This window comes from Corvus kubaryi, unplaced genomic scaffold, assembly GCF_017639235.1.
Source record: "Corvus kubaryi isolate FWS band 111438036 unplaced genomic scaffold, C.kubaryi_AGA036_p1.0 135, whole genome shotgun sequence".
In the NCBI taxonomy this organism is placed as follows: Eukaryota; Metazoa; Chordata; class Aves; order Passeriformes; family Corvidae; genus Corvus; species Corvus kubaryi.
The window spans coordinates 2,862,732-3,086,218 of record NW_024580669.1 but is presented as its reverse complement, the minus strand read 5'-3'; the positions used below and the strand labels follow the sequence as shown (position 1 = coordinate 3,086,218).

General features: G+C 42.6%; 5 protein-coding genes across 7 annotated transcripts; 2 read left to right on the top strand and 3 right to left on the bottom strand.

The window, feature by feature from the left end:
- Positions 1–10,925: 10,925 nt before the first annotated feature.
- Positions 10,926–125,378, bottom strand: TAF3 (TATA-box binding protein associated factor 3). Its single transcript, XM_042052751.1, has 7 exons — positions 125,136–125,378; positions 114,927–115,169; positions 37,944–39,757; positions 32,949–33,031; positions 17,854–18,109; positions 13,790–13,896; positions 10,926–13,027 (listed from the first exon to the last, which is right to left on the bottom strand). The coding sequence occupies exons 1-7, from the start codon at positions 125,299–125,301 to the stop codon at positions 12,913–12,915; spliced, it is 2,784 nt and encodes a 927-aa protein (XP_041908685.1). The 5' UTR covers positions 125,302–125,378; the 3' UTR covers positions 10,926–12,912.
- A 2,401-nt stretch (positions 125,379–127,779) lies between these two features.
- ATP5F1C (ATP synthase F1 subunit gamma) lies at positions 127,780–135,595 on the bottom strand. Its single transcript, XM_042052721.1, has 10 exons — positions 135,485–135,595; positions 133,817–133,851; positions 132,778–132,909; positions 132,215–132,419; positions 131,624–131,767; positions 131,178–131,242; positions 130,399–130,554; positions 129,343–129,439; positions 128,483–128,520; positions 127,780–127,919 (listed from the first exon to the last, which is right to left on the bottom strand). Exons 1-9 carry the CDS (start codon positions 135,526–135,528, stop codon positions 128,514–128,516), a joined length of 885 nt encoding a protein of 294 aa, XP_041908655.1. The 5' UTR covers positions 135,529–135,595; the 3' UTR covers positions 127,780–127,919; positions 128,483–128,513.
- Positions 135,596–135,622: 27 nt separating this feature from the next.
- KIN (Kin17 DNA and RNA binding protein) lies at positions 135,623–146,738 on the top strand. 2 transcript variants are annotated; one of them, XM_042052708.1, is made up of 13 exons: positions 135,623–135,802; positions 137,276–137,370; positions 138,030–138,073; positions 138,196–138,318; positions 139,237–139,418; positions 140,358–140,406; positions 140,724–140,781; positions 142,772–142,892; positions 143,388–143,438; positions 143,848–143,916; positions 144,435–144,534; positions 144,812–144,912; positions 145,793–146,738. In XM_042052708.1, the coding sequence occupies exons 1-13, from the start codon at positions 135,689–135,691 to the stop codon at positions 145,853–145,855; spliced, it is 1,170 nt and encodes a 389-aa protein (XP_041908642.1). In that variant the 5' UTR covers positions 135,623–135,688; the 3' UTR covers positions 145,856–146,738. The 2 variants fall into 2 exon arrangements, with proteins under 2 accessions (XP_041908642.1, XP_041908634.1); XM_042052700.1 differs by having other exon boundaries at positions 142,769–142,892.
- A 1,521-nt stretch (positions 146,739–148,259) lies between these two features.
- On the bottom strand, positions 148,260–172,091 carry ITIH2 (inter-alpha-trypsin inhibitor heavy chain 2). The gene is made up of 21 exons (XM_042052687.1): positions 171,882–172,091; positions 170,267–170,341; positions 165,095–165,130; positions 164,200–164,372; positions 163,425–163,529; positions 162,937–163,099; positions 162,326–162,433; positions 161,457–161,585; positions 160,675–160,791; positions 159,445–159,613; positions 157,687–157,812; positions 156,507–156,688; positions 155,520–155,705; positions 154,406–154,545; positions 154,004–154,176; positions 153,047–153,181; positions 151,750–151,863; positions 150,506–150,704; positions 149,905–150,077; positions 148,898–149,009; positions 148,260–148,610 (listed from the first exon to the last, which is right to left on the bottom strand). The coding sequence occupies exons 1-21, from the start codon at positions 171,963–171,965 to the stop codon at positions 148,463–148,465; spliced, it is 2,847 nt and encodes a 948-aa protein (XP_041908621.1). The 5' UTR covers positions 171,966–172,091; the 3' UTR covers positions 148,260–148,462.
- A 6,067-nt stretch (positions 172,092–178,158) lies between these two features.
- ITIH5 (inter-alpha-trypsin inhibitor heavy chain 5) lies at positions 178,159–221,849 on the top strand. 2 transcript variants are annotated; one of them, XM_042052672.1, is made up of 14 exons: positions 178,159–178,626; positions 181,939–181,983; positions 185,977–186,140; positions 186,842–186,949; positions 187,475–187,725; positions 194,662–194,831; positions 195,376–195,492; positions 208,704–208,875; positions 211,402–211,711; positions 214,382–214,935; positions 215,297–215,347; positions 216,394–216,510; positions 217,841–218,218; positions 219,178–221,849. In XM_042052672.1, the coding sequence occupies exons 1-14, from the start codon at positions 178,255–178,257 to the stop codon at positions 219,474–219,476; spliced, it is 3,108 nt and encodes a 1,035-aa protein (XP_041908606.1). In that variant the 5' UTR covers positions 178,159–178,254; the 3' UTR covers positions 219,477–221,849. The 2 variants fall into 2 exon arrangements, with proteins under 2 accessions (XP_041908606.1, XP_041908612.1); XM_042052678.1 differs by lacking the exon at positions 219,178–221,849 and having other exon boundaries at positions 217,670–217,895.
- The last annotated feature ends 1,638 nt before the right edge of the window (positions 221,850–223,487 follow it).

The window sequence follows — 223,487 nt, the reverse complement described above, 5'->3', positions numbered from 1 at the left end:
AAAAAAAAAGGGTGGAAAAAAATCTGTTTATCATTATTTCTGCTCATAATGAGCTCTCCTATCCCATTCAGGGGTGCTTGAGGCCAGGAATTGCACAGGGATATTTACTCATGATGCAACCCTGGGACAGTGCTGGGACTTTTGAGCGAAGCGTGGCAGGTATTTCCAAGCCCCCTGCACTAATTGATGGGCTCTCTATATATCATGCCAGATAAAGGGCTCTTGCACAGTAAATGCTGATGTTTAGAACATCCTGATAGCGTTTTGTTAACAAGAAGATAACAGGAGAGCAAGATACGTTTGTTTAGCTGCCTATAGATAAACCAAATAGGGTCTTTGTTAAGTTTTCATGACTGATGGCAGGTACTAAATGCGATAAATAATACCCCAGGTCCTGATTTGAGCTGCTATAGCACAAATTCTAACCCATGGCACTGACCTGTGGGGGGGGGATGGAGGGGCTAAAGGCTACAGGAGTGAAAACCTGGGATTTTTTTAGGGTGTCAACCCTTTTTTTCTGGACTGACAGTGGCCCGCTATGGCTTTTGCAACATTCCAGCGAAGTGGTACCCACCAGAAAAGCAGGGAATGAAAAAGAGGTTGGTAATAAGGTATTTATGGAAGCAGAAAGGCAGAGACAATACAAAAATTTACAAGGAGAGGGTGGTACTGGATGGCACCAGCCTAAGACCAGTGGTGATCTGCCCTCTGAGGCTCTTCACCGGCTCATCTAGGATGGGATGCCCCAAGAATCTTTGGAAATGGAGGCAAGGCTGTGTTTCAAACCCCACTGAGCAGATCCAGAGCATCCTTCTCCCCCCACCCCAGGAGGACGCTGAGTCAAGGCAGCACCCGCCTCCCTCCCAGGTTTGCCTTCCCAGGGTGCTTATTAGCAGTTCTCCCCAAACCACCTGCTAATTGCAAGGTGGGTCACTGCCAGCCCTCTTACAAAAGACAGAAGTGTTATTGAGAGGTGACGGGGTGGCCCTGAGTCATGGGAGAAGAGGGGCCACGGGGTCTGCCCACGATGCTCCCCAGTGGTGTCCCAGAGGCGTCCCCGCGGATGCTCCAACCTGCCAAGGCCAGTGACAGATTACCAGCAGGGGGAGAGCTGCTCAGCCCGGCTTCCAAAGCTTACAGCTGCAAAACCCGCCCGGGTTTGGAAGCCAGGCCATGAAACACCCGAATTCCTCTCAGCTGTTGAAAAGGGTTATAATTACAGTATCTTCAGCACCACCTTCCCTGAGAAGTCAGTAATTTGCTCCCCTTTCGTTTGTTTTCTTCTTCTTGTCTCATGTTTTTTTTTTCCTTCTTCTTGTGCCTTTTGGGACAGGAGGCTGCAGGAGCTGCACTGGGTGATGCTAAAAGCACCCATGACCCTCAGGCTCGTGTCTTCCTGGTCCATACTGCTGAGGAAAGGGATGGAGAAGGCTTCGAGCTTGACTCCATGGCTGAAAACCTCTGTGACGCTGTGATTCTCAGCTCCTGTTCTGACAGAGGTGAAAGCAGAAAGCAGCTGTGGCACCCCTAAGCTGGTGCTGGGTTTGCACCAGGGCTTTGATATCCAGCCCAGGGTCATGGTTTGGCTCCCTAAGAACTGGGAATGAGGAGCTCAGTGTCCTGCTTTTCACTTAAGAATGGGATGAGTCCATGAGGAGGCTGTGCAGTTTGGGTTTTGTTTTTCTATCCCAGCTGCTCACATGGGTATTTATTTGCTGGGGGTTTTAAAAAAAAATTAAGGAGATGCAAAGGGCTGGAGAAGAAAGCACAGAACTGCATTTGTGTGGTGTTTCAAATTATTTACAAAAATACCTGGACTAGCACTGCTCCTGTCCCAGGGATGATCAGAAGCTGCTGATTTCTACTGCTTCATGCACTTCTCTCCCACCCAGAACCAGGGCCATACCAAACCCATACTAAATCCAGAAAAACACTGAAAGAGGATGGAAACTTTGCACTCAAGGCTGGACTATACACCCTTAAACACTCAAAGCTTGAAAATTGATGGATGGGGTAGAAACTCTGCCCCATAACTCATTGGGAAGAGCCTAAATTTGCATTTCACAACAACGGGCAATGTGGGACTCACGCTGTGCTTCCGAGCGAGCGCTCGGCATCAGAGCCAGCCCAGAGCGATGGAGAGATGTAAATGAAAAGCTAGTGGATCTTCCTGAGACAACTTTGAACAGGCATCCAAAAAATGAATGTGTTTTCTTCTAATTAGGAGTGTTCGTTATATCTCGTGGTGATCTACAAAACAAGCCACATGCCAGTTATTGCTGGTACAAGCACAACAATTCTGACTGTGGGAAAAAAGTATTTCCAGGCATGTAGGACACAAAACGTACTAAAGGCATTTTAATGACACTTTAATTAATCTCTAGGCATAGGTTAAACAGAGACTATCTAAAAAGGTGTGTATGTGTGTGGGGGGTAATAACGAAAGTTAGGACTCAAATCAAAAGATGCTTTAGTACCTGCATATGTTATTAAATATAATTATATTCATTTAAAATATCCCCACACACAAAAAATGGTAAACTGGAATGAAGGTTGCAAGCAAATCTCAGTAAATCAAGGCTGACAAAAAAATGTATCAAAAGAATGTTGTGATTATCATATGAACAAAAACAAACCTGAATAAATTTAGAGTTAAGGTGAGACTTATAAAAAGAAATCCAAAGGAGCTAGGTGTGGAAAATTACCCAGTGAAGGCAGCTAAACCACTTCATCTCAGAGATGGGTTGCAATAACCTAAAGAAAAAGCAAGTGTGGATATAGAAACACATTATCCTGACCCAGGACCACAGAAATGGAAATGCCTCTCTCAGATATCTGTTGGCTGATGGAGTTTATTGCAACCATTTGGGAGACTCTCACTTCCAGTTTGCTCACCAGACCACAGTCCTCTCTGTGTAGACACCTGTGACAAAGCAACTGGGGTCTCTGCAGAGGCGCACCTTTTGGTCCAGGAAGAAATAAACCTGATTTTATCCCAGATCACCACTTCCTGCCCAATTCTTGCAAGGGCTTTGCTGAGCTCTTCTTGCATCGTATCCTGGCTGTGGTTAGAGGTGCGCCAGGCAGCCTCGAGGGGAGCCCATGCACAGACATCTCCCCATGCCTTTGGTCTGGAAGGCCCTCGCAGAGGGATCCAGACTTTTGCATGTCTATTACAGGGAGATCTTGGCAGCTGAGTCCCACTTTTGGGATAAAACTCAACACAAACTCATGCCCTCACTGACAGGCTCATACAATGGTGCCTGGAAAAGTACATGGATAGGTACCCAAGGATGGAGGAGGCTCAAAGGTGTATTCTGCAACAAATGTCGCTATTAAAGCAGGGATTATCTGCCAGAGGGGACCTCAGGCTTAGAAAGCAGAGGAAAGTTTCCCTCTTGTACCATCAGGTGACCCCTCTGCAGACACTGACCCCCTTGGCCTCAGACAGCTCTGGCACCAGTCGTCTGCTTGGCGTCGATGGGAGCTCAGAGGTGCCTGTTCCCATCCTGGCTGTGCCCCCGACGTGCTCTGTGACCTGGCACAAATCACGTCACCGCCCTGCTTTGGTTTCGCTGCTCCTAACGCCAGCAGAAAACAAATCAGCCCTTGTTCACAGAAAGTGAGTGACGCTCGCCTGGCCCCAGGGTTTCTCCAGGCACATCTGATGGGAACTGCCACAGCTTTTGAGTCCCTAAGCCATTAAACTCATACCAACGCTGAATAGCTACCTGGTTTTATTACCCTCTTCCAGCAATCACTGGGGACACCCAGCTGCCTTGCCCAAATACATGTACAGGAATGGCAAGGTGGGATGTGCTGCATTGGGATGGGAAATCTGACTGGATATCTCAGAAGGTCATAGAGGCATCAAATTATTTGGGTTGGATCCTGTTCCAAGGCCCCTGCCATGGTCAGGGACACCTTCCACTATCCCAGGTTGCTCCAAGCCCCGTCCAGCCTGGCCTTGGACACTTCCAGGGATGGGGCATCAATAACTTTTCTGGGCAGCTTGTGCCAGGAGCTCACCAACCTCACAATCAAGAATAATATCCTACTATCCAATCTAAATCTACCTGCTTTCAGGGTAGAAAGTCTGGAAGATCCACTTCCAGAAAATGATTGACAGGCACTCGTCTTGCACAGAGGGGAAACACGGTGTCAGATAAGTAAAAGTGAGGGACCCATTGCAAGCAGTAGGGTAATTCTGATTGAGATAAGGATAACTCAAAATGCAAGTAAACAGCTAAATTACCACATTGCTGCAGAGAATCAGAGTTCTTTGGGGGAGGCAACGCCAAGAGCACGCTCAACTCTGAAACTATTTTGCAACTTGTGCATCCAAGGCTGGATTCATACCAGAGGCCTGAGCAATGCGATTTGGCAAGTGTTAACTCCATGACCAGTGCATGCCATCCAGAAGCCAGAAGAAAAACAAAGATGTGATGCAGCTCTGCAGCCATTTAAGCACGGCTTTGGTAAACAGAGCAGGTTTAACACTCACCAGAGCCTCGGGCACAGGCTAAGGCAATGGCTCCTCCCTCCACCCACGTGCACACTCATGACTTGTACAAAACTTGGCCTAGTGGGAGTCCTGGAAATTAATCTGGTCCCCCCCGTGTCTCCCCACCACCCTCCTTCCCTGCTACCAAACCAGCACGCTTGGTTCTGCTCGTAAACACCACCAGACCACCAACCAAGACCAACTGAAAATGAGGATCCAGGCAGGTATCCCAAGATCTGTACCCTGTTAAAATCCCAGGGAATGCTTTCCAGCGAGCTGGTGGAGCGTAGCTTTGCCAACATGGGCACCTGGGTGTGGGAAGAATGCTGGCAGGGCAATGAACTCATTAAGGTGGAGCTCTGTCACCACCTCCTGCAGGAATCTGAGATGAGTCCATGCTGTGCCGGATCCTTGTGCAAGTGGGTGTAGGAAGGATCAGTCACTGGAGCTCTGCGCTGCCCGGCTCCACACACCAGAGCCAATGCCACCAGGAGAAATAGGAGCCCTTTCCATGTAAGTGAACTGATCCTGCTGATATCAAGTGACTCATTAAGGGCTTACAAAACTTAAGTAGACCATAGTGTTGCTCTCTAGTAGTGGGAACTTCTTGGCTTGAGAGGAGGATTTGATACCCGCCAAAAGCTCACCTTGGGCCTCGCTGGCATTAGCAACAGCAGGTCTGCCCTGGGAGGTGCTTGCAAGAAGTTGCAAGCTGCTCCTGGTTTTATTCTAAAGAATTAAGTTTTTCAAAGATCCTGAGCAGAAGATCTGGCCCTGCCCTTGGCAAGTGGTGAACACCAAAGCCTGAAATGGAGGAGATGAGGGCTGAAGGTGGAATTAAGCTCTTAAGATGGAAAAATATATTTTACTCTGCGTTCTTAGTAGCTCAAAACATTTCCCCCTCTGCTCTTGCATTCATCCTTTTCCCATCCAAGCTCTTTGAAAGAATGAAAGTATCTCATGTTGGTTTGATTAATTAGAGACAAATGCACATGCATATAGTGACAGGACATGGGGGAATGGCTTTAAACTAAGAGAGGAGAGACTTAGATTAGATTTTAGGAAGAAAATTCTTGACTGTGAGGATGCTGAGGCCCTGGCACAAGTTGCCCAGAGAAGATGTGGCTGCCCCATCCCTGAAGTGTCCAAGGCCAGGTTGGACGGGGCTTGGAGCAACCTGGGATAGTGGAAAGTGTCCCTACCCATGGCAGAGGGTTGGAATGAGATGATTTTTAAGGACTCTTCCAACCCAAACCATTCTATGATTCTGTGATTCTATGATCTTCCAAAGAGCCAAATATCCATCTTAAACACATCTGAGTTGGAATCACTGTAACTTGGATGCACAGGGCAAAAATAGCCCATCCTTATGGCCCCCACAGAAGTGTTTTTGTAGCCAGAATTTGCAGATGAGAGAAACCACAGACAGAGAATCAAATGGATCCACTTCTAAAGGGGTTGGTGTGCAGGAAATGCTTTTCCCAATTCTAAGGGACACAAAGGTTTTCCAAAATAGATCCTTGTGATCTGATTAACATAAGTAAATGAAGTCTTAATAAAGGTTAAGTGGGTGCACAGCAATAGCTGCTTGAGCTTTGCCATGTTTGCTGTGAAACCTCCAGGTAGACTTAAAAATCATCCCAGACAGGACAGGTGTGTGGCACCTGAAGATTAGGTTCAGTGAAGTTGGAAGACATTTTTCCATTGCAAACTGCCCCCAAATTAAAGCATTTTCACGTGACTCTCTTGCTGGTTCAGCTCAAGACCTTGCACAGGTCATGGTGATATTCCCTAAACATCATCTCATGTATTAGAGAGATTCCGTGGAATCCTCAGCATGAAACTGAGGAACATCCTTGCTTTGGGAATCTCTTTTTTTTTTTTTTTTTTTTTTTTCTGGCCAGCAATGCTGAAAACAAAAAATGCAGCATTCAGCCAGACAACTGTGAGGGCTGGAGCGATGTGGTTCCTCCTGAGCCGTGGCACTGCAAATCCAGCCTTTTAGAGAGTAGGTGGCACTGAGAGCCAATGGTTGGGCTGGGTTATTAGATACCGAGGCAAAGGCGTGGATTTTGGGCTTGACTGAGCATCTGTCTTTGCAGAAAATATAGAGAACAACAGCATCACTTCATCCACAGCATCTTAATACATGGCAGCTCCAAGCACCAACGCAGACATTTCACAGCCCACAAAGCCCAGAGAAGGCAGCTATTGTATGAATTATGAGAGGCGTTTTTTGACATCCCTGAAGTAATTTTAAGCAAGAAGCTGTTTCTCAGATAAACCCCACCAGATATCCCCGGAAGGAAAGAAGAGCTAGTAGGAAAATAAGGTCTTAATGTGAGCTTAGCCTGGCTCCTTTCACAGAAAGGCTCGAAATCAGTGGAGGAAAAGAGAGTTGGTTTCATGCTGGAAAAGTTATTGGAAGAGGGTCAAGTAAAGCCTGCAAAGCCAAAGGATCTCCCTGGTTCTGGAGGGTCATCGATGGTTTCCAGCTCCCAACCTCAATGAAAACACATTTTCAGGTGAGGAGCAGGTTCAAGGACAGATCTGTCACTGGGGAAGCTCCCAATGGCTCTGTATTTTATCCAGCCCTTGTGAAGGGTGTTACCATTATTTAACCCGTGGGAAGGTCTGGGCTTCACAGAGCAGGAAACGTTATCCTCCTCCTGTGGATGGAAACTGGGACACGCTCTGATCCTGCACCTAAACACACCACAGCAGAACTGAGAACTGTGCCCAGCTTTCTTGATAACAAGACCAAGTTTCTCCCTTTGAATCCATGCAAAGGACCATGAGGACAAGAAAAACCCACAAGCCAATGTGTACTCCTACAAAGACAATTCTTACAGCATTTACCAAAAAGAGCTGTAAATTACAACTCAATTAAAAATAAACAACTGCACACTATCCCCTGTCCCTATTTCCTAATTAATGTAAAAGAACAATTCTATTTTTTTTTCCAAATCTAGATGCCAAGTTACAAGAATCCACAGCAAACTGTGTTCAGTTCCACACCTGGGGAGGGATCAGCCTGAAGGAAGAAGCCTGAAGGTCACCTGCACACAGTAAAGCAGTGGTATTGGAGCCCCAGGTGACACCAGGTGTCGGGCTGGTGACACGCCATCACACTTGTCATTAGTCCCACAGTAAGCAAATGACAGGCACAGCAAGATACAGGCTTAGGGAGGAACTGACAGGCAAGACTTTGGAATTTGTAAACCAAATTCCTGCTCATGACAGTTGATGAAACCTAAATTTTTGTATATGTGTTCTAAGTCTCATTCTCCTTCATCCCCTCCTTTAGGCAATAAAATCACCTAATTATTTTCTCTTTGGTTTTGTAGAACTGTTTCGAAGTCATTATGGGAGCATTCACACTGAAATCATAACAGGGAGTTGTGTTCATATGAAATTACTTTCTCATTGTGTTTTACAAATTGCCTGGAAAATCTTCCTTCTATCCTGGGTTTACTTGACATTTTGTTTTTTGAAGAAAATTTGCCTTCCTGGTCAAAGCTTGAGGTAGCAATCACTGAATAATAGAAAGGTTTGGGTTGGAAGGGACTTTAAAGATCATCTATTTCCAACCAATATCACACCAAATCTCAAGTGTCAGCACGTTTAGTGTCACCATGCTGGAATGGAAATCCCCACTTGCTCAAGGCACCCAGCAGCTGCTGAGCTGTGCTGGCTTTGGCACCGGCCACCAGACACCTGAGTTAAGGGGTCAGGACCCTGGAGCAGACAAGGACTAGAAAGAAAATTTAAGGGGCAACAGCCAAGGGGGAACAAACAGTCTGGAAGCCCTCAGCTCTCCTCCTCTCTCCCTGTGAGAAGTATCACAGGACTTAAAGTCCTGGTGCAAAAGGTCACTCCATAAGCATCTTAGAATCACAGAACCCTAGGATGGCTTAGGTTGGAAGGGACCTTAAACATCATCTCATTCCAATCCCTCTGCCACGTGCAAGGACACCTTCCACTAGACCAGGTTGCTCCAAGCTCCGTCCAACCTGACCTTGAAAGTTTCCAGGAATGGGGCATTCACAGCTTCTCTGGGCAACCTGTTCTAGTGTTTCACCACCCTCATAATAAAAAACCTCTTCCTTACACCTGCTCTGAATCAACACTCTCTTTGTTTTGTCCTACCACCACAGGCCCTGCTAAATAAAAATTCCAACCCCCTCCTTCACCCAGTGCAAACCTTGAAGAGGCTGAAGCAGCACCTTGGAGGGAAAGAACCCTTGGCTCGGCTGCCACAGCTTACGATTAATGGTTTCTGCTCACAAGAGCCAGGTATGAGCTGTTTGCTGGCTGTAAATCTCCCGTTACAGCCTCCTCTGCCATACAGCACACATGGATTAATAGCAGCTTTCTACTTTTGAGGTTACAGCTGATCCAAAAGTCCCCAGAAGAAAGGGCGAGTTTCCTAAGCAGCATGACTGACAAGACGGCGAAGAGGGAGTTTATTCAGAGCATTATCTAATTCATTCCCCAGTGAAGGAAACTCATCTACTTTTGAGACTTAAAACTTCTAAAGAAAACTGCTATGATCTAAAGAGATTGGCCATAAAACTATTTGTATTGAAAACTTAGCCAGCATGCCTTTAGTGAACTTCATTCATTAACATTCTTCCTGGCAAGGTTTCCATATCTCAGCGTTCATTTTATACTTTAATTTGGTTAGTAGGTCTTTGTTTAATCGTCCTATTGAAAGGAGAACAAAGAAGGTTTAGGTGATACAGTGAAGTAATACACTATATTTTATCTCTGTAAAGCCCAGACAAAGTCAGCAGGCTCTGATACCCTCCGATTTGGGGTTTTTTTTATTCCCTTTCTCTTCCAGGACATTTGGAATCACAAATCAGTTGCAGAGCATAAAGATCCTCACTGTACTTAGCTGCGGACACCTTCAGAAGAGAAACACCTTGTCAAGCAGAGAAATGATGCTCTGAGCACAAAACAGCCCCACAGGAAGATTATCTCGGGAAAAGTGCATTCCCATTACTTTGGGGATGGATACTCTGCTTTTATATCTATGTCCTCCAGTAAAAATCAGTAGTCAAAGTAGTTTCTTTCCTCTCAGAGCTTTGTGCTTACTGTCTCGATATCAACTTCATGTTTTTTTCTGGGTGCAAAACTCATTAACAGGCTGCAATTCTGCCTAATGACTAACCTGCTTTGCAGCCAGCACCCAGCATAGTGACCCGCAGGCACAGGCTGCCCTGGAGGAGGATTTACAGGATAAAAAGGATAAAAAACTCTCCAAACAGAGCTGCTCCCCAGCCCCAACACTGGCTGTGCGAGTGGGCAGCTCCTGGGCTGCTGTAAACTGACACAGCTCCAACTGACTCCCAACTGACTCCAGATAAAAATCTGGCCCCAGAGTAACGGCAGGATTCAACAAGCTTTTCTCACGGAATAGTTTTTATGCTCTTTTCTTGAATATTTACGACCCATCCTCACTGTCCTGCTTAAATCCACTCCACACGGTGTGTCCGCAAAGGGGGAAAATTGTACCTGTCTACTCTTTATAGTGCAGCAGATGGTGAGTTGTCTCCTCACTGAAAACTCTTTAATTCTTTCTTTTCTAAACCCTACACCAGTTCTACTCCAACCACCCATGGAAACACGTGTTTTCTAGAGGCAGCGCTCCCAACTGATGCTCCTGTTGATGAAGCTGCACTTCAAGGCAGGAAAACCATTCAGAGACTTGGATGCTCTCCCATGACATCCAACGAGCAAACCAACCTGCAGCCCACCCACCGTGCCCCCATCTCATGGATGGTGGTGTCCAAAATCCAAATAAAAGGATTCAGATGAACACAAATCCCAACACTAAAATCAAGCAACGAATCAAGGGAGCTGCCCTAACTGCTCCCTAACTTTCCATACACAAAGTTTATGGAGAAGAAACCTAACCTGTGAAGTTACAGCAGCAATTACAAAGGTCTGGGGAAGGAGCTGGGCTTGCTCAGCATTGGGTGGGGCCAGGGGCTGTAAAGAAGGTCCAAGCCCCATGGCTGCTCAGGGATAACTATTTCTGGAATGATAATTCATTTATGCCACAGATTCCTGATAAACACCAGCATAAGTGGAAGGGAGGCAGGCTCAGCACCAAGCCTGGCTTCAAACTGACGACCCGGAGGTGAAGGGCCCCTTCTCCCGTTACTAATCCCCTCAGCCACACAAGCCTCCTGAAAATGATGCTTTGGTTTTATTGCCACAAGGGTCATTTATAAAACCATAAAAGCCAGGGTAAGAAACCAACCCAGCAGCAGCAAGGCCAAGCATGCAGAGAAAGAGCTGAACAGCCATCGAAAGGGGCAAGTTCAGCCTTCCCATGGCATCCTGAGTAATTCAGTTGATTAAATGTGAGAAGTTCTGATTCATGGAGAGGAGGAGGAAATGCATAAACAACTTACCAAAAGCTAATTTCTTTATTATTGCAACCAGAAATGACCAAAGACGGCGTATTTCGTATGTCTGCACATTACACATGGAAAAAACCCAAGAATCAGCATTGCAACATCCAACAATTCAAAAGAAAATAAAAAATCAAACCCAAGAACTTTCTTGACTGGTAATTAACAGGGACGGAATATAAACGAGATGGCATTGAACAAAGCAGGTAACAGTGCACTTTTAATAAACCAATTTCATCCATATCTCCACTGATTTGCAATTTAACAGTTCTATCAGCAAAGCCTCATTTCCCTAACTAGACCGGTACTTTTTAAAACATGACTAATTCATTCTCATTAATATCAATTTGGATGCGTTTAAAAAATAACTCTTAATATCTGCACAACAGGCTAAAGGGCCGTATTTCTCCAACACCAGACATTCCCACTGCATTGGTTCAAAATACAAATATCCCCAAATTAACCAATGCAGTCTCAAATTGATTAGAAAGAAAAGGCATACATTTTTTTCAAGATTTATTCTTATTTAGCTCTGAGACCCATTGCACTACAACATCTAACACTGACTTTTATTTCAGTTTCTCTGCACTTTCCCCTCACATTTTCAGCGGGGAATGCGACTGGGATTCACTTTACTGGTCTTTCCAAGTTGATACACAAAGCAGAGGAACACACCTGCATCTCCTCTACCTAAACACGATCCTTTTGGCAAAGTCACTAACCACTTGTTAAAAAAAAAAAAAGAAAAAAAAAAGAGAGAAAAAAGTCCATTCCAGCTACAGATTAACACGCTGTAGCTGCCACCAGAAGTGCAGAGCCCCCCTGGCCTAAGCTCCCAATGCAGAAGGCATTTAAGCACATGTACAACCAAGTGTGGGAACAGGCTCCTTGAAGGCAATAGGATTACTCACTTCTTAAGAAGTTACCACATGTTTAAGTATCTGAATTGAGGCCTAATTACAGTGCTGGCCACCTCCTCGTGCACGCACAGCTGGGGCAGAGCTCACCAATCCCTCGTAGCCATGAGGACAGGCGTTTGTCACACGGGCTTTTAGTAGCTGCTAGGTTTGTATTCACGGGCAAATGACAACAAAAATCCTCAAGGCCTAAAAAATAATTAAAAAAAAATTTACTTTATAAATATCAGGTATTTACACGTGTGAAAATCTTTTAATGGGAAGTGTTTTTACACACCGATGAAATGTACAAGCAATGAAAAGGTACGTTGACAAACACTTAAAAAAAAAAAACCAAACAAACCAAAAATCAAAGTAGAAAATATATTACAGGTCCACCGAAAGAAATTCACACGGAAGAAAACAATTGACACAATAGAAACTTTTTTTTTAAAAAATAGAAGATATATCACAAAAGCTTGAACATGTTTATTTTATGTTAGTACTAAAAATCAAGGAAAAAAGCTTCATATATTCTTGTCACAAAAATATTTACCAGCCACTTTTTATTTCCACATTATGATTATCTGGCTCAGCAAGAGTCGAGGCTGAACTGTATCCAGACTACAGAAATCATTCCAGAAGGTTGTCTCAGTTTACAACTTACTGCAATTTACATTTTCTCCTCCTCTCAGCACCTTACTGCAAAGGTTCAAGAGGGATTAATAACAAACCGAGAAAGAATAGGACAGATATCTGTATTTACAACATTCATCCGTGCTGCTGCCGAGCCACAGGAGCGGGAGCGGTCCCAGGAACCACCGAAGTCTTCACAGCGCTCTGTGCAAATTCCCCTTGGCAAGGGAAAGAAACAGCATCAGAATGTACCCAAATCCAATGCCACGGGCTTGGACGGTTCGTGAAAGCCAACAGCCCCTGACTGAGAGCATCTCCTCGCCCCTGAGCCACTGCAGAGACACAGCCCCGGCAGCCGCAGGGGCACGCGGGCAGGGTGGATCCCTCCCGCAGCAGAGTCGGGGCAGGAGCTGCCGTGGTGACCGCACGACTTCAGTCCTCTGCCAAGTCTTCAATGTGCCCTGTGCTTCCTCTTCTTGTGTTTTTTATCCTTCCTTTTGTTGGCACACTTGGAGCAGAACCATTGCATCTCTTCTGGGGGTGCAGCCGTAAGCCCAACGCAAGGCCTGCGAGGGACAGGAAAATATCACATCATCTCAGTGGAGTAACATGGCTTCTGCTTCTTACCCCTAAAAATGCTACTTGTCAGTGGGAGACAGGATCTGGCCTTCAAATTAATATAGCAATTATCACTATCTTAATGAATATAACTATTGAAACCTAAAAAACAATCGAAACCTAAAAACTCTTGCTTTGAAACAAAAGAGAAATATCAAAAGGATACTCAGATAAAAAGTGTTATTTTAGTAGAAAATATGAGTGCACTTTCAGGTGTAATAGACTAGATTTAAAATAATTTCAAATGTTTCTTTAACACATCTGCAAAAACCCTTATGATTTTATGTAGCTTTTAAAAAAAATGCCTAAAAAGTGATTAATTCCCCCCAACCTTTTCGTAAGAGCTGACATTTATATTACTGTTCATACAATGCTTCATAATTTGAACTGTCTATCTGTATACACTGTGTTCATAATCCTGTAGTTCTCACAAAATTACCAGAATCAGCAATATTTCCCAGCAGTTTCAAAAACAACCGTTATCACCAATGCCCATTAATTAAAAAGTAACTCTCCTTCACAGTTTAAAATCTGCTTTTTCAAATTTCAGAGCAAAGGAGATAAAAATATCTTCCAGATTATTAAATTGGACACAGCAAAGCTATTTAAATATTCCCAACGTCACAAACTATTAGAAAAAAAAAGGTTTTTAATAATATAGCCCCAATCTGCCAGGCACTGGCAGAGGAGGATGGATGAGAGGAACTCACCAGTGATACCAGTCATCGCAGTCGTCACAACCTATCATTGGACTGCCATCATCTGGCTTGTTACAGCCAGGACAGATCCAGATCTGGTTACCCCACTCGTCTCGGATCTGGTGCAAAGGAAAGCAAAGTTAGCTGGTTTTCAGGGCTAAGCAGGCAGGAAAATTGACATTAAAATAAACAACAACAAAAAAAGGTTCCTTCCTTATCTGGCTAAGCCATTCAGCAGCCCCTGTTGTTATGTGTGAATTCTCTGATCATGAGAGCTCAGTGTTACGTCTTAATTGATTTTCCTACACTGCTCATGACAACAAAATCATGTATTTTTCTGCACTGTCCTGTAAACCAGTAAAGCCAGTTACACCACCCGACCTCAGCACGGGCATTCACACACAGAACCAGGGCTTAAGGACACAATTCCTTCTCTGTCTATACTTTTAAAATTCGACCCTGTTAATGGCAAGCAGGAGCCACGGCAGCCTCCTGCATAAGATAACAGTTCTTATGTGCATGTAAAATATACAGTGCCGTGTGTATATATTGCTGCATTACTTATTAGCCAAAGTCTTCAACTCCAACGAGCTGATAAGATCAGGATATAAAAAAAGTTGTTACTGAGTAACTTTCCATTCCCCTTATGACATTTATGCCACAGTACAATTTACTAAAGGGTAAATGAAACAAGAAAGGCAGCTCACTTACAGTACTGGGCAGCTGCTCACCGGGTTCATCATATGCATTTTTTTAATGTTTATATCCTGCTTGACCCACTGTTTGTATTTTTAAATTTCCAGTGGCTCTTGAACAGCTCTTTGCAAAAAACATACACGTAAAATGTCACAGAATCCACCTAAAGGAGTGCAATTAACAATACAAAGTACAAAATGTCTGGGGCATTACCCTGACTCCATCACTCCTTTATGAAGATTTGCACATTATCACTGAATCTCAAAACCAGAAACTGTTTTGTTCCCTGCTTTTGTGCATTTACACATATCTCAGGCAATAACTTTTTGCTATCTGTACAGCTTATAAACATGATATTAAAAAGTAGCAGATGAAAAGCCCCGAACATTCTCAGTAAAAAAAAAAAGCCACTACACGGTGGTCTGTACATCTTAACAGCACTTCGTGAAAAATCAATACGAATGTACCAGAGCTGCAACCAACACATCACTCTTCCCTGATTCCTCTTAAAGCCCTGAATGTTTCCGTGGTTTAAAACTAGAAAATACAAGGCCCAGAAATACTAACCAGGGAACAATCCCCTTCCCAACAGAGATACAGAGTAGGCACCATCATAAAATTAACTCGATTTCCAAGCTGATTGATTGCAATAATCATTCCTATCTACCATCTAATCTCACATCTGCAAAGTCATTTTAAGTTGCTGGAGAAGCATCTGCTGCCCAGGTGAAGTGTCTGGGATCAGAGTGAAGAGGTCCAGAGGCATTTTGGTGGGATGCTGGGGAGGGAGGGGATGCTGTGCCATGGTGCTGCAGAGAATGGGTGCTGGGGGATGTTGGGCTGAGGGCTACAAAACCTGCCTGAACACCTGGCTGCACCTCCATCATTCCCCAGCACGGGCACCCCATTTCTGGTGCTGCCTGGTTTGGGCACTGGCCCTGCCAGGTGTAGGCAGCACTGCCTGGTGTTGCCCCATCGGAAAAGAGACAGCCTAACTTTTCCAAACTTAGTTTTTCAGGTTTTCTTTTTCTCCCCTGCAGAATGCCTGCCTCAGGCTCTCAGGGGCTGGAGAGGGGCAGGGTGGTCTATAATCACAGAAACCTCTGCCTGTTTGTTAAACAAGAACTTGGGCTGCTGAATAAATATATTAAAAATATTGCGTAACTTCTCATTCCTCAATGAACCAAGGGTCGTGGAAGAAGGGATGGAGTGGGATTGCTGACTGCTGTGCTAGTACAAACCACTGAGAGCTAATGAGCAGAGCACATGCACTGAGATGCTATCCAACAGGGAGATGTGTATCCTCTTTTTTTTTAAACTATAAAATCACCCTCCTCTCCTCCCCTGCAGAAGGGAGTTGTGCACCTCTGCCCCACTGGCTCCACTCTTATCTCTAGCACAGCTTTCCCATGTGACCTGAGCAAAATCATGTCATCATTCTGTGTCCTGGATTTCCTTCATACAAGAGGCTAATAGTTATTAATTATTTTCTTCTTCTCCAACCTCTCTCTGAGCATTTTGATTTATAAATGTCTCACATCAGGTGTCTGTCTGCCTGTGCACATAGCTGGGTCCTAATGAAGTAAAGCCTTGGTTTCAACTATAATGTTGTAAACCACCACTTTTCACAAGGGCATGGAGAAATAGGACAAGGGGGCATAGTCTTAAGTTGAAGGTGAGTAGGTTTAGACTACGTACTAGGAAAAAAATACAATAAGGGTGGTGAGACACTGTACAGGTTGTCAAGAGAGGACTTCCCATTCCTGGAAGTGTTCAGGGCCAGGCTGGACAGAGCTTGGAACAACCTGGTTAAGTGGAAGGTATCCCTGCCCATGGCAGGGGATGGAACAAGATGGTCTTTAAGTTTCCTTCCAACCCAAACCATTCTGTGATTCTGTGGTTCTGTGAAAAGCAAAAATAACCTGAAGCCTCCGTATCCTCTGAATTCTCCATTAAGGCGCTAAGAGTGTTACCACTGGAAGTATGTAGGCAAAGTTCTAGGTTTTCCTTCTTAAAACTAACATAATCTCTAAATTATTTCTTTCCTTAATGACAGAAGAAAATGGGCTGTAGTACAGTATTTAGGAAATGTTTCTCTCTTAGATTTGAAACTTTAGGGCACTACTATAGTAATAGAAATAACAGTAATAATAATAATAATAATAATAGTGGTAATAATAATAGTGACCAAATACCAAAATACCAAATACCAAAGGTGAGGCTGTGTGTCCTGCACCTTAAGGATATGCAGAGCCTGTGTGATGTTGTCCAGTGCTGTAACTAACTCGGGAGTGAAAAGTAGCAGCTGTTTAAATAGAGACCAGTAACATGATACAGTGGTTTAAGTCCAGCAGGGAAGCACCTTTCCATTAGAAATGCAGGGTAGATCTATATTAGAAATCAATACTAAAACAGAATCATTAAAAAAAAAAAAAAAAGTCATGCACAAGTTGCAATTCAAGCATGGCAAACTCTGTAATAAAAGTAAATTTTAGGTGTTTTAAATGGTGAAATTTTTAAACTGCAGCTAAGCAAGGTGTCACCAATCAAGCTGGAATTTAGCCAGGACAGGGAGGATAACAACACTGCTACCCTTGTGCTGCTTTTCAAGGATCAGGAATGCTCAGGACTTCATTTCATACAGCATCTAAAGCAGAAATTCTCAGCAGCACAGCAAGCCTTGCCCTACCCAGACATATATCCACATTCTTTTAGGGAATGGAGTTCCTACACCATGTTACACAATAGACTTTTCCAAAAGAATGAAGAATGCTGCCAGACAGAGGCCAAGTTCAGAGCACGTGTCAAACACGCAAATGAAGCGTAGACTAATGAACAATCTACAGACTTCTGAGATGCACAAATGTCTGCAATTTCTGTATGTCGAGGAAACCAGGAAAGAGATTAGTGGACTCTACACATTTCAAATGAGGGCTAAGTCAAGTTCTTGATGTTGTATGAGGGTTTTGTACTTTACCTGACTGACAGCAGAATCTATGGCGAGTTTGACATTTGAGGTTTCAATTCAGCACTTTTGAAAGCACCTATAAAAAAACCTCCACCTCCAAAAATAAGTGCTCTAGCTCAGTTAGCAGAAAACATCATGTGGGATATAGTTGGACTTGTTAGAAGGAACTTAAATTTGGAACTGGGAACTGATGAAAAATTCAGTCCAAGTTGTAGCGTTTTAAATAAGTTATTAACCCCTCAAAACACGTGCGTGGAAACAAGGGTTGGACAAGCAGCAGCTTAAAAGAGAGCAACATCAGGAACTCAGGAACCATCAGTTTGAGATGATGAGTCACCCAGGAGCTCCTCACTTTCAGCGAGGAATGCCCCTGGCACTGTGACAGAGCACAGCAGTGGCATGTGTTACCTACCACGTAAGTACTGACGGTCTCGGTCACCACGCTCCGAACGGGAGCTTTGGAGCCTCCAGCTGCTGACACAGCTGGGGAGGGTGGTGGGATCAGGACTGGTGAGATGGTGGCCTGTGGAAGAGGAGGAGCTGGAGCCGGAGGAGGGGTGACGTGAACGGGAGCTGGCACCGGTGACGGCACAGGCGGAGGTGTCTTGGGCCGCGCTGCGGGAGTGGAAGGTTTGGCCTCTGGAGCTGACACCACTTTGCTGATGACTCTGTAGGACCAACATTGAGAATCGTTAGAGCTGATGGGAGAGAAAGCAACCATCCATCACTGGTTAGAGAGAAAGAAAATACAGAGCAGCTAATTCACATCACCCTGGAGTCACTGAAGAGGCTGTTTCAACAAGGACTGTTGCTAGTGCTGCACCCATCCATTTACAGGATAAAGCACAGAGCCATTACAAAGTGAATGCCAGGACAGTCTGAGCCACTCTGTACCTCGCTGTCGTATAAATATTCTCTGGGGCTTTACTAAACCTTGTTTCGTTAAGTTTTATTGCATTAGCTCAATTTGTGGGAAATATTAGAAAGGAAAGTTAATCAGCTGTGAACAGGACTGATTTTAATCTTCAAACTGAGAGACGATATCGTCCTGTTCAGATCCTACATTAGGGGGTTCTGCAAATATTTGCTAGTTTGGTATTTCTTTCCCCAAATGTTTATGAAATCAGCAGTGGATCTAGTCAGGACAAATAAATGACGCACACTATACACTCAGCAGTTAAAATATTGCTACTTACTCGAGTAGCTGAAGTAGACAGGATGTAGCTCTAGTAAATACACTGTATAGAACAATTGTGCCCAGGAAGGGGGATACATAGAGAACCCAACGTTTATTAATGACTGTTGATACACAATGTTATTGATGTGCATGCAATTTAACAGTCAAGCCAGAAAAAGCCCTTACTACAAGGCTCTAGGTTAGAAACGTAAAGAGAAGGAAAAGGATGTTTTAAAAAACAGAACAAAAAACCCCCCCAAAACAACCACAACCTCAAACAAAACACAGGATAGGTCTATTTGTTCTACCAAATTTTGGTAAATAATTTAACTAATTTATTTACATTTGAATGGTAACTGTGGGAGTGCAATTGATTTGTGACGGGACCGTACGAAGAGGGTGATTTAAGGAAAGGTTAGACGTTCCAGGGAGAAGGATCGCTTAAGAAAGCAAAATATGGAGACATCAGTAGAGAAACCACGACAAATTCAAATTGGATCAAACCCTGAAAACCAGGAATGTCCAGCTCCACTGTCAATGGGAATTTTACATTCAACTTCAGAGGTTATTGCAACTCTTATGATATTCCAAAGGCAGTATCACTACAATTTGAGACACTGTCTGAATTTCAAGTCAATAACCCAAGGATCATTTGAGAAAGGCTTGGAATTATACAGTATGTAATGTCTGGCTGAGATAATGGTGTTTTTTCTCATAAGATATGCCACTTGCACTACAAAATAAGAACTATGGGAAGTTATAGTAAAAACAGACTTAGTAAAAGAGCAATGAGTTTGGCAATCCTGCATCACACCTACAATGAGTGAACAGGAGAAGAAAATCAAAGAGTGCAGTGGAACCTAAAAGGTGATAGATGATTTTTTCATCAGCAATGCTGAAGACATTCACACCATTTATGTCCCAGTGATTGCTTCAGGTACCTAATGTGGGAGCTAAGGCTTTTTAAGTGTCAGTAAGGTGCTAGACTGTGAGTCAAACTGCAGGAGTCCTAATTTACGTTGTCTGTGACTTGCAGAAGGAAGGAAGCCCTACTATCAGACCATCTTGGGACCAACCTATGCATGAAAACCAGCCTCCTTCTCCTGTTAGTAGAGAACATCCAAAACCCCACAGTTATTTTCCACCAAGGAAGTTTTCTCTTTGGCTCACGTTGTGTTTCTGGTTCAGTGAAAGTCTCAGTGTGTGGCTCCTGGGGCTCCTGCCAGACTGACCACCCCAACTCAGATGCCTCGTCTGTGTCTTCCTCCTTCCACTGCTCCCACAAAGAGCCCTGGCTCCCAAAGCTGAATGCCCAAGAGTTTGGTTGGTGCCAGTACTTCCATGGTTTGTAAAATCACCCTCATGACTTGAGAGCCAACTCTCAATAAACAAACTCTTAGCAATAATAAAAGTGAGCATAGGGACAGACAGCAAAATATTGGCACAGCAGAAGTCATTTGGATGGTTTCAAACATCACTGCCCCTTCTTTCCCCACCTCTCTCTCCTACCTCCTGCAAGTAAACAAAGTCCTGCTATGAGTTCTTCAGGGAGTCAACCCTCCCCAAGTCTAGACTAGGAAATGTATTAGCTAATAGGGCTTTAAACACAACTTTGCACACAGGGTAAACAGTTTGAAAGAAGTATTAGCTAATACAATTTGAATAAGACTGACCATGCCCAGCTAACACGCGAAATTAAATCACAGAGTTTCTTGGTCTAAAGCCAGGTTCTCCTCCTGCACAGGGTCTTCGAAGCCACTCTGATAGTAACTGCAGAAGCTGCAAGGAACACCACATGTGAAATCTTCCAAAACTACAAATATTCATTAGTGAGCAACACATGCTCATTGATTGGCTGGCATGCCTGAAGTGTGCAATTAGGACATGTTCAGTATATAGGGCAGCTTGTTTATCTTGATTTTAGAGCTCAGTTATCAGAACAGGAGATCGGCATTTTGGAGCACACTTGGGCCTACCACTCCCTTGGGCTAATGAAGTTCAGAGACTTTAGACTCCAGAGTGGAGAAATGAATGGTTTTGTGCTACACCATTAGAGGTGATGGAGTAATCTCAGCAAGAGTGGTTTAGCCTGTCCTGAAGAAGGGGCTGCACACATGGCAATATGGAGGTGGGGAGAAATCAAAGGGAAATAGCAGTCCCACGACTAATAATTACTGTTACTTCAGACTTGGAGAGAAACCTGATATCAAAACACTATGTAAATGATGGCAAGATTTATGAGCTCTGTTTCATAGACAGGAAAATTGAGGCACAGAGCACACTGCAAGTAGGCGGCTCTCACTGCAGCAGAGCCTCGATCCACCTGGTACCTGAGTCCTGCTGGGATTTAAACTCTTCCTCAGGACATCACCATACATATATTGTTACTTTCTTTCCCAAATGTGTTTTCATGTTTCCAAAATCATCACTTAGTCTGCAAGTACAATACTATATTAAAAAAAACATTCACCTCCTTCTCCACACCAATCCAAGAACTCTAAAACTGAGGCTGAATGAGTATTTTTTGCAGAAATCAAACACAAATGAATATCAACCACCACCAACACAATCAGAGTCCTGAGATGAGAACTGCATTTCTCTGGAGGCTGCTTGCCTCGCAGTGCATCACAAACAGATAAAAGGTCAATTAGAAGTTGTTTTTCAATCAAAACAGTTCCTCCAGAATAAAGGGGTTTGAGAAAACCTTTGGAATAGATGTGGTAATAAGAGCCTCCACAAATTGTCACTACAGGTTACCACTCCCTGTGAAAAAGTCCCAGAATTAATGTAAATACCATGCATTTGGTTGTGTCCAACCTAAATTCACTCTGGATTTCTTTCTACATGCCAGCAGGAGCCATCCTGCTCACAGAACCTCAGTGTATGTATGACTGAAGGCATGTGTTGATTGTTCAGAGAGTGCCCAGTAGTAGCCAAGAAAACATATCTAAACATAATAAAAAGGGAAAAAACCTAAGGGATGTGAAATTTAAAGTGGAAGGACAAAGTCAGAAAAATCCTCAAATAGCATGATTACAAACTAAAAATATTATTTTTCCATGTTGTTTTTTTATGACCCCTTTGCTAAAAGGGCAGAACATAAAGCTTCCTGACAAAGGCATTTTTAAGTTATTTTTCTTCCTCACAATCTGTTCCAGTGCAAACACAACTTCAACCCAATATGAGAACTTACTAAGATCTTCCACTGCCATTCCTGCTCAAGTACATCAAGGCTGCATTGGGCCAAGACAACAGCGTGTCATATCCAAATCTCAGCTGAGAAGTCAGGCCTCATGGAATCATAGAATGGATTGGGCTGGAAAGGACCTTAAAGATCTTCCAGTTCCAACCCCTCTGCCAAGGGCAGGCACACCTTCCTCTAGACCAGGTTGTTCACAGCCCCATCCAACCTGGTCTTGAACACTTCCAGGATGGGAAGTCCATCACCTCTCTGGCCAACCTGTGCCAGTGTCTCATCACCCTTACAGCAAAGAATCAATGCTTATCTACTGGTGTAAAACTGTGCCCAACACTGCACCCAGGGGAAGGAAGAAAAGAAAACTTCAGTGAAGTTTTTCTGTTTCTCAGGAGGGTAGAGTGAATGAAAACCCATTTTAATCATCACTCCAAGGCAATCACTCCATTCACAGTTATAGTTGCAAACCCAAACAGGATGAAAACCGTCAGCTTGCAGGCAAAGTGCAAATTCTACCCAGATTTGAAGTGTCGCAACAGGTCAGTTGGTTTCAAATCAGCTCTAAGTGGCATGAGCTGTAACATGCTACATCTGGAGGAAAATGAAGCTCCAAGGTGTGAAATAGCTTCCTATCTTTGGAAGTAATTTATTTGATTTCATTCTGATCCTTACGGCTGAAAGCCCCATTGACTGCTTCACATAAACACAGGGGAAAGACGTGCACCAAAGGGAAATGGCTTTTCAAAAATAGGATATGGGCCACAGGGTGGAATGATTGCTATGGGCAATGAGCTCCAAAAAAATGCTGTACCAGTACTTCGAAAGGTCTAGTAAAAAAATCACAGTAATCTTTGTTTCTCAGAGGCAGAGCTCCCAAGGAGCTGTTTCTCTGCCCAGAGGAAAAAAGTAACATTTGGAAAGTCCTAATTCTTTTCTGAACCCATGACTCATTTTTAAGCAAGGAGAAGGAGTTAAATGGGTCTTTGTATGTAGGAAAATGACACCAACAACTGCATTGACATACCTGAAACTGGTGCAATTCACTTGGATTATCAATCATCATATTATCTATTAGCTTTGATATTCCCTTATTGATATAAATTCCTTGAAGCTAGAAAGTGATGTAACTATTTTGTTAACTGAAAAATCTCACACCTGGAACTGGGATTGTTGCACCAGAAAAAACCTAGCACTCTAAGACCTATGGGTAAGAGTGTCAAAAACACCTAAGGAAATAAAGAAATTTCCATATGGTTTAGATTCTTCAAATATTAGAGGTGATTGTGAAAATTTTGTTCCAGCTCTGGAGAAGAATCAGTATGATTTAAGCTCTGTAATGTAGGCTAATTCCCATATTACTTTTAGAAAGGGAAATTTATTTGCTGTTTTATGCCTTGCTGAATATTTTGTGCTGTGCAAACAAGTCACATTGCAAACAGAAGCTCCACAAGCACAGGCCGTGACCAACTTGTGAGTTTGTAGAGTGCCAGAATGCACCAAACCTCCAGTGGAGCCCCAAGCAATTTTGCAAGTGAAAAGCCTTCAGCACTTAAACATCACCTGCCATGTGATATTCTTCTGTATCAAGAAAAATGAACTTTGAGCATGTATTCCAAAATAACATCCACTTTTGTGGGTGCCTGCCTCTTCCACGTAAAGTGTGTTGACCTTCACTGGTGCACACGGAGATCAACAGCCCATTCTCCACTTCAACAGAGCTGGGGAAGGGTCCCCACCATCACCCTGTTCCAAAATCTCACTGTCCTGGTGTCACAGCAACCTCTGCTAATTTCCAGCCTACATTCATAGTCAATTAAGTCCCATCTGCTTTTGTGCCAGCATTGCTCTTTAGCTTAAATTGCTTTCTCCCTCCAAAATATTTACTTGTCTGAGGTACTTCTAGCCAGCAATCATAACCTCTCTTCATAAGCCAGACTAAACACACCAAGTTGCTCTCCTCTCCCAACACTGACCCCTAACAGTGCTCCAAGCCCTCCTCTGCACCTGCTCTTCCCCATTCACACAATCCCAGAATGGGTCCAGCTGGGAGGGATCACAGGGGGCTGGTCATCTGGTCCGATCTCCCTGCTCAAGCAGGGCCATGCCAGAGCACAGGATTGAGTCCAGCTGATTTTTGAGTATCTCCAGTGGAGACTCCACACTCCCTCTGGACAATCTGTTCCCATGCTTGGTTCAGTCACTGCACAGGACAGAAGTTCTTCCTCATGTTCAGGTGGAACTTCCTGTGCATCAGTTTCTGCCCGCTGCTTCTTGTCCTATTGCTGGCATTGGTGATGGAAACAGACACCCAAGATCCATGTCAGGAAAACAGCAGGAAAACCCCATCTCCTGCAGGGACTGTCAAATGGACTATACTAACCCAGAGAATCACTTGCTTTATCAAAGACTGATAAAAAACCTACTCATATGGCACAATTCTGTTTTAATTCCTTCACTTCTGAGCCTTTAATTGGATCTTCATCCAAAATTTGCCTTATATTTATGTATAATGCTGTCACCAGGTTCCTTTCTTCCCTTCTTTAGCACCTCTATTTTTAACTACTGTTTATTAAAATGGATTTGAAAAACACTGCATTTTAAAATAACAATAACTGTGTTAAAAATTTCTTGTCACTAAGTTTGCAAATTTACCATCCAGTTCTTCTAGAACTCGGGAAAAAGTGTATTTCAGTGTATAAAGGTCCCAGTATTTTCCTTCCCGATTTATTATGGCAATTTCCACTACAGTCAACGTGCTGCTGTTACCCATCTTGTCCTAGTCCTCAGGGAAGGACTGAATGCACATGTAACCAGAAGGAATGTGTTCTTTCAGGTCTTGGCTCATACCTGTATTATTCTTCATCATCTCCCTGTCTTCATTTTCATGGTCTTTCTTCTCTTCTCTTTTCCTATTTGCTCAATAACCTTTAAAACATTTAATTCACTTGGATTTCACCTCCACAGTCTTCAGCCTTGGACACATTAACTTTCTTTTTTCCTAGAGATATGATGCTGAATCCTGATATTCTTTCAGAAGGAGCTATTAATACAATTCACTGTAGTCATTTTGCTACAAGTGCCCCGTTCCCACTGTCAGAAAACACCATTTTTGAAGCCATTAGGTGTTCAGTCCAGCTGACATTTCCAGCTGACTCCTTTGGTTTATGGACATTTGCACTGTTGAAATTGAGTTACAGGTTTTCTACTGTTTATTTTCCCATTATTTTAAGTGAAACAGAGTTCTGTCCTTGGTCTTCACCCTCTGTATCTGTTACACCCAGAGATTTTCCCCAACAACCATAGACACCTTTCTGTTGATGACTCCTAAATTTCCCTCCCATTTTCTCACCATTCTGACTTCCACCTTTGCATGGTTCACTGCCAGTCTGACAAAACAAAACTGAGCTGCTAGCGTGGCATCTTGGTACCTTTCATCTTTTTTTTTTCTCTCTTATCATCAATAACAAACATCTTCAATGTTAAAACCACCTGGCACCAACTCCTTCTGCTGAGTTCTCAAGAGCAAAACCATAAGCTGGTAAAACATGTTTATGTCAATGAGCTCTTTGCAAACTTTCTCTTCTATGTTCCCTGCAAACTGCCTTTTATTGTCATTTGTTTTGGGAAATGTTATGGGATGCACAATCTGTGTGTTATGCTTGCCCATAAACCAGTCCTATATCCACCCTTTTTGGTGGGAACTGGTATAGAACATGAATTTTACTAACTACCAGAAAGTTGTACCAGCACGGGTTTAGAAGATCTTTAAAGCTGTGATTTTCAGCTTGTCACCAAGCTTGTTTTTGAAAGAGACAAGTAAGACAGTCAGTCCTGGACTTGGAGACTCTGTACAGCTAAAGATCAATTGCTAACAAGACAACTTCATTCAATTCAGGTAGGACCATCTGCTCTTTTGAGGCTATTTCTTTACGGTCTTCTTGTCCACATCCAGCTCCCAGGAACCACCCCACAAATCCTCAGGTCTATGGAGTTTCCTCACTTTTGTTTAAAAACCTCAATAAAAGAGTGAATAAAAAGAAGCACCTCTGTCAAAGACAAGACCAAATCAGTGCCCTTCTCTTGCAGTCATCCTCTATGGAAAGTCTATTTTTGAAACAAATGCCCATCTGCCTTTCTAATCTTTCACACATATTTGATCAGTTTCTGTTGTGCTTCATAAGGGCAGCTGCTCATGGCCATTTACACAAGCAATTCCCTCATGTGTCTAAACCTGCCTGAAGTTGTTTTTTTTTTTTAAATTGTGGTATACAGTATACATTTTTTTTTTTTTAACTCTTGAGCAATAAAGAGCAAAATCAAAGTATCTCACAGTAAGTTGTTTTGTTTTCTAATGACTCAAGCCTTTTTATGGATTCACTTTTGGAGTCATCACCCAATGTGGCCAGCAGCAAAATGAAAATAACTTGCCACCAACTACTACCTACCATAAACAGGATGAATAATTAGTTGGGATGGCTGCAGTAATTTAAAAAAAAAAAAAAAGGAAGAAAAAAGCTAAGGACTACATCTGAAGTTGTAAATTTAATTCACGTTCAAGGAAGAAAAAGCTGTGCTAAATCACCTCTAGAAATATAAACAAAAATTATAATTTACTTGGTTTGGTAAAAGGGATATGGTATTTTTCACTTTTTTTTCATGTAAAAGCTGCAATCCTGCAACAAGGGAGAGGGTGGGGAACCTCCACCAAAGTCAAAAAGCCTTTTGGATGGATACAGGACCACACATGGGGATTTTACTGCAGGATTTGGGCCAATATGTTACACTACAAAAGAACAATTGGGAAAGGAATATGAATCATAGCTGAGACAGTATCTTCATTAAAATACATTCAGAATTTAAAAAGGCACTAAAAATCAGTCCTCCAGCTCTTATAACTTAAAGGACCACAGAACAGAGAAATGTGGGTATGTCAGTAAATACACTCGCAAAGATTGATGAAAGCTGTAAAGATCACTGGAATTCCTTCAGCACACCTTGGAGAGGAGCAAGATCATTTTTCATTACTCTGTCTCCTCACTTAGGTGGTCTATTGATCATATCAAAAATGATTTCACCATTACATGCTCTTTTACAGCAGAAGTTGGATCGGCACCCAGAGCAGCAGTTGTGTCAATGCACAGTTAACACAGCCTTTCCCTGCTAAAATAATTGGGATGCCCATTAGCACAGCAATAAACACAGACTTTTACTGCCCGCACTCTATCGTTTAATTTTCCCAAACAGTGGTTCACCCTTCTCCATTTTTCTCCCTGAAGTATCACTTTTTTCCCCTCCTCTTTAATTCCTCAGTGAGTTCTCCTCTGGAACTTTCCCCTGAATAAGGAAGGTCTCTCAGGGTAACCAACACCGCCCACAGCTGTCCCCCACAATAGCCCCATGCTGCTGCCACTCCGTCTGCCCAAGGCTTTGGTCACGGTGCCTTAACTGCTCCAAACACTGCCCTTATTCATCGAAACGTGCAGGAGGAGGGGCTTCCAGCAGGATTCCTTTACCTGTTTCCCCACCACAAAACAGTGCAATAAATGGAATGGGTCATGAGCTACTTGGCTGGTAATGCAAACCTAAGGCTTGACAAGTCAATAAAAAGCCAATCCTTCCCTCCCCAGCCACACTTAGAGAGCCAAGGCTGGAAGCAAACAATTTGTATATGCCTGTACAGGGAGCTCAACTGACGCCTTTTCCTGGTCTTAAAATCAAGAGTCAAACACGGTTAGAAGGGGAAAAGGGATTTTACCTTGGTATTTATTTTAAGGATCCTTAGGTGCACACGTCCAGGCCATATGCATCGAGATGCACCCCACTGAGTGCGTGTCCTCCCAACATTGGGTGTAACATTATAGGTGTTACTAATTAGCAGATCTATCAAAGATTCCCCAATGAGAGGCTCAACTGAGCCCCCCTCCCCAAGGAGCCTTCCCTTGGATGGTTCTATCTTGGTTTACAGAATGTGTTCTGGAGAGGACCTTGGGGTCTGGGGCACACTGATCCCTAACTACCAAGCTTCTAAGATGTTTAGCCTCTTAGCTTGACAAACAAGTCCAAGAATGTAGGCAAAAACTATTAGGAATACAGAAGTTGTAAAAAGGTATAACAGGGGTATAAAAGAAAAGGCAAAAATCTTCATGGCATCATAACGAGCCCCATTATTCAGCTTTTGTGGGCAAACACTATGAAGACAGTAATGTAAATTATCGAAGTCTGAGTAGTGCTCCACTAAATAGCACCCAAAGTTCAAAAGTCTGTTCACACCCTCTGATTTATCTGTATGAGAACAACCCTATTAAAAACTGAAGCTCCTGAACATACACCAAAGATGATTCTGTAACAATCAGATGCATTCTTGGAAACTGCATAGGGCAGGATTCTAGTTTAACTAGCAGCAAACTCTTGGATATCCAGCTGTTCTTCCACAACTCAAATAGAGCTTGAACAGTTTTAAAAGAACACATATTCATGTTACAGCAGCAACTCTGATCCCCAGTGAGTTTTGGGGAGCACCAACACAGTCCTTGCCTAATTTCTTGTCTTGAGCCAGGTCAATAAGAAGCATATGGATATATTTGTTAAAACCTTCTTCTCTCCTCCCTTGGTGCCATGACCTTTTAAAGTCTGATTGTGCATGTGTGTGTGAAGTTTTCGCAAGAAAGTTCAATCTCTGGAGAGTTTTCAACTCAACTCTTCTGTAAATTAAGCTTGTTGCAGGTAGAAGACCCATCATTAAGACATCTCTTTTTTTGGTGAACACACACTTGATGCACTCTGCATGCTATAGGTGAGATTATATAGTTCTGCAGGATTTCAAAAAGTATGGGTGAAGAACTGCTTTACTGAAATTTTGTGTTGCACTTAAAATAACAAATTCTTGAGCAAATACCACTGAAAAAGGGCAGGGTTAGATTGGATATTGGGAATCAATTCTTCCCTGTTAGTGTGGTAGAAGTTCTTAGATGGATAAACAAGAAACTTGGTGTAATAAACCAGGTTCTCCTGTCCTCTTACTCCCAAAAATATTCTTTTGGGTCACTGATATTACACAGGGAGGTCACATCTATGATCATTTCTCTACCTTGACCCTTGGTTTTGAGATGCCCTGCACAGGATGTCAGCTGGTTGTGCTGGTGGCTTTCGTCCAGGGGATATCATGCAGCTGAATGAGCCTCCACAGGAAAATAACTTGCCCTTGGACTGATAATATCCTACCAAGTAATAAAGAATTGTAGTGGGGCCAATTAAGTATCTGGGTAACAAAACTTTTTTATCTCTTAATCCTTTTAGGATTTTATCTTACAATCCACAGGTTATTTACTATACATTTTTATAGGCACACATGCATACATATCTGAGCATGTGAATGATTTGTTTTTGGAAAGTCACATATCTCCTCACTTAAAAATTACAGAAGACAAGGGGCAATTTCATTAGAGCAGCAGGTCAGGTTTACCATAAACATTGTTAAAATGCCTGCCTTTCCCCTTCTCCTGTCTGCTTTCCAGGTTCCCTGCTGACAGCAGAGTTATGATACGAGTCTGGAGCAAAAGTCTGAAATTTTAAAGGTAAATTTGGAGACCTGATTTCACAAAAAACATATATCCTGCTTCCAGGGCATAGAAACACTGAAACAGCACCCAGTGAGTAGTACTGTGCTTTGTGTTCTGGCATTAGTGTCAGCAGCCATGTGTTTTTTCTTAAAAGTTGTATTTAAATGTAGAATAAGTTTATCAGAAGTATCAAACATTACAGCATGTAATTTTGCTGAAGTTTATGTCAGCTGTAGTAGCAGCTGGAATGTCAACACCTTATCAATAGATATGATTTTAAAAAACTTTTGTGTTTGAAAAATGATAGTGCTTAGGAAAAATAACAAGACAAAAAGAAGCCATGATGTAATTGAATAAAAGTATTAAACTCTACTCATCATTTGCAGTTCATTTAAAATTTAAAAGTCTACACTAGCTGTGTTTTTTGTTTTGCTTGTTTTGTTTTGAAAAAAGATAGTATCTCTAGTTCCTTCCTATACTAACTCAGTTAGCAATCTACCTTGATAATACTGGAATGGAAAAAAAAGAAGTGAAAACCCCTTCCAACATATCATTCAAATCATATCTAAAAAGGTGGTCATAAATATTTTAGAACCCAAGCAAACCAATAAGAGCAAGGTCCATTAAGGATAAGATCTTTTACAACAAATTAAATAAAACAATTTATTGAAGCCTGGACTTGAGATAAACTAGATTTACTAGCTGACCTTTTATTCATTTAAAGAACAAAATTAGCTCTAATTGCATTAGAATGGAATCCAGTAAATTTCTTCTAATGTGGCATCCATGCAAGTACTGCTGTAATTGTTTACAACTAAGATGGAAATGGTTTGATAATAATCTTCTTTCTTCTTGTTTTACTGTGCAGTTAAAACACTTGCAAAAAAACTCCTAAGTAGTACCATCTTTCCAATATTGGTTTGTCCATCCTTCAGCAATAGTACATTTTCATGTCTATTAACCCAATGTTATTGACAGCCATTTCTTTTGAACTGATGTGTGTTGTAAGAACGTTTGCACTCCAGACAAGCCTGAATGCAGGTATTACTTTGAATCTGCGAGGAATGTGTACTTTTTTTCACAAACCCAAGAGAGAAGACTTTCCTGCTGCTGACATCACTGCTTTGTATACTGGTTCAAGCAGAGGAGTCAAGAAGTGAAATTATAAAATCATACAATGATTTGGGTTAGAAGGGACCTTAAAGATCATCCAGTTCTAACCCCCTGCCATGTGCAGGAGCACCTTTTGCTAGACCAGGTTGCTCCAAGCCCCGTCCAACCTGGCCTTGGACACTTCCACGGATGGGGCAGCCACAGCTTCTCTGGGCAACCTGTACCAGGGCCTCAGCACCCTCACAGGGAAGAATTTCTTACTCATATCCAATCTAACTGTGCCCTCTGTCAGTTTGAAGCCATTTCCCCCTGTCCTGTCACTCCATGCCCTTGTAGAAAGCCCCTCTCCAGCTCTCCTGGAGCCCCTTAGGCACTGGAAGGGGCTCTAAGGTCTCTCCAGAGCCTTGACTTCTCCAGGCTGAAGAGCCCCAACTGCTCACTGCACTGCAAAGGCATTTTCCTCACCACCGCTCTGCTACTCAGCCAACTTATGCCGGGGTTGTGCTGATTTTATGGTGTGATGAGAATCTCTATTCCATGCACCATCAATCTGACACTTTTGCTTCAGACACCTGAAAGCCCCGTGGCCTCATGAAGATCTGTACGTGCTTCCATTCAAGATGTTTTATACCAAGTTCCCCCAAACAAATGAACTTCCAATTGAACAGGTACTTGAGTACCTCCAAAAGCCTCCAAACAGCTCTTCCACTAACAGAGAAATTGAAATAACCAATTTCTCCATTAGTTTCCACTCATCAAATTCTCTGAATCCCTAAAAATTTTCCTTGCACCTTTCCACGGAGATTCATGGTATCCTCAAACAATCCCATGCCAGTAAACTCTATAGACAGGCTAATTCAAACACATTTCTATATGATAATTGCCAGATATTCAGAACCTCATTACCAACACAGATGAAACATAAGTTTAACTTCCCCTGACCATAACACATCAAAAAGCTTTTCTTTCTGCCTGTTATGAGGTCCTCAGACGGGGGCCAAGGTGCTGCTAAAGATGCAAAAATGAATCTGGAATAGAAGTGAGTTTCCCAAAAGGCCATGAAACAAGATGTCAGTATCTCAGACCCACTAACGGTGGGCAGGGATGACAATGATGCCCCCACATGATTTGTAGCAAACAGATGGAGTCGGAAGTCCCCTCTCAAAATGTGTGTGGGTATGAGAAAGACTGGAGTGAGATAAGCTTGGAAGCAAAGTCAGCTCTTTGGTGCTAAAATATGGCTTCAGAACTTTAATTGACAAGTTCTGCCTTGAAAATCTGAGTTAATTTACCTCATATAAACACTCTACAGTCCTTGAAAAAGCAGAATTCAAAAGTATCCACGGCTCCTCAAGGAGGAAAATGGACTTGTGGGCTTTCCAGGGACAGCATGTCCAGCCATGCACATTCAAATCATGCTCAGCAGGACAGGCAAGTATTCCGAGAAAGCTGGAACTTTGTACAGCAATATGAGGCACAGAAATTTTAGATCACACTCAAATACTGTGAAAGGCAGAAAGCAAAAATGGTTAATAATTGGGGTGGGGGTGTTCCTTAGACACCAAGGAAAGACTGAAGTCCCCTTAACAGCTTCAAATCACTAAAAGCCATAGTTACCTACTGGGGAGGAGTAGGACAGCAGAGAAAAAGACAATAACAATCAAAATCCCATTTAACTTCTAAAGCAGAAAAATTAGTGATTAGGGGGTTTAATTCATAATGGCTTTATGAAAGAAACAACTGCATTAGCAATATTTAATGTGAGGAATGGACATGAGAGATCTGTGTGGTACTCATGTTTACCATCAGACATGAAAGTGTGCTTTGTGCCATGAAATCAACACGAAAAACCTGATTAAAAGAAACCCTTCACATACAGCACACGACCAGCCTAAGTGATGCATGGTTTCCCCAGCCTCTCCAGCCTTCTGTTTATGCTGGATGATCTCAGGATAGGGATCATCCTACTTATGCTCATCCAGTACAAAGTAACAATTATTTGTACAACAGCACCCAATAATTAGGGAGCTAATGAACCAGCACTTGAAACGCGTTAGGTACACTCATGAATAATCATCAACAGTTATAATAAAACAGATGTGTATAAAGGAATTCCAACTGTTATGTTTTAAAGCATAAAACAACTGTTAGCTGGGGAGCGTTGTGAAACTTAGCTGTAGGTTATACTCAGGAGAGAACCATCCATTACAGAAACCTCACTAAATGTCACTGGAGGCATCATAGCAGTGTAGATGGAGTCTTGTAATCCATGCCCTAGAAAGATATGGAATGGGACACACAGTAGGATGGATGGAAGGTGATGGGTCCCACTTGGAGAACACACTTGGCTGTATAATTTGCTAACTTTGAAGTGCTTTCCACTGAAAAGAAGAGCTCCCACAAGTGCCAGAGGATGGACTGTGGTGAGCATACACCTCACAGATGGATTTATTCATACTTACATCTTGTCTTGGCCTGCACCCACTCTTAAAGTCAGCCGAGGAATAACCGGTGATGGAGCCGGAACAACTGGTTCCACCTTTATCTGTACAGGGGAACACAATCATCAATCAAAGACTGCAAGCAGACTCCCAAAATATATTAATTACATGAAAGCACTGATGCAGTTAACCAGAGTATATCAACTTAATGAGACAAAACTATGACAGACTAATCACTGCTCTCTCACTCTTCATCCCATGGCGTGGACGGTCTCAGTCTGCTGGAGGCCCAGCCATGGCAATTCACAAATACAAACTCTAAGCTAAAAAAACCAACTTGAAATTTTGCTGCATTTGTACCTGCTCATACAATTTGTGAGCATATCTTCCTGATTAAGTATTGTTCTAGAGACACAAAACTTCCCAGCTTGCTTCTAAACAATGACATGAAATGCTTTGACCTTAGTACTCAAACTTGTCAGGCACCCATTGGTGTTTGCACTTTTTTCTGAGATTTAAATTAAATTATTTCCCAGGTTCATCGCATAAATGTACCATGACTCTCTTGAATCAAAAAGAGAGACAAAGGAAGCAAATAAACTCCAAGCTGAATTCACCGACACCAAATACTTTATTAATAAAGTGCTTATCCACACAAGCGTAACAGCCACTGCATTTTACTGCAATTAGGCTGAGGTTTTTAATGACTATTTTTCAAGTGGCCTGGGATTCCAATCTTGGTATCTGGTGGAGTTTAGACCACTTGAATGCGTCCTTGAACTTATGGAACTAGTATGTGCCAAAATTACCAACTCCCATTGAGCTACTGGTTTGCAAAACCTGTACAGAATGACCACAGATGCTACAGCTGACACTGTAATGCTTCTCCAGGCATACATTACTCAACTTACATCCATATATGACAAATGTATATACATTATATATAGTGAGAGATATATATATGAAGAGAGTTGGAGACTGATCTCATTTTGTGCATGTGTGTCATCACACTTAATAAAATAACCACTTGGCTGAATCTGCTCCAGGAACTTAAGAGACAAAACTAATATGCAGACACTAAATGGAAACCTAACCAAATCTCCAGTTTCATAAAGCTTTCACAGAAAAAGGAAGGGCAGACAATCAATGCAAAGCACAGAAAGCAGTGGGGGAGAGAGCAGGCCAGAGTGGGAGGGCTCAGGCGGGGCTTATATTGAGAAAGGTAATAGCAAAATCTCTTGCCACGCATTTTGGCCAAAGAATTGGACCTGCTCTCCAGTTGATGTCTAGGCCAGAGAGAGGAGGAGTGCAGCATGAGAGGTGTTCCTGTTCTGACACAGTGAACTGTGCTTTGCAATACAGCTTTCCATGGATATGGATTAGCTGATTTCACAGGCCTCTCTCTGCTCTTTTGTTTATGCAGCACCATTTTTTTTGTTACATCATTGCCCCAGAATGATGTAAAAGCTTCCTCTGAAGCTTTTAATGCCTGCAACAATTTCACTGTTACCTTCCATAGGTGAGTCTCTCCTCTGTTTTCCCATCATCTTAACCTGTAACATCACCCATGAGACATGGAACTGAACCCTGGGTACTAGAGGCTCAGGAACATGGCTTTGCACAGGCTATCCTGCCTCTTTTCCTGCAGGTTTCTCCTTCTTCTGTAGTGCCTGGTTTGACTACAAAGCACCTTAGGACAGGCACTGCTGCTGTAGCTTTCAGCACACAGCACAGAGAGATGCCCACGTCGTTTATAAAGGTCCTTGGTACTATTCTAAACAACGGCGGTGTGGGCTCATGTGGCAGAAGAAAAGCACATAAACCACTTCTTTATGCTCAAATACCAGTCTGCTGGGAGAGGAAAACAGGGCTACACCACAATCCCAAATCTTATCCTTTGATACAAGAGGAGAGGAAGCATCTTTCTACAATGTGGGTTTGTGTGTAGGGTTTACATGATTAGAGCAGTGAGAAAACTTAGGAGCATTCACAGCTATATCCTGTGGAGCTTGGTCTTCCTCTACACTGGTATCAGGATTTTGATACAGGAGCAAAAGTAGCTTACTTTGGGGGAGCTCTGGCAAGCTCTGCTCTGATGCAAGGATGGCTCCATTTCTCATGAAGCAGTTCCTCAACTACTTTAGTTTCCAGCTCAGCGTATTAAGGCTAGCTGAAACTGGGTCAGCACTGCTCCCTGAGCTGCTCAGTCACTCCTATAGCACGCCCGGTAATCTGTGGCGTACAGGACGGGTGTAACTGCTCCAAGTGTTTGTTTTCCATTTGGTGGAGCTTGCAAGGCAGTGCCCCAGATCTCCTTTTCTGGCTCTGAGGGCAGCACCCAACACCACTGCAGGGCATGGGGCAGGCAAGCCCTGAGACAAAGCTTCTCCTCCTTGATGCCACCACCAAACACTCCCATCACGAAGCCTTCAGCTTCTGTTTTCTGCCATTTGTGCAGTGTTCTATTTGCTGCTCTGTATCTTTCAGCAGCCTGGGGCAAAATTCCAGGAAAAACTTGATAAAAAGCCTCAATCACGCAACAGGACGGGATGTGCACTTAGCTAATAACTACAAGGCTCAAAAATGGGAACATTACAGCTGAGTCACTCTTTTGTTTAACTATAGCAATATTAGGAATCTGGTATTTTCTCCTGGCCATCAGCAGCTGAAACTGCAGCGAGCCCACGAACTCATCTCCCGGGCTGTGCTTACACCTCCGAGGCGGACGCGCCGTGGCAGATTAAACGTCCAAGCTGTAACTCGATCATTTGCTCTTGCAGCACAACTGCTGGCTAAATAAGTCATTGTGTGATCTAAAAGCTAAATTAAGGAAACATGTACTTTTAGGGGTTAAAACGAAAGAGCAGCATTCGGGAGTAATACTGGGAATTGGGGCCAGCAGAAGAGCATTTACAGTGGATTACTAAGCTTCCCAAATCACCAAAGAGGTAAAGTCCAGCAATATAAGACTCCTTTGTAGCTAACTAAAAATACATTGTCAGTGGATTTGTCCAGTTTTATGTATAAGCAATACTTCTTTCACCTGAACTAATACTAGTAGTCATATAAGCCCCTTATTGCCATGTGCTGCATTTTTTTTGCTAATCTTCAAGGATTTAGCTTCTTTGCCACATACCTCAGGGCACCAACTGATAAAGCTCTAACTCTCCATTTTTCCAGGACACCAGCAGTGCGGCCTTGCAAAAAATGAAAATCGCTCAAGAGATTTAAAGGGGAAATTTATTTTTAAAATCCTGACTTGCAGCAAAGAGGTGGATTTAAAAAAAGCTTATCTCTCAAGAATCAGTTTAAATTTTAATTCTATCTGGGGACTCTTTCATGCATTCTAGCTTTAAAGTTTATCTTTTGACAGGGACTTTTTGCCAAGGTAATGGGCAGCTTTGTCAATTTAATTTGTCCAAGTTTTTATTAGTGTTGAACTCCTTTTCCTAATATATATATACACATGGTCAGTCTATACTGAAGCTTTACCAGTTTGTATTTGTTTATGTGTCTGTTACATCACTCTAAAGCAAACTTGACACAGACAACTGCACAAGAAATGCAAAACTGAATGTATGGAAAACAAGCAATTCATTGCCTCTGTTTTACATACACCCATACTTAACTTAAAAAGACATCTCTGCAGAAATTCTCAATGAAATACTGCCAAAATAGCTCAGGCACAGGGGGCAGAAAGATAAAATGGGGAATCTGTGGCTGCAGTCTAAAACAAGACATGAAACTATCACGGACAGCTGGGCCATCACCCTGTCGATCACCAACTCATCCACAGCAGACAAACATTAGTTCTCCACAGCACCCAGATTCTGCATGGAAAAACCATTTGTAAGCTTAAAAAAATATATCAAGTTTTGAAATCAGCACTTTGTTGCAAGTCCAGCAGATAATGTAACAGTGGCAAGAAAAGGAAGAGTGAGGAATGTCACAAATCTGAGCTTGTACAAATCGAATATTACACTCAAAGCAGGATGTAAAGACCATCTTGGTAAAACTGGAACTCCCACAGTGCTTCCTAAAGCTAAGAACAGAGATTTAGGAACTCTTGTATCCAAGGTTATCACATAGGAAGACTATCTCTTTCTTCTTTCTTTTCAATAATAACAATTTAATGCGTATTATAAGGTGAAATGACAAAAAAATTAGAGCAAATTCTGTATTAGGGAGCTGCTTCTAATGGGATTTCAAATCTGATAACATGCAAATATGCTGGTTTCATTTCTTAAATATTAAATGTATTCTCAAGATTAGGTGATATTGGACGGAAGAAACTATCTTTGGCTGATGTAAATCAGCAAGAGTTACAGGAATGGAAGGAGCTCAAACCCCTTGAAAATTAGCTCTCCCCTTCTGTCTCTCAAGCATAGGACTCAAAACGAAAGGTGACATCTGAACACTTAGACCATAATTTGACACTAATTTTCTTACTTCAAACAAATTGGAGCAACAAGGGGACAGGTATGCTAAGAGAAGACTCAGCAGCTCTTTTGAGCATCTGAGATAACATTTATTTGAAGGCAGTCTGCTCCTCATTTCTGTCCACCTGGGAATTTCCAGGCTTATACAAACTTTGAAACAGCAGACTTCTAGAAACTAAATTTTAAGTTTTTATGAAAGGTATAGGGTTGCTGCCCTTCTAGTGGAAACCTACAGAACAAACTCTCTGCATCACAACACTGCATCCCTTTGCTGTGTGTGTGCTGTTGTTGAGTCTGAGCCTCAGCTTTTCCAAGTGAAAAGTGAGTTGAGAAAAGCCAGGACAATTTCACATTTCAAATTAATGGAATTGAAATTCCACTGCTTTGTTTTCCAAAGAGGGGGGACAATTCCTGAAACTCTGGTGGACATCTTCCTTGGAGCTGTTATTATTAAGAAACACCAAACCTGTAACCACATTTCTCCTCAAAGCTCTTGGACAGTGCTCAGCAGCAAACACAGGAATCCACGTGGATTTTTCAAGCAAGTGTGCCATCTCAACTCATCCAACCAGCTTACCTTTTCATGTTTGTGTTTCTCCTTTTCTTTCTCTTTCTTTTCTCTTTCTTTCCTCTCCTTTTCCTTCTCCTTCTTTTCCTTTTCTTTGTCCTTCTCCCTTTCTTTCTTTTTCTTCTTCTCTTTTTTGTCTTTCTTCTTCTCTTTTGGTTTCTCTTTGTCCTCAAACAGTTTTTCAGGTAGCATGGGAGACAAGGAAGGCAACATGCTGGGAAGCCTCATGGCAGATGGTGTGCTGAACAAGGGCAGAGACATTTCTTTGGGAGGTAACACAAGAGGTGTTGATGGCACCTTTATCTTATCTTCCTTACCCTTATCTTTGAGTTTCTCTTTGTCCTTTTTATCCTTGTCTTTCTTGCCTTTCTCTTTCTCTTTCTTTTTATCTTTATGTTTTTCTCTCTCTTTTTTGGTATTGCCATCTTTCAACTTTACTTTTGTGTCAGCATCCTCAAAGTCCTTTAGTTTGAATTTATAGGGATCAAGATCCTCTTCTTTGAGTAGTTCCTTCCACTGAAACTTTGCTTCTTTGTTTCCTTCCTTGTCTTTATCTTTCTCCTTGTTCTTTTCCTTCTCCTTATTTTTCTCTTTGTTCTTCTCTTTATCTTTTTCTTTTTGTTTTTCTTTCTTCTTCATTTTAGTTTTCAGCTCTTTTTTCAATTTCTTTTTCACTTCTGTCGATGAAGCCAACTTGGTTTTCTCCTCATAGATTTTGAGAAGAGGCTCAGGAGTTGGCGGTGAAGCAGAAGGAGAGGAGAAGTAAGTGAAGTTGGTAGGTGGATTAGAAGGTGTCCCCATGTTTGCCTTCCGAATGACCTCATCAATTGAGTCATCCATTGTCCATGAAATGTCTGAACTTGAAGTCCCACCTGAGGCAGGTATTGGAGTTGCTCCTGCCTTATTTGCATTATTGGTGGGAACAGAAGGTTTAGGAGTTGTAGACTCTGAAATAGAAAGTCTTTTAGGACTGGTAAAAATTTCTCCTTCTGATTCGGACCCAGAGGAAAACTCGAAGGGATCTGGTTCTCGTTCTGCACACGCACGAGCAATCACAGCATCGATTGAATCATCAATGGTCTTGTCCATGACCGGGACTTTCTTTACCTGGTTGTCCATATTTGGCTTGGGGGCAGGCTCGGGTGGTGTCTGTCCCTGTTTCACTTGAATATTTTCCTTTCCTATCTTGTCATTCAATGCAGGCAGAGGGGTTCTACTCGGTGTTTCAGTCTTCACAGGAGGTTGTGGAACATGAGCAGGAACCTTTGGACTTTTAGGACTTTTTGGGCTCTTGGCGCGACCTGGTGACTTTTTTTCTTTGGATCCAGGTTTTGGTGAACGAATGGGACTCCCAGCTACCACTGGTGAGGGTGTAGTTTTCGGTGATTTTGTCTTCTGTCCTGGAGAACCTGTTTTGGACTTCGTTTTGGGTAAAAACGGCTTTGCCTCTAAAGTTTTGGGAGTCGGCACTTGGGATTTAATGGGAGCCAACATTGGTGGTTCTGGCGAAGGGGGGACTAAGTCTGTACTGTCCTGAACGTGAACTGGAGAAAGCATTGGTGGCACTTTTTGTGTATTTATTGAGCTAAGAGGCTCACGTGGTTCCACAGTTCCATCCAAGGCGTCCCCTTTGGAAACAGACAGTTTTGGCCGTTTCACAGGTGGGAATTCCTCGGCATCAGGACTCTCTAATGGTCTCTTGCTCAAGTAGTTCTCATCATTAATTGCCTCATCGTCTTCCATATCTCCTTCTTCTTCCAGTGGGACCTGCATGGCCTCTGCAGATGTACCTCCATCGGTAGGAACCTGCTCCTCTTCCTCTTCTGTAACAAAGAACATTTAGAAAAGCATTACGATAATTGAAATGTGTTTTACAGAAACAAACAAGCACCAGAGCAAATATTCATGTGCATCTCAGCCCAGAAGAGACAACTGGCCACCTAAGGGCTTCTTACCGGTCTGCTTGGAAGGAACATGTGGCACCTCCTGTCTCACATCAGCCGCCACTGGAACTGGCAGATGCCCTCACTGCAGTGTAACACTGAACCCATGAGCAAAGGAGAGGAAGATAGAGCTCTCCAACGGCAGAGCTTGCAGAGCAGGTCCAAAGTGTCAGTTCTACCCAAACCACCAGAATAACTTCTTTATTCATTTTTAAATGAAGGGAAAGAGGTTGAAGCACTTTTTTGCTGTAACACAGTGTCAAAGCAAAGTGTCAAAGTAAAATTAACCAGAACTGTCTTTCTTGCCTATATATCACACAATTTTGATCGCATATTAACTACTAGGAAAACATCTTCCTAAACCTAGTTTATTCTTCCTGAAGCAGTGCAGACTGAAGGTTAAAGCAGAGTTAGACTAAGCCCCATTCAACCTGCCAGGTTCTCTCTCTGATAACCATCTTAAGAGCTGCTGCAGGTGGACATAATCTGCTGTGACTGTATGGGAACGCCCCAGCATTGCGTGTGTGGGTTGGTTCAGATCAGGAACATGCCTCTGAAATGCATTTCCCCATCATCTCCCATACTGTTGTTTTGTTTGCATCATGGGACAATCCTGGAGGGCATATGCCGGCTTCCTGCAGCCATGAAACCAAAATGAAGGAGGAATCCACCTAACACACTCCAGAGCAGGTGGGCATTTTAGCTGTGAGACCAAAAACCAGCTTTTGAAAACAAGATAAACCTGAAACCTGCACAGTGTGGCCATCAGACATCAACTGTTTCAAACCAGTATGGATAACACCTGTATCTGGCTTTTTGCTTCATAACAATTTTTTCTTCAATACAACACCATCTTTGGACCCACATATGACATTATGGTGCAGAGAAAGGAGAAAATTCACTTGAGATCTCCCAACAAATCCACAGTAGGTTTAAAAAGAGAACCTCTGATCTCCACAACCACAGCCAAGCACTTTATCCTCTTGGATACACTTCCTCACTTTCAAAATGGAATTATCCGAGCAGGAAAAAGGATTCTTAGTCCTGAATAAGAATATCTACACAGGCATTAACCTTACACATTTATATTTGCAGTAATTACATCATTACACCTATGCTGGTTAACATTCCTGCAAAGACAACCTCATTTCACTTTACCCCAAGTCTCTGTTTACCCACCTGCAAAAATTCAAGACATTTTGTCTAGCAGGGTTTCTGAGGAAAGATATCCGGTGCCCCAAGATTCTCGCATGAAATATGTAGTAAAAAACATTTATGAGGACAGTGGCTAAAACCCAACTTCTTAATGAGCAAGTGGTTTTAAAGAAGAAAACACCAAGAAATTTGAAACATTCCACTAAACACTATTTAAAACCCAGTAAGACAGCATCTTTCTGAACTATCTGTTTTCAAGGAGTTTATTTTCAGGTTTTCTGCACTGGTGTTTCTCTACTGTAATGTGTCAATGCTCTGATTTAGGAGAGTTGAGTCAAGAGCCCTGGGCTGCAGCACAAATCTTGCCAGCATCACAAATTAAGTAAAATGAGCTAGCAAGTCTGGTTTTCGCCAGGGCCCAGAGGATTTACAGCAGCCAGCCTAGAGAGGAGACTTTGCCTGAGGATAAAGTCTTAGCCTTCCGTGAAAAACAGAAATGTTAGGGAGTTAGGTTTTGCCTGGCTGGGCACTGACATTAAATTTTTTAAACTGCAAAGTTAGAGTATAACTGAGAAATCAGTATGGACTGAACCTGCACCTGCTATGGGGGAAAAAAATCTGCTTCCCCATCATGGAAGTAATTTCAATCTCTGTTTAAACTGCTGCAGAATTCAGCTGCCTTCACCTGCTCAGAAGGGTTTTCAGGATGAAAAATCAGCATTCATCAGATGTCACACAGTACCAGTTGCTACTGAGCAATTCCCTCCCAACCCCATTCCACCTACTTCACCACTGAGAGTTTGTTTTCATTTAAAAGTAGGAGATAAAATTTAAAACAAACATCATACTTTAAAATCAGGATTTAGAGAAATATTCTGCCTCAGCCACAAGATGAAAAGTGCAGCCAAATTAAAATATTAGGAAAGATAGGGTTTGATGATGCAGACTTCAGAAACAGGAACATAAACCATTTTAATACAAGAAACACAGGGATAAGAAGAGTCAATAAAGTGGAAAATAAACTACTGCAACAGTAAAAAAATTTACATTTAGTAGAAAAATCAGAACATTTATTTGCTAAAGATTTCTGCACGGTGTCCATTTAAACAGCCCCTCTCTTACACTATGTCTCACGGATGGGCAATGCAATATTTCATATTTTTATAACTCTTTCCCATCCCAAGGTGCTTCTCATGTTTTACCTACTCAGGATTGCAGAATACCAGCAGCTGCCGGATCAAAGGCAAAAAAACAATTTCAGAGGAGCTTTGGAGAACAGGGACTGGAGTTCTGTACAAAAAAAAAAAGAGCAATGCTTATTTTTTTTTTAATAAGGCCAAGTAAAGTTTGCAGCAGGCCCACAAAGTTTCTGTGATCTTGTGTGGAGGTGCCAGGGAAGGGCAAAAGGTTAAAGTGCAGTTTGTAGAGGTGAGACAAGAAATCGGGGTGTCTTGGCTCCAGCTTTCATGCACATTCCTGCAAGCCACAAAGACAACTTAGTAAGGAAGCAGAAGCATTACCATCCCTTTTATATGGACTTGGATTCCCCAAAACATCTGGAAAAAATTGCCTGGGTCAGTCCTGAACAATCCAGGGACTAAGGAAGTTCACGAGCACTTAACTACTGACACACATTCACCACTTTTCAGACATGCTCAGATGACAATCTGGAATCCTATAGTGGTCAAATGAAATCCAAATTTCTCTTGGAACAAGGCCACAGTCTGATCCTTAGTAAGGACTGGTCTTCTGCCAGGCAGTGCCTTTCAAACCTGAGCCACCACAGCTGTGGCAGAAAACAATGAAGCACTTTTTTTCTTTTTTTTTTGGGGGGGGGTAGGGGAGGAGGGAAAGTTAATTAGAGAAAGTGAAATTTCTATCTTGAGTTCAACACCTATGGCTTTTTTTCCTCCTGAAGTATTCACATCAGAGCAGGAACTAAATATGGGAAAACATCAGCTTTTAAGTGTTTGCTGCCTGACTTGGTGATGAGCGTTTACAACCACACAGTCACTTCCTCACCTCTGTCCATCTCATTCACCACCTGGCACTTCTGGGTGCACCATCCTTTGTGCACAGGATTGCTTTTTAACTCTCTTTACTGCCATTTCTCCCTATCTCTGGCCACCTTATTAATGATCCAGCCCAAGTTAGCATCTACAGGTCAAATGGATATCACTTCAGCCATCTGCCCTCATAACTCTCCCCTGTAATGAAAGGAGACTAGAGCTGTTTGGGAGGTTTCTCAAGATAACAGATTCACTTTTTTTTGGTCGTTAGAGAAGTCAGTGATGGATCAATATTAATGCTCACATTACTAAAGCTATAGAGAGCAATTGTTTATTATATCAGTGGGCTCCTGTGCAGAGCCCGGGTTACAGGAGAGCTGAGTTCAGCCATTGCAGCACTGAATTTGTCCATCACTGAAATAAAACAAGCTGAGAGCTGTCAGCATGCTGCCTAGGTAGGAGAAATCTGGTTAGTAAGCCAGCATTTCTTACTTGAGAACATTAGGCTGTACCAGGGAAGTGGTGGAATCATTGTCCCTGGAAGTGTTCAAACGTGTGGACGTGTCACTCGGGGACATGGATTTAGTGGTGACTTGGCAGTGTTGGGTTAATGGTCGGACTCAATGATCTGAGAGGGTTTTTCCAACCTAAGTGATTCAATGGGTAACAACATCACCTGTGTCTACGTCAGAAGGCAAATTCACTATCATGAAAGGATGATTCTGAAGTTAGGGTAGGAAGGAATCCACTACTCTCTTGACACAGGTCTGCAGAGTGATTTGGGGCAGGTCACTCCACATCCTGCTGCCTTCCCATCTGACAAATGATGATAATTCCATCTCACAGAAGTGCTGTAAAAGCTGAACTTGATAAATACACAGCACCTCAGGATTTCTGGACGTAAAGCATCAGAATCCCAAATGCAAACCACAGGAATCTGTCCCCGCTTCAAATGCTGGAAAATTTCTTAAGCTGAACAGTACAAGCAAGAAACTGAAACTCCTGCACCTTTTTTACGGAAAAACCACAAAAAAAGCTCAAACTCTATTTCTTGGTACATCATGTTCCTGTAGCACAGCAGGGACTCCAAAGGGTTATTGAATATATACCTTCTTAATTTGGCCACAGCTCAGTTTCAGGACAGCAATACTCAACACTTCAGTAATGAATTTCCAGATTCACAAAAATTGAGGGACTGTTTGTCCCTAAAACTGACACAAGGGTACAAAGGAACAGAAATTCTGCCTTTAATGAAGAAAAAGAAGTGCAATCACCTGTACCACATTATCATGCTCACCTGGCTGCCTAGTCAGAGGAGGCAGCATAACAGGTCAGATAAAAGTGAAGGCATGAAAGATAGATGCAAAACTCATCTGATTAATTAGACAGGCACCTATGTATGGGCATTCTTCAAGCAAGAAAACCTATCATATATAAATACATCTATAAAACTAAAATTGTAATCATCTTGTTTGTCAGCAGACTTTTTACTTGGTAACTTCAGTGAGAAAACCATAAGCACTGACAGCTAGATGGTGTCCTAGAGAACAAGGCACAGACTGGGACAGATGAAATCTCTGCTCAGCTCCTGGCCCTGCCAAAAACTTAGCCTGTCTGTTCGCTGGTATTTAATTTAAGCAAAGTTCCAGTCTCTCTTCTGAAAACTGGATTAATATTTCACTCTGTCACAGGGTGGTGACAGGATAAAACCATCTGGGTAAGACATGCAGATTTAAGAATAAATCAATATTTCTCATGTACAAGATGAAGCAGAGTCAGACATGCTGGCCTAAAACTGGACACCACTTTCTGAAGAAAGAATAACTTGATTTTAGTAACAGCAGCTCTTACCTCCAATGCTACATCTAATGAATTAATTGCACAAAGCTCTGGGAGGTAACAGTTCCTGTGGAAGCCAACTCTTGTTATTATAATAATGCAAGATTTTGGCATTTGGCATCTGATATTAACTGTAGTACAGCAGATAAACAGTATCAGCTATCAGAGTAAACCCATTAAGGATACAATTCTCAAAAAGCAGATGTTTCCATGCAACTCATACATACCTATTTTCAACTATTAAATTTCTTCCATAATCCTTTTCTTTTTAAACAGAACTTAAACATTTTCTTCTCTAACAGAATGCAAAATACCCAAGTAAGATTTGTCTGTAGACCATGGAATTCTTTCACACATAGTTCTGTTCAGATCAGTTTCTCTGCTCCTTTGCACTGAATGGTACCAAGTACCTACGAATGGGAGTTGGAAATATCATGGTTTTTAAGGAAAATTAGGGTTTGGGAAAGAAAGTGATATGGCAGTGCATGCCCTGAAATCTTCAATCCATCTTTGTTTCCAAGCATATCCTCCTTAGGACCACACAGATACCAAGGCTGATGGTTTTATACACAGCCAGCTCAGCCTCTCAAATGCAAGAAGGAAGGGATCATTCCCACCCAACATATGAAACATTTCAGTGAGAAAAATAATAGAAAAAAACTTCCTGCAGACTTCCAGAATAATTTTCCTATTGTCTAGTTAAAGCATGAGATGAAGCCAAAGATAAGTTTTTGGAAATTTTAAGTCATTAAGTCAAGAGCTTACATCCCTATCATATCCTAATAAGCAGGAGCTTTTGATTTCTGTTAAAATCGAAGTCTTTTTCTTGTGCCATGATATGTTTTATCTCTTTAACTTGTAATAACAATGGCCTTTTCCCAAAACAAACAGAAAGTGTGCTTGTAGTCCATAAAGGAAATTAATGGAAGAGGGACAAAATTCAATCCTGATATCCTACAGGCCAATATCCTGATACCTTAATGCAAAATGAACACACTAAGGTACCTGTGACACATCTGGAGCTTGGAATAATGGATTTTATATAGATACTTGTGTACATGTTATATATATATATATATATATATATATATATAAAATTGTATATATAATTTCCCTGTTATATGAAACAACTGATCACTGATGTGACCTGTTTACCAAGCAGGCAATAAACCAACAGATTTCTCCTTTACTGTATAAAGATCAACCAACCTATTACCAAACCCTGACATTTTCCAGTTGATAGTTTCTATGGGAAGAGAGCTGGGAAGAGAGCACCACCAAGGTGCTCATCTTCCACGTGTCTCAAATTTTTCCACTGACACTGCCAGCAAGTTCATTGCAGTGCCTTCTCAGCATGTTATCAAATGCAGAAACCACATTACAAACATGCATTAAAAACAACAACATCAAAAAAAGAAGAGCTTTCAGCTATGGCAAGTGATTTTGTAAAACACTGTAAGGAAGATGTGAAAGGTGCTTGAAGTTAAATATCTCAACTTGTTAACCACACTGGAAAATGTTGCCCCAAATGGCTGGGTGGTCCTTACTATTAGCCAGGACTGAACTTGGAGGCGTTCAGCAGGACTGAGACTTGGTGTACACATTTATCAATCACTCTGGAAACCCTTATTAACCTGTGCAAGCAGCTACAAGTAGTCCACAAAACACTCCTCCATCCCTAATGACATAATGACAATCATCTGGAAATATGGATGATAGCAATAATCTGGTTCTGGACTCAAAAATTTCCAGATTGATTCAGTTACCTCTCCACTCTGTTAAACAACTGCTTCAACTCCTGATTTGGCATTTCTCGGTATGAAGCCATTGGAGATGAACTATTGAGCACCAGCAGAAGAGAATATTGACAGTTTGCCAGGAGCAAACCATAACTCCTAAACCTGTAGTTCTACATTTAAAAGGAAATTGTCCCATCCTTTCTTTTGTCCTGTTTCAAGCACTTGTGCAGGAGAATGAAGAACTAATCAAGGCTAAACCAAGAAAGATTATCTGCAAGTTTAGGCCAGAAGAAGCCAGAAGAAAGTCCTGCAGTTCCTTTCTTACATCATCATCTTGCCCCCTCTCCATGCTGAAATGACTTAATGGGATAGCACAAATGGAAATATATCTGAGGATGGAAGAAAAAAAAAACCAGAGAGAAAGTATTTTTATGTCCAGTTGCCAAAGTAAAAATCCCGCCTCAGGGTGACACAAGCCTAAGGGAGTAGGAAAGAAGAGAAGAGTTGTGAGGAGCATCACTGGGCATCAGATCTTGGCTTAGGGTATAATGTGAGATTTTGACTTCCAGTGCTGCCTTAGGATACCACATGGAATGAAAGTAACACTTCTACGTAGTTACTAGTGGCTGTCCTCATTCTAATATTTTTTAAAAATATGCAATTTTACGAAGCCAAATTAGACAGGATTCTTAAAATGACACAGCCAGTTCCTGCTGAAGACAGAAAAACAGAGCTGGAAGATTGTTATCTGCTACACCCACAATCCCTCTCTGACCTGACAAAATATTAGTCCAGAATTTGTGCTGCTACAGCAAGCAAAAACATGTTTCTATCTAAATACAACAAGGGAGACTTTATTTTTGCTTTGACTTTTAGGCAGTGGCTCAACAGTTTTTGTAGCTCACACACACGAACACACGGCAGTGCTCAGCTAATGGGTCTGGGGAGTAGAAACAACCCCAGAAGCATCTTTAGGAAGTGATGGAATGAGAAATGTGTGGGATCCAGCCAGCTCCCTGTCAGCAGGGCAGCCTTGGCTCAGTCACTTTGGTGTTGCTCTGAATTACTTGTGATGGAGTCTCTCCCCTGAAATCTCCAAAGCGTAATGTGAAAACCACTGCAGTTAGATCAAAACATAGAGCCAGGGAGAGAAAACCTCTACAAAAAAATTTGGCTTTGTCTCCATGCTTTTTATTTCACTTTTTACTCCCTCTGGGGTGTATGATCCTTAACAGAATCGAGAACTTGTCCCAAAGTATGTGTGCAGCTGCAAAGGTTTTCTCTTTAAAGGAACATTTTGACTTCTAAAAAATAAAATTATTAGCAAAGACAAGGTAATTAGGCAATGACAATTCATAGAGTACAACCAATCAATAACAGAGTACATTAGCAAGACTGACAGAGGTGTGAAGCCGATACATTATAAATGGCTCTATACTGACCTGTAAAAATGCAGCGTTTCCCTAACATTCGGCACAATAAAAAACTAAAATGCTATATAAGCAAGCCAACCTGAAATGACACCTAGTATTATAAATGGCCTAATCTATATGTTAATACTGTTGTATCACATAACTGCAGCAAGACTAAGATAACAATATGACTTTGGGGTTTCTATGGCTACATCCTGGGCTAACGTGCCTGAAAGGGCTTGCTGCTGACACCACACAAGCTTTCTGAGTGCTTCTCTTTGGTTATTTATGATATGATTTATGATAACGACAACATCTCCTATTTTCTCCCCTCGTCAGATACAATAAATTGCCATCGTTAATCACCGTTCTTGCTTCAGCTATGATTACAATAGTATAATAGGGCCTAGCTATGGTAATACTGTGTATTAAGGTGTTTTTTCCCCCCCTTTAAAGAAATATGCACAAGTAGATCTTTGTAGCCGATGTCAGTACCTGTAGTATTTTAATAATCTTCCCAGGACTATTCCTGGATAAGAATTTCTGTTACAACTGAGATTCGGCTTCGCTCCCCTTGCAAAGATCAAATTTACCATCTAAAGACTCAAAATCCACATCATATTATCTGTATCTAAGAATTCTCAAATGTAGTATTAGGGGTTTATATGTATTTTTCTTGAGAAAAGGAAAGCAGACCATCAGTCTTTTCACTTTGCATGTCTGTATCTAATCTTCCTGGCTGAGCTTTCCGAACCAGCTTTTCAGGTATCACAAATCTTACTAAAAACAAAAACACTGAACCTATATAAACATCTGGAAGAATTTTTACAGTGCTTTTCCTTTTCTATACCATGGTCTTGTATAAGAAAATATACTGGTTTACCTTGAATAAAATCCTAGCTTGAAAACCCCCAGGCTTTTACAAATATTTTAGGAAGCAACTATTTGTACCTCCTGGCAAAGGAACAGACTAGGTATTTATTGCACTGGGGTACCTGTACTTCTTCCATACTAATAATTTTTACCTGGCACTGCAGATTTTTAGTCCTCCACAGATTTGCAACCTACATGTGCATTTGGGTACTTGGACTCAGCACTGAGAAAATACTGTGATTATTTAATGTCTTATTTTGCAATTGAGCTAAATAACTCCAGAAATAGGAAGGCTTAACTGTCCCATAGACATCACATATTTCTTTCACTATATTACTTCAGACCCCACTCTTTCTCCCCAGAAGCTCAAAATTTAACCCCAAAAAGCTTTAGGCTTTTTGTGTAATGCACCTGTGAGAGCAGAAATATGCTTTAAGGCCCAGGTGTTAGAATTTAAGAGTCACATTTCTCATCATCATGAGTCCCAGACACAGCAAGTAAGAGACAGACACGATGGCATGATGGGCTATTTTGGATTGTAGCAATAAGCATATCTGTATTTCTATTGCTGCTATAAATAGCTAAGGTGTCCCTCAGCCCAGAGTGACCCAACTCATCACTGGTTTTGTGGCAAAGGTAGAGGAGATGGGAGGGGATATCGTGGCAATTCTGATCAGCACAGGGAAGAGGCTTGGCATGGAAGAAATGGCAACATGAAGACAGTGGCCTCCTATTAAATGATGAGCTCATCTCCAAGTTCACAGGATAAACACAGACACTGCCAGGTGTGGCAAAAAATCCACATGGAGAGAGAATTCCTCTGGCAGGCAAGGTCTGTGATCAGCTACAATTACCTGTGTCTGCCTCTGACTCGCTTTACTCCCTCAAAAGTAGACCTGGGCTATTTTGGGTCTTAATCTCTTACATTCTTGTTCACATGAGGGAGCTTCTGCAAAAATGCATTCCCAGAAGGAAGTCTTGGCTCAACACAGCTTAAAGACCATCATCACTCTGGCTATGCAGGACAAAGATGTAATTTTGCTGTCGTAAAAAAAGGCTCTGAGTGTTTAAATCACCTTCAAATAACTTTTTAGTTCAACAACTCATTTGGCCATTAATTGCCTTCCCTCTTCTCCTCTTGTGCATCACTTGAAATTGCAAGGGCATGTTTGAATCCCAATGATAAGCTGCTCAGGGCAAGAACCGTATCTGTGTTTTCCAAAGTGCTTTGGTTACTTCTGGCACTATAAGAAAAACAAACAGAGCACGTATTCAGAGACTCTTCCATCCATCTTTTTGTCTTAATTGGGTAAGAAAGAGAAATACAGTATTTTCTCAACAACTGAAAAAAAAAATTTCTAAAAATGAGAATGACTGGGATAGGGAGAAGTTTATTTTCAATAGATTAATTGAGAGGTATAAAAAAAGCTAACCAGGCTCTGTGCTCTAGAATAAATTGGAAAAACTCTTGTCTACCCTGTTAGGTGAAATCCTGATCTGTGGTATTGATCCACAGTGGCACAAATTACGGGAAGTCACTGAAATTAGATTAAAAAATAAAAAAAAGGCTCTGCTATTGAATGGAAACTCTCACTAATGCAAATGGAATTACTAAAGAGTAAAAACAAAACAGGCATGTGTTCACCCTCTGCCTTAATAAATGTACACACACCATACACAGAACTGTTTACCAAATATTCCAGCTGTTGGGAATGGGCTGGGAATATTCCAGCTGTTGGGAATCCACTCATTTCTTTAATGATACCAGTGGCAATTAGGAACGCTTTTGCTATGCGGAACAGCGAGTTTATTCTCACAGTTGCTAACTCAGAAACACAACTGCAGTTACAAATCTGTCCAAACAGCATCCAAAGCCTTCAGGAAGATGTGATGACTACGCACATCCCGGCACTTCAGTGCTCTGAACTGGCACTGGTGTGTCCTGGTACATCTATGAACCCCCCTCTTCTTTGCTGGGATGAATTCTGAGCCACAATACGAATCCCATAACAAATACAATCTTCTTGATCTAGCAGAGAAGGAAATCACTGATGATAAGGTTTTAATAAAGCTTGACAAGCCTCAAAATTAAATTTGCTGGGAAGGGTTCACCCCCGAAACAGATAATTTCAAGCGGTCTTCACGAAAGAAGCCATGGAAAGCCTTAAAGAGAGGAAAATGTTTACTTTAAGAGTTTTTTTTCTTACAGCTACAAATCCAATTAGTGACTCTCTTTGTCTTCCAGCCTCTCTGCTGTATTCCGTACAGGAGCACATGTGTGTCCAGGCCCTGCCTGTAACCCTGCCCTGCAAAAGGTGCCCATAGGCAGAGAGAAAACGAATCAGGGCAGTGTGATCACCTATGCAGCAGCACTTCGCCGGCGACACTCCACAGCCATTTGAAACCGGCTCGGGCGGCCTGACGCCACGGAGGGTTCAAAATGCTGCTGTCAGCACCGCTGGGAAAAAAGTGCTCCGAGAGCATGGGGTGACTGTGCTGAGCAATAATTCTGTGGGCAGCTTCCCACTCCAGCAAGGAGCCTGATTCAGGAGGCCGTAGGAAAATTTAAAGCACATCCAATTAAAAACCTCTGCTTTCTTTCCCGTGACCTTATAATTTTTCAGGGACAGCTGCTAAAATCTATTGCTTCTTTCCATAGGACCTCATGGATCACAACAACATCTTCAAATAAATCTCACTTCCAAGGGAGCTCAGAGGCTGAAAACAGAGTACAGGAGTCTGTTAGATGCTCACTGTACAAGAGCTTTTTTGGGGAGACAACCGGAAAGACCTCCTGGGCTTTTACAAGGCCACAGCCACAAAACAATGCTGCACTTCTGAGGTTGCTGCAAGACTTTGTAGGACAATTAAGCTAAGCAAAAGCAGTGAAAAACATCAGAGCAAAAAATAAAAGGGAGATTCACAGATATCAGAGTCCTGCATTTGCAGAAGTAGAGCTGGGCACGGAGGTGAAATGATTGTGATACACTTCTCGTGGTGTCACTTGCAAAGGACCCACAGTAAGAGAGGACACCCTTTTACAAGAGTATGTAGTGATAGAACAAGGAGGAATGGCTTCAAACTGACAGAGAGTAGGTTTAGATTGGATATTGGGTAGAAAGTGCTTACTGTGAAGGTGGGGTGGCCCTGACACAGGTTGCCCAGAGAAGCTGCCCCATCCCTGGAAGTGTCCAAGGCCAGGTTGGACAGGGCTTGAAGCAACCTGGTCTAGTGGAAGGTGTCCCTGCCCATGGCAGGGGAGTGGCACAAGATGAGCTTTAGGGTCCCTTCCATTCTCTGATTCTTTGACTTTTGTGGAAGCATTAAGCAAGTTTTAGAATATTGTCTCTGTTTAGAAACATTCCAATCCATTTTTTAAAACAAAAACTCACAGCTCTGACAAGGACTTCAAGGCCCACACTGTGTGATGCTGCACTTTAGAGTCAACTCCCTCTTTATGCTGAAGCCTTCATTTGGATGCAAGGGCTGCCCCTGTGCTCCCAATGACCTTGGCAAAATTCTTAAAACAAAACAAAAACAAAACAGAAAAAACCACACTAAAAAACCTTCAGGACCTCAGGCTCTAAAGCTATTTTAGAATTAGCTTTGAATAATTGTCCCACAATAGGAGTTTTCTTGATTAATTGCTTAAGATAAGGCCTCCTTTTCCTTGCTGGCCTCCAGTGACTCCCTCCACTTCCCATAATCACTTTTGTCTCAGTCTCCTGTTCACTGGGAACAGCTAAGAGAAAAATCAGAGATACACCAACTCCATTACCTGATGATTAGCCAGGAGATAACCCTATGTATTCCATTACTGACCATTATTTGAGTAATTATTCAATCAAGTTTAGACCATGTGAAAGATGCACTAATTGTTTTGCAGAGCTTGCCCAAGCTGTTTATCTAAAGGGATGCAACTTGTGTCCTTTAACAAAACAAAAATGATGTGCTGATTGCAAAGGAAAATGAGAAGTGGGTTTGTATTGAACTCTGTATCCTAATTAGGTTTAACCAAGAGTTAAGGATCTATTTTGATCAAGTTTCTGCATGAGCTGGATTGGGTACATACTTGATTACAGAAATTCTGCAGCATATTGCTTTTCCATCTGAATTATTTAAAAATTGGTACATGACCACTATTTTTCTAGCAGTTTATGAGATAAGCATCCTGAATACCAAGAAAACAGGGATAGTGGAGAAACAAACAAGCCAGTAACCAGCAGGCTTAATTTAAACAAGAAACTTGTGCACACATCAGTACTAGAGTCAGAGGGCTTGATACTCTGATTGAAACTGAATTAATGCCTTTTAGCTAAGCAGTATTTTTCTTGGACACACGGGAGGAATGAAAAAAATCCAATGAAAACAAATTCAGTGAAGGAATTGGCTTCAGTAGGCAGTTTTACGTAACATTAACTTTCCACTCAGACATAAAAAAATATAAAACCCTTTCATTTTAGAGTTGTCAGATTCCCATGTAACCTTCCCGTCTCACGGACCTCAGGCTGGTTCACTACCAGGTGACTCCCTGCTGAGAGGGAACTGCAATTCCCAGGGACACTTTGATGATCCACAAAGACCCCAAGGAACACACAGACTGAAGACAACTTCTTCATCTCGAGATACAAAACTTCCCTTACAAAACATTGCAAAAGCATTTGCAGCTGATGCAGTTCATCTGTAACTATTTATTTGCTCTGCTGCTCGTTGCCACTCTTCCTAACCCCCCGTTCCATAAACTCAGGCCTTTACCACCTCTGTTTTTGTGAGTTTTGGAGGGTGCAGGGGAGATTTATCTTCGAGAGTGAGCACAAACTGTTGGTATGCTCGGGATTCAGGCAGAACGAAGTGCACTCAGCCGTGGCGATGGAGCTCCTTCCAAACCAGGATTAAAGCCAGTGGTGGGGAAGCTGGAGTTTTAATGGATAAATTGTTGCAGAATACGCTCAGCCAAACATCTTTGCTGATGAAGGGGACTCGGAATTGGGTGGGGAAGGGATTATCGTCCTGCTGTGCCATGTCATTTTTGAGAACACCCCCCTATTAATTTAGTTACGTGCCAAACAGTGAGCAGCAGTTTGACCCAAATCCTATTAGCAACAACAATCTGTTGTTCCCTCCTCTCCCCAAAATGGAATATGCTCTGGGATGCATTACAGAGAAATAAATTGAAATTGGGGAGGTTTTCCCCATTAATTTCTTCCACTTCCCAATTCAAGCTGTAAATTCATGGGACAGGGACCTGAATTAGGTTTGTAAAGCAGGGACTTCACCCATGCTGCTGCCTGGATAAATCAGGAACAGAAAAACACTTAAGTTTTTCCTTCACATTTCTTTGTTTCTTTCTTTTTGTTCTGATTTTCTGTTTTCTTTCATCCTTGTATTTTTCTCTTTTCCACCTCTTCATTGCAGGTGTCCCTGCCCATGGCAGGGGGTTGGAACTAGACAATCTTTAAGACCCCTTCCAACCCAAACCACTCCAGGATTCTGTGATTTTACAATTCATTAACTGCCCCTTCCAAAACCCAGAAAATAATAGCTTTTCTGTATTACAGATTTTTTCTGCTTTTTCTTGTCCCTCACTCTGAGCTTTCCGGTGCTTTCTCTTTGTCTAGAATTTAGCAGGAAGATAAAAACTAGAAGAGGGAAGAACACATTTGCTTTTTGCATCACTCAGGATATATTCATGAAGGAAACCGATGGCCAAAGGGCAGACTGAAGCAAAAGGCAAAGGACAAAACACCCAGAAAGCCCATGAAACATGGAACTACAAGAAGCAGTAAGAAGAGGAAGAGGAGGTAAAGAGGAGTTACACTAAATGAAAAATTTCCAGGCCAAAATAAGGAAGAAGGGATAAGTAGGTACGTCGTGGACACATGCTCGAAGTGGCTGTGGGACAAGCCAGAATGTAAACGGGCAGCAATTGATTGCTGGTTTGGTTTTTGCATCACATGATGTTAAATGCTGCAAGTTTTGGTCCTCAGGGTCTTGTTTAGGCAGAGTCTCTTCACTCCTGAGTTCTTCCATCTCACACCTGTCACTGTAGCTACTGGGGCTTCATTTCTTGTGCACATCCATAAAAATAAAAAATGCCTGAGGATACTCCTAGATAAAAAGCTGCTCAGATGTGACGTAACCCAGCAATTATTAAAAAGTAGAAGACAACTTATTCAGATCTCTAACTCTGCAGTATGGCAGAGGATTCTTTTTCCAGCTGTGATAGGAGGTATCTTTATTTCTCTTGAATGGCATCTCTGACTCAGCAGAGATCACTCCTCAATTCACCTTCTAAGCTTTTTCCTTCCCTCTCTTCAGGAGCTGGACTTTGATGATCATTATGGGTCCCTTCCAGCTAAGAATATTCTATGATACAATGATTATTTTTACACCATATTATTCCCTAATAAAGTGGGAAATGGCAAACCCTTTCCTCTCTCCCTCCCACCACGAACTGTCACTGCTCCCAGTGGCAAGAAAGACAGCAGAACTTCAGACAATGCCTAGAAATCTCTCTCAAATATGAAACATCACTGAAACGTACAAAAAAGACCTGCCACCACTTCTGCAAGGAGGTGAAGAGTCTTTAATAAGGAATTTCAAATCCAGAAACAGATCTGAATTTGTTTCAAGCACTAAATAAGACTCTGGCAGACATCAGATTCTTGTTGTATTTTGCAGCTTCTCCCCCTCCCTCCAGCATTTCTGGGCTAGAGAATTAAACCCAAAAGATTGCTGTGCTCTGCATACACCCAGGAACTCATTAAGTTCAACCAAAATGACCTGCAGAACCCTGGGACTAAGTAACAAGAAAAATGAAGCATTAGAAATTTTAACATGGTAACAACTTGCTTCCTTTTGCCACAAATTCTTTATGGTCTCTAAATTACATCTGCTACCACAGGATAAATATCTTGTACTCTGGCTATTAAAGGTTTCCTACAAAAATTTAAGATTTAGTAAGATTTCCTACTTAAATCTAAGATTTTACTTATCTGCACAGAAAGATGTTTAAAAAGACTAGGTACCTTACAGGGAGAAAGAAATCTAACCATAAAAAAGCAAGAACAAGGACATTGTCTTAATCCTCCAAGTAAGAAGGGTGTGTTGTCAGGACTTGCATCTGTGCCTTCTGCAAATTAAAAGGGAAAAAAAAAAGTCAGTGATGGTCAAAAGCATAGGGAACTGGGAGGAGAAAAGACAAGTTAAATTTTAGTCAGGATACCTGAGAAACTGTAAAGATACTATTTCCATTTTCAATATACTACAGCACCATGAGAGAATACTACCCTTGACATACACCAGACATGCTGAATGACAAAGTGGCCAAAAATACCATTTATCATGAGCAATATGATTAACAAGCTCTCTGACTGCTCAAGAATAGCAGGTATTTAGGGATACAAGATATCAAATTCAGAATAAAAGGCTAAATAAATTCATTCTTACTCAGGAGTAAGATTTTTGCCAAGCCACTGTTTGGGGGATTTTCTATTACCAAGACCAGATATTTCAGGACAACCTGTTCAGGGCATGGCCACATACTTTTACAGGCTCTTTATCCACAGAAAGAATTTGCACAGACAACCAAAATCATTGAATCATATAATGATTTGGGTTAGAAAGGACCTTAAAGACGATCTTGTTCCAAACCCCCTGCTATGGGCAGGGACACCTCCCACTACACCAAGGTATCTCATCTACAGAGGAAAAAACAAGCAGGGCTCAGCAATAACAAATTATTGATGCATGGTCATTGTCACACAAAATACTCATGGCAAGGATGAAAATTCAAAGTCTAGGATGAGTTTGGAAATCTAATACTGAACCTACCAGATCACTTTTGCTTTAGAGAAGGTGTAATCTGGCTAATCAGATATTTTAAATATATGGTCAGAAGAAGAAAGAGGCCGTGTCTCTCACTCCTTGGATTAGGAGAGACATCTTGTTCATCTGCATTATGATCCTGCATCTCTCCTTAGGAGAGGTAAGCTCCTCCTGGCACTGAAACTGCTGGTTTCTCCTGGCAGAAAGAGTAGTTCAATTCCTTGTAATGCACTTATGACTGATTTGGGAATGACCATCACTTTATGGCTGATGCCCATCCAGAAAAGGTATAATTTTTAATTTCAAAATAAATCACAAAAGGTCCGAGAGATTTCAACCTTCGGTTTTTGCACCACATCCTCTTCCTTGCCTCCATCCCCGCTCAGTGAGGATTAGGATGGAGAGAGGGATGAATTATCTCTGGAGAACTATGAAAGAATTGATTTTTGGTAAGAACTCCAAGGAAGTTCTTAATACCTCCTTATCTTTTTGAGTAATACAGCAATGTTCCTCTGCTGAGTGAGCGCCTATCTTCGGAGCTATCCTTGCCAATGTTATCTCTACAGAAAAGCAGCTTTGAAGGACAGAAAATAATATATGTTCCCCATTGGTCGCAAAGGAGTTGTGTCAAAACTTGTAATACAGAGTATAGGTTCTACACCAGGTATTTCCATAACTGAGGGGAATTCAACAAGTTTGCTGCTGTGACGCCAGCATGAGGCAGAGAAAAGATTCGCCCATCTTGCATTGTGAAATTAAATAACTGGGAAGCACTTCAGAGCACCTGCACAAACCTAATGATGTGACGTTGCCCAGACTCACTGTCTTACATGTTAGTATTTTTATTACAGTGCAAATTCGTGAATCTTCTTTAAATAAATTTTTAAAAGCCATCATATTTAAATATTTCTTGAAGAAAGGCAGCAAATTCTAGGTTTATAAGGGGAAGCAATTTCCTCTCAGACAAGTAAGGAGGGATGGAAAAAACAGACATAGTTTTGGATGCACAAGCTATTTGCCAGGACAGAGGCTCACGTACTACTGCTTTTTTCCTGACCACAATAATTTGTCTAAGAGGAGATCCCACCTTCTCTTACAAACTACCTGATCCTGGCTGCAACATTAACAACATAAATATTGGACTGTTCCACCCCTAATAATTTTGGGTTAGTCCCCTACAACTTCTGAGCTTTTAGGTCAAATGGTTGATTTTCTGAGAAAGTGAAGCCTTGGATTCAAAAGTTCCTATTTCTAGAGAGACGCATTTAAATGTGCATGGATCTCCACATGCCACCTCCTTGTCAGTCCAGGGTTATGTGTAATAATTTCCTCTTTATTTTCAGCCCTTGACACGTAGCAAGGAGAACACATGCAGAAAGTGTCATGCAGCTCCTTTAAAAACAATCCTCTGCTGCAGCTGAACAGCCTCTCCCCAGAGAAAGAAGAACTTTTTGGTCATCTACCGAAGCCAGTAATTCTGTTCTTGGGACTTGCAGGCTTTCTGCTATCTGATGGAATATTTAAGCGGAGACTTCATTCCCCCGGTGGAGCGCCGACGGCTCAGCCACTCCACTCCGGTGTTCAATGAGCTCTTGTGTTCTATTACAGAATAAATGCGATTTTCTGCCCAGCTGGAAAATGATACTTCTTCCTAGTGCAGAGATTTGTACCCTACTCCAACCCGTCTAAATAGGTCACAGTCACATTTTCACAATACTACGAATATATCCCTTCAGAAAATGCAAAAGCTTTGTGCACCCAGGGCAAAGACTATCTAATGTTGAGTACTGCACACTCTCTCCTTAGCAAAGAAAAATAAATCAAACTAAGGAACACGTTATATCTCTCTATAAACCCTCTCCCTGCCTTGGAGGGTTGGAGGAGCCCTTCCATATCTCTCTGTCTCATCAGCTTTCCTATTTCAAGCAGATTTGAAGGCCCTGCTCTGCCAGTGACCAGCTTGGCATTGCTTGACAAGACACAGCTCCATGCCTGACTCCCACCCTCTATCAAATGAGGATTACTGATATTTTTTCCCAAGTCCCTTCAGCTCTCTCAGTGTACCAAGAAGGCTTATTTATTCATTTGCCTGCTCCAAATAAAACCTCTGTCAATCCTACCAGCACTACTCTACATGGTGCAAGTCTCCCAAAAATATGGAGTCTGAGGTCTAGTGAGATGACTTGAGAAAGAAAAAAGTGTGATTTTGCTGCTTAATTTCTTCTTCAGCTGCCTCCTGTGCATGCTTTTCTTAGGCTGTTTCACCAGTCAAATGACGGTTGGATGTGAGGATCTTAAAGGTATTTTACAACCTTAACAACTACACGATTCTTTAAAGTAATTAAGCACTAGATAATGTAAATCAAAATCACGTTTTTTCCAGCCACTGTGGTATAACTCTGGAGTAAGCTCAAAAAAAACCAGGAGAGTTAAACCCTGCATGTGGACAGACTGAAACTTCCAGTGTCAAAATACATTCAAAGTAAAATGAATCAAAATGCGGAGAAAGGAGATGCTCAGAATTGATTTTTCCAACAAGGCATTTCCAGGCACTCCAAACACGATCTCCACTTCAAACATAAAATAGTCATTGTGCTGATTTGTTACTGTACGACTTGCTAACGTATTTGATTCCACATTATCTGAAACTCCGAGTTATCCGAGGTCTCATCTTCTTAATGGAAGGAATGTACAAAAGCGGAGCACTCACTTGAACACACAATATATTATCTATACAAATTGGGACTCATTCAACAGACAAACTTAAAAACCAAATTATGGTTGACTATCAATTTGATACTCTGCAGCAGAAAGCACCACTTAAAGCCTGATGGTTTTTAAAGCCTTTTAACAACACATCTTGGCATTATAAAACATCAGATCTTGACCATGTGCTAGAACTTGCTAGAAAGCTCCCAAGAGAAGAACATTTTGCTAGTTGATTGTTGCAGCTGAGACCTTACCAAATATTAAACAAATGCAGTACTGTGGGCTAAAATATGAATATTCCAAAAATGCTTCTTGGCGTAACGCCCCAGTGCAGTGTCAAAAGCAGATTCCCGCTGAAGCAACAAGCTGGGTATCCCAAAGGAAATTCTGAAAGCAAAAAACACAGAAAGCCTGCCTGAGACACTGATCCAGGAGACAGTGAATTTTAACTTTTATCTTTGCTTCGCCACAGCTACCTCTAAACTAAGTCATCTGCAAAATAAATTCAGAGACTTGCCTCAGTTTCTCCACTTTTAGAGGCTGGAGAAGCTACTTGAGAATGGTGAATTCAAAGTCAAACACAGAAACATAATCTGCCAAATACAAACGCAGAAATGCAAACTGCTTTTCTATTCAAAGTCAGATGCTAAAGATGTCACTTTTTATTGAGATGTTTCTATGTGGTAATAAATATTTGCTAAAGCACATGGAATTTTTGCCTTCAGCACAGATATTTTTGAACTCGTATTTTCAGCAGCACCTCAAAGATCATCCAGTTCCAATTCTCCAGCCATGGGCAGGGACACCTTCCACTAGACCAGACTGCCCAAAGCCCCATCCTGCCTGGACTTAAACACTTCCAGGGATGGCAAGTCCACAACCTCTCCTGGCAACCTGTGCCAGGGCCTGACCACCCTCACAGTAAAGAATTTCTTCTTCCTATCCAATCTAAATCTACCCTCCTTCAGTTTAAGGGCATTCTCCCATGTCCTATCATTCCATGCCCCCGTGAAAAGTCCCCCTCCAGCCTTCTTGTAAGCCCCCTTTATGTACATTTTGTGGTATTTTAGAAAAAAGCCCAACAAACTTCAGTAAATTAAGAGTAAGTATCCCAACAACTTTCAGCAGAAATATTATTTTTTATTTCTTACTCACGCAGGAAAAAAACCCTTAATTTGCCAACTCCTTTAATTAAAAATTATTAAAAGCTCTAATTTGCAATCAGAATTCTGTAACAAAATAGTAACCGCCACATCTCATTCTGCAGCTTTTCATCACACGAGCCAGACTTGAGCCATATAGCACCAGACACACTATGAACAACACAGCACAGTATGGTTCACCAAATAAAAATTCAAGTCCACAGTGCAGTGACAGATACTTGGATGCTACTGGGCAGTTCATGTTATAAACAGAGGCATTTCTCTTGAAAGTTCAATAAGGTTGAAAGCCAAAACAGTGATACAGCATCAGGGATTTATCATCTAATAATAAAAGAGTGTTTGTTCCTCTGGATCTGCTTCGAACAAGTGGAGTCTGATGCTGAAAGAGCAGGTTCAGTAGGCGTGCAGCTCTTCAATTGCACTCCTTATTGTATGCTTTATATTAAAGAAAGCAATTTAACTTTTGAGGACAAGAAAATTATCTTGAAACTGAAGTCCTGCCTAAGCTCAAGGCCAAGCTAGTAAAGAACATATAAAATTATTAAAAGGTCTTCAATTATTAAGATAGCTGGAACGCTCGCAACAGCTGTAATTCAGGGTGCCTACACATTTTAATTATATCCCCCAGTGTCAGCAGGTTATAGCTTTCCCTCTCTATCATGCTAAAATTTATCAGGCCTGGCCTGTCATAGCCTTTACAAAAAAAAAAGTTTAGGCCACATTGCTCACTCCTGCTCAGATCAGAGGAAAGCAGAACAAAAGTGGAAGTAACTGCAGTTTTGCTGCACCACTGGTGATGAAGCGGAGGTGGAAACACCCTCTCTTAATGGTGCCTTGCAGATTTTTGGTGAAAATTAGGTATGGTATGACTGAATCCACTCACGTTACTCAATAAAGTACAAAATAATGTGAGAATTTACAAGACTATCAAAGCAATGCAAAACAGAGGGGCACCATCATCCAAGAATTGTAGAATGATTTGGGTTGGAAGGGACATCAAAGATCATCTCATTCCAACCCCTGCCATGGGCAGGGACACCTTCCATTAGACCAGGCTGCTCAGAGCCCTGTCCAGCCTGGCCTTGGCTGAAGCTGTGCTGTACCAGGTATATACATAGATTAATTGGCCCCACTTCCACAAACAAACAGGGTTTCCTACTTTAAAAAGTCAAGGCTTTTGGATCTTTGCCTTGCTCCTTATCAAACTCAAGTGAACACAACTGAACTCTGCAGAAACGATCTGGGGCAGTATTTTCTGGACCTCAAATTCCTACTCATGGATTTTGCTACAGCAGTAAACCCCTTCTCCACCCATGCAAGCTTTGATGCAAGGCACAACTCTGGCCATGTACAGAACAGGCAATCTGCTGGTGTGCACCTAAAATTAATACTCTCTCTCTCTATTTCTTTTAAATATTCAACAAATTTAAAGCAAAACCATCCCAAGACAGTGACAGGGATGTCTACTAACTCTTGAAAGACTGAAGGAGCTTTGACAGTGGATGGGCTGAACTGCTGATCCACTGGTTCTGTATGTCCTGCCAGAACAGAAAAACCAATCATGGCTCCTTCATATGACGTACACTGATTCTTCTAAAATGCTTCTCTGGACTGTAAAGTATAATGTAAATGTACATGTAAAGTATAATATTACAAGTGAGTAAAATCCAAGGAGACAAAAATCTCATATATACACAAGTACTCACAAAACTACACACCAATGACTAAAGCAGATATTAGGATGTAAATACTAAGCAAGACTAATACAGTGTAGTTTTGTAGATCCAGATTTGGCAAATCAAGCTACAGCAAAACACTGCTCTGAGTGCAGAACCTCATGCACCATCATTTCCTGTTTGCAGAGTTAGGATAAATCAAATATTAATGATGTGGTGCACTCGAAAAAATAAATTGTGATGAAACACCGTCATGCAATGACAGGTGAGGATTCTATGTCCAACCTCACCTGAACATTTTTGAGCTTAACAAGTGCAACCTCATATGTGTCAATGTTTAAAAGAAGTATACAACATAGTAGTAGCACTGAATTTATGACTGCTTTTATTAAAGAGGCATCTTGGAAACCCCAACTAACAACAGAACTCCGTTGTGGTAAATGCTGTCCAGACTTAACCTGAAAAGCCCTCAGTCAGAACAGTTTACAAATCAAATATGGAAGACATACCTAAGCTGAAGGACAGGAAATATTACTGTAATAATACTGATTTATGGAGGAACTGACCTACCTAAGGTCACAAAGCAAGTGTGACCCTCATCTCCCGAATCCCAGTCCATTAACTGCAAACTGTTCTTTGTCTTCCTCCTGAGGTGAGGAGTTGGCACAGCAAGGAAAGCACAGCTCCAACATTCTGTGTAGGATCTCAAAGGACTTTTTAAATGTCTTTATCCTTGGTGGATTAAAAAGGTTTATTCTCACACAATACTTAAGAACACAGCTTACTGTCCCTCCTACACCGTGTTCAGAAAATTTAGCACATACCACTGTCCTACCACCCAACAGCAAGTTCTCTCTACTTAATATTCTATTTATTTGCAGGATATACTGGTGTACTAAGTGCATTTTTAAAGTATTACATCACACTAAGATGTTGAAAACACCCATTTCACAGGTGAATGAACTGAGATTAAATGATACAAGAAGCCTGTTTGCTGGATCAGCTGAAGGCTTGACACAAGGAGCTCTTGAAGTAAGATTCTATTCACAATAATAAACTTCCAAGATGTGCAGAGAAACCCGTTTAAAATTCATTTAACAGTTTCCACCCAACAGAAAACAGTCACTGCAAAGCTAAGTGTCCCAAGACCTCCAACTTACACTGCCTGAAGCTGATGAAGGACAGCAAAACAGGTAATTTCTAACCTAGTGCAGAAGCAGCTGCCCCTTCAGTGGCTCTAAGCTCTCCTGGATGCTGAAGAGAGTTTTTTAATATTTTAAATACAACATCTGTATTTAAAATACAAAATTCCAAGATACTCTAGGTCAGTCCTAAGGAATTTAAGCAGAGGTTTAGTTATGGTTTCACTGGGAAGTTTTATGTATTTAACCTGCTAGTGTAAATCATCATTATGGATGGTTAAACCATAAGCATCACAATGTCCTTTCAGCAGACACAGTCGGAAAACACCCAGAACCTGGAAGATGACAGGTGTCCTTGTCTGCTTATTTTTGTCTCAATCTCTCTGAAAGAAAGCAAAAAGCTCCCATTCTGGGCTAGCACAGGACCAATAAAGAATCTATTTTAATTGAGTGGAAGCCAAGCTTTCCTCCAGAGCTCTATGGGTGTTGTATTCACTGGCCAGAGGAATTTCTCCCTTCAGGAAAGTGTGACTCTTCAGGAAAGTTTCTTGTGTGTACACAGGAGCTGGAGAGGCTCAGATGTCAAACCTTAGTTGTTAGGCCACATTTTTCTTTAAGATGATTTTTAGGTACCTTTAAACTTTTAATTTAAAGCACTAAAACCAAATAAGAGGTCAACTCTTCAAACATGGCCCATGTTAAACGAGCATTTATAGGGTTACAACTAAGGAAACAAGTGCATTTATAGGGCTGCAAGAGAAAAGCAACTTGAGCTTCTGTTAGAGGTGAAAGGGGTGGGAGGGAAGGGAATATAAAGAAAGTTTCAGGCAGTTTTTGCCTGACCTGCATATTTTGACTTCTGATTTTTCTGCCTATGAAACAGTAACACACAGACTCAACAAGTAACACTCATCAGGGATTGAAATCTCTGCAGGAAAAAAGTCCTCAAAGGACCAGCTTGTGTCGGAGCAGCTCGACTAGAAGATGCTGACATGAGGGAGAAGGATGGACCACCAGGGTTAGAGACCCACAGCAAGTAATGCCTCAACCTCCACTTCAGCTGCAACTGGTCTGCAAGCCCCGCACCTCCCTAAACCAGGAAAGCACCAGGATAACCTTCCCGTTACCTGCAATAAACCCATTTTACCTATGACTATTACAGAACAAAACAAGATAAAAAACACAAAAGCAAATGCATTGTTCCTGTGAAATCCACGAGAAGAAGTTTTGCTTTTCCCTCCTGTGCTTGCAGCCTGGCGCCAGGGAACAAAACCCAGGTCCCAAGGATGGATGCTGTCAGAGATGATCCAATTGATGACACACAGCCAGGAATGCCTTCTCCTCTTACTGTAAGGAATGAGGGGTGGGTGGGTGGTGTTATTGTTCTCCCCCAATTCCATCCTCAAGCCTGTCATCGGGTACAGAAGCAGCCTTTATGCTGCAGTTGTACCGTCCTGTTTCCTGGCTTCTGTCAAGCTTAACAAAACCCAAGTACTAAACACATTTTATGCCTTGGAGTATCAAATGTTCTTTGCTATCAGTCGAAATGGAGCTCTGTTAATTTTCATTATTGCTTCATATGAAAATGTTAGCTCTATTCATATTCCATATTCAAGATGTTTAACCTGGGTTCACTGTATGAAAAGTCAATCATGTGTGCATAAATTCAATATATTTTCCCTATTTACTGCAGTACAATGAATATCTTACAGAGTGATGTTTATGTCCTGATTCAAAAATACTATCTCTTTCTTTTGCCCAATTTATTTTGTATTTATTTGAGGTGAGGCAGGTATACTCGGGTTAAATAAGCTTTATCATAGCTCAGGGCTTATTATGCTTAGCCCAAGAAAGAAATGCGGTGTAAGAGAAGGAAATAAAAAATCCATCTTCGAAATCATGCCAGCAAGTGGGAAGAAACACTTTTGCTGATAAACAGGAAATCTTTTATTTCTAAAGTTAACATTCTTAAGTAAAAAAACAAACACTTCAGCTAAATTTGTGGGTTTTAAAACAAACTGTGGCAAACATTAAGGGAACTAAATAGAAACCATCTTTCAAGATGGTAAAACTAGGACAACTGCGAACAGGAGGTATTAAACAAGCCACGACAACCAACACACACAACAGCCAATTTTAACACCAATTAAACATATCTGTGATCAAAACCTGGAAAAAACAAACCTAGAGAAATGCCAATCAAATTATTATGTAATAATATAAAGCCTCTACTATTATTTATATTTCAGGAAGTTGCACATACTCCAACCAGTGTCCAGTGTGCTCAATGTACCCTACAACCTCCAAAAAAGATAAATGAAGAGAAACCTTGCTCCAGAAAATGCAGGGCACAGTCCATGACTACAGAAAGTGGGGGTAGAAGTGTGAAAGAACAATTAATTGATTCAGCTCAGCTTGGAAAACCAGCCAATATTGGTGACATTCTGCTGGGGTTCTGCTCTACCTCTGCGAAAGCACCAGTTTTGTGCTGATCATGGGGATTTTTATACACTTCTCTAAATTTAAAAAAAAAAAGTAAAAGCAGAAAACATCAATCCTTGACTTTCTCCCTCTTCCCCTTTCCTTTCTGCAAGTTTTCTCAACAATTTAAACGAGAGATCTAAAGGGAATTTTGCATCTCTGTGCCCTGTGCTGAAAGTGAAAGCTGGGTTTCAGATACTTTAATAGCAGAACGGTAAAGTTTCCTTCCAAAATGAAAAAGCAACTTTGATGTATTTTTTTTTTTTAAACAAAAAAAAAATCCACTACATACAGAGTCTCCTTTCATCAGTCTCTCTGTTCTCTCAAGTTTTTCACCTATTGGGAAAACAGACTGAGCCCAATTAGCAGATTAACACGCAACATGCGGTGACAGCAAGGACTGCCCATACCAGACACAGGTTTCTTATGGGCAAACATGTTTTTTCCTGCAGGTAAAATTAAGATTTTTATAGTTGGTGAAATACAACATGTGCTAGGAGGGTAATAAGCACTGGTGACCGATGTCCGTCAGGTTGCTACCCAGCAGTGCACTCACTCCGGGCATGCTGCTGTACAGCAGTGAGTACTGGGCAGACTGGGACACTGGGGAGATCAGTTAATGCGTGCAAAGCGCTTTGAAGCTGAAAAGCAAGAAGTGTTAAGTATTATATCTTATTTCAGCAGCTGATCAAGCTTATGATAAATGCAATATATCTTTAAAAAATGGCACACGGGTAAGGAAAATAGAAATTCAGCTCCAATATTGCTACCTGCAAAATATTCCACATGATGACACAGACATTGGAACCAGTTCCTACTGTACAGAAGGAATGCAAGCACCTGAACAAGAACTAAACTTTTCTTCAAAATACAGGTTGAGACAGCAGCCCTGCGTTTCACTTAAGCGTGGAGCATTAAAAGGAACTTAATATTCCTGCAAAGAGGCGATCTGGAGGAAGCCCTGCTCTAATTTCTCTCTTCTATTTAGATTCATAAACCAACGCCAAAACGCCGACAACTAAATCGACGCCAATATTGGGCTATCAAATTATTTACCTTTGGTGGGGGGAGATAAAGAGTTTTAATGGAGTGAAAGCAAGGAAGAAAAACTCGACTTCAAAGCAAAAACTAATTATGTGTTTTACTAATTACATTTTAGAAAGATACACAGGGCATTACCAACGAACCCTGCAAAACTGAAAACACAACTGTGTCTCAGGCTGCCTTGGCCTGGAAAAGAGCTCCTGAGAATTACCAAGGGATTCCTGCTTCCCGCAAACACAGCGCCACTAATATTCTCCAGATTTGCTGGCCCTGCTACGAACCATCTCAAGAAAATGTTTACATTAAAGTCGGGTTCAGCGAGGAGGTCAGCTAACTTTAAGGCTTTAAGAAATCAGCAGCCGTCTTGTCTCCAGAGCAGTGCAGGGGGATGGGGAAACTTTTTTTTTTGAAAAGAAAATCATTAACTTGCTACATGGACAAAACCTCAGTTTTTCAGCCTCTTTCATTTGCTGTCAGTGATGTGAAAGTTTTCGGGTTTTGTTTGGTTTTTTTCCCCCTCCATCTTTAGGTGTCCATCAATAAACTGTCAGACACATGGTGTGACTGTTGGGGCTGTCCTGTGCAGGGCCAGGAGTTGAACTCTATGTTTCTTGTGGGTTCCTTCCAACTCAGGACTATGATTCTATGATTTCCAAAGTTTCTGAAGCTGCTTTTAGCCCAAGCCACACCTCACATTTTAAACCTATAATGAAAATAACCAGCACTGTCTCACGCAATTAGCCACAATTTATATCAGGTTTCTGACTTGCAAACTGCACATGTACATCAAGTAAACAAGATAAGGAATTTATACTGTACGTATTCAGCTTTTATTCTTTAAAAATTGCTTTGATGAGCACTGATTGGCTGTCAGATGATTTTCCATTTCATTCTGTACCACACAAGAATCAATACAATCTGGTTTTATTTGAGCCAGGCTCCTAAGCTTACATCTTATTTGCATCTCGCCACTGATAAATGATAGCAATAAAAGTGTGGCATTCCACAGGAAGAAGGTGAGATTACACTCCATCTAATTGTTTAAAGTAGGAGAAACAGTATTCCCTCGGAAATAAATGCCTTAAAGGCTTCCACTGGTATAATTGTATTGCAAAGGTCTAACAGCTCTATGCTGAGCAAGAATGGCTGCAAATACAACAATAAAGTCAGTTTTTCCTGTTCTTTATTTTTTTATAGCTATGTATACATGTAAACACATCAGAAAAACACAGCCTTGGTTAGAGGTTCTTATAAATAATCAAAACCCCTCACTGGTGGTTCTGCGTAAGAGACTTTGTGTGCGCTGTTAAATGAAATCAGCTGTGCCGCAACGAAGAGCACGAAGGCAGCTGGTGATATTTGCTTCTCCCACAAAACACGTTTAGCAGATCAGGGTTATACACAGACTACAAAAATCCCAGAACCAGTTCCTAACAGCACACAAACAGAGGGAAGGTAAATACCTGTGCCGTGTTCTGGTTCTGTCTCATTAACTTTAATTTATCTCTGTACTAAGTGCAACTACTTTATCAAGTTAAAAAGCACAAGCATGCACGTGAGAGCTACACAGGGAAAAAGAGAGGTAGAAACTGACAAGTAAAACCCCAATTAGAAATAATTGGTGTAGAGAAATTATTTGATTAAGTTAAAAGTCTGAGTTAGCACAGGGAATGGATGCAGAAAACTTTCAGAAGGGAATTGCTACTGTCCCTTTTTAACTTGGGAAGTCAGCTTTTCTGCAGGGTCTGACTCTTTTGAGCAACTCCTTTTCCTGCTCAGTGAATCCCAAAATGATTTCCAAAGCCTTCACTCATTTTGACACAAAGGATACAGGAGACTGTTTAGACTCCTAATAAGCCTGGAGCCGTTAAAGCTGCACAGTCCTGTTAAACATGGGATGGCGGCAGCCAAGAAAACAATTCCTTGGAGAGGAAAACAGCCAGCATGTGCCCTCATGTAAAAATCACATTCCAGAGGAAAAGAACTTCTTTGGGCTGGTGTGTGACATGACTGCAAGATGCTTATTGTGCATGGAAGGGCTCCATTTCCCTGGAAAAGGGACATTTAGTTCACCCACCCAACCTGGCCATCATCACCTGCTGAAGAGCTCAGTGCTTGGCAAGTGCTGGTATTGCTGTCATCTGGCAACTGGTAATAGATATTAGGGATATATTAACATGGAATCTTCTGAAAATTAGGCAGGAAGTTTTTAAAATTCTGCAAGAAATGTTCATGTTCTTTTTTTTCTCTTCTACCAGGAAAAGCTGGACACCCCTTACGAGCTACTCACAGGTAAATATTAAAAATATAAAATTACACACATGTTAAGTCCAGTAATCTCAAACTATACCATAACAAGGGAAAGAGCACAACTCAGTAATTAACACATCACCACATATTTCTTTCAATTCAGCAAATTTACAGCTGAAAACAATTCCACAGAACCCAATTTAATTACATTAAAAATTATGCAACTTATTTTATTAAAAGGGGATTGATTGCTCTACAAAGAATTTAGATCCAACAATGACCTTCTGTGCTAGTGTAAAAGGTGTTCAGAACCCAATGAACACACAATAAGGCTCTAAACCAGACACTAATTAGCTCACACACAAAGTATTAAATCTGTTTCACAAATTATGTAAATCATATAAAAAATGAGGTATAATACCAATGGCAAACTTTATAGTGCCAAAATGGAATAAGCTGTATGTATACCTGCCTTCAAATTAACTAAAGCAATTATACTGTAAAATCATTAGCCCAAGACATAGTTTAAAGTCAAGGTTTAATAACTTAATGCTACATGTATTTTCTAACCACAGAAAAAGCATTACATACATTTACACTTCCCACTAAATTTAGAGGAGGTTATGCTGCATTAAACAGAGCAGGAAAAATAAAGTATTAAAAAAAGTCAGGAAAAAAAAAAGCACCAATAATGTTTACTGCAGAAAATATGCACAAAATCAAACCATCATTTCCTCTAGAGCTCTGTCTCCCCATAAAAACAATACATTATTATGCTTTTTGTAACACTAGCACATTTATTCTAACTGTTCCCACAAAAAAACCAAACAAAACCAAACAAAAACCTCTTCTGAACGATGAGAAAATAAAGCATCATTCGACATGATCAAATGCCAATTATCTGGTCTCATGGTTCTGCATTTCCTATGGCCAAAAAAATCTTTTACTACTTCACTTCAGAGTAGGTGGAACAGCTGCTCACGGTCCAAGCGTCTCTCTCCACAAGGAGCGGTGCTGCCTCCACAATCCCAAGGGATGGGCTGAAATGTTGAATTTTTTTTGCAGCTGGGGAGCGCTCAGAGACCCTCGCTGGAAACCCTAATGGGATTTCCAACCTGCTTTTCATCCTTTTTAATGTAACTGCCCTAGGGCTTGATGCATCTATGCAAATAAGGCATAAATAAACAAGTTTTCTTACTCTGCTCGAAAGTTATACTTGTTATTGCCATTTTCACAGCACTGGGGTGTATAACAGAAAATTCTTTGTGCCATAGTGCAGGAGGACAAAGTTTAGGCAGAGGGGTGTGAATCATCTACCTGTTACTTTTCATACAGGTGGCTCTACTGTTTCTTCATGTAGCCTCCTCAGGCATGACTTTTCAGATGCTTTGGGATTCCCTCAGCACAAAACCAAGATACTGTGTGCATGATTTATGTCTGCAAATGTGCACATAAAAAACACCTGCGTAACAGCTCTCCTGGCCTCATGTGAGATGAATGCATTTTTTTGGGGTGAAACTAAAAGATGGAGGACAACTGTGATGCTGTGTGTGTGTTTAGAAATAAAGATTATACTTCAGCTTAAACAAAGATTCAGACCATTTCAAATCTCTCCTAGCTGTGCACAGCCAAGTGTCACTGTCAAACTTTTAACAAACAGAAACACTTCTTGGATTGCTACAATTTATTTTTTTTTAATTTGCATTTAAAGAAAACTAGATTTTTTTGTGTATCAGAATTGTTTGATACATCATGAACTAGGCAAGCTCAAATTTGGCGCTTCATACCCCTTCCGACTAATGCTCTGTCAGAATACACAAAGCCTAAACACTGCTCCAGGAATGGATGCGACTTTGTTGTGTCAGAGAGGAGGAACTGCAGAAGATCTTTCAAAAATTAAGTGAGAAAGGTAAGAAATTTTCCTGTTTCCAGAATAACGAGTAATTTAAATGCAACTTTCTGAATTTGTTACAGAACTTCTAAATACTACAAATCTAATGGGAGATTGATCAGCAGCGAGGTCAAGTGGCTAGAGGTGTACAAACAAGTATTTTTATGTGTCTGCATATCTGCAATCACTAATCCCATGTAAACAATACACACAGACTCCACATTTACTAGGGGCTGCTATAATACTGTTTTAATATCACCTTCCTACAAACAGGACAAAAATGATGAGCGTATGCAGGGAAGAATTACTTGGGATGAAGGAGGGAATGGAAAGAACCACAGAGGGTAGAAACTGGGAAAATCTGGGCCATATCTGCGTTAACCTGTGGTGAAAGCCAGTGACATCAAAGCAGCCAAGTGAGAAAGGAGGACTGCAACACAGGATCAAGGATTGAATCTTCTAATAAAATGCATTTGACTGGAAAAAGAATTTCCTTGCCTCAGGGTAGTATTCCCACGGTGATCACACCACGATAGAAATTGTCCCCTAAATATCAGCTGCCTCTTGATGTTGCATGACTACCTCCCTCCCCTCTCCCAAACAGAATGTAACCACTGTGGTAATTACAGTGACTGATGACATGTAAACATTTCATACAGTTTAGGTTTTGTCTTTAAAATGTGTTTTCGAAAGCAATCAGTCTCCAGATCTGACTCCAGAACTTAGTTATGGAGCATAAGTATTGAAAAGGAGACTGTCAAGGCAAGTCAATTTGTCTGCCTGGAACCCTAAATTTAAGGGAAAAAAATATTTGCTGCTGTAAACTGCATTTCTAATTTGTCAAAATAATTCAAAATTAGATCTTCATCATCAAAAGAGATGCAACAAAGCCAATTCCCTGACATTATTTAATCTATGCCTTTCTGACTTACTGCTCGAATCCCCACATGTGCCAAACACACAGCACTTGTGAATCACTTAATCTGCTTCCTTTGAAACCTATCATCAAATGCTCATTTCTGCACAGTTAACGGCAGGGTCTTTGTAACGTGTTTTCTTTTTTAAATGTAAATCCAGTGTCTTGGGAAGGTTGGGGATTTTTGGTTATGTTTGTTTTTAGTTTTTTCTAAACACAAACCTATGAAGTCTTGTTCCATGTTTTTAAACAGCAATGCTAAGTATAACATGTTAAAGGGAAAAGATGTCATGGATTTGAAAATTCCTTAGACTGTCATATTTCCCCTTTTATACACCTGTAATTATTTAAAAATATTTTTAAAAGAACAAAATTATATTTCTGATATTTCTGTCTGGTGTTTCAGCGCCACTAAACCGCTTTTTATCATCAGCTTTGAGATATTTATATTTTTAAGACAAAACAGACAGAGAATGAATGAATGAATAGGTCATAAAATACCCTAAAAACAAACAGCAAGAAAAACATCATTTCAACTGCATTACAGCTCAAATTACTACTTACACCCCACTTTCCTGGGTTAGACTGTATCTTGATCAATGATATCCCAGCTGGTTTTAGTTGAAAAAGTTTCCATTTCTATCTCTACTAATGGTGCCACTGATAAAGAGGGAGAAATCCATCGCGTCTGCCGCAGAACTGAAACTCCATCGAGGGATATATATTCATTAACACATGCAGGAACTGAAACCGTCAGGGAACATATATATTTATGAACCCTTGCCCATACACATACTATTTTAGAAGTATGGAAATCCAAACAGGGAAGTAGAGTGCAAGAAGCATACTGGCATTAAAAAATACGCCAGGGAAAGGACGGCAGATCTTCCATCTCTAAACGCTGAATAAAAGATCAGAGGGAAGCAAAGTTGCATGAGAAACTCTCAGCTTTGCCCTATCACCCTCTACTACCATATTTAATTCCCACTTTTAATTTTATTAAGAGCACACTGTCTGCAACTACAGATATACCAGTTAGACCAAAAGAAAATAAAATATGCAAGGTTAAGCACCCTCAGAAGTCGCTGCTGTAGCTCAGCTGAACCTTGCACTGTTCCTTCCCCTTTTTTTATTGCTCTTCCGATTTATGCTGACGTGCAGGCTTAAAAATGCCCTCAGAAAGGTGGCAGGAGGATATTCTCATTCCCTGCTTCTATACAACTTTGGCAGGGAACGAAGGCACAGCAAAACCATGGCAGCCTGTTTTAAACAACCAGTTCCCCTTACTACACAAGCTGAGAACACAACTGAGCCGATTTCTGCTGTGCCAGGACCAAAAGCCCAGCCAGGGACCTGCAGCCCAACCCCATGAGTCCCAGCATCCCATCCCCATCCATGAGCCCACAGGGAGCTCAGCACAATTCCCCACAGGCTACTCCAGCTGGAAATTAGCTACAACATTGTCACAGGAAAAAAACCTTAAACTGTAATGAAAACTCATCTGAATTTTGCTCATTTTGCTTCCCTCTGCTTGCATGGAGGGTTTTGTTCCCTTGTTTTGGAGAGGGGGCACAGGGGAAGGCTTGGAAACGGTACATAAACCACTAAAAGATCCCAACACATGCACCAAGGCTGCAAACTTTTTGTTTTCTTACATATTGCTTCTTCATGCTTAAAAGACAAAACAGAGGAGCGTGAAGCAAAGCTCTGGCTAAAAGGAGTAACTGTAAAGCCCAATTCCTTTGATAAGATCCTTTTCAAATTCCCATTCATCTTCCAAGGAAAGCCAGTCTGGCATCAAGGATTCAACAAGTTATATGTTGAATCAAGTTATAATACAAGTTATATGTAACAGAGTCCTTGTGTGTTCTTAAAATAAACATTTCATCTCTTTGCGTGGAAATGGCATCTCTTTCAATTTACATCTCTGGAAACAAAAGGCCCTGAAAAAGTATACAGAAAAAGCTGGAAAAACCCCATCCTAGTTTGCAAAACCGAAGTAAGATATACAAAGGAAATGAACCTGTGATACTATTGCTGTAACACAAACACTCGCTGGTCACCACCACCATTTAATTCACATTACGTGCTTTTTATTAATCCTGGGTTCTTCAATTTAGCAATGATGAGCCACATTAAAAACAAAAACTTAAATAATTGCATTTTTGTAGATTGTGCTGTGTTTAAGGCCAAAACCATCTGCAAAAGTAAGCAGGAAAAAGCCGGGTTTTTTTAGTAATGGATTAGTGTAAATGTCTGTTGGAAGAACAGGGTGGAGAGGAAAAGAAGGGAGAATCCAAGGTATTTATATAATTTTCTTTAGGCACCCAGTTTAGATACCCAGCATTTTGAATCATCTTCCTTGAGGTGTCTGTCTGTCTGTTCAATGGATTTATTGGGAACTTTGATTCCTATTTGTAACTACTTGCCAAACAACTTCAGTGCCTGTGTTAGCCAGTGTAAATATTCCCATACGTTTTTAAAGTGGGTCCTGAACCAAATCCCTCAATTTTGATTTGATTTTTTTTTAATATTTAGACATAAAAGAGCTTAAGTCTGCCTCCATATTAAATTTAAAAAGTTAATGAGATTATAGCCAAGCAACCATAAAAAGGCCTGAAAATACGCTTTGTAGCAGAAATTACTTTGTTCTGGGTTAGTTTTTGAATACAACTGCAACATGAACTCTCCTGTACTGGCAGTACATCCCCATCAATCCATCCCCAGTGTTTTGTGTTCTGTGCACGGCTCTTCCACAGCCAAAACCAGATTTCCAGAGGCCAGTGTACCAAAATCCATATTCATGCTACAACCAAAGCACACAATTTAATTTGTGGACATTTTATGAACTATGCCAAATTAAAAGAGCTACCAAAAACCCAAGCCCGATTTCCTGCCTTTTCTGTCTCTGTATTTCTACTGCACCATGTTAGTAATCAATTTTCCCACTGGACTTCCTCCTGTCTAAGGAAGGGACTGACCTCCTACGGATCAGCTCTTTAGACAGAACTTATTTAAATGGGCAACATGAAATTGGAATGGAGGCACAGGCTACGTCTGAATGTCCTCACACACTGAAATAAGCACAGATGGGGAAAATGTTGGTGCGCTGAGCACTCCAAAACCACACTCCCATTACACTAGAGGGGAAGATCTGGAAGGCTACATAAAAAGCCATCGCTTGGTGAGGTGGGAAATAGGCCCCACAAGTAATCTGTAAATACACAGTTTAGAATTAGTGAAAAGCTGGCTAAAACCTGGGAAAAGCCACTGTTTAGAGCCCCATGCCATCAAAATGCTCACAGAGAGGAGACTTTGAGGTTAATAATAAAGAAGTGGATTTCAAGTGTTCTCCTTCTGCCATTCAAATAAAGTTTTTATTGTCTTAAAAATGCATTGTAAAACAGGGTTCCTCCACCACAGTGACAGAGCTACATTGCTTTGGCACAAGCCAGACAAGCACAGGAATAATGTAACAAAAAAATACTTCAACTGAGTTATCCCAACTCCAAACTTCTGGGAATTGACTGACACTTAGTACTGCTACAGAAAAAAAAGCCCAAACACACAGACATATACCTCTTACCATTCCAAGTACCATGAAAACCCAATTTTATGGTTGTATGGGTAGCTAAGGTATTTTTCCCATCTCCATTCCCAGGCAGGATGCAGCTCCAACCTGGCTGATATGGAGAACAGCCACACACCAGAGCCATTGGAGGGAAATCTGTGGCAGACCATTGCTATAGCAACTGCCAATATCATAGAACATCAACAAAGTTGATTCATTTATTATAACTTGGATTTTGTTTGTTTGGGCTGAAGGCTCTGACCAGATGACTGTCCAAATGAAAAATGGGTAATTTTTTTTCTCATTAAAACCCCTAAGAAAATACCAATTATTGTGCTCTTTAACGTCAGGTGAGAGGAAAGGAATGAAGTCCATGCAGAGAACCCAGGTGAGGAAGAGAAGGCAAAGGAGTCAACCCAGCAACATCACAGCAGCATTTCCAAATGGAAACCGGTTTCTCCTGTGAAAAGCTTTTGCTGTATTAGTGTTTGGCAAAACTCACAACTTCCTGGAAAAAGCCAATATAATTTCCTCCTGCTTTCCCTCCTCTTGCCCCACATGTTTTTAAATGTTTTAGGTTGCTGCTGCAAGTGGTACCAACAAGCACAGCTTCAGAGAGAAGGCAGGAAAGCACTGAAGCAGCTAAAGCTCTCAGTAACAACTCTGGAGGCAAAAATACCTGGCATATATATTTTATTTAATTTTCTTCCTCTTCTGGGGTATGGAGAAAGGATAAAATAGCAAGGACCTTTTCTAGCCTTCAATAAACCTCACATAATGGTGATAGTTTAGCATTTAGTTTCCTTAGGAGTGGTGAGAAAAAATTCTAAGTGGTCTTTGCTATCTCTGCATTTTAAAGCTGGTCAGAAAATGGTTTTATGCAAAAACTCTTCCCTAGAAGGTCAAAAAAAAATTCTGGTCTACCACAAAAAGGCAGTTTTCTACAGAAAGCAGAAGCTGTTTCAAGGAAAGTATTAATGCAATTGAGAACTCCATTTTCTGTTCAAGAACAGACTGTAAAATTTTTTAACCAGCTGTTACAGTTAAAACTGTTCAGAATTGGTCAGTGTTTACTGCTTCCTGCATTATCAAATCCAGCATCTGATGCCCCAAGACTAAGGTTTTCAGGGCAAAAACTGCCCCTTTGTGTGCACAAAGCACCCAGCAAAGGCTGCTGTAGCATTAAGTTAGTGAACTAATGAAGTTATGGAAATATGTAGATAATGAACTCTTTCAAGTGCTATCTAAATTTTTTCTGCCATACAAAACATTTATGTATGTTCTAAAACTCTATCACCTATAACTCTACACCAAAATATTGAACTGTTAACATTTTGTCTATAATAGAAGTCAGCTACCTGTAATGAAAAATACACAGAACAGTCACATTTACAGTAACAGTCCTTAAATCCTCACTGAAAGCTTCACCCTCTGAAGAAACACCTTCTGAAATGCCAGTACAGAATATTAGTTTCATGGCACTAACATGCCATGAAAAATACCCACACTGTGTAATCTGATGCATTATCATCTCAGAAGCTAAACCTGGTGTCAAATTTACTGAGCCAATTTCAATCTGCAGGAAACCAGAACATTATTATTGTTATTATTGCTTCATTTTGGTGCACGTTGCAAGCTCTGTGGCATATTTAAGGTCCCCTCATATAGGTGAACAGCAAATGCTTTGGAAAGGAGTCAGTGGCAGAGAGAAGGTGGCATTTTGGTGGTTTCAATTCCCAGGATAAGCAAAGAAATGGTTTAAACCCAATGGAGTGCTGATTTCTTTGCTGAAACACCTTTGTGTCTCTCTTCCCACACCTCCTCTGAGAGACATGGCTCCATTTGGCTAATCACTGTTGTTGTCTGGGCAATTCAAGGGACATGCCAACATGGAGAGAAAGGTAATTTCATTAGTGGCAGCATTAACTTTACACCTGGATCTCCACACATGGATGAAGGAGGTGCATCAATTTACTGTCCAACCTTTTCCCCCCCGGCAAAGCTTCCCTGTGCTTTTGAAGGGAGCAGAGCAGAGGACCCCATGTCCATGACTAGGTCACTTCTTCAAAAAAGGCTTCTTCTGTAAAATAAACAGTTATCAAAAGCAACTCCAACACATCTCAAACTGAGAAAATAATTAATTCATGCTACAATTGCTACAAAAATGAAGAGGGAATAAATGACCGAACACAGCTCTGCACATGCATTGCTCCAACAGCTGCAATCGTGAAAAATATTCCTCACACTCCTTAGCCCACCATTAACCAGCAGCAGAAGAGGTAAAATGACAAATATTTCAAGAAAATATATACACTGAGGAAATAGGCTTCACTTACAGTGCTGAGGTGTTCTTATATGAATTTGATGATGTCTCTTTTTATTTGGAGTACAGAACTCTGGTCCCACTGCCAGAGGATCATTTAAATGTCAAATGGAAACAAAACAGTCACGAGATTGTCTCATCTTGGTAACACAAGGATGTTACATGTGCTTATATATAGATGTGTGTGTGTATTTCTGTGTGAACATGTTTTATTTTACCATAAAAGACTGGTTACACCGTCAGCCCATCAGGGGAAAAATCAGGTTCAAGTCACTCAAACTTCATATTTGGTATCTCAGCTCCCCTGCAAACACAGCAGGGTACAGCAAGGCCTCGGTGCTGCCTGCAGCCCTGGGCACTGCCCTGCTGTTGTTTTTTAGGAAAGTAAAACAACTGGAAAGTTGTTAATTCTCTTACAATTCATTTTTAAACACCCATGAGGCCAAAGGCCTCTAAACACTAATGCAAAATGCAAAACATATCCAAGCAAAACCAAGGGGAGTTTGACTCAGACTCTTCTGCAGAGTTTTCATCAAGGAAACATCCAAGGAGCAGTTTAGTCTTTGGGGTGAGATGCCTGTGCCACCACACCGGGGTGGTTTTAGCAGCTTGGGATCAGAGACTGCTTGGAGACTTAGCTGGAAAATGAGATACAGAGTGGAACCCCGACTGGAGATCTGAACAGCAGAGCTGTGGCAGAGCAGGGAGCAGCTCCCACCTGCACAGCTCCGTTTCACCCAGCTGAGGAGGGAACACGGTGCTGCACTATGTGGATCAGCTTTCTGGAGCTAAAAGGCCAGATCTTGACCCAAACCACAATTATCAAAGAGCAGGGGAATGAAGAATGCTGTGTATGGGTAAGGGGGAGGCGCAGGACTCGGTGTATTTGGGCAAACTCGTGGACCCAAGAAATGGTGCTGACGAGCTCCCTGCTCTCTGAAGCAGCCTGGTGTTTCTTTCAGGCTCAGAGCAGGGGCACAACACAAAGGTGGAAAGGACCAGGAGGGGGAGAGGAGCCTTGAAGTCAGAGGAAATAAGCAAAAAATGAGAAAAAGCCAAACACGTAGGAGTAAGCGACGGAGTCACTGAAGTGGCTTCAGTGGAAGGTGATCACCACCTTCTCCCAGCAGCACCTTTAATCATCCCTGATGCAATTTCACTAAAGCAAATTCTATTTAATTTCATTGTGCCTGACCAAGCAGTGCAATTCCTACTAGCTGGACACTTTCTAGCCTTCATCAGGCTTTTGCAATAGCACTCATTCCCTCGAATTTATCAGTGCATTTATCACAGCAGTTCCAAAAGCGCCAGCTCCATGAGGCAGAACCTGGTGCTCAATACTTTATTTGTATTCAGCAGATCGACCTTTGCATTCTGTCCTGGTACGCTGATAATTTCCCCTGTTTCCAAGAGAACTCCTACTGCCCTGCCACACAATCACTCCCTCGTTTGACGAGCAGAGCGCTTCCCTTCACATCAGCTTTGGCCCTGCATATTTATACAGCATTTAGCAGCTCAACCAAGTTTAACCCATAGATATTTAATTTGTTTTGCTACAAGAACAAAAAAACTCAGCTTTTTAGTTTAACTCCAAATTTCACAATGTTAGTGATCCTTTTGAGAAAAAAAAAAAAAATTCAATTATAACAATCAAAGATCAATTTCAGAATCTTTACATACAGGATGCACTTGAAAAAAATTGATACATATATATATATATATATATATAGTAGCAGTGTGATTTTTACTGTTAATCTAAAAGACATTACACACACAATAAAAATCCAAGAGAATCTTTTCCTTCCAATTGTTTTAGCACATAATCACTTGCTAGTAGAGCAGTAGGAGATTAATGATGAAAGGAGATTATAAATTATACCAATATACACAGAAATAGGTAAAAGTTCTACAAACACAGTTATTCAAGTTCTTCTCATGCGTTATTCTTAAAATATATCCATCATCATGTCAGTTCTTCCTTCAGAAGTCAACATTTCTTGAAGTTTGGGGTTTACACTTGCACTGCTGGATATTTTAACAGTAGAAAATGTGATCTATGTGGCATAATTCATCTTTGGCTTGGACTTGATCCAGGTCAAAGAGCTCCATATTTTCAGCCCATTAGTCATGGGAATTACAAGTATTATACAGTTGCTTTTAATTGGTAGTTCATGCTCAACCACTGCAAACCAGTCTATGATTGCAAAACTAGCTAAATTATATTCTCAATAAAACATCATTCAGCCTGCAAAGGAATAACCAAAACAACCCTGTCCCAAAGCAAATTACATCTCACATGCATAAGTAAAATATAACTAGCTCCACACTCAACGATCATGGGAAAAATGTTGATGACCAGCCCCGACTGGCCAGCGGAGCAGAGCTCCAGCCCAATGCCACGTTCCACCCCAGCTCCCTCTCAAAGGAAAGTCGTTCTCAATGCTCGAGTGGTCAAACACAACATTAAGTAGCAAGCACTAAAAAGTTAATTGAATGTTTGCCAGGAGACGTATGTCCCATTCTTATATTGGATAATTAATTTCTTTGTTTTTATAAGAATTTTAAAGAGTGACCAACATGCACCCTGAGGGTAATGATCTTCATTCAAGGGAGACTTCTGACTTTTTGTGGCACAGGACTTATTTGTAACGGGAAATGCTCCAAGATTGTTCTCCTGTAGGTGCTCACTTTTAACATTACACAAACTCTTGCATCTATTTTATCTTAAGCAGCTGGTATCTTTGCACGCCTTTCCTAAGAGATGATCATTTTAGTTCAAGGATCTCAAAAATAAATTTGTTCTTAACACTGTTTAGAAGCCAGGTGAGAGAAGCACAGGTGAAGCACCTCAGGACGGAGGCTCAGTGGAAGGGACTATCTCTATTTCAAGTCATGTATTTTCAAATTACAAGACCTGTCCTTTCTCATCATGATAGTCTCTAAACCCTATTACACACAGTAGCAGGGCTTTGCTGTTGACAGTGTGAGCTACTCATTAAGATAAACTGCAGTTTTGGGGTTTAAAAATGTTTTTCTTAAGTTACTATCAACCCTGTCAGGATTAATCGCTTTACAGTATACTTAAACTGTCAAAACAGTTCCATATTTAGAGCCAGAAAGGAAACATGGACTATTAGCATCTCACAACACAGGCCAAAGATTCAACTTACCCACAGACTTCTGGTCTACTACTGTTTTGGAATAAAAATCCAGAATTATATTTACCACAATTATGCTTTTGCTGTTTACAATGAGTGTTGCTGTAAGTTAAAACTTTAATCGTTCCCATGCTGTTGCCATCTGTAAGTAACTTTTATTGTCTCTGCAAACAAGGTCTTTGGTCTTTAAACAGTCAGCCCCCTGTACTAAAGAAAATATTGACAAGTAAACAAGCAATAACAAGCCTCTCTCTTCAAACCCTCCCTGTGATGACTGCAGGAACTACTGCTGACTATAGCTGTCAGAAAATGTACTGGCTATGTATCTGGCATTTAAGTTCCTTGGGCCTTGCCATTAAACATGACCAACCATCAGAATGACCACAGAAACAAAAAACTCCTGAACAAGTGAACTCTAAAACTTATTATTGTTTGTGCAGTTTTTGGACTGTGATATTTGACTGTCATTCCAACTGCTGTGTCATCTAAAATTATCTCAGTTAACGTAAAGAGATGTTTCTTATCATCAGTAAAAACAGAACTAGGACAGGAGTCTGGAAGAGTGACAGGGCGATTACATGGTTTAGCTGCTCACCTGGGCTGGTTCCTGCAGGTCTGAGCACATTTCCACTCCAAAAGAATCAACAGGCATTCACTCTGCACAGCCACCTCCAAGCTCCTGACTGCTATCACTACTGTAAGATCTTTAAAGAAGTTTTTTTCACTGCCTAAATATCTGTATAAGAGCAAATTTTAAACTATCTGCATCGTAAAAGACAACCTGGTGTAAAGGTGAAGCATCTTTCTACTGCCAGCTGGACCTTCTTCTAACTCTCATTTGAGTTGATGGCAACAGGAGAGTGCCAGGAAAACAAATTCTGCCATCTACCTCCCTTCAATCTGCTCACCCTGCAAGTTACCTGAGTGCTGGTTTGGGGTACAAACACTCACACTGTCATGTCACCTTTCAATTTTACTCCTGGACTGAAGTTTTCCTGCTTGAATGAAACTCAAGAGATTCACAAAATAGTTTGGATTGAAAGGGACCTTAAAGATCATCCAGATCCAGCCCTGTTCCATAGGCAGGAACACCTTCCACTAGACCAGGTTGTTCAGAGCCCCATCCAACCTGGCCTTGGACACTTCCAGGGATGGGGCAGCCACAGCTTCTCTGGACAACTGTGCCAGGGCCTTGCCACTGTCACAGTAAAAAATTTCTTCCTTGCATCTAATTATGCTCAACCTGGACACTGCAGCTCCAAGTAAGCTCCACTGGTGAGACTCAGGTGATGGGCACAAAGGCTGGTGTGGATATTCCTATCAGGAAGACTTATCTTTGCGTCCTCCTTTGCATCTGGAAATGCATGTATGCATTATGTATGTTGAGAGTTTAGGGCTCAGCAAACTCAGCTGAGGGGAACTTGTTTGTCCTCCAGGGAGAGCAGTGGGATGTACTGGGGCATCACCAGCACATGGATTGCTGCCTGCAGCTCATGGACATGTCCACACATCCCAGCTGGAGTGAAGGCAGCGCCTGCCCCTCAGAAGAGAGGCCCAGGCCAGGGCAAAAGCACCTACAGATCAGATCTGCAGGTCTTCTGCAGATCGATGGAACAGATTTCACTTTCAATCCAAGTAAGGCAAACTAGAAGGAAAACCTCCTCTCTTCACACTAGCAAAATGACAGAGAAGGTGTAAAATGAGTGTTCTTTTTGCAGAGCAAGAAAAACCTGCACTCTGCTCCCTCCCAGATCTTTGTTGACATGGTGACTAATAAAAGAGAAAACCTATTGTTTCTTGTGGAAGTAAAAATATGTCTAACAACATGTGCACACACAAATATTTAGGAGCAGACAAAGCTGCAGTGATGATGAGGGGCTTCCCATGTCCTACCAGCAGCCCACAGCAATAACTCACTTTATCGTAACAGATCAAGTGGAAAGGCTGGAGAAGCTCTTAGGTCCTGAGAGAATGGCATGAAGATGTGTCAGGAGAGATTTAGGTTAGATATTACAAAAAATGTTGTTCCCCCAGAGGGTGGTTGGGCACTGGAACAGGCTCGTCAGGGAAGTGGTCAGAGCACCAAGCCTGACAGAGCTCAAGAAGCATTTGGACAACGCTCTCTGCCACAGGGTGGGATTCCTGTCCTGTGCAGGGCCAGGAGCTGGACTCAATGATCCATGGACTTCATGATCCCTCCTAACTCAGGATATTCTATGATTTTAAGCTACTGGGCTGGTGACATCTGCCTGAGATTGTAATAAGCTCAGGTTTATACACTCTCTTCTGTTCTAAAATAAAGCACACATTTATTGATCAAATAAGAATTAAATGCAAATTATTTCATAGCTGTAGCCTTTCCAGATCATGTACCACCACACTACAACACTGCCATAGTCAAATTAAAGCCAATATTCCACTCACACTGGCAATTTTCCACTAACAACAAACCCAAGTCTAGTAGATGCAACATTTCAAAACGCATGTAAACTATTTAGATGAATTCTTTTTATTGACAATCCCAGGGGAATGGAGAGAAAATGATTTGTTTTACCCTCAGAGCTCACAGCTCTCTTGGGAGGTAATTCAATTGAAATTTCACATTCAGTCTAGCCAGGCCGTGATAAACAGATGCTTAAATTAGCTGCATTACACCATAATCAAATATCTTAAGACGGGGGAAAAGTTTCCAATAAACAATGGAGGTGGAGGGAGCTTCCCAGTATTTTTAGAAGGAATGTTTTTCATACCTCTCTGAAGCTCCTGCAGCAGCCCCACTCCTACAGCCGCAGAGGCATCTGACAATGCAGGGAATAAACACACAAACACAAACCCAAACACAACTGGCATTTCCCTGAGATCTCTGGCATATTAGGCGACCTGCACCCCCATCACTTCCTTTACCTACTACACTTAGAGATTTCTAGTCTGATATCCTGCTACACAGCACCATCCCTTCTCCAAAAATGCTTTACAAAAATGCTGCTCTTGTTTTCATTTAAACAAACTGTTGCATAAAACATCCTCACACAAGGGAGGCAGAAGTAACCAGACCGGTGCTGCCGTTCAGCATTTGCTGCTCAGATCCAAACCCTCCCTATGGTCCAAACAACACCAGGTATCTCCATCCCTTGCTCCCAACACCTGAGCCATTTCCTCTCCCTTTCCTTCTTGGTCCTTCCCTACCTACTAAGCAAAAAGGCAGCAAGAAGCAGAAAATCTGTGTTTTGTTCCTGCTCCAACTGTTGGGAAGGAAAAATTTCTACAAAAATAACTGAAGGTTGAAATAAATGTCACAAGGATTCCTCTGGCTTAAAAAACCAACTCCATGATACCTATTGAAGGTTCAGTCTGATTGAATCACCCTGTGCATTATCACAACTGTAAAATCCAAAGTGTAAATGGCTCCTTGCGTTTGTAATGCTCAAAAACCAAAGCTCCCATTTCACAAAATCCTGGGTTTTTTATTGGTCTTCTAGTCTAATTTAAGCTTTTAGTAAGCCCAAATAGAAATACTGGGAGGACATTCTTAAAAAGACAATTTGTCTGTTCTCCAGGTCAGCTACCACCCAAGTTTTTCAAGTACCTTTTTGAACCAAGGATGTGTTTAGTAAATGGATCCTGTAAAAGAGCCATTCCTACAAAGACTAGATTGTATTTTAAAGCAGTATGGAGCACCACAATCTGAAAAATGAGGCTAAGAGCTGGCAGTTACTTAGAGAAAACTGATTTGAACGCTAAGTGAGCACCAAAAACGTATTTGCTGGATCAAATGAAATGTGAAATGTTGCATCAAGTTTTTTGGTCTGTGATAAAAACAGGCTACACGTTAGACACTAACAACTCCTACTGTAAGATAAACCTGGCATGTTTAAACATTTCTCTCTTTAAATGGCATTACTTCCATCACAACAGCTCAGGAAAAGTTGTCAGCGGTGTGAAACGGGAAGGTAAAAGCTCCTTTTGCCTGGAGAAGGCAAAGTGGGTGACAAGTATCCCTCTTCTCTTCCGTGCCAAATGCACCAGGAAGGAGCTGCTTGGAAAACTCAGCAGCAGCATGGGAGCCGCAGGCAGCAGCACGGGGAGCGCCAGCTCACAGGAAAAGCTTGATAGGCTTCACAACAGCCCTAGTGCTGCAGTTCAAGTTTGCCTGACCCCCAGGTTACCACCACACTGCAGGTGATGCCAGGGGCGTCTCTCACTGAAACCCAATGCATCAAAGTTGTTGGGTTTTTTCTTTTGAGGGGATAGCTGAGTTTCCAACTTGTTTTTACTTACAGGGTTAAGAACGTACAGTAATTGCATCAGATTAAAAAGCAGCAGCGGAAGGGTCTTGAATCTGTCCTTCATGTCTTATTTCTTTGCTTTCATAAACTAGACAGACACATCTTCTAAAAAAACAGTAATAAAACCCCCTAAACCCACAGCTTTCTGGCACCCAATGCTTTCTAGTGCTAATATTTTCACATAGAATTCATGGCTTTAAAAGGCTCCATGAATTAGAATGATGCCATGAAATCAGTAATTTAAATAAAGTAGTATTTTAATTGGTTCTGACATTGAGAAACATTTTTCAGCACTGCCACCTCTTTCTGACCTTTCACCCCAAGTGGGTTTCACTCCAATGATGGGGACCAGAGATTTATTGCTGTCTTTGAAGTATAAATGCATAGTAGCAAGATCTGCCCCCAAAGAAATAAGGATGACATTTCCTACTGATCTTACAGAGAACAAGATTTGGCCATGAGAAGTGTCATAAAAATTACTCAAAAATACTAAAGTAACATATACAACACACCCAGCGACAGGGCTGCAGAATCAGAGACCACTTCAATTATTGTGGTTTTTCTTTATAGGAGGGTCAGGAAAAAAAAATACGTGTCTGTTACATAACAGTATAAAACAGGGCAATAAAACAGGGCACATAACTAGACCTGCAAGGGCAGAACTCCCTGGCCAAAGCTGTGACACAGGCATCTGGTTATCTTACATGCTTACTTAAAAAAAAAGGACAAAAGAAGAGTTGTATAGGCAGAGGTACAGAGAAGATAAAGAAAAATTAGGCATTTAATTCCCAAAGACAACAATATAAAAAGGCATTTTTAACTCCCCACGTCCCAAAAGCATACTACTAAATTCAGGAAATGTATTGTGAAAAACCTCTAAAGTTTGTTAAAAACTTGAACACAATTTCAGATATTTAATAAGATCAGCCAAAGCTCTAATAAAAAGAAAATTTCTATGTCCTTATGATTCAGCAAGCCTTACAGAGAGAGGTAAGGGAAAATACTAGTTTTATGAGGGGTAGGATACTCTAGAGTTGCCTTCTAAAGGACATTTCATACTGTTCTGTGATACACTTGGAATTTACCCACCACACAGAGGATAACATAGCAAATCCTCTATGAGGATACAGACCCAACATTACAACACCCAGATTTCTGCATTCTTAAAAGCTGTTAGAGATTTTTGTCATTTCAGCTCCTGTTGACTCCTATTTTCACTTATGTTAATTACCAAATTCTGAAGAACTTGTTGGCTTCTGACTCATCCTTTACTACTTCCTCCTCCAACCTTCATACAACACACCTTCTTTAGAGCTGTCTAATGATTTATCATTTTTCTGATCAGCTCTCTGGAAAGCACAGAACTATCTATAATCACACACGGCAGTATGAACATTTTAATTTAGTAGCCTGTATGTACAATATTTCAAGTGGTTCAGGTCATAACACAGTACCACATTCAGCAGATTATTCCTAGAGCAAAATAACCAAAAGACAAATAATATTCCCGTGTTTTCCCAGAGTGAATGCATAAACATTTTCTGAGTGCAGTACATTATTGGGAAATCGGACAACAGGGGCAAGAATTCATGCAACATGCATGAGAGTGTGAAGAATGTGAAGGTCTGTCTGACAAAACCATGAATGCAAAAGAATATGTGAAATATAAGAAGCTCCATGCAAAGCTTCACAACTCTCCTTTGCTCCCACATAAAAATAAAGATTATTTTGAAAACTTTGGGTTTCTGTACTATCTGTTGATTGTAAGATCAACTGTTTATTTAAGCAACATCAAGTTATAATCCTAAATCATTTATCTGTAGCCATTAGAGTACTTTTATAAACTTATTATTATTTACAGTTCTACTTTGTTTTCTTAAACTTCATTTTCCAAAGCTGTGCAACATACATTTTAAATCAAGCACACTTAGTTTCATGTCAATTAAATATAAGCAGTCCTGAAATGAATAGATGAGCACAGAAACCCTTTTACTCCTACCACACTATGACTGATGTAACCACTGCTGAATGAAGAAGTTTCTCACCCTATCACACTTCTACCCCGTTTCTCACTGCTTTTTGAGTATCACAAGTTGTTCCATCTATTCAAGCAATATCAACACATTCATTTCCACAAATTTGTGACCCAAAGAGGCACTTGAACAATTCTACTTTATATTTCTTTTATCCAAAACTGCCACCAGCACACCTTTGAAACACAGGATTAAAAACAACCGTAAAAGAGAAAACAACACAATGTAATTTATTTGTATATCCCATCCACATGACAACATACCTCCTTTGTCTAATCGAGTCCCAGGGAAAAAAAAGGAGGTCAGGAGGTGAGATCTGAAGAGAGGATGGAGCTCAGTGGGACAGAGGAGAGCAGAAAGCTCCCCAGACCCGGGCAACACAAGTGAGATACTGTGGAACCACAGGAAGGGGAAAAGGAGAGACTAGAGGTCAGATCCTGGTGGTTTTGCACATCAAACTCACGCCAAGGCTGGTATTTTGCACTACCAGTCTCAGGCTGCAATCCCAGGACACCAGAGGCGAGGCTGGGATTTGAACAAGGCATGGGGCTGTGTTAGGGGAGCCGAGTATCTCGGCGGCTGCCCGAGCCTGGCCCTAAAGGGCTCCGCAGCCAGGGCACAAAAAATGGACGAGAAATCAAACAAGGATGAGAATGGAGAAAATGAAACACAAGAGCAGTTTGGCTCTTGCTTTCTGGCCTCATAAATTCTTAGTTGCAGAAGAGAAGTCAGATGGAACAAAGCATAAATAAAGTAGGAGGTGAGTTTTAACCATTTTTCAGGGCAGGGAGAAGGAAAGCTAAACAGACTGCACCTCTTCACCCTCATTGAGATGCAAACCACACAATGGAGAAAAACTCATCTTGATGCACTGGTAGTTACGCATGTAAATTCCAGCGCAGGGAGCAAGATAAGCCCAAAGAATGCAGTTTCTCTCACCAGAAAGATTCAGCTTTGTGCATAATGCTGTAGTCTAACTACTGTAACCATCAGGACAACTCTGTTTAATATCAATAAAGTGAGCAATGTGTTCACCTCATGCTAAACGAGCTGAAAACCCGAAGCAACAAATTCCCACAACCTAGAAACACCCATACGTGAAACAGCATCCAACTTTGCTTTGATACAAAAAAACCCTTCTTTCCACTTCAGTCTCTTCTTTCTTAACCGGAGCAGAGCAGCAGAGAGGAGTCTGAAATGAGAGCCCACCTGAGCAGCGCAATGTGAACCTCAGTCTCCTCTCCTAGTGGAAAATAAAGTTTTATTTTAATAAGACAGGCCTGTGACGTGCCCTTGTAGGAGGCCTGTACGATAACATTGACAATACCACTTGGCATCCTCTTTCTCTTTCCTCTGCCTCATCTCTGGCTAATTTTGTTTTGGTTTTAGTTATTTTGGCAGCTGCAGAACACACAAATCTTCACACTGCAGAACACTAGTTTAGCTATCTAGATGCAAAATTTTTTTTAATTTTAATCATTAACAGCAATGATGAAGCGTTGCTTTTGAAAGGCCATAATTAGGGATGACAGACAAACAGTGGATGTGGCAGGAAAAGATAGTACCACTTCTTTGATAGTACAAAGCAAACCACCAAGGCAGCGTGATAGTACTAGTTTCATTCCTTTTGGAGTTCATCAGTTGCGAGCGATTGAATTCTGCCTCGTGACTGATAAATGCATATTTTGATTTGTTTCCCCTTGAAAGCCAAGTACTCTTTTATTGGCAGGCTGATTAAAGTGGAATTAAAATGTTCTCTGAGGAAAGAGGTGAAAACTTGTCACCTTTTCTGCAATGCTCTTTTTTCCCCCCTTAGTAGATAAGGGTTTTTCAGAGTCACAGACACCGGATACTTGGGGGTAAATTAACCAAACTAGTCATGTTTTAAAAGGACAATTGTTCTATTTTTAAAGCTGTCATTTTCTGAATATTTGATTAGGGCTGCGTTACAAAAGATAACTTTTGCAAACAGTCTGCTCTCCCCCAGCCCCCCCCTTATTAATTTTACATTAGATTTCCACTCTGTTCCAGCAAAGCCCGTGGTGACTCCCTGCTCCGTAGAGGATTCCTTCCTACAGCGATCTCTGCAGGATTTCAGCATGGCAGAGTTCAGCTACATCAGCAAACGGGCAGCCAGAAACCTCAGGCCCTGAGCTGAAGTGCAGCTAAGCTTGAAAGAAACACAAATATTTAAAGACAGTGCAGAGAACCAATAAAAAGCAGAAAAAAAAATTCTGCGAAGTATTTACACGACATAAAGCTACTAGACCAAAATAAATGTGACCCTGGTGAATTTGCTATACTAGAAGTTTATGCTTCCCTCAATTTAAAATTTTCAAATAAAGAGACTAAGTACAAAGCCCTGGAGAGAAAAACAGTAGAAAGTAATACAGTTATGAGAGCAACAGCAGCCATTGCGAGTGATATTGTTATTCTCCATCAAGGAAGCAATAACTTTGATGAATAATCCCCTTAATGAACACCAAGATGGGGTTCTGCCTCCCTAATTAAATTAAATTAAAAGTGTCAGGTATCAAACCTCTGCGGTAAAGACGAAGAGAAGCTACACAGCAGCTTCCCAACACGGTATTATCAATTCTGATTTTGAATCTCAAAGTATTAACAATAAAAATAAACAGTCTCTGGTGCTCTGGAGACAGGAAGGGTAGAAAACAGACCTATGAAAGATGACAGATTAATAAAAGACCCAAAAGTAGGTGACTGTGATAAAGGTGGAAACTTTCTCCTCAACTTAGCCCTTCCCATGGTTGTGTCATGTGGCTTAAAAGATCAACTAGAGAAAGCAGAGAAAGCAAAATGAGTTTAAGCAAGCCATGGAGTCTTATCAACAAATTATCTTTACCAGATAGAAGGCAGATCTTCATTACTACTTCAGCAGGATTTTTTGTGGGTTAATTTTCTTACTCTCTATCTGATGCAACAGAAAAATACAAAGCCTGAAGGAAAATAATCCCTATAATTTGCATTTTTAAATGCCCCTACATAAAATACATATTTAAGCAGATACATCATAATGGCTGGAATTATTAAGTTACATAAGTATTTAGAGAGATTATGAAATACTTATTGATTTAACTGCATAAATATGTACCTAGGGAAATTTATATCACAAATGATATTGGCCAAAGCCACTCCGTCAAAGCCAAAACAAAGACAATTATCTTGTCAATAAAAAATTGAAGGTAAAATTCAAAAACCCCCCACATTAGTGTGCTAAAAATAGAGTAATTTTATCATCATAACAAGTACGTAGGGGACAAACCCCATAAATCCCTATACAGACACCCAGGTGAATGGAAAGTAAATACTTTTTTTGATGGTGCCCTAAGAATCTGTTAGGATTTGGGGGAGGAGGAACATAAAGCTTTACCTTGTCAAAAACCATGAAGTTGTACAATTTTTTATTTTCAAGAAGTATTTAATTGTGTAATTACATAGGCCCTGTTATAAACAACCATTTAGGGCATCCTCACTCCACTGACAGAGTCCTCCAAGCTTTAAAAATTCATTAGGATCTTGGCAATAAATATTGCCAATGTATTTTACTGTAACTGTATTGATCCTAATGCACTTGACTTATCTATAGAGATAAAACTTATCTTGACCTTGTCGAATACAAACAGTCTGGACTAAAAACCTGCGATAGCCTCTCGTGGGGAAAACACACAGCAGATAACAGCTACAGGGATGATACAGGAGCAGAACATCAGTATTAATGTTACAGACAAAACAGAAATTTGCCTGAATATTACCCTACCAAGCTCATGTAAGGAGACACTAATAGGAAATGATATGAAAGAAGGCTGTAAAAAACAAATATGTACATTTAATTAGAGTCTTCTTGGGCACTGTATTAGCCCCCTTAGAAAATACATGACAGGGATGGTTATAACCCGCTGCATGGCAGTATTACTGACTATGCTTTTGTTCTTTGAGGCAATCACCTCTCTTTTTGAAAGTCAAAGCCAGTTACCTTGCACTGTACTAAGAAGGAACCCAACCAACTTTTGCCTTTGTTATTTAAAGTTGCTGTTTCCAGCTGCAACCCCAGAGGTGACTGCAGACAGCGGCACTGGCCTTGAGACATGAACCCCGCTGCAGGCAGGGACAGACCCTGCCCTGCCATCCCTATGGATCCTACAACACCACCAGGGCACAGAGCCCGCAGCAGAATCAGGATCAGGCTCCAATCCCGGGATTTCCCCTCGAAGCAAACAGCTGTACAGACCCACACCGAACGCTTTCGTTTCAAACTCTTTGGTGCTCCTTCCCTCGCAATCTGCCTGCCTCCAGCTGCCGATAACTTAATTAACATTTTCAAGTAGGGAAAAAAAAATATTCCCCGCTATTTCTAAGGCAACAGAGGTTTTTGCAGAAGATGTCTTCTGTGGTTGATTTTGAAATTAATGCAAGAGTATCCTTCCAGTCGGCAGCAGAGCGTATCCCTCGATCTTTAACGCAAACTTCTCCAGGTTGTTCGTGCAACTCAACCAGTTACGGACAAAGAGGCACTTTCTGAAAGAAACCTACAACGTGGTTTTGCAATTAATGCTCTATGTATTTGCCAATTCAAGAGCCAAACACATCAGACTTCCATCTTCCAAATATCTCCTCTTTACAAGCGGTAAGAGCAGTCTAATGTAACGTCGGTGTTAAGTACTCTACTACCTCAGAAAATTATTTCTTTCTGACACAATGTTTTGTAGCTGGTCCTCATAAATTATAAAAAAATTAGGATGTTTACAGGAATTTGGACAAGGAAACTATTTCTAGGTCACAGTAATTACTTTGCATTTGTAATTAATGAAAAATAACTATGCCTGATCACTCTAATTAATATTTCAATATGCTAAACAGCACCAATACAGGACAAGTTGTTGCAAAGATCCAGAGGAAAACAAACTAAAGAAGAAAACAAAATCTGCCAAATAAAATCAATAGGTTTCACACAGAATTAAATATTAAGTGTTTCATATATATTTTTGACAAACTGCAAGTAGTGACAATTCAAAAATACTATAATACACACTCGGATACAAATGTAAAATTACTGTGGCACATTAACTCTGCTCCTTCCTGAGCCACGAGCAGGAATTTTAAAGGTTTCCTATTTACTCTGAGCAACTAAATGAAAGTAACTCCATAGTTTTCTATTTCTACCTTTAAATATTACTTAGCTTTGGGAGATAGCAATAAAACTTTCTACCTTTTGATAGGCAACAGTATTTTGCATTGACTGAAGGCAAATAGAGACAAAAATAATACTATCCACAGCAGTGGCACAAAGAATAAGGCTCCATTGCTAATTACACAGGGAACTGAATTTAATTACATGGAGAACATTAAACACTTTCCAAACAGGGAAAAAAAAAATCAAGAAAAGCTGGAGATGAGCCTTTCAAGTGCCTTTAATGCTCCAACAGTGCCCTCTGCCGAGGCTCCCAAATACTGCTGGATCAGTTCTCCAGCACCAAATACCGCACACAACCAGGCATCACTAGGTTTGGGATCGTTTCTGCCTAAAAATAAGCACCTCACAAAACCCAATTAAGCCATCTTCCTGCAGGATGAATATGTCACATATGCAGTGCAGCACTACATTCAGCGTGTGTTTTGCAGTGAGATGGCAACTAATAATTTCAAAGACTGCTGTAGCTCAAAGACATCCAAAAAGCAACATCTGAGGTCTGAATCGCTTCGGTCTCACTTACAAGATCCATCTAACGAGGATATTCCCAAAGATGAATCTGTTTAGGATCCCACACTAAAGCACTGTTATTCTTAAAATCCAACTTAGTTTGCTTTTGCATTGTGACAGATAGGACTGGGTGATACCAGAAACATTTTTGAAAGCAAATACGCTCCAAAATAACCTAAAGCAAATAATAAAAAAAAATCTGTTTCATTACTCAATACATTTTAGTGTGAATTTTTTCAGGTGGTAACTATATCCCAAAATATTGCTGTCTGGCTCCTGAAAACAAACCAGTGAACTAAATGGCATCCTAAGCACCGAGGAAAGACTGGACGCTATGTTTCAAAACTCCAGTTTCAGGTGACCAAGCGAAAAAGGGAAAGGGGAAAGAAAACAGGAGGCAAAGGATCTTAGCACAACTGAAAAGTATAGCATAGAAATTCCTGACAGCTCCCTCACCGTTCCTTTTTTCTAAAGAAAAAACAGTTGTTTTTTTCTTAAGTCACCCTTCAGCTTTCCTACCTTAATTTGTGAGAATAAAAAGAGTAAAGAGCTATTTGTTTCCACTTTAATATGTTTTCTTTTTCTTTAACCAAATTTTTAGAATTTCCACTAATACAAATGAACCACACTTTTGAAAGTCTGAGCCTTGCCTTTTCCCCAAATTCACAAGTTATTCCATAGCTCTAATGATTAACTGGCAAATAGTTTATCACCTGAAAAAAACCTACAGCCACAAGCACCTAGATATATCAGATTAGATTGTAGCCATAGAATTTAGATAATTTTATGGCTGCAGGAAGCAGACAATGCCAAAATGGTCATGAATTGTATTAGCCCGTTTCATACCAGCAGCTCCCTGAAACTCGGCTCCTCTGCACAGCAGACTCTGCGCTCTCCGGGTACTCAGAGGAGCACGGGGCAAACAGACTCAGTTAAAACTCACACCTTCCTACCTCAGTGACACCTTTTATAAAACTGGGGGGGAATCTTCCTACTTTCATTTTAAAATTAGAAATTCAAAAAGCTCCCCTATTCTTGAGGAATCTTAAATGTATGTGGTTTAAAATAACGGGGAGCATTCAGTGTAAAAACCAAACACAGGCTGGCAGTCCTGAGGTGAGGGTTTTTTGCACATCCTGCGGATCACAGCAACTTTTCCACCACCTCACAAGCCCCCTGGGAAGTGGCAAACTATCAGATCCTCATCCAGATGGTGATGCTGGAGAACGGGAGCAGGATGCTCGTTCAGCCGTTGATATGGACACCGATTTCCACAACCTTTATCGAGCACAGTGGCTCGAAATCAGGCTGCCAAAACTGGGTGTAAACATTCAGGGTTGAGAGTACCTAAAGGTGCTGCTAATTTCAAAGAAATATGTGAGTTCTTAGCAACCCAATCAGCCTTTTTATTTACTACACACTACGACAAACCCTGAGCTTCCTCCATCCAGCTCTGCCTCTGTTTGGCCTCTGTTTTATGTCAGCAAAGCTGGAATATTTTGTTTAACTGTGTTGAAAAATTAACTGCTTAAACACACTAGTACAGAAAAGGCTGAGATCAAAAGTGTGCCTTTTTCAGGAGTCTGGTACCTCTCCTCACACACCACTTCAATTTCACATCTGTGTTGTGAGCCTAATTTTTATAAATCTCTCTAACCCCCACCAGAGAGACGACTGCACAGATGTAGCAGGTGAGCCTCCACTCACTTCATATATTTAAGTATATGTAAGAATACATAATTTTATACATATATATATATACACACACACATATATCAATATATATACTTACAGTAATATACACCAAAGGTTAAATGGAGGTGATAAAATTACTTCAAGCCACATCAGTGCAGTAACAACAATAAAAAAAGCACATATTAATAAAGCCTTATCAAGGATGTGTAATATTACCCTAAGTTCAAGCTAGACAAAAACATTTAACAACATGCTTACTCAAAATACAATGCAAATGATGCCAGATTTACTGCTGCTGTTGGATCCTAAAGGTCTATTTTCTGCCTGTTTAAAACTGTAGCCTTAAAGCAATATCCTGCTTGTAGATGGCTTGTTTTGGCTTTCTAAAAGGAATGCTAATTTTGCAGGACAGTTGTACAATCTAAAATCTTAATCTGTTGCCTTCCAGTTGTATTAGACAGGTAGTGCCAGGAGTGATTAACTGCATTAAGTTATTCCTTTTCACTCCCCAAAGGGAGACTTTTAAATTCAGTATGTATTTCTAAGAAAATCCAACACATTGTGATTCACAGAAGTTCTCCAGTATAAACTTATCTCCTTGTCAACAAAACTTCAGAGATGATTGCACAATCTTCTGAATAATCACAATAATGAAGACAGCTCAGGGTGCAAAATACACAGATGCAGCAGGCAATAAAGGCAAAAAGCATTTTCTTCCTCTAGGGGTTAAACTAGGAATTTTGTAAGCAACATGGTAGCTAGAAGTGGGAAGATCTGTCCACCTTTTGCCCCCACAGAGAGCTTAAGCAGGTTAGTAAAATCAAAACAGCAACCAAATGATCAAACAGCAAACAAATAATCAATTTACTACAGATCTATCTGTTCACTAATCTGAAAATCCAGATTTTCAGGAATTCTTAATTCAGATGCCATGGAAGGACATTCCCTGAACTTTGAGATCCATCTCGGGAGACACCAGGCTCTCTCCCTTCCTCAATATCTGCTGCCAGTCATTACAATAAGGAGAAAAGGAATTCTGGAGGCAGCAGAGGGGAGGAAAGGGGAAGGAGAATGAAGCAGAAGTGCCTGGCATCCCCCAAATGATCAGTGCTGACCAAACAAACTTGAAGCTATCTGCAAATTCAAGTCATTTCTAGAATGAGGGAGCCCCTTTCAGGAACAATATTTTTCTTTTCCCCCCAACAAACACAACTGGTTTTTTTTAATCAGGAAAAAAAATGAAACAATATTTTACTCAGAAGCAATCCGTCCACAGATTCCTATGAAAAGGCAGAGAGGATGTACAGATGTTAAAGCAAGCTAAAATTGGGGAGTACAAATCCATCTTCCCCTGAGTGCCCCACACGTTCCGCTGCACCTATGGCACAGACTTCACAGCACACAAAAGGCACTTTGCAAAGCAGTTTTCCCCAAATCACAAAAATCCTGGCTTCTGCCCTAAAAGTGTTTTTTTTAGTGTTCAGTCAGGATATTTGTCTCTCTGCTCAATAAAAATGAGAGAGAATGCCTTAATTTCTGTGTGTAAGCTATCCCAAACAGCCAGTTGCCAATAGCTGGGATGTACATTGTAGCTTTTGTGATTAATATTTATTGTGATGGTGAATTCAGGCTTAAATATGAAAAGCAGGGCTTTTTCCAGGAGTAAATTTATGTTTTTACCAGAGATTCATGCATTGCCTCAAACAAAATTTTTAGTTACATCTTCTACAACATGGAAATCAGTGACAGAATACTAGATTTGATCTTCCAGAAACACGTTTGTACATTCAGTAAAGGAATTTAAGGAACATCTTCCAAAACAGTGCACTAAAAGGAGAACTTTTTACCCACAGATTGCTCCCATAAAAGGTTATGGAGTCAGCACATTTAAACTTTGGTCAGCAAAGGAAACCAAGTTTTCTCTATGCATGTAATTTTAGCCCAAAGAGATGCTCTAAGTTGGGTGATTTAAAAATTATTGAAATGCACTGGAATTTCATCTCTCCTCCCTCCAAAAAAACTCAGCCTAAAACAGGGCACCTAATAAAAAGGAACTAGAAGAGCTTATTATTTTCAAATTAAATTGTTAGCCAAACTCAGGAAATAATGTAACTCCAAAAACGCTCATTTCAGAGTAAAAATAAACTTGCATATATAGACAGAAGATTCTTGCTAAATAGTGATGCCTATCAAACAAATCCAAACTGCATCATTCTTCTATGAAAGATTTCTACAATATCAGAAAAAAATTTGAAAGTTGAGAAAACAGAGAAGAATCATCACAAATATAAAAAAGTAACTGGAAGAGGGAAAACTAATTGTGACTGTGAGAACTTTGTTAAGAGGCACTTACACGGAACATTTTGCCTTTTGGGTACCTTAATATTATATTTGTCCTTTTAGATTTACACACAGCAGCAACAAACGCTGTTCATCAGACCAAACTACTCTCAGCAATGCAGACACAGTGAGAACAGCAAGAAAAGGTGCTCAGGAAGATCATGAGCACCAGGGGTGAAATCGACCTTTGAAGGCCACATCCAGCTTTTTGCATTCTTACTATCTGAGCCTCAGAAAACTCACCTAAGGACCTGATCGAGGTGATTAAATAGGCTGCTCCACTGGCAAAATCATCACATTTTTCTCCCCTTTTACTCATCTGCACAAAAGTTCCTTATAAAAATTAAGCCAACTGTTCATTAAAAAAAAAAAAACAAAAACAAAACAACAAGAAAACAACAAAACCATCTGCTGCTGTAACTTTTTATTTCCAGTAAAAATGACCTCTCAGCATTTTCAGCCATTCTTCCTTATTAGTTTTGTTCCTTGAATCCTCTATATCTCACATGAGGCTGTACTAAGGAAACTGATGAATCTTACTGAAAGGATAACGGGCACGTAAGCCAAGATAAGCACATTTAATAGGGGAAAATAACAGGCTATAATAGTAAACCTGTTATTTGATTTTTAAAAAATGCAGTTAACACTGATGCAAGTGTCAACATCCATGTCAAAACTTTTTTCATATTAAGGAAACATAAACATTCAAATGTTTTAGACCTGGGCCACAGCAGCCATTGAGTTTGGGTAAAACCAGCCAGACAAATTAACAGCCAAAGACTCCTGCTCTGTCCAGCTCTGCAAGGAAAACCCTTTTGCCTTTTCAGGCAAACACAAACTAGGGAAATAAAATGAAGTTCTAATGAAAGTAGACTGAAAATTATTTTCTTTTTATTCTTTAGCAAGAACTCTAGGGAAAAATATTTCTGTGTGGGTTACAGCAACACACAGCTGGTCCCAAGTACAAATCCAGGGCAAGCTTCCCCAACAGCAAACACGGATGGAAATACAAACTGCAAACACTTTAAGCCTCCTTCTTTCTCTGCACTTTATGCTGACTTTTTTGAACTTCTTGAACAGCTTCCCTTTTTGGAAGAAAACTGCTTCAGCTCACTTAATAATACCTTTACATTTCTGTACTAAAACTTGTAGAGAAGAAAAGCTTTCCCAGTGATATAAACCCAACATCTTTTATTTTTGTTTCACCTTTTATTCACTCGCAGTAGTCTCAGATTTTAACCATCACTACCAAATTTTAGAATTATGAACTGCCAGTCGGTATCACATGTGTGTATCCCAAAACAAGAAATATGTACATAGCATGAAACCTTTAGTACTGAAACAAAGAGCATCTGGATAATTTTGTCTTTCTGTTTGATACAATTAATGTCTCAAACTATTGTGCTGTCTCTATCAGGATTTCACTAATTACTAAAGCTACTTGTTATTACATGTATCTAATTACTACTATCAGTAAGTCCAGAATATAGACACACTTCAAAAGAGTGACCCTAACAACTACCACTTCTACCCACAACAGATTAGGATGTATTAAGAAAAAAACCCCAGTAGAAGATTACACAAGGAAAAAAAAAGATTATTTGATCAATTTTCAGATTCTTCTGAAAGAACTACAAAAATAATCGACAACTGGAAACCATAATAGAAGCTTTAAAGTTCGACATCCGACAATATCACAAAATCTTACTTGGGAAGTCTTGGACAAAAAATTAAACATGCTGAAAGACGGCAGGCAAGTGGTAATGAACAAGTGGGGAGAGCTAGAAAGGAACTGAAAGAATATTATTTAGGCATGGTGTTATTGTGGCATATTCCAAAAACAAGGGTGATCTCACTGAATGGAACTTGTCAGAAAGCATCACACTGCAAACGTGGCACAAATGTTCACAGAAAATGACAGCTCTGAGAAACAGATGTATAAATAAACTACTATGCTTAGAACAATGTAAGCCGATCTTGGCATACAGGAAAGATATTTAGTGTATTTCAAGAAACTTGTTAATTAGGAATAGAATCATGGAATACTTAGGAGTGGGAACTACTAGTCAGAGGCTCTGGCAAAGAAAAGGCAGAGCACATTTGACCATAGCATTTAGGTCAGTCTCAGTATTAAAAGATCCACAACAGAGCATAGAAACAGCATAGAACTGTTTGTCAAAAGCAGCTTCCACTTCCATCTGGGAAAACGGCACATAAATTTGAAGTGGCTTAGCAAAATTAGAAATTCCAGAATGCTGGAAAGACTGAACTTTAAGGGAGAAAAAAAAAATGCTAAACATGCCAGTTTTGCAAAGTAATATATGAGATAGGGGAAAGAATACATGAGGTTTGCAAAAACATGAGTTAATAGAGAAACCAAAACTCACTGAGCACCAACACTATTTAGTCTCTTTAGTCCCCTTCAGTAACATCACAGGCACATATATACATGCTCTCTTTGCATTAGGAGTAAAGCACATTTAAACAGAAAGCCTGTGAGATCCTATCTGATAGCTCCACTGTATCTATTTCATCTCCCCAAATGGTTTAACTCTAGAAAATTACACAGTAATGTGACAGTGAAGGCTCCGATGCTATTTCCATTTTAAATCATGCCTCAAACATTTGTATTCCTCAGGGAAAAAAAACCAAACACAACTGTATCTATTAGAAATACAACATCTTATGCCTGGATTCCACTTAGAAGCTGAATTTCTGTGAGAAAGTTACCATAATACTTAAGCTATTCGAGTTCACAAAATATTTCCTTCCACATTCCTTTTTTTATTAGCAAAATGCACCTAAAATATCAAAAATGTTTTAAATCAAAGTTAATTGAATATGGTATCGTGCATAATAACCAGACCTTTTGTTGCACGTGAAGAAGTGTTTGAAAATAGCAGAACTTGCAGCTGTCTGAAAATTACAAGTCCAATAGCCTTAAGTCATAACTTCTCTCAACTTGAGGCTTGGAACGATGCTGTAAAATTTCTGCACGTGTGGTATCTGAAGGGAGAGGAGCGATAGAGACCTTTTGGGCTTTAACACCTTGGGATCTTCTAGCTCATATAAAGCTCACCGTGCTTTCAAGTTGGAAATTCCTCTAAAAACAGAGTGCAACCTATGCCTTTCTGCAGAGATTTGTAAAACATTACTGTTTAAACAGTGATGTTAAAACTGTGTAAGCCTGAACCAATATGATTATTGAATTTGCATTAAGTAGTTAATGAGATATGATAACTAGGGTGAAAAACTACAGCTGTGTTTTTGGAAAACACCTAATCGCATCTGATTGAGTTTTAAGAGGGAAGAGGAAAATATCTAATTTTCCAGGATATCTAAAAGATCAATGAAGAAAAAAAATAGTGGAACAAAGATTTTCTGTACGACTGGTTCATTAACAGACTCCTAACACTGACCAAATGCCTTGTTTTGCAGGGAGAAAGGACATCTGCAAACCCATTTAAACTGAGTAGTGTCTCTGTAACCCAAATCCTGGCTCAGCTAGCAGCCTGGTATAGTTCTTTAACACGGCACTTCACCTGGACTGATGTATTCTGCTTCTCAGCAGAGATTCCTGCTCTTCCTTAGGTGATCCAGAAAGGAAAATTGAGCAATAAAGCAATAAATGTGGATGTATCCTCTGAATAATGAAGTCCAAGCAGACATCTTTACATGCGCTACCATAAGTTTTTGGGAAGAGCTTGGCTCTCTCCAAGGCATTATCTCCTGTCACCCAGCATCACCATGTCCTTGGCACCCCAAATTGATTAGGGTGCAACTGGGGACAGACCATGGTCCTGTGCTCCTCCCAGAGCTGCAGCAGGAAGGGCACTGACACTGCCCTGATGGCTCTGGTTTTAACTCGACAGTGTGCATTAGTGCTTCAGTTATTTTCCTTTTCCCCAAACTCTAGCATCTGATACAGCCCCTCTGTGGCTCCACTGTGGTGTCTCTCTTTTTTTTGTCTCCCAAGGACTGCCAGGAGCAAACCTCTGGATGTCGTGCTCCAAACTGTGCCAGGTGTATCACACACCAAGCCCTTGTTCTTCAGTAGAGATTACTGCAGAGGAACTACTAATACCACCTCCAAGAAGATACACCACAAGTGCAGTTACCTGATCTCCACTGCTCAGATCGTCCTGAAACGTTTAATTTTCCTTGCATGTGCTCATTCAGCTCCTCTCGGCTTCCCTCCTGAAGTTTCCATTCTGAGAGCAAGCAATCCCTCCCTCTGGATACATGCTTTTTTTCTTTTTGGATGCTAGCAAGCAATTTCAAGTAAACTTGGAAATGAATACATTTAATTAGTTTTAATTAAAATATATTAAACACTACTAAATTTTTTGTAATACTAAATTTTTAAAAATGGCTAATAATTTATTAATTGCATATATATAATCATTTAAAATAGTCCACTTGTGCAATGCATTTTATAGCCACATAACACATAGCAATATAAGATGCTATATGGACTCAGATTAGGGTAAATCTAGATTTTTCATCTGTATTATTTCCTTTGCCATATGTAACCAGATTATGCTGTTGTCATTTAAAGAACACATACTTTGCTGTAAATGAGACATGAACATAAAAGGAAAAATAAAAACTGGAGAGAAATTACTTGGGTTTTGCAGAATAAAAGTTGCAACTTTGATACAGCACAGTGAAGGTAGGTAGGTAGTTCAATACAGAGCTAACATTCAAGAAATATAAATCCTTGATAAGTATAGAAATAATATACCCTCAAATAGAAGTGTGAGGGTAAAAAACCTTGAAATCTCCACTTATATCTCTAACTTTCCCTACATTACATCAGAAGGTGTGATGACAGGACAGCTCAGGTGCCTCACTCTGCAGCAGGAGGCAATGAGGCTCAATAGTGCTCTGGATTTTTGCCAAATGTCATTCTTTGTCAGCTCTGTGGTAATTAGGAATCTGTCTCTTTGCATGAGGAAGCAAGACTTCTCCTTGCATAGTGTTTCTTATAGAAATCAAACTGCCTTAGATATGTTCATGTATCGTGTACCTCTGGCCAGGAAAGGTTCCAGGTTTAACAAAGCTTTGGCTCATTAAAATGACAAGGTTACAGCTCCTTCCTAATGCCACAGAAAGGAATGACCTACCCTTCACAGGGAGAATGGCACTAATGTAGCTGTTCAAAAAGCAACCCCGACCTCTGTGGGATGCTGGGACACCAAATGCAGGGAAGGAAACAAAGTCATCTAATTCTGGAGAATAGTGTTTAGGTGTTACCTGATCACTGGCGTGTTCTCCCCGTTAATTTGATACTAAGTGGACATGACTTATTGCCGGGATCTCTCCCTCTGGAGTTCGCTTGTTCCCTCATCTCTCTTGTCCTTTCAGAAAAGATTATCAGGGAAAGCCAAACTTACACCAATTAAGGCAGCAAAGAAACTGCAAAACTGGACATGGAGAGGCTTCAGTAACTCTGAGGAGTCTGAGCTGCAGTCAGCTTGAGACAAGCAAAAGCAGGTTTTTAATCCACATCTAAGCTTTTCCTCAGAAAAACAGCATCTAGAGTCTTCCCCTTGAGATACTACCAGTATATTTCATCTCTTCTAAATGACATTAAAAGGTAATAACAGCTTAATGCAAAGATGTGCTGCACTGAGAAACAGACCTAAGACAATGAGGCTCTAGCAGAAAGCTCCTCCGCCACTTAACAATAGAGAGTGAGAATATTTTCATTTATTTTCACTTAAAAAGGAAGTCAGAGTCCTGTGACTGCATTGATAGGAACGATGTACACACACTTCTTTGCCTTGAACTAAGGAAAAAGGAGCTGGTTCTTTCAGATGGAGTGGCAGTGCACAGAAGTCTTCAGCTCTGCCTCCCTTTGCTCCCGATAAAAGCTTGGAGCAACGAACTCTCAGGAGATTAGCGCACACACACGCCAGCTCCAAAAACTTTAGGCAGCATACATGTTCCTTTGAGTCTTGTACATGTGTTGTGTATAATGTGCTCTTTTTGATATTAAAAAGTTGCTAAGTTGTTCTCAAGCTGGAAAGGGTTTTCCATTTAGATAAGGCCAAAGCTACTGCACAGCACAAGCACATGTCTAACACTGGAGTCTGAGAGCAGCACAAGCGCTGGTCGTTCCACCAGGCACTGATAAGAATGATTCCATTTTATACAAATCCTACTGGAAGTTATTTAACCCCAACATTCTCCTGGTGGCACTGTCAGCATCACCTTCCCACATCCCACGCCTTTCTTTCATAGCAGATGGTAACCAGTTATCCTGTCCCTCTGTTTGGCTCCTTGCATTTAATCACTCTAAAAGTTCACGCCTTTTCTATATGTTGACTGCTAAAAATACCACATGGACATTACTGTCTGTATTATGCACAGAGTCAGCCCTCACATATATGTGAAAGGAAGAAAACTATTGAGATTAAAAAACCAAACATTTCTATTTGTCTCAGTTTCTCCACTGTCTGGGCAGCACCTTTGGATCAAACATGGTTCTCCCCTCTGCAAACACAGATTTGACACCAGGATCGGCTCTACCCCCGACATGAAAGAGTGTAACAATCTTGCATTTATTTATCATCATTCACACATACAGGTCCAACACCAAGCTAGAAAACACACATGCACTGCTGGATTTACCCTGAAAAAAATAAACAGAGGCTTGCTGAATGCTTTCAGTGAATGGGACTGGCCTAAGCACAGCATCCCTTCAGCTGCTGCTGAAACACAGGAATTGTGGTGGGAGGATGTGGCGGCTACTCAGCAGCACAGAACAGCATCGAGTGGTTTCTCCTCCATGAATTTGAAACTGCTCGGGGCATTTAAGTTGGCAGAACTCTATAACCCAACTGGAACCATGCCAGCAGGGTTCACATGCTGCTCTTGAAAAGTGAGCCACCGAGGCTTTAATCACCACAAGTGGCAAGGACTTAATTTTTCATCTCATTTGAAATATGCCAGGGCTCAACAGCAGACCGAGCCTCTTATAAAATGCCATCTACTAATCAACACTGTCTCCTGCTTCACTGGATAGCCTTGGATGTCTCCTGTTAGGAGTCCTGCAGCAACCCTGCTAGGCTTAGCCTGTAACCTAGGAAAATCTTAGCCCACCACAGCAGGGCACAGGACACATCCCACACACAGGGCATATGGACCACTGATACCGCAAAATTCAATCTCCAATTTCATCTGACATTCTTCACTTCCCACACCAGTGACAGCATTCTGCCTTTGGCCAGGCAGCAGGGCTAGATTTTAGGACCACAGCTGTAGCCTGGCATCTCATCTGTGTGACATTCCACCAGGAGATGTAGGAGATGTGATGGGAGCTCATCTCAGCAGAGATGGTCCAAATATACCAGCAAGGAGCTCAGCTCAGTGAGCTCATGTCAGAAGGAATATCTGTGTAAAGGAAAAACTCCTTAAATAGATGTGCTCCTTGTAAAACTGAAGTTTACACTGAGGTTTTGAGGAAATTCAGTGTTTCAGCCTGAATCACTGGCAATTTTAAACAGATACTACACATAAACTGTACTCTGTGAAAATCAGCTCATCTAATGGAATTTTGTTGTTTGCAACATCAGTATTAAGATACTTATCACTTTTTAATTCACATGAAGTTTACTTTTCCCAAGAGTCCTAAAAAAATACTGAATTGTGTCAATACACGCAATATTGTGATAAACCCTTCACATGCATTCAGTTTTTAAGTGTAACCGAACTACATAGCAACACCATTACAATAAAATTCCATTTTGTTTTTTCAGCTCATCACAACCAATGTGATTTAATATCATGGTTTTAAGGGCTTTGGAAAAAAAAAAGTAAGGTCTGATGCTACGGGAGGATAAATGAATGCCTAAATCTTACCAAAATCTAAATAGATTCTTACTTGTAATTCTAAAGTTTCTTAAACCACCCCCCTGCCCCCCTCTCCTGCCCAAATATCCCAACTGAAGTTCCCTGGTCAAGGGTATGTGATTTTAACTGTACTTTTTATCTTTAAAGATCCCAAAGAATATACGTACATGTTTTGATCAAGCCGAAAATATTTGTTTGCAGAATATTTTATACACACCCCAGTAAAAGGTAACTGAATGTAAATTTTGCTGTTCTGAAATGTAAAGCCTGTAATACAGAAAATTAAAAATGTATGACAAAAACACATCGATTTTCTTTAACACAACAAAAGAAATTAGTTATTTCTGAAAGCTTCCAGATGATCTATCACCTCCAGCAGTATTGTGATTTAAAATACTAAGAGCAGAGAGAAAGCCTCTTGAGTGACTGTGTTAAAAAGTTTCCCATGCAAAACCAAATGCATCCTTGTTTCATATTTAATTTGCAATAGGATCCCCAGCAGCTGAGCTGTGAGAGCTCTCCTGGCTGGTGCCTTGCTGCCTGCTGAGACAGGCTCCACACGAAGGGAGCACACGATTGAAGCCTACATTCTCAGAGCTGCACCTCAGCTCCTTTTAAAGTTAATCTGAACACACTGGACTCCAAAGGAAATGAAAAGTGAGTTTCTCCCCCTTCCTATGGCACCGGGACTTCCTGTGTTTTAGCGATTGGTCAAGAACTATTATTTCCTCCATGCTATTCCCAATTGTGACTGTCAGACGTAATTAGCGTTGTCCGCACACAAGCGCAAAATATTTGTTTAAATAAGCTTGGAACCAAAGTCCAACATGCACAGAAACCTGGAGAAACTTGGAGAATATTAAAATTCAAATAAGCTATGCCTGAACGAACATGCTGCTCTAAATATTTAGAAATGCAAAGTTCATTTGCTGAGATGAATATCCATAAAAATCTATGCAAGATAAGGGGTATTAAAATTATTCACTCTCCAGTTCAGGATGGATTATTTGGCCAATCTGTTAAGCTGTACCTCTCAGACACCCAGAATCAGTACCATCCTCCTCCCCTCAGGGAAAAGAGCTCATAACGTTTGAAGAAAAGTATGCTCCATCCCAACCGTAGGAATACACATGAAACACAGAGTCTTCCTTTAACACAACCCTTTGGAATGGGAAAGTAGGAGACATCAACAGTGAGAATGCAGAGGGCAAACAAGTTCACCAGAGAAAATAAATTAAGCAGAATGTTGCAGATTGTACAGTGGCCAGAATAAAGGCCATTTAAGTTGTTCTCGACCTCTTTCAAACACACACATGCAGAGCTGAACTTCAGTTTATCTCTCCATATAAAATACCACCCCTGGCAGCGTGGCGTCATCACTTATAACTATCATTGAAACATTAATCTCAAACCAAGTCAGAGAAATTTGTGACTTACTCTGTTACCACCTCAAGACCCACTGTTTTCCAGCCTTGGGCTAAGTACAAGCCAGATCCAGCCCTGCTCAAGTTTGACATTGCTCCTTAAAAACACAGGTATGCTATGGTAGGCTTTGCTTAACCGACCCAAACAATGCACATTTATACACAACATGCACACAGGGTTACATTTTACCCAGTCACGTCGTTCAAAGAAACGGAATCCAAACTAGAGAAATACAGAAAAATACAGCCTTGTCAAGCCATCAGAAAACCATTAATGTTTCTAATGAGTGCAATTACAAAAATGAAAGATTCTGAAAAAAACACAGCTAAAGATGAAGTTTAATTATCCATGCACCTGGATACATGAACCGGGGTTATGTCTCCAAATGCCTTCGCATTTGAACTCTCCCTGTTATCCATCCAACTTTGCATTTCTCCAAGTCTTGCAGAATTAACTGGAATTGCCTACACACAAAAATGAGTTATCCCTTCCTAATGACTTACCCAGTCACTAGAATTCTCTTTAGCTGAGAGTTGGAGAAAACAGGAGCATGTACCAAAGGCGAAGAGTGGAAGAAGATGATCTCTAACGTCCCTTTCAACCCTAATTCCAAGAAGATACTGAAGTCAAGAGCTGTACAGTAAAGTGCTTATCTGTGTGTGGCAAAAGACAAATAATTCAAATGAGCTTTCTTAGTCATAATTTTAAAAATTAGAAGGCAGAATTTCTTACTCTTAACCTGGACTGTACCACATGCAGAAGCTTATAATGAGTCATTCCCCTGATTAATGCAAGGGAGATACGGGGTCCCGTAATCCACTCGTGATCTTTGTCTAGACAATGATTTTTTTCTGATGCTAAGATCAAGGTTAGGCTCAGCCATGCTTGAAAAAGTTCACACAAACACCAAGCAGTATCTATTCCCAAATAGCTCCAAGCATGGGTATTTTTCACAGGAGGTAAGAAACACCTCTGACACTTCAGAAGTGTTTAACTGAGAAAAGTTACTCCGCAAGTAACACTTCTCCGGGCAGTTGTGTAATTCAGAACAACTACCCTGGAGGGCCAGCTCCTGGATTCCAGGTGTGAACCATTCCCTGTGTCCACATAAATGCCACAGTCACTAAATAAGCAGCAGGAGGATGCTGGCATTGCTTAAGGATACATGTCTCAAAATCAGACACAAGTATGAGGTCTCAACCAACATATTCTACATCCTAGTACAAAATTAAGGCTTGCTTGGGCTATGAGACATTTCTCCAAAAGTTTGGCACAAATTCCTGTGCAGGGAGGTAACAATCAAATTTGTGGCTTTGCTCCCAGTAGCTAAACTGACTTTCATTTGTTTTTTAAGTGCCAGGAATTGTTAGCTATCACTAACATTTTCATTAAGTTAAAGCATCCTTGGTGTCAGAAGTCAGAGGAAGAAAGAAAAGTTTGATTAAAGAAAAATATGAAAGGCTCCTGCATGAAAACACTGAAAATATAAAAAGTTACCTTGCAATAAAGTTACAAGGCCAGCCCTTAAAAAAGGCCAGTTGTGCTTCTCTTTTATCCTGCTTAACGAATCAGCCAGACTTTCCATTTCCCACTCTCCTCCCTCAAGTCCCCAAAACCACTCAGGGCTGTAAGGGAAAGTCTGAAAGGCCTGAGAACAGTAACACCCAGCTATCAGACGATAACCTAATTTGAAACTTATGCTTTCCAAGGCACAAAGGTGTCTGATGATCCAGCTGAAATAAAATCCTTGAGCATAGCTGCAGTAGACAGTGCAGGAAGCAACACAGGCACTAAACAAAGTCACACATTGTCAGAAAAGGGAAAAAAATGATCTGACGTGACGAGTCAAGACAAGTGACAAAAGTTTTGCTGAAAAAGGATCAGTAGGAAATTAAAATCATGACAGCATTTCTGTTCAAAATACACAAGACAATAGAATCCTTTTATCACAAAGTCCCATTTTCTCCTCCAGTTTTATTCTAACCAAAATTGCAATTTGCACATCACAATGCAGTGAAAGGATCCATGACTTTCACTCCCATTCCATGTAAATAATTTACTGCAAAAGGCTGGCTTTTATCAGTCAACTTCTGCATTTTGCAGTTTTTATTTTTGAATCCTTAAGAATCACTAACAACTTGTAAGTTATCTAAACAGGTCAGAAAAACAGAGAAATCTTTGTGGGAAGGTTTGAAAAGGATGATATTCCCTTGAAGTCACGTTAGCTTCATTTCAATTGCTGTATGCAGCAAATAAAACTAGATAGCTTAAGAAGCTAAAACAATAAATTTTCACAATGCTGAATTTTTAGTTAGTTTTACTAACTTCTTACTGTTACTTGTAAAAAAATGGAGGCAGCATCTTTATAAAATTTATTTTCTGATTTGCTTCTTCATGTATAGCCAGGTTCCACCTGGTTTATTTATTTTGAGGGATAAAGCACTTAAAAGACCCCAAAAACAAAAACATGGAAATCCATCACAAGCCTCTCCTACAATTAAAAAAACCCATTTTTAATCTGTTTCCTCCGTTCCCCACTTCCAGCTGCCATTAAGTTTCTTAAAAAATAGCAAGCGTTTTGGGTTTTTTTTCCAAAGACATCAATTATTAGGAGAAGTTAGGTACTAGTCTCCTAGACAATATAAAATAGTGCCTGTCTCTGTCTCCACAGTCTACGGATCCCAACTATGTGATTTAGTTCCTGCCACAGATGAAGTTTTACTATGGCACTTATTACATTGATTTTTTTTTTTTTCTCCAAGTGCTGCAAACTAAAGAAGCTCTCCTGTGAAAGTCTATTTAACTCCACATTTAAAAAAACCCAACTTCATTAAATCCTTACTTGCAGGATTTCACTGGAAATTATGGTTTCGATTATGATACAACTTCTTAAGAAAAGGTAAAGATACAGTTGTCCTCCCAATTACAGCTTTATCAGCACGCCTTCCAGGAAAGTTATTTTTCTGTCTAATGGCAAGATTTAAACCAGGCACATTTTCTGTACACTTTTTTTTGTTCCTGTCTCGTATTTTCCTTTTTTCCTTTGAAACCTCCCTCTCCTATTGGCTCTTTCCCAATGCCTTTCTTCTGGCTGCATCTCAAGCTTGGCTGCTTTTCTCATTTTGTCTGTTTCTCCTGTTGCTCCTTCCTTGCTGGGCTGCTGCAGACGTGAGGATCACTCCTCACAAAAGCAATCAGAGTCTGACTCTCTGAACACACTGCACACACAGCTAAAGGATGCCTGCGAGTATCAGCAACCAGGCACGGTGAGCAACCAGGAGCAAAATCTTCACAGCCTGGCAGGGCTTTAACTCTTCAAACTGCTTGAATACACAGTACCTGTTTGTCGAGGAGTGGTGCTTTCCTAACCACCTATACTGAAAAAGCTCTGTTGAAAAGATCATTGCTGCTTTAAAATCGTCAGTGTAGCTGCTAGAATGAGGGAGAGTTAGCCTGTGGGGTTAAACTAGACCTGGGGAAAGGCAGAAAGGTTTAAAAGTGCCATCAGTGAGACCTGTGTTACCAAAACGGCAAAGCGGATACCCCAGGATCCCTTTAAAAGCCCATCACACGCTGATTTACAAAGAGAGATTGGCTTCGTTCAACACTTGGAGAAACCAGAGATTGAAATCACTCTGGTCTGAGATCCACAACTTGCTACATTCAGTTCTGGCCACAGAAAGCACCGCCAGACTGAAGGGGCAGTGATAATTCTAAAGTTCTCATCTATTTCCCACTGGAGCTCGACACTTACATTTTTTGTCACCCTGATGCTTAATGCTTTATACAATCACAATTCTAGCACTGGTAGAACCTAGACACAAAAATGTGTTCTTTTGATTAGCACCTGGCTTCACCAGCACCCCCGATTCTCATCAATTCAAACAAGATCAGCAGCTACCATGGCAAACACTAGAGATGTGCTGAGATGAGCTGTAATTTGACAGCTAGGTTTCCATGCTTCCAGATGGCTGGAAACATCAGGTTTTGGTAGGTAACAGGTTCTAACATCACATAAGCAGCAAAGAGGGGAAAAGGCAGGACTGTAAGAAGATCAGCAATTTTATGCTTTGATCTGACAGGGAAATAAAATGCTCTGACAGGAAAGGCTACAAATAAATCTGAATTTGTAAACTGTGCCAAGAACTTGTCCTGACTCAATGATCAGAAATACAATGCCAGTGCTTAAGCACACATTACCAGGAATGAAAGACAACAAAATGTAGTGCCTGGTAAAAATTACATTCATTTCCAGATCGTTTTTAAGGGAAAGGAGCTGAACACCTCTAGGAGTGGGAGTGAAGCAGTACGAAGCAGAGGGCAGAAAAAAATGCAGCTGGAACTGAGGAGAAAGTCTGACTCTCTAAAAGCTACCCTTCTCCCCACAAAATACCTAAACTAGTGGGAAAAGACTCTCATGTCTTCTGCCTCATATCCCGCTCATGTGCCCCAGCACAATTACGGTGTAAAAGAGGAACGAGGGTCTAATGCAGACACCACGGACTATGAACAGCATTGCACACACAAAACCAACGTGCTTTCTTCAGTTTTCCAGACAGAGAAGTAGGGATGAAGTCTGTGACTTCAAAAAGTCACAAAAAGAGAGCAGTTGACATAGAGTGGTTATTTAAAACAAATAATTTTTTTTTTTTAAACGAGGTAATAAAAAGGGGCAGCAAGCACAAGTAGAAATTAATTCCAGGAAGTTTAAAAATAAGGATACTGTGGCACATGCAGGAATCCCACCTCACTTTTCTTTGTTTTAATCATGGAGAATGCTACATGTTCTTACAGCACCAGGACTCAGGGCTCTCAACATTATCACAAAATGTAACTGTGATTATTATTAGCTGTGGAGAAGTATCTGGGCTTTCTCAGCTGGCCTAGTTTCAGCATGAACTGTTTTGCTTCAAATGCAATCAACAAATTCCATGAAGTTGATTTATTATTGCAAAATGTATGTTCTCTTGCATTAAAGCACAAGAAATAAAGCATGACCATCATGTTTTGTAACTAATTTATTTTTTTCTCCTTTTTAAATCTGTCTTACAAGTTTACCATGACATTTTAGTGACAACAGTGCTAAACTAACTCAAAAACAAAAAGGAGACTAATTAAAAATAGGCAGACAGCTAACATCATGATACATTGGCATAAAATTATCCCTTCAGTGTCCTTTGTAAAAGTACTGCTAAAAACCCAACATCTTCCATGGCAATACTGAGTCAGATTGTTTTATAATATACAGAATTATATATGCAGATCGTCACAGCTCCAGCATTTGGTTAGAGTTTGCACTCCATATTAAAGGCAAGATACATTTTCTGCTTTCTTGGAACAACACGTATCACTGAACTGAACTCCCGACTGACACAAATTAGAGATCTTGAAAACTTATTTGCCTTCCTCCCTTTTCCCTACAATTTCAGGAATCACTCGGGGCTCTTTCAGAATTTCTTACTACTGAGTACAGTGAAGGAGATGGCTCCTCTCAGGCTGGTTGGGTTTTTTGCTCTTATGGATTCTCTGGCAATGATAACTAAGACATCTCTTGAGCTGCTGGGCAGCCTCTGCATAGCCTGAACCACCACCAGTTCTGGAGTAAGTGGAAATAAGGAGTTGGTTGCATGTGCAGAACTAAAGGACTTTTGGGAAGGAGGGTAGCAACACCTACTGGTCGTGGCGCAGACTGAACACTGCTTTGGTTTGGTTTTTAAATTAACAATACTGAAAAAAGAGCTTTTTTTTTTACTAAAAGTCGTGGCTACATTATTACTAAAATATATCAGCACTCGTAATTTCTGACCCCTAACAGTAAACAAATACTTGTACCTGAGCTGAGCTTTAGGTTTCTATATAAAATGGGACATAACGGGTCCTGCTAACGACTCCTTTAAGTCACAGAAAGATTTACATCACACACCCTAATGTGCACAAAGCCTTCCTCCATTACTAATTATTGACTACTCAAAGCAACTCAAATATTATGGACTGCACAATCTGAGCAGCTGCATATTTTTTTTCTACACTATAAAATATTGCAAAGTATTTAAATGGCTTCTGCAATTCTTCAGTATTTCTACAATGCAGTCCTTTAATTTGCAAAAGTAGGTTTTTCTTCCAAATTTTACTTGGAATAACATAGAACAAAACATATACAGCAGTTTTGTGATCCACCTCGTCCCTTTCAAAAACAAACCACAGCGCACGAACACCATTTTCAGAAAACACTTAATTCAAAATTAAAACGTCCTCAACTGTAAATCTTTTAAATCAAGTATAACAAATATGCATTCAGCAACTGTTATTTAATGCTTCCTTTAAATTTCCATTAAAAAAAATATTTTATTCATTTTTACAAGTTGTGTGTGTCTATAGGTCCTCTGATATACTACCCTTAGGCATCAGAAGTTTTCCTGGTTCTCATCCAACTTTGGAAATAATATCTTCTTGCTTCAGGTGTTAAAAGGATTCATACATTATTTATAAGGACTGCTAAAATCTAACTCCTGGATCTAACTTGCCAGAGAAAGAGTATAAAAAGTTACATATAGAAAAAAAAGAAAAAGCACAACTGTCCCCATTTCAATTTTTAGCCTCTCTTTGTGTGTATTGTCAGGCTGAGTCTGTAACTCTCATCTCTCCCTCCCCATGCTCAGATATTTGTCTACAGCTGCTTTGAGCCTCGCTGGATTTGACTTTTCTTGCATATTTTAAAGTATGATTTTCCAAGGGAAAAAAACCTATAACAAGTGCAGAACTGCTGGGCAACTTGTTACACTTCAAAGATGCCAGATTTCTCTGACAGAATGGTGTTTGTTCACTTCCTGAAAAATCAGGCTAAAGAAAGTAGCCAGAACAGGGCAGCTAAAATCCCTATTCACTTCTCAAAGTCTTCTTCCTCTGTACTCTTCTTCTATATACACTGTGCACATAGATGATATTTACATTTTGTTTGCCTCTTCCTGGTTTGAGAGAGCTCACTGTTAGATTTTTAAGACAACCCTTTTAACAAACTTCACAAGGGTGAGAATTTAGGATCTCCTTACCAAGTTAAGAAAGTATTTCTGTTTTGAACAGCAGTCCCATTTCCTGGGTTGTATTAAGGCAAGAAACACTGAAATGCTATTGCTCTATAAAACACAACTAAAGGAAACAGAAAACTGAAGTCTACGGAGCCTCAGAAATACTCACCAGGATAAGTAAGTCCTCACCTTGTTACTGGAATAAGCATATTTGTTCAGAACACACAAAACTCAGTACCTGTTCCTCAGATACCTGTTCCTTATCACAATTTCACTTGGTCTAACTGGAGCATGCAGCAACTGCATCCTTGTAGCTGAACATGATGTAAGAAAGCCTGAACTCACACTTTCTAAATCACTGGAATACTGCCTCGTGCCACATTTGTAGCAGCACAGCAATGGATTTCTTTATTCAATAAGGTGATGTTGTTTATGTTAATCCTTACACCAGGTAGAATTTTTACACCTATTTCAACGGGCAGACTTTGAGACCTTAGTTCTTAAAAAAAAGAATATGCAAATAGAGCATGATAGACGTTCTGTTCCCAAAAAATTCTCAATTAACTATCTTGTGCAAGTTGCACCTGTTCCTTAGACTCTTTCGGAAAATTAAGTTCTTCTGCCTGGGATTTTTATACCCACAAGCTTATATATATTTATTTCCTCACAAAGTACAGTTGTGTGCTGTTCACTATTCAAACGGAGAGTCAGACTGGGCCATATTTCTTAAAGGTTTATCTTATTAGCAATCAAGTCTCAAACAGCTGAAAAATAGAGAAAACAATTTTGTTTTTTCCCCTGCCACAGTCAAAATTCTCAGGTTAGTTCCAGCTCATAGCACTTTTATAGTTGGCTTCACTGCTTCCTCAACCTTTGCCTCTGTGGGACAAGAAAGGGAAGGAGCAGCTGGAACAGTGAAGATGAAACCCTAATCAACATTAGCAATCAGAATTAGAAGCCAGTACAATGCCTCTAAAATACTCTTACTTCCATATTTTGAAGCTGAATTCATTTTAACTTGAAAATGAGGTTTTTTTGGTTGGTTGGCTTTGGGTTTTTTAGTGAAATTTGTTACAAGTAAGGAGAAACAGCTGTCAGGAGCAGGAAATGCTGTGCCAGTCTCACCAGCTCTTCCTTTTCCTACCTTTACCAAATTACAGAAGCTCTTGCAGGATGCATAAGGGGGAGGCTAACACATAAAAGGTAATGCAAAGCACTCATTTCTACTGTCATCTGAAAACTTAAAATTTAGAATGCATTATAGAAACAAGGGTTAACACGGTGAATTTTTGGCACAAGTTAATCTGGAAAGTGAAAAGAGTGGAAAACAAACTTGCCACAGCACTGCTATCTGTTTTGCAACCTTGCTTGTGTAACACCCCCCAGGTCCTTCCTGAGCCACTGCCGTGGGGCAGCACAGCTCGAGCTCCTGGGGGATGCCCACAAATACCCAAACACACCAAAACTGAAAGCAGAGGATTAATTTCGCACCTTCTTGAGAGGAGACAATAGGTGGCAGGTAGTCAGGGATGTACTCCTTCCTCTCTTCCGCATCCTTACTTCCCGGCTGGGGGAACTGTAGGACATTGTTCTTGCTGACAGGGAACGAAGGGATTTGATGTGCAAAAGTGACAGGTTCAATATTGTGTATGTAATCTTCCAGCTCATGCAGGTTAACCCCCATAAGCTTGAAAGCATCGCCTACGTCATCCAAAATTGGATCTGTGCGGCCATCTGGAACAAAAAAAAACAACAGAAGAACAATATTTTCACAAGAATCGAGGTTAAAATATTTGACCTGAAGATGCTTCGAGACTAGTGAGTCCCCCAGCTCACCACCAGTAAGACAGATGGATTTACCACCCCACAGTTCTACCAGGTTTACTTTCAGAAGGGTTTTGTTTTGAGCCATCACTTTGTTTCAAATCATACCATTAAAGAACTGCACTCCAAGAAGCAAATCAAGCCAAAACGAGGGAACAGCAACAGACAGCTTTACCTGGCAACAGTCAATTAACACCACATGACCCCCATATGCAGAAAGTGCTCTTTACCAGTATGGAACAGATCAAACATTGTTTCTCAACTTACAAGAGGAACAATTTCATTTTTTTGAACTGACTATAGTTTACAAGGAGAAAAAAAAAGTCTATTGATAAATAAGAAACCTTCACAAAGTATCTTTCCACCAGATGAAATCTACAGGCTTCAGAAACTATGAGCCCCTTTACCTACTGGTTAGCTATACCTCCTGGATAAAAGAGAGGAATACTAAGTAGTGGTCTGATGAGGAGAGAATATTTACACTAAACTTTGGGGGCTGATTTCCTGGGGTGCAACTTAAGTTTGATTCGACAGCAAAAATCTTACTTCCTTCACAAAAAGCACAGTGAAACCTCACTGGCTAGGCAGTTGGGATCCTTATTTAATATGATCTCCAAGAAAACAGTTCAACAGAGGATGCAGTTTGTGCTACACAATTAACTTGGCTCAAAGCTTTAAATTACACTTGCAGAAAGTCCTCCAAGTACCTTAGTTTCCCTGACTTGACAAAGGAAAATCCCTCGAAAGGCCTCTGGAGGGAGAACTGGACACCTGGCTTTGACAGCCAAGGCACCACTTCAAGTCTCTCCTTGACTTTTTGTAACTACAATAACCCAAAACCAATGCTGTAAACCGCAAACATGATTTTTAATTCAATAAAATGGGATACTGAATTATTACAATTCTGTAGAATTGGCTTATGAAGATATTACATCCCTACATGATGATAAGCTGTGATTTACTTCAAAAAGGAATTATGGAAAAGCAGCCTGTGCTTATTTGAAGGAACACAATGGCTATTGTGGAGCCCTGGCTTCAGATAACGGGGGGATGCTCTTTTGTTTGTCCTTTAACCTAATCTCTTCTTGGTTTATCTTGAAGCCGAGGCAGCTGAGGGGGCTGGTTCTCACATCACTGCATGAATTCCACCCCCCAGCCACCTCATGCCTGCAGGTACATTTAGAAAATGAGAATCTTGTTCTAGAATTTCCCTTCTTAAGTCTTGTGGTGAAGATAAGGGTAATGCTCAGGTTATGGGGTTGATTCTCAGTTCTCCAACACTGGCCTCTTGTGTGACTCTGGGTAAGTCTCGCCTGCATTTTAATTCTTTCCACAGCTAAAAGGGAGATCAGACCAAGTTACTGCCAGTTTTACCCTGCTGTATCTGGAATGTGAACAGGGTGAGAACCACCGCGGAGTTTGTGTTTGAGTAATACCTGGTACATGTGCAATACCAGTTTCCTCTGCAAACTCCAGACCTGTATCCACATAATTACATGAGGATATCACCACTCCAGAGTAGTTGAGATCCTTATAGTTATTAGGGGGGAAAAAAAACATGTTTTATGCTTAAAAAATTAAATGCAGATAGTTGACACCACTAAGAAATTTTGAGTTGTTGCTTTTAGTTGCTCTTCAGGCTATGAAGGAACCTGTGAATTCACTGAAGCATCTTCTAAGGTGTCAAGATTGAACAGGTACAAGTTTGACAGGTGAAAAGAAAAACTTGGGGAAAACTTTTCAAAGGTCTTTTCCTAGATCTGCACATGATCTATCTTTAACCTCCAGAAAAGTGTGCTGACATGATTAGCAAGTGATAAATGCTAAAAAGGAATTCCTTCAACAACTGCTTTTTAAGAACACGTGGCAAAGAAGCAGCTACTAACTGTAACTGAAGCATGGAAATATTTAACAACTGTATCATGAAACAATTATGTGTGTTAGAAACTGGGTTCAAAAGGTGACCAAAAAAACCCCAAAGAAGATTCAATTTTCCCACAGCTTTGACATTTGCCTCCAAAAAGACAATGCCAAGTCATAAGATTGATTGAAAGCTAAAAACAGTGTTTAAACCTGCAACTGTCAGAGGGATGAAAGGATGGAGCAGTTAACCCTTCTTTTCAAGACAGAGTGTCCTCAGTGACAGAAGTATTCAAAAAAGTTTCAGGTCTGTATTCATATCTGTATTTAAAGTCAAACCTATTATCAACTGGAAATTATCACAGCACAAAAACGTGTTAAATGTAATTCCTCAAATAAAGACTTTACACTCATTTCAACAATTTAGCATTTCTCTTCACTCTCTGGCTTAATAAAAAAATCAGTAAAATAGCAGAAGCCAGACAAATGAAAGGGAATGCTGACAAACATGTAACCTCTCCTGCTGTTTCATTTAGTCTTAGGCTTTTTTCTGTAAGCAAATGATGCCAAGAAAAAAGTTTAATCTGTGCATACTGAACTTATCTCACTATTCTTCAGATATCTGTGCTATCCTCAGTTTAAAAACTCAGATGCTGAAGCCTCCCAGTGAAATAATTAATCCAATGTCACACAGCAAGTCAGTGCCAGATCACAAGCACTTCAGAGCTTTGGTTTCCAGTCTCTTGCTGTTCTTTATACCACAACGCTTTAAATACTATCATTGTTCAGGACTGGGAAGAGGTGGAAGGAGTTGGGAACAGTTTATCCAGCAAGTTACAACTCTCCTCCTTATACCCCATCAACAATGAACTAGGAAAATACCTTTCTCACAAGCTTTTAAGCTGCACTGTCTCCCTGAATGGGAACTGAGTGCTCCAAAACTGGTAAAACTGTGGCAGCAGCAGAGCTAAATTAAGACCACTTGGTCTCAAAACAGCTCACCAGAAACCTGTGGGAACGGCTATGCTACTACAATACTCTCAGCTTCCCTGGGCATGAGAACAAGCACCAGCTGAGGAGGAATCTGCACATGGAATTACATCCCAAAAACGTACTGGACTGAAATGATGGGCAAAGAGAATCCAGGCAGACAGAGTATGTGTGGAAAGTTATCCAGCCCTGAGCCCCACTGCTCAGCATCACCTGCAGATGAACCAACCTGTCCACAAGGAAAACCAAACCAAACAGAAGGAGGAAGATGAAGCACTAAACTCCCCTACAAACAAGGGTTGGGGCTGTGGGGAAAAGGAATTTTCAGAAGCTCCTAAAGCCTAGTTATTTTTGCAAAAGTCACAAGAATTCCTCCAGCAAACAAGCTGGCCAGTGCTCATGTCATCCAAAGGCACTGTGAGGGGGTGTGTGGGAGTTAGGGAACTGTCTTACTTTCCTTAAATTCAGTCTCAGGAATAGCTGATTTCCTTTTGTCAAACTCGCCCCCATCACCTCCTCCTCCCTGGCCGAAAGTTCGTATGAATGAGTGAATATTTAACAGGCGAGTAAGTACAGAACAGAAGAGCTTTTAATTTCATGCCAGGTTTCTTAAAGGAAGCAACTACAGTTCTGTAATAAATATACTGAGAAAAATTAATGAGTCACCACCCATGCAACATGTAGACGTGTTATAAATAGCTCAGCATTCCCCCTTACGGCTGCTATAAAAGAGATTTTTTTTTAAATTTTATTTTAACCAGCAAATTATTAGGTATAGCTCCTTGGTATTTTAATTACAGGCTCTATCACAGATTCCTTGTGCTCCAGCACATCACAAGAAGTTACTCCAGGATAACTGTTTCAAGGAGACAACGCTGTTTCCATCCAGTAGAGTCCTAACAGGTTATTCAGAAAGTATAGATGCCTTACTTAAATGCACTTAAGTGGGGAAAAAATGGTCCTATTAATGTAGTCACCAGACAGGCAAAAGCATCTTCTTGCTACTGGTGCTCAGAGTCTGCTCCTTCTCCCAGTAACCTCAGAAACGTCAAGCAAAAAAAAAACATGTTGTCTTTCTTTATATTAGTAGCCAGTAAGAAGTTAATTAGGTCAAAAACATCAACACTTAAGGTTATCAGGACAAAAAATGTACACTTGTAATGAATGTTATGGGCCCAGGATAGATCCTTGTTACGAAGTCATTCAAAGACCAGCAGAGGGAATCAGCTCATTTAAATTGATCACCAAAATCTAACCCTTTGATAGAGATTATTATTGTATAGTGATAAGAATGAAGTAACTAAAAAAAAGAACAAAACCAAAGAAAACATATGAGGTAACTTTGACATTACAAAGAAATAAAAAAATTGGCTGATGCCAGGTGAACTCTCTCCTCTGTGGTAATTGCCAATGAAAATATTGGTCTGCTGTTTGCATTCTCCCTTTGCTATAATCAAGTTTACAGGAGAGACTGTGCAGACACTGAAGCAGTTTTGGAGCCAGTTCTGCCTTGGAAAACATTTTGCAATATCGGCAATTTTTCCTTCCAGTTAAAATATTGTGCTCACCAGATCAGAACCTGCCTTTCAATAAAAATGCAGTTGCATTAATAATACCAATTTCAATATAGTCACTAATATTTTTATATGTATATATAATTAGTATTTAGTCCTGCAAAGAGCAGAGACTTGGACTCAATGATCCATATGGGTCCCTTCCAACTTGAGATATTCTACAATTCTATGTTTGCATAAAAATAATCTTCAAAAAAGTAGTCAAACAATATGAAACTAAAGACCAACTTTTAAACTTTATTTCCTAACTGTCAGCAAATCTCAGGAGAAAAAGAAATATAAAAGCACAATATATCCAAGCATATGCTCAGCACTCAAAATTGAAGGAAAGAGTATTGTAAAATCCACTTCTAGATTCAAAATGTTAATTATCCAGTTTATTACACTTCTTGATTTAGCAGCAGATAATCTAAATTTGTCCTGTTGAAATATGCCCAGGTGCCCTCAGTGATAGAAGCTAAGTAGCTTCTATCTGACTGGTTTTTAGAGCAATGTAACAGGAAAATGAGGCTTTGCGGGGCATGAGCCACAATTCCCCTCCTCATCCCTCCCATGAACTGCACCACCCACATAAATATAATGGAAACTGAACTCCCTCACTGGAATGTTAAGTTAAGAAGTAAAACATGATATATTCTGCATGTCTATAACCCACCACCCCACTGCCAAGCCACAATATCTAAATTCATGGCAAACAAAGCAGATTCTGATCTGTCCTCATGGACAGCTCCCCAGTATAAAAAAACCCAACGTATACAATCCAGAGCAGATAACCCAAAGCACCAGCTCTGCCACACCTCTATCAAACCTGTGAAACAGGAGTGCAAAACAAAGTGGCACCTAACAGGGAGCTTTTCCCTTTTCACCTCTGCTTAAAACCAACAACAACAATGCAGAACTCTGCTCTCAGAAACCACACTACATCAGTTTGTTTTGCAGCCCGATACCCTAATTACATACTCCAACACTGGTTTTCAAATATTTAATTTAAATTTTAGGATAAAACAGCACCCAGCACATTGAATGGTGTTCCTCTGACAAGCTTTCCACAAATCTGAGCAGCATAATATGGTGTACCTTAAGAGGAAAACCCTGATTTTCTCCCTGTAAGTTCAGCCTCTCCTCCACCCCCAACACAGCATTCAGAAGCATTTCACGGCATCAAACACATCTCAAACCCGCTTTGCAAATCCTTTTGCCTTCTCTTTGCAGCCACAGAAGCTCCCATCAACTACAGCTACTGCAAATGCAAAGAAACAACAGCAGAAAAGTAATGAAAATCTTGAATGCAGCTCTCCTAATGGGATGTAACAGCTGGAACAAAGATCTAACCCAGCTGGGAGAGCCATCATTTTCTTCTGCAAGTGAGAGAACACGTGAGCAGCGATGACAGGCTTTTCACAGCGATACCACGGTGTCTCAACTACGTCAGAGTAAATCCATTCAGTTTGGAACACAAAGATTATGTCCCTCAGCTGACAGCCCTGCTAACTCAAACCCCACTGGTTTGACTCCGAGATAATGCCCTGACAATAAAGATGCTACAATTGGAATTTAATTAATTCTACTTATGCAAAACCATGGCAGAATTCAACTCATTCATCCAGAGCTGGGTTTGTACAGTAACTTATTTTAGGAGCAAAAGGAAACAATTCTGAAATCGCAGGGAGATGTCAGCTTGGTATTAAGATGTCGTTTTACAAACCTTTTTAAAGAAAGAAATACAGGGATCATTTTAAGAGAGGCAATACAAAAAATACCACATCACTGGCATGAAAACAGCATATTCCCCATCTCTGGAAAAAAAAACAACAACAACAAAAAAACAACAACAAAAAGATTGTGATACTTGTGGTACTTCCTTCCCCATTCCTAGAGTGGAAAAATGCCTTTCCCCACCTTTGGTAAGGAAACCCAAAGCAAGAGAGGGATAACCGAGCTCTGCAAACTTCCAATCCACAGCATCAGAAGGAGAAAGTTTTATTTGCATCATCTCTGTGTCTTTTCTTCTCAGTTGTACAAACATCTTCCCCAATATTTGTACTAACCCTATCAAAGGACAGCTCTGACCAAGCCCACGTGAGTTTCTTTTTCACCCCATAACTCCATCCTCCCAAACCCTCTCTGTGGTCTCCTTTAATTGCTTTAAAGATCATTTCTATGTGGATTGGCCTACAAACTTCAGAGCTGCAGCAGCTGCACTTGTGCTGCTCAGAGATACGGGTTAATATTGCACGGTCCCATTTCTGGATGAACTTGTTCTCAAATTTGGGGAAAGCTTGTACAAGTAAACCTATTCAACCTGAGAAATCCAGTTTGCAGCACGAAGTCCCTCCTAAGCTTGGTGACACTGGCAGTGCCAGACTCAATCTCAATTATTCCTGAAATGATGGAGCAGAGACAGGACCAGGTACACTCAGCTCATCACTTGCTTCATGGGAGATCCCTGCAGCAGTGAAAACTTCTCTTCCCTTCTTCAGAGAAGGTACACAACTTCCAGCAACAGCACTTTTAGCCTGTGGTTGCTCCTCTCCTGACCAAGCCACCCACACTGAGCTTCCCAGCTCCGCACACTCTCCCAACTCATCCCTGCAGAGCAATCCAACACACAGAGGCCTCACAGTTCCTTGGATCTTGAAGCTGCATCCAGCCCTCCACCAGCTTGCCTCTGATTTTCCTCTCACCTGTGGCTGTGACACCTCATTAGCACAGTTCCCACAGCTTGGACAGAAGTGCTGGCAAATGTTCCCACTGGTGCTGCCATCCCTGTTACCTCTCCAGTAAACTCCTGCAGGCCCCAGCACATTCTCTGAACTGGTGGTGGCTACAGCAGCCCCAAATCCACCATCAGTGTGTCACCTTCTCCCTACCCAGCACTTCAGGCAAGCAATCAATTATCCATTCCAGCTCCAACCCCTGCCAGACCCAACTACTCTGACCTCTGCCCCATGGGCTCTCCAGGACTTTTCCCTCCACAAGTACAGGACACATGCAGCAGCTGCCCCCAATGCCACAGCTCTCCAGCATGCCAAAGGAAGGGGGAACATGTCCCTTTTGGCACAGGAGGCACAAGCAGCCCTGTTTTTCCAGGCACAGGCGGCCTATACCCACCTCTCCAGGGTACCCTTGCTCCCCAAAGTCCCTCTGCTATGGAGATTTCCCTTCATTTGCCTCCTAAAACTTACAGATCCAGCAGGACCTCTCTGCATACCAATCTCTGCCCCATGACACCCTCCCTGCCCCACACGTAGGGCAGCAAAGGCCTCCTCCACACACACAGACTCATGACCCTCCAACCACACTGACAGCCTGAGCCTTGCTCCACATTCTCCACAACATCTCCTGTGTTTACACCCAGCAGTGACCCTGACAGCCTCCCTCTCCTGCCAGACTGCCACCTCCCCCCACCCTTCCGACCCTTCCTGACACTCCCAGACCCAGCACACCCCTAACACCCTCTCATCCCCACTTGCAGCATTACTGACCCAGCAAGGAACTGGACATCCCGTCCTCCCACACCCCATGTTCTTCAAGTACCAGCACGACATCCAACCCCTCAGTACCTCCACTGCAGGCTCTGCAGGGACACTCACAATCCCAAGGGACACACAACTGCATCCTATACTGTAGACCCAGACCCAGCAGTGGTACTCCCTTCCCAATCTCATCAACACTCACATACCACACTCCTGTGTGACACAGCCAGCAGTCCTTGGCATTGATTCCCAGACTTCTCTTCTTTCTCTTCTCCCACTTGCTGTAAACTTACCCCTTCCACACTCCCACTCCAGCACCATCTCACCCCAAACCCAGTGAGGCCCTGGGCATCCTGCCCCCCACCGTCACATCCAGCTCCTTCTGCAGCACCTCAATGGCAGCATTGGCTAACTCCAGTCCCCCACATATGCAGCCAAACCTCTTCCACTGCATCCACATGAGGACGCTCACACCTCATGCCACGTGCACTAAACTATGCCCAGCCGAATCCACCCCTTCTGCACACACATACTCCACACCCATCATGTGCAGCCCTGTCACACTCCCACATCCTATGCACTACAGCTCCACTTCCCCCAAGAAACATGTTAGTGCATCCCTGCCTTCCCACATTCCCCATACACATGTTCCCAGTCCCACAGTACCACTGCTTCCCCCCTCTATACACACATTCCCAACCCAGAGCACTCCAGCCCCAGCAATAGGACTTCCAGCCACACCTCTCCCTACCCATGCAGGAGGGAGTCCAAACTTTGCACCCTCCAACCTCAGCACTTCCCCTTGTGCCAGAACAATGAACCCTACACACACATCCCCACCTGCAGTGGGCCCCGTCCCCACTGCCCCCAGGGCACAAAAGATAACCCAAAGATGAGCCACAACAACACAGCACCACATCCTCCCATGCACACATCCCACCAGGAAAAGGGAACTGGCTGCCCCTTCTCCCCCCAGTTCACCCCCCTCCCAGATTCAGAACAGCCCAGCAACGGGGCCAACAGTCCCCTCTCCCCCTCCCCAGCACCCTACACACTGTAGCCGAAGACTGGGACAGCAGCCCCATGTCCCCACACCCCAGACCCACAGCCACAGAGCCTCCTTTCCTCCACCTCCAGCCCCACAGTCCCAACTCCTCGCCGACACCCAGACCCACTGCACCACAGTCCTCCCCGGCATCAGGGCTCTCTTGCGCCTCAGCAGTGCCCCACGGCTTCCCTCCCCATCCCCTCAGTCCTGTGCACTGCTCCATAGCCTGGTCCCCCTTCCCCATAGCCCCTAGCCCCGGCCCATGGACTGATCTTCCCCAAATCCACACCTCGCACCCACTGACCCACAGAGCCCAGCACTGCCCAAACCCCACCTCCCCGCACTCTCCTGCCCTACCCAAATGACCACACCTCCATGACCCTCCCCTGCCAAGCACCCCCAGCTCCTGGCACTGCCTGACAAGCAGCTTCCAGCTGCCCCTCCCATGCCTCCACGGATACCCCACCGCCTTCCCCCACAGACCCCCTCCCAGGGCCCCCAGGGCTGCCCAAATCCACCTCCCTGTACCCTCCTGCCCTGTCCCCGAGAGCCCTGCCCTGCCCAAATCCCACCTCCCTGTGCCCTCCTGCCCTCCTCAAATCCCACCTCCCCGTACTCTCCTGCACTGTCGCCCAGACCCCAGCACTACCGAAATCCCACTTCCCCGTGCCCTCTTGCCCTGACCCCCAGACCCCAGCACTGCCCAAACCACTCCCTTGTGCCCTCCTGCCCTGCCCAGATCCCACCTCCCCGTGCTCCTGCCCTGCCCCGGCAGCCCCCAGCGCTGCTTCCTTGGCGGGATGGCCGAGATTGTCAGGGCTCACAGAGCTCACTCAGTCTGGGCTCTGCTCAGCAGGGCCACTCACAGTGGCCTCCCAGGACCGTGTCCAGCCGCATTCCCCCCGGCCCAACCCCAGCCCTCACTCACAGAGCTCGCAGTAGCGGTGGCAGCCCCGGCCCAGCCCCTGCAGGTACCGCTGCAGCACGTCGGTGAGGAGGTCGCAGGCCGAGACCTGCACCGAGTCCCAGCCGAGGGCCTGGCAGATCTGCGCCACCGACACCCGCAGCAGCCAGCGGGAGTAGGTCTCGCACATCCCGCCGGGGCCGGGGGCCGCGGGAGCTCTCACGCACCGCCCGCCACCGCCGCCATCGCCGCCGCCATCTTGGCGCCGCCCCGCCCCCGCCAGGCAGCGCCGCTCCAGCGCCGAGCGCATCGAGCGGGGCGGGGCGCGGAGCGCGGAAACAGCGCCCGGTCGGCAAATGCCGCGTCCCGCAGCGCTGCGGGGACGCGCTGGGGTCGGGATAATATAAATAATCAATATCAGTATCTCAGTATCGCCAGATGTCTCCCCGTGCCTGAAGGGAACTTACAGGAAGGTTGTGGCAAGACTATTTACAAGTGCACGCGGTGACAGGACAAGGCGGAATGGCTTCAAACTGAGAGTAGTTTTAGATGGGATATGGGGAAGAAATTCTTCACTGGGAGGGTGGTGAAACACTGGGCACAGGTTGCCCAGAGAAGCTGTGGATGCCCCAATCCTGGCAATATTCAAAGTCAGGTTGGATGGGGCTCTGAGCAACCTGGGTTAGTGAAGTGTCCCTGTCCCTTGCAGCGGGTGCAGCAAGATGATCCCTTCTAACCCAAACCAGCCCGTGAGTCTATGATCTCTATACATAATCTCAATACCTCTAAATAGATATAAATATCCCAATATGTCCCAGTGACAGCTGTCAAGACGATGGTGCCAGACTCTTCTAAGTGGTGTCCAGTGACAGGACACAGAGCAATGGTCATCAACTACAACACACGAAGTTTCACCTCATCACGAGGAAGAACTTCTTTACGTGGAGGGTGGCAGAGCACTGGAACAGGCTGCCCAAGAAGGTTTTCTCATTTTTTCTTTCCAGCTGGATGGAGGAGGCAGATGTCAGTGCTTGCCCTCGCTGTGTTTCCCCTCACTGCACGGTTGTCTCCTCAGGCAGATCACACCTACAGCCATCAGGTGTTCAGTCAGGACCTTGGCATTAAACTTTCTGGGTGAAGACCCTTAATTAAATAACTGGACAGCAGATCGAGGGAGGCTATTCCTCCCCTCTGCTCTGCCCTCTGACTGCAGCTGGAGTCCTGCACCCAGTTCTGGGGAACTCAGAACTCAAAGAAGATGGAGCTGCCAGAGCAAGGCCAGCAGAGGTCACAAATATGCCCCAAGGAGTGAAATACCTCTGCCCTGGACACAGACTGAGCGAGCTGGGATTGTGGAGTCTGAGGAAGGCTTCAGGGGGAACTTGGAGCCCCGTCCAATACTTGAAGGGGACTTGCAAGATCACCTGTAAGCAGACAGGTATGTAAATGATGATATTTAAGGCCAAGATTACCTGGGCAGTAGAAACATTAGCATGAGAACACCAAAGCAATGAGGAAAAAGTGTTTCTGGGTGAGTTGTTTAATTGGGGGGAAAAAAAAAACAAGTAGGGAAAGGATGGAACTACAGTGGCAAAAAGGATCCAGAAACAAAATTTACAGTAACTGAGTGGTGTAGGAGGCACAAGGAGAAGCAGCAGAGCTGTTACTCAGTGGTGGCTGTGGAGATACACAAGGGCTAAACTGTAACTCAGTAGTTGCATGTAACTAATCAGAGCACAGAGGACAGAACTGTAAATAATAGAAGTCTAGTACTAGAACTTAATTAGTTCACAAATTTGCGCTTTCGTTTATTAGTAGTCTGTTGATCAGTCAGTCAAGAGCCCGGTCTGTTGTATCAGTCACACTCACATCTCACATCTGTAGCCTGAAGAGCAGGACCTGGACCCAGAACAAAGTCCTGAAGCTCCTGGTCTGGTCAACAGCTCAAGGTCCTGAGGGTGGTGGCCCTCAGGCCTCCATATTGGGACCAGTATGAGCTTCTCTGGGCAACCTGTGCCAGGGGCCTCACCACCCTCACAGTAAAAAACTCCTTCCCAATAGCCCCTCTAACCCTGCCCTCTGTCAGTTGAAAGCCACTCCCCCTTGTCCTGTCGCTCCATGCCCTTGTCCAAAGTCCCTTTCCAGCTCTCCTGGAGCTCCTTCAGGTGCTGGAAGGTCTCCCTGGAACCTTCTCCAGGCTGAACAAAATTCTCAGGTTGTCTCCACAGCAGAGATGCCCCAGCCCTCTGACATACATATTTCTATACACACACTGACCATGCTGTAAACAGTGGGCATTCTAAATATAGTTACTCACCTAATGAGATCAGTTAATTTTACAACGTGAACATCTGGAAATAGTAGCAATACAAAATTCAAATAAGAGAGATCAGTGTTGCAACTGTGTGATGAAGAGGTTATTCTAGTATCCTCCTTCAGCCTACAATACAATGTACCTGTCAAAGCAGGTCACTTCACTTTCAAAGACCGCATGAAGTCAGAAAATCTCTTCCACTCTTCAAAAGAAACATCCACTTACACATTTCACATGGCAAATAAATCAAAAATGTAGAGCACAGCCTTTTAAAAAATAAAGTTTCAAAGCACACCAAACCCAACCCAGATATTTAGACTCCAAGAACATTTGCTCCACAGACAACCAAAAGGATCTGTTTCATGGAGGTGGTTTATTGTAAGAATTTACAGATTTCTGGGGCTTTTCCACTTCTTCACAAGATAACAGAGCAGTCTTGTTAACACAGACACAGGCAGGCTAAACCACATATGCTCAGAACAGCTCCTCTTCACCTGTGAGGAAAATTGAAACAAATTAAAACCCTGTCATTTATTTATGTATTTATTTTAAACTGTTATCTCCCCCAGTTTGAATACTTCACTAATATTCCTTACCACCCCCCAAACTATTCATCAAATCTATTTTTTTTCTTACATTTTAGATTTTGAATTTTTCCTTGCATTTTAAATTTTGAAGATGTTCACTTTGCTACAGAAACCTCTTTAGGTACATCTTACATACAGACATTTTTAAGTCATTGCATTAAGTCAGGGCTCTATCCAAAAATTCAAACAGTAATTGCAAATGAATCCAATAATACAGAAAAAAAAACCCCAGAGAAAATTATATCTAATGTGGGTTTATGCTCCATACATGGACATATTTTCCTTAAAATTACTGAAAATTAAGAACTCTCTGTTCGGGCATTCAAACTAGAAATGGGCAATTTCACAGCTCTTTAGGAAGAAGTTTTTGTCTGACCAAGACCACCGAATTCTGACTTCCTCATTTGACTTCAGATTTTCTGTGTTAATTCATTTTAAAACACAATGCAGTTTCTATGACATAACTTTACCTCTTGGATTTGGCTGAACCGCTTTTTCCGATTAATCCCTGGTTATGGTATTATGAGAAAAAACAGAACAAGCAGGTTAGGAAGCAACTCATGCAAATTCAGGCAAAACTCTGCATGGATTTATGACCACGAATGTATTGTGAGGAGCACAATACAGCACCAAAATAATATAAAATACATATTCCAGGCATTCTGTAAATACACAGGATATGAACACATGTATTTCCATACAGAGCACGAATTTTTAACTGTTACAGTAATACACATGAGCTACATGCAGTTACAAATTGTGGTCTCAAGCCCACGAATTTGTAACCTGCAGCACACACGTGCACAAAACCTCAGTCTTAGGCAAACAAGCAAAATACTGAACTTCAAGCAAAATACATATTCCATAACAATAGATTCTGGAAATTCCCTCCTTGCAAACACACTCCCAAACTCTCAGCTTCTGAACACTTGATTTATCCAAAATCATTTCAGTCACCCCATTTGCTCTCTCCCACTCAACACTACTGGGCTATTTGACCAGGCAAAGTAGGAAATGTCCAGGTAAAAGGGAGGAGGGGGAAAATCCACCAAAGGCCAAAAAAGAGGAAAACCCTCACCTGGCTAAGCAAGGACATGTGTTGAGGCTGAAGATCTATTTTACCAGCTTTTTAACTCTATCTGGTCAGAAAGAACTGCCAAACTTTGCTCTGGTTAGTAGAACTGCACAAGTTGAAAAGCTTGGGAGCCATGCCACAGACTGTCTTCCCTCTGGTTTTAGGGTCTACAATCCCAAACTTTGCCCATCACCCTGGCACACAAGCAGGACATGACTGCAACAGCTCTGACTGCATGTTCATACAAATACTCACAGAGCAGCAGCACCAGAGATGATCTCAATAAGCTCCTTGGTGATGACGGCTTGACGGGTGCGGTTGAATGTCAAGGTCAACTTGTCAATCATCTCGGCTGGAAAAAGTAAGATTGGAGTTTAAACACAAAATGATGTTCAAATGCAGATAAAGAAGAAGCTGCATGGGCAGAATATCCAACTGTCTTGTAAACCACTGCAAAAATCAAGAGGCTTAGTGCACCTGACATTTTTTCCCTACAGGTAATATTAGCAGTAGGCAATCTAGGAACCTCAGAATTCACCTTGTCAGTGAAACATCTGCAGAACAGCTGGCAGACTTGTAAATACCAGGTATGACATAGCTTATTGTAACATAACACAAGCATGCATCATTTGCTTTGAAATTAGATTTCACTGTCAATTAACTACATTGTTATTTCCTTCAAGTTGAGGCAAAAGGAAACAGATTTTCCTGAATTATTATTTTTTTCTCAATTATTTTTAAACACAGAGGGTATCACCTCTTTCTTTCAAGCTGGTCATCAGAGCCATGCCTACCCTTCCAGGCAGCTCAGTTGCACATCACATCAACTTCACACAATCACCAGTATCCTTCCAAGGAATACTCATATATTCTCTACTTGCTCCATGACACGTGGTATTTAACTATTATTCAAATTCCCCACCTTTAATTGTGCTGCACTAATTATATTTGATGAACCGGTAGGTACAGATTCATAAAAATTCAGGAAATCCTCAGAGCAGCCACATGAGAGGAGCATAGAGAATATTCAGCCATTACAAAATTAGTTTAGTATTTCATATGCCTTTTAAATAATCTGTTATTTCACTTCCAGTCCTGGGCTTCTTTCTTGACAGCAATTCCTCTTTCCAGGGGCTAAATATAATTCACGTTTGAAATAGAATCTCAGCTGAATTGGCTCAAAAAAAAACCTACTCAAAATGGAATTAAGAGAGAAAATAGCTGATTTTTGAAGCACAGAATTACACAAAGGGACGTCAGCACTTTCCTGTTGAACAACTGAAGTCCTGGAAAACCCAGGGAGTAGCTTACAAGCATTCTTGCTGGCATTGTCCATGGCAGTCATCCTGGCGCTCTGCTCGCTGGTGGTGGATTCTTTCAGGGAGTAGTACAGAATGTTTGCTAGTGTGAACTCCTGGTAGTTTCTCAGCACATCGGCATCAATATCATCATAGATACTTAGGCTTTCTGCAAAACATGAAAGAGCAGACTTAGAGACACCCAAGATTTACTACTTCCAGCAAAATACAGTGACATGGAGAAGACTACTTGGCTGGGCTGTTTCAATACTTAAGGCAGCACAGAGGGATTTTCTTCATATATTATGTGTACCTTCAGAATCTCTCTGCTAGTAATAATTTTGTTATGTATTTTATGTGTTTTAATTCAATTTAACATTAGGAAAGTCAAGTTCTGACCAAAACAAAATACATTATTGCCATATTAAGTTTAATCTCCCCATACAATGCTGCAGAAACATTCTGGGGTATTTTTAGCCAGCAGTGCAAAGTCACTCAGTACTCAGGTTGGTCATGCTGGAAGTAATGAACTGACAGAGTTTACATATGCACAGTTCTTGCTTGAGACAGAATCTCAAACCAGAATTAGTACCACCTTTCCTTTTAACCTCCTTGCCCCACAGAACCTTTGTAAGTTAGCCTTGAACTGATCTTGGCCAAGATAAAACCATCTGTTAAACTTATGATACAAGCACCATAATAAGATGTTTTAATACCATATTCCCATTTTCAGAGTACTTTTCCTATGATTTAGCACTGCATATAACTGGTGGTTTCTAGTTCCCTACTTACCAGAGCCAGCCACAGTTTCAAAGGAGAAGATCGGCTTTTCATCGGTCTTGTAAGAGATGACAGACCTGTACAAAAAGAGCAAAATAGGCTCTTCAGTTCAACTAACTCTAAACTGAATGGTTAAAATCAAATTAGAATACACAACTTCTGGCTTTCTAATGCCACAAAGTTTTGTGATAACCCTGATGAAAAGATCTCAGATACCACATGGACACACCGATGTGCTGACTGTAAATAGAACAGCTTTCACTATACACAAGTCAAAAGGGCGTTCCAACCACAGCCACTAGAAACAACAACCCAGAAGTTCCTCACACACAACAAGATCAAGAAGTAAAGTGAACATGCCAAATCACAGTCAGTTTTCATATAACTTCATCTGGCCAATATACTCTTTGAAGCATTCTACCAAATATTTTTCTACTGAAGTTTCAGTTCAACCTTACCTGAAACGATTGTAGATGACAGAACCTTCATCAAATTCATAGCCAGAGTTTAACAGCTCTAAAGCAATGACTGAAGCATCTCCAAAGCTCGGAGGTCTCCGTCCTACCTCTTTGAATGTCAGCAGGAAATAGTTGCCATGTGTCCTGCAGCAACAACAAACCTGTGTTAGAACCAAGTGGATGCTCCACAGTACAAGGAGGCAGCAAGACTGACTTACTAGGAATAACTGTCTGTAACTTAGGAGCATTCAGAACTAAAAGTTTTATTGAATTAAGGTCTGAAAGAAACTTTGCCTTTAGTTAAATTACAATAGCTTCAAAAGTTGCCAGCTTTCAGACTTTTATTTCAAGAATATAATAGTGCTGTGCAGCAGTTTCCCAAATTGTGAGATGATCAAAACCACTTTTAGGGTATTTGCAGATTTTTTTTTTTTTACAGAAACTTGAATTTAGCACAGTTCCCTTATACGGAATTTCCTGCCAGTGGCACACAATCTTCTAAATGGCCTTGAAACTTCTGCCACAGACAAACAAATAAAACTCCAAACAAAACTCTTTTGTGGTGTGAGTTCTGGGCCCCATCCTTTTTACCTTTGAAGCAGGCCTCTGATCTTGTCACCCACTCCAACCACCATAACCTCTTTCCCTGCATTTGAGAGGTTAGTAATCTCATTCTTCAAGGTTTTAGCAATGGACGTATGGATAGCACCACACAGGCCTCGGTCAGAGGACACACCAATAAGGAGGTGTTTCTTCTTGTCCTCAGGTGCCTTTATTTCTGCTTTCTCATAGAGAGCTGGGAAAAAAAAAAAGATGATTAAGTTTCTCAAGGGTGCCAAAAAAAGCAAGTAAGTAATAAAAAATACCCTGAATTATTCTAACTAAAAACAATTCCAAAGGGCCTTCAGACCTCAGCCAGATTAATTTTATCTCCCTCACGATTGTTCCAAGTTTGCACATGGTCAGACCAGATGTGAGCGAGAAACAGTTCAAAGCCAGACACAGCTCTGATCAGATGTCACTCAGTGAAGTTCACTGTGCAAATTCTTTTGGAAATAGACTACTGGAAGGTTAAAAAGCCTCAGCATTTTATCACCACTGTGAAAACCTCCTCTTCTGCTCCCACATGACAAAGTGCAAGAACGTTCTCTCACACAGAGCCCCTATTCCATAGACCCTCGCAGGCTTCAGTTCCCTCTCAGCTCTTGCGTATTTGGCTGCAGAAACCATCTTCATGGACTTGGTGATCTTCTGGATGTTCTTGATGGACTTCAAACGCCTGGTGACTGCAAGGTTAAGAGTTGAAGGTCACAGACTGTACTGGGCATAATGACTCAAACCCAAACAACAAAATGCCAGCAAGAGCCATCCAAAACTATTTTGCCATGTTCCTCAAAGAAGAAAAATAAATAGTGCACAAATAAACCTCAAAAAAGACCTCAGTATTTACTCTAAGAAAGCAGTAAAAATGTGGCTAACACAAATTCATCTTTACAACAGAGATGTTACTTCCTTCAGACATAGCATTCATTTAATATTTATCCCAACATGGAGTCTATTTACAATTCTCTTTGCTTCCACAACCACCTGTTTCACAAATATATCATTTGAGGTATAATATAATCTTTCACAGATGACAAGCAGAGGAAACAAACAAAAAAAGTCTCTGTAGTGTGAAGACAGAATAAATTTCCTCCTCTGTTTAGACTGTGGTAAAATGACATTTATAAAAACACTAATGAAAAAAGAAACCAGAACAGGTATCCCACAGACAACCACAACTCCAAGGCAATATCCTTATATAAGAACTACGAGGAATGGTTTAAGAAAGTATTACCAAACTAGACCCATTCAGCCAACCCTTTCTCCCCCCAAATGCTGCATAAAAGCACAAGGAAATAAACATAAGAGAAACTAAATTAATTCTTAGAGATAAACAAAAATCTGTTTCAGCACATATGATACAGTTATTTTTAAAATAACTGAAATGACATTAGATTAGTGCCAAAACCCCTTCAAGCGATTCTGTTTCTGAAGGACAGTTGTTTAATGTAATTAGGACTGCAGGCCTATATATCATTGTTATGTATCACAACCATTTTACCCAACAGAGGTTAAGCAGAATTACGTTTTAACATATGGTTGTCCTGCAATGTTTTTCCTCTCTTAAAAGCAAACAAAATCTTTACTTACTGTCTTTTAGCGTTGCCATATTCCTGACTTGGCCCCTGAAAAGGAATGCAGGATAAATTAGGATAATTCACTAGCTCTCCAGCAAACTAACACCTGCCAAGGGCAAGTCCCCTTCAGAACAATGAAAATTCAAGATTTGCTGTTTCTTAAAAAACATCTGTGGTGGAGACAAGCCACTCTGACCTGTGGCTTGTATGCACACCTTCATCCTTCCCTCATTTATACAATTTCACAGAATCAATTAGGTTGGAAAAGACCTCTGAGATCATCAAGTCCAACCTATGACCGAACACCACTTTATCAACTAAACCACGGCACTGAGTGCCACATCCAGTCTTTCTTTAGACACCTCCAGGTGATGTGATACCTTGATGATTTCTTGCCTTTTTTTTTACCCGTTATACCTTTTTACAGCTTCTGTATTCTTAGTGCTTTTTGCCTACATACTTGGACTTGTTTGTTCAGCCAGGAGACGAAACATCTTAGAAGCTTCGTAGGTAGGGATCAGTGTGCCCCAGACCCCAAGGTCCTCTCCAGAACACATTCTGTAAACCAAGATAGAACCATCCAGAGGAAGGTTCCTTGGGGAGGGGGGGCTCATTCAAGCCTCTCATTGGGGAATTTTTGATAGATATGCTAATCAGTAAGACCTATAATGACATACCAGGATCTTTTGAAGGTGTGCATTGAGGTGCATTTGACCTGGACATAGTGCACCTATGGATCCTTAAAATAAATACCAAGGTAAAATACCTTTTTCCCTTCTAACCGTGTTTGACTCTTGATTTTAAGACCAGGAAAAGGCATCACAGGGATGGTGACTCCACCACCTCCCTGGGCTGCCCATTCCAATGTCTAATCACGCTTTCTGTGAACAAGTTGCTCCTAATGTCCATCCTACACCTGCGTCCTCGTGTCCTGTCGCTGGCTGCCTGGCAGAAGAGGCCAACTCCCACCTGACTGCACTCTCCTGTCACGGAGTTGTGAAGTGATATGGTTACCCCCGAGCCTCCTTTTCTCCAGGCTGAGCTTCCCCAGCTCCCTCAGCCACTCTTCAGAGGACTTGGGCTTCAGACCCTTCCCCAGTTCCACTGCCCTTCTCCCGACTCGCTCCACCACCCCAATGTCCTTCCCGAACTGAGGGGCCCCGAACGGGCCACAGGACTCGAGGCGGCGCCTCAGCACTGCCGAGTAAAGTGGGAGATTTAATGCATTATCCACCACCTCGGGCAATGGCACGAAGCAAACGAGGGCATTAGAAGGGCAAGTTAGAAATAAAAAAAATAATTTTAAACAAAGCTGCATATAATGCAATAATAAAATGAAGCAAAGAAGGCCGCACTAATTCCCGTCCAGAGCAGGGTCTCCTACAAACCTGTCCTTTAACCCTTGCCTGTCCCATTCACCCACCCCGGCCGAGCGCTCCCTCTCACGGCGGACGAACCCTCCATCCCTGCGGGTTCCCGCTGCCCTCATCTCCCGGTGCCCGCTCCGCCACCACCCCTCAGAGCCCACAGCCCTTCACGGGCCGCCCAGGGCCACGACCCCGCCGCCCCCAGGCACCGCACGGCCGAAGGAAACCATTCCCCCCTCACCCCGCAGAGCCGCCCCGGCCATCGGGACGCGTTCCCCCGTCCCCACAGCGCCCGTCCCAGCCCGTGCGGGTACCATTGCGGCTGGACCAGCGCGACCGCGGCGCCCCGGGCGAACATGGCGGCGCCTCCACCACAGCCCCGCTGAAGGTCAGCGCGCCCGCACCGCGCCTGCGCCGCCCCGCCGGGATCCGCTTCCAGGGCGCCGCCGCCATTTCCGGAGGGGGCGGGAGCGGGCCCGGGGCCTCGTCGGGAGCGGGGTTGGGACGGGACCGCCGTCATGGGGAAGTCGGATTTCCTCAGCCCCAAGGCGATCGCCAACCGCATCAAGTCCAAGGGGCTGCAGAAGCTGCGCTGGTACTGCCAGATGTGCCAGAAGCAGTGCCGCGATGAGGTAACTGGGGGTGCTCGGTGTGGGGGTCCCCGGTGTTTCGGGCGGCTCCGATCTCCGTCTGAGGACCCCCAGTCCAGCCGAGGGGGGCGGTTTTCCTGGGGTCAGGTTCCCTTGGTTGGGGTCAGCTCTTGTGGCAGCTCCGATCTCATGGAATCACAGGATGGTTTGGGTTGGGAGGACCTTATAGATCATCCACTTCCAACGCCCTGCCACGGGCAGGGACCCCTTCCACTGTCCCAGGTTGCTCCAAGCCCCATGCAACCTGGCCTTGGACACTTCCAGGGATCCAGGGGCGGCCACAGCTTCTCTGGGCAACCTGTGCCTGGAGCTCACCACCCTCACGGGGAAGAATTGCTTCCCAATATCTAATCTAACCCTACTCTCTGTCGTTTTAAAGCCATTGTCCCTTGTCCTGTCAATCTCCCTTGTAAGTGTCCCCAGCTCTGGGGGCTGCGATCGCCATTGTAGGAGTTCCTGATCCTCCTGTGGGGGCTGCAGTTCCCTCAGGGAATATGGGGTCTGATATCCTTTGCGTGGTTCCCCAGTCGCCTTGTGGGGGGTTCAGGGCTGGCTCAGGTTCTCTTTGGGAACATCACCAGTCGCCTTGTGGGGGCTCTGATCCCATCTGTGGGGTGTGATCCTTCTAGGAAGCACTCTGGCCTCCCCTTCCAGGAGTGTGGGGAGCCCCGATGCTCTTTAGGGGAGCCCTGATGTTGTTTAGGGGCTGTTTGCAGTCCCTCTCGTATGGATCATGGTCCCCTTAGGGGCAGGTTGGTGGGACATGGAGAGTTCCCAGTTGCTGTGAGTGGCGTGATCCAACTGGGATTTCCAGTCCCCCATGGGAGAAATCCTCATCCACTTTGGAGAAAGTGTGTTGGCCCTGATCCATCTTTGAGGATGTTATTTTAGTTTTCCATTCTCCATGAATAGCCTCTTTGATGTGCCTTAGGGAAGGAGAGCATCCTGTGGATGTTTATTCTTATCATTCTTCAGCTGTGCCCCTCTCCCTTTTATCCAAGAATGGCAAATCCTATTCTCTTCCCAGTGACTACAAGCAAAAAAATGTCACTGATTTACAACTACATCTTTTTGTAAGCAGTGGAGAGGTCTCCCATGGAATTAAATTTACTCTAGATTTAGTCATACTGTGCTGAATGACCAATATATTAAGAAAAAAGATAAGGGATGTAGCCAAATGTCTGATGTCATTCCACAGGGAATGAAGAGGCCTGGTGGAATGTCCTTCATAACCCTGCTTGTATTGTCTGGAGATTCTAGGCCTTGGAGGAGTTTTGATTTTGGCTTGCCTGGTCGGGAGCAACCACCCCATACCAGGCTGAGGCTGAGTTAAGGTGTTTTCTGTGAAGCATCCAAGAAATTTCACTCATAAACCGTTATTTTTAATACTCTCTTCAGCTGTGAGTGTTGCAAATTGAGACAAAGGCAAGCAAAGTATTTATTTTCGCTTTATAGAATGGCTTCAAGTGTCACTGCATGTCTGAGTCCCACCAGAGGCAGTTGCTGCTGGCTTCTGAAAATCCTCAGCAATTCATGGATTACTTCTCTGAGTAAGTTTTCTGTGATTTTAGTCAAATTTGACAGTTTTATCTTGTGTCTTAATCCTGTTTAAAGTTGCTCTGTGTTACAAATACATCACCTTTTTGCCCCAGCTGCAACACACACACGAGCTCAAAGAGCTATAACAGAGAGAGAACGAGTCAGGGGAGGGACTGACATCCCCCAGCTTCTCTCAGGCCTTTGTCCAGCTGACCTACATGACAGCTGGGATGATTGGAGCTGTCCTCAGCATGAGTCTGAAGTGAGGCTTTATGCTCCAGCCCTGGAATTAGCAGGGAAATGAGTGATCCATCTGCTCCATCCACCCCCTCTGCCCTCTGTCCTGCCCTGTGCTCTGTGTCAGTCAGCCTGGGAAGACACCTGGTAACGAAACACCAGCAATTAGTGGGAAGTGTTGAGATTCCTTTGCTCCATTCTATCCCTTTGAGAGGCTCTTACTCTTTTGGAGATTCAAGGTGTGTGCATGTATTGTATTGTGTTTCATTCTCCATTTAATCCTGCCCTGAAAAAGGGAAACGTGTCTGAGTATCATCATGCTCAGCTCAAAAGAATAATCAGGTTTATACTGCAGATGTTTGGTTGTTAATGACAACAGAGAATTGCTTCCTAGTTGTTAAAGTTTTACTAAAATTTTTTTTTTTTCCCTAAGGGAATTCCGAAATGATTTCCTAGAATTGCTCAGGAGGCGATTTGGTAAATATTTTGCTGTTTGTTTGTTTGCTGGTTTTTTTTAGTGTATTTTGTTGGTTCAGTGCGAAACACATAATAATAATAATAGTAGTAGTAATAATAATAATAATTCTTCTGTATTTTAGGAACAAAGAGAGTCCACAATAATATAGTGTACAATGAATACATCAGCCATCGAGAGCACATCCACATGAATGCCACACAATGGGAGACACTGACTGATTTTACAAAATGGCTGGGGAGGGAAGGTGAGTGTGCCTGCTCAGGACTGGGAAATCTTAAAATTATTGGGTAATTGAATTCCTGATAATTGATCAGTAGATAGTTGTGTTAGTTCTTTCTCTTTCTTCCTCTCCCCTCCTGCATACACGTGAAAAGATTTCCAACCATATTTCTGTGCTAACCATTAGGAGTTTGCTTATGAAAAATGTCAGAAGTCTGGGATAAGTACATCAGTTGTGAGCCTTTCCTTGTTTCATCTGCTGGTCTGTATTTACTGGATGCATTACTAAATTCTAAATCAACTTCCAACAGTTGTCATTTAAAAGTTAAAAGCTAGGACATCCCTTAAGACTACAGAATATATCCACATTTGAAGTGACAAGAAGAAAGCAGTCATTTTCATTCCTGGCCTAGTGGAAGGGTTAAAGCTAGAGATCTGCAGTTCTGTGTTCAGTGGGAGGAAGAGAGATTAAATGGCAGTGTGGTGTGACAGAAAGTTTACTTTGGCTCTGGGTGCCCGTGTTCTGCAGGATACATCCACCAGTCACAGAGTGTTTGGAAAGTCACTCTAGGCAGAGTCAGTAACAATAGCACAGCACTGGAATATTTCCTTTAGTATGATGCTTTGAGTGTGTATCATTTATACATGTTATATTTTTGTCTTCTTCCTTGTTAATACAGCGGGAAGGAAACATTTTCTTCAATAAGGAAAGTATTGTAAAACACTTCATGCACTTTGTGACATACGCTGGCCTATGTCTAAATAGATCTGGCTAGCTGAGGGCAGAAACACACAGTACAGATAATTCAAAGTCAGTTTTAGCAGCCCAGTGAGGGTTGTGTTGTCTCTGGTAAAGTATCTGCATTGCTACAGTGAACATGGACTAAAACTGATCTTGATATTGTTAGTATTAATCTTACTTTGTCTTGCCTTGACTTGTTAGGTCTTTGCAAGGTTGATGAGACTCCAAAAGGCTGGTACATTCAGTACATCGACAGGGACCCAGAGACCATTCGCAGGCAGCAAGAACAAGAGAGGAAGAAGAAACAGGACCTTGATGATGAAGAAAAAACTGCTAAATTTATTGAACAACAAGTTAGAAGAGGTTTGGAGGGGAAAGAACTGGTGAGGAAAATTGCACTGTGTGTGAACCTTCAGCTCAAAACTCCTCGTGGTTAAGTCAATGAGGAGTCTGATGCTGCTGAAATTCTTGCACTGGTATTTCCTTTGCTTCCTGACTTGGGAGTTACGTTGTACCCAGCTTGCATTAGTACTAAGGAAGTTATAATTACTGCTCTTCAAGTTATTAGTGGTTTAAAAATCACTCTTGAATTTAGGAAGGGAGAGTAAACAATCCAGTAACCAGCATCACGTGTCTTCATTTATGGTATTTCACAACTTCTCGGGCTGCAGATAACATGTACCTTGTAAACTGAGGAGGCTGAGATAAATAATCAGGGGGATCTGGCATAATCAAATAATAGTGAAAAGTTCTATTTTGGTGGTGCTGGCATGGTTATTTGGAATCTGTTTATTTGGCATCATTCCGTGACCCCCACACATGTTGTTGCCTGGGGCTGGAATCTCCCATTTGATCCTGGGTATTGATAGGTACATTTAAATGCTGTTGTAAACAATTACCTGCTTCTTAATTTAAAACTAATTGAAATTTAAATGGTCTCAGCCTTCGGTGCTAAAAAATTGGAAAGACACCAGAATTTCCTTCTTTGAGTTATCAGTCTGTCCAGAAACCAGTCTGATCATGCTGGTTCAGGTAGAGGAAACTGCTGCAGCAAGGTAACTTGCCTTTTATGCTGGAACTGAGCAAGTTTAAGCAGCATCTCTCTACAGAGTCTTAGTTGGAGAATTTTGCAGAGGAGCCTGTAATGCAATGATGTTTTCAATTTTAATCTTTTACGAATCAAGGCAGGTTGAATGTTGCAGTTACTGGTAATAATCTCACAGTAATCTGTAAGACTGAGCTAATCAATGATCACCAAGAAATGATCTCTTGACTCAGTTTTCTGTTTTATTCTTTAAATGTGCTTTGTTTTTTTTTGGCAGGAAATGCCAGTCTATACTGAACTGAACAGAGAAAACGAGGAGGAAAAAGGTAACCAGATTTTGATGGATGTAATCTTTTAGAACCTACTGGAGCTGATTTTGTGATTCAAATGAAGTAAGCATTGAAAACTGCTTGGTACTTCATAAAGTGCCTTGAGATCAGTTATAAAGAGCACTGGAATATGGAAATGCAGAGTATTCTGTATTACAAAGTTTAATTTATTTTAAAAGCTACACCAAAATATAGAATAGTAAATATTTTCAAATTTATTATTTTTTGTATTTGCAGATTTTAAAAATTGTTAACATCTTTCAGTGCAGTTATTTTTAAAGATAGAAATAGAGTAATGTGTCTTTATTTTTTAGTTACATTTAATTTAAACAAAGGAGCAAGTACTTCAGTCGCAGCATCTTCTAAAACAAGGTGAGAAAAGAATTTAAGGCCAACCCCTTACTGTTACAGAGCACTTCCATGACAATGATATTTGTATGGGCAGGAAGATATGTTTTGTTCTGAAATATTTGGAGTCTAATCTCTCATCCTCTCCTGTTACTCAGAAGGGGCTACTAGGTGACTTCATGGTTCATTTTGTGTTTAAAATGGATTAGTGGGTATATCTTAAATGCGAGCTGTGAGGAGCCTTCTTGAATTCACTGTGCTTCATGGCAGATGCCCATAAAGTTACAGGTTCCTCCATGGAGGGCGGGAAAGGGATCCAGCCAAAGCATTTGAAGTGATGCCATCTAGTCCCAGCTGCCTTCTGTGAATGGATATTTGTGACTTGTTAATTTTGGTTCCTAAAAGGTTTGATTGCCTTGTCTAATTGGAGACAATACTTTCTCTGGTCATCATTAAAGCAGCTAAACCTACCTGAAATAAATCTTCCTAGAGCTCTGGAATTTAATTGTCACTGTGTAACCATAAGCAATGCAGGACAAAAGGGATCAATAATGCAAATCATACTGACTTACAGCAGTCTGTGGAGCTGTTTGATGAGCAGTACATCTTCTCATGTGAGGCAATATTGTAATTAAATGTATTGCAGGTAAAAAGAAAGCTTTCCCCTCATCACACTCAGCTCTTAGACAAGATATCTGATGGGATATATGCCAGGCAGAAAATGAGACAGTAAAGCAGTTCTTTGCAATAATAGATATGAATTTCAGGCTTTGAGGAAAACTTGTCAATTATCTCTAAGCATCAAGTTGTGCTTAAGATGAATCTGAAACTTAATTCAGACTCTCACTTGAATAGTTTTAGTGAGGAATACTTCAGGTCCTTGCTAAAATTTGGCCAAATGTGAAATTATATATCAAGTAGTCTAATTCCTTCATAGCATATGAGAAATACTTATCTGTAAACTTTGAAATGGTAGTGTAGTAACTTCACAGCTAGATATGTTCATCTTCTTAAATATAGGCACTGCAGTTGTTATGTTTTAATTGTATGTTACCTTTTATGAGATGTTATTTTAACTACTTGCTCTTTGATATGTGAATTAATGTGCTAATTCTTCTAAAACTCTGCTGTGATTATTCAGACTTCCTCTGAAATACAGTTTTTCTCTCACAGTTGCTTCTATTGCAATTTCTGTATCTTCATTCCCATGGGGTATCTTCCCTGTGGGAGTATATCCAACATCCTCACCCCAGACAGAACATGCAATTTGTCCTAAGGCCATATAATAATTGCATCAGTGTTCACCTCAGAGCAGCTGCCTTCATCTTTTGGGTTGAAACAATACCTACATTTTTTTATTGTGTTCAAATGTCTGTTATAAAAATGGCTGAACTGAAGCTGCCCGTGGGCAGTTCTCACTTTACCTAGATGTTCCCTCATCCCTGAGTTGCAACTTTTTGTGCTGATTTCTCTTTTCTTTCGCAATTTTTAGGCTATTTGCCTATTTTGGTTATGGGTTGTGAAGGTGGCATTTGTTTGCTGAGTGTGGAGCTCTTTTCTACAGATTCCCAGGTGTTTCCTCCCATTGCCAGATAGGCTCAATATCTCTGTCTGGAAAGAATTCTAGATATCTGCCATGTCTGGGAGTTCCTGTCCGGATGGCTTCTCTAAAATTTGTCCTTTCAAATTTGAAAATGTTATTTGCAGACCAGCCTTTCTCTTCTTCATTGAACTCAAGTCCTTGATCAACTCTTTGCTTGTGCAGTGGTGAACTGGTTCTTAGGTTGTGTCCATTCTGCTGGACTGCCAGCAGTGACCCTTAGTGGACATGGAGTTTGCACCCCAAGAAGATCAGTTCTAGAGGAGGAGGTGTGCAGGGTCTGGAAGGGGACTGGGACAACTGAAATTAAGCAGAGCAACAGGCCTTTTTGCACAGCCAGTTCATCAAATACGTCTTGGTAGAGGAAAAAAATGTAAGATCTGCTGTGAAAATACCACCTTACTCTTCCAGCAGTGTCCTTGGACAGAATGCACTGAAGATGGTGGAGGGAGCAGTTAAAAGAAAAGAAGCAGCTCATAGCTCTGGTCAGCCCAAAGAGAAGAAGAAGAAATCTGCATTGGATGAGATCATGGAGGTAATAATCAGGCAGGATCTGTTTCTGTGTGCCCCTGTACCTGTGACAATGTCCACTTCACCAGGGCGTGCCTTTGAAGTGACCTCAGACCTTCGGTTCATACAGAATTCCAACTTTCACATCTTACCAGGCAAAATAATTTCATTTCCCCATAAAATTGGTTTCATTTCCTCATAAAACTGGCTGCTCAACTCTGCCTGTTCCCCAGATGACTGAGGTGTTGGAAGTAAAGGAATACAGATTTTGCAAGAGAAGAAAATACCTAGAAACACTTGCCAAAAAAAATGCAAATCACCATCATTTTATCATGAGTTCCTGGATTCATCAAATTGATTTTTATGAGGCAAGACCATACTGACTTACCCTTGTTTAGGGTTTTGGGATTTTTTTGTTCCCCATATGACATGGGGCTGGAGAATTGGTTCAGCTTTTCAAAGGCTTGGGAAAGCTTCAGTGGAAGGAGGAAGTAAATGGTGATTATTTGTTGTTCTGTAGCTTGAAGAGGAGAAGAAAAGAACATCTCGAAGAGACTACTGGTTACAGCCTGTAAGTGACTTGAAAGTAATTATTGTTATTACTATTACTATTATACCAAATATAGCAAATCCTGCCTTTCTAAAGCCACTATTGATTGGTGTAAAGATCCAAAAGCAGATTCCAAACTAAATTCACATTTATTTTCCTTTTCCTGCTCTTGACTCGTTGAGGGCTGTCACATTAGATCGTGAATTCAAGTGTAACTGTATTTGTCAAAGAAACCCCAGAAAGTCTTGAGAGATGCTACTTTGAGCCAATAATTTGACAATATACACAAATTCCTGAAAGCCACATCTTTACTATTGTTGCTTCCTGCACTATTCAGCACTAATAGTGCTGTACTATTAATTTAGATTGTAGAGTTGTTTGCACATTTTGGGCCTTTATTTTAGTTTTTCTCTCCTTTCAAATCTCCCAGGAAATCATTGTAAAAATTGTAACCAAAAAGCTTGGAGAGAAGTACCACAAGAAGAAGGCAGTTGTTAAGGTAAGGTGGGCCATGGGGGACATGTGGCATTGGTTTGGCTTTTCTGGAATGAGGTGACTTACAAAGATTTGTTTCATTGTGCAGGTTGTTCTGCCTTAAGGCAACACTGTTGGGGGCTGAAATGTCACCTCACCTATATTGGGACCTATTCTGGGCAGGGAGTGAACCTCTGAGTTGGTTTAATGTCATTTTTTCAGTGATCCTTTCTTAAGCATGCTTTTGTCCTGTGTAGTTTGTCCCTATTTACACATCCATCTTGGAGAACAGTCACTGTGTCCATGGGATGGGACCAAGAAGAGTGCAGTTGGATTTTAATCTGAGACTAGTCAATTCTGCTCTGATATTTAAGCTGCAGGATCTCATTTGCACACAGAATCTCCAGGCTGGACCCCTTGCCTTTTTGCTGCTTTTGAAAATGTAAAATTGCAGAGTCACAATGCCAAAGTTTGTTAACTTTGAAATGTAAATTTAGAGAAAAATGTTTGGTTTTTCTGATCAGCCTCTGCCTTTCACAACAGGAAGTGATTGACAAATACACAGCAGTTGTGAAGGTGATTGACTCTGGGGACAAACTGAAGCTTGATCAGACACATCTAGAAACTGTGATACCAGCACCAGGTACAGCTCTTTTCTTCTGTTTTCAGCTTCTGCCACTGCAAAACTTACATTTCAGTTCTTGTAAACTATAATTCATCCATTTGAGGGTACCATAACCTCTCCTGAGAAGACAGGCTGAGAGAGTTGGGGTTGTTCAGCCTGGAAAGGGGAAGGTGCTCTGAAGACCTTAGAGCACCTTCAAATACTTAAAGGGGGTTTATAGGAAAGGTGATAGGACAAACTTTTTAGCAGAAGTTTGGAACCCTGTTGTGTAACTCTTTTCCTATTTTTATTTCAGGCAAGAAAGTGGTGGTGTTAAACGGTGGGTACAGGGGAAATGAAGGCATCTTGGAATCCATCAATGAGAAGAGGTTCTCAGTGACAATAACCATCGACTCTGTAAGTATCAAACACTGCAAGGTCTTGTTTGCAGAGAGCTTTCCATCTGCACATGGAGAGCTTTCACAAAGAACCATGTTATCCTTAATCCTTTTTGTGGATTTGTGGTATGCAAAATTCTGTGGACAGCCCCCACCTATTCCCAAGCAGTAGGAAACACATATTCCCCATCACAGACTATTTCTCCACTGTTTGCCTTCAAAAAGATGCCAGGGTGCTGAATTAAGCAAGTTTTGAACTTGAAAGAGACTTGGAAAATATTTCGTGTGTTTTATTTTGAACATGGCTATTGCGGTGCTGTTTTGTGGGAAGGTAAAAAATACAAAATCTGCAAGGATATGAATTTTCTCCTGCCTTTTCCAGACTGAATGTGGGGCTTTATGTGCTTATTTGTTGTCTTGTTTATGGTTAACAGTTATGGTTAACAATCAGTCCATGCCACCATGTCTGTGTGGCTCTTTCCTTGTTCTCCTCTGCAAAACCGATCTTTAAACTCATTGATAAAGCACAGAGGATATTGGCTCAAAGTCAAACTTCTTAAACACAGCTTGCAAGAGGGAGACCCTCTTAGATCCCATTCAAAGAAGGGCTACAGAAACCCAGCCCAGACTGGATTCTGGAGAATTTGGGAAGAGACTCTGCAGATGCCCTGATGACAGGAGGAACTTTGGTGCTAAAAGTATCCTGAAAGTGAAAGGATTTCTGAGACAGTGTTGAGGCCCTGTCACATTCTCTGATCAGGTTGTAAATAATGAAACAGGAAACATTGTGCCGTGAATAGATCCTCTTTATCTCTCCTACTAATAAACTCCCTGTTGGTAATTGAAGAAACAAACAATTTTATGTTGTGATCGTAGTTTTTTTCTCTGTTATTTTCCAGGGACCTTTAAAAGGGCGCAGAGTCGAAGATATCCAGTATGAAGATGTTTCCAAACTCGCCTGAGGTGCTAAATCATGGATCAGAGAAGATTTTGATTCTCAAAACCTTCTTTCTGACATCTTTCAGGCAGACACAAGACTCTACCATGTCAGGGTTTTAATTGTATATGTATGTATTTATAATGTATATGGACATTAACAACAGCAAACTTGATTTATTTAAAGATAGATATCGATTTGTTACATAAAATGTTTATGGAAATATTGTCAGTGGAAATTTTTCATCTGATTTTATATCAAAGTTACAATGTTTGCTTCAATTTCATTTTGTAAAATGTAGCAGAGAGCTGCAAACTGAAGTATGTGGGCAAGTCCTGAAGAGAGAATTACCTGCAGGTAGGCAGTGTGTGTTGGGAGCCAGTGGAGTTTCAACAACACACTGCTCAATCCACAGCCAAAATGGAGTTCTGGCTGCAGGAACAAGGGAAGGGATTAAGGGAATAGCAGGAGGATACCAGTGCTGCAAAGGGATTATTTTTGAATGCTGTAAGAATGGTCTGGTTTATTAAGTGCAGTCACCAGCTGGTTTTTGATCAGCACGTTGGTGGCAGTAGAATGCAAGTCATTGCTCTTCCAGCAGGTTTGTCAGGGCTCCTGATAATACTGATAGGCAATTTATCTTCATATGGACTCCATATTGAGCTGCTCCATGGATGTCACCTGTGGAGTGTCTTGGGATGCCAGCTGAAGTGTGTGCAGATATGAGCTGGGGGTTGCTCTTCCGGTTTTTCAAAGCTTTTCCTTTCTTCCATTGTTGCTCTGCTACATGAGTAGTGTTACTCATGCTAAATGATATAGCATTACTTGTTTCATTTTTTTAGAAGCGGCACATTTTGTACAGTGTTTAATTTCTAAGGCGCTTCAGGAATAAACAAACCTTTCTTAGGCTGGTGTGTTTCTTACCAATCTTTCCAACGTGTGAGGCAGCTGTTGATTTAAATCCAAAGAGCACAGTGAAGTGCTGGGTTGGTGAACCACATTATTTGGGTAAAAAAATATGCAGGTTGTCCTGGGCAAAATAAAACCTATCACCTGAAGGTTGTGTGTCGTGAACCTTTTCCCTTTCTTTGCCTTGAAAGGTCTTGTTGATTCATGATTTCCAGGGGAAACCTGCACAAAACTGGAAGCCTGCAGAGATTTAATGAAACAGCTGCTGTCTGAGGTAGCCTGGAACAACTTCACACAGGACATCAGCTGTCTTTTCAAACATAAAGAGTGGAGAGTTATGAGAACTGGGGGCAGAAAACACACTTGTCTGTAAATTCTGTGCAACCTGGGCTGTGTAAACAGCTCTGCCCTTTCTCAGAGAACAGGTACTGAGGGAGAGGAGGTTTGTAGGAGGGTAATGAGGGCAAATTACAGAACAGAACAATCTCTGTATCACTGAAAATAATTATGCTTGACAAATTAGAGTGAATATAGTAGACAAGTTAAAAGTTGTTCAGAGAAGACCAGAGAATGGTAACTCACTGCTTGGTTGAACTGGGGAAGTGGCTGCTGCAGGATGTTGTGGAGGGCAGAACTGATGGGTGAGTTCAAAGAAGTAATAAATGATTTGTAGGAAGTTGCTGACACTTTGGAGAGTAACTCTGAGGAGACATTTCAAAACCACATTGATCCTGTCACTCCTGACACAGCTGCAGGAAAGATCCTTGATCAGCTTTTAGTGCATGAGTGAAGGAAACCAAAGTTGAGAAGGGCAAGGAGACTGCTTGAGTTCCTTTCCTAGGACTGCTGTAAAGGATATGGCCAATGGTTTTAATAAGGTGTTCAAAAAGTAGAGTTTTAAATCCAGCTTTTGGTACCCACACAGGTATATTTGTTTCACCACTGATCTCATTCATTGCTGAATGCTCCTGAAAAGTAAGTGATCTTTTGGGAGCTAAGCCCCCTGGAAAGGAAACGTTTAGTACTGATGGTTATTTCTATATAGTCTGTATGTTTCCTGCTTTCCTGGGTTTGTATCTGCATGAAGTCCATTCTGATGATGAAATTTTCACCAAAATTGGGCTGGCTGAGACTCATCTACTTAATTTCCTGGCAATATGGCAGCATCAATTTTATTTCAAGAACCCTCCTCACCACTGGTTAATCCATCTTTAAATACTGGAGACTGCTCATGATACCCATTCCAGACCCATGTTCCTTTTCTGTTAAATCTCCTTTGTTTAATGAACATCCTTTTTTTTGCCCAGTCCAACATTGGATGAACTTACATTTTCCCAGCAGTCTGAAAACACAAAGGTGTAAGTATGAAATACATATTAAATCTGGTCATGTGTGTTAAGCACAGCAGGAGCCACAATGCTGTTACACCTCTACTATGAAATGGGTATTAGAAAACAGTAGAAGTTTTTAATGGAGTTTACAGCCCATTAAATCAGACACAGCAAGAGGAAGACACCTCCTCCAACCCAGCATGTCACTTTATTACAGATTTCATTTCTTAGCAGAAAAGGGAGTTTACATGTCTTTGAAACACTGATAAAACAAGGCAAACAGTGGTTGGGGTTGCCTCCAGTCACCCTGGTGTGACAGGCTGACTGCTGCTCAGAGGACTCGTTTGGGCACGAAGGAGCAGATAGGAATTTTTTGTACTAAACTGGAACATTCAGGGTTTCTTCATGAAGCTGTAGAGGTGGGGGACCAGGTAGTCTCTGTAGTGGCCGTCTATGAAGCCTTTGCCGCTGTTGTGCACAAACCAGCACAGCACATCAGTGCCCAGCACACGGTCTGTCCTGTAGTCCTTCTGCACACCCCTGCAGGGAGAGGACACCCAAAGCAGGGTCACAACATGGCAAGAAGACAAGGAGATACTGGGCATCCTGCTCAATATTGGTGCTGCTCTGCCAAAGCAGGGAGATGTGTCTTCCGCCAGCAGGAAGCAGAAATAACCACAAAACACAATTAATTTTACAGTTCTGTGACCTCAGGGGCCTTTCTGTGGAGGTTCTAGTCACGTTTTGAACCTGACAAAATCAGATGCTGAGCAGCTCTAAGAACAGAGCTGATTTAGAAAGAGAGTAATGAAGCACATGATTCCTACCTGGTAACAGTGAACTTGTTGCCCTTCACTTCCATGATGGCTTGTGGTTTCTCTGGAGCTTGCCCAGGTGTTTGGTGGTGGATTGACACTTCTGGTTCAGATGCAAACTGACCTGATCAGGGAGAGGTTTAAAGCTGTTTGTGTGTCCTGACCTTTGAAGTTCCATGTCAGCTGCTGCCAGGCACTTTTGGAAAATCAGAGTAGCTCCAGCAGGCAAACCAATCCTGCATGGATCATGGGGCACTCTGTCTGTCACTAATTGGGAAAACAACCTCTGCTCCTCAAAAGGAGCCCTGCATGTCCAGGACTCAGGAGGTTGATTTTCCCTATGAACTGAGGCCTTGCTTTTGTATTATACCACTGCCAGAAAGGGCTGTCATTTAGGAAAGAGCTGAATTACAGATGTTTGTGCAGAAATCTTCTCAGAAAGGTTTGAGGGGTTTGTTCTGGTCTTTTTATTTTCAACCTGCACCAGTTTAGCCAGGCGGTGAAAGCCCTGTTTCTGTGCCACCAAGTCTAGTCAGGTCTGTTTTGAAAACACCCTCCCCATCTGGAATAAGGAATAATCTCCTGGTCCCTGATGTTCCACAGTGTCCTTGGGGCTTCCAGGACATTACGGGAGTTTCCCTATTCTCTTTTTCACTTATTTCCACACCTTTTCCATCAGGACATAGTCACCAACAAATTAACAGCATGAAGATATTCCAGGAGATATTTAGGCTGGATATTAGGAAAAGGTTCTTCACCCAGGGGGTGGTTGGACACAGCAACAGGCTCCCCAGGGAAATGGTCACAGCACCAAACCAGAGTTAAGGAGCATTTGGAAAATGCTCCCAGGAACATGGGGAGATTATTGGGAGTGTCCTGTGCAGGAGCTGGACTTGTTGTGGGTCCCTTCCAACTCAGGATATTTTACGGGTTTATGAGTCTATAAAATTCATGCAAAGATCTAGCAAAACCCCTTCCTAGTGCCCCACCATTCCAACTGTGCAGCCCCCAGCCTTTACCTATCAGCCCATGGGCTGCAGGAGAGAACTGGTTTTCAGGAGGAATGTAGATTCCCAGGAAATCAACATTCACCGGGTGTTTCTTCCACACGCGGTGCAGCAAAACCATGAAGGACATCTCCTCCCCCACAGTGATGGTAACATTGCTTTCTTTCTTCACAGATATGAGGAGCCTGGCAGAGAGGGACCAAGGGGCAGGGTCAGTTCACCTGCCCTCACAAAAGCTCTCAGCCCCTTGAGATGCTCTCAGGCATCCAGAACAATCTCATGGGGATGGCAGATATGTCAGAGGATCCATTAAAACCCCTGAGCCTTGAGAGAGGTACCCAGAGGTCTGGCAGGACAGTGCCTAACGAACAGATGCTTCCTCCCCATGTTGAGGCAACCAAATTTCCACTAAAAATTTAAGATCTTTCTACAGTGAATGGAGACTCTGGATGTGGTCCTGCTGCCTAAACAGTGCTGTAGTGTCCAGCATGGCTGATAGCTGTTAATCTGCAGGGGAAGCTCTCCTGGATGATGTGAATCACGGCATGGCAGGAACCCTCAGAGTATCTCAAACAGCATTAGGTGGGAACAGGCAAAAAAATTATCAACTCACTGTTTCCGAATGATGTGCCCTGTGTCAGCCCAGGTCAGTGTGATGGCATACGAACCATCTTTCAGTGTTATCGTTTCCGTGGTTATCTCTACTTTCAGGCCTTTCTTTTTGAAATAAAACCCAATTTTGCCAAAGTATGTGTTAAGTTTCTTATTCTTTGCTTTCTTGGCCCCGACGAGCTGCCCGTTGACCACAACTCCTGCGAAGAGCAGTGAAGGAAACATTGCCTCAGTCTTGGAGCGCTGCCTGGAGGCTTGGAGTTCTGATCTCAACAGGGAGCACGACATCATCAACAGAAACAGGAACCCTCCTGACCCCCTGTTTTTCTCATTTTTCCAGCCAAGAGAAGAGAATAATTTATTAAATTGCCTCCTGATGCTGCTGTTCAATGCCTTAGCACAATAATCTGGTGGGAATTGCTGTTAGATCTTGCTGGGAGTAGGAGCAAAACCCCTTCAGGTGTAGTGTAAGGGATGCATAGGACAAGATGAAATGGCCTCAGGTTGTGCCATGGGAGGTTTAGATTGGATATTAGAGAAAATTTCTTCACTGAAAGGGTGGTCATTGGAAGAGGCTGCCCAGGGAAATGCTGGAGTCACCATCCCTGATGATGTTCAAAAAACTTGTGCATGTGACACTTGGGGACATGGTTTTGTGGTGGGGTTGGGAGTGCTGGGTTAAAATTTGGACTTGATAATCTTTATGGTCTTTGCCAACCTCAACTGCTCTGTTATTTCATGATCTTGGCTCCTTTCCCAGTGTTTGGCCATCCTCACAGTGAAAGGATTTTTCCCAGCAGCTCTCTCCTACTCTGAGTTTCACCTGTTGCACCTTGTTTCTGTAGGCTCTTATCCCTTAGCTGTGCACCTTGGAGATGTGTGAGGTTTCACCTTCACCTTCTGATTATGTGATTGAGAACAGCAGCAAGATCCACCATGGATCCACCATGGATCCACCATTTCTTTTCTTAAGCTTGACCAAACCCAGATGTTTCAGCCCCTCCCTCTCTGTTCTCTGTTCCAGCCCCAAAATCATCTTGATGGCTACCACTGAATTCAGTCCAGCCCAAACTGGACATGATACTCCAGATGTGGAGGGAAATAACTACTTCCCTCAGCCTGCTGGCCACACTCCTGCCAGCACACAGTCCCCCCTGTAGGCAATTTCCCTCCTCCCTCTGAACACCTTTCAGACCTGAGAGAAGAGATTTGTGCTGTAAAATAAACCGAGTTTTACTCCCTTACCAGTGCCAGGATCAGAAATCAAGTTCAGGATCTTCCCAGGCTCTGAGTTGATATTGAAGCAGATGTTCCTTTGGCTCTTGGGCAGGTGTATGATGAAATGTGGGTCATTGTCCACTGAAAAAGAAAAAAAAAACAAGTGTGAGAGGCAGGTCAGCACTAGAGGGGAGGGTCACAAAGTCTTTTCAAAAAGATTTTGAATCACTTTTTGGGACTCCTCATAGTAGAATGAGGGCTCTTTCCACCCTAAGGTAGCTGAGAAAGTTCTCAGATGCTCCTCACAAAAGCCCCTCTGACACCACCTCCTCATACAGTTCCCTGGTTTAAGGGAAGGATGTGACATTCCTGGCTTGAGGGGAGCAGCCAAATGCAGTGGACCAAACTGATGCCAGGTAAAGACACATCCTGCCCACTAATCCTACTGAGGAATACAATCCAGGACTTGTTCTCACAGTATATTTAACACCCTGGCAGGATTGGGCCCCTCTGAAAGTCATGTGTTCTTTAAAATTTGCCTCAAATGAGACAAAACACCTGCACCCATCACTGAAGGCAGCTGCTTCCAGTCTTGTCTTGCAGTGCAAAACTCTGCCCAGCTCCTGCTGGGTTGGTGGTGGCTGACATTTCCCTGTGCTGAGAAGGAGTTTGAGCGCTCTTTGTGTGATCACTACATAAATACACTAATTGCACACAGAGTTATTGTAGTAACACCGTGTTTATGGGCAGTGATTCTCACAGCTGGCTTGCTCAAATAGGCACTGAACTGTGGCAGAGGCCCAAGAATTAACAGGATCCATCAGTCACAAGTGCACTCAGAGATTTTTATCTACCGCAGAACATTTATCTGCCATTTACTACAGCAGTAACTCTACAAGAGCTTTCATCTGTCATTTACAGTGGAGGTAACTCTGCTACTGCAGAGAAGCTGAAGTTAAGCTCAGCAAAGAGCCCCAGCCTCAGGAAAGCACACAGCAGCTCATGGGGTCACTTAGATACTTCAGATTCTATTAGGATCCAAATAGTTTTATCCTTGTAGCTTACAGCATATTTTTACAGGTTCATCTATTCAAGGCCAAAAATGCTCCATAATTTATAAAGAAAAAGCTTAGGCTGGAAGGGACCTTAAAGACCATATTGATCCAACCCCCCTGCCAGGGGCAGGGACACCTTCCACTAGACCAGGTTGCTCAAATGCCCATCCAGCCAGGCCTGGAACACTTCTAGGGATGGTAGTGAGTCTTTGGGCAAGGAGTCTTGATGTGTCTGGTGTTCCTTTGCAGAGAAATGCTGTAGGTTTTACCTCTGTTGATGCTCAGGGAGGACACAGGTGGGCTCCTATGCTCAGGCATGAAGCTGACTGGCACAGCTGTGACATTGGCCCAGCCTGGGATCCCTCTGTTGTTATTGGGTGCATTTGGAGTTAATCCCAGAGTACCTGTTAGATGACACTCACAGTTAGGGTTCTGTAAGTGCTGACATATCTAATAGTGTAATTTTTAGACTGCTGCAGTAGATCAAAGCCTGATGTTGTTGTACTAATGTAAAGCAGGTGCAACACCATTTACAACAGGTTTGTGTAATGACATAAGGTTGGATTCTCTCCAGTGTCTTCACCAGTAAAATATGACTTGGCAGGGAAGATAGCTCACCATAACTTATTGGTGAAAATATGGAGCCTGGCTTTTTATCTCTCATGCATGAGGGCAGTCCCCACTTTTGCAAAGCCTCCAATGTAAGGGCTGAAATGTTTTGCCAAGTAAAAACCTGAATTTTAAAAATTCAGCTTATGGTAAAAGCTTTGCTGACTTTGGTCCTGAGTTTGAGGTACATGAGAAAAGGCAGGACTCTTCCTGCATGCTCTGGGATGACCCACATGAATAAAGGCTGCAAAGAAGTGCAAGTATTTAATACAACAACTGTGATCATGTTCCTTTGTACTAGAGCTCTCTGTGCCTTTGCCATGATGGAGACAGGAGAAAAGAACTTGTCCTCTCTCTCCCACTCAGTTCATAAAGCAACATGATCTTAAACAATCCATGAAACTTGGTTTGTTTTAATATGCTGGGCTGACATTCACGTCTGCTGACCCTGCTCTGAAGAGGAGTAAGAGGAAACAGGAGTTGGGGGACAGCAGCAGGACAGAAGATTGCACAGGTCAAATCTCTGTCAGCATCCTCTTTCTTGTGTCCCTAATTCAGACCAGAGACTGCTTTCACACAAGATGAGAGACACAGTATGGTCAGAGTGAGACACTGACCTGGGCAGCAGCCCTTCCTGGGGTCTTTGGGCTGGTCTGCCAGCATTATCTCATCCTTTTCGGCGTTCTCTATCAGCATGGCTGTGAAGGGGGTGACGATGTGATGGTCCAGAGACATCTGCAGGATGGATTTGGTGATGTTCCTCTTCAAAGCTGCAGTGGGGGCTGCGTTTCTGTGTAGAAACAGAAGCAGAACTCCTGGTTAGCAGCTGTACAGGGCAATTGCCATGGCAATTCCACCATGGAGGCGTCACAGAGCCAAGTGGTGTTGCAAGAAGGAAAGGCTGAAGGGATTAATCCTGAACTGCTCCATGGCTCTCACTCAGGCTCTATAGGGCAAATCTCCATCATTTCATTCCCTCAGCCCCACAGCCAGGACTGTTTGAGCACATTTCTCCCCACCTCTCTGCCATCATCTGGTTGACAGTCAGATAGGCCCACAGCTTCCTGGTGAAGTCAGGATCTGCGTATTTGTCCTTCTTCATGAATCCATCCAGCTCTTCAACATCTCTCAGGGTTTCCATGACAAGCTCTGCATTTGCCTGTGGAGTCAGAGAGAGAGAAAGATAAGGGAGGGGAGTCAGGAGAACGGGGTGCTTTGAATTCACCTCTTGTTTGGGATTATGGACCCACTCTGGCTCTGCTGTTAGTCACTTCTAGATCAGAAAGTCCCAGCAGCATTGGCCTGACTGCCATGGAGAGGGAAGATGTAGCAGGAGTGTCTTCTGTTAAAGACACTTCTGTGACAGTGGCTTAAAGCAGCTCAAGGAGCTGTTAACAGTAGCCCAGGAGGTGCTGCCACATGCCAAAAGAAGATGCTCTTGACAGAGCTCTGTAATGCTCCCCTCAGGCTTTTTCACATCCAAATCCACTGAAGAACAAAAACCAAATTCTACTTTCTACCACAGACCCTTGGACTGCACTGTGTTTTGGCAGGAAATAATACTGAAAATGTTTGATTTTTTTCCAGCAACTAGCAAATGATAACTCCTAAGCCCTCTAAGAGTGCAGATAATTCCATTCCTCCTCAGAAAGAAAGATCTGGATGTAATATTCCCATCCCACTCCACCTGGAAGAGCAGCCCTGAAAAGTCTCATCGCACAAACAAGGGAAGTGCTAAGACTTGACATGCCGTAGATCCACCAGCTTGAACTCCCTGACAGTAGGAAGTTCAGACATCAAAGGAGTTACCTTAGGGGATCACTCCTGCATCTCCACAAAGCATGAAGGAAAATCCATGGTTTTGTCTCCATTGACTCTTTTTAGTATATTGATTAGAAGGAAGTTCATCTGGCAGGCTGCAGGGTGTAGGGAGTGACTATTCCTGGCTGTGCTTGAAGCTATTGTGAAACCCTATTGGAAAAATCTCCCCATGAGTTTTCCCATGTTCCCACCCATAACCCAAGCGGACAACACACTCTGCGGGCATTAACCTTCAGCAGGGAGACTGTACACAGGAGGGAATGGACCAGCCCAAATCCCTGGAGCAGGTATCCCAGGGACACCTTCACTTACTGCAGTTGCTGTGACGATGCTTTCTAAGTGCTGCAGGTTTTCCGTGTCAACCTTCCCAGCCACTACTATCTCCGAGCCACCAAAGTAGTTGTGGAAGCTGCTCTGGGTGACATCTGACACTGACTCCTGGGGGTAGTTGAACTGAATCTTCTTCAGGAGCGGGGTGGAGACCTGGTTGTAGAAATTCTGAGAGGGAAGGAGACAGAGAAGGGAGTTTGTTGTACATGAAGTGACCCTCCCGCACGTGCCACTCTTACTGAAAGGACAGAGGGTGACAAAACCTGGAGCCCTCATGAGCAAGGGGGAATTTCCTCATTTCATAGAATGCAGACTTCTTCATACTTGGACCTTAGCACACTTGTAAGGGGGTACAGCAAGAATATCTGGTCCAAGTCTTGTGAAAGTTAAAGGATGGTCAGAAATCCATGGGCTGTGCTCTTCCTAGACCTAAAAGTCTTGAGCACAGTGTGGCCTCAATCCATTATCAAGTTGGTCAGCTCTGGGCTGCTGTGTAAGACACCCAGATACTTCCCACCTAATTCCTGTACAGATGGTGAAGTCAGGGAATAGTGACAGTATAAGGATGTCAGAGTTTGATCAGCAGCAATTCCTGTTCACAGATTTGGAGCCAGAGCTAGAGTTGAAATTTTTCTTACATTGGCTAAGTCTGGATTATCATTTAGCATTTGTATCTAGGCTTTTTGTTAGTGAGGAAATGGCCTAAAGTAACATCCAGGCCTTAATTTTAATTCAGAAAATCTTTTTGTATACTTAAGGCTGTTTTATAGAATATTATTCCTACTCAGGGAAGTAAAGTATGTGTTATAGATATTATTAAAACTGTAACTAGGACCACTTAAGCTGAAATGTGATTGATATCTTGCAGGATTCTCAGAGGAAATGGTGGGTTTTGAGACCCTCTTGCTAGTGGAGTTACAGCTGTGAACAGAACAGGAGAGTTTCAGAGGGAATGAGGCAGAAACTCACCTTCATTTGGAGAGAAGTCTCCTGATTTCCAAAAATCCTCTGGGCCATGCCACGGTTGTCAGTTGCGATTCTCTGCAGGAAATCGTAATCTACATCAAACCCAATCCCGAGGCAGAAGAGAGAGAATTCATCCTTTATGCTCTGCTTCACGTTCTTCTGGATTGTTGTCAGCTTCAGCTCACCTTGGAGACACAGAAAGGGTGACACTCACCTGAGCAACAGAAAAGTCTCCATGGAGGTGAGCACATTCCTGCTCTCCCTGTGTCTCTGGTTCTCTCTGGATATTAGGGAAATCTAGACAGCAAGCTCAATGCCAAATTTCCATTGCCTACAGCAACATTTGAGCTTCTTCTGGATAGAGATTAACTTGTTTTCACTGAAGACAATTCTTTTGGATGCTTTTTTTTGGTGTCTGATGCATTTTCTTTGTATATCCAGGGCTCTTAACTTTCTTGGGGATTTGTAATTCTAGCGCATCTAGAGTTCTCCCAGAATTAGTGATTCAAGACCTCTGCAGATTAAGATACCTCCATGAAGATTTTATTTATACTTTGTCATACTTAAGATGTTCTCTGTCATCATTCAGACTGGGTTTTTTTTCAGGCTTATTTTTAATGGCAGACTTTTTGAAGCGGACATCTTCAAGTCAGCAATTGCTTTGACCTCTACCAAATCCAATCCAAATTAATTTGCTTTCCACTCTTTTTTCCTGATTTTGATGTTATGTCTGTGACTGCATAGATCTGTGCAGGCTAAGGTCATGGGAAGAAGAAATTTTTGTAGAAGTGTAGAATCATAGACTCATTGAATGGTTTGTGTTGAAAGGAACTTTAAAGATCATCCAGTTCCAATCCCCCTGACCTGGGAAGGGGCAATTTCCACTAGACCAGCTTGCACAAAAGCCCAATTTCTCTAAGGCTGTTTTGATTACCTGTCCTACACGACTTGTGCACCTCTGTAAATCGCAAGAAATTCATAACCTGCATAACAAGCTGCTCATCTTTTGAAAGCTTCTGTGCAAAGCCCCATGGCACTTCTAGCACTTGCCAAAAGGGCAGCACAAAGAATCAGAAGAAAGATGAATGGAATTTTTCTTTAACTTCCTGCCAAATTATCTACTTGTTGCCTTTCTCAGGCTTACCCCACCAGCCTTTCTTCTCACCCAAAGCAGGATCCTTACCTACTGTCGGGTCTCCATCAGACACCAATACAATCATGGAGACTGAGTTAGGGTCCAACATGCCTAAACTTTTGGCTTCATTAAGGATGAAAGTGGCCCGGAGAAGAGCTTCATTGATATTTGTGCCTGTCAAAGACACAATGAAGAAAACAAGTTTGATTCTTGTTGAATCCGGATCAGTTCTAAGATTCTAGTGGAGTTAACACTGACAAGAGCTGAGATCAAGGCAGCAAAACCCCTCCTCTTTGATGTTTAGGTACACCCTTCTGCACTCTGGCTCCCTTTTTCACCCAAGGCTGTCATCCTCATGAGGCCCCTCCATTGCCCCTCACTAATTCCAGTGTGACCATTTGTGGTGTTGGGAACTATTTGCTGTGGGGAGAATTACTGGGTTTGCAGGCAGGTGATTGAATGAGAGCACGGAAAAACTTCCTTTTCTGGCTATCAGTCCACTCCTTGAACAAGAAGAGGTGTATGTTTGCTGAGCTTATCTAAGGTTTGATTTGTGGCATAGAAGGGGCAGAGTAAGAAATCAGTATGAGAGGAACAGAAATCTGAAGGCTGAGCAGTCAGAAAATAGGTATTTTCTTTGTCAAGAAAGAAAAAATCAGCAGCTTCAGAGACAAGATAATAAAATGCTGCACTGAAACTGGCTTTGCTGGATGATAGCTGGTCTCTAAGCTTATCTGTCAATTCTTTTGGGGTAACAAAGTCAGGCACTCACATATCCAGCATGGTTTCCTATTCCCAGCCCACTGATGATTTTGGACAAATCTATAATTTCATGTTCATTCTAGTGAGAACTTCTGGAAATGAAGGTGCCACAGCACTAGAAGGCTCTGATGTTAGGGAGAGCCTCTCCACGCTATTGATGTACAAATAACTGAATAACCAAACCAGAACTGCACTTCAGAGAGAGTGCCAGATTAAAATCATCATAAGCCTCTTCCAAAGACCTGTACAGCTAAAAAGGGCATCTGTCCTTGTTTATCAGGCAGAGAATGAAGGCACAAAAAAGATAAACAGTTTGTCCACATGGCATTTAGTAGCTCATAGAATCAACAAACCGTTAAGGTTGGAAATGCCCTCTAAGATCATCGAGTCCAACCATTAACCCAGCCCACCACCAAGCCATGCCCTTCAGCTGTTCTTCACAGGACTTGTGCTCCAGACCCTTTCCAGGCTCTGTTGCCCTTCTCTGGATTCACTCAAGCACCTCAATGCCTTTCTTGTCGAAAGGGGCCCAAAACTGAACACAGGACTCACTCAAGGTGCTGCCTCATCAGTGCCCAGCACAGCGGGAGGGTCACTGTCCTGGTCCTGCTGGCCACACAAGTGCTGATACAAGCCAGGACACCACTGACTTTCCTGGCCACCTGGGCACACTGCAGGCTCGTATTCAGCTGGTTGTGAACCAGGGGCAAGTGATTGTGATTCCCTGCTTGGGGAATATTTCATCTGCCTGCTCGTCCAGGCCTATGAGATGGACTTGATCTCTCAGGGATATCTGGGATCTCTGAGGCAGGAGGTAAGATAGATTAAAGGCAGCTGTTCTGTGGTCTATGTTCTATCTGCCATAGAAGGAAACGTCCCCTAACACAATAAACTGCAATTCTTGCTCTTCTTTAGGCATGCTTTTTCTGTCTTGAGAATCAGACTCCCTTTGAAGGAATACTCTTGACAGTCTGAAGGCTGTCTGAGGTACCCATTCCTGCGATATGGAACTTCTGTTAGCACCTTGCAATCAAAACCTCATACCCCCATTGGGATGGATTGTCTGGATGTACTTCTTAGCATCTTCCACCTGCGATGGGGTGGCTGAGACCAGATTATCTCTCCAGCACCGGACATTGTGGTTAAAGTCGATCAGGGAGAACTGGTCAGCAGCACGCAGCTCACTCAGTATTGCCTTCATGGCCTCGATGGTCTGAGGAGAAATTTAAGAGAAGACAGGTTTATGCTTCCTGCTTATGAAAGCCTCTTCTTAGCTGGTGACCACAGGCAAATTGTCACCTCTGTGGAATAAGCACATGAGCACTGAAATCCAAATTAGCATCTGCTGTCCAATTCTCTCCTCTTTTGCACTTCTTGCATAATGTCGAACATTTCACCAAAGAAACACAAAAAACTGCAGTTAGGAAGAGTAAAATCAGAAGATGTGTGACTTAAACAAGTGACGATTAGCCTGTATCCCAGTTTTGCAACACTGATTTCCCCAAGGAAGCAATCTGCCAAGCCTTACTATTGTGCTCTGAAGGAAATTCAGATATACCTGGATGATCCCCAGCTAATGTTTGTCTAGTCAGTTTTTAAAAACTTTCAGTGACACATGATATGCAATCTCCCAAACTCCTCACCCAGAACTACAGAGTTTTTCCTAATATACAACATAAATCTCTCCTGCTGCAAATCCATCTGATTCCATCTTATTCTAGTCTGGCTGGGCAGGAATGTCAGTTGATGAGTTTCCCTTTCAGAACAGTTGCTTGCATATTTGGAGGCTGATTATCTTTCTCAGAGCATTTTCTCTTGCAGACTAAAATATCTTAATTTTAGCATTTTTTTACCCCTCTATGGCTTATGTTGTCTAAACAATCTGTAGTGGTCTTCAGAGGGCTGTCAATAATTCATCCATGTTTTGAAAGCAGGGATGGAGTATCGCCACTGAGACTTTCCCAGGATTCAGTATAGAACATTATAGAAAAAGGGGGTCAGAGCCTTTGAAAAATATATCGTGATCTGTCAAATAAAATTTAAATTTAGAGTTAAAATCTGGTACCACCTCTTCCTTACAATATGGAAGAAGTGTTATAAACAAAGGGTAAAATCATTAAGTCTTTGATTCCAAATATTCTCCAAATTCAGTGGAGTAAAGTGTAAAGAACTGAGCTGGTAATTTTACATGCCAGTGTGCTACAGAATTGCATGGAAAAGCACATGAGGGAAGTTGGCAGGAGGTTCATTTTGCAACAGAGGTAAAACACTTACTTGTTTCATTTTCAGTCCCCACATTGAACCACTGACATCTATAACAAATAAGATGTTTTTGGGCAGTGGATCAAGATTTTCCGGAGCAAAGAAATGAATAAAATACCCATTAAAAATCTGCAAAATAAAATAAAAGAATTGCAGTGAAGTGAGTGATAGAAAAGATTTCAGAAAACTCAGAACAACAACAGAGCAGAAAATTCTTATTTTCTTAATGAGCCAATTATTTTTTCCTTATTGTCTTTTCCTCTTCTTTATTGGCCAATTCCAGCTTTCAGCTCTGCACATCTGTGTAGCCTTACACCATTTTTACTCAATAAAAGCAGAGTCTGGTTCTCACACAACTTCCTTGCACTAGCATAGGGAGGAATGAAAAATGCTTTTAAAAAGGGCTCTTCTGCCTGTAATAATTCAACCTCATAACTCAGCTTCATGTTAACATAAAAATAGTAATGTTCTGGTTGTCTCCTTGTGATGTATTGGTACAACATCCAATGGCTCCATCCTCTGATTCTACATTAAATCACCAGAGTGCTGCCAGGTATAAAGACATTGGCTTTTGGACATGACAGGAATCTTCTCCTACTATATGTAAGCCCATGTCTTAGTCATAAATTAAATAAATCCATTCTGCCCACTTAAAATCCCTCTGTTCTTTCAATTGGATACAGAGCTCGTCCTCATGCTCATTCCCCTGAAGGATGAAGTTTAGCACAGCCTGCTGAAGGGCAGCAATTCCTGTGTTCCCAGATCTCTGGTCCCAGCTGAGCAGACACACTTACTTCCAGTTCTCCCCCCGTGGTTTCTCTGTTCACATCGTACTGCACCACAAAATTTCCATCCACGGCCGTGGATGAGCACTTGGGGCATTTTCGCTGTTGAGCCATTGTTGGCTTGAAAGAAACATGAGCCTTGAAACGAGGAGAGATCATCAGTCAACCAGGGGTTGTGTGAGAGGGGGATGATTGACACAAAGAGAGTCCACCTCTCCATGAAGGTGGACTCATGAAATCTCATGATTTCACTGAACAGTTCTCTGCTTTCATTATTTGTGGAAAACGGACTTCGTCACTTGAGAAGAAAAGCAGCACTAAGGTTTGCCTGGATATGTTGATTCTGTAGTAGCAACTGTGACACAAATCACATGACCCATCTACAGCACCAAATCTTTCAACTGGAGCTGTGCAAACCTTTTCTATTAGGCAATACGTTGGCTTATTTAACATTTTCCTAGTTGAAACTATCCATAATTTTATCAACATTTCTAATAGGTTTCTAATTGACTTTTTTTCCTCCAAACAAAAGATTGGAATTTGTCTGTAGATTGAGTAGTAGGAAACATTTTCATTAGTCATGTGATTGATCATGCAGACTTTATGGCATTTTTTTTCTGTATTAACTGGATAACTTGAAATTTCCTGAGAAGATAAGGCATAATATAGACACATACTACCTCTGAAATAATTTGCTATATTAGGAATGGGGGTGAATTTGAACATCAAGAAACAATACTGCCTGGCATATTATTTAGGAAATAGAGACAGACTTTTGCTGCATTTTTGCATGCTTCCATGTACAAAAAGTGCCAGGACTGCATAGAGTGAGTGTGAAAATTGAAGATTTGTGTTTTTTCCCATCTGTGAGCGGTTACCTTTTTCTCTCCCTTGGAGATGGTGGTGATTCCATCAAAATGATCTCCGAGTGAATTAGGAACATGCACATAGCGAAGTCCCTGTGGCTCAATGATGCGGACATCCACCTAAAGGCAGGAAGGGAGGACATTTAGTGTGGAGAGCTGCCCCATTCCTGGAGGTGTTCAAGGCCAGGTTGGACAGGGCTCGGAGCAATGTGGGATGGTGAGGAGCAAATGTGCCCTGTCTCCACTCGTAAACACAACTGAGAATCTCCTGAATCGTGTCTGACTCACGTCAGAACCACTTGGGCAAACAAGCTTTGACATTTCTATACTCTTGTGTAAACTTGACTTGACTGAAGGAAAACAAACAACACTCTCTATTTATTTGGAACAGTGCTTTTCACAAAAACTCCCAACTTTATGAGGTAGCGTCCTGTGAGATCTGATGGTCTCTGGCTGTCCCTCCACAACCATGATTTGTCTTAGAATCCCAGAATGGGTTGGGTTGTAAGCGATCCTAAAGTTTATCCAGTTCCAAGTCCCCTGCCATGGGCAGAGACACCTCCCCAAGAACTGTGGGTGCTTTCTCAGCAAGGATTCACCTACACACCCCAGCTCTGCTTTACCTCCATGTGCTTGGCCAGGCGTCCTGGCTTCACAGAGATGACATGCTCGTAGGAGCTCAGCTTCCTTCGGATCATTTCGTGGTAGTGAAGCTGGAACTGTATCCTCATTCCTGGGGGCACGTTCACTTCTGTTTGGAAGTTTTCCATATCCAAGGCATTGCTCCTGAAAAGTCAGCTGTGGGGTTACTTTGAGAAAATACAAGGAGAGGAAAAAACTTCTTTGCACTTTGGCCTAGACTGAGGATTTTTCTGTGTGATTCTAAATGTGGCCTCTATCAGGGAGCTGCAGTTGTCTGTTAGCACAGGGTGTTTTAGCAAGCTGAAAGCAGAAACACAGTCTAAGTCCATGATAATTAAATATCAGAGCTGCTGCAAGTAAGCATTTTCCATCTCAGGATTTCCCCTCATCTATCTCTTCCTGGGATGGGTCATCTCAGTTCTCCTGTGAGTAAGTTCAGTATAAAACCCAAATGCCAAAGTGTTTATACCTGACTATTCCAGCAGCTTTGCCTTTGGCTTTTGCTTGAGCGTACATTTTTCTGGCTTCAGATTTTTCCCGAATATGGCTGGTAAACGTGATACCATTGATATCCCTAGGAGACAGAAGCACAGTCAGTTTGCAAAAGAAACAACTTTACAACTGAGGACTGTTTCTTCAGTTTACATCAGCGCAATCTAAGCTGGTGGGAAATGAAGTAACAAGGCTCTTGTTTAACCCCAAAGTAATGGACTCTGATTTTCACTAGAGCTCTATCTTTTTCCCTACCTGCTTTTTTTTTCAAGTAGCCAGAACCACTGTGCTCTGAGAAGGACCTGCTCTCCTCCACCTCCTTCACACTTTCCCCATGCTTTGGGCAGGGAAGGCACTTACCGAAGTCATGGCTGGTTTGGAATATGGATCAGGACATCTCCTGACCAGCAGGTTGGCTGCTGCCTCTCTGAATGGGTACTGAGCCAGGCCAGTTTCTGTTCAGTGAGGGCTCTAATTTGGGTCTCTCTCCCTTGATCTGGCAAGGTGAGGGCTTAGTCTATTTGAGACTTTTGTCCAGTTTTGTTGATACTGACCAACAGCTCAATAATTAGTGGAGAGGAAGACCTGGACAGACAGACTGACTGATGACATGAGCCTTTTTTCTTTGAGAAAGCCTGCAAAAATTACACCGAACCTGGAAAGTAGTAAGAGCCTTTTGCTTTTACAAATACTTCCTTTCCAGCTCATTGAATGCTTCCAGAGGATGAGGCTGATACCTGACCACTACTTACATGGTAAAGTTGTCAATGAAAGCTCCTTTGGGGACTTGCACGTCAAATACGATGGGCTGAGGTCTCTTTGCATTGTTCACCATCTTGGCTTGGATCATTGTGTTGGCCAACCGAGATGTGATGGTGGATTGAACTTTGTAGCTGTAAAGACCTATCTTGTCATCATCCTCCACCTGCAATTGACAAAATTGCTCTATAAATTCAGGGCACTGCTGGAAAAGATGCCCTAGAGGACAATATCAATCATTTTTATAGACTCAGTGCTACTTTTTAATTGCTGCTCCTTACAGTATGGCAGCTAGAGGGGACATGAGCTCAAGTTCAGGACATCTCCATATTCTACCTGGCAATTGTGGCAGGATATTCATGTGAATAAAGTTCATTATAACTTTTCAGCTGAAAGAGGGTATTTATTAAACTGGAATGTTTTCCTTGCTTTTCACCACACGAGTCCTTGGAATGACTCTATGAGTGCAATCCAGCATGGAAAGCTACACAGTAATCCTGAACATCATATAATGAGGAGGAGAGAGCTCACACTTTCAATAACAGTCCTAAATAGAGGAGACTTGAAGCATTGGTTACTGACCTAGTGTTATAAATGGTTAAACCACAGCCGAGAGAAAACAGTGTTTAAGTGTTTTATTAAGACATTGTCTTTGTCTAATCACTTTTGATGCTTATTTCTTCATATTTACCATACCCTTCTCCCTCCAAGAGCAGATGTATCAACAGTATTGTGCAAACAGCTCTCTGTTTAAAGAAAATAGGTTAATACCCAACCAGCAGTAAAAACAAGGAACTGAACAAACAGAGGGATTGATTTCCAAAAAATGGTTAACTAGAAAATCACTTTGTTCAGTATTATTTACCACAGAGGAAGAAAAATACTCACCAGATCTCCAACGTAGCCCCAGTCAGATGTGCTCCTCTGGAAAAGAAGAACATGGAGGGGATATTTCAGCAAGGCGAAGAACACTGACTAGCTGTTTCAAGACAGGGATTAGTGTCTTAAAACTATCTTCTAAGATCATGAATCATAGAATCATAGAGAATCACAGAACCATTAAGGCTGGAAAAGACCTCTAAGATCAAGTCCAACCATCAACCCAACACTGCCAGCACTACCACAAAACATCTACATGTTTTCTGAACACTTCCATCAATAGCGATTCCAATACTTCCATGGGAAGCCTGTCTCAATTCTTGACAACCCTTTCAGTGAAGAATTGTTCCCTAATATCCAACCTAAACCTCTCCTGGCACAACTTGAGGCTGTTTTCGCTCATCCTGTCTGTTGTTCTCTGGAAGGAGAGCCTGACCCCCATCTGATTGCCCCCTCCTGTCAGGGAGTTGTGGGGACCCAGAAGATGCCCCCTGAGCCTCCTTTTCCCCAGGCTGGGCCCCCCAGCTCCCTCAGCTGCTCCTCATCAGACTTGTGTTGTGTTCCAGACCCTTGCTGGGTCTGCCCTTCTCTGGACATGAATGAGAATTGGTTTGAGTTCCCAGACTAAGTGTGAATATTCCTTTTGTCTTATTTTATGTATTTCTACATGGGATGTTGAAGCATGTGATCTTCCAGCTGTGCCTCAGAGCCTATCATAAACAGGACAGCTTTCTTCCTCTGTCTTTTTTTTTTTTTAGAAGAAAACATTCTCTTCTAGAAAAACATTCTTCCTGAATGCAAATCATGCTGGCAGAAAGTCATCCTCAGACATCTTTGTTTTTAACAGGAAAGTTCTTTTTTTTTCTATGAAAAGTGGAAAAACCTCAAACCCCAGACTTCTTTAGCTCACTTTGTTGTCATTTATATTAGAGAATATTTATTTATGTATTATGTGCAATATCTATGAATTTAAAAATCCATTGTGTAATCGATATTACATTTACCTTCTTGTGCCTATGGAAGTTAGTTATGTGTGCATTACTTAGATGAAATTGCTCATTAATGATTGTGGTTTCCCCCCCGCCTTATGAATTATTCCATTTGGAAATTTCTATGGCGAGGTGCTGACATCTTGTGGCCATTTGAATAATTCAGTTTAATTCCCTAAAAAATCCCCTTCACGTATGGAATATTTATATTAATCCCCTGAAAGGGAATTTGGCTCACCTAGATGCAATTGTTTAATGGAGAGATCTACGTTCATATTATCATCACAACTATGCCGGTTCAGCTCTCCAGGGTCAAGAGGACCCAAAACCACGGAAGATGAGCATGAAAACATCTTTAATCCCATGATGCACACAAAGATTGCTCTGCAGTTGTTAACTTCATTTGAAACTAATTAATATACTGTTCTAGGGAAATCTTGTGCTGTGTAAGAGATGATGATGATGTCACAACAAGTTCATTTTAAAGACATGGTTTTAAGGACCCTTTAAAGGCAGATGGAGACACTGCAAGATTTTTGCCTGCCTGAGAATAAATGCAGGTTTTTGTTTTCTAGCTCTAAAGACTCTACCTGAACCATTCTGCCTGGTATTTCAAGATCTTGAAGTTCATGGCTCTCTAGAGACCCTCTGCAAAGCTTGATGGACTGATCTTGTCTCAGTCCATCCTGACACCCCACAAACTTTACTGTACAGTGCACTGTACCTTCACACCTGATAAAGAAACAGACCATGAAGAATGATTGTTGGCCCCACACATACCCTTGGCATGGGGAACACCACCAGCTTGAATACAAATTAAAATTAGACCAACATTAACTGAAAGAAATTTAATTTTAGAAAGATGAAGACCAACACCTTAGCACAGAGGGGTTATTTTTTTATGGGGGTACTTTTCTGGTTCTCAGCTTAGGGCTCCTGACCCACTTTAGGAATGGTGGTTAAAGCTTTCAGGATGCCCAGGTTTTCTGCCTGATTGTTCTTGGAAGAAGGGGGAGGCACTGACGGAGATGGAGCTTATCACTGGCACGCATAGAGACTTCCATGGATTTGTTAGAAATCAGACATGGGGTGGGCCAGCCATACCCCTGGGAACTCAGGGGTTGACGAGGGCAGCCAACAGGTCAGGAGAACAGAGCTGTACCTTTATTTTCAGGTACCTGAACCCCAGAATCATAGAAACACAGAATCACAGGATGGTTTGGGTTGGAACGGACCCTAAATATCCTCTAATTCCACTTCCCTTGCAGGGACACTTTCCACTGGATCAGGTTGCTCCAAGCCCCATCCAACCTGGCCTTGAAGATCCTCCATTCAGGTCTGAGTGCTGATGTGATTATTGACAACAGGGACTTCTGTGGCACACGAGGCGCCTGGTGTTTCCAGCATGAGAATTCATGGCTGCTCCTTGCTTTTAAACCACATCCAGACCTGTTGATCACTGCACAAAACAGGATCTTGAGCTGTATCTCATGTGTGGCAAATTGCTAATTAGAATGAAGACAACATGTGCCTCAGGAACTGTTTGAAGGACAGATGCTGGGCTCTGTCTTCACATACTGAGATGCATCTTCTCCTGACACCTGGGCAGGCTATGGATATTTAACCCTTCACAGTGTTCAAATCACTGTGCATGGACATTGTGGCTATTTAGTAAAATAAGGAGAGCAGAATCACAGATGTTCTGCATTTGACATAAATTTCTTTTCTACTGGGGCACAAAAAATGTTGAAAAGCAGATACCCAACATGAGAAACTAGATAGAAGATGTGACCTGCAAGTGTCCAAGGCCAGATTGGACAGGGCTTGGAGCAACCTGGTCTACTGGAAGGTGTCCCTGACCATAGCAGGGGGTTGGAATTAGGTGATCTTTCAGGGCCCTTCCAACCTAAACCATTCCATGTTTCTGTGATTCTGTGATCTACCTGGAATGCCCTTCCAGTTCTCTGAGGTGCTGTTCCTTCATAATTCACTTGTTTTCCTGTAATTTCCTAAGCAGTTTTAAACACACTCCAAATCCATTGCAGCCTCTTCACACTCCTTTCAGGGGAGCCTCACTGTGAGATGCAAGAAGAGAAATTTCAGACCTAAGAATTGGTAGAGTTTGTCTTCATAGTGCAGCAGATGAATCCTTGTCTGTTTGGTTACAATTATATGCTGGGAGCTGGGGGAGTCTCCAACCAGCTGATTTAGGAAGAAATTCTTCACTGTGAGGGTGGTGAGGCCCTGGCAAAGGATGTGCAGAGAAGTTGTGGCTGCCCCATTTCTGGAAGTGTTCAAGGCCAGGTCAGGTGGGGCTTGGAGCAACCTGGTCTAGTGGAAGGTGTGGAAGGTGGAACAAGATGGTCTTTAAAGTCCCTTCCAACCAAAATCATTCCATGATTCTATCATTCCACCCTATCTCTTTCCATATGTCCTTCCTGTGCTGCTTCTCTTGGAGGGCAAACCAGGCAGGCAGAACAGTAAGGAAAAAGGTGTGATCTCACCTGCCTCTGGACAGTCAGAGATCAGGACCCAGATCTGGGGATTCTATTGCAGAACATCCCACCTCACAGGGTGCATCACAAGTCTAGACACATTATCTATCTCCAAAACAGAGATAACAGCTGTGCACCACCATATAGAGGTTCACAAGGTCACCTGCATTCCAGCCCATGGAACGATCTGCTGCTGTGGTCACGAGGACCATTCACATACCTGAGGCACAGCATTTTGGGAATTACTCAGGAGCAAAATAGCAGAACACCTTATCTGTACCTAGAAAACCATCCTCTGTATTTAGAGGCAATCAATAGGGCCTGCAAGGAGCTCTGTTCCCTTGTTGCCAATGAACTGGTGAGCTCTTTGCAGAAAAGCATAGTGCTGAAAAAATAATATGGGAAACAGTCTTCCTTTAGCAATGAACAGTAAATAACTCTGTGCCTGCACTGGCCAGGAGCTGCTGTCTCAAGATGATTTGCACAGTTCAGTTTAATCTCATTGATTATATTTTACTGTGACTCAGCTAATGTAAGAGCAGCTGAGATGTTAGTTCTACTGGTTTGCAAAGATTCATTTCATAGGTAAAGGATGGGAAATAATGTATGGGAATAAAAACAGCAACTGGTATAATGAAACCAGTGGTAGAATTGCAAATTACTGCATACATATGTCTGTGGCTGTATGTATCCAGAAATTTTGGGAACAAAGGCAACATAACATATGTGGCACTGATACAGACACATTGGAAAGAAGTGATGCCCCGAAGAAGTGCAATAATGGGGGGATTTCATTATCATGCTTAGGTCATGATTAAATTATTTGAATACTGGACTGGCAAATGTGAGCAGGCTTGATTCATACTCATACTAATATCTGCCATTTTCTTCCACTGTTATGCAGATTTTAGGTATCAATAAGTTCCATCCAAAGCCTTAGGATAAAAAAAAATCAGGTTTGCCTGTGTGTAATTTGAAAGATGCTGGGAAATCCAACATTACTCAAGAGGATCTTTCATTTTCACTACATTGAACAAGCTCAAGAAAAGCAGCACCAGAGCTTGGTGGAGGATGAGGTCCACTCTGATCATAATTTCTTTCATACAGTGTAATGAAAAATTAACACATTCAAACAACTGATTTCATGAGTATTATCATTAACTGCTACTGTGTAAAACACAGAAAAACGCTTGCAATGCTGCTCTAAATGTTTCTGTTTCCCAACCCAACAGACTAAAATAACCTGCAACCCATCAGTGTGCTGGAAACAAATTTTCTTCCCAGGTCTCAGATGCCACCAGCTCATCACTGAGTGTTGCTCTTTGACCAGAGTTAAACATGAATGAATGGACTGAAAGTTTTCAGCCTACACTTGTCAGCGTCTGAAGTCCTTTTCCATTTTCTCATGGAAAAGCCTGACAAGTATCAATGGGACTTTCCCCACACATGAAGTTAGACAAGCATCTCCGTTGTTTATCACCCCAGGAGCACAGATGCAGAACAAAGCCTTGTTGTGCTTAAGGGAGAGCAGAGCTTAAGAGGTCCCAACCAGAGATATGGAAGTCTCAATGCCTATAAAGACCAGCTGGGCCCACCTGACTGCACACTCACAACCCTGGACATGGAACAAGATACCTGGAGAGAGCTCCCAGGCATTCTGGCTTCCCTCCTCTTTGAAGCATTTCTGGGTACTGTACCTGGTACCTGCCATTTCTCGCCTTGGAGCTTGAGGGAAATCCATCAATTTCTAGATCAATCAGGTTTTTCACTTCCTAGAGGGGAGAGAAGAAGAAAGAAAGAGTTGCTGCTGCCTTACTGTTTGATTTATAATTTGATTTATTATTGATTAGCACTTTACAGGAGAGTTCTAAAAGGAATTTACCTCCCCTGGATGGAAATGGGGAGCAAAAGCACAAACCATCTCAGCCCAAAATCCCCACACATTCAGTTTCCCTCAGTGGCCAACCAGTTCTATAAACTCCTATAAGATCATGACCTTTACCATCATTTTACAGCCTTTCCCTCTGAAACAAGGAGTAATATTTAACATGAAATGACCACAAAGAGCAAGAGGCAGATGATTATCATCAGGACGGGTCTAGCCGTGGAAACTACAGCATTTCAGACACTGATCTCACTCAAACCAGTAAGTTCAGAGAATTTCTGCTCAAACCAGTAGAAATTTTCCCTGGTTTTATACCAATCTACCTGACAACTACATTTTTCCCACTGGCAGCAAAAGAACATCAGGTCTTTTCCAAGGGCAAAGCTGCACTGATTCATTTAGAAGTGTGGGTCACACCACAGCAATACTCTTAATTAAATTTTGTTATGAGTTTTATTTATGGAAATAAAGAAGTTTAAGTACATGAGTTCCTTTGCAACTTATGTGATAGCATACATACAAAGGCTTGCATAAAATGAATTTAAATTGTTTAAGCACATTGATGTTAAATTGATAAGGCATCTACAATTAGAAAGAACCACAGGTCTGGAATATTTTTCCTGGGAATTACAAACCTGGTTTTAAAATCTCATTGAGTCAAGAAAATGGCTGTAAAAATAAAGAAAAATAGGATATCCCAGCTCACTGAAGATTTTTATTAGTTCTGCAAAGGAAAAGAAAGCCTCATATCATCCCTGCTGACTTCACAGAAATATTTCAAAACTACAACGTGGAAATGGGTGTAGACACCAAATCTAAGTTCACCTGACCCTGGGGGTTTAAATTTAGATTCAGTTTCAGAGTCAAAGCTATAACTATACTTCTTTTCATCATTGTATTATGCCAAGAAATTAGAGTCTCTTATAAATTATCTCATCCCTCTGCTGAGGAATGTAAAGTCAATAGGATATTCACTCCATATTTGAATTCCTGTTAACAATAACCCAATTCCATGCAAAGATTTTCTGAAGTTCATAGTGTTCCACACAGGAGACTCCATCCACAAAGATGTCTAGGTGCCCTGTTTCTGCTTATTCCATGGAAACAGGGTATAAAATATGCTGAAGATCTGAGTGTAGAAGCCCACTTGAATGTTTAAAGGTTAAAACCACACCAGAAAAGGCAACACTAAAGCCAAAACATGAAACCAGCTTGAAAAGAAAATTGGCATTACTCTCATACTATCCCAACTTCAGTAATATTAAAAGAACAAGACTACAAATGACAGATGAAGACCAATTATCAGAATATTTACAGTTAAAAGTAGAAGAGAACTCTGAAGCAGTGACCCAGTTCTGCTCCCACTGCAGCTTCTGTGTGGACTTCAGCAAGCAAGGGAGCCCTGGGCCCTGCCTCCAAATACTCACATCTGGGATGTCGTCGATAACAAGATCAAAGCCTCCGACTCCACAAATGAGGAACAAAACCAGGAAGCTGCTCAAATACTTCATTTTCTTCCCACTTGTTTCCTCCTAAGAACAGCCTGCACAGGTACAGACACAAGTTCTTCCCTTCTCTGAGACAAGTTCAAGGAAACAGCCCAGGTTTTTGCAGCATTTTGAGCAAAGTTCTGAAACGCTGACTTTGTTTAGGCCGTAGGTAAATATTTGCCTTGCAACGCAAGTCTGAGCTGTGGTGCCTGAGCAAGGGTTATCCAAATAGTGTCTTCATTCACCCCTGCCCCCAATAACAGCCCTGGCTTGGATAGGGTCACTCCTTGCTTTTGTAGCTTCCCGTGATGTTTGACTAATTTCCTGCTAGGCACAGAGCTTGCAGTATCCAAAAACTTCAAAAGGTCTCAGCAAGAACTCACTCCCAGTTTGTCTGTTTATAGTAAACGAGGTGAAGTTTGGTTCTCAGCATGATGGAGGCAGCAGTGTTGGGCTTCTCCAAGGGCCCTCCCACCCAGCCAACCCACAGGGGCTGGAAGAGACCTTGGGGTTGGATCCTGACCCACACAAATACCCTTTTCTCTGTTCTGCTGGGAAAGGATCATAGCTGCTGGTGGAATAGTTCTAATTTTCCAAAATTAGTCCCATGAGAACATCTGTTGATATTTTCAGATGCACGTTCTATGGATCCTGAGTGCTTTTGAAACAGGTTTTTGGCCTCCCTAGTTCTTTGGGTACTTAAGGTGATGAGATAAAGTAAGACAGCAAAGCAAAAGGGGAGAAGAAGCGAGGAAGACACCTTTTGGCAAAAGTTGCTGGAGTATCCTTTCCACTCTTCCACAAAGAAAGGATTTTTTGAGACATCTGAGCAGCTTCAATGCAAATGACAGAATTACTATGTGAGCTCTGGGACAAAACAGCAGATAAAATTATATATTATATTATATTATGTCATATTACATTAGATTATATCCCATTACAGTACATTACAGGACATTACATTTTCTTGTATATTATATTGTATTACATGATATTCACTATATAATACTAAAAATACTCTGCTATCTTCCCCTATGTTATGTTTCACTTTGATGTTTCAGTAAAAGATTTCTGTGGCACAAGTCCACTGTTACTCATCTTTCCCCATCTTTTCCACAGATTGTTTCTCAGTCTGATCCCTGAACTTACATCCAGAAGTTCACAAGGAATGCCAGCCTTTCAGCTCTCTGCCAGGTAAGAGAGGTGAGAAAAGTGATGTGTTTGGAGGAATGGAGTGTACAGGAGGAGAATAGAGAGGATGGGAGCAGGGTTTTTCAATAATCATGGAATCGTTTAGGTTGGAACAGACTTTCAAGGTCATCTACTCCAACCATTAACCCAGCACTGCCAAGTGGTCCTGAAGTTCCACATCCATGTGTTTTTTGAATACTTCCAGGGAAGGTGATTCCACCACTGCCCTGAGCAGCCTGCTCCAGTGCTTAACACCACTTTTGGTGAAGAAATTTTCCCTAATGTACAACCTAGATCTCCCCTGGTGCAACTGGAGGCCATTTCCTCTCATCCTATTGCTGGTTACCCAGGAGCAGAGATTGACCCTCGCCTGGCTGCACCCTCCTGCCAGGGCTGTAGAGAGTGACAACTTCACCTCTGAGCCTCCTTTTCTCCAGGCTGAGCCCCCCCAGCTCCCTTATGGTGCTCCACACCCTTCCCCTGTTCTGTTCCCTTCTCTGGACATGCTCCAGCGCATAAATTTCCTTCTTGTAGTGAGGGGCCCAAAACTGAACGCAGCATTCAAGCTGTGGCCTCACCACTGACAATTCAGGGGGATGGTCACTGCCCTGTCCTTCTGATTCCATTATTTGATACAATCTGGCAGTATTTAAGCTAATGACCTCATAGTTATCTTGGGAAAACCCTGCATAGGTGGGATCACACCTACGGCTTTTCCAGGGCTGCAAGAGCAGCAGAGCAGGGCAGCCAGTCTTTGCTGTGCTGATGGCACCTACTTTACTTGAATTTTGTGTATAAACTGATTTTTGTTCACACATGTGCCCCTAGTTCAGGGTGACAAGTCCTTTCTCAACAGAAACTTAAAGCTGTTCAGGAGTTATCTGTGCCCCCGGACCAGGAAGCGAATCACTGCTGCTCTGAAGAGATTAAAAAGTCCCTTTAGAACAAAAATCATTTTAAAAAACAAGTTTGTAACCCCTTATTTCAGTCCTCTCACAACCACTAAATGTGGCTTAATTTTTTTTAAAAAAGTATCATGATTGGGAAATTAGTGTGACCACTAGATGGCACAAACTGCTCAAATATACTGTTCAAAGGAGCCCCAAAAGCTAAAACCTCTCAAGAAGCTGCAGACAATATACGAGAGGAACAAGCGCTCAGGATGCCCAGAGCCCTACCATCAGTTTAAGTGAACCTTCCCACAGTTTCATGAGGAGGACAGGATCTCATCAGGATGTTTTGTACTTTGTGTCCATTGTGCTGTTCCTTGAGTTGTCCTCTCATGGCTGGGATCCCTCTGGAAGGAAGTTTTCATGCTCTGTCCATCCTGAACCGCTTGGAATTAGTGCTGTGCAGAGCCTGTCCCTAGAAATAATTAAATTGTGTTAGTTTGGCTTCCACCCGGGGAGAAATGTCTCAATTTCTGTGTCTGATGACATAGCCAGCTTCCTCTTCCCATATTCAATTTCATATCTGGAAATTTCCAGTGATTCAGGTGAGAACAGGGTGTACCTGCAAGACAGCAGACTTGGTGTGACTGCCCTGACATTAATCCCATCACCACCAGCCATTCTGGGAAATGATATATAAACATGCAGCAGTCCCCCAGCCACAGTCAGACATGCCCAGCACCAAGGCCCTTTGGCAGAGACTTCAGGTGATATTCATCAGAATAATACCAGATTTGGGGGTTTTGAAATGCTCTGCTGGGCCATGGTGCACACAGCTAATGGCAACAGGGAGATCAGCAGCCACTGGGACCCCAGAAAACACCTTTCTACTCTTCTCTGCCCTCATGGAACCCTAGCAGGGGTGCTGCTTCCAGCTTTGGAGTCCTCAACATGACAAAAATGTGGACCTGTTGGAGCAAGTCCAGAGGAGGTCACAAAGATGCTCTGAGGGCTGGAGTACCTCTGCTATGGAGGCAGGCTGGGAGAGCTGGGGCAGCCTGGAGAAGAAAATGCTCTGGAGACACCTTATTGCAGCCTTTAAGTACTTACAGGAAGCTTATAAAAAAGAGGGAGACTGACCTTTTGCCTGGGCATTTAGTGACAGGACAAGGGGTAACAGTTTTAAACTAAAAGAGGAGAGGTTTGGATTAGATATTAGGAAGAAATCGTTTATGCAGAGGGTGGTGAGGCACTGGAACAGGTTACCCAGAGAAGATGTGGATGCCCCATACCTGGAAGTGAGCAAGTCCAGGCTGGAGCAACCTGGTGGTATCCCTGCTTATGGCAGGGGGCTGGAACTAGATGGTCTTTACTGTCCCCTCCAACCCAAACCATTCTGTGATTCTTTCAGGAACACAGGCACCTCTCATTAGTGTCAGAACTGGGGACCAGCAGGTCCCATCCAGATGTTTCAGAGGAGATTGCTTAGATTAAGACATGAAGGAAGATATGGAATGCAATTCCCTGAAATTCATGGTAATTAATTTTACCTCTGGACATTTATCTATAACTACACCTGTGTAACCCTTTGGGACTCTTGCCAATTTCTTGATCCAATTGCTGGCTTTGAATGCCACTAAATGGTACAGTTTGTTGGTGCTTTGGATAGATTTAGCTGCTGGTTCAGACACTTCTGGTTGGGCATTTAACCCTGCATGAGGTCACCAAGGTGCCCATGTTTGTGTGTTAACACAGAGAGACTCCTTGGTATGAGATGATCTCTTTCAGGTGAGATGTGTGTGAAAGCACAGCTGTTGGATCATGCCTCTCTCTCTCTGGCTTCTCTGCTCATGCTGGCTGCAGGCATGCCAGGAAATTGAATTTGCTGAGCCCCCATCCAAAGAACAGCTGCTCATCTTGCTAAGTCTGCAAAAAATCAGCATCGAACACGTCTGATGTGAACACACCTGGGTAACTACTTGTCCTGGACTCCAGCAGCACCCCTGGAACAGTGCCTGCCATGTTCACACCCCAAACCAGGAGACTGTGTTCCAGGAGGGCAAAGAGGGGATAATGTGAACAATCAAGACCCCAGGCTCAATGTTCACTCAGCAAGCCTAACTGCATCTGAACCATGTTAAAACACACCTTGGTCTTACCCACGTGCTGTGTCCTTATGTGCCCTTGCTGAGGGGAGAATAAGCAGAACTGCTTTAGGAAGGGCAGTGCTTTTCCCAGCTCTCTCTCTCATGCCCATTGGTTATCCTGTACCTGCTTGAGGATCCTGTTTGGCCTTGAATATCCTCCTTTCACCAGGTGTGCTTAGGCTCAGCTTTATTGCAGCATCTTTGCAGAGTCTATGTGTATTGGCTTAAATGACTGCTTTCAGCATTTCTAAGCATACACTGCAAGACTTTTACACATCTGAGTCCCCAGGGTAGTGAAACATAGACAGAGCAGGCTGAGACCATCCTCATGCCAGTAGTAAGGACACAAGAGGCTGCAGTCCTATTTCCAATGCTGCTTCCAGGCACTTCTCTGTCTGAGCTGGGTGAGACATGCAGGAGCTGAAACTAACTGGAAACAGATTAAAAATACTTAAAACCAATTTTTTTTTGGTGTGTCCTTAAACCAGACCTCAGCCTGAGCTACAGCTTTAAGTCTTCACTGATTCCCAAATGGATGGTTGAGACCTCTTCCACTGCACTTTGAAATGGTGAGGAGCTGAAGAAAATGCCTCAACTGTCTTCTGGCAGGGGTCAAATCAGTAGAGGAACCATTTGAAATGTCTCTGGGGGCCTGAAGCCTCCTGTCCCAACCTCCCTCCAGCCTTCTGCCAGCATCTTCTCCATCCACATCAGTCTTTCATCATTCCCTGTGGTGCTGCCCAGTTCTGCAGCTCCCACTGAGGATGTGGCCACTACAGTGGCCTTTGTACCTACCAGTGGTCCCAGCAGGAAAAGGACTGGACAGGTTTTTGATTCCTTCCCTCCTGCTGGCAATGTCAGCAGAGGCTCGTGTGTGAACATGGTGTCACCTCAGCCTAAATTTGAGCCATCAATTTGCTAACAAGGAGCTCCAAAGGTGCTGACCATGACCTTCTCTTCGCTCCATCTCCAGCTGCCCTCTTCCCTTCTGAAAGGGGAGCATCTCAAAAACACATGTGAGATTTGGAGGACACAAAGCTTCAGCAATGCCAGCGAGAGGCATTGAGCCACTCACTGGACTGTTACTGCCATGGATGGGAGATGAACCACAACAGCTCCAATCCCTGGTGACCCAGAGCTGGAAAGGAAAAAGAAAATACAGTGGTTTGAATCATGTCAGGTTTGTGCGTGCAGCAGAGATCATCTGCCAAAACAAAACAAACCAAAACACTCCCCCCCAAAAAACCCACAAAAACAACAACATAAAAAAAGAACAAAAAAGAAAACCACCCAAAACCCAACCAAAAAACCAAAACAAACAAAAAAGAGGAAGTTTGGGTCTGCTAGATTTGAGAAGTTACTGCTGGCATAGAAAAACAAAATAGCAAATACGCCTGATTTGGGGTGAGGTGAGCGCTGCAGATACAGTTCCCGAATGCCTGGGGGTGAGACCTGCTGGGTCGGTGCCAGCTGGCAGTGCCATGCCCCCAGGAACATTCCTGGCAGCTGCCAGGAGGAATCCAGCCTGTCCCACGAGCATCCACCTTTGCCCGAGCATCCACCTTTGCCCGGGGCTGGTCTGGCAGGAGAGACCTCTGCCTCTGGGAAAGGGAGGGAAGAGCAGGAGGTCACCCCAGCTTTGTCCAGCTGAGAAGCACAGTCTGGATGGCAGGAGGGGGGTGGAATTACGTGTCTTGGCCACCTTTTCAGTCGGGGCAGCTGCCAAGGTGAGGGTGAGGAGGGAGCCCTGCCCTGCCCTGCCCTGGGGGCACCTTTCCTAAACCAGCCAGGGCTCTCCAGATGGAGAGTAAGAGAAGCTTTCCCTTCACAGAGGGTGGAACCAGAGGGTTTTACCACCCCTTGGGAAAGCCCCAACCTTGAAGCACCTCCTGGGCTCCCTAAGGGCGTGGGAAGGAGACACTGGATACCATCCTGGCCCTTCCTCAGCACCCAGCCAGGCGTAGGAAATGTCCCCTCAGCAATCCCCTCGCTGAGAGGGGCTGTAGGTGCCGAAACGACAAGTGGCAGCACCTCGGGGTCCCCCAGCATCGCCCCTCTCCTGCGGGAGACAAGAGGGGGCTGATGAAGAGCGCGGAGTCCAGAGGGGCACGGCGGCGGCTCCTGCTGAAGGATGCGAACCCTGCAAGGATTCCCTGCAGCACGGGAGGCCGCCCTGCGTGGAAAAGGGGCCGGTCCCGAGCTGGGAAGGAGGAGGAGGAGGAGAGGGTGGATCGCCGTGTCTCCTGTCAGGCTCCCGCAGCCGGGCCGGCAGCGCAGGCGGCAGCGGGGCTCTGCTCTCACCGCGGGGCAGGAGCCCCGGCGCTCCCCTCCACCATGATCCTCTGGCTGTGCCTCTGCTGGGGCTTCTCCCCCTCGGCGGGACAGCCCGACTCGGAGCTGATGGCCAGGTACCTGGAGGAGCAGCTGCTGGCGGACTACAGCATCGTGGAGCAGGTAGGTTTCAAGGCGGTGGTTGTTCGGGAGCAGCAGGTGGACGCGGCTGGCTTATCCCCTCTCCACCAGCAGTGTTGACATGCGGGGCAGTCTGATAAAAATGCGTTTATTCCACCTGTCCCTGCAGCTCAGCTCCGTGGGAGGTGCTACGACCAGCGCGGAGTTGTGCTGGAGGTGCTAAGCCAGGAGATGACCCTCCCGTGGTGGTGCTGCTGCCCCGGGACGGGTTCGGTCTGACATCCATCCCCACGGCTGTGCTAACGAGGCATTTCACAGGGACAAGGGAGTTAACGCAGTGCCCTGGCCACACTCCAGTCTGAGTAATTCCGAGTATTTCAAGCTCCGGGGAAAGTTTTTTCTGCCTATGGTCTTACTGTAGTTGATTTTTTAACTCGTGCTGGATGAAACAAACCACACGAATTTCAGCTTCTAAAGCGCTTCTTGACAGTGAAAGAAAAAATATATTCTACAAGTGGGGGCTGTTATGCTGTGTTATTGTGTGGCTTAGATTTTCTGAGGAAATGGGTTTGAAAGAGCAATGAACTTTTTGCAAGAGTTTCGCTGGTGGCTTGGGAGGCTGTGATCCATTTAAAGTGGGAAGTGTCCCTGCCCATGGCAGAGGGTTTGGAACTAGATGATCTTTAAGGTTCCTTCCAATCCAAACCACTCTGATTCTATAAAAGCCTGAGCTTCAGGTCTGTGCTCACGTCTCTCAGGTCCATAACAGATACCATATGTGACTTTGGGTCACTTAGGCCATCAGTCATTTATCCAAATTTCATCAGATCTGAGAGGCTCTGTGGTATCTGAGACACCCATGTGGGCCTGACAGATACAGCACAGGAACTATGGAATACCTGTGCCTTGCTGGAGGTCAGGTGGGATAATCCAGTGTGTCTAAAATGTCAGTATTTGACTGTATTTGTCATCTTCTGCCATGCAGTAGGGTGGAAAGAATGAGACACTTCACGTGTATCTGTACCCATTGCACCTAGAATAGGAAGAATCTCTCCAGAGGCATCCATATCTTTCCCCTCTCAGGAAACAACTTTGTTGTCAACCCTGTTTACCATGAATGCATATTCCTTTCTGTGGAATTCAGCCAAAACCCAACACTGTTGTACAAACCCACCTGTCTAAGTGGGAGAGAATATCTCCACCACTGCCAGTGGTATCTGGGATCACTCACCTGCTTTAGGGGGAAAATCAGTTGCAAAGCTCAGAGAACTGGGTCACAGTGCTGAAATAACCTGGCTGATGTCGTTTGAGGCAAATGAGGGTGTTTTCACAGGAGCTGTGTTGCTGGCAGGTCAGTGGCAGCAGCTGCTTCCACCAGAAAAGCAATGATGTGTAAATAGGTGTGGTGACCTGGTGCCCTGGGACAGCCAGCTCTAGAAGAGGACATTTGTCTGTCCTCACTGAACACCTGAGCCAGGCTGAGAACAGGCAGGTGCTCCCCTACATCGAGACACTGCATTAGAAACAAATCCACAGCACAGCTTATATCCCACACACCATGCTAGGACTAACAGATGGCAATAAGTTATGGGGTCACGACGAGCAATTATCTGGCTTTAATGAGTGTGTTGGAAGGCTTTAAAGCTAAAGGTTGATGGTAATTTGGAAATGGTTCCGTTAGATGATGCCAATGAAGCTGCCTGATTAGAACAGTCCAAGGGACTGATCACAAACCCTGCAGCAGTGCTTTGGCAGTAGTCCTAGAAAACAGGATACTGCTATCTGGTGATTCTTAGCTCCTCACTGATGTACACTGGGTATCCCCAAGACTTTAGAAGATGGTTCTTGAGGGAGCCAAGTCACACAGAGCCTTCTTATGCAATTAAGCAAGCAAACAAAATGGGTTTGTGGTGGGGAAAGATAAAGCCAGGAACCAAGTTTCCAGTTTCACTGATCCGTCTTTAAAAACCTCTGTGACCATTCCATACAGAACAACAGGTGGATTTGTTCCAAAAGGCAAACCTTCAGTACAAAAATACTGAGGGGTATTGATCTCTCATCCCTGCCTCTGCTCCAAGCAGGACCAACTTCACAGACATTTATCTGTCTTGTCCTGAAGACCCTGCAGTGATGCAGACTCTGGAGCCCCTCACAGCAGGCTCCTGAGGGGCTTTATTTGTCTGAGATAACAGACCCAGACAGAAAGTTTCTTCCAAAACTTAAGATGCAAACAATTCCTCTCCTCTCCTCTCCTCTCCTCTCCTCTCCTCTCCTCTCCTCTCCTCTCCTCTCCATTGAGAATTTCCTAAGGGACCTGTTTTCCCTTGGTTCTAATTTTATGAGATGCTGGCTAAAATAATGCAGAAGGAAATAGCAAAGATTCTCATGGATGAAACTTTAATTTCCCCATTGAGCATTCCTGAGTTTTTCAATGCATGATATAAACAGACACAAAATCATCTCTTTGGCAAGGGCTGCTGCTATTTCAGTGAAAATCAACAGAAAGAGCAATTCAGGTAAAAAAATATTGTTGCATTCTTCTGCTCTCTGGGGTTCCACTGACATTTTAAGATGGCATTTGGCTTCCCTCACTGACAAAAGACTTGCTTTGGGGAGGGATTTGATTTGGAGAAGTTGTTGAGCTGAGTGAGCTCCTCACCATGTGAGGAGAAGTCAGAGGAGTTGATGAGAAGGGTGATACAGTGGGCTATTGCACTGTCATAGGTGAAGCACTTTGCTTCATAATAAGGTCTGTGGCTGAACTTAAATATTTTTATTCCCTCTTTTCACATGACTAGTGCTTTTCTGTCTCTGAACAATAAATACACAGTACCTGTGGAGAGTATTTAGGCAACAGATCTGTTCTTGAGCTAATATTTATCCAGCTGAAGCTGTAACTTTAATTTAAATTAATTATAGAAGCATAGAATGATTTGATTTGGAGGGAACCTTAAAGATCATCCAGTTCTGAACCCTTGCCATGGGCAGGGACATCTTCCACTAGTCCAGGTTGCTCCAAACTTCATCCAGCCTGGCCTTCAATATTTCCAGGGATGATTTTAGCATCCAGGGCCGGGGCTAAAGGCTGAGCTTCCTGCCATCATATAGAGGGTCCCTTGCCAAGCACCATTTGCAATACACCCAGCACCTCCTTGCCTGAGACAGCCACACTGCAGTGCTGAGCTTTGATCAGTGGGTCTGTTAATGTAGAAGAGACTCGGGTCTATTTTAACCAGAGGAGCATTTGAACCTGGCCATGGGTGATCAGTCACACAGCCCTGTGTCTGGGATTAAACAAGTGACATGTCTGCTGTAAGATGAGTAGGCTCCACTAACTCCCTTAACTCTTTGCAGGTTGCTCGCCGTGTCCCAAGACAGGCCAAGTTCCTGCAGAGGCTGGTATGTATCACACCCTGCCTTTATTTTACCTCACAGGAACTGCACTTTCCCTGCATGTATGTGTGTGTGTGTGTGTGAATCCCTGTGCCCAGGAATGAACTAACTATGTGATGGTAAAATGAGATTCTGGGTAACAACAACAACAAAAAATCTTCATTTTGATCAATGCAACAGGTGCAGGTTCTTCTAATACTTCCCAACCCATCTTCTCAAGCCCAGATTTGGAACAGGAACTCTTAATGTTGCAAACCTTAACCACTCAGTGAACATTAGCCTGATGAAATCTCATTGAATTTGAAGAGAAAGGGAGATTTTGCTTTGAAATTTGAAGATCTGTTGTTCTCTGACAAAATCTACTGAAGAAAGGAAGAAAACAAGGAAGCCAATATCCTTCTTTCAGCACGGAAGTCCAAGATTTAGATGTAGAGAGGCAGCCAGTGGAATTGCTGTTCATGGCCAGTTATTTTTCCTGGCTTTTCTGGGGACTTCCCAGTAGAGAACTGGTGGAACTCATTTCACACACTGAGCAGCCATCACCTTAACAGTTTCTGGTTCCTTCATCTTTGACAGATTGGAACCAGCAGCCTAGAGAGAAACTCTCAGGCTTATTACCAGTTTATTACTTCTAATCTGAGAGACAGTCAATTTGTTTTGATGAAAGCAACTGATAAAGGCAAAAATACGGAATGGATTTCATTTATATTCAGCTCTTTTTCTGTCTTTCCAAATATTTCATGTAAACAAGCATAAAATAATTTGTTTGGCAAGAAAATTTCAGCTGCCAGTTTATCATCATAACCAGGACACCTCCACAAAGCATCCAGCCAACCTGCCTCATAGCAGTGTGCTAATCTGCTGCCTTGGCATTCCCTCACTTAATTTTTAATAGGGATGATAAATCACAGTGATAATAACATTAAACAAATGGTTTGTTTTGCTTTTTTTTTTTTCCTTTGAGCTGCCTCTCATCTTCTGAAGGCCTTAATAAAAAGTGCAGAAAACTAACAGGCATTTGTGCAGCTGTAAGTCAGAGCACCAGGCACTGATGGATTGTGCAAGAGCTCCAGGGAGTGCAGCACAGGAATCACAGGCTGGAACTCAGGCTGCCCACCCAGCCTGACTGAGCAACCTCTTTGGAAAAACAGCCTGTGCCCACACCATTTATATCTTCTATATACAGGGAATAGCAGATCCCTTCCAGGGTTAGGAAGATGAACCAATTCATTCATCCTCAGCTGTATGTGATGCCCTTATTCAGTGTTTGATTTCTCCAACACAAACTCACATCCACCAGGAAGACAGAGGGGTGTTGAATGTCTTTTTTTTGTTGTGTTTTTTTGCCATTCCGCAGATTTTAATGATATCAGAACTGGAGCTTGCTCAGTGGGATCGAGATATTTGCCCCATCCCTGGAAGTGTCCAAGACCAGGTTGGACAGGCCTTGGAGCAACCTGGTCTAGTGGAAGGTGTCCCTGCCCATGCTGGGGGGTTGGAACTGGATGATCTTTAAGGTCCCTTCCAACCCAAACCATTCTGTGATTCTGTAACAGCGGTCAGCTGAAGCCAGCAAAGAGTGGATTTAGCAAAAAACACCCTGATGTGTTTTTTCATATAAAATATCATTAAGCTGTGGAACTCCTTGCTACAAGATGTTGCAGATGCTAAAATTTACATGGATTCAAAAAGCAGCTGTGTAAAATAATAGAAGAAAAATCCACAGAATACAAATATGCCACCAAAATACACCCTGGACTTGGGATTTCCTTCAGCCACAAATTACTGAAAACGGAGAGAATATTTCTGGGTTGGACTGATTTGACACTCTTCTCTAAGCATGTGCTGTTGGTCTCTGACAGGGACAGGCTACAGGGTGCCTACCAGGGTTAGAACTGCTTTTTTCTCACCCAACACCCCCATTCTCAAGTTGTTGTCATAACAAGGGCAAGTTTGTGTTCTCTGTCACGTTCGAAAGACTTTCTGAGTTCCTGTGAATCCATCAGTGCATTCACAGTGTCAGACAGGTCACTGCAGAGCCACTTGTATCTAAAGTAAAAGGCAAAGGGCTTGATCTTCTTTTGCTGAAGATCTCTCAGCTGCACATAAACCCACAGTTTATGATGAACTGCAGCACATGGGGTGAATGCAGAAGGTCTGAAGCCAGAGAATTTGCTGTAGTTTCTGATTCTTTCTGTAACTTCTGTTATTAAATAATATGTGTACCTTGCTATGCCACAGGCAATTAGTGGCATGGAAGACTGAATGAACCATCAGCTCATTATAACTGAAAACATTCCTACAACCCTACTTTCAATCAAAACTACCCATCCTTTCCACCTTCAGGATAACGAGACTGGAAAGCCATGCTTATGTATCGGAACAGCAGGATCTAGTTCTAATTAAAAGCAGTTAATTAAGCAGTGGTCTAAGGGCGGGGCATTAGATCTGTACAGGGGTGTTCTAGTCTAGATCCACAGATCCATTGCACTGATCTGCCTAAAATCAATGAGGTGAATCCTACCCTGGAAGTTCTAATCTCTTGCCATTGTGCTCCATGTGAGCTGAGCAGCGTCCTGGACACAGGACACATAAATAGATATCTATCATGATTAGGTTAATCTGAGACACATTATCAGTCTTTCCAAGCCTTGAAAGTGTAGGCAGGCAGGGCTTTATGCCAAGTCTGTTAGTAAATCTGTGTTTCCAGTGGATCTTCATTCTTCCACTTGCCTGGAATTCACTAACCCAGCAGCTTGGTTAGTTGGATGCTCAGTTACTTCTGATGCCATCAGCTACTGCAGAAATATTCTTGTTTCATACTGAGACAAACACTTGCTCCCTTTCTTAAGCCATTTGCCAAAATTATTTTTGTTCTGAAAGCCTGGACATGCAGCTGAAGAGCCTTTTCTTGTCCTCACAACTCTTACGTGACTGTGAGTTTCTATCAACCTCAATAGGAAGAGCCTCACTGTATTTGGCTCAGTGAGATTGCTCTGTATTTACAGTGTATTTTACCCTTTATCTCCCTTCTGGTTTTGAAGGTTTGGTCTTTGATTGTGTAAGCTGATGTACAGATTTTTTGTTCAAGGGCTGCTTACAGTTAAGTACACTGACATATTCCAGGAAGAAAACATTTGAGCTCCATGGAGATGTTGCTGTCAGAAAACACATTAGTCTGGAGAAATGCTCCAGCTCAGGACTTGTGCACGAAAACACATTCCCAAGAAGCAGAAATTGGCTTTCAGCTTCCATTGCTACATCATGTGTCATTCACTGCTGTCTCTGCTGCTTCTCTGCTGGAAGGAGTCCAGTTTGGGCTAAAAAGCTTAAAATATTTTGCTTGAGATGTCACAGTGTCAGTGTTTTTTATTAAGTCTCTTCATCCATTGGTGCAGACTTCCAGGATGGATTCTCAGCAGAGGAGGACTCAGTTGACTCCATTGACAGCAGTTTCTCTGTTTACATAACTTATGGATCTGACTGGATGAATTTGAAGGTGCTGCTTCATACATGGTGATGTCAGTCTTTCAAGAAGTTTTCCATCTGCTCTTGTGCACAGTACACAGGGCAGGGTCTGTGACACAGTTCTGGACCCCATGGGGACATATTTTGGGCTTCTCTTCCCAGGCCACAAGGGAATAATCCTGATCCTCTCACACAGTCAGAGTTGAAGGCTTCAGTTTAGGACACAGATGGATTTTGTCAGGGTGTTTCACAACTTAAACGTTGGCACAAGCAGAGCTCTCAGACCCTTCCCAAGCTCTGGTGAATGTCTGTGGCCTCTGTGCATGAACAAAGGCAGTACCACATTCCTGATTTACTGTTCACATCTCACCTCTAATTTTGAGGGCAAGCCCACTTGCCTGTGGTTGTCAGGAGGTCTAATACTCATCAGGTGGGAGTTTGCTACTACATATTAAATATTAAATCCATTGAAACGCTGAAGGGGTGAGTTACCCAGCTGTCTGTTTAGAGGTGACCTTTTGATTCCTACAGGAAACCAGGCCTCGGATGTCTGAGTTCCACGTGAGATCCACGATCATTTCCCGCTACGCTTTCACCACCGTGTCCTGCACCATGGTGAACAGCGGCTCTGAGGCACGGGAAGCGGTGTTTGAGATGCAGATCCCAGCTGCAGCTTTCATCTCCAACTTTACCATGTAAGTAAGTAATGCACAGAGCAAGTCTGTGGATGCCAGGGTGCTAAACTCAAATCCTCAATGTAAACAGGGAGGGAAACTATTCTGTTTTCCATCTGAGTGTATTTTAACCACTTCCTTGTCCTCCTTTCTCTGATTTGAATGAGAAAACTCTCTTCAAGACCTCGAAAACCTTTCCAGAGAAAGTTTCAGCAAAACTAGCACATGCATTTATCTCGCCTGACTGACTGTAATGGAACAGAAGTCAACTCCAACCAGCAGATAGGTTCAGTGGCTGCTGGAGGTGTGAATGATAAACCAAATAGAGAGAAACCTCATAGTGAAATGACTAATAAACTTTTGGTCTGAAACATATTTGGTTTGATCATGCTCAGATCCTCTCTACAGGCAGATATTGGGGCCACAGCTTCAGACTTGACCAAAGGGGATAGGGGGCCCAGTCTTTAAGAAATACAAATACTTCCATTTAGAGTGAATAGGAGGAATAACAGACTTTTGCTTTGTACTGGGCTGGTATGTCCAGGTAGGGAACTTCAGAGTTGGATTCTGTCCCAGACACTTGGGTGGACTCAGGAGAGTGACACCAGCAGCACTCTGAGATTCTTCTCACATCACCGTCTGTGAACTCACCTGCAGCAAATGTACATCTGTCACTGTACTTGGGTGCAGAGTGACCATGCTGACATCTCTGATCTCTCCAGGAGCATTGGCAACAAGACTTACTATGGAGAGGTCACAGGGAAAGAAAAGAAAAATAGCAGCGATGCCAAAGAAAGGCACAAGAAACCTCCGAGCCCCACAGAGGGAAGGTGAGTGTTGTGCATTTGGCTGTGTTCTGGGAAGGGATGCACTTTCCTTCCACCTTTATCTTGGCTGCCTTGGCATGCCCATCCATGGATTTACAGGCAGGTGCAGCTAAACTGAGTGTTATCTGCACTGTCTGGTGTCATTCCTATACTTCAAGCCATGTAAAATTGCGTGTGGCCTTTTCTAACCCTGCCATACAACTTGTTAAATTCCAAGATGCTCCAGGATATACTACTAGGGGAAAGAATTCTTGTTACTTCCTGAATAATAGAAAGGAAATTTAAGATCCTGTCATGGACAGAGTCATCCACTTCACTCAAGAGGGGAGCAACAATATACTTTATTTATATAAAGTAGTAAATCAACAAAGTTCAATGGTAAATGCAACAGGGGTTCAACAAGAATTGATGGGAAGGTTCACTTGATTATTTATAGGTAACAGGGTAGGCAAAACCATCAGTGGGAGGTGAAGGAGGTGATGGGTGATGTGTATGGAGTGTGAAAGCATCTTTGGATTTCCCTTCCAGGGAGAACGGCTATGAGACCTTCAAGGCCTCTGTCTTCATTCCTCGCAAGATGCAGGCCAGGTTCATGCTGCACTATGAAGAACTTCTGCAAAGGCGACTGGGGAAGTACGAATACACCGTCAGCATCCGGCCCCAGCAGCTGGTGGGGAGGCTACGAGTGGAGGTGAACATCCTGGAGAACTCAGGAATAGTGTCCCTGGAGGTGCCTCCCCTTCGAAACAGCAAGCAGAAAGGCAATGGGAAAGCTGAAGGTAAGGAGTGATTTTATGACTTGTGGTTCTCTTGTGGGGCCTTGATCACTCCTCAAGAAGTGGCCTGGCAGTGTTGGATCTGTTTTCTCTGGATGACTGTGTCTGTGTGGTATCTGTGCACGAGCCTGTGAGCACTTTGAAGCTTCATGAATACAGGGCTGATCCCATTCATCTCAGTAACAGGCCTTTCTTTTTTGCTATTGTCTTTAAGAGCTTTGAACTGGGCCTTCAGGCCTTGTGCTCAGCTCTGGAGCAGGCTCTTCCCTGGCTTCCACATCTCCTGGGAACTGTTTATTTTAAGTGAATTGTTTTTTCCATCCATCCATGCCAAGGCAGATAGGAAATCCTGCACTTCAGAACATGGGAAATTCCAAGAGGAAAATCCATGTTTTGCCAAAGTACTAAGTGCTATCTGAGCATCTGCTCTTACCTCCAACTGTCCTCGCTTGCTGTTCAGTGTAAAGGTAGTTTTTTCTGGTGTAAACCAACAGTAAGGGGCTCGGGACACTGTGATTGAAGCATGTTGTCAAAAAACTCCAAAAAAGAAGGATGGAAGGAGGACATAGGGTCCTTTGGGGCTTGACCCTCAGTCACTCCAAGCAATACAGTGCCGGCAAAATCAGTGGAGCTGTTCATGTCTGCCACAGAAAGATCCTAAAGCACATGAACTGGAGTTAAACTGATTGCTCAGTGGGATCCTACTGATTTCATCCAAATCACAGTGAGATCAAGGCTCTCAGTGACTTGGACTATCTTCAGGTCAAGCCTCATTAGCCTCTGTGTCGTACATCCACGTGCCGTGAGATAAATGTGCTCTGCTCCTCATCAGGAGAGGCAGGAAGCCTTTTTTACCTATCAGGGAGTAGCACACTGCATTGTTAGCCTATGGTTTCCTGCAAGACTTCTGGCATTGATCAAGGCTAGAGACAGACTAAGCAGAGCAGACACACTGTTGGTCCAGGGCAGTATGGAAATTCCTACATGTAAATGACATACAGGGAAAACTCATGAAACTCACTATCCAAATGGCAATCTGGGAGCACTGACGTTCTTGGCATCATGCTTCAGATTTCAAAGAGTTCATATAAAAATGGGCCTGGGCTGTAGGATTCCATAATCCTCCCTAGCCAGTAAAATGTATATAAAATAGAGGTCCCATTGCAGGATGGGTAATGCAACTGAAGCTCAGATTCCCTGTGCTTTATCTGTGTTCAGAATTCAGTTACACATCTTTTCTGTCTGGAATCATCCCATGTGGTTGTCCGCTATATTCCAGCTGTCATCTCTCAAGCTGTATCCAAAAACAAGCCATCAGAGCCATTAGCTCCTCCCTGAGAAGCCTTCCTGCTCATATGACACCCGAAGACCCAAGAGTGTGGGATCTGCACACCCAGTGAGACCTCCAGGGGAGGCTGTGGGTTTTTAAGTGAGACAGGTGCATTGTGAATCTCACATTTAAAGAGGGGCTGCTTGGCAGACAGTCTGTAAACTGGGAGTAAACCAGGAAAAAGTGTCTCTCTTAGATTCTCATGGCTTAAAATTCTTCAGTACCATTTGGCTGGGAGAGCATGGAAGCGAAGCATACCAGACCAGGTGCTGCAATACTGTGTTACCTGTGGTACCCAATTTAGGGGTTGTGACTTAAAAAATTATGACATTCGAAACAGAGGCCTGAACATTGGAAAATGGTACTGCCTGACCAGTTTGAGTTTGAATATGTCATGAAAATCCTTTTCCTCCATTTCCTGTGTTTAAGAAGATGTCTATAGTGTCTCACAGTTAATGATAAAATATGAGATTTTTATAAGTATTAATAAATTGCTTGAGAGTATGGAATGAAAAACATTCCATGCCATCAAGCCTCAGCAGACAAGGGCAACCCAGGTACTTGTTAATAGATCCTTTGGGGCAGATTAGAGTGAAATGACAATGAATGATCAGTGTTTGTTAATACACATGTAGGGTTTATTTTAGAACAACTTGATTGCACAGGAAAACAGATATGTTTTGGTTCTTATTATCTCTAGTAATATGACAAGATAAAACCATAAAAATATCACTTAAGAGAATGTACAAGAGTAGAAAGATCTCACCACCTGAAAGACTTGTGACAAGACTTGGTTGTTGTAATTTCAGTGTCTGATGGTCACAGGCCAGATCCATCAAATGGTGAGAGAAGACGTAGAGAAATCTATTGGATTTATATTCACTCAGGTTCAGGTGGGAATGCCCAGGTACCTCCCCTGTGGCAAGGAGTTTGAAATGATTGTTGGAATGTTGTGGGTCATGGGACACTTTGGGAGTCTTTGACAACTTCTAAGAAGATACAGCTGCCTATTAAATTAGCGTTGTTGAGTCAATTACGGCCTATTATGGCCCATTAGCAGAGTGAACACCTTCAGGCTCTGTGTGGATGTCCTGGCAGTCCCGGGGCAGGGGAGTTATCACAGCTGAGTTCACTTGATAAGGACAAAGAGACAAAGTTCCCTCCTCCCAGGGTTTGCCTCTTTCCTTATCTGGTCCAACACCAGCTGCAGCCTGAGCTGGGCTGTGCTCACCCCTAGGTGGGTGCTTTGCACCTCGGCAGCTTCCCCTGAATGTTTGAGCCACCAGCATCCCAGTGTCTCTTCCAGTGTCTTGTGGATACGTTCTTCTCCTGGCTCTTAGAGAGTTCTGCATGCATCCTCTCTGAGTATGGAGCAGAAACAATGTGATGACAGGTCTTTCCAGGATATTTCCTTTGACAATAACTCCTGTGCACATGGCTCCATCTGGGAGTTGTATTTTTCCCAGAGGAAGGTATTAGGCAAGTGAGTTTTGGAAAACAATCTTTTGACATGTGCAGGCGCTGTCCTCTGTCGCATGCAAACCCCAAAACAGGAGGCATTGAGGCCAATGATCCTGACATCCTCTGGTGACCTCAGAACAGAGCCACTTTCTGAATGATGTCCTGGATGCTGTCCTCATCCTGTTCCTCCAGTGTAGCTGTGTGAGAACTAGCCATGGGCTTGAGCAGGAGGCACTAGGCTGCTTGAGGATGACTGTTTCGTTCTGAAGTCAAAGGTCTTGGAAAGCTTTTTATTTCTTATAACAGCTGTCTGGAAGTTTCCACATGTTAGTGGTGGATGAACTCTGCATTTGAGCTCTAATTCTGACTCTGCCAGACTCCAAAATAATTTAGGTTTAACCGTTCCTCTGTGAGGATGATAATTTCATATGGAAAATGCTTTTTCCTGTTCTGTTTACTTCTTCAGCTGAATTTAGTGGAAAGATTGTCTGAAGGCTCTACTAACTCTCTCAGTGTGAGCACAAACCAGCCCAAGCATTTGGAGCTCATCCATGCTCTGGACTCTGAAACATCTCATAGATTTTTCTTTCTCTGTCACTTGTTTAAAAAGAACAAGGCCAATAAACAGAGGAGAATAATTGTGATCCAGATATCAAATGCTGCTTAAAAAAGAAACCTGGGGGAAGGCATAGGAACTGTGTTTAAGAATGTAAAAGGCTGCTGCAAGGAGGAAAAGGATCCTGTGCCTTCTGTGTCTATAGCTGAAAGAACAAGAAGCCATGGGCTTATAATCCACAAATTAAAATGTAAATTAGACATTGAAAACATCTAACAGTGAAAAAAGTGAAGCTCTGGAAAGGACTGGCAAGTGCAGGCACCGAGTTTCCATTCCTGGAGGTCTGGAGTGTTTCCTGATTGTATCAAAATCTAAGTAGGAAGGGATTTGGTCTGGGAACATGGGATGAATTTGATAAATTACCTTCCAGATCTGATTTTTGTTACTCTAGAAAAAGAATAAGGCTTTTTGGACCTTTTCTCTCAGACCATTTTTTGGTTTTTAACTTCTGTCCCAGAGATGGAGATGAGTGGCTATGAAGAGGGTGGGAGAGATTCCTCAGCAATTCTTATTTACAATGGCTATGTGAGACAGCCTTGGAAACTTCCTCTCCAGAGATCCCTAGAGTACTGTTTGTGTTACAAGGGATGACACTTATCACCTCCGGAGAGTGTTTAGAGAAGCAACAGAGGGAGGCAGTGTGATCCGCATCACCTAGATTCCACATTGCTTTAAAAAACAGATGACGTGTGATTTTGCTCATTTACCAGGCGGTGAAATAAGGCATGGAGTTGCTACCTAAATCAGCTGATTTCCAGCGGTCCATGGAAATGTTAAGACTGGAGCTCATGCTGTTGTGGTGCAGGATCTTGTCCTCACCCATCACTGTGTTTATGGCAGAGAAACATGGAAGTGCTGCCTAAAGGTCACGGACATGGACGTGCAGGAGGAATAAGGAGGGAGCTTCTGTTTCCAGCATGGGACAGATTCTCACTGACCCCTGTGTGAGATGAGAGCCTAACCCACAGCAGGCTTTCCTTTCAGCATTTAAGGAGAAGTAACGTGAAGCCCTCAGATCAGAAAATATAAATGAACTTTAAAGCCATTTCTATGTATTCTAGGCATTTCCCACACACTGGTAGTTAAATGGGATTTCTGGAAGCAATAGAAGACAGATGGAAAAATCAAGAAGGCAAATACAAGCAAATCTGATGCATTATGTATTAAAAACATATTGCATCTGTTGATTCATCAGATCAAAGGGCAGCTATAAACATAAAAACAGATCAAGACTGAGGTAAAATCTTATAGTGATGTTGATTTATAACTTACCTTTGCCAGGAGGAATCTGAACTGTACACGGATTTTAGAAAAAATGTCAGAGCTCTGGGTTATCATTTTATAATCCCCCTCTAAGATCCAACACTAGTGTCCTTATGTGATTTCAGTGTATTGGCTGGGACCTCCCCTTCTGTTTCCATCAGGATGAATGGACTGGAGCTGGCACAGCATGACAAGCTGTGGTTCAGAGTCAGTTCTTGATTTTACTGAAATTGAGTGGTGTCTGTCACTCAGTCTCCTTGGACAAGGCTTTTGCTGAGGACTTTTTTTCACATTCCAGCTGCTCTAACTATAATTTACTTGTGTAAAAGTTGGGCCTATGATAAAACCCCTCCCTATCTCAGTAGAACAGTCTTGTGCCTTGTCTATTCAAATGCCATCATAGGACAGCTGTGAAAGTAAAGCGAAATCATCCTGGGAGTAACATCCTAGAGTGCTATTGACTTATGAATCTTACTCTCATTCTTTTGCCTAGAGGAGCCTAGATTGTACATAGCACTTCAGAGTAAGAGTTACAGATTTGTCTAATCATTTTATAAACACACAAGGACCCCAATCCTGGCATTTCTACAGACTTTGACCTGTGGGAAGTCAGGTAAATTAGGTAACCACTCCATGCCTCCATTTTCCTACCTGTTAAATGGACATAATCACATATTTCTGGTTTTGTAAATCACGGTGGGGTCTGGATGTGAGGTTGTGCTCATTGCTGCACACAGATGTCACATTGCCTTTCCCTTTGCAAAGGGGAAGTGCCACTGCTGATTACATAAACAGAGCTATAGGAACCCCTGGAGTGGAGCTTTCCCAGACCGCCTTCACCTTGTCACTTGGATCAGAAATGTTAATTTATTGTTAATTAAAATTATCCTAAAGCAGATGTCTGTCTGGCCAGATGTACCATACCCTAATCTCTGACACTCTTGACCTGATCTCCACTTGCATAGTGTGAGCCTAGAAATTAAGCTGAGATGTAGGTATTTGCATTGTGTATACCTGAACTGGAACTGAAACTCTCCCAACCCTGATTTCCCTGTCATACCACAGATTTTTTGGGCATTTTTTGGCAAAGATTTGATATTTCCCCTTACAGTATAATTAAGTAGCTGATTCCTACCAATTCTAATCAGCCCAAGAGCAGACATAATAGAACTTCTGTGCCTCAGAGGAGTGTTGGAATAATCACTGTGAGAGCTAAAGCACCCATGAACAACTTCAGTTGAGACTCTATTTTCATGTTTTCAAAGAGTTAGGAAAAGGGGGAAAGCCCTCAAAATCTGGAGAAGTTCAGGGGCCAAATCTGACCTTTGTTCAGTCTTGTGTAAGGGTCCCAATGGAGCTCCAAGGGCAAGAACAGTTGGCAGACCCAAAGAGGGTAAGGTGGGATTTTTTTTACATAGGGAGGCAACAGGGAGCTTCCACATCTCTTAAGTTTTAGAGAATGAGCACAGATAACAATACAAGGAGAGTTTCCTGCAGGGTGACTCAGACCTAAGTAATTGTCTTTCTCTGAGGTGCCCTCCGCCAGGCACATCCCTCTTTATTGATTCAGGATGGATTTTCAGAGTTTAGGATGAGTTATGTCTTAGGGATGCAGTTTGTGTGACTGCACTGGCAGTGTTGGAGTTTGTCTGAATTAGTTAGACTGAAATTGCAGTGACTATAATGATAATTTTCACTGAACATAAAGGCAGCTAAGGTGACTTGTCAAACTCCAGACATTATATATAAGACACTTGTCAGATCAAGGGATCAGTCACTCAGATCAATCCCACCTCACATGCCTGCAGTACGTCTGAACATGCCACCTCAAGAATTCTTTATAGTCAATGAGGAAGAATCTACAGTGTGATTCATCTAATCCAGGAAGAAATGTTTAAACAGGTCAAATGAATCATGCTTGCATCCACTGGCAGGATCTCAGGTGTAGGATCTGCATCCTGGCTGTCTAGAACTGGCTGCAATTAACAGCATGTACATATCTGAGGCGGTGTGTTTGGCTGAACAGAACTGAACACAGGACTTTTGTATAAACGTTTTTAACCCTGATAGCAATGCAAGATGGGTTTCAGTTTAAAATTAGAGGAGAGGGGTTATTAAGTTCTCTTTTTCTCACTGGTGAGCTGAATCTTCAATCTCAGCAAGTCCCTGTGGTGGTTGACCTGGCTCCATGGCAATACCACCTGTGCTGTGCTTTGACATCTGTAAGGCAATGGGAAAAACCTGTAATATTGTGGTTTTATCTCAACAGGTGATGTGTCTCCTCCTCCCTCTACTGTCATTGGGCACACCAAAACCTTAGCTAAGGTTACATTCAATCCCAGTGTTGTTGAGCAAACCAGGATTGCCCGAAATGGAATTTTGGGAGATTTCATAATTAGATATGATGTCAACAGGGAGCTGAGTGTTGGGGATGTTCAGGTACTGTACACATAATAATCTTTTCTGTTTTATTAGCTGTACCTGAGGTGGTTCAATTGTCTTGCTTGCTCCAAATTCCTAGAAAATGCTTTCAAAGTGAAGGCTACTCCTCCATCTTGTAAGAACTATCCAAAATAAAACCAGTCAATTGGCAGCCACAAGATGGACTTCAACTTCATTGAGCTTCTTTTTTGTGTCTGCTTTTCAGTTTCTCAATATACTGGGTGTACACATCTGGATACAAGGCCAGTCCCTCAAGTGCGTGTTGTGGTTCTGATTTGTGGGCACACATGTTATATCCTTGCTGCATTTGGAAGGAAACCCCAATGTCAGTCATGGAAGGAGATATGGAGAGGTCCAGTTGGCTCATCCAGCCTGGATAAACAGGGGACCAGAAAGAAGAAGGAAATCAAGCAGCATTGATACCCTCCAGTGTACACAGAGTCACTGGAAGCAGCCAAATATCTAAATATCCTATAATGATGTGTGTGGAATATTGCACCACGATCTGCCTTTGATTCCTGGCTCCCTTGCTCTTCCACAGATCCTCAATGGGTATTTTGTGCACTACTTCGCCCCCACAGATCTTCCTCCGTTGCCAAAGAACGTCGTGTTTGTGCTGGACAGCAGCGCTTCCATGGTGGGGACAAAGCTGAAGCAGGTGAGCTCCTTGTGTCTGCTATGGACTGCTGGGCTCTCAGGTGGCAAAGCTTGGTCCAGACTTTGTCTCACCATTTTTCTTCTGCAAAATGTTTGCTGTGTGTGAGGTGAGAGGTGGCTCTGAGGACACACAGAGGTGAGGTGATTTACCTGCAATGGGAAATGATCATGTTAGTGGGAATGGAATGGGAACAAGAAGTGTAGAAGGATTCACCACTCTGTAAAGGTCAGTGCTGCCAAAACTGAGCATAGGGTTGTCCTGGGCAGCTCTGTTCTGAGTGGCTTGAAAAGAGGCAGATTAAGGAGAATTCCAAAAGCAAAGTGCATTCAGCAAACTACTGTGTCCAGTCTAACAGCACAGAGAAGACACTGCTGCCTTTAAATTACCTTGGCAAAACACTTGGTGAAGTATAGCTCAAGAGGTTCTGCTGAAAGAAAAGTAATTTTGTCCTTTTTGGGAATCTGAGTCTTTCAGAACAAATCTCAGATGTTTTCCCAGGGCACAGACCTTAACGTGAGCCACCATACCAAGCTGAAGGGCACCTCAAATATAAATGGAATATGGATTCTATGGATCCTAATTATCTTCCCCAGTGACTGGGGAAGAAGATGACTCTCTCATCAAGAGAGTTATTAACAAGCATTCCTAGTCCTTTGCTGAATGAGGTCTCAAATCAAGATGCCTGTGACTCTGTACAAAGTCCTGTGGACAGGGCCTGGCTCTTGGCTTTCTGTTACTCTCCTGCTGAAATATGACCACCCTGCCTCTCAGAACAAACAGTTCTGGCACAAATGCCCCCAGTTCTGCATGCTGGAAGTGACCAAGTGCTGAACCAGGGAGATTAAGTCTCCAAAGGGCTTTGGTGTTCTTGTGAGCTGCACAAGTAGTCAGCAGCTTAACCTTGCACTATGAAAGCTTTTATTGTCCTTCTGTGTGTCAGAGTTTCTTTTCATTACACCTACTAGAAACAAGACTGCCATTAACCCCTGAAGGTATACTTCACAGCCTAGGCAGTTCTTGCTGGTAAACATGCATGAATATCAGGTAAATTATCTATGGAGAGGTTCCTCCTGAGCCTGAAGTGAGAGAAGTGTCTATCCAGAACCTTTGTTGAGGGTGTACCCAACTTTTTGCTTGTTATCTCAGTATATTCTTTTTGTGGAGAACCACTGCTACGTTATGGAGGAGTGCTATGTGATGGAGGCACTTATCTTCCTTTGATTCCAGCTGCTCCAAAAAATAGAACTTTGTGGAGTTAAGATCAAAATCATAAAACCCCCACATAGATTAATCAAGAAAAGACCAAAATCTAGGACTGGCTGAAAAATAAGCCTCTCTTGGTTCTCTAGGAAAGAATGATCAGTTACAGCCATGTCTGCTCAGTGTCCTTTTTACCCAGTTGTTGATGCTACTAAGATGTTTATTAAATTGCAGACAGATTCCCTGGCAGCAGGATACATCTGAGCAGAGGAAATGTCTCCTTTTTTTCTTTTCTCTTGGACTCTCACAGCTGTGGTGGTCCGTGGTGGTGTGTAGAGAGCTGGGAAATCCCATGGGACTGTCTTTCCTCATTTCTCTCTACTGAGTCACATGCAAGGTCAGCTAAAAATACAGCCAGCAATTGTAAAGAGCGCTCTTGTGGGTCAGCTGCAGTGACTATGGCAAACGACTTTAGGACTGTATAAGCAGGGATGGGAAACATCAGCTGTGCACCTTTTTCTACAGTAACTGGAGGAGATTTTGCACTCTGCAGTCACCTGCCTTCATGAAGTAAATGGCAAAGTGACTCAAGTAGGGTCAGGATTTCATGTATCCTGCAGTTCCCATAACCCAATTGTGAGTCATTTATCTTTTCCGCTCCCAACGTTTTCCATTTCTGACATGAATTTTAACCTGTTTGTGCCATCCCTTTTTTCCTGAGTCTTTGAAGCAACAAATGTCCAGTTACAAACACATACAGTGAGACTGGTTGATCAGCTTGAATAAAATAATTGGAGATGTTGAAAAACCATGTGGATGTGGCATTTGGGTACACAGTTTAGTGGTGAACACAGTCGTGCTGGGTTAATAATTGGACTTGATGATCTTAGAGGTCTTTTCCAGCCTTAACAGTTCTTTGGTTCTGTGATTAAGACCCTTGAAACATTCCCCTCACATCACTAAGGGATGTATTAGCTTTGAGGGGAAGGTATTTCTCCTCAGTTTTCACAGCCTCTGAGCTCTGGTGATGCCAGCAGACTCGGATGTGTTGCAGCAGTCAAACTCCACTGAGAGTCTGAGCCTTTGCTACAGTCTCCTCTTAGCACTGGCAAGGAGATAAAGTTCAGGAATAGAAAATTCTTGAGCACAATGAGAAAAATATTCACATGCTCTAGGCTTTGCACATCATTACTGCTGTCCCACTGGCAAGGAAAATCCCCATGAACTTTGTTCCTTCATTTGCAAAGAGACAGCAAGTTCTGTGTGGAATAGTTGCTTTAACAGCCAGGAGAGCCTGGGGAACAGGTTGTATCTTCAGGGTTTACTGGGAAGCAAAATGATTTGCCCTTTGAGCAGTCTGCCCTGCTGAGTTTATGGTACCTCTGGCTAGGTAGAAGGGGATATAGCAGTTTTACATTGGTATAACCAGGAGAAAGAGGGGCCAGTTATAGGTTCACCACCTTGTGATTACCACGATTGCACCCAGCTTCATTAAACATGGTGAAAAAGGACCCATGTTATAGAACGAGCACGTTCCAAGCTGTCAATATACCCACAGGAGACTGAATTTGCAGGTATTTTGAAGATATATAGTAAAATACAGTTGTTTCAACCACAGATTCATTTCACCTTACCTTTCCCACAGGCAATAAATGCCGCACACTCAGTTAAGCATTTGGCTTCACCGCAAGCCTGGCAACTTGTCAAGGGTGGTGTGCCAGACTGTAATTTTCTCTGAGGTTAATTGCTCTAGGAGGAACCCAGCTGAAACTGGGACCTGCTGGGGATTTGCAAGGGCTTCATTTATTTGTCCAAGGGACACTGTTGGTACCCTTGAGTCACCGACACTGCTGGAGCCCATCTGAGAGCCCTATGAGCCCAGCCCCTCAACCTCTGTGCCTCAGCACAGACCCCCCTGAGGAGTTTCAGGGTGGTGAAAGAGCAGACAAGCACCTGAACACTCAATATTCTCCTTCCAAACTCCTCTGACTTCTGCTGGTTGCTGCAGAACTGGATGTGAGCCTGTTGACTGTTAGTCCAAATAATGGCTGCTACCCAGGAGAACAACCTTAAATCACCAGGGAACTTTGGAAAAAAATGCAAATTCTAATTACAGCCTTTAGAGAGTTCAAAGCTACTGGGGTGAGGAAAGTTTTGTCAGGTTTTCCATTTCTGTTGGAAAGAAACAGCCTGAGAGAACGCAGAAGAGCAGTCTGCAGCACTAACAACTCCATGCAGCTGCCTCCTACTCAGGAATACAACACAGCAGAGTTATCTCAGTCCTCTCTGGAGGTGTGAATATGGGATGTAAGAACTATTACAGCAAATAAGACATCAGATCCATGTAGAATTTATTTGCTCTAAGAAAATAAAAATAAAATTCCTCTTCCAAGAGAAATGCAAGTGCTTGTCATGCAGAAAAATAATCTGCCTAACCCTAAAGCAATTAAGTAATGACAGAGAAACAAGTAACCTTCAGAGCAAGATGCTCTCAGGTATCCAGGGCAGGGAGCATCTGCTTCTGGTCTTAAGACTAACAGCCAATTTTGCTTCATGCTGAGGCAGTAGAAGCGGAGGCAAAATTTCCCAGGAGGATCCCAGGCCAGCTATAAAGTGCAAGTCCTTTAACTGGGTTCAGAGTAAATAGGATGCAAAGGTAAGGCAGAGTTTGGCATGGAAATGCTGCTGAGGCTTGAACTGAAAACCCATGAAGACACTGAGAGCTCTCCCACAGGTTTCAATTGGACCATCATTGAGTTCATCAAAGGATGAACTTAAAACTGGTGCTACTGATGTGCCAGACACAGCCCAGTGACCACCAGACGAGTCTGTAGTGAAATGGAAGTGGCTAAATCAGTCCATGGAAGTCAGTCCATGGATTGGGGTCATTGATGTTTATGGCCAGGCACAGCTATACCAGAGTTACAGACAGCACAGCTCTTGGTCTGCGACTGGGACTGAGGGCCCAGGCTGGAGCTTAATTGGGCAGGAGAGTGGGTGCAGGCCCCAGCTGGGGCTGGGCAGAGCCATTAAAGCCTCTTGGTATCCTCAAGGCTCTGGCGAATGCATAAAAGTCAGTGAAATGAAAGAGCTTTCTTTAGTAGTCCTGTCCAAGCTGGAATTAAGGATTTTTTTCCAGCTGCTGGAGTAACACCTGGAAGCCAGACCTGGCTTCTATGTGTTTTCATCATGGATCTGTTATGTGAATTTAGATAGGTTATTTTCTTTGCCTGTGCTTGTCTCTTTGCAAAGTCTTGTCTCTTTAGCTGGCAAACGCATGTCTGGACTTATGGCTGTACAAAGATCCCCCAAGTCTAAAAGACACCAGATCTTTGCCAAGACTGAAGTTATTAGATTAGCACTGTTTGCAGCAACACTGCTATTTCTGAGTAGATACCCCTTCACCCTAAATCAGGGTGTGTCCTACACATTACTCAACTGGGACCATTTGTTTCTGGCTGTGGAGAGCAGCTGAAGCTCAGAAGTGCTTGTAGCACCTCACGTGGAATCCTGCTGGAGTGAGATCTTCCATGTTATATTATTGTCATCAAACAGTCTTCACAGGCAGCTCTGAGGTCCACATGATGTAATTTGAGATCCCTTAGGAATGAGGGATATGATGCTATGTCATGAGGAAAGAGCTTTTGCTTGGATATTCATCCCTGATCAGTGACATAATTTTCTCAAAAACATCTGCTCTCTTCTCTGCAGAGTTTTGGGCAAAGAATTGGCTTCTTCTTGTGCCTGAGGCAGTGGCTTAGGATGGAAGTGGGCAGGGGAAGGGCTGGAGGCAGAGATGTGCAGGAGGGAGTGGGGATCCTGGAGCTGGAGATGCAGAGAGGGTTTGGAAATGGTGAAAATTGGATGTGGGGCAGGTGTTGGAGGACTGTGAGGGCCCTGTGGCAGACTCTTAGGTGGGAAAACTGGCAAGTTTGCTTTTTAAAGGAACTATTTAGTACTCTTGCATTGCTTAATGCTAACCCTGAGCAAAAGTGCTGGGTCTTTCCTTCAACCAACAAACCTTTGTCACCATCCCACACTCACAGGAGATCACGGAATTCTAAAATGGTGTGGATTGGAAACAACCTTAAAGATCATCCAGTTCCAACCCCCTGCTATGGGCAGGGACACCTTCCACTATTCCAGGGTGCTCCAAGCCCTGTCCAAGCTGGCCTTGAACACTTCCAGGGATGGGGCAGCCACAGCTTCTCTGGGTACTCTGTGCCAGGGCCTCACCACCCTCACAGGGAATAATTTCTTCCCAATATCCAATCTAAATCTCTCCTCTTTTAGTTTAAAGCCATTCCCTCTTGTCCTATCACTAGAATCTTCTTGTAAAGTCCCTACCACATGTCCTGTAAAAAGAAATGAAAATGGGGAAGCCTCAAGGGAGGAGCAGCACATCTCTCCTGGCAGGTTACACCCATGGATAGGATGTTCTGAGTAGGGGCTAGAAAGCTTCAAACCTGTTAGGCTTCAGGCTGCTGAGACACCTGGTCTGTGAGAGTGGCTACGTGATGAAGGATGAGGATAATCAGTATGAAGAGCACAATGATTTCTGTATCAGCTCAATTCCTGCTGTGTAACACAGCAGCTGATGATTGCTGAAATTGGGGGGACATGTTGTGGACAGCTCTTGGGCATGTCAGCTCTTCCAGCACTGTGTTGGGGCTGATCCCTGTGACAGAAAATGACAGTACCCAGTTACTGGAACAGTCTTCGTGCCCTGGGATGAACTCCATCTTCTGAAGATGGGCAGAGGGAGAGATGTCAAGCTCTGCATTGAGGGCATGGGGCATTTTTCCCTCGGTGCTGACCTTTTTGCTGCTAACTCCATGGAAACTTTTTGTCATGCTGACAGGGTGGGGGTTTGACTGTCTGATGGGCATGTTATGGGATATGATTCCACTTTGAAATGAGCTAAGCACAAGACAAGAATGTGGCCTTCAGACACTGCTGTGTCAGTCTGGCTGTGTGCCCATGCAGCCCCATTTTTTCCAGTAGGGTTATTTCAGTATAGCCCTGTGGGGCAGCCCTTAAGCTTTTCCCTTTGCCTTATTTACTGTACGGAATTGTTTACTGCTCCAACTGTAATCCATTCTGCACTGGGATAAGGGCTTCCAGTAACGATGTCTGGTGCTGATTACAACTTGCCTCCTTAAATCTTCGCACTGGCATTTATTCACATCCTCAGTGCTGCAGTGGGATTGCAAAGACTGAGCATCTGCTCTGCTCTGCCCTGTTTGTGGAACTCCAGTTCCTGAGAAATCAGATCAACTTTTGATCATCAGATTAGTTTTTCATGTATTTATCCTCACCATGCTGCTGGGTGCTAGAGAAGTGAGTTATCCCAACTGATCACCTCCTTGAAGACAGTTTTATCGTCCACTGAGCAAAAATTGAGTCCTGTCTTGGATGGATGTGGAGCTAAGTGTTTTGCTCAATGTTAAGTGGAAAATCTTTTTTAGAAAAGGCAATAGGAACAAACATTTGTTCTAAAGGATGGTTGTTTTCCAGACCAGGAAACTACAGAGCAGCTTTTTTTAAAGCCATATAGGGAGTCAGCAATGTTCAAGTGACCAGCAAGGGATCTGGGATGTTCAGGAGGGGGAGACAGGACCATGGACTGGAGACAGACCTTTATTGTCCAGAGCTCTACATTCAAATTCCCTCCCATCACAGGCCTGTGTCAGTATAGAACAAAATGCTTGTTGTCCAGAATTGCGAAGGAGTTTTCCCTGGTTACGCCATTCTTGTCTGCCAGGAAGAAAGCACAAAGATACATTGACAGGGAGAGGGGCAGTTGCAGTCCCTCAATTGCAGGACATTCCCTGTGGAGGAAGAAGGGGCCAGTTGTCCACTCTGAAAGTGGGATGCAGGAAGGCAAAACAATCCAAGGATACACTTCTGGGTTAACCCCTGTTTTTGGTACAGAAGTCCCTGTTGCTGGCAGGTGACATGTGACCAGCATTATGTGGGCAGAAAGGACACTGGGACACGGAGGAGAGAAAACTCACAAGATGTGGCTTCAAACCTCAGCAGGAACAACACTGCCCAAACCTTTGCTCTCTCTGTTCCTTGGCTCTCCCTATAACCCCCACTGCCTTCCCTTGGCTCTGGACCCAAACCAAATCTATGGCAGCACCTTGTCTGACCATGGTAGCACCATTTCAGGTGTGACTTTGATGCCAGCCTTTCCTTAAGTCACAGTATTAATCCTTCTGACAGACCATGGGGACATTGATGAGCTACGGCTGTTGTTTGGAAAATCCCTCTCTGGACCTTTTCATCAGCTGTCTCTGCATGTTTGGAAAGGGAAAGAGAAGAACCAAAGCACAGAGGATATTGAAGTGGAGGAAGGAGCTCTTTTGGTTCTTCCTGTAGTTCCTTGCAATCTTTTGCCAAATAACATATTCACTTGTACTTTTCTCCTCCTTGCTGTAGGAGATCTCATTTCTGAGCCCTTCTCTGCACTGTTGCACTCTCAGACACATTACTGGATAGAGCTAAGGGTTCCTAATTCCTTCTGGGCTTACATCTTGTGCCTTAGCCCCTTTCCTGTTGAATTTGATTTCTCACAAGGGATCTGGAAGAACAAAGGGTGCTGAAATTTTGCCTTCTAGTTGTGGGATCTTTTAGCACATGGATGCAGATGGCCCCAGGTCTGCTCTCTGCAGGCTGTTCTCGTGCATCTCTCAGAGAATGGGCCCTGTTTTCCAAAGGCTGTGCCTGGGAATGCTCTCCTCTCTGCTAGCAGTGTTCTCTAGACTGGCTGATCCTGAGCCCAAGGAGTTTCCTGGTGCTGGCTGAGCTGGAAGGGGCTGTGTCACTGGTGATGAAGTCCTGCCGCCCAGCTGTTGCGAGGGCGGATGGATGAAACACTTAGAAGTGCTCCTAAGGCGATGGAAAGTGTGAATACGTGGGCTTGGGATATGCATTTTAATGAGGTGTTTGAATTCTCCCCTTGCTGCCTAGCAGGGCCAATGTCTGGCAGTGCCACAGCTTCTAACAACCACATATTGTGTCCCTTTGAGCTGCACAGCTCTCAGGGTAGCCAGGCTTCACCCTCGCCCCACTCCCCAAACAAGCAAGGGACTGTGAAAGAAATGTCACCAGGACTCAGATTCCTCCTAAAAGGTGCCCAGATGGTCTGACATCATCCCAGATGTCTCTGAGGCAGATCTTTGACCCAAAAAAGGGCTGAAGGCTCTCAGCTTTCCATAAGAGCGTCTGTCTTCCCATGCTTTGCCCCACCAGTGTTTAAGCAAGATGAGGTCTGTCAGAGCTAACTCCAAGGGCTGGGTACAAGGGTGACAAATCACAGCCAAACTCGAGTGTAGCTGAGGGAGTTCTGCTCTTCCTGCTGTTGCTGGGGGTGGTACAGCTCTGAATCACCTTGTCTGTGATTCAGGGCCCATAGCAAGCAAGAACCAGAAGAGCAGCAGCTGTGTTGCATGTCCAGGTGTCAGTGTGGAGGTGACAAGGAAGGCCAGAGTGGCAGCTGGGAGCTGGCTTGTCTCTGACCTTGTAGGCTTGAGCAGACACTGTTTGCACATCAATCATTTAGACAGTGTGAGCTCCCCTCCTCTCTCATCATTCATGAAGCACAGGCATAAACTCTGGTCACTCCCTGGCAGTCATGGTCACCTCACCTGTCCCCAGCTGTAGACCAGGGTTGTACTGCTCCAGGTTTGGGGGTGATATTTTGTAGCCCTAGAGGTGGATGTTTCAGTCCCAAGGTTCCAGCTGTGTTGGCAGCTCATTCCTCAGCACAATTCCTCATCTCAAATGCAGTGGCAATTCAGTCTCTACCTCTCAGCTCAATTTCATCTGTGCTAATTTGAGGGAAATGGAGGCATCTTCCCCCACCAAGTTATCTTCTTTTAAATCCTCATTTAAAGCTTTACTCTTACAGCTACAAACCATTCCCAAATGGTAAAAATGGATTTTTATTCAGCTGTTCTGTGTTGTCACTTCCTGCCATCCTCTCCTTTAATCCTTGCTCCAAATGCATCCACCCAGGCAAACATGCTGGGAAAAGTATTTCACTTTAGAGTACTTGGCACAGAGGCATTGGACCCCCAAGCTCTTTTTCCTCAGTGTGAGCGTGTCCAGCTTATCTCCAAAATGAACCAGTGTCATGTGCATGGCCATGGAGGAATGACCTGGCCCTCAGCAGGGAAGAAATGGTTACTTTTCTGCCTCTTTGGCAGGAGTTTCAGTGGAATGACTCACTGGGCCCAGGTGGGAGTGGAAGTGCAAGGACCCCATTGGCAGCACAGCAGTTTGGGAATCCTACAGCAGCCACAGCCCTTGGCTTCTTGAAGTCAGGAGAAGTTCCAGCTGTGGCTTTACAAGGCCAGAAGCAGAAACCTGCTGCTGTATCCCGACTGAAGCTGCAGCCAGAAGAGCTCTGCAAAGCCTTGCCTGGGGTCTGGTGGAGATAGGAGGAGAGAGCTGGATACCAATTGCACTTGGTCATAGCCGAGTCCTTCAGGATTTCAAGCAGTGCACTTTTACCAAGATATTCTCTCTATTAAAAGTTAGTTTTGCCTGCCAGCTCCTGAATCATATCCAGCACTCTGAGGGAAGTCATGTCTCTCTCATAAACCATTAGTGGGTGATGAATGCTGGTTGCAAAGCATGTTGTTGGCACCCCATGAGGACTGCAGTCTTTAGGACATACCTGGGAGTCCTTATGAGCTGGGAAGAGAGATGGAAATAGGAAGAGACGGGGAATTCAGAGCACTCTGGGTGAGGTGGAGAGCAAATTCAGCTTCTTTTAGCTCCAGCAAGCATCAGAATGCTCAGGATGGAGCAAGATTAATTCTTGAGGTGAGTCCCACCTTCTCTGCTTGATGGCAATGCCTGGAGACAGGCACTTCCAGACAGTGACTCAGCCCATCCTACAACCTGTCCAAAACAGACAGGATGGATTACTCTGCGGAGGTGGCTTCCTCTGCCTCGAGCAGTATTAGATGTGATGCCCAGCTTTCTGATGACTGAGTTGGCAAAGCTGAATCCCACCCTTTATTTTTACTGTGGATGGGGTAAAAGCTGCAGGAGAATGAACCATATGGCCTCCCTCACTCTGTTTGCTTTGGAGCAAAACCATGTGCACACACACACCCTTGTACATGTGTTTGTGTGTATGTTACATAAACTCAAAGGGTTTTAATTTAAGTTGCAGAGACAAGCACAGGATACAGATGCCAGAATCCAGGCTGTCAGTGCATATCCACTAAAATATGGCAGAAGTTTTTTCCTGGGAAAAACTGACTCAAATGCCATGGAGTGACAAAAATGAGACAAAAAGCAAAGAGGAAATGGAAGAAGGGGAGAGAGAGATGATCCCAGCCCCACATTTGGCCCCTGTATGAGGGTGTGGGGAAGTGCTAGGTTTCCTGGGAATGTCTGCTCCAGTTCCCTCCTCATCCTCTCTGCAATTCTAGCTTGGATGCTGTGTACACCAAGCTACTTCTGCTCTGTGTGGTTTTACTTTTTCCTTTCCTTTTCTTTTGGCTGAACACAGGCAAGAATGTCAAAAGGAATTTGTGAGCGCAAGGGAGGTGAGATGCAGTCTCTGCAAGTAGGCCAAAGCAAGATTATTTCTCCTCTTGCCTTGTTCTCAGAAACAGCACAGCTTATTTGGGCCCAATAAATCCCTCTGAGAAAAGTGCAGTTTGACAGAATTGAAAAAAGAACTGAAAAGAGGGGTGATGTAATGGGAGAGGTCAAGCAATGTTAATTATAATCAGAGCTGTAATATAGATAATGAGATTTGGGGAGTTTTTCTTCAAATCATCGCCTCTAGGCACCTCTGTCTCCTTTGTGGGAGCAAAGGAGGATGCTGTACATAGGGAGCTGTTGTGGTCTCGTCGTTCCTTGCTTTAACATCCAGCCCAAATTTCCTTCAGCAGAGCTTGGCATGGAGGCCTGCTCACACACAGGATAGAAGGCTCTCCATTTTCACTTTCTGCTTACTTTGATCCATTTTTTGAAGGACAAATACTCGGGCCAACCTTGTTATCATGGAATAAATCCTAGAGTCCTTTTCTCCGCTGTGTGATTGCTGCCTGTGCATGTGTAGGATGGTTTGGCTGACTGAACTGAGAGCTGGAAACCCCAAGTTTTGTGAAGCTCTTGCTTTCTGACCTTGCATAATTACTAAACTAGCCTATGCCTTGGTTTTCCTCTCTGTAAAATGGGATTTTGAGTGAGGGTTGCTCTGAAGGGTGATGTCATGTATTATCTGAAGCGTTTTTACAATACAAAGGGTGTTGTAAAAGAGGAGATGAGAGTAAAACCTTCTCTTCTTCTCCAAACAGCTGATACTTAGCCCAGCTTTGCCAGTTTCTGTGGACTGCTAGACTGAGGAGAGCCTCCATGTTTGGGGCAGGAGTTCACCTTTGTGGAGGTTTGTTCGGTGCACATCATGATGTGAACCTAGTGGGGTTCTCCCTTTCTCTTTGAAAGAGTCTTTTCCACCAGCATTTGCTTCAATATTCTTGTCTGTAAAACATGGGGGGACGTGGAGGAATGTTCCAGCTAAGAAAATGGAGGGATTAATCCTGAGATCCCTGCAGAGGAAAATGATTTGTACACAGGACAGAAACAGGCAGGGAGAGTCTCCAGACCTAGCTCCAGAATGTTTGAAGCTACGGGAAATATTCCTCTTAATTTCAGGTGGACTGGGAGCCAAGGCACCAGCTGTGAGGATTAGATTTGTTTGCAGTTGCATCATTGCATCATCATCTTCCATGCAGAATCCAGGGGGATATTGATGACACAGCTTGATCAGTCCTTTGAGCCCCTTTCCAAACTGTCTTTACATAGCAACATCAGGCCCAGGCTCAACTGCTTTCCAGCACTGCTGATTACTTCTATATTTTTCCTGGAGAAGCCCTTTGCATATTTTCCTGACAGGCAGGAGAGAAACCTTTAGGTGCTGATGAGCCAACCATATTATTTCCTGCATAGCTTTCCTTGGAATTTGGAAGGCTTAATGGTGGCCAAAAAGGGGCTGAGCTGAGACTCTGCTGATCCCTCTACTTAGATATTGCCTCATAGTCGTCCTGTGTGTTTTGCATCCAAATATAGGGTATGTTTGCACGGACAGAGGCTGCTTTTGGACAACTTCTCTGAGTCTTACTCAACTGAAGTCTGTCTCCATGTGAACGCAGCTGCATGGCTGCTAAATCCAAGCTGGTCACACTGGGGGGAGCTGGACACCTCTGCAGTCCTCCTCTTGCCTTTTTCTCAGTGGTCTGGATTTCCCAGAACCCAGGATCCTTGACCTCTTTTGCTAAGAACTCTTCTTGTGACCAGCTTTCCTCATTCTGTTGCCTGTATTTACACAGGATGATGAACGGTTGGCATACTGGTGAAAAACAACATGCCTGGAACAAAATTGACTGGCAGGTAGAATCTGCATTGACTAGTCAGGACTTCTTTTTATATCTAATTAATTGGATATATTAACCTAAACATTTATTAATTGCTGAAACTATTCATTAGAGTATATATATAGCAAATAGCATCCTAATTATGAACAGAGAATGTGCATCCTTTGACATGTTTAGAGGTTTTTTTAACATAGAAGTAACCTATTTTAAATATATGCCACTTACTGCAAGTCTAGAGGGCATTAGACAAACTCTATGATGTTTTTGTTATTAGTCATAATTCACTGTCCCTTGATTCAGAGCATGGTTCTGCCAGTCACTGGGAGCTTTTATCCTAATTGTGATGCCTGATTTTTAAGCTTAGTTAGGTCTAGACGTGCCTCACAAGCCCTTTTTGGCAAGAGTTGTTTTTCATCTCATATTTGCCCACCCCTGGCACCACAGAGATCAGGCCTTAGGACAGGGATGGACACCCCAATTTTCTTCCTCAGCCAAACTGGCAGTGTAGAAATATCTAATAGATCAGTGAACATCTTAAAATTAAATTCTTACCCACTAGAACACTGACAGCTGTGTCTACTGGTCTCCTTTCTGTTCTCTTTCTAGACCAAAGAAGCTCTCTTCACAATTCTCCAGGACCTAAGGCCTGAAGATCACTTCAATATCATCGGCTTTTCCAACCGAATAAAGGTCTGGCAGCAGGACCGGCTGGTGCCAGTTACTCCAAATAACATCAGGGATGCCAAAAAGTACATCCATAACATGTCACCTACTGGAGGTATGACCAGAGATATGGATGGGATTAATTGTGTTACCCAGTTGACTACAACAGGACAGAGAGTGGTGAATGTGGTCCTGGAGCATGTAGCAATGAAAAGACACGGGGATTTAGGTCATGGGACAAGGGGATTCCTTCATCTCCACTCAGGGTTATGTGGTCTTTATTAACATATGTGATGGGAAGGTTTCCTCAGATCCTGCCCATTGCAGGGGGTTTGGACTAGATGGCCTTTAAATATTCCCTCCAACCAAAATTACTCTATGATTCTATATACTTATTAAACCCAGTTTGATTTCATTCTCTTGTTTATCTGGTGACACCCTAGGAGTGGGAAAGCTTCCAAGGTTATTTCTTAAGGACACAGGTGAAACCATACCCTGGAGAAGGACACACAGGACCAGTATTGTGCAGTTTTTGAAAGGCTCTGTGCAAGCAGGCACATGATTTTGTCTGGGCTGGAAACCCCAGAGATGGAACATCCACTGTGGGATGTGGGATTGCCTTCTGCAGGGGCTTCTCACCTAGTACTCTCTTCTTGTCTCTACCAAGGAGTAGCCAAAATGATATTTAAGAATTTCTCAGCCCTTTTTGCTTGTGCTTTGTTGCCAGGAGGGAAGAGGGCAGAGGAGAAGACCCCAGACCAGTGGCAGAGTGCAGGCATGATTTTTAATTTGATTCACAGGTCTCCTGTGAGGCTATGGACAGTAGTATAAAAAATCCCCAACTATGGTGAGGTTTGTAATCAAACATATTCCAGCAGCTGTGCCCAGAGAGCTGCAAAATGACCTATTCAAATCCTTCCCTGTGGAAGTAATCACAGCTGCTTGAAGGTCAGGTAGGGCCTTCCCATGGCTGCCCCTGAGCAGTGACCACTCCTAGCAGAGGAAACCCTCTGATGGAAAAACACGGCAAACAGGATGGTTGGCTGTGCTGTTTGTGTGGTGAGAGGAATTGTTCAGGAAGTGGTCAAGGGACCTGCCCAGTTAAACAATTACCAATAGTGGGACTAAACTCAGAGAACAAAGCCTTTTACTCCTGAAGTGCCAAGAGAGCTGTGCAGGAGCCAGCTGGGTTTGCCCATGAACCTGCCAGAGAACAAAAGTAAAAGGAAATGATTGACTGTGGTTCAACAGGAAGATGCAGTGATTCTCCACCACAGGTACTTCAGCTTTGGCTAACTGTGTTTTCCCTATAAAGGTGCTATTCCTTGAGTATCTTCCAGTGAACATGAACACACACAAAGAACACGGTGTGGTTACACTCCTGTGTTGTACTTTCACACCAAAGAAACGGGAGAAAAATCCTGCTGCTAAATACCTGAGCATGTGGCAAAAGGCATTTTTCAGTGCTTAGTAGTGCTGTGATATGACTGAGTTTAAAATTACACACACTGCTACATAGAATGGTTTTCTCCTCTTTCTGAGGAAAAAGTTCTGAAATTTTGAGTCTGCCTGGAGACTGAGAGATTGTTAGGGTGCTTAGGTGCAGGTTTTTTGGTTGAAAATCATTTTGCAAAAGACAGAGTCAGGATTTTTGGACTTTTCAGAAGTCTTTGCTGCTTTTCTGTTCCTTGTCTTGCTGCAGTCACTGGAGCTGTGCACACTGAGTGTCTAGGTATGTGCTGCACGGTCAGCCTTCTATCACATCCTGTTGATAACCTTCCTAGATCTCCCTTTCCGGACCCCCAGGAGTCAGCTGTGTATGGCTCTTAACCCATTTCACCTGCTTTGTTTTCTAAGAGCTGTTTTTAACCCAGATGTGCTGATTTTGAAGAGGTCCCACAGCCAACCCCTCTGTGCTTTGACTAGAAATACATGGAGAAAGGGAATACTTGTACTCATTTTCCTGTTTTCCCTTTTTTATTTCATTTTTTTTTTAACACACAGTGGGCTTGGATCCTTTTCATGGCTATTCTAATGTACATCTGTTCCCTCATTTACTTTGTTTTCTCCCTCCCACCCCACTTCAGGCAGTTCTGTTCTTCACCAGCCAGTTGTTTTGTGCAAACACACTCCTCAGCTAACCAAGCTCTTTCCTTTAAACTTTGTATCCCCCTGGGGTGTGAAGAACAAACCCAACCACTCGTTTTCCCATTTGAAGGCTTTTTTCCTAACTCCAAATGCTGTGCCCTTCAGAAAAAATGAGCAGAACTTTTCCTAGTTCAGATATCATCTGGGAGAGTCCCGTAATTAAGTTTAACCTTTTTTTTTTTGTACCAGCCAGACATGGTATAACTCTGTTTGCCAGGCTGATGGCTGATTGTTGTACACTGAGACATTCAACAGCAATTTCACATGATAAACAGAAATTCATAATTCAATTCATAAGACCATAAACAGCTATGCCAATCTGGTGCTGAGTAACAGAGCTGAACTGAATTAAAGGGCTAGAGCAATTTCATGTGGAGAAAGGGACATCCTGATGTCCAGAGAAGCTGTCACCTCAATAAAGGGAGCTCAGGGAAATTATTCACACCACTCTTAGAAGGGGAAATGAGCTCTAATCATTCTGGTACCTTCCCAGGGACTAATATTAACGGGGCTCTCCAGACTGGGGCAAAGCTGCTGAATGATTACATTGCTCAGAACGACATTGATGCCAGGAGCGTGTCCCTGATCATCTTCCTCACGGATGGGAGGCCAACTGTTGGGGAAACACAGTCATCCAAAATCCTCAGCAACACCAAGGATGCCATCCGGGATAAATTCTGCCTCTTCACCATTGGCATTGGCAATGACGTGGATCACAAGCTGCTGGAGAGGATGGCACTGGAGAACTGTGGCATGACGAGGCTTTTCCAGGAGGATGAGGATGCAGCCAGCCACCTCAAAGGGTTTGTTCTGCTTTTCCTGTTCTTTGGGTTCTCTGGGAAAAGCATTTTGGGATGGAAAATCCTTCAAAGAGACACGGCAAGACATTGGAGTTTCCCTGAGGCTCAGCTCTGGCTGGGAGAGGCAGAGTATGATCAGATACTCTGAATGGCTTCCCAGAAATTTTCTTCTTCTTAGCAGACCCCCTGCATTGCACTGGAGCTTCCCAGCCCCTCAGAACAAGGCATTTGTTTCCCTAATTCAGATTGTTGTTTTGGACATGTAAACCCAGAGAGTGGGGGGCACAGGTCCCAATTCCTCACAGGTAAATGGTGGGGAGAGAGGATGCATTTCATACAACAAATCAACAGCATAAACACCATGGAGGGGATCAGGAATGAAGATTCCAATTTGGAACATAAAATTATTTCTTTATTTTTTAAAAATGACAACCCTTTGCCCAAACTCCAAAATATCTGACTTTGAAAACCACACAAAGATCATTCCTGGGATAACCATATAGTCACTTAATTCTCTCATTCTTTGTGACCCAAACTCCTCACAAGTTTCCTGCAATCCTCATCCTTCAGTAGGACCAGAGATTATGTTCCTCTTTGGTGATCAGGGAGCTGTAGTCCAAGGGGAGACTCTGGTAAGGAACAGCAGAAAGATACATGACCACAGCTCTGACCAAAATGTCTGGCAATGTGTCAGTATTTCGAAATAAAAATGTTTGGCTTTCACTCCCAAAATGTTAGTTTTTTAACCACAAAAGCTGAAAAGAGACAGTTACTAAGTACTGACCTCTCTCCTGGCTCGTGCCCCTGGAGCAATGAATCCAAGCACTTTCCACCAGAGCTTTGCCTTCTGTGGTGGTTATGTGTGGACAAGAATTCCTTCTAAACCAGATTCTGTAGATCCATCTGTCACTCCTCCCGTGTCATTTCCTCCTCAGGACATGTATTTTGGAGAGTAAGTGGAATTCCCTGGCAAATAGAGGTTGTTCTGATTGATTGGGCTACGGGAGCCCAGCGCTGCAAGTACTTGTTCAAACGCCTCTCTGTGATGAACAACTCACTGTTTATCAAGCTCAGTCATGGCAAACCCATTTGGCATCTGGTGCCAAAATTATACAGAAAAGCACAATCACTGCTGGAGGCTGATTCAAACCTCGCTGGGAGGGAAAACCCAAATGGGTGCCAATGTGATTTTTTTTTTGTGCTCAGTGGGTTGTATTTTTATACAGACACTTCCTTGAATTGTACTGTAAGAGAGGTTGTGTATTTCCACCATTTCTTACAACTCAGAAGTTAATTTACAGAGAGTTCTCAAGTTTAATTCAGTCACGTTCTTAAATCTGGTGAGGTCTCTGCATGAAGGACACTGAGTGCTCAGACAGACTTTAAAAGAAAGTCAACCAATTCAGGCTTTGGCTTCCCTTGGAGAGAGAATAAAGCAGAAAGGGTGACTTTAGCTTCCAGACAATCTGTTTAACCAGATGTGTCAAATAAATGCAGCTTGAACTAAAAAAAGGGCTGAGGCCAATTCTTTGTTTATTTACCAAATTAAACTCAAATGACTTGCCAAGAGATGAGCAGTTTGGCATTTAAATGGGAAATATGGGATTCTTGGAGCAGCTTGGGAGGAACCTTCAAAAGCACATTGCTGTAGGGAAAACACAGCACTGTAAACTTGGGCCTTGAGCCTTGTGAAGGTTTTCTGGGCTGTCCAGAGTGAGGTGTTCTCACAAGTGTGGCCGGTCACGTTAACAAGGCATTTTAAGGGTTAACCTCCCTGATTCCATGGAAGCATTGCCTTGCTCCAACAGAAAATCAGCCACGAGGTAGTGAGCTCTCTTGTGCCAGGCTCCCTGTATAGAGTAGCTAGAATTCCTCCATTCCTTGGAAATGTCCTTTTTATGGGGGTCATGGTGAGATTCCTTCTTGATTTTCTTTCTCTGTTGGCCCTCAGAAAACTGTATTCCTGCCTGTCCTACACTGACCAACCCAATCTAGGGGCCTTCCAGAGATTCAGAAGGTTTGGTTTGGATTCTCTTTGGCTTTGAGGGACCTAGCATTTTGGCCTTACAGCTTCTGGCTCTGGGATACCATGTGTAATACCACTAGAAACCTGTGATTAACACCGTCTTGTCTAAGTACATTTTTTAGTAACTGGGCTGCTTTCTGTGAACCTTGGAAGCCAAGAATTTACTTTTAATGTAAACACTTAAGTGATCACAACTATCTCCTTGCAGAGATCTGGAATCACAGTGGAAGGGAGGGGACTGCCAGGCCATGCTGGGATGGTTCTGGACATACCTAAGAGACTGTTTAGATGCCTAAGGAACAGTGAGCACTAAAATGAGGCAGAGAATAATTTTGGTTTACAGGGACCTCTGGAGATCCTGTATTTCAACCTCCTGCTCTGAGAAGAGCTAACTTCAAGTTTAGGTGAGGTTTCTCAAGGCTTTGTCCACTCAGGTTTTGAAAAGCTCTAAGGGCAGAAACACCCCCACCCTGATTCTCTGGGCCCAGTTAGAGTGGATGGGGTAGTTAAAGTTGGTTCCTGATGGCTCAAACTGCTGCTTGAATGATTAGGAGCCCTTTTAGATAACCTGACTGTGTCCTTGGCCATGTACAAGTGGAAGAGTGTGTTCACACAGTGCTAACAGTGAGAAATGTGTCTTGTTTAAGGTTCTATGATGAAATAGGGACACCCCTTCTCTCCGACATCCGCATTGATTACCCTGAAGAAGATGTGGAGCAGGTCACCCAGAACTTCTTCCCCAACTATTTCAATGGCTCTGAAATTATCATAGCCGGCAAACTCATCAACTGCACCTCGGATAAACTCCACGTGGAGGTGACTGCCAGCAATTCCAAGAAGTACATCCTCCTCAAAACAGATGTGGCTATTGACCTGCCGAGCAGGAATGACATCAGAGGCGTCCCCGGCCTGGAGGATGGCAAAGGGGATAATAATTACATTGAGAGGGTATGGAGTTACCTCACCATCAAGGAGTTGCTCAATTCTCGGCTGAAGAGTGATGACAGACAGGAAAAGGACAATTTGATGGAGAAAGCCAAGTCAATGGCCCTGGCTTACAATTTTGTTACCCCCTTCACTGTTCTGAAGATGAAAGAGGCTGGACTCCACTCAGAGCCACCTCAGGAGGAGTTTATCAGCCCTTCTACTGATGGCATTGGGGAAAAGGTGCAGAGCCTGCAGGGGCACAAGGCCCCACCAGGTATGAGAGAAGAATAACCTTGTTCTGGTAAGAAATATTCTTGCATGGGCAATGTCTCATGGCTGACTTTGGCACGGGGGGTGAGTTAGACAATGAACTGAAGGGTAAAGATGAGATTTTCATACCAATTTTGCTAATTGTGGGCTGGGTAACCCTAAGAAAGCCTTTTAGGCCCCTCACTCACCCCCTTGAAGCACTTACTACTCTGCAGGAACCACTGGGGAAAAACTGGTGTTCTACATGAAGTTTAAAGGAATATATCCCATAATCTCTCTGAATAATATTTGGGGAACATTATTATAATATGTCTCTTCCTGCTGCTCCATTAGTAATTGTAACAGCCTTCCTTCCCCACTTCTAGGTATACGCAGGGAGCACGACAAACAGAGAATTAAAATCTCCAAAACTTCAGGTCAGTGTCTGTTTTCATGCCTTTAATAATGCAAAATAATAGTGGCTGATTTATGGAAACCTCAGATGCATATCACTGTGGCATAACCATCCCAGTGACCAGCCAAAATTCTGTTTGTTAGACCTACAGAGTAGGGAGGAAAATGAAAACAAAACCGAAATACAGAGAGGATGAGTAATGAGAAGGAGTTGTGAGCAAGGCAGATGATCTGTAACACTTGATCCTCATATGTGAGATTTCTGTAGGTTAGGGGAGAACAGAAACACATTCTCTCTGTATTAGAAATAGTCAAAAAACTTTTTATAAAGTAATAATGCTGAAACATAAAGATGTCGTTGAAGATGGAAAAAAGAGAAAATTCTGTATAGTATTTTACAATTTTCCTGCACCTCTACTTAACTTTTCAAATATTAAACACTGAAGAATAAGTCTACAGCAAGATTTCGGACTTGAATTTCTCTTGATAGGGTCAATTTTACCTTAGAAACTAGGATTTTTGGCTTGCCTTAATAATGGCAGATGTCTGATAGTTGATGATAGGTCAAGGATTGTTGAAAAATTAGGATTGTGGGATCAACAGCTGCTGTTGACTGCTCCAATCTGATACCGAGGGCCAGGAGGGGTCAGTGTGAGGTGCACCCATGCAGCAGCCCTTGGTTAGAAAGCACATTTCTGTGTGCTTTGGGGGATGTAGCCTGCCAAGAAAGTATGGAGGAGTTCAAAACACCTACATGGTAATTCCCATAAATCACTGAAATTATATTCCAGGAAGAAAATATCCTGATTTTCACCTAGACTGTTTTGGGTTTTGAGTTGTCATTGAAAACCCAACCTCTTCGTGAGTAAAACAAAACAACCTTTGTGATAAACAAAGCAAAACTTGGCATTTCCTGGCAAACTCCATCTGACCCTGTAAAAACAACAAACCAGGAGGACTTAGAAAAAACAGGGACAAACACACTTTAAAGAGTTTTGCTGCAATCTTGGACGCTGCACTTTTGTGCGAGCCTCTCACAGTTATTATCTGTTTTTCCATGTCTTCTCAGCGGATGGGGACCCTCACTTTGTCATTGATTTTCCTGCCAGCAAGTTCTCTGTCTGCTTCAATATTGATGGAGAACCAGGGGACATTCTCCGGCTGGTCTCTGATCACAAGGAATCTGGTGAGCAGCCAAGTCAAGCAGTTTCTTGCAGAGGAAAACCAAAGTGTAAGGCCAGCCCTGCAAGAGTAAGACCAAGCACAAGGTGCTTCACAGGGAAGAAAGTGATAGGAAATTAGAAAAAGTTTCTTCTGTGGTTCAACTTCACCCAGTTACAAAGTCACAGTTTGCAAATAAAAGATCTGGACTCACCAAAATTACTCTGCTATGGGAATTTCCCTCTTTACTTACAGTACTGTTTGGTTTAGGACAGAGCAAAGCACCCAAACAGGCTCACCAAGCACCATGGCTCTTTTAGTAAAGAAACCACCAAACTGGCTAGCGAGTCACGACACACATGTCAAAACCCACATGATTCAGGACCTGCTTTACCCAAGCCAGCCTGATCCTCAGGGGCCCAAAGTGTGGTCTGATCCGATCTGGAATGCTAAGCAGGGCAGCTAATAAGCAGATTATGTCCTGAGCAGGGCAACAGTGGGAGAAAGGGGTGTTGAAACCAGAAACAATTCACAGACTTGTTTTACAAAACCCTACAATAAAGCTGTAAGGATTCTGTTTCGTGTGGCAGTGGTCTAGCCCCCATATTTGTGTTCATGTCTGCCTTAGTAAGATACAGCTCCAGGCAATGCTTCCTTTCAACTTATTTCACAGACTGTTTGTGCTACTGCTTGAATGATTTCGTGGCTCAAATTGCAGAATGAGCTTGAGCAAAACAGACTCTGTAGCACTAGAACCTTGAGTCCTTGAAGACAGAAATGAGAGATCCCATCAGGAATGATGGGATATGGAGCTAATTTCATCTTCGTGTTAATGGCTTGGGTTTAGCTTGTTAGCAACAAGCCTCCTCAATTGTCACCGTTCAGTGTGTCTTTAGAGGCTTGTGGGAAGTGAGTCACTGTCTTATGGACAGTAAGTCACAAAAATTATTAAAATGACTGGGAATCTTACTGTGGACATCTAGGCTTTAATTGACTCCGTGGGATCTTCATCTTAGAATACTCAAAAGTGGTTCTTTTTGTGGCATTGTGTACACTGTATGAGGATTAATGGGGCTGGGGGCACCTGCCTGCAGAGAAGGCCAGTATTTCTGAGCTTGGGTAAATTTATGTGCTCTGTATGAGGTGAAAATTTTATAACAGACTGATTATACTCTTTTGAATAGTGGTAAGTGAAATAATTGAGCACGAGATGGTGAGCCTGCATGTCCTCAGTCACAAGCCTTGTGTCATTGAGACAATAGACCTATTCCTTCTGGGCCCCTTCCAACTCTGACTGTTCTGTGACTCTGGGATCCTGGGATCCAGCTTTCATTTACTGATTGTTCTCCTGCAAGGTGTAACTGTGAATGGACAATTAATTGGAGCTCCCGCACCACCCAACGGCCACAAGAAGCATCGGACTTACTTCAGCACCATCACCATCCTCAGCAATAAGCCAGAGAGGTCTTACCTGGAGATCACACCCAGGAGGGTCATCCTGGATGATGGGGAAAGGCTCGTCCTGTCCTGTGGCCGGAGTGCTGTCGTGCGAAGCAGGAGCCTCGAGGTGTCCATCTCTGCCTACTCCAACATCACCGTGACGATCCGGGACTCCATCAGCTTTGTCATCCTCATCCACCACTACAAGAAGCCAGCTCCATACCAGAGGAATCACCTGGGGTTCTACATCTCCAACAGTAAAGGCCTCTCTTCTGACTCCCACGGGCTACTGGGTAGGTGACAGGTTCTCAGGTTCAGAGCTCTAAATCAGACAAAAATGATCCTTCCGAGCAGAGACAGGAAAAAGGCAGGTGGGGATTAAGTTCCCAGGTCCTCTCTCAAACAACTTCTCTATTTTTAGTATCTCCTACTCCTCTCCTGTCTTTTCCTATGAGCTACCTCTCCCTATCCCAGCTGTGCCTGGTTTTCACATTTCCACTCTTTTAATGATCAATACAGTTACTATTAGAATACAGTACTTGATGGTCCCAATACAGAGACAGAAACCAAATCTTCCCCAAGAACTTTTTATGGCCCCTTTTTTCCAAATGTCAAGTGAAAGAAGAGCCACCCTACCTTTTGAAGGAACTAGGCTTTAGGTAGGCTCAGCCAATGAGAAGTATTAATGGTTTTGGTCACGTATGGGTGCAGAACTCTAAAACTTTTACCATAGTTTCTGTGTCACTCAGACACCCCCAGGTGAAGCAGGAGGTGATCCCTTAGGAGTGGGTTTTAGCCTCAGGCCAGTCTCATGCACAAACCTCTAAATCCACACTTAGGTTTGGCCTAGAAGAACTTGCTCCCAAGAAGGCAAGGGAAGAGAACTTGAAGCTTCAGGCCTAGAACTTATTGCTTGCTGATGGGCATTGTGTGGGTTATTAACCTCTAGTAACCATGTCCCACAGAAGAGAACTTACTACTGGCACCTAAAAAGGCTCTTGAGCTCTTTAGTGTACTTTGACTTGTGGTTAAAAAAATAAAAAAAAAAAGGTAGGGTTTTATTCTAACCTCTGTGTTTGTGGGATTTAGAAAAGAATCACAGGAACAAGATTCATCCTGTTGTTGCAGAGAAGCCCTTTAGAAACCCGTAAGCTGAGAATCCTCCAATGTGTCCTACCAAAAAAACCACAAACCACAACAATTTATAAACAGGCACAGATCAGCCAGTCATGGACTCGATCTTGCCTTGCAGGTCAGTTCTTGAACCATGAAGTTAAGCTTCTTCAGGAATCTCTAAGCACACATCGTCAGGAGGCTGGGCAGAACCAAACGGAGCCGTTGAAGGCAAACCCTACAAACACCCTGAAGGTGAAGGGACGGCTCGTTCCTGTTGTGTGGAAGCAGAGGAGGATCTACAATGGCCAGCAGGAAGTCAACTGCTGGTTTGCCAAAAACAACGCAGACAAACTGATCGATGGGAGCTATAAGGACTATCTGGCTTCTCATCCCTTCGACACAGGGACCAGCTTTGGGACGATCAACAGTCTTTAAGAGCGGTCACAACAATGTGCTGCGGCAGCACGGGTGACAGCAGGTCCCTTCTGAAGCCTCTATTAGGCAACTTATGAATATTTTCTTACTTTTTGGTGCCAAAGAAATCAAGGATTTTACCCTTGAAAATCAGCTGTCTCTCTTTCATGCTAGATGAACACTGTTCATCAAATTCCTGAAGAAAAAGAAGGCTGGGGTGAAGGGATGTGGTTAAAGGCATGATTGGTGCTCTCCCAGTGGGAAGGGAGGGAGAAATAAGCCAGTGAACAGTGAGTGCAGAGGCTGCTGGCCTTAAAACAAACCCATGCAAGGATCTGTGCAATACCCCCTGGGGCTAGTGGGTCACTCCATGGGAGGCACATCATACAGCACAGTGCCTGTTGAGGCGATATGCTTTGCAAAGAAGTCACTTGGAGCACCTGCTCCAACCTTGGTCCATGGGGAAAGGAGAGAAAGACAGAGAGAGGAGAGGTGGGTGGATATTCACCTGCAGTGCCCCATTAGCATCAAACAAAATCAAAACCTTAAATCAACAGGCCACAGGAGGTTATTGCTTTCCTGGTTAGTGGGATGAGGTCTGCATTTGCCAATAAGCATGATGTTCTCTGAACCACGACAGACCCTTAAAACAGTGGTGAAAACCTTGATGTGGTTTATTGCTGTCTTTTAAGCACACAGGCTGTGTGCTTAAAAAGCACCTCTGGTCCTCAGCAGCAACAGGAGTGGTGCAGGCTCCCAATCCATGGAGCAGTTAATTCAACGTAATTCAATTTAAATAACATTGCAGGGTTAGTGATTTCTTGAGTCTTGACTCCCTCAGAGAGAAACAAAGTTCCACCGTGAGCTTCCAACAGACCTGCCACGTCCTTGAGCATCACATCCCTTCTATTCAGCGAAGATTAAAATTTCCTAAGGGATGACAAACCAGAACCCACGACAGCTTGTGAGCCTACAAAGCAGCCTCTTGAATTTCGGCTAGACGTCTCTAGCTGCTTTTGTAATCAGGGAGGAAGTCTTTATTTATTCCAAATTGTCAAAAAATTTTCATCCCGATTTCCCCTGGCTTCTTCTCCTTCCTTACACTGCAGGAATTTGTGCGCAGCAGGAATTTGGCAGCAGGAGGTTACAGAAGGGTCTGCCAGCCACCCCCACTGCAGGTGGTGCTCCAAACCCAAAACTGCAAGGCTGTGGTGTATTTTAAAGTGAGGCATCACTGAGCAATGCTATAGATCAGCCACAGGGGAGTTTTAGCAGAGAACTTGTCCAAAGAGGACTTGACAACCACAAAGACATTTACATGGCAAGGCCAAACTGAGCTCATGTGTACTCTGCCTTTCCAGAATTGAGAAGGAGGGAGGCTGGGTGTGGAAGCATCTCCAGGAATTAAATTATATCCATGTGTTAGAAGAAAATAGTTGCCAGAGACCTACAGAAATAGGTTCAATCTTGACTGATTTTTTTGCATATTTAACAATTAAATCATATTGTTTCTGTAGGAGCTCCAGCTGCTGGGGATGGGGTGGTGATCTTCCAGTTGCTTGATCAGCTCGTTAGAGCTGCAAGCACCGTGGCAGCAGAGCAGGTGGCAAGCACGGTCTCTTACTCACACCATGTGCTGCCTGGAAGAGGGAAACAGCTAAAAGCACCGAGCAAGGTTTAACTGCACTCTGGAAGATCCTTACGGAGAGCTCAGTTAGTACAAAACTCATGCCAAGGCTCGTACTTTGGAACAGAACATAAAGAAGAAACTACTGCTTTGGGCCCTGCTATCTTGAGAAACAGCTCTCCTGCGAGGGAGAACTGAAGGCAAGACCTTCAGCACAGTCCTGAGTGTGGAATAATAGCAGAGGCTTAATGCTCTGCAGTTTGCTCACGGGCCAGAAAGAGATGAGGAACAGCTGTGAAGTTGACTTCTCTGCCCAAGAAGACAGTAGGAAGATCACCCACAGCCCACATCCAACCAACCTCCTATTTCACTAGCATAGAGTCAACAGGACAGTGGCAGTGGCTTTCTAGACGCTCCAGGGTTTGGCAGGTGTTTCCATACTGTCCTTATGGACCCCTTCCTTCTCCTCCCACATTGTGCTGTCCATGTGTATTGCTAAGGGGAGTGACTGGCTTAGGCTCTCCCATCATCTCTTCTGTATATAGATATGTATATAATATATATAAACACACACCTACTGCTAATAATTCAGGTGCATCATTGCTCCTCTTTCTCCTCCTCCAGCCAAGGAAACGCATTTCTGTCAGGGCCTGAAGATAGCAATGATCAAGTCCAACTTCTCAGCGATATGAAGCACCTGGAGCAATATACTCAAAGTCTCCTTAAGGCTCCAGTTATCCATTTCACAATAAATATTTTACAGTGAACACTGCAGTGAAGCTTTCATTTGGCAAAGATAAAACAAGCTTTGAAGCTAAGGTTGTGTGTGTTTTATGCTGCTGGACTGAAAGAACCACTCACAAGTTAACAGTAAGTTGGGAACCAAAGTAATTTCAGTGGAAAATTAAAGGTCACTGATGTTCTGTAGTCTCTATACACTTGGTAGGAGGCAAGAACAGACCCTAGGGTTTTACTCCCACATTACAATGAGAGTTTAACCACAGACTTTAAATACAGTAGAATAGGACGTGGGAAAACAGTTTGTGCTCCTGCTGCCCCAAGAGCAAAGGCAGGTCATGGACTGTAAACTTCAATTTTTTGGGGCATCACAACACTTCCCTCTCTCATGAGGGGGAATACATTCAGGCTTGGTACTCAAAGCCCTTCATGCTAGCCCAGAGAGCTCCCAGACCTCCACTGCAACAACTGCATAGAGATGCATTTGTTCTCATTTCCAAGAGTGTCACAGAGCACTTGGATTCACAGGGATATGGCTAAAGATTGCACTGCTCAGACAGCTCAGGAACGAGGCTGAGCAATCACTGTGGAGTGCAATGGAAACAATTGCACAGCACTATTTCAGAGATGGGAAGGGAACAGGGCTGCTGAAACAGCACTGGCTACACAAGGACTGAGAGGGAGAACCTTCCCCCACATCTTACTCGTCCTGCTATTGCCTGTTGAGAACCTTCTCAGACAGGTTCAGCTAAGGGCTAAAATGAAGGTCATGTCACTCACAGTCCATTTTAGGACAAGGACATTGCTTTGGCCAAATTTGCATTCTTCACCCATTGCAGGGTTGCACTATGCAGCCCTACAGCAAGAGCAAAACCCCAAATACCAGTGCACCTCCTAACAGGGACCCAGTTTCTAAGCCCAAGGGAAAGTCATTTTAATCTATTTCCAGTCAAAACCTTACACAGCACAGGACTTACTCCAGCCCCTACCAGTGCACAGCTCCCCAGACAAGCAGAAGTTGTGCTGTGAAACACACTGCACTGAGCCATATAAATAAACTATTCAGAGAGCTGTGTGCCACGTGCTCCAAAAGCCTTTTGATGTGCCAGCAGAAGCAGGATTTTGACCCTTCATTAAGGAAGAAAAACAAAATAGGACTTAATTTCCAGAAAAACAGTTTAAAGCTGCACAGCTGCAAGTGTAGCCAAGCGTGTCTAGTTCACTGAGGGGCATCCGAGACTTTGATTTGCATCTAAGGCTTCAAACCACTTTGAAGTCAGGAGAAAAACAACAAACCAAACCCCCAAAAAACCCCCACCAAGTATCTTCATATGCTCCAAGCTCAGCCTTTACATCTAAATCCATCCAAGTCAGAAAATCCAAATCCTTTATTTTCTACTCCTTAACAAGGGTTGTTTTCTTGGGAAAAATGCAAGGGAAAAATGAAAAGATCATTCCTGTCCATCACTTAAGGGGAGTTGTCTTGCAATAAGCAAAGCCTGGCTACAGCTCCACTAGGGAGACCAGTCCAGTGAATCCTGGATCCCTGCTCCAAGGACTATCCCCCCCTCTGGACTCAGGATGGGTCTCTCCACAGCTGTCTCTGCATCCAGCCTGGGAGTGGGGTGAGGCAGCTGCTCTGTGCTCACTCTCTCCCCAGGACAGCT

Excerpts from the sequence above, each read along its gene's own strand:
- ITIH5 (XM_042052672.1), top strand. The coding sequence starts at position 178,255 with ATGAAGAGCGCGGAGTCCAGAGGGGCACGGCGGCGGCTCCTGCTGAAG. Across the intron at positions 194,832-195,375 it reads TGAGTGTTGGGGATGTTCAG|ATCCTCAATGGGTATTTTGT; the intron begins GTACTGTACACA and ends GCTCTTCCACAG. Across the intron at positions 214,936-215,296 it reads GGGGCACAAGGCCCCACCAG|GTATACGCAGGGAGCACGAC; the intron begins GTATGAGAGAAG and ends CCCCACTTCTAG.
- TAF3 (XM_042052751.1), bottom strand. The coding sequence starts at position 125,301 with ATGTGCGAGACCTACTCCCGCTGGCTGCTGCGGGTGTCGGTGGCGCAG. Across the intron at positions 115,170-125,135 it reads CCACCGCTACTGCGAGCTCT|ATGGCCGCACAGATCCAATT; the intron begins GTGAGTGAGGGC and ends TTTTTGTTCCAG. Across the intron at positions 13,028-13,789 it reads TGCGATGACTGGTATCACTG|GCCTTGCGTTGGGCTTACGG; the intron begins GTGAGTTCCTCT and ends TGTCCCTCGCAG.
- KIN (XM_042052700.1), top strand. The coding sequence starts at position 135,689 with ATGGGGAAGTCGGATTTCCTCAGCCCCAAGGCGATCGCCAACCGCATC. Across the intron at positions 143,439-143,847 it reads GAGACTACTGGTTACAGCCT|GAAATCATTGTAAAAATTGT; the intron begins GTAAGTGACTTG and ends CAAATCTCCCAG. Across the intron at positions 144,535-144,811 it reads AACTGTGATACCAGCACCAG|GCAAGAAAGTGGTGGTGTTA; the intron begins GTACAGCTCTTT and ends TTTTTATTTCAG.
- ATP5F1C (XM_042052721.1), bottom strand. The coding sequence starts at position 135,528 with ATGTTCGCCCGGGGCGCCGCGGTCGCGCTGGTCCAGCCGCAATG. Across the intron at positions 133,852-135,484 it reads GCGCTGGTCCAGCCGCAATG|GGGCCAAGTCAGGAATATGG; the intron begins GTACCCGCACGG and ends ATTCCTTTTCAG. Across the intron at positions 131,768-132,214 it reads ATCAGAGGCCTGCTTCAAAG|GACACATGGCAACTATTTCC; the intron begins GTAAAAAGGATG and ends TTGTTGCTGCAG.
- ITIH2 (XM_042052687.1), bottom strand. The coding sequence starts at position 171,965 with ATGAAGTATTTGAGCAGCTTCCTGGTTTTGTTCCTCATTTGTGGAGTC. Across the intron at positions 153,182-154,003 it reads CAGGAAGGGCTGCTGCCCAG|GTACTCTGGGATTAACTCCA; the intron begins GTCAGTGTCTCA and ends GTCATCTAACAG. Across the intron at positions 151,864-153,046 it reads CTCCCTGAGCATCAACAGAG|TGGACAATGACCCACATTTC; the intron begins GTAAAACCTACA and ends TTTCTTTTTCAG.